This window comes from Ranitomeya imitator, chromosome 10, assembly GCF_032444005.1.
Source record: "Ranitomeya imitator isolate aRanImi1 chromosome 10, aRanImi1.pri, whole genome shotgun sequence".
Classification (NCBI taxonomy): Eukaryota; Metazoa; Chordata; class Amphibia; order Anura; family Dendrobatidae; genus Ranitomeya; species Ranitomeya imitator.
Window position 1 is genome coordinate 30,890,148 of NC_091291.1, and position 248,914 is coordinate 31,139,061.

At 42.8% G+C, this 248,914-nt stretch overlaps 1 protein-coding gene and 1 pseudogene across 11 annotated transcripts; both read right to left on the bottom strand.

The window, feature by feature from the left end:
• Positions 1 to 119,718: 119,718 nt before the first annotated feature.
• On the bottom strand, positions 119,719 to 243,015 carry LOC138651477 (voltage-gated potassium channel KCNC1-like). Of its 11 annotated transcripts, none has more exons than XR_011315499.1 (6): positions 242,341 to 243,015; positions 182,966 to 183,899; positions 142,931 to 143,125; positions 136,427 to 136,552; positions 128,020 to 128,065; positions 119,719 to 120,705 (listed from the first exon to the last, which is right to left on the bottom strand). XR_011315499.1 is itself a non-coding variant. In XM_069741719.1 (6 exons), the coding sequence occupies exons 1-4, from the start codon at positions 242,938 to 242,940 to the stop codon at positions 142,043 to 142,045; spliced, it is 1,767 nt and encodes a 588-aa protein (XP_069597820.1). In that variant the 5' UTR covers positions 242,941 to 243,015; the 3' UTR covers positions 119,719 to 120,705; positions 128,020 to 128,065; position 142,042. The 11 variants fall into 11 exon arrangements, 9 of the variants coding, with proteins under 9 accessions (XP_069597820.1, XP_069597823.1, XP_069597822.1 ...); XR_011315498.1 differs by having other exon boundaries at positions 119,719 to 122,101; XM_069741719.1 differs by lacking the exon at positions 136,427 to 136,552 and adding an exon at positions 142,042 to 142,080.
• LOC138651541 (uncharacterized) lies at positions 196,129 to 204,013 on the bottom strand (annotated as a pseudogene).
• Positions 243,016 to 248,914: the final 5,899 nt, after the last annotated feature.

Sequence of the window (248,914 nt, forward strand, 5' to 3'; positions counted from 1 at the left end):
ACAATTTGACATTGTCTGAGGAGAAGGCTCAACGTTTCGCTAATCGCAGGCGCTGTGTGGGTCCCCGACTTCGTGTTGGGGATTTGGTTTGGTTGTCATCTCGTTATATTCCTATGAAAGTTTCCTCTCCTAAGTTTAAGCCTCGTTTTATTGGTCCGTATAGGATTTCTGAGGTTCTTAATCCTGTGTCTTTTCGTTTGACCCTTCCAGCTTCTTTTTCCATCCATAACGTATTCCATGGGTCATTGTTGCGGAGATACGTGGCACCTGTGGTTCCATCCGTTGATCCTCCTGCCCTGGTTTTGGTTGAGGGGGAGTTGGAGTATATAGTGGAGAAGATTTTGGATTCTCGTATTTCGAGACGGAAACTCCAGTACCTGGTTAAGTGGAAGGGTTATGGTCAGGAAGATAATTCCTGGGTTTTTGCCTCTGATGTTCATGCTGCCGATCTGGTTCGTGCCTTTCATTTGGCTCATCCTGGTCGGCCTGGGGGCTCTGGTGAGGGTTCGGTGACCCCTCCTCAAGGATGGGGTACTGTTGTGAATTCTGTGGTCAAGCTCCCTCCTGTGGTCATGAGTGGTACTTCGGCTGGTTCTGTCTATGAGCTTCCTCTGGTGGATGTGAGTGGGGCTGCGGCTTCTGAGTTTCCTTCCTCAGGTGACGAGGTTAAGTCGTTAGGTGCTGCTCTATTTAACTCCACCTAGTTCTTTGTTCCTGGCCTCCAGTCAATGTTCCAGTATTGGTCTTGCTTTCTCCTGGATCGTTCTTGTGGCCTGTCTGCCCTGCATAAGCTAAGTTTTGCTTGTGTTACTTTTGTTTGCTATATTTTCTGTCCAGCTTGCTATATTGGTTTTTCTTGCTTGCTGGAAGCTCTGAGACGCAGAGGAAGCACCTCTGTACCGTTAGTCGGTGCGGAGGGTCTTTTTGCCCCCTCTGCGTGGTTGTTTGTAGGTTTTTGTGCTGACCGCAAAGCTATCTTTCTTATCCTCGGTCTATTCAGTAAGTCGGGCCTCGCTTTGCTAAAGTCTATTTCATCTCTGTGTTTGTATTTTCATCTTAACTCACAGTCATTATATGTGGGGGGCTGCCTTTTCCTTTGGGGAATTTCTCTGAGGCAAGGTAGGCTTATTTTTCTATCTTCAGGGCTAGCTAGTTTCTCAGGCTGTGCCGAGTTGCATAGGGAGCGTTAGGCGCAATCCATGGCTACCTCTAGTGTGGTATGATAGGATTAGGGATTGCGGTCAGCAGAGTTCCCACGTCTCAGAGCTCGTCCTATGTTAGTAACAATCAGGTCACTTTGTGTGCTCTTAACCACTAGGTCCATTGTGGTTCTTAATCACCTGTTCATAACAGAAGAGGCCGTCATCGCATGAAGATGAGAGGCGCCGTACCCGGACAGCGACGTACATTGAACTGGACCGCACCGGACCGCCCCCAGGTGAGTATAAAATAACTTGTTTTTCTTATCTTTCAGGTTAAATCAGGGGCTTATCTACAGCATTACAGAATGCAGTAGATAAGCCCCTGATGGCGGTGGCCGAAGCTTATATACGAAAAGTAGGTGACAGATTCCCTTTAAATAAAAGGTATGATTCTACCATGTCTCAATATTTCTAGAAGTGTTCAACTCTGCACTGTTCACACTGAACAGGCTGCAGCTCCTTCACACAGACTGCTCAGCTTTCCTAGCTTACCCATGCAGTCTTCATTGAGAGACAGAAACTCTGGCATGTATCTCTCTCAGCTACAGCCCACAGTTTGGTTGGTCACTCACCACCAGCACACTCGACTTTCCTCCATCCAGCACAGTGATACACATAGTGAACACAGGCCTTGGTTCTTAGTCAAGTCTGGTGCATCTAATCAAGACCTGCAGTGCTTGAATTTAACCCTGTGCTACATGTAGTAACACCTAATAATATCCCAAATAAATGGCCATGAAGGGTAATATATAGATACACCAAAAAGCTAACTTCACAAAAAGAGCCAAAAATAAAATATAACTTTTATTGATGGACAATAATGATAAAAAAAAGTCACATTGGTGAAAGAACAACTCAAACACAGAACAAAAAGGTGGGTAGTCCAGAGGGGCTCCAAGATGAGAGTCAATACAAAATGAATAGTATATGTCCAAACATGTGTCCATATGCAGTTAATCATGTACCTATTCATACAAACATACAAGCACTAGTGAGGAAAATAGACAATAAGTACAACAAGGTATAGTTATCAATTAGGAGCGCTCCTGGAGACCCACCACACCCGACGCGCGTTTCGCTAGAAATGCTTCGTCTAGCGAAACGCGCGTCGGGTGTGGTGGGTCTCCAGGAGCGCTCCTAATTGGTAACTATACCTTGTTGTACTTATTGTCTATTTTCCTCACTAGTGCTTGTATATTTGTATGAATATGTACATGATTAATTGCATATGGACACATGTTTGGACATATACTATTCATTTTGTATTGACTCTCATCTTGGAGCCCCTCTGGACTACCCACCTTTTTGTTCTGTGTTTGAGTTGTTCTTTCACCAATGTGACTTTTTTTATCATTATTGTCCATCAATAAAAGTTATATTTTATTTTTGGCTCTTTTTGTGAAGTTAGCTTTTTGGTGTACCTGTGCTACATGGCTGTGCTACAGCACCCATTCTTAAGTCTTCCACGGGACCTTTTCAAAAAGCTCTCAAGTATGATTATGGCAGTCGGTATTCTGTGAATGGCTGCTAATGCTTTAAATAAAACTTGTAAATGGAGCAATTCTATTAATAACATTGTGATAGGGAATTGCTCGGACTGCAATTCCTTCACATGTTTAATGCAGTTTCAAGCAAGAGCTTCACTTTAATTACCATGCACAGGACCGAGAAAGCTTAGCACCTTTAAACTCTTGCCAGCACTCCTATTATCCCCGGTGTTCTTTATTTACCACCATCCAGTCCTCATATTGGGGGATTTTGTTCATCTCACAGCTGGAATGTTTCCTGAAAGAGGATTTAGTATAATAAAGCTGAAAACTAGGTCAGATGTCTCTTTCCAGCAGCTGACTCCTCAAGATGTGTCCTATATATTAGCAAGGCTTCGGAAAGAAGAGATGGGCATTTATTGAAACGGCATGAAGGGGGGTTTCTATGTACGGAAGACCTATACCTGCTCGCATGATAATTACCGTCTTCATCCAAGAAAATAACACCAACAATTAAGTGATCACTGGGTGTCCTTGGAAGAAAAGGAAATTTCCTTGGAGCCATCTTGAGCCTTTTTTAGACGCTGTTATGTCACGCTGTGTACCGAAGTGTCCTCTGTTAAGGGCATGACTACATTAAAGCTCCGAAATCTGTCAATGCGTGGAGCACTAGCAAACGTAAAATATAATTTGTAGCAACGTGATGATGACCCATTGAAAATGATCTGATTTGATATTAAAGGGGTATCCCAGCTTCAATCATTTTCCTTGAGACAGATGATAAATGCTCGTTTGGTGTTGTGATGACCATTGGAAATTGCACGATCACTATGGGGTCCACCAAAAGTCTTGTCACAATACATGCTCATCAGGAGGGACTCGTGTCTCAGCAATCCAACTTCTACTGATACAACAGGAATAGCCCTATAAGCTTAAAGGGTTATTTCCAAATCTGGCACCCAAGGCCATGGAAATGGAGGGGTGGACACATGGGAGACTCCAACAGAAGTGAATGGAGAGAGCTGTGCACATACGCCCACCTCCGGAAGTAAAAAAGGTCAAGAGGAAGGTGTGACTTCCAAAGATGAAGCACATATTTATAGCATGTCCGGTGGATATGCCATAAATGTCTAAGATGGTAATAACCCTTTGAAGCAATAAGGACAAGTCGTTTTTGCTGATTTTTGGGGTTGCAACCACTTGGATTACCGCCATTCCTGAAAATGGAGCTCTTAAATGCCCTGTAAGTATGGAGCGGTGGCGATGGATGTGTGCTACTGCTCCAGCCTGAGACTATTGGAGATAGATCCATTGCTCGGTCATCTTCAGCGGTCCATATTCCAAACCCAATGATTTTCTCTAGATATGCTCACCGCTTACTACATTCTCACCGCATAAATGCTCAATTTTGTATGTATGTGGGTGAGTTGGGAGAGATAACTGTTAGCTATTGAAGGTCACCTGAAGATCTTAAACCAGTAATGATGACCTAAATAAATCAAAATTAAATGTCACACAGCAGACGAGGGTCGAACATACCATTGGTACAACCATGGTGCCCAAGAAGTAAGGGTCTACTACCTCTAAAGCAGGTGAAATTGTGCATCTTGATGATCTTTCTGACTGAAAAGGGCCTACATACTTTTCTTGCACAAGGGCCTTTTTCTGTCTGTGTCCGCAAGCGCAGCAGACTGTTATTGTCACGGATGTGTGAGAGGCTGCAGACCGTTGCACTGCATCTGTCTTCAGAAGGTCTCAGCAGTTTGCTTTGCAGACTTCCTCTGCCTGGTCCTTCTGACACTATAGGACCTAGTGGCCACCTTCCTCAGTGCTAATGGCCATAACTGGACCTGAGTGTTGATATGCTTCCTAATTTGCTGCTGGCAAGCGAGGGTGATATGTTCTATTTGCAGTTCCCTGTTGAAGCTTGGAGCTGTAGCTGTCGGCTATCGTCCTTTTGGAGTTTGGAGGATGTTGGTGTTTCTCTCTGCGTCTTCTCAAACTAAGTGTTCCCTTCTTTCGCTTGCCTATCCCAGTTGTAGTGAGGATTGACTAGCGCTCATCCTGTCCTCCCCGATGCAGGGCTTTTTGCCAGGGTCAAGCAGGGATCCTGCTCGGCGATAGGTGCAAAACCTATTTAGGGATGTTAGGACAGACAGGGTGACGTTAGATCTGTCTAAGGGTCTCCACTCTCCCCTTATCTAGTGTTTGGTTCCCTTTACACTCATCCCTTTGTGTTGCACTTAGTCTGTCCTACACTGTGCGTAACAGTTATCACCTTACAAACATTTCCCACTTTTATGCCAATACATCAGTATACAACAAATAAGAATGCCAGCACTGCGATAAGATCCAAAAGTGTCCATACGACTGTGTCCATCACATCAGAATTACACACAGGATTGAACTGGTGTCCACACAATGGTAGCTAAAAAATAAGTATTTAATGCAGTCATAGCGCTCTCTGTACTAAAGTGGAGCCCAGTTTTTAGTTTAAAAACATAATGGGTTTTCAGAAAATGGACAATTCCCTTTAAAATCCTTTATGAAAGTTGACCTCAATTTCCACCCTCCTAATCTGATTGACAGCCCCTCAGTGCCCCTCCTCCCTGCTGCTGCTAAGATCTCACACCGCTCAGTACAGGCTGCAGCTGTCAAACGGGCTGGGTGACTGGAGCCTAAATACACTTGGACTTGCATTCTTTAGCTTAACTCAAAAAATGCTCCCCTTTACATCAGAATCCTTTTTCATGACAGATCCTCTTTTAAATTTTAGATTCAGGAGTTCCCCCCAAAAAAAGTTCTCCAAGCAGTATGTGGTTTGTGAGACATACATTAATGATAAAAAAAATGAATAGTAGAAAAATCTGATAACTAGGTGGTAGGAAACGATTTTGTTTTCCTTTCAATGTGGACCATTTGGTCAGTCACCATGAAAATTTTGTAGATCTTCATGTATCTTCAGGGTGCCAGTAGTAAAATACGCATTGGTCCTTCAAACGCAAGGTTTTCCTGATGTTCCTTCAGAGAGAAAACGGAAAAGAAGCAATCCAGAGAAAAGGTAATTAGAAAACTAAGTGAACAAAAGAAAAGTGAAGAGAAACTGCTGAAGATGTTAGATGTTTCCAATTGTTCTGCAGTCAATGAATATTGAGCAGTTTGATGATTTGGAGCCAAAACCTTTGAGAAATAGCTAAGTATTCACTCTTATTTTTTTGTCCAAATCCCTCAATAATTAAGAGAAGGGTCAATGCTTCAGTAGAGAAATCTTCATATCTACACACACAGTTTTTTTTTTTGAGGTTTTAATTCAGTTGCCAAAAAGCAAGACCAGCAAAGTGTGTATTCTCAGCCAGAAAATGAATTTACTCAGCTCAGTCCTGACATCAGCGTTTTATCCTGATCTTAACATGGCGATTGCTTATCGTCAAAATTATCAGTCCAAAATGTCATGTGGTTTGCAGTGGCAAAATATGGCGTAGAGCGACAGTATCAATCCATGCATCATTGGCGGAGGCTGAGTCCGAATGGAGTGGTCAGACGGCAGCATAACTTTAATCTCCTGACCTGGACCATGAGGAAAAATCTTGTCAGGCCCTCTTTAAACATATAAAACTGGCGTTTTCTTAACGTGTCAAATGGGCTTTTGACCTCCCTGAGCCAAGGTACAACTGTTAACGCCACTGACCTAGACTGCTAATGGTCTTCCCCTCAGTGTCAAGATGTCCATATCTTGGCCAACATTCGATTCAAGTCTTACATTGGCTCTTTCTATTGGCAGGAACCACAGAAATTTGTGCCAGTGATATCAAATATGTTCCTTACAAGGAACGTGTCAAATGGGATTTTGGCCTCCCTGAGCCACGGTACAACTGCTACCGCCATTTACCTCCATTGCTACTGGTCTTCCCCTAAATGTCATGATGTCCATATCTTGGCCAACATTTCCTCCACATTTTAACTTGGCTCTTTCTATTGGCAGGAACCACAGATATTTGCACCATTGATATCAGGTGGGATCGGGGCACAATTATCCCTTCTGGTGTCCCTTTTGACAATAGCTCACAAACCTCCCTCCAACAGGAACTGTTGAGTACGCACAACACTACTCCCTAAGATTTACCTCGAAACCCAATGAACTGGATTTTCATATCTGCCCTAATATCAAAAATGTGGTCACCCTCCAGCCTCATATCGCAGCATCCACAGAGAAAATGCGCAAGAGCTAAAACAAACGGAAATATATAATGATATAATAGGAAAACAGATATCTCAAACCATACACTATGGAACCCAACAGACAGTGACCCTAAGGGTAACCAGAGGGTGGAAAGGAACTGAATCAATGCCAAACAGATTTACGGAGCATCTATATACATAATCATCCAAGGGGTACTTCCGTCTGTTTGTCTGTCTGCCTTTCTGTCTGTCTGTTTGTCTGTCTGTCACAGAAATCCCGCGTCGCTGATTGGTCATGGCCGGCAGGCCGCGACCAATCAGCGATGGCCACAGTCCGGCCGCGAATTCGCCCCTTCCTACTCTCTGTCAGTGCCCCCTCCAGTCAGCGCTCACACAGGGTTAATGGCTGCGTTACACTGTGTTATGCCGCGGTGTAACGCAGTCCGTTAACGCTGCTATTAACCCTGTGTGCTGTCTGTGCAGCATCAATAGTAAAAAGATCTAATGTTAAAAATAATAAACAAAATAGAAAATCAATATATTCTCACCTTCCGTCGCCTTTCCCGCTGCTCCTCGCGATGCTCTGATCCATGCATTGCGGTCTCGCGAGATGATGACTTAGCGGTCTCGCGAGACCACTACGTCATCATATGCGAGACCGCAATGCATTCTTGGGACCGGAGCGTCGTGAGGAGCATCGGTAAACACCTCGCCTGGATCCGGGGGCCAACGGAAGGTGAGTATATAACTATTTTTTATTTTAATTCTTTTTTTTTAACAGGGATATGGTGTTCACATTGCTATATACTACGTGGGCTGTGTTAGATACTGGATGGGCTGTGTTATATACTACGTCTCTGTGCTATATACTACGTGGCTGTGGTATATATTACATGGATGGGCAATATACTACATCGCTGTGCTCTATACTACGTGGGCTGTGTTATATACTGCATGGGCTGTGTTATATACTACATCTCTGTGCTATATACTACGTGGCTGTGCTATATACTATGGGGGCTGTGCAATATATTACGTGGCTGGGCAATATACTATGTGTCTGTGCCATATACTATGGGGGCTGTGCTATATACTACGTGGCTGGGCAATATACTACGTGACTGTGCTATATACTAGGCAGCTGTGCTATATACTACGTGGCCTGTGTTATATACTACGTGGGCTGTGTTATATGCTACTTGGCTGTGCTATATTTCTCTGCTGTATCTGTGCATCATGAATCATGGTATGTGTTAAAGAGGGGGGCCCACTGAGACTCTTTCGCCCGGGGCCCTCAAAAACCTGGAGCAGGCCCTGGCTTCATTGATTGTTCATGGCCGTGCGTGACCAATCAGTGACAGGCGCAGTCCGGCCGCGAATTGGCGCGGAATTTGAACGACGCTTCGCTAATTGGTCGCGCCCGGCCGGCCGAATCCGGTGTATAAATTGCATTATTCTGAAAACTTTATAAATAAACTACATACATATTGTAGAATACCCGATGCGTTAGAATCGGGCCACCATCTAGTCATTACTATATGGGGCTAAATATGGGGACATTATTACTATATGGGGGCCATATAAGGGGATATTATTGTTATATGGAGGGCAGATAGGGGGGAAATTGTTATAATATGGGAGTCACATGGGGATGTTGTTAATGTATGGGGCCACAAACAGGAATATCACTACCGTATCGGTGCTACAAAGAGGAACAGTACACTCATATGGGGGCATAATATGGTGGACAATGCTACTATATGAAGGCCGTGGTGGGTGACAATTCTACTGTACTTGGGCGCAAAGGAGACAAACTACTACTTTCCACTATAAATTCATTATATGGGGGGCAATATTAGTGTTGGAAGCCCCCAAAAAAAATCCAGGAAAAAGGAATCCTAAAAAAAAAATCACCTTTATTTAAAAAAAAAAAATATTAACATCTAGAAAAATCAATCCCGCATTATAAGAAAAAAATCAGATGCATTTTAGACACAGTCATTAGTCGTTGCCTTAATATTGGTGTAAATACAGCGATTTTTTGTTAATCAGGATGTGGAGGAATTTCACCCTTGTATGTGGTATTATAATATTGTTATCATTGTGGTTTGGTCCTGATGAAGAGGTTTGGAAACCTTAAAATGCCTTGACAAACCGCATTCATGCTTCACCTTCGTGTGTGATCGTATCTCTGAACTTTGGTAGAGCAGACTCTGAACCATCATATTCCTCTTTTATTGCTTCAAAATCCATAAGAACATGCGTGAAACATGAGCACTACCACCAAACTACATCCCTCAAACCATGGCAGCAGGCTCTTAGTTTCCTAATGGGCACTAATCCTTGGACACTTGTCTCAAAGCCAGTCGTCTCAGGCCTCTTGTCTATGCTTACTTTTGATTACCATGTATTGAGACATATTGATTTTCCTTTATCTTCTTCTTAGAGAGATTGTTTAAGTACAGTATGAGCCCAGGGGGCTAATTCCACCAAGGAAACCCTCTATCTGAAAACTGGCCGCAGTCACCATAGGACACTGCAGATCCTGCACCGGACAATCCTACAAGCACCCCATAGGCTTCAAGATCAAGGACTTTAAGCTTTGTACCCTTCTCCCACCGTTCCCATGTGCTGAAAATGTTACCCACTTCCATTGAATTTTCTTTGAAGGATCTGCTATTGATGATTTCATGGAAAGAACAGAATGATGATTTGGAAAGCACAATAGTCTAACTGACTGCTCGGGATGACCTTCTGGTCAAACGGCTAGGCTTCTGCATCTTGTTCTTTCTCTAAAGGTATCGTTACACTAAACGACTTAACAACGATCACGACCAGCGATACGACCTGGCCGTGATCGTTGGTAAGTCGTTGTGTGGTCGCTGGGGAGCTGTCACACAGACAGCTCTCTCCAGCGACCAACGATCAGGGGAAAGACTTCGACATCATTGAAACTGTCTTCAACGATGCCGAAGTCCCCGGGTAACCAGGGTAAATATCGGGTTACTAAGCGCAGGGCCACGCTTAGTAACCCGATATTTACCCTGGTTACCATTGTAAAAGTTTTAAAAAAAAACAGTACATATTCACATTTCGATGTCTGTCACATCCCCCGGCGTCAGCTTCCCGCACTGACTGTGTCAGCGCCGGCCGTAAAGCAGAGCACAGCGGTGACGTCACTGCTGTGCTCTGCTTTACGGCCGGCGCTCACAGTCAGTGCAGGGAAGCTGACGCCGGGCAACATGACAGACATCGGAATGTGAGTATGTACTGTTTTTTTTTTTTTACTTTTACAATGGTAACCAGGGTAAATATCGGGTTACTAAGCGCGGCCCTGTGCTTAGTAACCCAATATTTACCCTGGTTACCAGTGAACACATCGCTGGATCGGCATCACACACGCCGATCCAGCGATGACAGCGGGTGATCAGCGACCAAAAAAAGGTCCTGATCATTCCCAGCGACCAACGATCTCCCAGCAGGGGCCTGGTCGTTGGTCGCTGTCACGCATAACGATTTTGTTAACAATATCATTGCTATGTCATAAAAAGCAACGATATCGTTAACGAAATCGTTTTGTGTGAAGGTACCTTAACACACCCTGCCAGAGCGTGAAAAACTGCGAGAACAGACATTTGTCGGGAACGCCACTTGCAAGACCTGGATCGTTTTGATCATCTGTTTCTCATGGAATCCACTGATGGTGTTGGTAGAGGTGACGTTTATACCAAAGAGCTCTTTGACAACTATGACTGATAGAACTGTGGAGGAAGTCTTTGAGAACTGAAGTATCTACCACCTACACAGGACCTCAATTGCATAGCTAAGCTCAGGAAATGGGTTGCCACTCCCAAAAGAAGGCCTGGGGAGAAGAGCTAGAATCAAGAGCAACAAAGATGGGGAGAGATATGCTTCAGCCACCAGAACAGAGGACTTTATCTATCTCATTATTTGACTTGACTTGACTGCTGTGTGGGAGAGGTGTTAATGGGTCCTCAGCTGTGGAGGAGCCACTTGCCTGGTATCCTATTATTGGAGGAGCTGAAAAGTCTAGTGGCTACTAGGCGTTTGGAGAAATGGCAGAGGTCTGCTACATATCCTACCAAACAGTTGTGCAATGAACCATGAGGATGAAGTTGGATTAAAATTCGGCAGAGTCGATCCTCAGAGGCGGTGCTAAATTGCATGTTTTTTTTTTTAAATAGTATGACTCCTAGATGGAATATAGAAGTAGGGCAAACTGGGAAAAGGAAGAGCGCACAATAGGGTTTTAAATGTTAAAACAACACATAAAACAACATGGTGGTGTTGTAACAAAGCAACATGAAATAAATGCATATACCAGCTGCTGCAAGACACGAGTCCACAGGACTTAGAGAAAGAACACATCCGGGTGAAGTGTCCCTGGATGCGCTGCTGATCGTTGAATTAAATTAATATTATCCTTACAAACTTTATTTTAACAGGTTTATAAAGTCAACGCGATTATGGAGAGTTTCTTTAGGATGTAAAAAAAAAATTATGACTTGTCCGTTTCATAGAAGCACACCTTCTGTGACACACAAGCCTTGGTTTCAGGATTTTGATTTAGTATCAAAATTAGCACTGAGGGGCTTTATATTGACAATCCTTGTTTGCGGTGTCTGAAAAATAAAAAACATAATGCAGCTATTAAGGTGCTGTTCCTGCAGGACAGTGTATCACTGATCAATCAGTTCAGCCACACTGACTGATTATCCAGGTCCTGCACCTCCCTATATCACTTGAATCTTTGGATTAGTATTAACACTGAGAGTATCACTTCCATTTTCAATAAGCTTCAGCACTGAAGTGGTACACCATTTTCTATCTCTAGGTGGAATGAGAAGTATGCTCTGACCTCCTTTCATTACGCTGTAAAAGCATAAAATGGAGCAGCTTGGCTACCTCCATCTATATATATATAATTGCCTAAGGGGTACTTCCGTTTTTCTGTCGGCAACTTCCGTAATGGAAATCCCGCGTCGCTGATTGATCTCACCAGCTGCCTGTCATGGCTCCCGCGACCAATCAGCGACGGGCACAGTCTGATTAGTCCCTCCCTACTCCCCTGCAGTCAGTGCCCAGTGCCCGGCGCCCGCATACTCCCCTCCGGTCATACACACACACACCCTGCAGTGTGCGCTGGGCCTAGCACTGCATGCCCTGTGCACCACGGTCTCCCCCCGCAGACCCCGGCAGTGCCAGTCTCCTACCCCCACACAGCTCAGGTGGTGGGTTCCACACTCCCACCAGCCTGGCACACCACCCTCAGCCTCCCAGGCCCGTCCCCTGCTTACCATCACCCCGTACTTGAGAGCGATGCCCTGCAGGGTGACCCCGGGGCTGACCGGGTGCTCTATTTACCTCTCGGCCCAGGGCGCCATGACGCTGGCCGTGCTCCCGTACGAGCGTGTTTTGGTCTGGGCCAGGCTCAGAGACATCTCCGCTTCAGATTCCACTGCCAGCATCACCGGCAGCCATCGGCAGGGGACGCTCCTCTGATCCAGCACGGGGAAGCGTGGCCATGTTATCCCGAAACCCCCGATGTGGAGCACGTGTCCGGGAACGCTCTGCCCCTGGCGGCATCTCCAGCCTGCAAGGTGTGCACGGCAGCAGTAGGGGGTGCTCCTCTGATCCAGCACGGGGAAGCGCAGCCGTGTTATCCCGGGACCCCTGGTGTGGAGTACGTGTCTGGGAACGCTCCGCCCCTGGTGGCATCTCCAGGCTGCACGGTATGCACGGCGGACATGCTGCGACCTCAGGACACATTAGTACCATTCATCTTATTTCCTCTATCGGTGCTGCTAGTGTTACTCTTATGTTATTTTGTGTTATACTTACTGCAATTATTTATTGTACTGTTATTAGTATGCGTTAAACTGCGTGGGCTGTGTTATATGCTACATTGCCTGTGTTATATACTGCGTGGCTGTTATATACTGCGTGGACTGTGTTATATAGTACGTGGGCTGTGTTATATACTGCGTGGCCTGTATTAACGCATCGGGTATTCTAGAATATGTATGTACAGTGGGGCAAAAAAGTATTTAGTCAGTCAGCAATAGTGCAAGTTCCACCACTTAAAAAGATGAGAGGCGTCTGTAATTTACATCATAGGTGGACCTCAACTATGGGAGACAAACTGAGAAAAAAAAATCCAGAAAATCACATTGTCTGTTTTTTTAACATTTTTTTTGCATATTATGGTGGAAAATAAGTATTTGGTCAGAAACAAACAATCAAGATTTCTGGCTCTCACAGACCTGTAACTTCTTCTTTAAGAGTCTCCTCTTTCCTCCACTCATTACCTGTAGTAATGGCACCTGTTTAAACTTGTTATCAGTATAAAAAGACACCTGTGCACACCCTCAAACAGTCTGACTCCAAAGTCCACTATGGTGAAGACCAAAGAGCTGTCAAAGGACACCAGAAACAAAATTGTAGCCCTGCACCAGGCTGGGAAGACTGAATCTGCAATAGCCAACCAGCTTGGAGTGAAGAAATCTACAGTGGGAGCAATAATTAGAAAATGGAAGACATACTAGACCACTGATAATCTCCCTCGATCTGGGGCTCCACGCAAAATCTCACCCCGTGGGGTCAGAATGATCACAAGAACGGTGAGCAAAAATCCCAGAACCACGTGGGGGGACCTAGTGAATGAACTGCAGAGAGCTGGGACCAATGTAACAAGGCCTACCATAAGTAACACACTACGCCACCATGGACTCAGATCCTGCAGTGCCAGACGTGTCCCACTGCTTAAGCCAGTACATGTCCGGGCCCATCTGAAGTTTGCTAGAGAGCATTTGGATGATCCAGAGGAGTTTTGGGAGAATGTCCTATGGTCTGATGAAACCAAACTGGAACTGTTTGGTAGAAACACAACTTGTCGTGTTTGGAGGAAAAAGAATACTGAGTTGCATCCATCAAACACCATACCTACTGTAAAGCATGGTGGTGGAAACATCATGCTTTGGGGCTGTTTCTCTGCAAAGGGGCCAGGACGACTGATCCGGGTACATGAAAGAATGAATGGGGCCATGTATCCTGAGATTTTGAGTGCAAACCTCCTTCCATCAGCAAGGGCATTGAAGATGAAACGTGGCTGGGTCTTTCAACATGACAATGATCCAAAGCACACCGCCAGGGCAACGAAGGAGTGGCTTCGTAAGAAGCATTTCAAGGTCCTGGAGTGGCCTAGCCAGTCTCCAGATCTCAACCCTATAGAAAACCTTTGGAGGGAGTTGAAAGTCCGTGTTGCCAAGTGAAAAGCCAAAAACATCACTGCTCTAGAGGAGATCTGCATGGAGGAATGGGCCAACATACCAACAACAGTGTGTGGCAACCTTGTGAAGACTTACAGAAAACGTTTGACCTCTGTCATTGCCAACAAAGGATATATTACAAAGTATTGAGATGAAATTTTGTTTCTGACCAAATACTTATTTTCCACCATAATATGCAAATAAAATGTTAAAAAACCGGACAATGTGATTTTCTGGATTTTTTTTCTCAGTTTGTCTCCCATAGTTGAGGTCTACCTATGATGTAAATTACAGACGTCTCTCATCTTTTTAAGTGGTGGAACTTGCACTATTGCTGACTGACTAAATACTTTTTTGCCCCACTGTGTATAGCAGTCACATAGTATATATCACAGGCCACGTAGTATTTGTCTGCTATATACTACATGGCTCCTATATACTACATGGCCTGTGCTATATACTATGTGGCTGCTATATACATACATATTCTAGAATACCCGATGCGTTAGAATCGGGCCACCATCTAGTCTTTTATAATTGCTGCAATAGTCCACCCTGATTGGCTGGGTTAGACCATGTGATCTGATACATAATGGTATTATGGGGATTCCTGTGTGGCTACTCCTGGTGTCTTTAGCCACTCTCTGAGTCTTCAGCAGTGTGTCGAATTGTACAGTGACTGATAACACCTCTATATACAGTAGATAACACAGGATCCACCATTCACAATAGGTGATGTCACAGCTCACCTCCTCCTCCTGTACAATGACTGATAACACCTCTTTATACAGTAGATAACACTGGATCCACCATTCACAATAGATGATATCACAGCTCACCTCCTCCTCCTGTACAATGACTGATAACACCTCTATATATAGTAGATAACAAAGGATCCACCATTCACAATAGGTGATGTCACAGCTCACCTCCTCCTCGTGTAGAATGACTGATAACACCTCTATATACAGTAGATAACACAGGATCCATCATTCACAATAGGTGATGTCACAGCTCACCTCCTCCCCCTGTACAATGACTGATAACACCTCTATATACAGTAGATAACACAGGATCCATCATTCACAATAGGTGATGTCACAGCTCACCTCCTCCTGTAGAATGACTGATAACACCTCTATATACAGTAGATAACACAGTATCCACCATTCACAATAGATGATATCACAGCTCACCTCCTCCTCCTGTACAATGACTGATAACACCTCTATATATAGTAGATAACAAAGGATCCACCATTCACAATAGGTGATGTCACAGCTCACCTCCTCCTCGTGTAGAATGACTGATAACACCTCTATATACAGTAGATAACACAGGATCCATCATTCACAATAGGTGATGTCACAGCTCACCTCCTCCCCCTGTACAATGACTGATAACACCTCTATATACAGTAGATAACACAGGATCCATCATTCACAATAGGTGATGTCACAGCTCACCTCCTCCTGTACAATGACTGATAACACCTCTATATACAGTAGATAACACAGGATCCTCCATTCACAATAGGTGATGTCACATCTCACCTCCTCCTCCTGTACAATATGGAGCAGGCGTCGGGCAGGGGAGTAGGGGAGGGACTAATCGGACTGTGCCCGTCGCTGATTAGTCACGGCAGCTATGACAGGCAGCTGCCGAGACCAATCAGCGAATAAATAACCGTGTCCGAAGGACAGACAGACAGACGGAAGTGACCCTTAGACAATTATATAGTAGATATATATAAAAAAAACACTAATATATTAATATAATAATAAATAGTATATATATATATACTATCCATAAATATAAATATATATATATCTATATATATAATTGTCTAAGGGTTTTTCCGTCTGTCTGTCTGTCTGTCTGTCTGTCCTGGAAATCCCGGCTCTCTGATTGGTCGAGGCCGCCAGGCCTCGACCAATCAGAGACCGGCACAGCATCGACGTAGAAATCCCGCGTCTCTGATTGGTCGAGGCCGCCAGGCCTCGACCAATCAGCGACGGGCACAGCGATGATGATGTCATAAAGGACGTAGACATCCCGCGTCTCTGATTGGTCGAGGCCGCCAGGCCTCGACCAATCAGCAACGGGCACAGCGACGATGATGTCATAAAGGACGTAGACATCTCACGTTTCTGATTCAGCAACGGGCACAGTATCGACGTAGATGTCATAATGGTTGCCATGGCGACGATGATGTCATAAAGGTTGCCTCGACCAAGCAGCGACGGGCACAGTCTGCCGCGAATTCTGGAATCATCATTGTCCATATACTACGGGGACATGCATATTCTAGAATACCCGATGCGTTAGAATCGGGCCACAATCTAGTATATATATATATATATATATATATATATATATATATATATATATATATAATACATTTAACACAAAACCTTTAATTAAATAATAGGTAATTTTATAATGATGATCCTTTAAATATTTCTGTGCATGGAGCTCTGGATAAATAAAACGAATCTCTGCCATCAGTGATGGACTAAATGGGTTGGTTAGGACAAGACCTGTGGGACCAGGGCAGCATTGGAATGAGAGCATTAGAGTATTTTTTGTCCTGTGTACCACCCCTTTAAAAAAAATGGACATCTATAATTTCTTATCTGTAAAAAGAAGCACATTACATCTGACACGTGTCCCTAATAGCAAAAAGATCCCAAATTGGGGGAATACATTTGCTCGCCCTCTGCGTTTTGCGTTGCAGAGTATGATGAGTTAATAATTCCTGGCTTTGGTGATGCTGATTCCTCCAGCCATTTCTAGGCTGCTGTCTGCACGCTGCAGTGATTCAGGCCGGGGAGCCATGAGTACTGCAGATTTAATACTCTGCACCTTACTGTGCTGAGGCTGCACTTCCAATGTGCCAAGCAGGGAGCGATAGAGACTGGAATAGATTGAGACAGACACTGGGAAATATTATAGGCATGGAAGAATTGAATGTTTAGTGGGGGGGGAATGTAACGTGCTAAACCAGATGAGACAGAGGAACAGTGGAGAATGGGGAGCGCGACCGCACTGAAATATGACATGCAGACACAATGTCAATCATTTACGCTAGATTGAGTCTGAATAGGGTTCATTGTAGCATTAAAGGTGAAGAAAGCACGAATGCAGATAACAAGTGCATCGAGTTCCGCACGGCCAGTATGATAAAAAGCTGTAAGGGTCACGAAATATTCTTGAAATTGGTATATGTGTTTTTTTTTACTAACCTTCTACACATTTTTACAGCAGCAGTTACTGTTATATAGGTGCCGAATGCAGCCCCGGGTGTCAATGGAACCTGTGTCGTGATCATGGGTAACTCCTCCCTTGATCAGATCACCGGGATTCCCGTCGACACCATTAGGAACACAGAGACATGGCTGTATGCGCACCAAGTCCTCTGTTAGGGCACACTTGCCACAGATCATAATGGCATCTTATTATACAAGTGTGTGTGAATGAAGCCCCCCTTCTCAAATTATGTCAGAGCGCCACGGTCTGAACATATACAATGTTTGTTAAAACTATAACCCTATAAATTGTAAAATATGTTTCTTACTAATTAAAACTTCCCCAGTGGTGTAAATGAGGGAAGGGGCCAATATCACTGATTTGTACACTCTATGATAGAAAAGAAAGGTAATAATTGACAGTAAGTTCCGATTATGTACACAAACAAATCTGCCCTGTGTCAAGCACGTAGGAGGCGCACATGATTCATGAACCTACTGTGCTGTGGGCCAAGCTTGCTTAGGAGGGGCAAAGCTGAGGGTCTAATTGGTGTTCACTGGAGCTCCTGATGGTAAAGTCAGGTTGGAACTGCAGGTAGCCGCTAGGTACCATTCCTAGGCTGTCCCCTATACTGCAGCTGGTGACCCCAGATATCAGGTTGGCAGACACAAGTGGCTCCATTTAGACTACTCCAAGGGCAGGACGGATACTGAGGAGTCGCAAGCAGGGCTGGATTCGGAGAATGGTATAACAGTCCAGACAACATGGAGTACAGGGATAGGCACATGTTCAGATGCACAGATCTTGAGAACTGGTTCAAGTTCCGCAGGAGCAGCTTCAGAGTTCAGGGACCGCCAGAGCGGCTTCAGAGTTCAGGGACTGTCAGAGCCACTTTAGGGTCCATGGCCTGGCCGCCCAATGACCCGTGAACTCTTAAAATGACTACACAGGACCTAAAACGAGGGACCTGGCAACATACAGTAGCACACACTACAAAAACTACAAGAACTACAGTGATTGCTCAGGCACCTCCCTATTGAGGATGATGAGGAGGATGATATTGAGGAGCAGCGGCTGGAGCCGGCAGTTGTGACATCATACTCACCCTCCGTCGCTGCATCTCTGTCCCTGCATCTCCGTTGTCTGGCGCCGGCAGCTCTCCTCTGCTCAGCGGTCACGTGGTACCGCTCATTAAGGTAATGAATATGTAGGCGTCTCCACTCCCATAGGGGTGGAGCGCATATTCATTACCTCAATGAGCGGTACCACGTGACCGCTGAGCAGAGGAGAGGAGAGCTGCCGGCGCCAGACAACAATGCAGGGACTTGCAGGACCACGCTAGGAGGGTGAGTATGACAGGGGAGGACGCCCAGCCATGCATGCGACTAGGAGACCGGGGGAGCCACACATAGCAGGACAGGGATGAGGGGACAATGCATACCCGGCTTACACTCGAGTTAATAAGCTTATCCAGTTTTCCGTGGCAAAATTAGGCGCCTCGTCTTATACTCGGGTCGGCTTATACTCGAGTATATACGGTAAGGGAATTGAATTATTGTTGAATTTTAGGAAATTCAAACAATTGGTGACACTATTCATTTAAATCGCGTAAATAGCATTTTACATATTGCAGAAGATTGCGTCAGCCACAGAAGGCTCACATGACCTTGGGCAGGCTTCCCCATAAATCTGTGCAGCTACGACATCCCATAGAATTGCATAGGCAATCAGGAGGGACTATCATAGCCCATATAAAAGCCGAGGCAGGGAATGCAGCTGTCATTTTTAAGCCTCATACAGAGGTCCGTATCTCGGGAACGTGTTCTATCTGTGGATTTTTACAAATAGAACACGTACTCATTGTAACCTAAGGGGCTGTTTACTTGTACATTTTTTTTGCAAACCATTTGTCTGTGCAAAAATCAGAGACATGTCTGTTTTTTTACAGCATCACCAATGAAAAATACCAATTCAGGTTTATCATGGACAGCACATGGATGGCATCTGTGTACAGTTCATGAGCTGTCCGTGATTAACATTGCAAAGTATAGGAGAAGCTTTGTCATTTATTTATTTATCCATAAGAGAAAAGTCACCTCCAATGTGCTCCCAACCGTATAAATAAGCCACATTGGAGGTGACTTTATATTGAGGTCACTTTGATATTACTAGGGCTATGTTTGAGTTTGTGTTAAAAAGCTTGAAATTAGTTGGATACAGTCCTATGAGACCTCAGAGTGTTACACAGGTCTTCTCAGGGCAATTGAAGTACTTGAAATTAGCCGCAAATTGAATTCTTGGCAAAAATTTGTTGAATCTTTGAATTTCAAAAGATTCGCTCATTGCTACTAATTTGTAATGCGGGTTGAATAATATTCCTTTTATCTTTCACCTTCCCTGGACCTTCCTGGTCTTACTGCTGAGGCAGTACATAAATCAGAGCAATCAAACATTACAGAAAAAAACAGCCAGCTCCTTCATGCCTTGCTCAGTATTTATGAGGTTATCATCAAATAAAGGCTCTAAAATCCTAGTGATACATCAATGATATCATGCTGATACATCCCATTAATAAGGCACCCAGTTCTATACATCAGAGCAGTGCTGAGACAAGGTATTTTGGTGCCCTAGGTAGAAAAAGCCGATGGAGACCCCTGAGTAAAGGAATAGGTCAGAGACTCAGGTAACAAGTCCCCTCACTCCCCCCTCCTCCTGCTCTGACGACCACTTTTACTAGAATTACTACCTTTTCCATTCCAAAAATACCAGCAGAAGTGAAAAAAATGTAATGTACTTTAGGGGTGAGCCTCAAAAGGGAGTATTGTTTCAAAGTTAGGTATAGAATCATTCATTATTCACGGAAAAGTTACACAAAACGAGGGACAAATAGCGATATTCATCCCCTACATCCTTACATATTTTAAATGTCAGACACAAACACGGTTATGGAAACTAATATAGCTTAACTATAATTTCCTTTCAATTAAGGTGACCAGCATTTGTCAGATATCCTAATGGAACTAAATACACATCATTATAGATAAAGGAATACATATGATGGTTTTTATGTCAGTATTGCGACAAATACAAAGTGCAACAAAACTGATGGTGGTTCTGGTGCTGTATTCCTGTACTGATGGTGGTTCTGTTGACATATTCATGTATGATGGTGGTTATTTTAATGTATTCATGTATTGATGATTGTTCTGGTGACTTATTCATAATCAGAACAATCATCAATATGAAACCAAAATTATTATCAGTACATAAATAGAACACCAGAGACATCATCTATATATATAATTGTCTAAGGGTTTTTCCGTCTGTCTGTCTGTCTGTCTGTCTGTCCTGGAAATCCCGGCTCTCTGATTGGTCGAGGCCGCCAGGCCTCGACCAATCAGAGACCGGCACAGCATCGACGTAGAAATCCCGCGTCTCTGATTGGTCGAGGCCGCCAGGCCTCGACCAATCAGCAACGGGCACAGCGACGATGATGTCATAAAGGACGTAGACATCTCACGTTTCTGATTCAGCAACGGGCACAGTATCGACGTAGATGTCATAATGGTTGCCATGGCGACGATGATGTCATAAAGGTTGCCTCGACCAAGCAGCGACGGGCACAGTGTGCCGCGAATTCTGGAATCATCATTGTCCATATACTACGGGGACATGCATATTCTAGAATACCCGATGCGTTAGAATCGGGCCACAATCTAGTTAGTACATAAATACGGCACCAGCACCATCCTCAGTAAATAACTACATCACATGAACCACCATCAGTACATGAATACGGCACCTGAACCACCATCAGAAGATAATTACATAACCGGAACCGGCATCAGTGCATGAATACATTAGCAGAACCACTATTAGTACATAAATGCATCACCATAACCTCCGTACATGAATATAGCACGAGAACATAAATACATAAATACAACACCTGTACCATCATCAGTACATGTATACGTCAAAAGAACAGCATTAGTACATGAATATATCACCAAAACTACCATCAGTACAGAAATCATTTGTAATGTGAGGTTAGGCCCATATACATTTGTTTCTCATCAACCTACAACTTGAAGTATGTCTTAAACAATGGTAAGGAGATGCTAGGAGTTGTTGCTATCAGACATTATCAGACTTCTGAACCACAATACTGATGAAACGCAGGCAGTATCACACGCAGGGCCGTATTTGCCACTAGGCACTTGAGGGCATGTGCCTAGGGCGAGGACTGTGCGGGGGGGGCAGCACCTGAGCAAGGTTTGTTTTTTTGCTTTTTTTTAAGTTGTGGTCACCTCCCGACCGACCGCGACCCTACCCCGACCTGCCCCCCGCCCGACCGCCCCCCTCACCCGCCCGCCCCCCATCTGCCTGCCTGCTCGCCTGCTTCCCACCTACCCTCCTTGAAGACGATACTCGGCCTGCTCCAGCGATGCCTGGTCTCAGTGTCTGTAGCGCGTCCTGAGTGAGCGGTCACGTGGTACCGCTCATTAAGGTCGGGAGAGAGCCAGAGGGATGTCGGCGCGGCCACGCGGTGTGGGACAGGTGAGTATGAGGGACGGGAGGAAAGAAAGAGGACGGGGAGCCCAGAGCAGAGTCATGGGAGAAGGAGCGGGGGGGGGGGAGGGGCGGAGAGATGAGCCATGCATACGGGGGGATTATGGGCCATGCATACAAGCGGTGGGGGGGAATTATGAGCCATGCATACAGGAGGGGGGGATATGAGCCATGCATACAGGGGGGGAATTATGAGCCATGCATACAGGAGGGGGATGGTGGTGGAATGTGAGCCATGCATCTAGGAGAGGGACGGTGGTGGAATATGTGCCATGCATACAGGAGGTGGGGGGGGATTATGAGCCATGCATACAGGAGGGGGGATTATGAGCCATGCATACAGGAGGGTGGGGATTATGAGCCATACATACAGGGGGGATTATGAGCCATGCATACAGGAGGGGGGATATGAGCCATCATACAGGAGGGGGGGGGAATATGAGCCATGCATACAGGAGGGGGGATATGAGCCATCATACAGGAGGGGGGGGAATATGAGCCATGCATACAGGAGGGGGGATATGAGCCATCATACAGGAGGGGGGGGGGAATATGAGCCATGCATACAGGAGGGGGGGGATATGAGCCATGCATACAGGAGGAGGGGGGAATATGAGCCATGCATATGAGATGGGAGGGAGATGAGCCACGCATACAAGATGGGAGGGGGGCATTATACAGTATTGAGCATCATGTGGGGTCATTATACAGTATGGAGCATCATGTGGGGTCATTATACAGTATGGAGCATCATGTGGGGTCATTATACAGTATGGAGCATCATGTGGGCCATTATACAGTATTGAACATCATGTGTGGCCATTATACAGTATAGAGCATCATGTGTGGCCATTATACAGTATTGAGCATCATGTGGGGTCATTATACAGTATGGAGCATCATGTGTGGCCATTATGCAGTATAGAGCATCATGTGTGGCCATTATACAGTATGGAGCATCATGTGGGGCCATTATACAGTATGGAGCATCATCTGTGGCCATTATACAGTATAGAGCATTATGTGTGGCCATTATACAGTATGGAGCATCATGTGTGGCCATTATACAGTATGGAGCATCATGTGTGGCCATTATACAGTATGGAGCATCATGTGTGGCCATTATACAGTATGGAGCATTGTGTGGCCATATTTATTTTTGTTTATAATTATTGTATATGAAACAGTGTGATCAGCAGTGCTAAATGGGTGTGGTTGGGACGTGGATATGGGTGTGACTAGTTGTGAAATGGGTGTGGTCAGAGGCGCTACTACGTGCGCCGCAAACTTTATACCTCTTTCCCTTCTTCAAAAGTTGGGAGGTATGGTACCACATTTGTCAGATCACGGCAAGTGCCACAAATCCCATAGGGAATAAATGAGGCCAAACTCAGTGTTGCCGTATGTGATCCGTTACACGGCAGATGCAGAAAAACTGCTGAATCTGCTGCAAAAGGCGACTTTCACATCAGCGATTCTTGCCAAAGTCACTGCCGATAGTGTCATACTCACCAATGGGGGAGGCAGCACTAAAAGTGCCTAGGGCAGCAGAAACTCTACATACGGCCCTGATCACACGTAAACATTTACAAGTACATCCAGGTACCTTATAGCTGACATCTTCCCTGATTGAGTCATTTCTGTCTTTTCGTCTCCATCTTGACCAGTTGCCATGATAATTTTCATATCAACAGTTCTTCTCTGCTGATTTCGCTCTTCTCCGGTCTTCTGAAGCACATCCCCACATGGTGGCTTAAAAATAGAAGAGTTATTTTTTATGCAGAGAGCATTTTAATATCTGTCCATACTATCCCCTAACTAAGCCTCCAATGGTATATAGCATCCTCACTGTCTGCCCTACTGATCCATAACCACCGCATTGTCTGCCAGTGTCAGTTGTAACCACCACACCATCTGCCATAATGAACCATTGCCTATACCATGGCTGCCCCCTTTCCACTGTTTTCCCTTACATGCCCTATATCTCCACACTGTCCCCCACCATGCTAACCTCTTTCCATACTGTACCCTCTTTGCATGCTGCCCCTTTCTATGTCCATTCTAAGCTCCCTCGTCACACTATTCCCTCATACTGCTCACCATTTTCTCCTCTCCAAACTGTACACCATCCAACATGATGGTCACCAGAGTCACCCATATAGTCACAACAGTCTCCAAGTATACATATGATGTCCACCACAGCATCTTATGCAGTATGATGTCCACCACAGCCCCCATTATATAGTGTGGTAACCACCACAGCCCTCTATATGAAGTATAATGTCCCCCACAGTCTCCCATATAATATGATGTACTCTACAGACAATCTTGTAATGTCCCCAAAGTACAGCCCCTCGTAATCTTCGCACAGTCAGCCCTCTTGTAATGTCCCTAACCAGCCCATCATGATGTCACCACAGCCAGTTCCGCATAATGTTCCCACATCCACAGTATAATGCACCCCACAGTCCTACATATATTATAATGCACATCCCCACATAGTATACTGCACTCTCCATAGTCCTCCATATAGTATACTGCACATCCTATAGTCTTTCATATAGTATACTGCAGTCCCCATAGTCCTTCATATAGTGTAATGCACTCCCCATAGTTCTATATATAGTATAATGCACTCCCCATAGTCCACCATACAGTACAATGCACTCACCGTATTTCTCCATATAGAATAATGCACTCCCCATAGTCAAGAAAAAATAAAGAAAGTCAGCTCACCCGTCAATCGGTCCCAGTATCCAAGCACGGAAACTGCAGTGTAGCAGGAAAAAACTAAGTCATGAAGGTATAATCCAGCTTAGTCCTTGCAAGGACTAAGAACTGTTGTTCGAAACACGTCTGCCCACAATATATTCCCACATGGGGGTTGTGATTTGTTATATGTAACCATTTTTTATAAAAGACATTTTTCTAATAAAGAACAAAGTTTTTTAACCAACCTTCATGAGCTGGATTATACCTTCACGACTTACTCCCCATAGTCCTCCATATAGTATACTGTACTCCCCATAGTCCTCTATATAGTGTACTGCACTCCCCATAGTCCTCCATATAGAATACTGCACACCCCATAGTCCTCCATATAGTATACTGCACTCACCATAGTCCTCCATGCAGTATAAAGTACCCCCAATAGTCCTTCATGTAGTAAAATGTGCCTCATATTCCTCCATACAGTATAATGCACCCCCCATAGTCTTCCATACAGTATAATGTTCCCCCATAGTCCTACATACAGTATTCTGGCCACCACAAGGTTCTCACTGATTTAAAAAAAAGAAATTACAATACTCAGCTCTCCTCTTCATTCCCCCACTGTTCTGGTCTCTGCAACGAGCGTTCTGAAGCACCGCACATCTCAGCACAGTGGGCATCATGTAGTGATCTTGTGGTGCCCGCTGTGATGTGATGGCAGACGCCAAGGAAGAATGATGGGGAGCATCAGCTGATGTTACCTTCTTTCATCATTTCTTTCAACTGTATCTTCTTCCAGGATGCTGATACAGTTGAATTTGCGATGACGGGCAGGGGGGTCCGGTGCCAGAGCTGGCATTGGGCCCCCGGCTGATGGAGTCCCGTAGCAGCCTTGTGGCCTTTTGCCATTGGCAGTACACCACTGGTTGGTAGGGAGCAAAAGCTGGAGAGTTGGCAAAGGGGTGAGCGGTGTCAGTGACTGACACTGCTACCCTGTGTGCCTCCGTTGTCACTGGGCGAGTACAAACCTGGAGCCGAGTGAGCATAAACCTGAAGCCGGGCGAGCGTAAATCTGTAGCCGGGCAACTATAAACCTGGAGCCGACGGAGCATAAACCTGGAGCCAGGCGAGCATAAACCTGGAGCCGGGCCAACATAAACCTGGAGCCGGGCAAGTATAAACTTGGAGCAGAGCGAGCATAAACCTGGAGCTGGGCCAGAATTAACCTGGAGCCAGGTGAGCGTAAACCTGGAGCTGGGACAGCATAAACCTGTAACCATGTGAGCATAAACCTGTAGCCGGGCGAGAATAAACCTGGAGCCGGGTCAGCATAAACCTAGAGCCGGGCAAGCATAAACCTGGAGCTAGGCGAGCATAAACCTGGAGCCAGGCGAGCATATACCTGGAGCCGGGCCAGCATAAACCTGGAGCCAGGCGAGCATATACCTGGAGCCGGGCCAGCATAAACCTGGAGTGGGGTCAGCATAAACCTGGAGCTGGGCGAGCATAAACCTAGAGCCGAGCAAGCATAAACCTTGACCCGGGCCAGCATATACCTGGATCTGGGTGAGAATAAACCTGGAGCCGGGTCAGCATAAACCTAGAGCCGGGCAAGCATAAACCTGGAGCTAGGCGAGCATAAACCTGGAGCCAGGCGAGCATATACCTGGAGCCGGGCCAGCATAAACCTGGAGTGGGGTCAGCATAAACCTGGAGCTGGGCGAGCATAAACCTTGACCTGGGACAGCATATACCTGGATCCGGGTGAGAATAAACCTGGAGCTGGGTCAGCATAAACCTGTAGCCGGGCAAGCATAAACCTGGAGCTGAGCGAGCATAAACCTGGAGCCGGGCCAGAATTAACCTGGAGCCAGGTGAGCGTAAACCCGGAGCTGGGACAGCATAAACCAGTAGCCGTGTGAGCATAAACCTGTAGGCGGGCGAGTATAAACCTGGAGCCGGGTCAGCATAAACCTGGAGCCGAGCAAGCATAAACCTGGACCTGGGCCAGCATATACCTGGATCTGGGCGAGCATAAACCTGGAGCCGAGTCAGCATAAACCTGGAGCCGGGTCAGCATAAACCTGAAACCGGGCAAGCATAAACCTGGATCGGGTGAGCATAAAGCTGGAGCCGGGCCAGCATAAACCTGGAGCCGGGCCAACATAAACCTGGAGCCGGGCAAGTATAAACTTGGAGCAGAGCGAGCATAAACCTGGAGCTGGGCCAGAATTAACCTGGAGCCAGGTGAGCGTAAACCTGGAGCTGGGACAGCATAAACCTGTAGCCATGTGAGCATAAACCTGTAGCCGGGCGAGCATAAACCTGGAGCGGGGTCAGCATAAACCTGTAGCTGGGCGAGCATAAACCTAGAGCCGAGCAAGCATAAACCTTGACCCGGGCCAGCATATACCTGGATCTGGGTGAGAATAAACCTGGAGCCGGGTCAGCATAAACCTAGAGCCAGGCAAGCATAAACCTGGAGCTAGGCGAGCATAAACCTGGAGTGGGGTCAGCATAAACCTGGAGCCGGGCGAGCATAAACCTTGACCTGGGACAGCATATACCTGGATCCGGGTGAGAATAAACCTGGCGCTGGGTCAGCATAAACCTGTAGCCGGGCAAGCATAAACCTGGAGCTGAGCGACCATAAACCTGGAGCTGAGCGAGCATAAACCTGGAGCCGGGCCAGAATTAACCTGGAGCCAGGTGAGCGTAAACCCGGAGCTGGGACAGCATAAACCAGTAGCCGTGTGAGCATAAACCTGTAGGCGGGCGAGTATAAACCTGGAGCCGGGTCAGCATAAACCTGGAGCCGAGCAAGCATAAACCTGGACCTGGGCCAGCATATACCTGGATCTGGGCGAGCATAAACCTGGAGCCGAGTCAGCATAAACCTGGAGCCGGGTCAGCATAAACCTGAAACCGGGCAAGCATAAACCTGGATCGGGTGAGCATAAAGCTGGAGCCGGCCAGCATAAACCTGGAGCCGGGTCAGCATAAACCTGGAGCCGGGCCAGCATAAACCGGTAGCCAGGTGAGCATAAATCTGGAGCCGAGCAAGCATAAACCTGGAGCCGGGCCAGAATTAACCTGGAGCCAGGTGAGCGTAAACCCGGAGCTGGGACAGCATAAACCTTTAGCCGTGTGAGCATAAACCTGTAGCCGGGCAAGTATAAACCTGGAGCTGGGCGAGCATAAACCTGGAGCCGGGTCAGCATAAACCTGGAGCCGGGCCAGCATAAACCGGTAGCCGGGTGAGCATAAATCTGGAGCCGGGCGAGCATAAACCTGGAGCCGGGCCAGAATTAACCTGGAGCCAGGTGAGCGTAAACCCGGAGCTGGGACAGCATAAACCAGTAGCCGTGTGAGCATAAACCTGTAGGCGGGCGAGTATAAACCTGGAGCCGGGTCAGCATAAACCTTTAGCTGGGCGAGCTTAAACCTGGAGCGGAGGAAGCATAAACCTGGATCCGGGCCAGCATATACCTGGATCTGGGCGAGCATAAACCTGGAGCCGGGCGAGCTTAAACCTGGAGAGGAGGAAGCATAAACCTGGACCCGGGACAGCATATACCTGGATCTGGGCGAGCATAAACCGTTAGCTGGGCGAGCTTAAACCGGGAGCGGAGGAAGCATAAACCTGGACCCGGGCCAGCATATACCTGGATCTGGGCGAGCATAAACCTGGAGCCGGGCGAGCATAAACCTGGATCCGGGCGAGCATAAACCTGGAGCCGGGTCAGCATAAACCTGGATCTGGGCGAGCATAAACCTGGAGCCGGGTCAGCATAAACGTTGAGCTGGGCGAGCATAAACCTGGAGCCAGGCGAGCATAAACCTGGAGCTGGGTCAGCATAAACCTGGAGTCGGGTGAGCACAAACCTGGTGCCGGGCCAGCATAAACCTGGTGCCGGGCCAGCATAAACCTGGAGCCGGGCCAGCATAAACCTGGAGCCGGGTCAGTATAAACCTGGAGCCGGGTCAGCATAAACCTGGAGCCGGGCCAGCATAAACCTGGTGCCGGGCCAGCATAAACCTGGAGCCGGGTCAGTATAAACCTGGAGCCGGGGCAGCATAAACCTGGAGCCGGGTCAGTATTAACCTGGATCTGGGCGAGCATAAACCTGGAGCCGGGTCAGCATAAACGTGGAGCCGGGCGAGCATAAACCTGGAGCCGGGGCAGCATAAACCTGGAGCCGGGCCAGCATAAACCTGGAGCCGGGCGAGCATAAACCTGGAGCTGGGTCAGCATAAACCTGGAGCCGGGCCAGCATAAACCTGGAGCCAGGTCAGTATAAACCTGGAGCCGGGTCAGCATAAACCTGGAGCCGGGCCAGCATAAACCTGGAGCCGGGTCAGCATAAACGTGGAGCCGGGCGAGCATAAACCTGGAGCCGGGGCAGCATAAACCTGGAGCCGGGCCAGCATAAACCTGGAGCCGGGTCAGTATAAACCTGGAGCCGGGGCAGCAAAAACCTGGAGCCGGGCCAGCATAAACCTGGTGCCGGGCCAGCATAAACCTGGAGCCGGGTCAGCATAAACCTGGAGCCGGGTCAGCATAAACCTGGATCTGGGCGAGCATAAACCTGGAGCCGGGCGAGCATAAACCTGGAGCCAGGCGAGCATAAACCTGGAGCCGGGTCAGCATAAACCTGGAGTCGGGTGAGCATAAACCTGGTGCCGGGTCAGCATAAACCTGGAGCCGGGTCAGCATAAACCTGGAGCCGGGTCAGCATAAACCTGGTGCCGGGTCAGCATAAACCTGGTGCCGGGCCAGCATAAACCTGGAGCCGGGTCAGCATAAACCTGGAGCCGGGCCAGCATAAACCTGGTGCCGGGCCAGCATAAACCTGGAGCCGGGTCAGCATAAACCTGGATCTGGGCGAGCATAAACCTGGAGCCGGGTCAGCATAAACGTGGAGCCGGGCGAGCATAAACCTGGAGCCAGGCGAGCATAAACCTGGAGCCGGGTCAGCATAAACCTGGAGTCGGGTGAGCATAAACCTGGTGCCGGGTCAGCATAAACCTGGAGCCGGGTCAGCATAAACCTGCAGTCGGGTGAGCATAAACCTGGTGCCGGGTCAGCATAAACCTGGAGCCGGGTCAGCATAAACCTGCAGTCGGGTGAGCATAAACCTGGAGCCGGGTCAGCATAAATCTGGAGCTGAGCCAGCATAAATCTGCAGTCGGGTGAGTAAAAGCCTGGAGCCGGGTCAGCATAAACCTGGAGCCGGGTCAGCATAAACCTGCAGTCGGGTGAGCATAAACCTGGAGCCGGGTCAGCATAAATCTGGAGCTGAGCCAGCATAAACCTGCAGTCGGGTGAGTAAAAGCCTGGAGCCAGGCGAGCATAAACCTGGAGCCGGGCCAGCATAAACCTGGTGCCGGGGCAGCATAAACCTGGAGCCGGGTCAGCATAAATCTGGAGCTGAGCCAGCATAAACCTGCAGTCGGGTGAGTAAAAGCCTGGAGCCAGGCGAGCATAAACCTGGAGCCGGGCCAGCATAAACCTGGAGCCGGGCGAGCATAAACCTGGAGCCGGGTCAGCATAAACCTGGAGCCGGGCCAGCATAAACCTGGAGCCGGGTCAGTATAAACCTGGAGCCGGGGCAGCATAAACCTGGAGCCGGGCCAGCATAAACCTGGAGCCGGGTCAGCATAAACCTGGATCTGGGCGAGCATAAACCTGGAGCCGGGTCAGCATAAACCTGGAGCCGGGCCAGCATAAACCTGGAGCCGGGTCAGTATAAACCTGGAGCCGGGGCAGCATAAACCTGGAGCCGGGTCAGCATAAACCTGGAGCCGGGTCAGCATAAACCTGGATCTGGGCGAGCATAAACCTGGAGCCGGGTCAGCATAAACCTGGAGTCGGGTGAGCATAAACCTGGAGCCGGGTCAGCATAAACCTGGAGTCGGGTGAGCATAAACCTGGAGTCGGGTGAGCATAAATCTGGAGCCGGGTCAGCATAAACCTGGTGCCGGGCCAGCATAAATCTGGAGCTGGGCGAGCATAAACCTGGAGCCGGGCCAGCATAAACCTGGAGCTGGGCCAGCATAAACCTGGAGCTGGGCCAGCATAAACCTGGAGCCAGGCGAGCATAAACCTGGAGCTGGGCCAGCATAAACCTGGAGCCAGGCGAGCATAAACCTGGAGCCGGGCCAGCATAAACCTGGAGCCGGCCCTGCACCAATGTTATAAAATGTCTCCCACTGAGTTCATGTTTTTGATATAACACAAGGGCTGAGATGTGTGGATCACGCATGCAGCCATGTGAGCCGTGTATTCTTCCTCACATGTGATGGGCAGTAGATGCAATGCACAAATGGTGCCCTCAGAGATAGACGAGAATAGTGCTGCACCTGAAGGCATGAGATGAATATCAATGAACGGCACTGCAGCAAATGACGGCTGCACAGTTACATCAATGCTCCTTTTACTGCTGTGTATTCTTCATCAGTGCAGCACGGAGGGCGAAGCTCCACCTTACACGACGTTTTATTCAGTTTTTTCCATGTTCAAGCGGCGTAGAGAAGCCTTGGTAATGCTTGTGTACTGCGATCATCATTGTCTGCATTGCTTGTGCATCATGACAACCCTGCCAGGGAACATAATGCAGCAAGTTTACCTGCAGTCCTATGTAAAGGCAGAAAAATGAATCAAATAATAAACTCAACTCTACTGTACTACATCTATCAAGCTGATCTCTTACAAACCTGTCCATAAATGCATATAGTGCTCTATATTTATGTATGTCATTTATGTCATTATCTTTGCACAGCCTAGGAGGATGTTAGATCAATCACAAGAATAATAAGAGTAATTATATATATTATTACCGTATCTTCCAGCAGGTTTTTCTCTGCCAGGGCGTGCACCGTCCATGAGCCAAGGTCAAAAACTAAGCCTTTCGGGAAGAATTTTGGCAAATATACAGCATATGGTTATTTTAATCTCTAAGTAAAGCATAAGGCGTCAGCCCTAAACCTATCAATACGAAAAATTATACTGATACTAATGCAAAAAGGGAAGCTTCTCTCGTGGTGCAGTTGGCTGTATAGCGAGAATATGTAAGTTTCAGCATTATATAATATCTTTATTACCTTCTGCACTTATGTAGTACACTACAGTATATGCACAAATGTATTGTTACGCATCTAAGTCAGGTGTTTCATTTAGCCACATAGCCCCTGGTGCAAAGCATCCAGCCCCATTGCCTTCCAGTATATAACATCAGGCCCCTCACCCCAGGTGTACACCCCGTACATCACCAAGCACAATGCCGAGCATCGGATGGAGTAGTGCAAAGCCGACACCACAGGACTCTGGAGGGGACGTGTTTTGTGCAGTGACGGATCACACTTCTCCATCTGGTGTCTGATGGAGGAGTCTGGGTTTGGTGATGCTAGGAGAATGCTACCCTCTGCCTGCATTGTGCCCACTGTAGAGTTTGGTGGAAGAAGATAATACTATAGCCTTGTTATTCAAGGATCGGCAGAGGCTCCTTAGTTCCATTAAAAGGAAATCTTAATTCTTCATCATAGCAAGACATTTAGGACAATTATACCTTCCAAGTTCGAGGGAACAGTATGGGTAGGGCCCTTTTCTCTTTCTCAGTGCCTAATGCACTGTCCCTAACACTAGGGGTGCCCTAGCTCGCCTTGTTCCCCAGATTACATCTGATGGTGAAGATGCCTGGGCCACGTATCTTGCCTAAGCTTCTGAATCTACCTTCAGTCTGTACCCTTCCACCAACCAGGAAATAGGGGGATAGTAGTTTACCATAATACACCAACCAGACAAACAAGGTAATATAAACAGGGATAAAGGAAAATGCCAATCATGCAAATACACTCACACAGATAACAGAGGAATGCATCGGTGAGTAGAGGATTGGGTTAAACCAAAGTTGGAGAAGAAAGGGAATTATCACACACTCAAAACCTAGCAACAGTCACAGATAAATCCACCAAACGCCTTCTCCAATAGTAACCACCAACAACCTCCAGCCATGCAGCATAAGCTAGCTCTGACAATGAGTGCTAGCCAGGACCCAGATTACATAGGAGATGGGAGTGGCAACAGTGCACAGCAGAGAGCCTTAACACTCCAGGAACTCTCAATAGAGCAGATTAACCCCTGCACTGCCAAAAGAAATTTACCATTTAATATGAAGGTGAAGTGTTTCTAATAAGCACAGGATTAGGAGAACTCAGATGCTGCGGTCTTCTGACTCCTCTCTGTCACGCTAAACCATGGACAGATATGGTTGGGGGAGTTTGGTGGAAGAACATGACCGTCCGCACAGATCCTGGACCTTAACCCCATCCAACACCTTTGCAATCAACTAGAACGGACATTGTGAGCCCTGCCCTTTCTTCCAACATTAGTGTGTTAGAGTGGTTTACTGTACTATTTTGCTCCTACCCCTGAAGATACCAATGGCACTATGCTGTATATTATAATTTGAATAATGTCATGCGATTTTAGTTATATTTTACCATGTATAGTGTGGAACAGGTATAGGTTAAGATTTAGGACATAAGGTAGTGACCACAGGATAAGATAGACTCGTGTAAGTGAGTCACCCGCCAGGGCTGTGGGGTACTCGCTACTGGGTCCAGTCGCAATTAAAGGGGTGGTCACAGTGGCCGCGACCTGGTCCATGGCCCTGGGCACCCAAGTAAAAGGGGAAGGTCTTTAAAGGGAGTTGTAATAAAGTTTGTGTTCGTGACGCCACCTGTGGTTCTCAGTCAGAGGAGACTGACGCTGCTTAAAAGGGCTCCTCTGGGGTGATGTTACTGCAGCAAAAATGGTGACGCTTCCCACAGGTGAAGCAGGGTCCCCAGGGCTCCCGGTAGGCTGGGCAGGGATGATGTATGCCAGCAAATAAACGGAGGACACAGAGTTGTAACGTCTTTACCTGGTTTACTGATGGTAGCAGGCCACAATGTGAGCCTTTTTATGGGGTCTCTATCACGACCCGGGGCTCTTCGTGTACTGCTGCACCTTCAGGTGTGAGTGCGGGCAAATTACATAAAGTCCTATGCCCTCTGGTTCTGCCGTATGACCTGGAGTACAACACAGCCTTGGGCTCCCGGTGCCTGGTTCCTGTACTTTGGCTCAGAGGGTGCCCAGTTACAGTTCCCCTCTAAGCCCTTTTCTTCTCCTGTGCTTTGCTTCTCTGATGCTCTCTACATCCTAACCCTTCAGGTTATCTCCCTTTCCTGGAGCTGCAGCTCACAAGTGGCTGCACGGCCCCACTGTCTGCTCTCAGTCCTCTCTCTTCCACTGTCTCTCCAGACTGATCTCCTCACTCCAACTGACTAACTCCTCCTCCAGACCAGGATATATCTATCTGAGGAAAGCTCCCCTGAATCTGGATTCATCGCTCCCCCTTCTGGCCTGGATTCATAATGTGTTGTATGTAGGTGCTTACCTGAAAAAGGAAATACTCCTTGCCTACAAGCATGATATCACCCTCCCCGAAAGGAAGGCAACATCACTGTAACACCCGGTTACCTGGGGTGTTACCTAAGGATTATAGGTAGTTATGAGCACAAGTGCTCGTTACTCGAGTTTGCCTAGTGTGTTCAGATATGCACCGAGTATTGCGGGCACTCGAGGGACATGTTTGAGTTCCCGCTGCAGCATGTTTGACTGCTATTAGATAGCCACAAAATGTGCTGGGATTGGCTGACAAACAGGGGCAATCCCTGTATGTTTTGTGGCTGTCTAACAGCCGCAAAACATGTGGCCAAGGGGACTTGAGGATGCCACTTGAGCACCCGCGTACCTGAGCACCCTAGGCTAACTCGAGTAATGAGCACTTGCGCTCATCCCTAATTATAAGATGTTTAATTCATGTAAATGTAATGTATAATGTTTGTGAAGAAGGTCTGCCAAGCCACATGCTGTAGGAACAGTCATAGTTAAAGTTCAGGACTAGCCCATAGTGGGAGGGGAAAGCCCCAGAAAAATATACTATGTCCTGTTAGTTAATCAAATAGAGAATTACAGAAACCAAGGTCATGTTTAAGTTGCAGTGGGCCAGCATCTATCGTTCGGGGCAGAGGGAGGCCTTACTGGAATCTCTTGCGGACATTCCTGTAACATTCGGAGCTCAAGGCTCGATATATGTACTACGAAGAGTATCTATCTGATCCTCCGGTGTACAGGGGGCGATGAACATGGAACAGCTTGAAGGAAAGGTAATGGATGCACTGCAGAGCTGGATGGGGAATCCCTTGGGCTGAAAGGAACAGTAAATATAGGGATAGTCCAGGAGTTCCGGATCGTAATACTGAAGACGTACTGTATGGAGGAAATAAGAATTAAGAAGTGTTATGCTCAATATTGCGTGTTACAATCTAATGAACTTGATCTGTCCAGTAAATGTTTGCTCATTGAAACGAATTGCGTGTCCCCTAAGTTATATGAGGTGGCTCCTGAAGATGGAGGCCTAGAGAAAGTGGAGGCATGTGGCCTACAAGTGGTGGTGCATCCCAAACCTGGTAGCATATTGGGACTGGTACACAATTTCCTGTACAGTGTCAGTGCGTTATGGAGCTGCAGCTCATCCACGGTTACCACCCGCGGTCACTGTACAAGTGTTTGACCTCACAAATGTTCTTCTGAATTAAGGGGTAAAAATTACCTCCAAAGTCTTGGAAGAAAGCCTTCCAAAAAGATTGGAAATTGTTGTAACTGCGTAGGAACCAATATTAATGCCTATAGACTTAGGATGGGAAGTCATGACACAGTGGTGGTCCACATCACAGCTACGACCTGAACTGGGACACACGATACACAAACTTTCTACACATCTCATGCTTTTTACATTGTTTTTTTTTTATGGCAGCATCCCCTATAATCCTGTTATGTGATTATGTAGGGTGATGATGAGAGTCTGGTTACTGGGACCTCACATCCACGATGATGGTTCAGTAGTGGACATTTTTGCATATAAAAAGGAAGCGCATTAAGGGTGAAGACGAGCAATGACTGGACAGATGTCCCAAGTGATCAACTCTAGGGAGCACTGAGGTGTAGACAACAATTATAATCAAACTTCTCCTGTCTACCGAGAAAAGACAAAAAAAAATTATACTGTATTGACACTTTGCCAGGCGGCTTGTTATATAACTTGAGTACAATTTTTTAATATGGCTACCTACTTGTTTTCAAGTATCTCGGAAACTGGAAGCAATAGTTACTACACTGATTTCAACTCCTGGTGTCAATGTGAACATCGTTGGGCAAGTAAAGTTGGATGTAGGCTATTCCATAATTACACTATATCTGTAAGGTGGGTATTCTAATTTAGTAATGTCCCGGCCATATCCCCAATAAACATGACATCTGATAATCCCAAAACCTCAAAATATAGTCTTTAAATAAGTCTTAATGTTAGTCTCACCTGGATAGGTGGATCCTTGAAATCCTCCGGTCCAGATGAGCAATTGCTTTACAATTGGAACAATAATGACTATTGTGGTGGAACAACAATTGGATCTGATGAAGCGGAGTTAAGATTATGGCAACAGGTCTAGCAGAGTTGAAATACACAAGGAAGCACAAGAAACTCATAGTTGAATATTCGGTAAAGCAGAGTTAAGTTGCACAAGAGTTTCAATGGCAGAACTGGTCAGAAGACCATTTAAGAACCAAAAAAGCAGAGCTGAGTTGCACAACAATATAGCAGGGTTAGCCAGCATAGTATAAGAAATAGCAGAGCTGGGTTTGTCACGGAGTCCAATGCAGAATTACTCAATGATTTAATAGAGCTGGGTTTGTCACGGAGTCCATGTCAGAATTACTCAATGATTTAATAGAGCTGGATTTGTCACAGAGTCCAATGCAGAATTACTCAATGATTTAATAGAGCTGGGTTTGTCACAGAGTCCATGTCAGAATTACTCAATGATTTAATAGAGCTGGGTTTGTCACGGAGTCCATGTCAGAATTACTCAATGATTTAATAGAGCTGGCTTTGTCACAGAGTCCAATGCAGAATTACTCAATGATTTAATAGAGCTGGCTTTGTCACAGAGTCCAATGCAGAATTACTCAATGATTTAATAGAGCTGGGTTTGTCACAGAGTCCAATGCAGAATTACTCAATGATTTAATAGAGCTGGGTTTGTCACAGAGTCCATGTCAGAATTACTCAATGATTTAATAGAGCTGGGTTTGTCACAGAGTCCAATGCAGAATTACTCAGCGATTCAGCAGAGCTTGGTTGGCCACAGAGTCCTTGTCAGAATTACTCAGCGATATAGCACAGCTGGGTTTGCCACAGAGTCCATGTCAGAATTACTAAGTGATTTAGCAGAGCTGGGCTTGTCACAGAGTCCATGTCAGAAATACTAAGTGATTTAGCAGAGCTGGGTTTGCCACAGAGTCCAATGTAGAGCACTCTCAGCAGTTTGCCAGAAATACCCAGCTTTTGTTGGAGAGTTGGGATTGTCAAGAGGTTAAGATCAGAACCTATCCACTGTGCCAGGGTCATTGGTGCCATACGTGAGGGGAGATATGTGTCGCAAAGGTTGCTTTCCTTCGTGATGTGAAAGCCATAAGTGTTTTCTCCGGCATGATATGTGCTGAGAGCAATCCAGTTGCTATATGGGCCTGGCTTTCATGGTGAGTAGGTCAGAGAAGGTTGTGATGCCTACTGACCATATCTCCACCTCCAAGGTGTGGCTGGAGGGAGTTAAATGTCCAGCTAGTTTTTCTTTCTCTGTCTGTGTTGTAGGAAGGAAAGGAAGCCTCCATACTGAAGCTCCTGAGAGGGCTGCCATATGTGAAGTCCCACACAGAACTGTGTATGAGCTGTTTACTTTCTTTTGAGCCAAGAAGGCTGTTTTTCTGATACCAGTTTCGATGTTTGGTTTACGAAGTAATAAACCACCCAGAGACTTTAACAAAACGTGGCCCGTGTCTACCACGAGGAGAAGCTATGTGAGCCGACCTTCCACCCCACATTAAAAAATACCATACCTAGCGCATGCTGCAACAGTTTCCAAACTTCTTCCTATTCTGACCCCATGACCAAGAAGATGGAGATTTCTGATCCTTAACAGCATAGCCCCGAAAAAAAATGCTCGTTAAAATTATCAGAATTATACAGCCATTCTGGCATGGATTTAAAAACGAAGTACACCAGTCTCATCGGGTCAAAGAGATCTTTAGGACAGATCCACTTTCAAGAAATATGATATCGGGAGAGATTGTATCTAAAAAAGTATAGTCATCCTAAAGCTCCATCCTTTTGTTCTATTTATACAAATAAAATCTCTTTTATTCTTGCGACCAGATCGGAAAGCACGGAAACGAATGGTTCAGATTTTCAGATTTCAACCCTTTTATTTTTGCTTTTCCTTTTTTTTTTTTTTTTTTTTTTCTGCAGAAAGCGCTGGCAAAAGAATATATAATATTAAAAAAAAAAAAAAAAAAGCACTGGCTCAAGTAATTGCTTAAATTCCCATGCCTGCCTTAACTGCAGTCATGCAGCAAACGCGACCCCCTCCTCTTCTCTGCTTGCTGCCCTCCCCCTGCTTCTTCTGTAGTGCAGCATAAGTAATGTAATGTTCTGGATGGGGTCTCGTGGAGCTGCGTACACCTCCAGGGTGCTCATCTGTCAAGTCACGTCCCATCCTATAATAACGAGGCTTCCATTCTGGGCATGCGCGGTTCGCTTTTGCGCTAGCTGATTACACTGGAGTCTGTATACTCCGGCGGAGGAGAAGTGCTACGTGTCAACCGTTCTGGCATCAATCTGAGGTTTTCATGGATTGTTGTGAACACTGTGCCCTAAAAAAAAAAAAAAATAATGCATATCCATAATTAATTTCTAACACATGCAAAAGGAAAATCTTTGGAAAGATTTGCTTTTTGCAAGATAGCACCTACGTATGCAGATCTGTGCATAAATCAAATCAAGCGTACACAGACCTAAGTATGTTTTTGGGGTTTGGAAATAAGCCATGTAGAACTTGGTGTGGTAGGTTTGAACTAAATGCCCCAGCTATTGATTAGAACTCGCCGATATCAAAGTCTCTTTTTGATAGGGGTTGCCTAAAACATCAGAGGTCCAAGCCTCAAAGACTATCTTTCCATATACCCCCTACACTGCACCTAGTCACCTCCAGAAATGCTATTTACTTGCAGATCATCTGTAATTTGCAGGTAAAGAGCATATAAATGATGGCTGGCTGCTTTACTGGATCAACGGCTACAGGGAAAAAAATGAAGTTATATTCTCCCTGCAGCCGCTCACTTCCAGTCATCATGGTGGTTACAGTGACTGAACGGTAAGCACGGCTGTAATCAATCCCCGACACATTGATTGACAGTGGGCTTTACAGTTGTGTGCGAGCAGAGCAGGCTGTCAATCACAGTGTTGGTGACTAATTACAGCATACTCTCTGTTTATTGACTGCAACTGTTCTGATGACTGGAAGCGAGGGGTGCAGGGAGAATAAAACCTAATTTTCTCCCTGTAGCTGTTGCTATTTACCCACAGATTAGAGCTATATCTGCAAGTAAATAGCATTTCTGGAGGTTACAGGGTCCCTTTACATAATTTTACTTTATCAATTCACAATATTGCTGGTATAGTAGGGCTAGATAATACCTACATACTTTTCTGAACAAAACATACTATGTAAAGACCATTATTACCAATAATACCGCAATGCTAGTTGAAAAAAATTGCCAGCACACCAAGAACACTAATGATACCGTGACATAGTGAATACATAATATTTCTACGGAATTAAGCAGACTATACAAAGTCTATTGAAACCAATAATACCACAATGCTAGGCAAAAATAATGCCGCCACACCATGAACACTAATAATATCGCGACATAGTGAATATATAATACATCTACAGAATCAAACAGACTATACAAAGAGCATTCTTACGAATAATACCACAATGCTAGGCAAAAATAATGCCGCCACACCATGAACACTAATAATACCACAACATAGTGAATATATAATACGCCTACGGAATCAAACAGACTATACAACGACCATTCTTACTAATAATACAGCAATGACAGGCAAAAATAATGCCGCCACACCATGAACACTAATAATACCACAACATAGTGAATATATAATACGCCTACGGAATCAAACAGACTATACAACGACCATTCTTACTAATAATACCGCAATGACAGGCAAAAATAATGCCGCCACACCATGAACACTAATAATACTGTAACATAATGAATATATAATTCTTCTACGGAATCAAACAGACTATACAAAGACCATTCTTACCAATAGTACCACAATACTAGGCAAAAATAATGCTGCCACACCATTAGCCTTAATAATACCGCAATATAGTGAATACATAATACTTCTACGGAATCAAACAGACTATACAAAACTATTGTTACCAATAATGCCAGCATGTTAGGCAAAAATAATGCTGCCACACCATGATCACTAATAATACCTCAACAAAGTGAATACATAATACTTTTATGGAATAAAATACACTATGCAAAGTCAATTATTACCTTCAGTAACAATGCCCCCCCTACTGCAGAGTGTCCCCTTCAGTCATAACGACCCCAAGAGCGCCCCCTTTAGTGATAATTCCCCCAGAGTCAACCTTCAGTACTAATGCTGCTCCATAAGTCCCCCTTCACTTATAATCCCCCTGTGTGGTGCACCCCTGTGACCTCTGGGGGTTGCACTAGACAAAGCCTCATCTTCCATAGAAATTTTCTTTTGGTTCTGATTGGATTTTTGATCGATCATAAAATTTGTCTGTAGTCTTGGTTGTCAACCCCTCACCGTATAGGGCAATGCTTCTCAATTATTTTATTACTGGGGTCTCACCAACCTCAACATGATAATAACGCCTGGGTCTCACCAACAATAGTCAAAATTCAAGGCAAAATTTAAATATTTGCTACATTTAGCTTTATTTTGTCTTGTGACCTCACTACACCAATAAAAATAAGACGAAAAGATAATTTTTGATCACTTTGGTGAAAAAAGCTTCTCTATATGAGCCTGACCAAAATATAAGGGCCGTCTCAATAGCAAGATCCCCTCACAGTTTGGGTATAGGGTATATTTATGGTAGAAAGTATTGCAATGCTACGGTAGCACTGTACATAGTGAAGAGGCAGTGACCCACAAAGTTCAAACAGAAAAGTCTTTTTTAATGTGTTACTTCACACATAAAGGTGCATAGCATTTTATAGTACACGTCATCAAAGTTTAAATGACACAGTTGCATCTCAACTCAGTGCCTGTTTCATAGCACTACACCTCATATGGCTTTTAGATTGCAGTCCCTAAACACGCCGGACCTCTCCTTGTCCAGTATCCATGGGGCAACCACACGCCATATTACAGTCTCCAAACACAGTTCACATGTTGCAGACACTATACACGCCAGTCCTCCTCTGACTAGTTCCCGTGGGTGTCCTGTATCGCTGTATCACAGACTCTTTAGTCACACAGCTGTGCACAGCCCAGGATATCCTCCGGATAGCAGCCAGGCACCCTATCCACCTGCTTGCAATCGTTACACATGCCAGTCCTCTTTCGGGCACAGGACATCCACCTCCGGTACACCTCCTGGCACAGGACTGTCCACATCCGACTCTTTCGGGTACAGGACATCCACCTCCGACACCTCCGGGCACAGGACTGTCCACATCCAAGACCAGCTCCCATGGACGACTTGCATCGCTGTGTACGCTGCTGGTGCCAGGCTATTCAGCTGCTATAGCTGCTGGCTCCGCTGACCTGTGCTTCTTCACACACACAGCCAGTGCTCTGCAGGCCTCTGTTCTGCACAACAGCACGCACCAGACTGACACTGACGTTGCACCTGACACCAGACACACCCATACCCCTTACTGCAGGGTTTTTAACAAACAAACCTGTGGCTTTCAACCACATGGAAATCCCGGCCCGAAATCCGTGACTGCCATGCACACCTATGGACTTCATACATCTCCATGCACAACCTGGGGAGAACATACAGCGACCCGTACCTGTGGCACGAGTCACTGCCTCACAGTACATAGAGAACACCCTTGGTAGCAAAAGTCGTGTCTCTGTGCCCATTGCCCATTGATGTAAGGAGACCACTTGTTCAGCACTATCTTGAGTGGAGCTGAATCGGAGACTCCCAAAAGTGAAACCCTTGCCATCGGCTTGCCTTACATCTACCTGCATTATGAGACTGAGATTTCCAAATTGGAATCATCTGGAGTATAAATGGCTGAGATGAAGAGCTTCAATTTCAATCTACTTTTTGTATTAAAATAGATTAAAATATTAATAGCGCGAGGGAATATTCATAGCTTGGAAGCACAAGCTTCAGTCTTGGTTTAACGGAAGCAGCAGATTTACGTCCTTTACATAAAAAGAGTCACATAATAGTACAATAGTGGCACATAACACTCCGGTAGGTGCTACATACCGTAGTCATAATTTTTGCGTGATGGAGTTACAGGTTCTTACTTCACATCCAGTTGAGGTAATAACTGGATGTGAGGTTCTACTGTTGTGTCTAACTTGACCCCAATCATTACCGTGACCATTTCAACCCAGAGTAAACAAGATCATTTTTGTAAGGTGTAAAGCATGTATGGCAGATGCGTTGGTTATACTTAAAATGTGTTTAGTTCACAATCACAACAATCTTTACTCCTTCATATCCCATGGTGCCTTTGCGTAGGGGGCAAAGTTTAATCAGTTTACACTTGTCCTATTTTAAGTCTTACCTAAGAACAGCCAATGATAGATCAATGACACAGAGCTGATCTCCCCTGACTCAAACTGCAGTCTCGGACTATTCTATATTAAGCAACTTCAGCTTTTATTCCTGCCTCCTGCTTGTGATAAGATTCTTCCTATCAGCTCTTACAAGCAGGACGCAAGGAAGCAGTGTGAAGCTGTTTCTCATACAGATACAATGCAGGTTTTGTTTAGCACTATCTAAGACCTAGACATAGAATTTAACCCTTTCTACTTTTTAATCTACATCAAGAAATTCAACACCTTTTTTTTAATTGGACAAGTTTTAGTTCCCCAAGTCTCCTAGGGAATACAAACCAGGGAATAAAAGTCCTTCTCTCTGGACCCCTATATCCATCCAGTGTTGGACAGGGTTGGCAAAGACACCCTAGTAACATTGATTCTTGGGGCCCACTGTACAGCTACATGCAAACTTAACCTTAACCCAGTACATAAATTTACTTTTGCGTCTAGCTTATTTAATTGGATGGTCAGATGATACTTTTTTCTGCAAGTTCTGAATCAATAGCACTACTCATTAGCACTCCTTCACAGGGGCCTACCAGAGGATTCTCCTTTTCTCCGGTGGGCCAGTCCGATCCTGCCTATATCCTTCGTGCTCTCAGACTCATCTTTATAGGTGATGCCTGCTCTGATGGGAGTTGTTTAGGCGTCCCTTTATTTTGGGGGAGTAGATGAGTATGATGCGTAGAAATAAAAAAAATATAGTAATGTGGATTCTACTTTTTCATGTCTTTCTATATTGACATCACCAATTACTATTTTTTTTGTACTGTTTTCCTTACCTACTTTTGACCATAAAAATAGAAAATTCCAGGCTCAGCGCTTGTATATGCTCTTTTCCACTTTAATCTGTGGAGTGGATAAACTCGTGTGTTACAGTGTTTTACTGCATTAGTTTGCACCACATCTGCTGGGAAGCAATTCAATGTATCGATCACTGTTTCTGTAAAGTAAAGCTGTGGAGCAATTTGTGGTTTACCTGTCAATTTGCAATATCTGTAAGCATATATAATAGTGAAGACGGACACAATGCTGTTTGCTATGTGATAGCACTAAGGAAGGGATTTATCAGAGGTCTTTATGCCAGTTTTATGGTGGAAAAAAATGGAAAATGTTAGCGCTTGCCATTTTTTTGTGCAAAATTTTAAAATTTCCATCCCTTTTGAAAAATGGTGAGAAAAGTGAGGCTTCATTTAGAAGTCTATTTTTTTATTTACTTATTATAGTGTGATGCTAGTCACTATTAACAGACAAGCCGTGAGGCTGGGAAGTCAAGAGGTCCGAGGTTAAAAAGTCAGGATGGGACATCATAGACAGAGGGGTGAGACAAAGGCTTAGGAAGGCCACAGTCCGGGGTCAGAATTCCCAGAAAGTAGTGGATCATGACAAAAGGGCTAGGCAAATGGATGGTCAAGGCAAATCCAAGGATTAGCAGCAAAAATCAGAATACGCAACTAAGAGCACAGGGCAAACACACACCACTTGAGCAAAGCTAAAGCGGAGAGCTGGCTAAAAATCAGACAGAACACGGATGCCATCAATGTTTTTTTGCCGTTTAATGGGTAGGAGAAGCTTGGAATATTTGGTTACATATGAGAAAAATGGATGCCACACTGGTGGTAAAAATAGACACACGAACCAAAATATAGATGAAAATTGGATTCAGGACACTGACACTATTGAAAATCAGCCATTTTTTCTCTTTTTCTCATGTTTTTTAACGATCAGTTTTTTTTCAAATCTGCAGCATGTCAATTCTTCAGCTTTTTTTTTTTTTTTGCATTGTTTTGACTCATTCAAACAAATGCCTAAAAAAAGCATCAAAAGAACATAAAAATGATTTTTGTGCCCAAAAAATTTTTTTGCATGTGAACATATCCTTAGGGAGGAAATTACATTTTTATTGTAATTTTTATGTTCTAAAACAGTGGAAAATATTGCCATTCTATGCAAAATGTACAATTTTTATCGCTTTTGAAAAGAGACAAAAAAGTGGATGGGGACAACCAGCAGATTTACTATAATTTGTAGTTCCATTTTTGCATTACAATATATTGTGTTTTTTAGATAATGTCCTTCCCAGATTCTTCGTAGAATCTCATGAGCTGTAATGTGAAAAATACAACAGGAGACGCCACCAAAAAAAAAGGAATACCAATTAAGAGTTCATTCAGACTTTAGTTTTTTTTTGTGTACGACTGCTATCCGTGTTTTTCACCTACCTATGATAGTGAATGGGGCTGTTCATATGTCCGTGATTTTTCATCACGGAGACATGTCTGATATTGATCTGAATGTTGGATCAAAATCAATGCAATGCAAGACTATAGGTCCGTGAAACAGATGCCATCAAGGTGCTTATTCTCACTGATGTTAGGCTACTTTCACAGTGGCGTTTTTTTTAATACGTCGCAATGCGTCGTTTAGGGAAAAAAACGCATCCTGCAAAGTTGTTTGCAGGATGCGTTTTTGCCCCATAGAGTAACATTACCGACGCATTGCGACGTATTGACACACGTCGCAACCGTCGTGCGACGGTTGCGCCGTGTTGTGGCGGACCGCCGGGAGCAAAAAACGTAACGTTTTTTGCTGCCGACGGACCACTTTTTCTGACCGCGCATGCGCGGCCGGAACTCCACCCCCACCTCCCCGCACCTCACGATGGGGAAGCGGATGCGTCGGAGAAATGCATCCGCTGCACCCGTTGTGCAGCGCATCCAACGCTAGCGTCGGAATCTCGGCCCGACGCACTGCGACGGGCCGAATCCGACGCTAGTGTGAAAGTAGCCTTAGATAGGCGAAGGTAGAGACATTTTTTTTTCACATATGAAAAAAAAAACCTGAAGAAAATCGGACCAAATTCTGATGAAACAAGGATGACACGCTAATGAAAATCTAAGGAAAATGACTGATAAAACTCTGTCCGTTTTTCTTGTACGTGAATAAAAATGATGTCTGATTAAGTCCTAACGCATGATTTTTTTGGTGGAAAGAAACAATTGAAGTCTATGATAGAAAAATTCCTAATAAAAGCTATACTTAGAGCATACTGCTGTTTTGGAGAAGATCTACAATAACAAGAAAATGTACGGTAAGTCAAGTAAAAAAAATGCCAGTGACAAAAACTGGGAATTCCTTATATTTAATATTTTCCTATTGACTCTCAGCAAATATCGAGCGTTTTTTTTAGCTAAAAGAACAACGGAAAAACATTCACCTTTGCATGATGAGCATTGAATGATGAGCAGTGATCTATATGCTTTTATCTCGTTCTCATGGCTGTCTGGCAGTAAGCCACATCAAGCATCTGCCCTACCAGAAGTGAGTCATCTAGCCCTGATATGATATTTTTTGCTAAAGGAGGCGAGTGCATGCCGCCCCCAACGGCATGCCATTGTCGAAACAGTGATGGTAGACACGGCCTCAAACACAAGTGTGTCCCCCAAAGCTCCACCTAAACATAATAAAAATGCGAATTAAAGGACTGCTCAAGACTGAGTTTTATATTTTTACATTACCTAAATCCTAATGGTAAATCCTAATTGTCACTCAACTCTCCTGGATCCAATGTTGGGGGCTACGTCTTCCTCATTCCTCTGTTTCTCTCCGTCCCTCAGAGCTTTGAGATGTCATGGCACACCTTTGACATCACGCCCTGAGGCCTTGTAGGCCGGCTCAAGTGGCTGTTTACCACCTGAGTATTCATGTAGTTGGCATCGACACCACTACTGTGGACTGACTAATTGTTTCTGGATTCTTTGTTCTTGACAAACTCTGCTCGGATAAATCGTTGTGTATTCCGCTTTACCGCAGACTAAGGGCACAGTCAGACGGCTGTATAAATCGAACTGAGATTAGAACGCAGTGCGTGGACCGGCTTGTGGCTCTCCTGACCTGAGCATGATAACTTCGTATATTTCTATGCAGCTGTTACGCTCGGGTCGGGAGAGCCATCGGCCAGTCCGAGTATTGCAATCAGATCTTGGTCCAATTTCTACGGCCGCCTAACTGCATCCTAACTCAGCTACCCTGGACTCTGTGTCAAACCCAACTCTATTAAATTACTGATCAGTTCTGTTAAAATGGACTCTGTGACAAACGAAGCTCTGTGAGTCAACCCTGCCTTACGATTGTCAGCTCTTTTTTTTGACTCCATGACATACTTGGATGTGTTATATCCCTGCATCAACTCTACTATACAGCTGTCACTTCCTCATTGGACTACGTGACAAACTTAGCTCTTCTATATTAACTCTGATTAATTTCTGCTCCAGACATGCCATAGAACCACATATGTGACTGAGCTTGGCTGGAATTTTTCCTCATCAGTGAGTCTCCTCTACTTCTTTGTGGACTACCACTGTCATCCCTGTTGCAGATTTTTGCAACTCTGCTTCATCAGATGCTGTGGTTCCATCTTGGCCTTCCTGCTGCACCAACGTCATCTGTTCCTGCTGCATATCAACTGCTCATCCAGACAAAGTGTCATGTGACCAAGGAATGGTTCCTTCTGCTGATGCAAACAGCTTATTAAATATACATATTTCTTCTAGGGTGTCTTTCCAATAAACCTACAAACAGAATCATGGTGGTTAAATTATTTTCCTATGTTAAAATTCTTCAAGTTGGGTCCCAACACCTGGGTTTTCTAAACCTGCTTGGTAAATCTAAGGCCAGATGGCATCTCAAGCCTGGATGTTACAGCCATTCCAGCAACAACTGTCTCCCAGGGAGCTGTATTGCAAGGAAACCTGCTGTATTGTCATGTAGCCCATCAATTATTTACTCTGCCATCCTTTTGCAAGTGCATCAGATTTAAAGCATTTTTCACAAGTTTCTCTGACAAGGCTAATGATGTTTCATCGCTGTGTACGTGCTGCTCCGTAACTTTATGGTATAGCACTAACATTGTAGATCCATCTGTTAACCTGTTCATTCTCAGCCTCCGCATTGCAACAAGTAAGTAAAAATTAAGGTGACCGTGCATTGTTTTTGAAATCAGCAATAATGTATGGCAAGCATTTGGGGGCATTGATGGACACCCCTGCCATCTGTGCATTTATTTTCACTAACTGCAAGGAGTAGGTCAAAGGGCTATTCTCAGTCATTTATTGTGTGTCCCTAGGATGTGCCATAAATGTACAGTTAATGCAGAAACTACCGATGGGACTGGCATCTATGTCTGAGATCAGGGCCTTGCTGTCAATGTGAAGGTGGTGGGAACTCTCATTTCTATGGTATTCTGACCCTGATCTACCATGTGATACCTGAGACACCACCATTTTTTTAAATTAATATTTTGTTGCTGTGAACCATTGATGTTTTGAAGCCGTATACCAATGTTGTTATGAGGCTGTATACCACTGTTGCTAAGAATATGTCCCAATAACCCATCCGGGCTCATAATACCATCCCAATAACTCAATTGGGCTCATAATACCGTCTAAACCATTCAAACGGGCTAATAATGCTGTCCAATACTTTACTTGTGCTCATAATGCTATACCAACAACCCAGCCATGTTCATAATACCATTCCAGCAACTCACATAGGCTCATAAAGCTGTCCCAGCAACTAACCCAACCTCATAATTCCTTTCCCAACCACTCACCTGGGCTCATAATGTTGTCTCAACAACTATCCCGGGTTCATAATGTCGCCTCAACAACTCACCAGAGCTCAGCTCATAATTCCATCCCAACAACTCACCAGGGCTCATAATGTTGTCCTAACAACTCACTCAGCATCATAATACCATCCCAACAACTCACCCAAGCTCAGTTCATGATACCATCCCAACAACTCACCCGGGCTCATAATGCCATCCCGACAACTCACCCAGGCTCATAATGCCATACCAACAACTTACCAGGGCTCAGCTCATAATTCCATCCCAAGTCCAACAACTCACCCGGGCTCATAATACTGTCACAACAACTTACTTGGTCTCATAATACCATCCCCACCACTCAAACACGCTCATAATAATATCCAACCACTCTTTTGGGCTCATAATGCAATTCCAACAACTCACTCATGATCATAATACCATCCCAACAACTCACTTAGGCTCATAATGCTGTACCAACAACTCACCCAGGTTCAAAATTCTATCCCAACCACTATCCTGTGCTCATAATGCCGTCCCAACAACTCACCCAAGCTCAGCTCATAATTCAAATCCAACCAATCACTCGGGCTTCTAATATCATCCCAGCAACTCATCCGGGCTCATAATGCCATCCCATCAATTCTCCTGGGCTCAGCTCATAATTCTATCACAACAACTTACCCGGGTTCATAATAAGTCCAAACTACTTGCTTGAGCTCATAAAACTGTCCCAAATACTCAAACAAGGTCATAATGCTGTCCAACAACTCACTTGGGCTCATAATTTCATTCCAACCACTCAACCCGCTCAACATACCTTGCCGATAACTAACCCAAACTCATAATGCCGCATCAACAACTCACTCAGGATCAGCTCATAATTCCATTCCAACAACTCACTTGGGCTCATAATGTCGTCCCAACAGCTCACCCAGGCTCATAATGCTGTCCCATCAACTCACCCAAGCTCAGTTCATATTTCCATCCCAATCACTCACCCAGGCTCATAATACTGTCCCAACAACTGACCTGGATGCATAATGCCGTTCCAACAACTGACCCGGGCTCAGCTCATAATTCTATCCTAACAACTCACCCGGGCTCATAATAATACGTCCCAACAACTCACTTGAGCTCATAAAACTGTCCCAACCACTCAAACATGCTCATAATACCATCCCAACCATTCACTTAGACTCTATTGCCTTCCCAACAAGTCACTCAGGCTCATAATTCCATCCCAACCACTCTCCTGGGCTTATAATGCCATTACAACAATTCAACCAAGTTCAGCTCATAATTCCAACCCAACCACTCACCCGGGCTCATAATGCAGTCTTAACAACTCACCAGGGCTCAATTCATAATTCTATCCCTACAACTCACCCGGGCTCATAATGCCGTCTTAACAACTCACCAGGGCTTAATTCATAATTCCATTCTATCAACTCACCCGGGCTCATAATGCTGTCTCAACCACTCACCCGGGCTTATAATGCAGTCCCCCTAACTCACTCGAGCTCATAATGCAGTCCCAGAAACTAACCCAGGCTCATAATGCTGTACTAACAACTCATCTAGGCTCAGCTCACAATTCCATCCCAGCAACTTACCCAAACTCATAATTCCATACAAACCACTTACCCTGGCTCATAAGACCGTCCCAACAACTTTTCCAGGCTCATAATGCCATCCCAACAACTTACCCGGGCTCAGCTCATAATTCCATCACAAGTCACTCGTGGGCATAATACCGCCTCAACAACTCAACTCAAATAATTATGTGCAACAACACACTTGGGATTATAATATCATCCTAACAGCTCACCTGCATTCATAATAGCAGCCTGACAATACAGTTAGGCTCATATTACCTTCTCAACAACTCATCCAGGCTGATAATTCCATCCCAATCACTCTCCTGATCTAGTAATGCTGTCCCAACAGCTCACCCAAGTTCAATTCATAATTCCAACCCAATCACTTGCCTGGGCTCATAATGCTGTCCCAACAACTCACCAGGGCTCATAATGCTGTCCCAACAAATCACCCGGGCTCAGTTAATTATTCCATCCCAACAACTCATCCGGGCTCATAATACCATACCAACAACTCACCATAACTCAGCTCATAATTCCATCCCAACCACTCACCTGGGCTCATAATGATATCCCAACAACTCACACGGGGTCAACACAAAATTCCATCACAACAACTCACCCGGGCTCATAATGCTGTCCCAACCACTGACTCGGAATCATAATTATGTCTGAAAAACTCATCTGGGCTCATAATACCATCCGAGCAACTCTTTCTAGTTCATGTACTGTCACAACAACTCACTTGGGCTCATAATTCCATCCCAACAACTTACCCAAGCTCATAATGCTGTCAAACAACTCACTTGGTGCGAAGGATCGGGGACTTTATTGACAGCTTACAATCCTCCTAAAATAGGACGCCTGACACAGCATTGGCAGCCCAGCTTTTCGGATTCAAAGAAGGAATCACCCCCACCAGCTAGATCCTACAGAAAGACCCCCTGCTGGATTCAAATCATTCAGTCTAACTGCTTTGTTGAGTCAGCTATGATTTCATATGAAGAATATGAATTTACCGCATGTCCTAGCCACACACCGATTATATTTCTGAGATTCCCTGAACATGGCGAATGCCTGCCTGGTTCTTTACCCATTCTAGTACCCAGGGATATGGGTATACGAAGAACAGCCAGTAGAAACCAGATAGAAAAGTTGTGTTTGGTCTTAACATGTAGCAGCGGCCTGACTCGATCTAATGGCACCAAAACTGCCTCCCTAAGATCGTCCATTAAAGAGTTATGATTCATCTTAAGTTTTGGAGTTTTTAGCTGCCAAAGGCAATGGGAGGGGATTTACCCAAATTGACTCAAAGGGGATAAAGGCTAGTGTAAGACCATGTGGTCCCTCTCTCTGGTATGCTTGCTGGTCACTTTGAAAGTGGGGACTGCATCGAGTAACATGCTGAGAAGGGACTGAGGAGACAGCTGGCAGCCCATGCTCCTGCGGCCCAGCACACATACAGTCGAAAATCAACCCGGTAATTGACATGACCCATCTGCTTTTATCTTTTGTCCTACTACAATTGTGTTTGTCTATCTGACCATTGTATATGTGTAACCATCGTATAAATAGTGTATATTCTAGTGTGCCGTTAAGGCGAATAAATAAATAATTTAACCTTGGAAGGCTCTTTTATCTCGATCCATGAAATCCACACATTTCTCAGCTTAACTTTCTATGCTACCAGGGCTGATTTCTGGCCTGATATAATCCCGTTAACGTAGGGGGTTTACATCTAACGAGGAATTGGTGGCAGTCCTATCAGGCTGGCAGCACTCTATTTTCCTGGTGCTAGTGAAAGGGGCCTCTCAGCCTGTCAGGTTTGTGAGCGAGTGTGGTGCCACACTATTGATTGTGTGGGCCACATCCTGCCACTCCCCTTGCCTCTCTGAGCTCATATGCACAGGGGATGTCTGTGTAAAACTGTACCAAGCTGACCTTACATGTCCCCAGGGGGTGCAGAATGTCACGTTGGTGAAAGTGGGGACTGAGACAGCAAGGAGCAGGTGGCACAGCCTACCTTGGGACCAAGGACTGCTGTAATGGGTAACCATCCAGCAGGATTCACCCGAGGCGCGGCCTAGGGACCGGCAGTTGGTGGCACCATATCTGTTCAGTGCGGAGTTGTTGCGGATTGCACACAAGATTCTGATGGCTGGACACCTAGGGATCACTAAGACAAAGGCCAGACTAGCCCAGCATTTCTACTGGACAAGCATAGGGGCCGATGTGGCTGACTACTGCCTTTCGTGCGGTGGGAGCCCCAAAGTCCCACTGGTTACCCCTTATTGAAGAGCCTTTTGGGAGGGTGGCTGTGGATTTGGTTGGCCCGATGGCCACTGCCAGCTGTTCCGGGAAACGCTACTTACTGACGGTAGTAGACTATACCACAGGTACCTGGAAGTGGTAGCCTTGTCGTCCATTTGGGCCAACAAGGTGGCCACCACCTTACTAGAGATTTTCTCTCAAGTGGGTTTTCCTCAGGAAATGCTCACATACTGGTTCATGTCACAGCTGGTGGACTCCCTCTGTAAGTAGATACAGGTGCAACATCTGGTAACCAGCCCTTACCACATACAGACCAATAGCCTCTGCAAACAGTTCAATGGCACCCTGAAGCAGATGCTTAAGATGTTGGTCGACTCCCATGGGCATGACTGGAAGCGGTACCTATGACACCTGCTATTTGCCTACCAGGAGGGTCCACAGGCCCCAATGGAGTTCTCCCCCTTTGAGATCCTGTACTGGCGACGTTTGAAGTGGCCCATGGTTCTGGTGAAAGATGTCTGGGAAGGAGACTTAGCCTTCACTGGAGTGTTGGTCATTGAGTATGTCATGTGCTTCCTTGTCAAAATGTAGGCTAGTGCACGATAATATGACGCAAAGCTCATGCCAACCAGAAGTGATGGTACAACCAGAATGCTTGTGAGATGACCTACCAGTTGGGCCAAATGGTGTGGAACTGGTTCCCATGCCCCAGTGCCCCAGGACAAGCTTGAGGTGGCCTGGAAGGACCCGTATCTTGGACACCAGCAGTTCACCGCCGTAACATACCTGGTCAACCTGGACCACACCTGTAGAAGACAGAAGACCTACCATGTGAACATGATTAAGGCACATCGTGAGCGGGGAGCTTGCACCCTCCCTGTATGCAACCTGCCCAGAAGAGGGAGAGGCAGAGACCCTCCTGGATATGCTTGACCAGGCTAGGGCAAGTGGGGCCATCAAGGATGTGGAGGTTTGTCACCAGCTCTTGTCAGACCAACAGTCCCAGCTGTGGGCAACCCTACACCCATTCCGGGATTTATTCAGCAACAAGGACTGGAAAGACAGAGTCAGCTGTCCATCATGTGGACACAAGGTATCACCCCCCCAATCCGGCGTTCAGAGTATTTGGTCTAAATGGAGATGCAGCAGCACATGTGCCAGGAGATTGATGAGATGCTGAAACTGGGGTTCATCCAATGGTCCAGCAGCGCTTGGGCCTCGACTGCTGTCCTCATCCAAAAAAAGTATTGGATAACCTGGTTCTGCGTTGCCTACAGGGGGTTCAACGCTGTCACGGTCCATTTAGACCCTATACTCTGAAATCTGGATTGGGGGTGATCCCTTGTGTCCACATGATGGATAGCTGACTCTGTCCTTCCAGACCTTGTTGCTGAATAAATCCCAGAATGAGTGTAGGGCTGCCCACAGCTGGGACTGTTGGTTTTGTACCTGAGCCAGAAGCTACTGTCAAGGGAAGTGGCCTACTCCATGATGGAGAAGAAATGTCTGCCAACTTGTATGTACACCAATTCACTGTGGAAACAGACCATAACACCCTCATCTGGTTGCGCACCACATCCTGAACGAATATGAGGTTGCTACGCTGGAATCTTGCTCTCCAGCAGTACCATTTTGCCATTCTCCACGGCCGTGACCACGGTAACGCTAATGGGTTATCCCAATGAGGGGAGGCTGTGCATGCGGTGAAACTGAAAAGTGCAGCCCCCTAGCGCCCTCTAAAGTGGGGAGGTGTGAAGGATGGGTGGATTTATTCACAGCTTACAATCAACCTATAATAGGTTACAATCAACCTTGTAATAGGACACCTGGCTCAGCAGGGAGGTGCTGGTTCCAAACCATTTGTTGTAACTGTTTTTTTGAGTCAGCTATGATTTCATAAGGAGAATATAGACTTACCGTTTGTCCTGGCTGCACACCGGCTATATATCCGAGATCCCCAGAACATGGCGAATACCTGCCTGGGTCTCAAACACCCACTGGTATGGAAATGCATAGAACAGGCAATAGAAATCAGATAGCAAAGCTGTGTTTTGTCTTAATTCATTGCAGGGGCATGTCCAGATCTGATGGCTCCAAAACCGCCTCCCTAGGACCGTCTATTAAAGAGTTATGACTCATCTTAGGTTTTAGAGTTTTTAGCTGCCAGAAGCAAAATAAGGGGATTTAGGCTTAGCCCAGAGGGCAGGAGGGGAGTGACTCAAAGGGGATAAAGAAATAATAGAACAACATGGCACTCTATAAATTCCAATATTGGTAGGGTAGCCTGGATGCAGCAAGATGTCCTGTCCACGTAGGCGCACGTGTAATGCGTCCGGAGTCGCTGGGTAAATGGCGCCATTTAGTATTAGAGACAGGATTAACATTTCTCCCTGCACCAGATCTCTTATATTTGTTCCGATGAAGGTCCGCATGTGGACCGAAAAGGTTTGACCTGCCTTTATGGATGCACATCAATAAACCTTTTGCATATGATAATTATTCATCTAGAATAAATGCCAAATTTTTTCGGATTTCAAAGGGGGTAAAGGCTAGTGTGAGGCCATGTGGTCTCTCTCTCTGGTATGCTTGCTGGTCACTTTGACAGTGGGGGCCACATCAAGTAACATGCTGAGAAGGGACCAAGGAGACAGCTGGCACCCCATGCCATCTGTGGGGCAGCACACACACGTTTGAACATCAACCCGGTAATTGACATGATCCATCTGCTTTTATCTATTGTCCTACTACTATTGTATTTGCTTCTCTGACCATTGTATATGTGTAACCATTGTGTATATAGTGTATATTCTAGTCTGCCTTAAGGCAATTAAATATATAACTTAACTTTGGGCTTCTCTTTTATCGCGATCCACAAATCCACACGTGAATTTTTCTGTTTAAATTTCCATGCTACCGGGGCTGGTTTCTGGCCCGATATAATCCGGTTTATGGACCGGGCTTAAATCTAATGAGGAACTGGTGGGAGACCTACCAAGCTGGCAGCGCTCTGCTTTTCTGGTGCTAGTCAAAGATGCCTGTAAGATTTGTGAGCGAGTGTGGTGCCACGAGTGACTGCGTGGGCCACATCCTCTTATTTCCCTTGCTTCCCTAGGCAAGTATGGACAGGGAGTATCTGTGTAAAACTGTACCAAGCTGACTTTACGTGTCCCCGGCGGGTGCAGAATGTTATGTTGGTGAAAGTGGAGAGATTACATTACGTGATCCGTATGACGTAATAGTGACGTCAGGCGGAGTGGCGATGTGCGGGTTCATCATACCTTCCCAACCACTCACCCTGGCTCATAATACTGTTCAACAACTCACTTGAGCTCATAATGCTGTCCCTACAACTCACCCAAGTTCGGCTCATAATTCCATCCCAACTACTTACTCGGGTTCATAATGCCATACCAACAACTCACCTAGGCTCAGCTCATAATTTCATCCCAACTGCTCACCCGGGCTCATATTACTGTCCTATTACTCATTTGGGCTTATAATGCCGTCCCTACAACTCACCAAGCTCATTTGATCATTCCATCCCAGCCACTCTCCCGGGCTCATAATGCTGTCCCAAAAACTCAACTGGGCTCAACTTATAATTCCATCCCAACCACTCACTGGGGCTCATAACAACGTCCCAACAACTCATTCTCATTTATAATACTGTCACAATGACACATGCAGACTCATAATTCCGTCCGACTCACCCAGACTCTTAATGCCATTCTAACTCATCAATGATTCATAATGCCACCCTAGCTCACCTACACTAATAATGGTGTCCCAACTCCGCCAGACTCATAATGCCTTCCCAACTCACCCAGACTCCTAGTGCTGTCCCAACTTAGCCTGACTGACAATGCCATCCCAACTCAGCCAGGTTCATAATGCCACCCCATCAACTCACTTCTCTTTCTCCTGTCAGCAACACGGAGAATCTGAAGATCATTATGAATGCTCAAAATCAGAAGGCAGCCATTGAAATCAATATGAATGTAATGCTGCAGCTATTGGTTTTGGTTCTAAGAGTTCATATGTTATGGGGGATAAATATGTATCCCATACTTTCATGATGTCTTAGTTGGAGAACTCCACATATAATTATTTGAAGCCTTAAGTGTTTTTCAGCCCTGTCCTGCAAGTGAAACTGCATAGTTTAGAACAGGTTGATTAAAAATATATGTCTTAATAGCTAAACTTATTGGCGCTTATAGGAGTTTAATGCTCGAAGTAGGAGAAGCAAACTCATTTAACAAATGAGACTTCCTTGAGCGAGACTTGACCTGTCCCGACACTGTGCAGATATTAAATATTCATGATGTTAGTAATTTATACAGACCCTGTGTTACATCCTGGATATCACCAGTGTAATTGGACTTGTGCCATGCAGAGCACCAATATAAAATATACATGTCATCATTTTTCACTTCCAGTACTCTGATCTTATGTTTACACTATTCATTTTATTATTATTATTAATATTATTATTATTTTTTTTTGGGGGGGGAGGGGTTTAGTGGGTGGTCATATATTAAAAGTATATACCCAATATCCAAATTAGCAAAACAATAACTAGTGAAATTGATTGAAACTGATAGTTGCTTGAGCCTTCTGGCGTTGTTTAATCCATTAATTATGTGGCTAAGCCTTCTATTCTAAACTTTAGTTTCAAACTTTCAGGTCACGGTGGTGATTCTTACAATTTTGACACTTGATTTATTCTCTGGGGGTAATTGACATAATTTATAAATTGAATACGCACATTTTGCAATTACATAGCATTTACTTATGTGATACTTTGTGTGATAGTAGGGCACCAGCCCAAATTTTGGAAGAACCACCTGATGTACAGGACACAGGTAAAGCCAGGTAGAACAAACATTGATTGGCAGTGGGCATTGTCTCTCAGGAGTTGGGATAGTGAACAACCCCACCCAGGCTTCACAGCAGATAGAAACCCAAACTAATAGGATTAACTCCAAAACTTCTGGACTGGCCAGAGCCACAAGTCCCAGGAACACTATAGGATTGATGATGTCAAGAATCACGGCAACAAAGGTGCATTGCAATCTAGCGTTCAAAGCAAAAACCGGCACAGATGTTACAGTTAAGCAGACACAATAAAAAGATATGTAGACTGCTATCCTTCTTGTTGATTTTTGGACAGTGGTCCCATTAGAGCAGTGGCCTCCAACTGGTGTCGATACGAGAAGGACTTTCTGCCAAATTTTGAGGCACTTGACCACTGCTGATAGAAGTTTTTGTCTTCTTATGGTTCATGACCGTAGGATTATAGGATGGAGTTGATGGACCCAAGTCTTTCTTTTTAACTATGCATGTAATTTACAAAATCCAATTAAAAGAATTGTCATGTTAGTATATCTTCTCTACACATGCTGAGCATGGCCTTATTTTTGACTCGTCTTCCGCACCTTGTCATTGCCCTAGATTGGAAAGTTGGGTGACTCTGTGATTGCAGGATGCTCTTCAAGTAACCTTTTTATGTATGTCGATAGCATCTTCCCTGTTCTATAAACTTCATTATTGTATCCCAGGATTAGATGTTCTAAAATTTCCTAACGTGAAATAGGATTAAAGCATAATCTGTCTCGGTGGAATCTCTTGTTATCTCCGTTCTCCTTCCCTTATTCTAAAAACAGATAGGAATTCCCGGATCACCCTGTAATTGACATGCGTATCGAGTCGATATATTTTTTCCAGGCTGATGATAAGATGAAAGTGACGTAATCTACCTTGTAGAGAGTTTTAAGGGAAGTTGTAATTTAAAATGTAAATTCATAAAGAGTACGGCTTGTCAAGAGCATGTGAACAGCTCCGAAGGGGTGACCACCAGGAGACCCTTAGGTGGGACATTACGTTGAGATTTGACGGGTTCCCGAAGGTCCAGCAGAAGAAAACCTCATTTAGAAGTGAATTTAAAGAATTAGTCTACTTGATATGGGATGATTTACTAATAACCCTGTAGATCCAATATTGATGATGAAGCAATACAGCAACACAGACTACAATACAGCTAAAAGTAGATGTGAACATGTTCCTCTATACCTTAGTTAGAAGGTGGTCTTAGTGCCCTTATGTCTAAGTAGGCATATTTTGGGGAACCGTTATATAGGCAATTAACTTGGACCCAAACTGTATTTTGGCGGGATTTCTCTACATAACTGGAAGGAACTATTAACTGATAAAAGAGATTATAAGGTTTCAGAACAGGGTTTCCAAACTTTTTTGTCTTTGGGGAAACCATGGTGAAAAAAAAAATACTTATGTGCACTCCGTGCAAAAATTGTTTTTTCCAAGGCGCCCAATAGTTTATATTGTGCTCCGTCTTTATATATAAAAAAATGGTTTACTGTTCACCTTAATTAAAAAAAACTGCGCCCTGAAACTAAAGAAAGAACAACTGTTACGCTGAATAGAAAAAAATCACTGTACTTACAAATAATAAAAAATATATGCTGTGCCCCTGAATGTAAAATATTCTGTGCCCCTGAATATAAAAATATATCTTTCTTCCCTGATGGGAAAAAATATACCCTGTGCCCCTGAATAGAAAGCAAAAAAATGCACCACTGACCATGAATAAAAAACATGCACCTAAATTCAGAGATACTGTGCCCCCTATACTAATTAAAGAAAACCCCCTCACCTCGCATAGGATGCTCCCGCTCGGCCCGGTGTGCTGCCAGTTTTCATGCTCAATGACATCATTGCCTTGCCAGTATCATCTCCGAGAAGATGTGGGAGCACATTGCATGAAGCTGACCATGTCTTCCTGCAGGGTGGCTGATTTTTTTGGTTTTAATAATGCAGAGCCAATTGAATAAATTACCCCAATGTAGGAGGCCATGAGCGGCCTGAACTCCCACCGGCAATTTTAACCAGATTTTTGTGATAACCCTAGGTGGTTTCGATGACACCCGTTCTAGAGTGTCCCAAGACTGGAACCTGCAGTGATCAGATGTAACCTATGGAGGAACCCAGCAGCAAGGGGTCAACTCTTTTAGGCTGGGCTGCAAGCCAACTTTGGCCACCAAATATGTTCAAAGATCACACGGTGCCGATGCTACATCAGACCATAATGGATATGGTCGTGTTGTGACTAGCAATTTGCCACATCATGGATTTCTCAAATAGTTCCACAGATTTAGATTACCGCATTTTCCACTTGAGTCTCATGGCCACCTCTACTTGTAGGTAAACGCAACCACATTCACTTTCAACATGGCGCGATGTTAGGATTTTCGGTCGATATATGTCATGGCCAAAGTCCCTTGTAGCCTCAATTTACAATGTTGGAAAAAATGCCATTTGTTTAAAAAAAATTGTAAAAAAAATCTATAATTACATTTTATTTTGACTAGTGACAGCTCAGGTCCCAACTATCCTACACCATTGTTCTTTTTTTGGGCTAATAAATTTTTATATTTCTCTCAGAATCCTCCTCGGCCATTTTTTTTGCACGCAGCATTTCTTCCATTTCATGACGGGTATAAGAGCGATGGTGCGATTGTACATCTGGGATATGGCTATGGTTGTGTTTGAGTTCATGGTGGGTAGTAAGAGAGATAGTGCAATCGTACATCTGGAACATGGTTATGGTTGTGTTTGAGTTCATGGTGGGTAGTAAGAGCGATGGTGCGATTGTACATCTGGGATATGGCTATGGTTGTGTTTGAGTTCATGGTGGGTAGTAAGAGCGATGGTGCGATCGTACAGCTGGGACATAGTTATGGTCGTGTTTGAGTTCATGGTGGGTAGTAAGAGAGATAGTGCAATCGTACATCTGGAACATGGTTACAGTTGTGTTTGAGTTCATGGTGGGTAGTAAGAGCGACGGTGGGATCGTACATCTGGGACATGGTTATGGTCGTATTTGAGTTCATGGTGGGTAGTAAGATCCATGGTGGGATCGTACATCTGGGACATAGTTATGGTTGTGTTTGAGTTCATGGTGGGTAGTAAGATCCATGGTGGGATCGTACAGCTGGGACATGGTTATGGTTGTGTTTGAGTTCATGGTGGGTAGTAAGATCCATGGTGGGATCGTACATCTGGAACATAGTTATGGTCGTGTTTGAGTTCATGGTGGGTAGTAAGATCCATGGTGGGATCGTACATCTGGGACATAGTTATGGTCGTGTTTGAGTTAATGGTGGGTATTAACAGCGATGGTGCGATCGTACATCTGGGACATGGTTATGGTTGTGTTTGAGTTCATGGTGGGTAGTAAGAGCGATGGTGCGATCGTACAGCTGGGACATAGTTATGGTCGTGTTTGAGTTCATGGTGGGTAGTAAGAGAGATAATGCAATCGTACATCTGGAACATGGTTACAGTTGTGTTTGAGTTCATGGTGGGTAGTAAGAGCGACGGTGGGATCGTACATCTGGGACATGGTTATGGTTGTGTTTGAGTTCATGGTGGGTATTAAGAGCGATGGTGTGATCTAACATCTGGGACATAGTTATGGTCGTGTTTGAGTTCATGGTGGGTATTAAGAGCGATGGCGTGATCTAACATCGGGGACATAGTTATGGTCGTGTTTGAGTTCATGGTGGGTAGTAAGAGCGACGGTGGGATCGTACATCTGGGACATGGTTATGGTCGTATTTGAGTTCATGGTGAGTAGTAAGATCCATGGTGGGATCGTACATCTGGGACATAGTTATGGTCGTGTTTGAGTTCATGGTGGGTAGTATGAGCGATGGTCTATAAAGACACAGTGTAGATCTTGAATACAACTTAACAGAGTCTGTAGGTAACCTCAGAGGAGAATGTAATCAACGGAGCAGTCTGTGAAGCACAGTTACATTTGAGGATGCTTGAAAACAAGTAAGTCCTTGCCTAGTCCATACACGGATAAATATATGTAAGCCAGTTCATATAATATAGTAACCCATCCAGGGAGGCCTGGGTAGGAAGTCTTGGGTATTTGCAGAGCAGAGCAGCAACAGCTTACGAGCAATACGAGCAGCCAGAAGCAGGAGGAATACTGGAAACCTGTGTGTGCAGCAGAAACTCTGAGAGCAGAGAATCAGGATATCCACACAAGTTCACAAAAGCAGGTACAAAGCTAGGAATCCACCAGGGTCAGGAGCTGGACACAGGCAGAATACTCTAGCACAGACTAAAGGCTGGGGTGGAGTTATAAAGCAGGAAGACACGGGGCCCATGAGACAAAAGACGTCATCTTGAAAAAGGACAGGAATGCCCAAAAGCTAATCGAAAATGTTCAGAGTCCTGACAGGTTTGCTGTTTGGAAAGTGAAAAACCAATGCTTTTTTTTTTAACTGTCCAAAAATTATCCCTCTTTTTGAGCGATTTCAGGTTTTTTTTTAACATTAATCCTGTGCAGAATATTGCATTCATTAGATATTTAATTGCCTTACCAGAACAATCCACTTTCAGTGAGTATCAGCCTTCCCAATGAGTTGATCAATAGATATGCAAAAAAAATCAATGACTTCTAGGAAATCAAGTTTTTCCAAAGTCTAAATCTTTTTTTCTTTCCCTGTGAAGCCAAAAAGAAGACAATCAAAATAACTGTGATGTGCGACTTGTGAAACCACTACTCCCTGCCTGTATACTAGATTGTACTTTTCTACACATTGACAAGACACGATGAGAATAAAGGTTTTGTAAAAATAGAAAAGCGCCGGGTTATCGGCATTAACCATACGCCATCAGAAAATAATTCCGTTAATTCCGTACTTGTTTACTGATTCGAGGATCTGCCCAGTAGACTGAGGCTGAAATGAAAGCCTCTTACTATGCGTAGTTTCCTCTCCACCATTATGTGGAATTGCAATGTACTAATTATACCGTTAGCCTGTTATATACGGCATCCTTGTGAATAAGAAGGCTTCTAATGCTATCCAGCTTTGTTTGGCTCAGTTTGCTCCTCATTGTATCTCTGTCATCACTTAATGCTTGGCATCGTGTGCGTCATGCACTGGTTGGAGTGCGAAAGTCTCATTCGTAGGTTGATACCGGCCTTGTCTAGCTCTCTTACACTAATTGCTCATTCACTATTTGCTTTCTGAAGCAGAAAGCTAGAACATAAGTATGGGAAGAAAATGAGGGGTGGATATTTATTTATTTTGCTTTCTTATATAGCGCCATTAATTTCCACTGCAGACATCATCATCACTGTCCTCATTGGGGTTCAGTATGTCTTTGGAGTGAAGGGGAAACTGGAGAAACCGGAAGAAACCCATGGGAACATTGAGAGAACATACAAGCTCCTTGCAGATGTTGTTCTTGGTGGGATTTAAGCTCAGGTCCCCAGTGTGGCAAGTCTACAGTCTTAACCACTGAGCCACCATGCTGCCAGACAGTACTTAAAGAAGTGGACTGAGGTATTCATTCCCCTTTAGGGTTGTCCTATTGGACATATCCTCTGAATATGCCATAAATGTCCACTATATTGCAAACAAGCAGCTATCTCACGAATTGACCCATGTTGTGATTTGCAGTCAGGGGAGAGATGGCCTCTCATACGCATGTGCAAAGACCTCTTCATTCAGAGCAGACCACGACTGGGCCCCATTATCGAGATATGGGACCCACATGTCAATGATATATTCTGTGGATATGCTATAAAGATCAACCCCTTTGTTTCTCGAAGCATTGAAATCCCCCACAGTGCCTCCACAGGGGAAATTTAGAATCAATGGGCTACGTAGAAGCACCCAGTCCTCCAGATTATTGATGAAAGTCCACAATGATGGGCCCTCTGACTTTTATGTGTTTTTTTGGAAATTTGGGTGACGACTAAAGGTGGTCGGTCAGGTTCACCTAGACGGCTGAAGATATTTGCATTACTGTATGAGCAAATCGGGATTCTGGAAAGATGTGGGTGGACTGAAAAGTTTCCCGGAAGAGAGAATCTCTTTACATTCCATCTATTATTGTGTCGTTCCATTCTACGAAGGGATTATGTCTAATTTCACACCGTACAGGGGTGAATATAGAAATATTCTTCACCCCCCTGTAAAATCATATAGAATTAAACATTGCGCGACTGTTTTGATGATGAAAGAGAGAGATTGAGACATTTCCCTTGGCACTTGTATGTATCATGAAAAAATTTATGCCCCAAAGTAAGAGCAGGCTTTAAATTCCCTTTACATCTTGTTGATATTCCCTGGGCTATGTGAGAAGCACACAGCTACGGCTCCTGCACAGAAAGGAAACAGATGTGTTAATCATTTCGTAAATACACTTTTTGTAGCTTATTTTCCCCCATTTATTTTTTTCGCTTCGGTTGTAAATGTTTTAACATAGCTACAGAAGGAATATACAAATCTCGGTTATTAAAATCGGTATGATGGCCGACTCGCAGATTCTATGGGCTATGGAAAAATAAACCTGGGTAACAGTTTGTTAGCTTCAGTTAATTCCACACCATCCAACGCCCGGATCATATCATATCCATGCTACATGTGATGTCATTTTTTAGAGTTGAGCGAGTATGTTCGAAATCGGTCGCCGAATCTGAATTTGCCATTTGGTGCCCTATTCATGCCGAATTCATGTTTGACGATCGGTTCCTAACATATTCGGTCACTTCTACTCCCATTGTCTCCAATGACGTTCGGCAAATATTGCAAATACAATATTTGCCGCCGATGGTAATCGGAACCGAATCTTGCAAAAAATCGCTCAACTCTAGTCATCTTCTATTCTTATAGGATGTCATCTCCTGTTACCATATTACCATAGATCAAAGACTTCCATTGTTATGTTACCAGGGATGTCATTTCCCATGATAAACTTACCAATTATATCCCCTCCTCCCTTTATTTTACCACTTATGTCTTCTCTCATTACCATGTAACCAGTGATATCATCTCCCAGTATGTGATGTCATCTTCATATACTGTACATGACTAATTATTTCCTTTCGGTAATGTCATCACCAGTTACCATTTTACCAGTGATGTAAACTTATCTCCTAACACCAAGCCATGTCTTTGTGGGGTGGGTGACAATGCATTGATTCTGTGTATTCCCTAGCACTTGTAATGCCATCCAAGTAACTTGGAGGTCTTTGGTTTGTGTTGGCTCCTTGCTGTTTTGCCCTGAGAGGGTCTGCTACTATTTAAATTCCTTTATCCCTGTCCCACACTGCCAGTTATTATTAAGTATAGGTTAACCTGGTCTACATCCCTGCTCTTTGCTCATGTGATGCTCTTTTGAGTATCTCTTTTCAGACCTCAGCTTGTATTCTGACCACCCACCACTTTGTTTCCGACTCTGTCCCTGACTTTTTGGTAAAACTCCAAGTGACAACCCTTCTTGCCGCCAACTTGGTCCACTGGCCAACAGTCTACTCCATAGTCCCAATCCAGAGGCCCCTGTGTAAGTCCAGATTTACAAGAGGTAGAGGGTGAAGGCCAGGGCAATCTAGGTCCTATTATATGGACTGGTTAGTGCTAAGCCTGTCCGTAGAAGCCCTACCAAGAGTTCCCAGGCTACCTCGAACAGTCCTCTTGTGACAACATTTGCCCAGTGATGTCACCTTCCCTAATTACATGACATCATCTTCAATTGCCATATTGCCAGTGATGTCCATATTAATACCGATTTAAATCTTCCATTATCATGTTAAGAGTGAAGTCATCTTCAGTAGCCATATTACCGGGGATGTCATTCCCCATGATCTTTGTCATGTCATCTCTTATTATCATGTTACCAGTAATGCTATTTTCCTTTATCAACTTACAAGTGTTGTCATCTACATTTGACTTGTAACTAAAGATGTGGTCTTCTACTATTATGCGACAAAGTCTTCATTTTCCATGTTACCGTGGATGTAATTTACCATGATCAGCTTACCTGTGAAGTCATTGCCTAAATTATTTTTACTAGTGATGTCACATCTCCCATTGTGTGATTATTATGTTATAAGTGATGTCATCTCATTCACCATGCTACCAGTGATGTCATTTATCATTATCAACCTAACAGTGATGTCATCTACATTTCCCCCATAATTAGACATGTTTCTTTCAATTATGTTATATATATACTTATAAAACATTTCACAGGTGATAGTGTATACTGAAGCAAAGCTATGACCTCCAGATGACCACGGAGCAAGGAGACCCACCTGATGTAACCCAACTAGGCAGGGCCAACAGACGAATTTTGGGATATGAGAGATTTATAGCCGGTAGGTCGAGATAAGCGTCAGATTGAACAGAAAGGCAAGCAGATCACTTTGGGCTCCTTTGATTTATTTCAGTCATGAATATTGTTTTTTTTTATGAATAGCAAGGGTCATACAGTTATAAAACACATATTTTTGGAGACGAGATGATCTGGCGATTGTGAAGCATTGTGTTATGTCACTGCATGGTTGCTCAACTTCTACAAATTAATATCGGTCAGATGGATGGTGCTGTCCATGCCATGTCTTCTATCTGCAGAAAGGTCAAATCATGACAGCAAATATGACAGTAATATCTTCCGTCAAGGGTGAAGATATAGTGGAAGATGGTATCCCATAATTTTCTACGGACCAGCCACATCCCAAATTTTTCTAAAGGCCAGCCCTGTTGTAAGTCACCGGAGGGGAGGTATGTGGTTGTGACTTGTGTCAATATAATCAAATACTGAACTATGATCAGTGTCAGTCCTGGGAGATACAATGATTCTTTACCATTATCCCCCCAAAAAAGAGGCGCTCCCCTTCATAACAGACAGAGCCAACCTTTCGACATCAGGTTTAGTACATTCCCTCTGTTTATCCATTTTATTTTATGTAATTGTAAATACTGTATTGTTTTGTCCTTTTTGTAACATCTTTGCATAATTTTATAAACACTTACTACTTTTTGGATTAAATATATAAAAATGTAATATCTTTGTTCCTCTTGCTCTATAAACTGGCACTTGCGATATTCACCTGTTCCCGTTCCACCGCCGCGCGCTGCTGTGTCTTCCGGGTCACAGCCCACACAGTATATTGTACAGCCTGTGTAGTATATTGCACAGCCCGCGTAGTATATTGCACAGCCCACGTAGTATATAGCAATGTTGGCATCATATCCCTGTTAAAAAAAAAAGAATTAAAATAAAAAATAGTTATATACTCACCTTCCGTTGGCCCCCAGATCCAGGAAGCGTTTACCGACGCTCCTCGCGCGCTCCGGTCTCAAGAGTGCATTGCGGTCTCGCGAGATGATGACTCTGCGGTTTCACAAGACCGATACGTCATCACCTTGCGAGATCGCAATGCATGGAGCGGTCACCGGAGCGTCGCGAAGACCGGTAAAGGCCTGTTGTGGATCCGAGGGGCCGACGTACGGTGAGTATATAACGATTTTTTTTTTATTATTATTTTTAACATTAGATCTTTTTACTATTGATGCTGAAAAGGCCGCATCAATAGTAAAAAGTTGGTCACACAGGGTTAATAGCAGCATTAATGGAGTGCGTTACACCGCAGCATAACGCGGTCCGTTAGCGCTGCCATTAACCCTGTGTGAGCGTTGACTGGAGGGGAGTATGGAGCGGGCACTGACTGCGGGGAGGAAGGAGCGGCCATGTTGCCGCCGGACTGTGCCTGTCGCTGATTGGTCGTGACAATGGTCATGGGCGTTTTGCCACGACCAATCAGTGACTTGGATTTCCATGGCAGACAGAGGCCACGACCAATGAATATCTGTGACAGACAGACAGAAGGACAGACGGAAGTGACCCTTAGACAATTATATAGTAAATATATAAATATATATATATATTGTCCATTCTGCTATATGTCCCCTAGGCCTCATCCTGGTATATATCCCCCATCTTGTTATATGTTCCCCATTCTGTCTCTGCTTTTTAATGTACAGGTCCTTCTCAAAAAATTAGCATATAGTGTTAAATTTCATTATTTACCATAATGTAATGATTACAATTAAACTTTCATATATTCTAGATTCATTATCCACCAACTGAAATTTGTCAGGTCTTTTATTGTTTTAATACTGATGATTTTGGCATACAACTCCTGATAACCCAAAAAACCTGTCTCAATAAATTAGCATATTTCGCCCATCCAATCAAATAAAAGTGTTTTTTAATAACAAACAAAAAACCATCAAATAATAATGTTCAGTTATGCACTCAATACTTGGTCGGGAATCCTTTGGCAGAAATGACTGCTTCAATGCGGCGTGGCATGGAGGCAATCAGCCTGTGACACTGCTGAGATGTTATGGAGGCCCAGGATGCTTCAATAGCGGCCTTAAGCTCATCCAGAGTGTTGGGTCTTGCGTCTCTCAACTTTCTCTTCACAATATCCCACAGATTCTCTATGGGGTTCAGGTCAGGAGAGTTGGCAGGCCAATTGAGCACAGTAATACCATGGTCAGTAAACCATTTACCAGTGGTTTTGGCACTGTGAGCAGGTGCCAGGTCGTGCTGAAAAATGAAATCTTCATCTCCATAAAGCATTTCAGCCGATGGAAGCATGAAGTGCTCCAAAATCTCCTGATAGCTAGCTGCATTGACCCTGCCCTTGATGAAACACAGTGGACCAACACCAGCAGCTGACATGGCACCCCACACCATCACAGACTGTGGGTACTTGACACTGGACTTCAGGCATTTTGGCATTTCCTTCTCCCCAGTCTTCCTCCAGACTCTGGCACCTTGATTTCCGAATGACATGCAAAATTTGCTTTCATCAGAAAAAAGTACTTGGGACCACTTAGCAACAGTCCAGTGCTGCTTCTCTGTAGCCCATTTCGGCACCTGTAGCCCATTTCCTGCACACGCCTGTGCACGGTGGCTCTGGATGTTTCCACACCAGACTCAGTCCACTGCTTCCTCAGGTTCCCCAAGGTCTGGAATCGGTCCTTCTCCACAATCTTCCTCAGGGTCCGGTCTCCTCTTCTCGTTGTACAGCGTTTTCTGCCACATTGTTTCCTTCCAACAGACTTACCATTGAGGTGCCTTGATACAGCACTCTGGGAACAGCCTATTTGTTGAGAAATTTCTTTCTGGGTCTTACCCTCTTGCTTGAGGGTGTCAATGATGGCCTTCTTGACATCTGTCAGGTCGCTAGTCTTACCCATGATGGGGGTTTTGAGTAATGAACCAGGCAGGGAGTTTATAAAAGCCTCAGGTATCTTTTGCATGTGTTTAGAGTTAATTAGTTGATTCAGGAGATTAGGGTAATAGGTCGTTTAGAGAACCTTTTCTTGATATGCTAATTTATTGAGACAGGTTTTTTGGGTTATCAGGAGTTGTATGCCAAAATCATCAGTATTAAAACAATAAAAGACGTGACAAATTTCAGTTGGTGGATAATGAATCTATAATATATGAAAGTTTAATTGTAATCATTACATTATGGTAAATAATGAAATTTAACACTATATGCTAATTTTTTGAGAAGGACCTGTATTGAAGAAAATAAAAAATTATACTCACTAGGGGCATAGATAGAAGTCATGGGGTCCCATAGAAGAAGTATAATGCACCCCACATAGCCTTCCATATAGTATAATGCACCCCATAGTCATCCTATAAAGTATAATGCACCCCCATAGTTATCCATAAAGTATAATGTATCCCATAGTCATCCATATAGTATAATGCACCCCGTAGTCATCCATATAAAATAATGCACCCCATAGTCTTCCATGTAGTACTATGGCCACTGGTTTCTTTTAAATAAATAAATACTCATCATTCCTTTGCTTCCCTGCCTCGCGCATCTTCTTGTGAAGCCATCAGTTGACTTCGGCGTGCTGCAGGATCATGTGATGTCACTGCCATGTGCCTCGTCACATGCATGCCGATGTCAGTTTCTGGCCTTTGATTGGCCTGTATCGTGTATTGTGGCGCATGGACCCGATGCGTCTGTGCACCGCAATACACTTCAACTGGATGTACGTCCTAGCCTCAGCCAATTGAGTAATTGTCCTGACAATTGGAAGCGGCGGAGAGGTGTTCCCTGACATATTGTGGTTCTCCTTGAAAAATATGCAGTCAAGTCTGACTACCATCTTACCAGTAATATCACAGTCTGTTACCATACTACCAAGGATGCAAATCTTCCGCTATCATGCTATTAGTGATGTCATTGGCAGTTCCTATGTTACCGATGATGTCATAGTTTATTATCATCTGACCACGCTCCGCTTATATTGCTGTCATATCTCATCACATCACATCATCTTGGACAACCACATTATTAGTTACATCGTCTCGTCCAGTGGTGTTGGCCTCCATTTCCATAATATCCATGATATAATTTCTCATTATCAACTTTCCGTGTCTTATTATCACTCATTATTTTCGTTTTCTCAAAACTACAGCAATTTGCCTAGTAAGTGACACATTGGTGGAATAAAGGTCTTTGGCCCTACATCATGCCGCTCTCAGATGAGGTAGCAGAAAGTGTTCTTCACCAAAATATGTAAGTATGATTACTTACCACCTAGTCGGTTCTCACATCCGCTCTTCTCATGCTACCTGCTATTTTCCCGCATTTGAACCCCTGCTGACCTTTTGCACAACGATTAGTCTCTTTTAACTGTCTGTAGTCTATAAATCAGCAGACATTTGTTCTTCAATTCTCTTGCACATTGTGGAATCGCCATCTTCGCAATTGTATAATAAATTATTGTCGGTTAGTGTCACTTTGCTTTGCTCGCATATAGGGTGCATCCTATACTTTTATTACAGAATTAATGCCTGTAATGTTTGGGAAATAGAGACAAGTGTGATATTAGCTACATTTTGACATCCTCATCCAACTTCTCTTTGATGTGTTAATTTCCTCGTCACCAGCAAATCTGCACAGAAAGTGCAAGATGAAAGTGCATCTAAAATAAAATAGCAGATTAGTTTTACATAATTGTTACATGATCTCTCCCTGAGCGGTGACACGACGCGAGCGGACCGCATTTTAATGTATATTATATCAGAATTGATAAGAAAGGACTGGTATCGGTGTAGCATTTCAGGGAGGGTCAAAGGGGCAGTTGTCCGAGGGTCTCCATCATTTTGGCCCCTGTGGTAGATGGGCTCACTCGGGTGAAATGATCTTTTGGGCTGCACAAAAGATTGTCTTTCTCGGTATCTGTGTGCTGCCAAGAAAAGTGGTAGGGTAACCTATGTGCAAAAAAAGATCTTGTAACAACCCTGTTGGCATCACTGCATGGCCTCCCATCCCCCACCTGCATTACACTCAAACTCACTTCTCTGGGCCATCTTGTGACTTCTCTATGCTGCCAGCTCCATGCTGTGTGCCTCATGTCTGCTGCATGCTCTGTGCATGCTCTGTCTGTGTGCATAGAGGGGTGGCGTTGGCAACACCTGTGTCTTATTGAGACTGTGTGCACCTTGTTAAGGTGTCCCCGGCCAATTGCCATGAGGCTTCCTGTATTTAAGACTTCCCCACCCATTGGTGGGGGCCTGTGCAACTTACTGGGAATCAATATCACCATTACACACTGAACGGGAAACCACTGGGTAAATCTGACAGGGAGAAGGACTTGGGGATCCTAGTTAATGATAAACTTACCTGGAGCAGCCAGTGCCAGGCAGCAGCTGCCAAGGCAAACAGGATCATGGGGTGCATTAAAAGAGGTCTGGATACACATGATGAGAGCATTATACTGCCTCTGTACAAATCCCTAGTTAGACCGCACATGGAGTACTGTGTCCAGTTTTGGGCACCGGTGCTCAGGAAGGATATAATGGAACTAGAGAGAGTACAAAGGAGGGCAACAAAATTAATAAAGGGGATGGGAGAACTACAATACCCAGATAGATTAGCGAAATTAGGATTATTTAGTCTAGAAAAAAGACGACTGAGGGGCGATCTAATAACCATGTATAAGTATATAAGGGGACAATACAAATATCTCGCTGAGGATCTGTTTATACCAAGGAAGGTGACGGGCACAAGGGGGCATTCTTTGCGTCTGGAGGAGAGAAGGTTTTTCCACCAACATAGAAGAGGATTCTTTACTGTTAGGGCAGTGAGAATCTGGAATTGCTTGCCTGAGGAGGTGGTGATGGCGAACTCAGTCGAGGGGTTCAAGAGAGGCCTGGATGTCTTCCTGGAGCAGAACAATATTGTATCATACAATTATTAGGTTCTGTAGAAGGACGTAGATCTGGGTATTTATTATGATGGAATATAGGCTGAACTGGATGGACAAATGTCTTTTTTCGGCCTTACTAACTATGTTACTATGTTACTATGTTACTATGTTACTCCCTCAGTCAGTTCTTAGCTGCTGAGATGCCAGGCCCTGTCTCTGTTACTCTTTTGTCTGCCACCCAGGGGGGCGTTGTACCCTGGTCTGTGTCCTGTGTTTGCCACCCAGAAGGGCATCGTACCCTGGCTTGTGTCCATGTCTCTGTTCCTTGTTCTGTTCCTGACTTTGTCTTTTCCTAGTCCTGTTCCTGTGTCTGTTTATATCCCTGCTTTGGTTTCCTTTTCCTGCTCTGCATACTCTGTGTCTTGCTTTGCTCTACTTTCGACTCTGCTCTCTGCGACCTTGTTTTGCTCCTAGCTCTGCATTCTGTGCCTTGCTTTGCACTCTGTGTCTTGCTCTGCACTCAGTGTCTTGCTCTGCTCTCAGCTCTGCACTCTGACTTTGCTCTGCAGCTCCGCTCTTTGTAGTTCTACCTTGCTCCACTCCCTGCAGTTCTACCTGGCTCCGCTCCTTGCGGTTCTACGTCTCTTGCTCTTGGCTCCGCCTCCTGCGTTTCCGCACTTGGCTCCACCTCCTGCTCTTGGCTCCGCCTCCTGCGTTTCTGCACGTGGCTCTGCCTCCTGCTCTTGGCTCTGCCTCCTGCATTTCTGCACTCGGCTCCTCCTTTTGGCTCTGCCTCCTGCGTCTCAGTTCTTGGCTCTAGCTCCTTTGCATCCGCTCTTGCGGTCATTCTCTATCTATTCTTAAGTCCTCCTGTCTGAACAGGTTCTTACCTGTTTTACATATCAGCCTGCAGACCGGTCCCTACCGGTTCTTCCAGTGTACCAGCCTTGTCCTCCTTGTTATGATGCGGTGGTCTAGGAGCAACATGGAATGAGCTCTGAAGGAAGTGGTAACTGTACTGACCGCAGTCCCTAAGCTCAACACAACACTAGAAGTAGCCGTGGAATGCTCCTAACTCTCCCTAGGCATCTCGTCACAGCCTAAGAGCTAATTACCCCTAAAGACAGAAGCAGGAAAACTATCTTGCCTCAGAGAAAATCCCCAAAGGATAGATTAGCCCCCCACATATAATGACTGTGAGTGGAGAGGAAAAAGACATACACAGAATGAAACCAGGATGAGCACAGGAGGCCAGTCTAGCTTGATAGATAGGACAGGATGGAATACTGTGCGGTCAGTATAAAACACTACAAAAATCCACGCAGAGTTTACAAAAAATCTCCACACCTGACTAAAGGTGTGGAGGGTAAATCTGCTTCCCAGAGCTTCCAGCAAGACAGAAAAAATTCATACTGATAACGCTGGACAAACATAGAAAGCACTGAACAGATAAGTCCACAATCTGTGAACAGAAAAGCGCAAGCAAAAACTTAGCTTTGCTGAACTGGTCAGGATAACAGGGAAATCCAAAGAGATGTGAATCCAACCAGGAACCATTTACAAGTGGCACTGGCTGAAGGAACAGCCAGGCCTAAATAGCCGAGCAGAAGAGACGATAAGTGGAGGCAGCTGATGACAGCTAACTCCAAGGAGCAGCCATACCACTAGAAACCACAAGAGGGAGCCCAAGAGCAGAACTCACAAAAGTGCCACTTACAACCACCGGAGGGAGCCAAAGAGCGGAATTCACAACACCTCCTGTCCTGCCAGAGAGCCACCCGTACCTGCCTGCCAGAGAGCTAGCCGTGCCCGCCTGCCAGTGTCTCTGTTGTACCCGTCTGCCTGCCTGTGTCCCAGCCATGCCCGCCTATCTACCAGAGTGCCAGCCATGCCTTGCCTGTCTATGATCCGTTCCCCAGTGGGATCAGCAGCCACAGTCAGACTCCACCCTGGAGTGGTACCTGGTAGCTTCCTATTGCACAAGTCTGACCTCACCATCAGAGGCTCCAGCGAACACCTAGGAAGCTATTTAGTTACGCCCCTTCCAGGGAAGTTTAGTCTGTGGTCCAGTGGGGCCACACCCCCAAATGCCTGCGCCAACCAGTCTCGGCGTGAGCGTGACAGATCTATTACAGATCATTTAGTGTACATCCGAAACAGGATATTAAATGACCATCGACCTGCGAACATGTTATCGGATGGAGATTATTTAATGCTTCACATTGTAGAGAGTAAATGTATCCCTAGACTAGGTTCGCATTTATCCTGTTCTCTAAGTTGAGCTCTCTGTCTAAATTCCTCAGGAAAACAGGATTAATAACGGCAGCATTAACTATCATAGGGCAGAGTCACTTTTGGACTCCTTTTAATGCTTCACCAAAGAAAGTAACTTGGCAGAAAGTACAGAAAATGGACTGCAGAGGACTGGGGTAAAGTAATTTTCTCTGATGAAGCCCCCTTCAGACTGTAGTATCTGGTCGAATTATTGTGCCTAGAAGAAAACGTGAGTGGTTCCATGAGTCCTGTGTGTTATCCCAAGAGTAAAGCATCCTGAGACCAATCATGTGTGGGGGCTTTTCATTCATGGAGGGGGCTCACTCACAATTTTGAATAAAGAATGGAATCTAGAGGAACTTCTCCCAACGATCCAGGAGCAATGTGGTCACCCCCCTTTTGCCCCATTAAAAATAAAACAATTAAAAAAATACACATATTTGGTATAGCTGCATTCAGAAATGTCCGATCTATCAAAATATGAAATAAATTAGGCCGGGTTAACACTAGTTTTTGTGTACGCTGTATAGGGCTGAGGACTTCTTACCTTCAGATCCGCATACATCCGCATCCGTCCTGCGTACCTATCTTTAACATAGTGTACGCAGGGACATGCGTGGTCATGCGTTGTATGTTGCGTTCGGCGGGCACATCAAAATGCCGCAAGGGGACGTATCCGCATACAATTACTACCACGCATGTCCCTCCGTACACAATGTTAAAGATAGGTATGCAAGACGGATGCGGATCTGAAGGTAAGAAGTACGCAGCCCTATGCTGCGTACACAAATGCTAGTGTGAACCTAGCCTTAATCAGTTCGTAATGAGAAAAAAATCAAAACGCCAAAATTAAGGTGATCAAAACATTGTATCTACCCCAAAATGGTATCAATAAAAATGTCAGCTCAGGGCGCCAAAAATAAGATTTCATCAAGCCCCAGATCCCGAAAAATGGAAACACTATGGGTCCCCAATGGCGACAAAAGCAAAAACTTTTTTTCAAACAAATATTGGATTTATTTCACCACTTTAATAAAAATAAACTATACATATTTGGTCTCTGCTCACTTATACTAACCGGGGTGAATCATATTGCAAGATCAGTTTTACCATATAGTGAACATGGTAAACTTTAAAGGGGTTCTTCAATAGTGTAATATAATGTCTCCCATCACATAATTCAAACAGCAGCCCATTCTAGTTATGTATTAGGATGAGCTGCAGTCTGAAGAAGCACAGCTCCCGAGACCTCTGTCTCAACTGACAGAGTAACTGAATCGTAAGTCCACAAATCTCTATGAGTGGAGGAGAAGGTCTAGGACATCAGAAGAAATAAATCTTCTTGGTTGACTGAGGACCGAAACTGGAGAAAAAAAATTCCTTTTTGCTTTGTCAGTTTTGCCATTTAGTGAACATGGTAAATTAAAAAAAAACAATTATGGAATTGCGTATTTTTTTGGAATTTCACCGTACTTGGAAATTTTTTTCCTATGTTCCAGTACACTATATGGTAAAATCAATGGTGCTATTCAAAAGTACAACTTGTCCTGCAAAAAAAAAAGCACTTATATGGTTCTATTGATGAAAATCTAAAAAAGTTAAGGCTCTTGGAAGAAGGGGAGGAAATAACAAAAAATGTAAAATGGCTATAGCGTGAAGGGGTTGAAAACTTTTGAGATGTTTATATCTGCACTTCAGTAACCATTGGACATTGAGATCTGAAAACTCTGCGCAAACTTTGCGGAAAATTTGTGTCCGTCTCAAAACTGTGATTTCTCCAGTGAATATGGCAGACACAGGCCGGCGTGACGGGAGATAGGACACATAATTTCCACAGGGTTGAGGCATGCTGGATAAGATTTAGTGTATCTGTTGGAGTGAAATTGGTTAGTGGGAATCTTCAAAGTTTCCTTTGTCTTGAAAATTACAATTGCACTGTGTATTATGGAAATGAGTTCAGCAGTGATTCTGGGAATTATGAAAAAAATGCATATATGCATAGGATGATTTCAAGGATTAATATCAGCTCTTTACTCAATAAATTACTCTTCCTAAAATACAGTAGCTTAATGGGATCGGCAAGTTTGTGAGGATATTTTCCTTATTAAAAAAAAAAACATAAATCGGTGTAAAAAATAAGTTTCCTTTCATATAAAACAAAGCCTTATACAACCAAAGCAGTGAAAAAGATTAAAAAAAGTTGTGGCCACTGATTTACGCAAAGGCAAAAATTAAAAAAAATTGGAAGTCACCGTTGCTGACCGTTTTGAGGAAGTGACTTTTTTTCTGCACGTAAGACTTAAAGTTAAAGTTAACAGAAAACCAGCAATATACTACAAGATGTAAAATTCACTGACTGTATGGCCAATCGGAGTCATAGGTAGAGCTTCTCTTTAAAGTGGTTTTCAAAATTTGGGGATTTCTTTATTTTCTTAAGAGTGTAATAACATGGCCATCATCACATAATTCAAACAGCTGCCCATTCTAGTCATGTGTTAGGATGAGCTGCAGTCTAAAGAAGCACAGCTCCCGAGACCTGTGTCTCAATGACGTCTGAATTCAACATTTAAAAATGTAGTAAAATGGTCCCATAACATAATTCAAATGGCAGTCCACCTATTCACGCATCAGAACAGGCTACAGTCCGAAGGAGACCAGATCCTGGGACCTTTGTCTCAACTGACAGAGGAGCTGTATTGTAAGCACACATATCTCTGTGAGCCGAGGCTGGGGCATCAGAAGAAAAAATGTTCTTTTCAGTTGACTGATTGACTGGAGAAAAAAATCCTTTCAGTTGACAAGAGGATTTATGTCTTCTGATGTCATACTCCTTGGCTCACATAGATATGTTGGCTTAAAATGCAGCTCCTCTGTCAGTTGAGACAAAGGTCCCAGGATCTGGTCTCCTTCGGACTGTAGCCTGTTCTGATGCGTGAATAGGTGGACTGCCAATTGAATTATGTTATGGGACCATTTTATTACATTTTTAAATGTCGAATTCAGACGTCCGCCTATCATGGTTTGAATACGGACTGGATGCGTGCCTCCTAGACACATCATATATGCCTATGACACCATCAAGTTCACGTTAGGAGACTTGTGGCCGGTCAGTTCTTCGAGGTCCATACTCCACATTCTGCCTGATTCTTTCAGAACAATTTAAAGAGTATAAAAAAATAAAAAGAGAGAGTGGGAAATAATAAATAATTAGCAGTATGTTATGGGTGTATGGTTTATCTCCTGACTTTTGCTTTCCGTGTCTGGGATTATGGAAAGATTTGTGTAACAAATGCACAGGGAATAACCATTTGTTAAGTGGTGAGTCACTGTGGGATCATAACAGCGGAGAGGCTTGCTTGGCAGGACATTCATAATTCAGAGGGAAGACCTAGTGAACGCGAGGCAGCCATTACGACGTCACTGTGTGTTCAGGTGTCCTCGTGCTAAGAAAAGCCTTTCATGTTACTGAATCAGCAGGGCTGGCAGATGCTTCTCCAGCTCTCCGTGCCTGTCTATACAACTGCAGGGAAAAAGGAAAAACATTGATATGTACATTTTATGCGTCCACAGTTCTATCAAGTCCTTTTCCTTCTTTATTTTTAACTAAGTGGTGAAAAATTATTCCGAAGCTTGTGAAAAAAAAAATTGGTTTGAGTCACCTATTGGGTTTTTATTTTTGCGATGATGATGTTTTATTGGTACTATTTTGGGGAACATATTTTTATTTTTTATCCTTTATTGATTTTTATGGGGTAAAGTGCAGGGATTAAAAGGTGACAACTTTGGCGTTTAGATTTTTTTTTTGGCGCTATGGTGTTTACTATATAATTTAAACAATTTTATTTTTTGCTATATCTAAAAACAAGAAAAAGAAGCGCACATAGAGTAATACCTTCAGGTGTCGCAATCACGTGGACCCCCACAAAACAGACTCACCTGGTCTGGTTGTGACAGGTCACAACTCCCTTGGATCAGCACGTATGGTCGCAGCAAGCTCCCGGCAAGCAGAACAAATCCACATGGAGAGAAGTAGAACCGGAGAATAGAAGCCGCGCAGACCACAATAAAGGTATCAGAGTTACACACACACTCAGTTTATTAGCCTACGCGTTTCGTGGCCAACAGGCCACTTCATCAGGGCATCAAGATTCATCAGTAAAAACAGGTATATATACCTACAAATACAATAAAAAAAATGTATACAAACATGTATAAACCCCACCTTCTTACGACATCACTTCTGGTGAGAACGCCCACTTTAAATCAAAAATTTATAAATACACCCATAACATTAATTACAAAACATTAAAATACATAAAACAACATAATCAATCTTTAGAACTACAAATATTAATCAATAAATAATAAAAACAAATATATATAAACATTTCTGGTATCTAGATCAACCAGGATCAGAACTCACATATGAAGAAACCTAAAAACTATCCTCCAGAGAATAAACCTCCGTCTTATACCACTACACCACCTGGTGGTCTTAGGTGAGGGCAACTATTTATCCTGGATCCACCAGTTAAACCCATTCAAGACGCTATCATATGTTGACCCATAATAAAGGAAAAACAAACAAAGGGCTCATATAAGGTAACAACATCACATAATATGAAGTAAAAAAGTAAAAAAGTAAGGGAAAGAATGGGTTCCCATATGCTCAATTTCCACAACTCTTATCGGATATGAACCCATATGATCTAGAGGTCTACAAACGAATAAGCAGCACCTCAAACCAGTTAACCACCGGAGTTCATGAAAAATGGGGAGCACTGAGGTCCATAGTCTCTCCCCACGACGACACACGGAGGAACTCCTACAATCAAGAAAATCCATCACAGAAGAATCTCCGTGAAATGAAACTCATGATATTAATTACTTATAGGTACCTAGAAGAGGTCGCTAACCTCATTCAATCCACCAGGGCTTAAGGTGCCCAACTTAAATATCCAATATGTTTCTTTTTTACCCAGGACCTCCAATCTCCTAGGTGTATTAACAGGCACATGATCAATGGGAGTAACAGATAATTTAACATTCCCATGATGAATTATGGTACAATGTCGCGACAATCCATGTTCAGAAAAACCTCTAAGAATATTAAACCTATGGGAGTTCACACGTTTGTGAAGAGGTTGAGAAGTTCTTCCCACATACTGTTTACCACAGTTGCACTGAATCAAATAGATTACGTAATCTGTCTGACACGTCATTCTAAAATTGATATTAAAAGCCTTCCCTTTTTTTGCAAACGACGTGAAGCTGTCAACATTGTTACTAATAGATCTACAACATTTACACCTACGTCCATTACATCGGTAAGAACCGTAACAGCCAATCCATTCTTTACCTACTAAAGTGCATCCAGAGGAGGAAATCTTAACTACACTAGGTGCCAAAACATTTTTTATAGTAGGAGCCCTTTTAAATGTTACTGTTGGTTTCATGGGAACCACCTTATTAAGGACCGGATCGTTTAAGATCACACTCCAATGTTTTTCTAATATATTCCGTATTTGTACATTTTGTGACGAAAAAGTAGTAATAAAATTTGTTTCAAAAAGGTTTTCTCTAACACCCTTATTTTTGTCAAGATGTATAAGCTCATTTTGGGAACAACCCTTAACGGAATTGTAAGCCTTTTTAACAAGCTTCACCGGATATTCTTTTTCCTGAAATCTCTCCCTAAGAATTTTACTTTGTTCCCTAAATGCTGTATCAGAAGTACAATTTTTTCTAATCCTATAATACTGATTCCTTGGGATGTTCCTAAGCCATGGTCTATGATGGTTACTTTCATAGTGAACATACCCATTGGCATCCACTCTTTTAAAATGGTTTTTGGTCATGATCTCTCCGGCATCATCAATATAGATGTTCAAGTCTAAAAAGGTGACACTTTTACTATCCACACAGGGAGTGAGCTCCAAACCCCAATGATTATCCCTTATAGCATCAAGGAAATCAAAAGCCGTATTATCTACATTATTATAGATAATAAATATATCATCTATAAAACGTTTGTATAGAACCAGATTCTGTTTATGTTTACAATGGAGGACATACCAGGACTCAAAGGCAGCCATGAATAAGTTAGCATACGTAGGCGCTGCCTTCGACCCCATGGCAGTCCCCCGTATCTGGTGATAAATAGTCTCCCCGAATGTAAAAAAATTGTTCTCTAAAATAAAAGTCATGCTTTTCAACAGAAACTCTCTTTGGGCCATGGTCACATTCGATAATCTATCGATGTATAATTTAAAACATTGAAGGCCAATAGTGTGGTCAATATTAGAATATAAACCAGTCACGTCAATAGATATAAATAAAAAATCATCACCCCATATAAGTCCCTGCAATTCCTGTATAAGGTGGGTAGAATCCCTGAGATAAGAACCCAAATTTCTGACAGACTCATTCATAAAGGAGTCCACAAATGCTGCTAGATTTGATGTTAAAGAGTTAATCCCCGCTATGATCGGTCGTCCAGGTGGGTTAAACTCATCCTTATGAACCTTTGGGAGATGGTAATAAACTGCCATCTTTGGGTTTTTTACCCCAAGGAATTCTTTCTCGCTCTTATTCAGAATTCCCATTTCATCAGCTGTTTTAACTAACTCCTTATATTTTATTATCGCATTCTCATATTCAGCCCTATTGGAAATATTATAAGTCCCCTCATCTGACAAAATCCTATTAGCCTCTCGGACATAAGCATCCAAATCTTGTAGTACCACTCCTCCACCCTTATCAGCAGATTTTATTACCAAATTTACATCATTATTGAGAGTCTTAATGCCCTCAATTTCAATTGTTGTCAGATTGTTAATCGATCCTCGCTTAAAATTCAAGGACTCGAAGTCATTCAAAACCAAGTCTACGTAGGTTTTTAGATGGTGACCCTGGCTATGGAAGGGGTAAAACTTAGATTTATCCTTTAGTTGGCAATGTTTGATGTTATCACCAACCATCTAGGCGGCTTCTATTCTCCGGTTCTACTTCTCTCCATGTGGATTTTTTGCTATACATGACTTTTACCTTACTTTTCATACCAAATATGTTTCTCTTTTTTTCCCTTTTTATCATTTCTTTATTTTTAACTCCTTCACAATGCAGTTTCCATTTTTTTCATTTTTTTTCCTCTCCTTCTTCCGAGAGCCATAACTTTTTTATTTTTACGTCCCCATAGTCACATGACTGCTTGTTTTTTGCAAGACAAATTGTCCTTTTGAAGAACTCCACTCATTTTATAATGTGATGCACTAGAAAATTGGGACAAAATTCCAAGTGTGTTAAAGCTGAAAAAAATTGCAATTCCACTACAGTTTTTTGATTTTTTTTTAATTGCTTTGTTCACTGTACAGTAAAACTGGCCAGACAATGTGATTCTTCTGGTCAGTACGATTATACAGATACCAAACATGGGTCATTTTTTTTATTTCCGTGGTGAAACAAAATTTGAAATGTTTTTTTTTTCAAATTTTTTACTTGTGTCGCCATTTTCCAAGACTGTAACTTTTTCATTTTTCATGACATGGGGCTGGGTGAGGGCTTATTTTTTGTGCCCTGAGCTGAAGTTTTTATTGCTATCATTTTGGGTCAGATATGATGTTTTGATCGCCTCTTATCACCGTTTTGTATTTTTTCTCTTGTTACACTGTTTATGTGTTACAGAACCCCCAGCACCAAGAATATGTTATGCAGTATATATTATGTATAATAGGTTCCATGTGAAATGCATCAGTCCACAGGCTGCGCCCCTGGGCAGAGGGGACACGATATTCCCCTTTTGTCCTCCCCCACCTTTGTAATTCCCACAGTAAATATCAGCAGGCTCCGGCCCCTTGCGGCTATTGTAATGTATGTCTGGCCTGCTTTTTCTATTGGCCTGCCCTGTGTATCTGTGTTATATATTCTGTGCGCTGTAAATAAAGTGTGTTCTTTTAGACTGGAAATACGTGGAGTAGCAGTCAGCTTTTATATGCTCTCACGTAATCAAGGAATTCCAGCCAGCGTCCTTCATTCAGAATCCAGCAAAAGCAGAGTGGACCTCCTGAAACACGGGGGGTGCTGAAAGAGGTACTACAGCACAGTAGACCCCGTTACACTGGTGGCAGACAGCGGGATACCCCTTCTACAGGAGGAAAGGAATGAATGGAAGACAACTACCAGAAGTTAAAGAGGACTACATTAAAAGATCTGGTGGAAGCCCGAGGGTTAATCGCCAGCAACAAAACAAAGGTGGATTTGATAGCAGCCATCATGGAACACGACAGTGCAGTGCCCCTCAATGTGAACGTGGAGGAGACTGAATTCCAGAGGGAGGTAAAGAACAGACTGGCGTTCTATGGCCCAAACCCTGCAGTAGAGATCATACGAGAGGTGATGGCTGATGTGCGTACTGATCTGAAGGAAAAGATGGCCGAGCGGACCAGGATAGAGCTGGCCAAGATGGAGATGGCAGAGCGGACCAAAGTGGAGCTGGCCAAGATGGAGGTGGCAGAGCGGAGAGAGGAGAGTCAGCGAGCAGGGGGAGCTCTGGCCTCCGCCCAGGTACCTTCAACAGTAAGCCACAAAAAGATCCAGTATAATGCCTTCCGACAGTTGGGGGAGGCAGAGGAAGACATTGATGGCTTTCTGCAGGACTTTGAGCGGCAGTGTGCCCTTCATCAAGTGAAGCTGAAAGAACGGGTTCAGATTCTGGCCAGCAAGCTGACAGGCCGGGCAGCGGACGCTTATCGCACGGTACCTGATGAGGACTGTATGGACTATGAGCAGATCAAAGAAGTGATCTTGGCCCGGTATGCGCTGACACCAGAGGCATACCGCCAAAAGTTCAGCAGACTTATAAAACGAGTAACCGATACCCACGCTGAATGGGCCTGTAAATTATGGCGGTCACTGCTACAGTGGGTACAAGGGAGCCAAGAAACCACTAAGGAGGACGTCCTCCTGCTCTTCTTGTTAGAACGATTCTTTAATGGACTAAACCCCGAGACACAGGAATGGCTTCGGGACAGGCGCAAATGACTCTTGAGGAAGCCGCTCGTCTGGCCGATGAACATCATGATGCCAGGAGGCCTCAGTTGTCCGGATCAAAGGTGGTCACTAGGGGCCCGCCCATGGACCTGGAGGGCCCCAAACCACCGAAGATTGTAGGGGGACCAGCTAGAAACCCGGCCTACCACAGTTCCCCTTGGGCGTGATGCCACACCTGCCGTCAGCTGGGCCACCTGCAAAGACAATGTCCCAACCGGACTCAGCATACCCAGTGGCCAAAGGCGGGAACAGCTATCTTCTGCCGGGCCGCTGTACACTGCTACCAAGGCGAAGCTGACCCGGCATTGGGGGCTACAACTAACCAAGGGGTGGAAGACATGGAGGAAGTGCTGCATGAATTAGACCCCGTGCAGGCAGCCTGGGCAGATAATCGACAACAGCATCGACAGGTCGTGTGGGTTAATGGGAAACGCATGCAGGGACTAAGAGATTCCGGAGCAACTTTGACCATTGTGAAGCCTGATCTCGTCCGGGACCAAGAGAAGACAGACCGGACAGTGGCAGTCCGTGTAGCAGGGGGAGCCATACATCGACTGCCCACTGCCAGGATTCACCTGAACTGGGGAGTTGGGGATGGCCTTGTTGAGGTCGGCTTGATGGAGGTTTTGCCTGCAGACGTTTTGCTGGGAAATGACTCGGGGCCCATGTTGTCTGCCTTCTCGGATGCCCCTCTGGCTGAGACATATCCTGTGACCACCCGGAGACAAGCTCGAGCTGCGGAGGCGGAATCACACTCAGAAGAGGCCCAGGTAAGACATCCCAGCCATACACGTATTCCCATAGCCAGACACATTTCTTGGGCCACCCCAGATGAATTTAAGAGGGAGTTACTTGAGGATCCTTCATTGGAGGGATATCATGGGAAGGCACACAAGGGGAGAGGGGTACTGGAAGGGGAACAGTTTATATGGAAGCAGGGACTCCTCTACCGGATCACAGAGCAGCACCACACAGAGACGAGCCCCACTATCAAACGACAGCTGGTAGTTCCCAAGAAGTATAGGCTGGAGTTACTGCGAATCTCTCATGACATATCCTTGGCCGGGCACTTCAGCGTCAGTCGCACCAGGCATCGTCTGACACAAAACTTCTTTTGGCCGGGGGTAACCTATGATGTTCGTCAATACTGCCAGACCTGTGACAGTTGCCAGTGCATTGGCAAGAGGGAAGATCGATGCACCGCCAAATTACGCCCTCTCACCATTGTGGAGGAACCATTTAGCCGAGTAGCGGTCGATCTGATAGGGCCGTTAGCCAAACCCAGTCCGTCAGGGAAAAGGTATATATTGACAGTGGTAGATTATGCCACACGGTATCCAGAGGCGGTTGCGTTACCTAACATACTGGCAGAGACGGTGGCGGCTGCCCTGCTCCAGGTTTTCTCACGGGTTGGATTTCCCCGGGAGATTATCTCAGACCAGGGTACCCAGTTTACAGCAGAGGTGACCAACCAACTGTGGAAGCTGTGCGGCGTAAAGTCCATTAGAAGTGCCCCGTACCACCCGCAAACCAATGGGTTGTGTGAACGCTTTAACGGGACGTTAAAACAACTCATTGGGACTTTTACCAGGACCTACAGGGACTGGGAAAAATTCTTGCCTCACCTCCTGTTTGCCTATCGAGAGGTGCCCCAAGAATCCACGGGGTTCTCCCCATTTGAACTGGTATACGGGAGACGGGTAAGGGGACCCCTAGACTTAGTGCTAGAACACTGGGAAGGGGAGGGCATCATAGAAGGGGTACCTATTGTACCCTATGTGCTGGAATTCCGGGACTGCCTATAGGAGCTGACCCAGGCTGTATGTGGGAACATGCAGGTGGCCCAGCGGCGCCAGCGCGTATGGTACGATCGGAGGGCCAGAGAGCGCACCTTGGAAATAGGGCAGAAGGTCCTGGTGTTAGAGCCCGCTAGGCAGAACAAGTTCCAAGCTGCATGGCAGGGGCCCTACCAGGTGGTGGGGAAAATAGCCGACACCACCTATAATGTCGCCAATTGTGACGACCCCAGGGTTATCCGCATGTTGCACGTGAATATGCTGAAGCCCTATCGGGAGCGCCCTGAAGAGGTAGTGGCCATTTGTGCACCTGAAGCAGAGGATTTAGCCGGACTTCCCTTGCCTGATGTCTTAGGGGAGAGGACTCAGTCTAAAACATGGGACCAGGTACACTGGGGTGAAGACTTAGGTCCCCGGGAGAGACAGCAGGTGGAGGAGTTGTTGAGGCAGCGACAGAGGATGTTTTCGGGGAAACCCGGGTACACTCACCTGGCACAACACAAGGTTGAGACCCAGGATCAGACCCTCCTGCAACAACCCCCCTTCCGCATCCCTGAGTCTGTACGAGAAGGGATGCGACAAGAGATACAAGAGATGTTGCGTTTAGGGGTCATTGAAGAGTCAGATAGTCCCTGGGCATCCCCCGTAGTGTTAGTGCCCAAGAAGGATGGGACTACACGGTTTTGTGTAGACTATCGTAAGCTCAATGAGAAAACAGTGACGGATGTGTATCCCATGCCGCGTGTGGATGACTTGTTAGACTGGCTGGCAGGGGCAAAGTATTTGACCACCATCGATCTATGCAAGGCTACTGGCAGATTCCCCTTAGTCCTGATGCTATTCCCAAGTCGGCATTTGTCACCCCGTTTGGCTTATTCCAGTTTCGAATTATGCCATTCGGGATGAAGACTGCCCCGGCGACCTTCCAGAGGCTGGCTGACCGGCTTCTGGATAGTCTCTATGCGTGTGCCTACCTGGATGACATCGCCATCTACAGCACGACATGGGAAGAGCATCTAAATCACCTAGAGACAGTATTAGACAGGATCCACAAGGCCGGAATCACCCTGAACCCAAACAAGTGTCACGTGGGCAAAGCAGAGGTTCAGTATTTAGGGCATTGGGTGGGAAGTGGGAAACAGAGACAAGAACCAGCCAAGATTGAGGCCATAGCCAAATGGCCCACCCCACGCACTAAAACCCAGGTCATGGCGTTTCTAGGGACAGCGGGGTATTATAGGAAATTCGTTCCCAATTACAGCAGCGTGGCCAAGCCCCTCACTGATCTGACCCGTAAGAACCAACCCCGCCAGGTAACCTGGACCCCAGAGTGTGAGGAAGCCTTCCACCAGCTAAAGGACGCCCTCACCAATATCCTGTATTGGCCGCACCCGATCCAACTAAACATTTCCTTGTTCACCTATACACTTCTATGTTTGGATTGGGGGCAGCACTAAGCCAAGTCGGGCCAGACGGCCAAGAACACCCGGTAGCTTACCTGAGACGGAAACTACTGCCCCGTGAAGTGAGCTATGCAGCCATCGAGAAGGAGTGCCTGGCAATAGTATGGGCACTCAAAAAGTTACAACCATATTTGTATTGACGACAGTTTTCCCTCCTAACGGACCATAATCCCCTAGTCTGGCTTAATCGGGTCTCCGGAGACAACGCCAGATTACTGCGGTGGAGTTTAGCCCTACAACCTCTGGACTTCACCATCCACTACAGACCCGGCAAACAAAACAGTAACGCCGATGGACTAAGTCGACAAACGGAACTTGTACCAACCCCATAAACTTCGGTCATCCCCAAACCGATCTTTTAAGGATCAGACTGTGTATGCCGATCGCGTCGCTGAAAAGGGGAGCCGTGTTACAGAACCCCCAGCACCAAGAATATGTTATGCAGTATATATTATGTATAATAGGTTCCATGTGAAATGCATCAGTCCACAGGCTGCGCCCCTGGGCAGAGGGGACACGATATTCTCCTTTTGTCCTCCCCCACCTTTGTAATTCCCACAGTAAATATCAGCAGGCTCCGGCCCCCTGCGGCTATTGTAATGTATGTCTGGCCTGCTTTTTCTATTGGCCTGCCCTGTGTATCTGTGTTATATATTCTGTGTGCTGTAAATAAAGTGTGTTCTTTTAGACTGGAAATACGTGGAGTAGCAGTCAGCTTTTATATGCTCTCACGTAATCAAGGAATTCCAGTCAGCGTCAATACAGAATCCAGCAAAAGCAGAGTGGACCTCCTGAAACACGGGGGGTGCTGAAAGAGGTACTACAGCACAGTAGACCCCGTTACACCAATCGGATTAAATAATTTTATATTTTGATAAATCAGACTTTTATTAATTCAGCGATACCAAATACGTGTATTTTTTAATAGGACAAAAGAGGATTGATTTGAACTTTTTTTTTTCAACTTCAATATTTTTTTACTTTTATTGTACTTGTTAGTCCCCTTAGGAGCTTTGAAGCTGTGATCGCTTGATCACATGTGCTATAAACAACAGTACATTAGCGCTGCTATTAGTAGCGAAAATCATGATATCCTGTGAACGCTGGCTAAATGCCGGCTTTCACTTCACAGACTCCCGGCTGTCCTGGCAACCCATCGGCACCTTGTGATCACGTCACCAAGGCGCCAATGGGAGCGTGTGGAATGATGCGCCCCCTGACAGTTTCCCATTCCTCCTGCAGATGTTAGAGCCAGATGATGGCTTAGTAATTCAGAAAAGACGTGGGCTCGGCTTGTAAGCCCGCATCAAAGTCGGGGATCTGACAAATGATGTAACTGTACATCATGTACAAGGAGGATGGGAGGGGGCTCATATATATATATATATATATATATATATATATACACACTGCTCAAAAATAAAGGGAACACTCTTTAGTTGCAAATCTTTTTTCATTACATAGTGGAATGTGTTGAGAACAATAAAACATAAAAGTGATCAATGTAAATCAAAATGAATATCCCATGGAGGTCTGGATTTGGAATGATACTCACAATCAAAGTGGAAAATCAAATTACAGGCTGATCCAACTTCAGTGGAAATGCCTCAAGACAAGGAAATGATGCTCAGTATTGTTTGTGTCCTCCATGTGCCTGTATGACCTCCCTACAATGCCTGGGCATGCTCCTGATGAGGCAGCGAATGGTCTCCTGAGGGATCTCCTCCCAGACCTGGACTAAAGCATCCGCCAACTCCTGGACAGTCCGTGAGGCAATGTGATGTTGGTGGATGGTGCAAGACATGATGTCCCAAATGTGCTCAATCGGATTCAGGTCTGGGGAACGGGCGGGCCAGTCCATGGCTTCAATGCCTTCATCTTGCAGAAACTGCTGACACATTCCAGCCTCATGAGGTCTGGCATTGTCCTGCATTAGGAGGAACCCAGGACCAACTGCACCAGCATATGGTCTCTCAAGGGGTCTGAGGATCTCATCTCGCTACCTAATGGCAGTCAGGCTACCTCTAGCGAGCACATGGAGGGCTGCGCAGCCTTCCAAAGAAATGCCACCCCACACCATTATTGGCCCACTGCCAAACTGGTCATGCTGAAGGATGTTGCAGGCAGCAGATTGCTCTCCACGGTGCCTCCAGACTTTGTCACATCTGTCACATGTGATTAGTGTGAACCTGCTTTCATCTGTGAAGAGCACAGGGCGCCAGTGGAAAATTTGCCAATCCTGGTGTTTTGTGGCAAATGCCAATCATCCTGCACGGTGTTGGGCTGTGAGCACAACCCCCATCTGTGGACGTCGGGCACTCAGCCCATCCTCATGGAGTTATAACCTCTTGTGCATACAAATGCATATTTGCGGCCTGCTGGAGGTCATTTTGCAGGGCTCTGGCAGTGCTCCTCCCGTTCATCCTTGTCAAAGGCTGAGATACTGTAGCAGTCCTGCTGCTGGGTTGTTGCCCTCCTACGGCCCCCTCCATATCTCCTGGTGTGCTAGCCTGTCTCTTGGTAGCGCTTCCAGCCTCTGGACACTACACTGACAGACACAGCAAACCTTCTTGCCACAGCTCGCATTGATGTGCCATACTAGATGAGCTGCACTACCTGAGCCACTTGTGTGTGTTGTAGTGTCTGTTTCATGCTACCATGAGTGTGAAAGCATAACCAACATTCAAAAGTGCCAAAACATCAGCCAGAAAGCATTGGTAGTGAGATGTGGTCAGTGGTCCCCACCTATAAAACCACTCCTTTATTGAGTGTGTCTTGATAACTGCCAATAATTTCCATCTGTTGTCTATTCCATTTGCACAGCAGCATGTGAAATTGATTGTCAAACTGATGTTGCTTCCTAAGTGGACAGTTTGATTTCACAAAAGTTTGATTTACTTGGAGATATATTCTGTTGTTTAAGTGTTCCCTTTATTTTTTTGAGCAGTGTGTATATAAGTGTATGTGTAAGAATCCAGGATATCTATAAACAGAAAGATAGTGAGGAAAACTTAGCTAACATAAATTAATTCAAGTCTCCAGGTCCAGATGAATTACACCGCAGAATACTGAAGGAGATAGCAGAATACATTTTTTGAACCACTCTCCATAATCTTTGAAAATTCTTGGAGAATAGAAGTCCCAGAAGACCTCAGAAGAGGAAATGTTGTTCCTATCTTCAAAAATGGGAAGAAGGTGGACCCAGGGAACTATAAGCCGGTGAGTCTGACTTCTATACCAGGAAAGATCTTTGAACAAGTTATTAAACAACATGTATGTAATTACCTGGATATGAAGTGATTTACCAGAGTCAGCATGGGTTTGTAACTAATAAGTCATGTCAGACTAGCTTTATTTCCTTCTATGACAGAATCACTGACTGGGTGGATCAGGGAAATGCTGTAGATATAGTATATCTTGACTTCAGCAAAGCATTTGACAAAGTATCTCACACCATCCTTATTGAAAAAATGACTAAGTATGGAATGGACAAAGCAACTGTTAGGTGGATTCATAACTGGCTTAGTGATCGGACCCAAAGAGTGGTCGTGAATGGCTGCACATTCAGTTGGAAGAATGTCTCAAGTGGGGTACCACAGGGTTCTTTCCTGGGCCCTGTACTATTCAACATCTTTATCAATGATTTAGATTAAGGAATTGAGGGTACACCGATTAAATTTGTTCATGACACAAAGCTAGGAGGGATAGCTAATACGAGAGAAGAGAGAGAGAGCATTCAAAAAGATATAAATAAACTGGAGCAGTGGGTAGCAACTAACAATGGTTTTTAACAAAGAAAAATGCAAAGTACTATATCTGGGCAATAAAAATGAAAAAAGCATATACAGAATGGGAGGAATAGGGCAAAGCAACAGCACATGTGAAAAAGATTTGGGTATACTAATAGATCATAAACTGAACATGAGTCAACAATGTGATGCAGCAGCAAAAAAGGCAAATGCAATTCTGGGATGTATTAACAGAAGCATACAGTCTAGATCACGCAAAGTCATTATTGCCCTCTACTCCTCTTTGGTCAGACGTCATCTGGAATACTGTGTCCAGTTTTGGGCACCACATTTTAAAAAAGACATCAACAAACTGGAGCAAGTTCAGAGAAGAGTGACCAGAATGGTGACCGAATTCCAAACCATGTCCTATGAGGAATGGTTACAGGATTTGGGAATGTTTAGTTTACAAAAAAGAAGACTGAGAGGAGACTTAATAGCTGTCTACAAATATCTCAAGGGCTGTCACATTGTAGAAGATCATCTTTATTCTCATTTGCACAAGGAAAGACTACAAACAATGGGATGAAACTGAATGGGAGGAGACACAGATTAGATGTTAGAAAAAACTGTTTGACAGTTAGGGTGATTAATGAGTGGAAAAGGCGGACACGCGAGGTGGTGAGTTCTCCTTCCATGGAAGTCTTCTAAAGGCCCCGTCACACATAGCGACGCTGCAGCGATACCGACAATGATCCGGATTGCTGCAGCGTCGCTGTTTGGTCGCTGGAGAGCTGTCACACAGACAGCTCTCCAGCGACCAACGATCCCGAGGTCCCCGGTAACCAGGGTAAACATCGGGTAACTAAGCGCAGGGCCGCGCTTAGTAACCCGATGTTTACCCTGGTTACCATCGTTAAAGTAAAAAAAAAACAAACGCTACATACTTACCTATCGCTCTGTCCTCGGTGCTCTGCTTCTCTGGTCTGGCTGTGAGCGGCAGGCAGCCGGAAAGCAGAGAGGTGACGTCACCGCTCTGCTTTCCGGCTGACCGGCGCTCACAGCCAGACCAGAGAAGCAGAGCGCCGAGGACAGACAGCGATAGGTAAGTATGTAGCGTTTGTTTTTTTACTTTTAGGATGGTAACCAGGGTAAACATCGGGTTACTAAGCGCGGCCCTGCGCTTAGTTACCCGATGTTTACCCTGGTTACCAGCGAAGACATCGCTGAATCGGCGTCACACACGCCGATTCAGCGATGTCAGCGGGACCTCAACGATCAAAAAATGGCCCAGGCCATTCCGACACGACCAGCGATCTCACAGCAGGGGCCTGATCGCTGGTACGTGTCACACATAGCGAGATCGCTACTGAGATCGCTGTTGCGTCACAAAACTTGTGACTCAGCAGCGATCTCGCTAGCGATCTCGCTATGTGTGACGGGGCCTTAACAGAGGATGGACAGACATCTGTCTGGGATAATTTAGTGAATCCTGCTTTGAGCAGGGGGTTGGACCAGATGACCCTGGAGGTCTCTTCCAACTCTACCATTCTACGATTCTATAATATATATACATTTTTTATTTGTTTATTTTTTTCTTCTTGCTAATTTTTTTTTTATCATAGGGGACTTGACCCTATGATCACTTAAGCACTTATTCTATATAACTCAATGCCACAGTATTGCAATATTTTGAGAAAATGGGATGGATAGGTGGCAGCCGATCAATGGACACTGATTAGCTGCAGCAGTCCTGTGATATTCCTTGCCCGAAGAGGAATCAAGCAAACAATGGAGAACAGATAGAGTAACCTCATTCCCACCTTCTCGTGTACAATGGAGGCTGGGACTCTATCTCATGATGAAGAATGCTGAAATCATGCACAAGAGTCCTCCAAAAAGAGTTGATTTCTGACAGATTTTGAGGAACTTTTGCTCTAGAAAAGGTGAGATCTTCTGGCTTCCTAGAGGAGATGACTATGGATGAGTTGGCAATTATGGAAGAGCGACTCCTAAAGTCCACACTAATTTTTTTTCTAGAAGTACCATAGAAAGTAATAACGTACCCCTTTAGATGCTAAGAAAATGCCACCACGCGGTTGGTCCACAACAATTTTTTTTCTAGCAGTGCCATAGAAAGTAATAACATACCCCTTTAGATGCTACGAAAATGCCACTACGCAGTTGGCATCTCATTGCTGTTTTTTCTGTTTTTACTCATTTTAGTGGCTTCCAGTATTTATGCCTTTTTCTCTGTCAGTTTTTCTCCAATTTTTAAGTTGTCATTTTTATTTATTTTTTTTCTTTACAACTTTGCTTACCTAGATGTTTTTGACAGATCCATGAAATGTGACTTTTTCCAAATGCCGCATTTTTGTCGGGTCACATCTTATCCCAATCTATGCCTGGAGTAGCATAATTTTATTTTTATTTCAGTGCAGTTGAAGTCTTTGCATGCAATTTTTTATGTATCTTGTTTTTTTTTAAAAAAAATCCCAAAATGTTAAAAACGAAAAAAGAGCATTGTGTTATTTTACACTAAATTTTTTTAACTGCCCGAGTTGCTCCAATGAATTTTACCCCCAAAAAAGTTAGTGGATCCCACAAAGTGAGTGACTTAAAAAAAGTTGCAAAAGATAGAAGAGTTTTTTTAGCCATTTTTCCTTTTTTTGAATTACAATTAAGAAAGTTTTGATCTGTTGAAGTTTTTTTTTTCCTCGAAAGCTCTCATCCTGGTGATGCTCACTAGGTATATGGAAATCTTTTTGCTTGGTCGTGTCGTAGCTCAGGACCCGAGAAGTTTGAGCCTTTCACTCATTTTAAACCTGAAATTGTGTTATACGTTGAGGTTAGTGTAACTGCATGTTCAATTAAGTGGGACAAAATTCTGTATCACAGCAAATTACGGCACATACATCCTAAGTAATTATGGTCCCAGAGGGGCAAAAAATCCAATATTCTTAGTAAAAGGGTTGCATCAAAGTTCATTGGGTCTGACAGTAATAATAGCATGCGCTACAGCTGAGTCGAGCATAAAGCTGCTTCCGTAGTTTAAAGGTGTTTAAAAGGGGATCGATCTGCTGTGTCTGATAAAAAAGATGAGAGTTCTTAATCAGAGTCTCACGGCTCTAGTTAAATAATACTCTCCAATAATACTTTTTAAGTGTCCCTGATTTCCCAAGACAGATGCCATCTTTAGAAAATTGTCACTTAAGTTTTTCTTTATTTATTAGTAAGGGTAAGAGAGTTTCCATAATAAAAAAAAAGATAAGAAAACTTCTTTCTCATTTGCGTCATACATTACTTAAAGGGGTTGTCCATTCCTTCTCAATTACTAAACGCTGTGTTCCAAATTATTATGCAAATTGGATTTAAGTGTCATAAAGATTTAATTGTTTTGTTTTTCAAATGAACTCATGGATGGTATTGTGTCTCAGGGCTCAATGGATCACTGAAATCAATCTTAAACACATGTGATAATTAGTTTTCCAGGTGATTCTAATTAAAAGAAAACTACTTAAAAATGATGTTCCACATTATTAAGCAGACCACAGGTTTCAAGCAACATGGGAAAGAAAAAGGATCTCTCTGCTGCTGAAAGCCTCAAATAGTGCAATGCCTTGGTCAAGGGATGAAACCATTAGATATTTCCCGAAAACTTAAGCATGATTATCGTACTCTTAAGAGATTTGTGGCTGAATCTGAGCACAGACAGAGTTCATGCAGATAAAGGCATAATGAGGAAGGTTTCTGCCAGGCAAGTTCATCGGATTAAGAGAGTAGCTGCAAAAAAGCCATTACAAAGCAGCAAACAAATATTTGAAGCTGCTGGTGCCTCTGGAGTCCCTCGAACCTCAAGGAGTAGGATCCTTCAAAGGCTTGCTGTGGTGCATAAACCTACTATTCGGCCACCCTTAACCCTGCTGTTCTGTTCGGTCTGGGGAGACCTATTTTGAACTTTGGTATTTTTTGGGGTGTTCAAGATGCGGTTCTGAAACTTGTGGTTGATTGACTTAAATGAGGATGGGTCGGTCGGCCACGGGTTTCAGAGCCGCATCTTGAATATTTTAAAGAATATTGAAGTTCAAAGTCGGTCATTTTTGACCAACAGAACAGCAGGGTTAAACAGTGTTCACAAGCAGAAATGGTTGCAGTGGGCCCAGACATACTTGAAGACTCCAAACAGTCTTGTTTACTTGATGAGTGTCGAGCAACCCTGGATGTCCAGATGGATGGAGTAGCGGATGGTTGGTGGATGGCCACCATGTCCCAACAAGGCTGCGACGTCATCAAGGAGGTGGAGTCATGTTTTGGGCCGGAATCATGGGGAATCAGCTGGCAGGGCCCTTTAAGGTTCCTAAAGGTGTGAAAATGACCTCTGCAAAGTATATAGAGTTTCTGACTGACAACTTTCTTCCATGGTATTAAAAGCGGAAACATGCCTTCAGGAGCAAAATCATCTTCATGCTGACAATGCCCAATCTCATGCTGCAAAGAAACCTCTGAGTCATTGGCTGCTATGGGCCTAAAAGGAGATAAACTCATGGTGTGGCCACCATCTTCACCTGACCTCAACCCTATAGGGAACCTTTGGAGTATCATCAAGCAAAGATCTATGAGGGTAGGAGGCAGTTCACCTCAAAACAGCAGCTCTGGGAGGCGATTCTGACTTCATGCAAAGAAATACAAGCAGAAACTCTCCAAAAACCCACAAGTTCAATGGATGCAAGAATTGTGAAGGTGATATCACAGAAGGGGTCCTATGTTAACATGTAACTTGGCCTGTTAGGATGTTTTGGAGTTTTTGTTCAGTGAATGTGACCTCCTAATGCTGCAAATTCCACAAATGAGCATTTTTAGTTCTTTAAAACAGATCAAATGTTTAGAAATTCTACTGTGCCTAATAATTTGGAACAGCGCATTTTAAGTTTTTATTCATTTTGGAGATTATACTGTTATCACTGGGAGGTTTCTTCAATAAAATTCGATGTATACTCTAACGGGTGATGACTTTTATTAGACTGACTGTCATTTGCACCGACCATTTAGGAAGATCCGTGAAAAATGTCATTTGCATAATAATTTGGAACATGGTGTATTACCCCGTGTAAAATTTAAAAAAAAAAACAGCCTGTACTAACCTCCTGTTCCAATGAAGTCTCCAATACTGACATCTAAAATAAGTGGGAACTGCTCATCCTCTCCGAATTCTTCCAGCTGTCCAAAGGAAGTGAGAGTGATTAGCTGCAGGGCTCCCGTGACATAGCAATGTCATGAGAGCCCCGGGAGACCCGGCACTGACATCAATTGGATGACGCCGGCACAGGTAGGAGGTAAGTACAGGCTGTTATTATTTTACATGGGGAAATAAAGTAATTGAGAAGCGGTTGTCCAAGTAGTAGACAACCCCTTGGAGAAACTTTTAAAGAACTTCTAGAAGTTTCTTGAATTGCAACCATTTTTGTTGCCTACAGACATCTAAAATTCAAAAATATGTCAACTTTACGGAAAGGCTTGATTAAAAACAAGCCACCTTTTTGTGTTTACAGCTTCTATTCAGATCAATGTGTCTCTATAATTATAGGTCTCATATACCGTAAACTTAGAAATAGCCTAAGATTAGGTTTTTCAGCCGGATGCACTTAAATAAGTTAACAGTGACATAAAAAAGGGCATAAAGGTACAGTCTATTGCTGAATAATAAACAGACCTTTACCCATTCCTCCAGACTAGAAGGCAACAGCTAGGGTCAGAGATTGGTGGCCTCCCCTCGTCAAAGCTTAGGAAGAGCTGGTGGTGTTTACTGCATCCGCATGTTTCAGGGTTCTTTGCCCCTCATCAGTGCAAAGTGGGATAACTACTTGGCTGGGTGAGAGACCTTTGACAGGTGCTTTATGGGAAAAGTTCTTTCTTGTGTAGAGTGCCAAATTGGTATAGGAAATCTTGTAGACCGTGTAAAGCTCCCCTGGAAAGAGGAATATTTAAATTAGTGATAGGTTATTCGATAAGCCCATCATTAGTGCAGATATTGTCTTCACATGGAAAGAGAGCAGGGACTCAAGCATCAGCTGATGGAAGCAGAAATCCTACTTGAATGTTTTGAATAGGGAGAGTGGAGTAAACCGCTGCTAGACACCTTTGAAGGCGGCAGTAATCAAAGAATCAGGAGGTGAAATTTAACATATCCTATCCTTCTCTCACTGATACTATCTGTCGAAGAAGAGTTAGGAAGTTGGACGGCCAGCCGGAAAGTTTGGCCAAGAGTGATCTACTGTATATGGACTTTACTCCTGTTTTTTTATAACCTAAAACAGTAAAAGAGGGGGCGATAAATTAGAAAAATGCATGGCTGTAGGATCTGACTACGTAACACTTGATCGTAGTCTGGAACCTTCGAAGTATATGACGTCCGGTAACATAAGAAAGTTGACTTTATTTAAGTCAGTATAACATTTTTTCTTTATCTGGATGTTTGCAAATTAACTAGTCATTTTGTCAGGATAAACCAGTTATCTCGACAAAAACACGAGTCCGGTCCCGAAACGCGTTAATCTCCAAACAGCCTCGTAAACACAAAATTATATATTGACTCAATTCATGATATTACCCCTTTTTTCTGCCATGTTTTTATCCTCGATACGATGATTTGAACATTTTCCGCACATTTTTTTTTCTAAAGTGGGCCTCATAATGGATGTGTATTCTCACCCATGTAGAAATATTCTACATCACCGATGAAGTTGCCCTGTGGGGTTCTCCTACAGATAAGATTCCCGAGTAGGAGGTCTCTCTGTGACCTTAGACAACCTCTCCGAGTTTGGGATTTTGGAACTACTCAGAATCCCTGCTCTCATACACGAGTTCTGATAAATGCTGAAACTTCATAAGTTTCACAAAAAGTTAATAAAAACTAAAGTGACTGATACAATTGGAGAGCGACTGAGAAGATATTGTGAGGTGCTCTGTCAGACAACGACATGGCAGTTTTGCTTCTTTGAAGACTTCCAGACTCGTATAGGCTTTAACTCATTTAAAGATAGACCTTAATTAGAATCTACTTTGGAGTTTGTTAAAGATTGTGAGCCTTCGCGGGCAGGGTCCTCATTCCTCCTGTACCAGTTATGACTTGTATTGTTTAAGATTATTGTACTTGTTTTTATTATGTATACCCCTCCTCACATGTAAAGCTCCATGGAATAAATGGCGCTATAACAATAAATAATAATAATAATAAATAATAATAATAAAAGGCAAATTAATTGATGGATTTAGCCATTAGGAGGACGATGGAGAAATCTGAAGCATCAGATGAAACTGCGATAAAGAGCGTAAGTGTCACGCACAATGTAGGAAAGGCTAAGTGCAACATGAAGGGATAGGGGAAAGGGAACCCAACACTAGAGAAGGGGGGAGTGGAGACCCCTAGACAGATCTAACGTTACCTGTCTACCCTATCATCCCTATATACATTCCGCATCTATCGCTGATCAGGATACCTAATCCCTGCCTGACTGTTATGATCAGGTGACCTTGGAGCAGCATGAAAACTTTCACTGGAGTAGGTGGTAACTATACTGACCGCAAACCCTGATCTTATCACCGCAACTAGAAGTAGCCGTGGGGTGTGCCTAACAAAACCTAGACACCTCGACACAGCCGGAGGACTAAATACCCCTGAAGATGGAAATAGGAATACTATCTTGCCTCAGAGCAGACCCCCAAAGGATAGGCAGCCCCCCGCAAATAATGACTGTGAGTAGTAGAGGAAAAGACACACGCAGGCAGAGAACAGGATTTAGCAAAAGAGGCCACTTCTAGCTAAATAGAAAAGGATAGGACAGGATACTAAGCGGTCAGTATTAAAATCCTTCCAAAAATATCCACAGCAGAAAATACAAAAACTCCACCACCTAACTAAAGGTGTGGAGCGTATATCTGCAACTCCAGAGAATCCAACCAGACTGAGAAGACACTGACAAGCTGGACAATAGAAAACAAATGAATAGCACTGAATATAAGCACACAGCCTATGTGCCACAGAAAAAGAAACAGACACTTATCTTTGCTGAATTGGCAGCTAAGCAGGAGAGGCCAGGCAGAGATCCAACACTTCCCAAGAAACATTGACAACTGGCCAGGACTAATGAGTCCTGCAAACCTAAATACCCCAGTCAGAATTGCAATCAGCAGATACACCTGTCCAAGACTGCAGCCCAGGGGCAACTGCATTACCATCTACAACCACCGGAGGGAGCCCAAAAGCAGAATTCACAACACCTGACCCTTGCGATAAGCCCTGAACCGAGAAGAACAGGATGAGCACGAGTCAATCCCCACTACCTCTAAAGACAACTGGGATAGACAAATGGAGCAAGGGTACCTGTGAAACCTCTTCTTAGACTAAATTTCTCTCTCTCTGTGGAGGGGTAATGGACTTGCTGCAATTAAAACACCTGTGGCTAAGAGGCGGAGTGCTCGGTCAGAAGGCTAGTGAAGAGAGAAATTTTGTCTAAGAAGAGGTTTCACAGGTACCCATTCAGATGAAGACGTTTATTCTCAGTGGGGAAAGGAAAGTGTGGGACCTGGTATACGAGAGTTCCCCTGATGCGGCTGCCAGGTGCACATGAATTGGCCCGTTTGTGCGCTGGGCGCTCTCATTTTTTTGTATTTCTGGTGCAGTGGTGCAGTTCAGCTTTCGTGTTTCGTGTTTGCATGTTTTAGCGCTACAGTGTGCTGCCTTATTTATTTGACTGTGTACGAATTGGTGACTCTAGGTTCAGCACCTGTTCACACTTGATCTATGTTTGGATGTGACGGTAAGTTTTTAAAAAATTTGTTTATCTTGTGGAGACGCTCTGTCTCCACAAGATGAATAACCCAGTCTATGAATACAATGCGCTGATTCCGCCTGTGTTCAATGAACACGCGTCCAACAGGGGGCAGCGCTTTTGGCGGAGAGGGGTATTTGCTGCATCCAAAGCGCAGGGGAATGCTGAACGTGGAGACATAGCCTAACAGCTATAAATATAATAAGCCCCCTACCTCCACCCAGACAACTATTAGATAACTAGATGGTGGCCCGATTCTAACGCATCGGGTATTCTAGAATATGCATGTCCACGTAGTATATTGCCCAGCCACGTAGTATATTGCCCAGCCACGTAGTATATTGCCCAGCTACGTAGTATATTGCTCAGTGACATAGTATATTGCCCAGCCACATAGTATATTGCCCAGTCACGTAGTATATTGCCCAGTCACATAGTATATTGCCCAGTCACGTAGTATACAGCACAGCCCATGGAGTATATTGCCCAGTCACGTAGTATATTGCCCAGTCACGTAGTATATTGCCCTGCCACGTAGTATATTGCCCAGCCACGTAGTATATTGCCCAGCCACGTAGTATATTGCCCAGCCACGTAGTATATTGCCCAGCCACGTAGTATATTGCCCAGTCACGTAGTATATTGCCCAGTCACGTAGTATATTGCCCAGCCACGTAGTATATTGCCCAGCCACGTAGTATATTGCCCAGTCACGTAGTATATTGCCCAGTCACGTAGTATATTGCCCAGCCACGTAGTATATTGCCCAGCCACGTAGTATATTGCCCAGCCACGTAGTATATTGCCCAGCCACGTAGTATATTGCCCAGCCACGTAGTATATTGCCCAGTCACGTAGTATATTGCCCAGCCACGTAGTATATTGCCCAGCCACGTAGTATATTGCCCAGTCACGTAGTATATTGCCCAGTCACGTAGTATATTGCCCAGCCACGTAGTATATTGCCCAGCCACGTAGTATATTGCCCAGCCACGTAGTATATTGCCCAGCCACGTAGTATATTGCCCAGCCACGTAGCATACAGCACAGAGCCACGTAGTATTCAGCACAGAGTCATGTGGTATACAGCACAGAGCCACGTAGTATACAGCACAGACACGTAGTATATTGGCCAGTCACGTAGTATATTGCCCAGCTATGTAGTATATTGCCCAGCCATGTATGTAACAGGTTAAAAAATAAAAAATAAACATACTCACCTTCCGAGGGCCCCTTGTAGTCCTGTGGCCTGTGTGCGGTGCACGCGGAAGCTTCCGGTCCCAGGATTGGTATGAGTGCAGGACCTGTGATGACGTCGCTGTCACATGACTGTGACGTCATGGAAGGTCCTTCTCCCATACCATCCTTAGCACCGGAACCTGCCGCTTGCACTGCCGAGGACAGGACGCCACGTCGGAGGGTGAGAATAATGTTTTTTTTATTATTATTATTTGTAACATTAGATCATTTTACTATTGATGCTGCATACGCATCATCAATAGTAAAAAGTTGGTCACACAGGGTTAATAGCTGTGTAACCGGAGTGTGTTACACCGTGCTCCGGTAATGCTGGCATTAACCCTGTGTGAGCGCTGACTGGAGGGGAGTATGGAGCGGGCACTGACTGTGGGGAGGAAGGAGCGGCCATGTTGCCGCCGGACTGTGCCCGTCGCTGATTGGTCGTGGCAATGGTCGTGGGCGTTTTGCCATGACCAATCAGCGACTTGGATTCCATGACAGACAGAGGCCGCGACCAATGAATATCCGTGACAGGAAGACAGAAGGACAGAAAGACGGAAGTGACCCTTAGACAATTATATAGTAGATAATACTCCAAGAAAAGAAATACAGCAGGCAGGCCCCTACAGCGCCACCCACCCCCACTACCGTAACTCAACTCCCCCTCTCCCCCTAACATTCACCCCACTCCCACAGGAGCATTACTAACATCATGTGCAGCGTCATTTGTGCTTTAATTTATTTAAAAGAAGTTGAACTTTGCGCTAAGTTTCACAGTCAGCCGCCCTTACATTTATGAAAATGTCCGTCCTCCTGAGTCCTGTCTCTGTGTCCCGTCCGTCAGTTTGCCCAGGTGGCAGCCGGGCACTACCTTGGGCTCCTGGCACAATAACAGATGCTGCTGAGTGCTGACTAGGACTTGAGAACAGCGGACCAATAGGAGCAGCAGACCTGGGGTGGAGGCGGAGCTATCTGCAGCGCTGCCTGCCTGCCAAGATACTTTCAGGTTAGCAGCGGTCCAGCTCCTGCCCTCACCGTTCGCTCGCAGTGAGACTCTGCTATTGGCTGCTGTGCAGCGTGCGTGCTGCAGACTCTCCAGCTGAGCGGAGACCAGGCAGCAGTGCGTCGCCATGTCTGGACTGCAGAGAGCCGCGGCCGCTTATTGCTAATGACTAACGCGGCCGCGGCTCTGAGTGTGCCCCTCCATGTGACTGGGCCCGGGGCGATGGCCCCCGTTGCCCCCCCAGTAGCTACGCTACTGTTTGTATCCATAATTTATTCAAACTGTATTGGACGGTCATATTAAAAAGTTGTTGCTCACCCCTTATAGTTTCTACAAGGAGGTGCTTTTTTTTAAAGTGTAGGACAACTTTAAATCTCATGATGTCCATTAGTGAATATTTTTGCATATCTCATGTGACATTTACTTTGTTCTTGAGATTTTGGATATTATACAATAAATGCGTTGTATCTAGGATTTTGAATCTTCATTCAGACACCATAAAAGTTTCAGATTCCTCACCTGGATTTCAGAAGTGATCCCAACGTGGTGCTTCTTTTAGGTTTCTGGTACAGGTTGGAGAAGTTCTTGCAGCAGCTGAGAGGATCTAATGTTCATACATGAAGTAAGTGATCCACATGCGCACCCAAGTAAACTCTGCTTGATCTATTATCTATCTATATATTATCTATCTATATATTATCTATCTATCTATCTATCTATTATTTATCTATTATCTATCTATTATCTATCTATCTATCTATTATCTATCTATCATCTATTATCTATCTATTATCTATCTATCTATTATCTATCTATCTATCTATTATCTATCTATATATCTATCTATCTATTATCTATCTATTATCTATCTATTATCCATCTATCTATTATCCATCTATCTATTATCTATCTATCTATCATCTATCTATTATCTATCTATCTATTATCTATCTATTATCTATCTATCTATTATCTATTATCTATCTATCTATCTATCTATCTATCTATCTATCTATCTATCTATCTATCTATCTATTATCTATCTATCTATTATCTATCTATTATCTATCTATCTATTATCTATTATCTATTATCTATCTATCTATCTATCTATCTATCTATCTATCTATCTATTATCTATCTATCTATTATCTATCTATCTATCTATTATCTATCTATCTATTATCTATCTATCTCTTATCTATCTATCTATTATCTATCTATCATCATTTATCTATTATCTATCATCTATCTATTATCTATCTATTATCTATCAATCTATTATCTATCTACTATCATCTATCTATTATCTATCTATCTATTATCTATCTATTATCTATCATCTATCTATTTTCTATCTATCTCTATCTATCTATCTATCTATCTATCTATCTATTTTCTATCTCTATCTATCTATCTATCTATCTATCTATCTATCTATCTATCTATCTATCTATCTATCTATCTATTATCTATCATCTGTCTATTATCTATCTATCTATCTATTATCTATCTATCTATCTATCTATCTATCTATCTATCTATCTATCTATCTATTATCTATCTATTATCTATCATCTGTCTATTATCTATCTATCTATCTATCTATCTATCTATCTATCTATCTATCTATCTATCTATCTATTATCTATCTATCTATCTATCTATCTATCTATTTTCTATCTATCTATCTATTTATCTATCTATTATCTATCTATCAATCTATCTATCTATTATCTATCTCTATCTATCTATCTATCTATCTATCTATCTATCTATCTATCTATCTATCTATCTATCTATCTATCTATCATCTATCTCTGTCTATCTATCTAGACAGGAAAAAATGAAGGCAGCACTTCATATATTCAGGTAAAAATAAAGTGGTTTATTTCAAACCCACCTGCTGCGGCAACGTTTGAAGCCCCCTTAGATGTAATGTAAAGGCTGCAGCCGCTCAGTGGCTCTCTATCATCCCTCCGCTAGATGTTTACACCTGGGAACCAGTAGAGAGTTTGATAAAATCACTGTTTAATCAGCAGCAGATTAGCACTTGTGGATTACTAAACAGCAGCCAGGAAATACGACCACGCCGCCAAGCACTGATTGGTAGCTTTCCGCCTATGCACCGTGTACACAGAAAGCAGCCAATCAGTGGTGTGGGCGGGGTTATACAAAGCTCAGCATTCAGAGAACTGCTAGATCTGCAGCAGATAAATCAGTTATTTTATCAAAACTACAGCAAGCAGCCCAGTAATTTACACATCGCTGGAATCAGGGTCTCTGCGCCTGCAACATGCTGCTCTCAGATGGGGAAGCAAAAATCAGTATTGCTTTAAAAGTAACCATAGAGTAACTATGGTGTCTGCTGGTCTTTGCATAGTCAGTTTACAGAGGTGCAGGTAGCAGTTAATCAGACCCTTGAGAAACGAGAGAAAAGCAATGACCACACGGACACGTCAGGTAAAGGTTTCAATTAAAAAAAGAAAAAGTTTATTTCATGCTGTAACTCCCTGCATGTCAATTTCATGCACACGTTTCCTGCAATTCTAAACTTCAACATTTGTATTCAGATGACATACAAGTAACAGGAAGAACAAGCCTTGCAGAAATAAACATTGTATATCGGGACAAAAAGAAAAAAAAAATCAAACAAAATAAATAAAAGCATTAAAATTTCCAGGAGCAGTCCATCTCCCGGGCCCTCAAACCAAAGCAAAACATGGACATCATTGAGGAAATGCAGAAATCAACATTTTTTTTTTTTAAATTTATTAATTTTTTTTACATTGGGCAATTTACAGAATGATATCAAACTTGTTAAACCCCGTGAGGTATTAAATCTAACTTCTGTTGCCGACCTTCTGCAATGTGTAATCCAGAGAGGTAAGGATCGAAGTATCTGAGATGTCATTTAGCACCATCCGTATAAGGCTAAAAATAAGAAAAAAAAATCTTAAAAATGTGTGAAGGTATCTGAATAGGTGGCAATATTGGTCGCATTGTTTAAGAAATACATCAGCTTGGCTTCAGCAATAAATGGGGGAGGATTCTGGTTCCCGATTGAGTGGTCAACCCATTAGAAAGTCATGTTTGGAACAACCCCAAAACATCAGCAGCTTGTTCTTTTACTACCCCCACCCTCCCAGACAATATTGTATGGCTCTGATGTCACAAAAAAAAAAAACGTTAAGCTGCCGGTGCTACATAATTATAAGTAAACCCAACCCCGGTAGAAGTAGGCTTGCAAGAAATGGGCAAATACATTGGGCTGGATGCTTTCGTGTAGACCATGAAGCTTTTTTTCATGATTAGATTTAATATTTAATTTATTAGAGAGCCCTTCATACTATAATTTATGCCTGTTGGGTGCAAAGTTTCCAAGATCATACCTAATGATGATAAGTTTAGGTGGTAAAGCACAGAAGATTGTGCCATGCCATGCGTGTGTGGTTAGCAAAGACAATAAGACTCTCTTACTGAGTTACCAATGTTTTGGACCTACCATAATTCGCCCATCATATATACTACATCAGCTTCAAATATATCCGTTGGGTTTGCAAGTTTTGGAATCCTGTGATATAACGTTTTTTCTTACTCAGTACTTTTCTAAACTAAGAGTAAGCAGTCGGTACAGTTGTGAAGTTCTTCGACTGTCCATAAGTTGGGCGTTAGAGATAAGCCACCAGTTTTCCCTTTCGTGCCATTGAATGGAACCTACAAATACATTTAGATTTTGGATCCTAAGGTCTGCTTCACCAACTTTTTGTAATTTCTTACAGTTTAGAGAAGATCCGGGTTGCATTGAGGGGACTGATTACTAGAAGACGTAGGTATATCGTTGACACCTCCTTCCATTTATGGCCAGCATTTTGGAAAATCAGCTTGACATGGAGGGGAAACATTAATCATGGAAAATGTCTTAAAATATATGCTAACTGGTGTGTAAATAAAAGAAAACAAAACAAATACCACATTAACAATATGTTTTAGGACTGAGTTTCGTAAGGTTACCTCTCTCCGATCTCACATGTTTTGGTTAGTCAACAGAAGTTGGGTTTCTAAGAGTTTGCAAACGTTGAAACAAGGAGGGGACAAAAATTCTGCAGAAGAGAAAAGAAACATGCCCAGCTGGTCTCTTGTCCCCGACAAGAATAGAGCATTATCGTAGATACAGCATATACAAGAAACCCCATCCCCCCAAACCCACCCAAGCTTGGTTTAGCCCTTGCAGCTCCTGTACCAAAATTGTGGAACAGCCAAGAATCATAATCATATGACATTTGCAAGCGCATCTCCTGTCATTGTCGATAACTCAAATGAAACATGTAAAACACCTTGGGTATAAAATACAAGTATGATCGTCTTGATTTGTGTTGAAGTCTGCATTGTATGTACAAGACGCATCAGAAAAAACAGTCACTTAGATTCCTGTTAACCTCTTCTCCCTGCAGTTACCACGCCGCCATTGCATCAATCACATCAGTATTGAAATCACCTGCATCCCCATGAATAGGTTTTACTTAACAGATAAGGAACATTACAGGTTAAGGCTAAATAAGCATGACACTGCCTACTACATGAACTTAGCAAAAGTCTCGAATGGCAGGCAGTCAATAGCAAATGACAAAACGACAGTTCTAGTATAACTAACGGTTTTGAATGAGTACACCCATACATAGTACATCGTATAGAAAATAGTTTTCATTATTTGCACATAGACTTTGAAAATAGTTGTATTTTTTTTCTTTATAGTCACATTTTTTTTTAAGTTTTCGTAAAAAAAGCATCAATTCTGGTATTAATAGCAGTTTTATAACTGGTAGTGCACCAAGTCCCAAACCTCATCATACTCATCCAGGGTGGAGGGAGGGAGAAGAGTTGTATTCGTTGGCATGACAAGCTCAGAGCACATTTACAGTAGAATGACAAAAAACAGAAAAATGACGTAAAAAGTGAAGTTGACCTCTACAGCTCTTACTCAGTCAACCAGTTGGATGTCTTTCTGAATAGTCTCCGACCAAAGTTGCATAATGCTCATTCTCTCCAAAGCCCCATTGTGCAACATCGACCATTTTTGCCAAAAAAAATGTGTCTTCAGATAGAGCTGAAAATTTAAGATCTATGTCCGAAACGTTTTCAACACAACTTTGGTGGAAGGTTTAGCTAAACTTAGCTCTTGAGATATTGATCTGGAAATTTAAGGTCTACTTCCGAAACTTTGTCAACCCAACTTTTGGGGAAGTTTTAGCTAACCTTAGCTCTTGAGATATTGATCTGGAAGTTTAAGGTCTACTTCCGAAACTTTGCCAACCCAACTTTGGTGGAAGGTTTAGCTAACCTTAGCTCTTGAGATATTGATCTGGAAGTTTAAGGTCTACTTCCGAAACTTTGTCAACCTAACTTTGGTGGAAAGTTTGGCTAAAATTAGCTCTTGAGATATTGACTACACAATCACCCAATTGAATTGACATCCATCGAAACATATGAAATATCTGATAAATGTAACAGAAAAGGCGAAAAGAATCAAACTTCCAAACTGGTCATCATGTAAGAGGTAGCAGAAGAGCTATGAAATGATGGTACCTGGGAGATCCTAATGACATTAAAAGGCATCAGCTATGAGTTTTAGAGGCCTGTACATGCACATATTTGACATACCCCCTGTGCTTGGCCCTTACCCACAATTTTCTACGAAAAGGAAGGAATATTTAGTCATGTGATGTCAGCAAACACATTGTATTGCATATCAATAACCTATTGCTACTGTATCAGTCAACTTTTTTTGTTTTTTTTTTATGAATTTTTTCCATAGTCAGTGCATCCCATAAAAAGTAGTTGAAGGATCAAATAGAAAGGAATAAGCTTGCAAAATGCATAGGAGAAGACATGCAGCATGAGCAGGGTGAATTTTACAGAATCGTCCCTATGGAGGTCAAATTAATAAAAAAAATGGGAGTCACATATACAAAATTGAGGCGCTGACCAATCAGTTTCCGTTAGTTTGCAAGAAGTTGAAAAATAGAGGAAAGCCTTTAATTGAATGCATCACCGCTTTTTTGTATTATTTATTTGTATTTTATTATTTTTTTAATTATTTTTGCAAAATTTTTTTTTGTTATACACGACCCCCATAGTTTCATACGTTATGTGTAAAATATACAAATGTCTGAACAAGTCCTCCATGGAGGATGACCTGAGAGGTTTAAAAAAAATATGACTATTATATAAATTTACCATCACCCCCGCCCACCTCAATTTTATATTTTAGTGAATAATACATTTATCTTCCCATATAGTGTTTCATTAAGCTTGAAGATTTCAAGTTTCACATAACTAATTTTTTTATCATAGAAATTCATAGAAATGGAAATTTATAAAAGAAAAAAAGAATGGATAATTTTGAAATTACATTTTAAATTTACATTTTTAATTATATATCTTTTTTGTTTTCAATAACGTTAGCTGTATAATAGTCTCTAACGATTTCATAAATGTTTAATTTTTTTGTCCAGTTTATGAATATTAAAATAAATTCTGCACAGAAGTGTACCTGCCACACTGGCTATATATATATATATATTTTTTAACATTTTTAATTATTTTTTTTACACGCCTATATTTTTGGTTCACGTTACATCTATATATTTCTTTCCAAAAATTTATAATGCATCTCATCAAAGAATACTAATTTTTCTTTCACGTGCAAATGCCCATTAAGTCCTTGGCTACACAGGTCACTTTGCTTACATGTGGCTTTTTGATAAATCACAAGGATCGAAATGCCGGTATAATACAATTAACCAGGGGGGAATGGAGGTCTTCTTCTACGACAATGGCCTCCAACCTCAGGCTCTCTAGCTGTTGAGAATCTAGAACTCCTGGCATATTGATAGTTGTAGTTTCGCAACCAGTGGAGAGAGACAAGTTGGAGGCTATCAGTCTATCGACTATGCATGCTGCAGATACCCAGTGACACAAGATAGAAATGCTCACGACAAGCGATTCTCAGACTCAATCACACATGATAAATCTCACTCATGGCTCAATGTCATCGGTGAAGATGTTCACTATTTGCCTGTGATATGTCTACTAGAGCTTGGATTAGTGAAATGAATAAATGTTATACCTCGAACCTTACCAAATTTCCATTATTAACTTTTTTTTACCAACTTGGGCATTTTTACGCAATGGAGCCTTCGTTTTATGGGCTAGGATCGTTGACTACAATACATACATTTCTTAAATTGGCATGCTCGGACATTCGAAGGCAACCGGTTGCCCAATTTAAATTTTCGGTTTACTATGGTCAATGAGTCCATGTTTTTTTTTAACTTTTAATCTCAGGCAAAGGCCCATTGCCCAGAACATTGCTGGCTTGGTCAAATGTTATATTGCTAATGATATAGTTGCTACATAGTTTTTATTTGAGGCTTCATATTGCTGTCTCTGAAACTTACCACCATTGGTGCTACGTGAGAACAATCTGATTTCCTTGTAATGATTAGGAGAAGAATTAACTAGATATTGAAAATGAAAGGTAGCCATACACGTTCAACAAGTGTTTGGCCTCCTGACCCCGCTATACAGATTCACGCTCAGCTCTTGAGAACTGACGAAGCCACTGCCAGACACCTCTGGTGGCAGCTTGTCTTCCCCGTGATATGGATTTGGCGTGTCGAAATCTAATGTGCCTTATCTTTCCTTTCCTACTGAAAGTTGTCCTGTCCTTCTCATGTTGATCAAATGTGTTTTGATCCCGAAAGAAAGCTATAAAAATAAAGAAACATAGGCATGCATGGCTTATGGCCTATTGTGCCATTTTTGACTCCCTAACCCCATGAAAAACAAGAGTACCAGCCACTGGAGGACACAGAAAGAAGGACCCTTTGCAAGGAAAGTATAAGGGTCCAATAGTTCATCATAATGCACAATTCCACCTGTTTTGGAGGTGGCAGTACCCCCTTACTCTTGGTCCCCTGTGTGGCTACAATGATATGTCCACCCCTGGTCCTCTGCCAAGCTAAAATAGGTCAGTAATAGATTACTTCCACCCGATGGACTGATCTCTGGCAGGAAGAGATGGCTGATGATTGGCCAAGTTCACTTCCTGTTAGCGGAGTAGACAGTAGAACCGTAAGGGCACTGAACTTACTCCATTTAATTCAGGTAAATATTGCTGTACCGTTTTATAATTTGGAACAACAACTACCTAATTATTTGATGTCATCATCATTTTATTTGACTGGCAAGTTAACAGTTTAGATGTAATTAGCGGTGGTGGGCACAATGGAGTTAGCAATTCAATGCAGATCATTAGTGTGCTGATACTGTACTATTATTTGGCCTTCGCTTCTGTTTGGGCACCACTGTGCAGAATATCTGCAAGGTGGCACTACTGTGTAATTTAGTATGTGGTGCTTCTGTACAGAAGCTTTTCTGTGAGTTAGTACTACTCTTTAGGGCAACTTTTCTTAGCAGGAGAGCCAAAATTCAGATCAGAGAAATGGTCGCCATCCGCATTCCTTTCAAAAAAATCATAGTTGCCCCCTGTGTGCCCATTTGAAGGTTATAATTCCTCTTCTAAAGTAATATTGGCCCTGCTGACCCCTTAGAAAGTAATAATGCCTTTAGTGCCCCCTTATAAAGTAATAATGATCTGAGCATCACTTATAAAGTAATAATGTCACATCAAATAGTAATAAACTAAAAGTAATAATATAAGTAATGTTGCCCTGAGTGCCCCTCATAAAACAATACTCCTCCTTGAATGCCCCCTCATAGGTAATAATGCCCCGTGTGGACACTGATACAATTGAGAGTACTACAGCATAAATTCACACTTCAAGGGTTTGTAAGCTATAGGTGGCTCACCAGTTTCGGATCCCATGTTTTAGAGCAATTGTCACAACTACAGGTACTGAAAATTTTTTTTGTAAAAATGATGTGACGTGCTTTTATGCTCCTTTGAGTCTTGTAAGCAGGTACGTAGCCATTGCTTTGTATTTTAAAAGAAAGCCAAGCCTGTCTATAAAATCCTACTCAACTGTGTCGTAAATGTTCACACAAGCAGTTTTCAATTTTGCCAACCCAAGCTGGACCCTACTTTTTATGAGACCAATCGAATTGCATCTCCAGTTCGTATGCTCACGTATATAGTTATTGTGTCAAAAGACTCAACGTGAATTATTATTTTAATAGTACACCTGCCTTCCCTAAATAATAATGGCTGCATATATGGATATTGGTAAAATATGCAAAATGGGTAAGATAACTATACGGGTGGGGTGAGTTTGAGACATTCTGCCACTTTTTCTTGCCTGCATCAATTTTTAGAGAACATCTGAAGGTACTCATAGGTTCGTTGACATGTTTAACGTACTTCTTAGATTTTACTTGTTCATTGAGGAAACCTTCAAATAGTTTTAACTCATAGAGTTTTGGAAGACCTGTTCCTAAAGGACATCAGTGGGGTTTGCATATCCTGAAGCCCTTGAAATATTTAACAAGTCTGTTTGACCTTTGACAGAATTCCAAGTACATGGTAGACTGAGGACTAAACAAAAGCGGAAAAAATCTTAATAAAAAAGTAAAATAGTGAATCCAGTAATCAATGCACCAATGCTCTGATCTATTGATAATTGTGGATCTATTGATAATTGTGGATCTCAGAACACAAGCCATATTCATGAGAAAGCAGAACCTAAATACTTATCTTCAAGTTCCTTGCGTGGCTCTTTTAAGACAAAATTAACCAGAGAAAATAATTTTGTAAGTGTTTTAGCAGTCAGAATAAAATACCAACATCTTAGCAACCTTTTTCTTACGACAGTAGAACTCAAAGAAGCAAAAGATAAAAACACAGAGAGCAAAGAAACCTTCTCCCAAAATGTCACTATTAGACCAACTTCTAGATCTGATCATCCATTCAACAACTTCTCAGAAAAGGAATATAGGGATGAGGGCAACTTAAGAGAACAGTTATCGTAGCAATATATAGCCAGAAGTCCCTCTTTGGTAGACATTTTTGTATTTTTGCTACTAAAAATAAAATAAAATATGGCATAATTTTATCTTCTGACTGGTCAAGAATGTCCAGGTAGAGTATGGCCTCATTGTCTTCTACAAGTACCTTTATGGCTCTTTTGGACTATAAAGAGCTGAGATATGGCTACGTGACTTGAGGGTGGACATACCGGTCATTTTTAGATTTTAAATGTTGGAAATGTTTATGTTTATACTTTGGATTGGATCCATCTTCCATAACCACCATTTTAAAGGTCGTCACGACTCACATTTGGAAACTCAGCCATTACATTCTATATTTTAGCGCTTCTCCTCAATAAAAAGCCATACAAAGGGATATGAATAGATGACCGATCACAGTGAGACTAACTTCATACAATACTGAAGTATGTTCTCTAGGTTCTCACGTGACTAAAGAGCTCCTACCAGTGATCTCCAACATGATGCCTAACTTCAACTCTCAGAGAGTTGGACGCCACAACATGTTGGAGACCACAGATCTTGATTTTCATTTGAGTTACAAACTTCAAATCTTCCTTATTTAACACAGCAAAAGAGTTTTATGGCAAAGCTTGAACATTAGCATACATTTGCAGCGCTACCTATAACATTTTAGCAGTTTGACCAAGTTTGTGCATATGCTTGTACCTGTTCCATGACTTCCAGGTCACATTACAAGGCTCACTTACCAAATGCTTCTTAATATCATTGGACTTCAGAATACTAAGGGTTTTTTTAGGTTTTAAAGCATAGTACAGTATATTAAATCCTTATGAGTATTATCCAAACCATTGATGAATAGCATAATGGTTGTTTGCATGAGCAGTACCAATGTTATCATCGCTGGTGTAAAAAGTAGGTCAAATCGAGGAGTTGGCCATTGCAATTTTTCAGATTTTTCTCCCTAATTTTCCAACCTGAGAATATGAGAGCCTCATTCTGATTAATTATGTATTATATGTTTTCAAAATAAATCTCCCTCATTGGGTTTCAGAGTTCACTTGTAGGATAAAATATAGCATTGTTGCTATATTCAATCTAAATTGGTCAAGAATAACGTCCTGATCAATTTGTCCTAATCAATCAATGTTAAATCTAAATGTGAAGATTCCCTCTGAAGGGGTTAGTCCACCAATAAATACCAAGTTACCACCTAGTCATAGGATTGATGACATGAAAATTATTACTAGTACTTCCACCCACCACAAAAATGGGGCTATGGAGTCCCTTGTTTCAATAGAGCAATAGTCACACACATGCACCACCCAACTATATATTATCTATTGTACTGACTGAGATAGCCAAGTACAGCATTTTGCTATCTCCATCAGTCTCATAGATAATAGATAAAGTGATGGTGTGCATGCGTATCACTGCTTCTTTGAATCCCAGTAATCAGACATTTGGATACATAGGTGATAAATTGTTATGGACGCTATATTTTTTTTTTAAAAAACAAGAATTTTTAGGAATATTATAGATGATATAGAGAAGGTTTTTTATTCTATAGTTGATGTCAATCATATTTTAATTGCACAAAATTTAGATCCACCAGAACAGACCGATAGTACCTAACTAGTGACCTCAGCACCACAAATGAAAATGAGACTGTAGGTCTTGCTGCAGAGTAAATTTATTTTCATGAGTCAAAGAGTAGAAAAACAAATGTGGCCCAATGTTTCGACCGGGGACGGTCTTTGTCAAGGACATCTGTTGCAGGTGCAGGCACGCAAAATCTAGTACAGCAATAACGTAAGTCGTAAGATCCTTTTCATGTCAAGGAGAACCTGGGTAGAGCACGGTGTAAGCTGTAGGCTTGCTGCATTCCCTGATTTCTGTCTCCTGCTCCACACGGGTTCTCCTTGACATGAAAAAGATCTTACGATTTACGTTATTGCTATACTAGATTTTACCTACCTGCACCCACAACAGATGTCATTGACAAAGACCGTCCCCGGTCGAAACGTTCGGCCACATTTGTTTTTTTACTCTTTGACTCATGAAAATAAATTTACTCTGCAGCAAGATCTTGACAAAGACAGTTCCTGGTCGAAACGTTGGACCATATTTGTTTTTTGACTCCCTGCCGGATCAAAATAAATTTCCACTGCAAGACCCACAGTCTCGTTTTGTTTTGTGGTGCTGGAGTTTCTACCTCTATTAGTCTGGACCACCAGTTCTTTCCTTGAACAGACAATTCTTTTAAAAGGACAGTGTGCCGGCCTTTCTCCTTCCAATTAACTAGTGACCTCAATGCCCTAAATTAACAGGGCACCTGACTGGGGACAATTATAGACATATCGGATATATAAGAGGAGTTACAAAGAATCTACTTGGGTTCTACAACTTTAAATACTGCTGAAATGAATGTTGTGTTCCTTTGTTAAAATACTTTGTGTTAATAGTTTGTTTAGATGCAAAGCCCTTGAGTACAGCGGCTAAGTGAAGGTCGAGGTTTGTTGTTATACATGTGAGCATAAAATGAAATGTATAGATGTATGGAAGTCAACAATATCTTCCAGTAACTCTCCAAGGTCTGTACTATGAGACCGAGTTTGTACAATAGGTTATTATGGGTCCTTTCCCGATTTGGTGTTGAGAATTAAGTTATTCCCTCCCAGATTCGCAGACAAGGTGTCCAGACAAGTAGAAGGTGCCCTATTACAATATTTGCTATGAGTCTCTGTCTCCTTCACGTCTCTAGATATAGAACTATATTTTGTTATTTTATAAGCCCTTTTTATGTCTGGCTCCATGCACCAATTGGGTCCTGTCATTTATTTCTACGCCTTAGCCAGACACAATTGATGGAAAGTTGTGCACTTCTCCGGCGTCGATAGCTGGATCAGAAAGTGCCCCATGTAGCATTTTATGTTCCAGTACTAAAATCTGGCACAACAGCTGATGCACTGGAGCAATGGACTTCTTGCATCACTTTCCCTATGGAGTTTCTGTACCACACCGGATGGAAAAAAAGCCAGTGGGCCAGATAACCTCCTATATAAAATTTTTCAAACCCCACTGTAAGGATTCTCAAAGACAACATATCTGAAGTCCTTTCTGCTTAGAGCTAATGTACCCTTTGGCGTTATGATGCGGACATTTTAATGTGAAAGCAAAATTATAGGAACAATGATGCTTATTTGTAGACACTAGGTCACAAGAAAATGTCATACCTGGTCATCTCCTGCCTATGATAAATGGGCCTCCAGTCACTGTATGTAACTCTTGTTATTAGTTATAATTAGTTTATTAGTTTATACTTTTTTCAGGGGGTTGTCCACTATTGGACAACTGCATCTTAAATGCTAAAATGCCGAGTAATAAAAAATTTAAAAAACACTCACCTTCTGGACCAGCGCCATTCCAGCAACATTGGCGCTTTTTCTCCCAGCGGTCAAGTGAAATCTGTAGTCTATCGATGGCCGCTGAAGAGCTGCAGCCTTTACAGTTCCGTGAGATGGAAGTGTGTTGACTGCAGCGGATAAGCTGTCACTTATTGGTCACAGCTGTCATATGACTCAAGAGATACAGCTTCTGCTTTGTGGAAACCCTCTCGTATAGTATATAAATATATGTTTTTTTTTTACATTTTACGTGGGTAACTTTAGCATTTAAGAAGGGGTTATCCAGTACTTTACATCCCCTTTAAACCTTGATGTGCTACACCAAAAATTTAGGCTTCAAAGCAAAAGTTCTATGCAAATAAAACTTTACATAGTTTACTTGTAGGGTTTAGAATACATTTGGCATACATGCAGAGCAGAGGTATCCAGCTTCAGTTCAAAAGCAATCCCAACAGGGTAATTATTCACTTTCTTTCTATTCAAGAAGTCTATGCAACATTTTCAAATATTACCTTTTGGGAGAACTTGAGAGTTGGAGTTGGGTCACCACAAAAATAGCTTCTGCTATGGCATGCATTTCGATAAAAGGATTAATCATTGTGAACTGCTCAGCAATGACCACCAGTGATCACCATGAGAAAATTGGAGTCTTTTAGCAAAGCCTCAATTTTACTGCTGCCGTTAATTATTAGGCTAGGGCTACTCCATCGACTTAACTTCAGCTTAGCCCACCAAGAGAGCCAAAAGAAAACCTTGACAGACCACACAACCAAGATCAGTGAAACCTCCTTGAGATCACCAAACGAAAAGTAATCTCCTAGGAGGTTGGTCTTCTCAAAGCAAGTAGTTGGTATGCTTAATATGTGGTGAGACTGAAAATCTATCAGAGGATATCTAGTTTGGTCTTGTCAAAGATGTGGTCTTTTGGAGGAGGTTTCACTGTGCTTAGAGGTAGATGCCACTTTTGTCACGTTAACCCAACAGTTGGATCCTGGACGGCTCAAATCAATGGAGAGTGGTTCTTGCTAAACAACCACTGAAATCTGTCGATGGTGCGGGAGTTTTCCCTGTAGCTCCAGTCTTACAATAAACACATAGAATAATCAAATATTGAGTATCTTTCTTTACTTACTCAGGGAAGAAAGAAACCAAGAAAAATAAAATTACTCTTTAATATAATTTATCCTTTTTTTTCCCACCATCTCGCAATGATCAATCGAGAACAGACAGTAAAAAAAATGTGCAGAAACAGCCAGGATTATGTTTGTAAGCATGAACTCAATCTGGCCAGGAAGTCATATGGTACATGCACATACAACACAAGATGCTCATTTATTGAAAGGGAGTTTGGTTCAATACTGAGGGTCTCATTTTATGCCAGAAGCAGAAGAGATGACTACCAGAATTTGCATAGAAGAAGTTGCATACAGGAGAACCCATTACCTTTCACCCTCAAAATATTTGTTTTCGTAGAATATATTATATTTTATTCCTTATATGATGTCATATAGCTTCTGGCCATTATAGACATTGGGTACCAAGTATCATTACCTGTTAATTCATTGTGTCAATTATGCCACTTCTGTTCTTATAAATAGCTTTTTTTGTGAAATTTAGTGAATTGTCCGTGGCAATCACTGAGATCATGGTTTTCATATTCTAACCACCACTGGAGAAAAAAAAAACAGAAACCCGACTGGCTGCTATGGGCTTCTAATTTACGTTAGATCCACTCCTTTTTGGTTTTTATCCATGTGACAAGTGAGTCTTGTTCTCCTTAGGCTTAGATAGCATGATTGGCACAAGAAGCCCTCACCTAAGGCGGCCAAATTGGAGCATAACTCACAATTATCTTAATAATTCATAAAGATAACATGCAGGGATTATATCATATGGCGGTAAATACAAATACTATGTGTAAGTACAAAATACAGAAAATAAAAAAAATTAGATAAATAAAAAACATTTAAGAAAATGAAAAAAAATTATGGCATAATTAAAATGAAAACACACAATGAAGGAAATTTAAAAAAATAATTTTATAAATTTAAAAAAAAAATGAAAAACTAAAAGAAATTACAAAAAGTTTAAAAAAAAATCCAGGAAAATAGAGAAAAGAATTATATGAATTAAAAAAAAACACAAAAATAAAGAAAATGAAAAAAGTTATGTAAATTATAAAGAGAATTGCCTTATCACGGCTGCTGGGCACACATGAATTGGCCAATTTATACGCTAAGTATTCTCAATTGTTCCTGTTTTCTAGAGCAGTAATGCAATTCAAAGTTCATAAACTGTATTTCCTGATTTCATGCTACAGCGTTACAGAGTGCTACTTTATTTGTTGGTTGCATAAATTAAAAAAGCGCAAAAATAAAGCAAATGAAATATAATTACATGAATTTAAAAAAACACAGAAATAAAGAAAATAAAAAAGTAATTACATAAAAAAGACAAACATATACAACTTAAGACCAATTTAAAAAAAATAAAAAATATTTTTACAAATATTCAAATGTATTAAACATTATGACTGATACCATAATTGATCTGAACATATGTTGATAGCAGTGCCCATTTCTTGCACTTTCTCCCACAGAAAGGAAATAATTGGAAAATTTAAAATTTACCATATTTTTTGGACAGTAAGATGCACCGGAAAAAAACAAATTTTCAGAGGGAAAAAAAAGTAATGCGTCAAATGGGGGTCTGTCTTACATTCCGAACTAAGTTTACTGGCAGAGGGGTGAGGTGGCGGTGGTAACAGGAAGTGTTAAGAGGTGCAATGCTACATGGTGGTGCTGCTAGTTACATCCCGGGCTGGCAGAAGGGGCGTTCGGCGGTGCTCAGCGGCACTCGGCAGTGTGGGAGCTTTGCCGAAATTTTGTGAAAGCCCGCAGCTCCCACACTTCCATGGTTTCAATGAGGTGGACTCGGAAAACGGCATGAACAGATCTCGTGAAACGAAATCTCAGTGCCAAGATCTGTGCATGCGCCACCTCAAGCGGACATTTTCTTGGAGCCCACCGCATTGAAACCATAGAAGTGCGGGAGCTCCGGGCTTTCACAAAATGTCGGCAGAGCCCCCACACTGCCGAGCATCACTGAACACACCCTACTAGCCTGGGACTCGCAACATTGCCCCACAGCATCACACCTCCAAACCCCCTCCTCCAAGCCCAGGAACCAAAGAATCGCCCCCAGTACCACCAGACTCCTGCCCTCTTGATAAGCTACAGTCAGACTATAAGACTCACCTCCATTTCCCCAAAAAAATTCTAGGAAAAAAGTGAATTTCGTAGTCTGTAAAATACTGTATTTTCCTCCAAAACGAAAGAGTCAGGAGCTTTGATATATATATATATGTATATATATATATATATATATACATATATATATATTTATATTTATTTTATTTTTTTTTAAGTCTAAGGTGCAAAAAAGTATTGCTGTTACAAAGGTAGTTTTATGATGTTAGAAAGAACAGATTGAAGATATTTTATAATTTCATGTATGAATATAAAAAGAGAACGTCAAAACTTAAAAAACTAAGAATTAAAAAGAAAAAAAAAGGAAAAAAATATAAAAATATAAAAGCTTTATTTTGATTTAAGTGATCAGTCAATGTAAATATTAGCAATAATGTCTCAAGAGTGCAGAGAACAGCTAAGCAATTTAATTTATAGCAGCTATATAATCACTGGCTTATACTGTATGATTGATGAGTGTTTTCTTTATCTAACACCCACGTGCTACAATTTTCTAACTCTATGAATGAATTTACATTTTAATTTCCGAAGGTTTATAACAGGGCTAGTAGCAACAAACGTAGAGTTTTTTACTGAAAATCTGAGATAGAATCATAATATTAATCATAATATTAATCATAATATTTTTTTTTCTTATTTTTCTTGCGGGTTGTAAATGTGTTTTAGAAAATATCTAAATTTAGAAGGGAAGCATGGTAACGAGACTAAGTGTTGCTTGCAGGCATCACGTGAAGAGTACGGTTCACCTAATTAGTTTATATTTTTAGCCAATGCCAGAAAGTTTATCTAGAGCAAAAGAATGTCCTTTAACTGTGCGTCTTCATGCGGATCACCAGAATTGTCGGCCTTTCGAATTGCTTCTATAAAATTGTAGGTTTGTGAAAAAAAAAAGAAATTGGAGGGGGCAAACAAAAAAATGCTTATCAGATTTTAAAAAATTTGCCATTAAAAAATTGAATGATTCCAAGAAAAAAAATGTTTTTTTTAACCCTTTTAATTTATGATCTAATATTGGTACCTTTTCTAATTTTTAAAGTTGAAAGATAATCAAATTGAAATTGCAGTTCTAGAAATCATACATATTTTTTTTAAATTTACTATCAAATTTTTTCTAACTCTTTTAATTTATGGATCAATATTTGTACATTATTTTATTTTTAGGTTTGAAAGAAAATCAAATTGTAAAAGCGATTCTAAAAATTATTTAGATTTTTTTTTTTAAAGTTTCTATTATAAGAAAAAATGTTTTATTTTAAAACCCTTTTAATTTATGGGTTACTGTTGGTACATTTTCTTCCTTTTAAGTTTGAAAGAAAATCTAATTAATAATTCTGGAAATCATAAAGTTTTTTTATTTTGCTAGTATAAAATCATCTGACTGATTATGATAAAAAATATTTTTTTAACCCTTTTATGGTATACTAGTTGAACATCTTCTCATTTTTAGGTCTGAAAGAAAATCAAATAAATGGGGCAGCTCCCGAAATTATAAAAATTCATAAAATTTGAATAGTATCAATGTTTTTTAAACCTTTTACTTTATGAGTTACTCTTTGTACATTTTTAATTTTTAGGTTTGAAAGAAAATCAAATTGTAGAAGCAATTCTAGAAGTCATATAGATTTTAATTTGCTACTATAAAATCTGAATAATTAAAAGAATGTTTTTAACTCTTCAATTCATGGGCTACTATTTGTACATTTTTTGGGGTTTGAAAGAAAATGAAATTGAAGGGGCAATTCTAGAAATCATATAGATTTAGATTTGCATGTTTAATTTGCTATTATAAAATCTGAATGATAAAATGAAAAAAAAAAAGTATTTTATTTTAAAACCCTTTTAACTTCTGGGTTAGAATTTGTAATTTTGTTTTAATGTTTTTGGTTTGAAAGGAAATCAAATTGAAGGAGAAATTCTAGAAATCATATCAATAAAAATTAGTATATGTGCAATAATATTAAACAATTCTTTAAAAAATTCACAATTTTTTAAAGCAAAAAATTCCCATGAGCCACTAGTGTATTTATAGATGATGAGTGTCTCCTTACAAACAGGTTAGAAACCCCATAGGACTCTTGGTCCACCTTCAAATGGATCCCAATTTTTTGGAACCTGTAGATACTAGTGACACCAGGGATATTCTAACATTACTTGAACTTGGTAACAGGGTGAAAACATAATCACTGGTCATGTCTATAGTAGGTTTTCCCCTTTGTAATACTCATTGTGGCTCAACACCATCTTTAAAAAAAATGTTTACGACTAGAGATAACGTGTTGGCCTCATTCTTGGCAACTCACGCATAAATCGGAGATGTTGTCCATACCAATCATCAGATTTGACCTCATATTTTTCCAGTGCAAATGAGAAAATAAGACCAGTGATTTGATCACTCGCTACCGGCAACTTCTCTGATTTTTGACTACGCTAGTTCTCATGATCGATGAGACCCAACAGAATTACAAAAATGATCAGAAATCCTTCCTTTGTACTGCTATTTTCAATCATGGATTGGTCATCGTAGTTCTTTTCTCTCCTTCTTCTGTCAACCAAAATTCTAAAAGTTAAACCAACAGTGAACCAACCCCCTTTCACAGCCTTCCTTTGTGGAACAAGAAACAAAGGGCGAGAGTTAAAATTGGAACCAGTAAATCGTTGTCTTCATCATCTCAACAAACATACATTAAGCACCAGGTTCTCTGGCACTCTCAGATAGAAATGCATCTTAGAAGTATTACTTTGATTCAAAGAGCAGAGTATTCACACAGAAAAGCACCTTCGGAATACTCCTCTGGTGGAAAAGAGCCCCTTACGTAGACTCTTCCAATTTATGTAGTGTCTTTAAGGTACTCATCATTGTCATCGTCATCGAATGGCTGGCTAAAATTGTACATTTTCAGATTTTTTGAAGTCTGGAAGGAAAATATACCTTTTTTTTTCTTTTTTTTTTGCATATAACATTAAATATCATTGTTACAGTATAACATGCAAAACACATGCTGGCTAGGAAAATGCAACCTTTAAATAGTATTTTTTGAACTTTTTTTTTTTTTGTTTTGTCATATCTTTCCAGTTCCTTTTTTTCCTTGTATTGTTAAATTTCTTGTCGATGCTTTATCGCACCCGTAGCAAATAGTCAAAAGTGATCAACACATTCTTCTCATCGTTCCAGTGCAATCCACTTGTTATAGAACCTCAATTTAAAAAATAGAAGTATCCAGTTTATTTATTTATTTTTTATTATTATACAGTTCTTTCTCGCGCGTCTTCTTCTTCTTCTTCTCCTTCTTTGCAGCTGATATGATTCTGTAACCATTTTCCCATGAACGTTGGGAACGACCATTGATTTCCATTGTTTGAATTGATTTTTTTTTTTTGCCATACTTTCCATTTTATTTTCACATTTTTTTTTTCATTACCTTGTATTTTCTTTAGTTCCTGTTTTGTGTCATTATTTCAACATTTTTATTATTTTTTTTTTTTTATTTCCAATAATTATTATTATTCGGAAATCATGGTGTCGGAAGGAGATTGTGTGCATGGGAGGAAATCAATTAATTCACAGTGACAGCTTCCGCCTGCATATATCGAACAAGGACAGGACTCTCCTTATAATTTTCTGCGTGAGGACGAGAGAAGAAACACAAAAAAAAAAAGGAGAAGGAGGAAGGAGACAGGAGGGATTGTGACACAGGTAAAGATAGTGTAAGGGGAAAGGGGGAAGAAAAGAGAGAAAGAAAGGAGAAGTGGACTCAGCTTTCTGACAAAAAACTAAAACACCGGTCAACAGAGCCATGCACCAAAAAAGATTAGATAGCTATGGGAATGCCACCATGTTAAGCTACATTATACACATATTTTAATTAATTAGTTTTTTTTTAAATTTAGGAACATGCAGTCAGGCAGACTCGTTATTGCTTGCAACAGTAGATCATGCACAGAAAGTAGTAAGGAGGTGTGAAGGTAGCAAAACACACACATACACACACAAATATATATATATATACACATATGCATATGTTTATATATATATGATATATGGCTCATCAAATCCTGAGTATGGTGGTGAGGAGTGATCAGGAAGCACAAAGCAGCTCCATAGGAATAAGATCAAGGTTTAATAAAAAAAAAAAAGAAAGAAAGGGAAATAAATAAGAATGACGATCCCCTCTCCCACCAAAAAACAAAAAAACAAAAAAAACACAAGTTAATGTATTGGAGAATCATAAATATAAGTATATATATATATATATATCTATATATTTAAACAAGGTTTCTGTAGAATCATTAACAAATCTCTTCTGTATATATATATATATATATATAGTATTTATAATTTTTAAACTTTGTTTTTCATAGTTTCGACCTTCATATTTCAAGAAGGAAAATACTTAAGAACAATAAATAATCACGTCGTTAAAAAAAAATCATACCCTTGTATCCCTTCTCCGCCCTAAACAAAAAAAAGCTCCTTTGGCTTGTGTCTCCTTAGCGGAAGAGCATTTCTTACTCCACAACGGCATCTTCCCGGAGCACAGCTACGCGATTCAGTAGGGGGAGTCACGAAAGTCTCTTTTTTTTTTTTTACATATTCCTCAGCAAAGTGCAAAATGTTTTTGTTCTGTTTTTTTTTTTCTTTTTTGTCTTTCTTTTTTTTTTTCTTATATTAAAATCCAAACTTGATATTTTTTTTCCTTAAATATATCTGCATATAATCTATAATTTATCATCCTGTTAAAAAATAACAAAAAAATTGTTAAAGTCTCTGTCTTATTTTTGTTCTTTTTTTTTTTTTTTGCCATTGTTGATGTTTATTTATTTTTTTTTTTGCAGTTATTACTAGTTAAAGGTTCCCCTTATGAGTTGATTGAGTCCATGCTATAAGATGGAGGGAATGGGAGACCGCGGACGTCTCACTGCCGATGGTGACCCAAATGGGGTAGAGATAGGAGACAGTCTGAGCGTATTTCCACTCATGCCAGCTATGCTGTTTAGACTCCGGGATTTTTCATAACCTTGATATCCATGAGATAAATAAAAAAAAAGGAAAAAAAAAAAAAAGATTATGAAGCGCAACTGATTTTTTCCCAGAAATATGGACAGGGAAACGTCATACAGTGAAAAGCTAAAACTGTGGCTACTCAGAAATAAAACAAGCCTTATATATGCCCATTTTCATTCTCACACATTTTTTTAAAATTAGTTTTGAATTTTTTTATATCATTTCTGCTTTCAATTTTGTATGTAAATTTGGAATTTGTTGAAAATTTACACGAAAAGATAGCATACGGTGTATTCTCCATTAATTTGTATCAAATGTTTGAACATTTCAAGTAGCTTCAGACAATTTTCATACCCGCTTGCCATGTATTTTTAATAATTCTTGGTTATTCTGGACTCCGAATCAACATCTTAGGTAGACTATGGAACCACAAGGTCCCGAGTCATTCAACTTATCTCTAGATCTTTGTTTTTTAGTTGACATTTGTTATTATATGCATACATTTTTCGATAATTCTAAATATATTTTAACGACTTTTTGTGAGAGTGAACTATAAATTCTACTCACTGTCTATTATTGGCATTCGGTCCAATTAGAATATTAATTGTATATTGTTTCCTTCGAGAAAGCACAAGAAGCCATTTTATGCCTTGGTCATCCAATTTGGTGATCAAGACAAGAATTATAAATTACTATTCTTGAAAAATGAGACTTTCTAACACATGTTAACTCTCCTTGCAATAACTCTGAGTTCCGTCATGTAGGATATGGAAGATGCATTTAACACTAGAGATGTGTCCACTCTTACCTATCCGTGAATTTTGTTAAAGGGAATCTGTCAGAAGGATTTCACACCCCAAATTATTGATGTTTGCACATAGCTTTTTCAAAGACAAGTCCAGCAATAGCTTTACATGGCCAGACAGTTCCTCTGTCACTGAGAAATCAATGTTTAATTGATATGCAAATGATGCTGGAAAGCTATGGTAGATCTGAAGCCTCTGTCACTCCAGCTCTATTCCCTGCCCAGTTCTGCCTCCTCCTACTTGACTGCAGTCTCCTTTGCCTCAAGACAGCATAGCATCTTGTCAATCAAGCAGGAGGAGGAGGCGCTAGGCCGGGAATAGTGCTTGAGTGACAGAGGCTTCAAATCTACCATAGCTTTTCAGCCTCATTTGTGTATCAATTTAAATGCTGATTTCTCGATAACCAACCATGTAAAAGCATTGCTGGACTTGCCTTTGAAATTGCTATACATGTATATAAATATCTTGCATTTAAGTATTTTAATTTCTCCAATAAGGTACATCACAAGCACAAGAGGTGGGGGCACATATTTACACATATAATATGACCCATTCCCGATAAGGTATCGGGAAATCATGTAGTTTTTTTTCCAAAGTTGACAATCTTCTGCCTTTCATCCAGAGATATGCTGAGCCAAAAGTAAAAGTAATGAAGGACACATCTCTAATTGTCCCTTCAGTCAACAAGGGACAAGTGGGAGGCACGTGATCCACCAATATTTATTTGGTCCGACTCCTAAGGGCTTGCACAGACCAGGAGAAATGATATGTATCCAGAAGATAGTTTCTGATGGGGTAGAACAAACCTAGAACCTTTCACCAAGCCTAGAATTACACTTCTCTCATATTTGGATGGATCTAGCAACTAGAATAGGGAGCAAACAAGAGACAACACCACATCTTGTAGGTCTACATGATTTATTGTAGGTCTACAGGACTTGCTGTAATTCTACATAACTTATTGTAGGTCTACATGACTTATCGTAGGTCCAGATAACTTATTGTAGGTCTACAGGACTTGCTGTAGGTCTACATGACTTATTGTAGGTCTACATGACTTGCTGTAGGTCCACATGACTTATTGTAGGTCTACATGACTTGCTGTAGGTCCACATGATTTATTGTAGGTCTACAGGACTTGCTGTAGGCCTACATAATTTATTGTAGGTCTACATGACTTATCGTAGGTCCACATAACTTATTGTAGGTCTACAGGACTTGCTGTAGGTCTACATGACTTATTGTAGGTCTACATGACTTGCTGTAGGTCCACATGATTTATTGTAGGTCTACAGGACTTGCTGTAGGCCTACATAACTTATTGTAGGTCTACATGACTTATCGTAGGTCCACATAACTTATTGTAGGTCTACAGGACTTGCTGTAGGTCTACATGACTTATTGTAGGTCTACATGACTTGCTGTAGGTCTACATGACTTATTGTAGGTTTACATGACTTGCTGTAGGTCCACATGACTTATTGTAGGTCTACATGACTTGCTGTAGCTCCACATGACTTATGGTGGGTCTACAGGACTTGCTGTAGGTCCACATGTCTTATTGTAGGTCTACATGACTTCAGTTGTCAACTTGTGGGGTAAATCCGACAAAATCAATTTTTTTTGTGACAGTATTCGATAATATTTGAGGCAAAGGGTCTTCATTTTGGCATAATTAGAGAATATTATGGTCTTAGTTTTCACATGACAGGACATATATTTGGCAGTGATGCTTCTGAGCAGACACCGTACTTTCAAATTACAAACACAGCTCCAAGCACAAACATTTAAGGTAGCGACACAAGCAAGTTACAATGTGACCATTTCCAATAAATAAAAACATCCGGGTGACATCTTGAAAGCTGCTGCAGAGCAGTATGGAGCACTTTTAGGTCTGATCAGTTGGTGTAGGCAACGACAAATATTTCCCTCGCATAAGCTTTCGGAAATGCACCACAGAAAAAAATAATTCATATAATTAAATCATAAAAACTCAAATTTTTCTTTCTGACCTTTAGTTGTGTTGTATTATTTTTTTAGGGTAGGGGTTGTATTTTGATTAAATTCAGGTCTTTAGGTTAGTCTTTTACGTTGCTCTACTGATATGATCTCTAAATTGTGGTTCTTCAGCTGCTGGAGACTACTACTTTGAGATACTTGTGCGTTTTTTTCTGAACACTACTGTCCTATCACGGTGATTTCAGTGAGGTTGTTTTGCTAAGTTAGTTGTATTTATCTAAATTACAAAAATAGGGCTTTTTATATATAGTGACACACTCTTCCTGCTGCAAAGCCATGTCGTAAATTCTCCTCTGCGAAGCATTACAGGGCATCCGTTGAAATGAGTAGACATTTATTGAGTCAAGTGACCTCCCATCATTTAGCTACATTTTAGCTGTTATGAGAATCAACACCTTCCCCTTTTGAACTATATACCTATACTTTGAGTATGTTTACACTTGTACTAACTTGCAGAAATAAAACCCTCTGGAAATGAACAGTTTGTATGTGAGAGTCTGGCACCTTGAGGTTTATTTTGCAGGACAACAGTGTCCTTACTACATAACTATCACCTGACGTCCCACAATCTCCACTGACCCCAAAATATTCTTAAAACTCTCTGGTTACTCCTACATCCTGTTTTTTAATTCTTGATATATGTCCGTTTTGGGACATATGAATCAATATAGACCCTTAACTTGGAGTTCAATAGCTAGAAGAACAAGAACAGCAATGCTAGGGCCACTACCCACAACCACCTATCTACCACTGTAAGGTCAGAATAGTTCTTGGGGATTTTTAAGTGTTGTCTTCTGTCAACCGGTCACAGAAGCTGCATATAAGAATATCCAAACACTTACTGTCAGTGATTTTACACCGCCCTGTGCCTTGAATTAATGCACAACTGGAAGAAACACCACATTGAGGGTTGAGGACTAATTTTCAATGAGAGCCTGGGTGTTTCCCCATTCAAAACTTCTTTAAAGGGAACCGGTCAGGTGATTCATGCTTCTCAAATTCCCAGTCATGCAGCCAGGTATATTATTCTATGTAACACTCAGGTGTTTCAGAGATAGTATAGTTTGACAAACTGGCTGGGAACCATAGCTGGAGACCATACTAATCTGGAACTGCTCCTGGCCGGCTATTCCCAGTACCGCATTAATATAAACATGCAAGATAGAGACCTGTTAATAACTTGGTTGTAATGCTGGGAGAAGTCGGCCGGGACTGAGCTGGACTAGTCCCCTTGCTGAATCTCTGGCAACAATCATGGATTGGGCAGGACAAATAGCCTTACAGGTTCCATTTAATAAGCTAAAAACAAGACCATTTCTCTCTCTGGTTTCAATCAACGTTTTGCAATTAAACTGTTTTATAGATAATATACTTTAAAGAACAAGGTGGGAACCATAGCTGAAGGCCAGCCTAGTCTGGCAATGATCTTGGCCTGCTCTTCCCAGCGCCTCATTCCTGTATACACGCAAGGGAGAGAACTGTTAATAAATAGCTGTAGGACTAGGAGAAGCAAAATGGGGAGGGCCCATCTACTCCGGTCTCTGACTATGGACCTCTGCTGGATTTTCAAAGTACAGTACTTCTGAAATGCCGCTGCGTTTCAGAGAATAGTATTCCTGGCTGCAATCATGGTTTAGGACCACGAATCGCTTGACAGGTTCCTTAAAAACAAGGCCATTCCTCACTCTGATTTCAACCAATGCTTTGTAATGCTTTATATCTCCTGTGGTGGCGCTGCAGGTAGATTGAACAGATTGGGAATAAAGTTCATAACTGTCTTAACAAACCAGTCCCACTGAATATGGCCAACGTCTTTGCCAAGAATAACTCATCTAAGGACATTCAAATGTCATATGAGCTTCTAGATGGTGGTCTCACTGGGTTTTCTTAAAGGAACACCATACCTAGAAATTAATGTCTAAAATAAACAAAAAATATAGTTTTCCTCACTGTTACTTAGGCTGCAGCATTTTCTGCGTGATCTTGAAACAGTCAGTCTTGTCGAAATTCTTTAGAGAGCACAGTGGTTAATCTTACTGATCAGCTCCATCTTTGACTGTTAGCGGGCTAAGGCCCTGCCCCCTTTTGATAAGAGGGTGTGGCATATATATCTCTTGTCCTGTAATACACAAGGCAGAGGGGCTGCAGCCATTTGGCTAATTGAAGCCAGAAACACAACATTGAAGAGGAGAAGGGACATAGCTCTGCTCCCGAGACACAAAGAGAAGTTTTCTTTATTTATTTCCTCATTATAACTGTAATTTGGGGCAAAATAAGATCAAAGAAAAAGAGGAGATTGAGGACGGAATATCTTTGATTTTTTTTTTCTATTTTTGTGTGCAGTTTATCTTTTTACAGTTCCTTTAAAGGGGTTGAATGTGATTAAAACAGCACCTTGTTTGTTTTTTCTTTCCCCAGAAACAGAACCTCAAGTAAGTCTGACTTTCAACACCAAGAGCAGCCAGTGTTTAAGAGTAGCACTGTTTTAGGGAGAAAAAAAATCAAACAAAATATGCACAAAAAATTACTACCTTCATGCTAGAGTGGAGGATAGCCGGACTTTCAATCTTGGAGTCGGTGATACATTTGCTTAGCGCTACCTCAATAGCCATTGTAAAGCATGGAATATAAGCAGGCATGCAGCAAAATAGCTGAGACGGAAAGTCATACACACAATCAAACAAGACATGGACCAGCAGCGGGAAAATAGTCGAGGTTGATGGATCTTGATCATTTTACTGTGGACACATGCAACTTTCTCCTGCTAAGAGTTCCAGTGCTTTTTTTGCTTCTGTTAAATCTCAAGTGATCCAATATGATCTTTTTTTTTACAATCCTATGTACTGTCTTTTGCATTGTGTGTGTCCATACAGAGCAGACAGCTAAACAGTGCTCACACGTGGGTAGTATCAGATTCCACTTATTTGGTCCCCGGGCCCATGATAAGTATTTGGTTCAGCATAGAAAGAAAGCACAATTCTCACAGTAATGACATCTCCGCCAACCTTACCCACTACACTTATACACTATTCACAGTGGGCACCACACTGCTAGAAGCATGAATTAGTTACAACACTTGGACTGTAAGTTATTGGACCTGACTTGCCTCAAAAGTCGGCACTGAATAAATCAGCTTCAAGGTTTTACTAGAGCTAAGAGGGAACAAGATAAAACACACACACACACATACACAAAATAAAAAAGAAAAGAAAAAATAAAAGGAGCTCAATATCAGAAAAAAAATGGGTCAGAAAACAAAATATTTTACGGTTTTCTTCAAGCTTTGTAACTTTGTAAGGTTGATGTTACTTTTTTTATTTTAGTGAGATGTCTTGTTGGATAGGTGATGACTTACTGATCGGTAGGGATCTGACCACTGGAACCCGCACTGTTCAAGGAGTTTTTATTCTCCGACAGGGACCTAGAATTTCAAAATGGTGTGATGGATCAGACGCCTTACCAATGTTCTACTCCCTATAGGCATGCCGGAAAAAGCTGAAGAGAGAATCAATGGAGAGGCGGTTGAGCATTGTGAATTGCCGCTTCATTATAGTGCGGGATCAGTGCAGATCCCAGTAGTTGGACCCCGACCAATCAAGTTATCACCTATTCTGTGGGTAAGTGATATCTTGTTTTCTCTGGACAACCCTTTTAAATGTGGGTCATATAAGATTAGAAAATCTTCTACTTTCTTCCAAAAACATTGCCCCTTCATCCCCCGATGTGGGTTATTTCTTGCATTGTTGCTCATCTCTATTGAAAGGAATGAGTTGCAGTACCACACACAAAGAGTGGACAGGAGTGGCAATATTCCATGGTGAATGTCATGTTTTTCTAATCTGGCATAAACCATTTCGAGAAGAAGCCATTTCACTGGCCTTAGCCATATTCAACGGAATGCAACCATCGAATTTACAAATTATAATATCACTGTCCCGCTGGTTCACAAAGAACTGCTCGTCCTTAGGGAAGAGTCAGACGGTCGTATAACTCATATGGGAATTGCAAAGCAATGCTTAGAGTGGCTGGAGGCTCTCCCAACCCGAGTGTCACCGCGTAGTTCTATGGAGGTGTCAAGCTTGGGTCGGGTGAGCCATCGGCCAGTCCCGAGCTTTGCGTTGAAATCCACAACCGAGTTATACGGCCATCTGACCCTTCCCTTACTACAAGTAATTTCGGAGATCTTGTAGGTTTTCCCTTAAAGAGGTTGTGCAGGATATATGGCTTTGCTTAAATACAAATAGAGCCACAATGCTTAGAGTGGCTGGAGGCTCTCCAGACCCGAGTGTCACTGCGTAGTTCTATGGAGGTGTCAAGCTTGGGTTGGGTGAGCCATCGGCCAGTCCCGAGCATTGCGTTGAAATCCACAACCGAGTTATACGGCCATCTGACCCTTACCTTACTACAAGTAATTTTGGAGATCTTGTAGGTTTTCCCTTAAAGAGGTTGTGCAGGATATATGGCTTTGCTTAAATACAAATAGAGCCACAATGCTTAGAGTGGCTGGAGGTTCTCCAGACCCGAGTGTCACCGCGTAGTTCTATTGAGGTGTCAAGCTTGGGTTAGGTGAACCATCGGCCAGTCCCGAGCATTGTGTTGAAATCCACAACCGAGTTATGCGACCATCTGACCCTTCCCTTACTACAAGTAATTTTGGAGATCTTGTAGGTTTTCCCTTAAAGAGGTTGTGCAGGATATTAATCAATGGAGTGGATATTAATTACAAATAGTGCCACACCTGTCCACAGGTTGCGTGTGGTATTCACGTCGATACAGCAAAGGTGCCACTCCATGAATAGGTGTGGCAGGAAACAGCCATGTGTTCCTTATCCTTGACTACTCCTAACACCCGTTGGTTCTGAATGGGTGTATGCTTAGATCTCAGTATTAATGGTGAATTTGGTTCTGGGCATGATACTGAATCTAAGTGTGATACCATATGGAAGGTAACCACACACCAATCAAACTGGGCTTATCCATGAGCATATCCATCTTACAGGAGTTTCTAGTAGTATTCTTAAATGCTAAAGGGACCTCAATAAAAAAAACACATATTCACCTTTTGGACTGGTACTGTTCCCGCGATGTCGGCACTGTGTCTCCTGGTGGTCACGAGACATTGTTATGCCACGTGAGCACTGCAGCCTTTCAGCAGCTGTTGATGGGCTACAGCCTTCACAATTCTCTTTGACAGAAGTGTGAAGGCTGCAGCCAATCGGCAGCAGCGGTCACGTGACATTGTTTTGTTGAGAGACACAGCACACACATTGCTGGAGCAGCACCGGTCTGGGTGGTGAGTATATCTGCTTTATTTTTATTGGGGCAACTTTAGCATTAACGAAGGGGTTGTCTACTAATTAAAGAATGTAGTGTCTACATGGTATGGGGCGTTGGATCTCTTATCTCACATTTCAAGTCATAGTCAACAATCAGGAACATAGTTTTCTTGTAATATTTTCACCAAGATGGTCTCATTTAACTTAATTTGATTTTTGAAATGGAAGTACAATTTGATATCTGTATCTGAAGTTGGATAAATTGAGGCATCATTGAGATGATCTGGGGCGCTAAAGGACAGAGGCAAACACTTCTAGACTTCAGGTGGCCAATAAGGCTGTGTGCACTCAAAGATTTCGAAGAGTTTTTGGAGCATAAACTGTGCGGAAACTCTCCAAATCAGCCACAAAAATTCAAAACTCCTCAAAAGCGTTGAGTTTCCACTCAGTTTCTACTCCAAAAACTCAATAAAACACTGGATTGAAGATGCACATTTTAAGAGAATATACGGGGTCCAAATAGATAATTCTTCCAAAAACTACAGTTTACGTTGTCACAGGAGAGACATGGAAGGTGGACATCAGTCAATGTTGGCCAACTCTGTGGACAAATTAATCTTTTGAAGCCCATTGGAATAAAACCTTGGTGGTCATGAGTAGGGGACATTTAAGGAGTCCAACATTTTGAATGGTCTACATATATTTTACGTTTTCTGATTGTGGCACTTATATGAGCGTAAAACTGTTAGCTTAATTAACAGACTGTAATATAAACCTTGGTTTGTGTATCATTCTAAATTACTGGTTGGCAGTCAACTTATGAGAAGTCAACAAGATCATCTCCTAAAAGTCCGATCTTGGGAAGATCCCAATGATTTTTCAGTGGAGTGGTGACTACGTTTCCATTCATTGAAATGGATGAGTGTTACAGAAATGGATGAGTGAATGACCTCCATATCTTCCATTGATTTCGCTGAGTGGCTACCTGTCTTCTCATGTACTTACTTTTGGGCTTAAAGAGAATTTTTCACATTTTTTGGGGGAGGGTGGGATGGGGGTCACCTCCTTAAATTGGCATTCCAGCTATCTATCAATCATCTATCTATCTATCTATCTATCTATCTATCTATCTATCTATTATCTATCTATCTATCTATCTATCATTTATCTATTATCTATCCATCTATCTATTATCTATCTATCTATCTATTATCCATCTATCTATCTATCTATCTATCTATCTATCTATCTATCTATCTATCTATCTATCTATCTATCTATCTATCACTTATCTATTATCTATCTATCTATCTATCTATCTATCTATCTACCACTTATCTATTATCTATCTAGCAATCTATCTATTATCTATCTATCTATCTATCTATCTATCTATCTATCTATCTATCTATCACTTATCTATTATCTATCTAGCAATCTATCTATTATCTATCTATCTATCTATCTATCTATCACTTATCTATTATCTATCTAGCAATCTATCTATTATCTATCTATCTATCTATCTATCACTTATCTATTATCTATCTAGCAATCTATCTATCATCTATCTATTATCTATCTATTATCTATCTATTATCTATCTATCTATCTATCTATTTGTGTCTATTTAACTATCTGAAATAGATCTATAAATTAATTTTTTTTTTTAGAAAATATTATGATTCAGTTTAATATATAAATCAGATTTCCCTGTTGATGGAAATCTAAAACCTGCCTTTAGAATTTTTATCAGGCAGCCACAGGCATCCTATTTTCTGTGATTTAATACCAGCAGCTGGCCGATTGTACTTTTATAGCTTGGTATGAAGTGCCGCTGTGTAAGAGACTCTAAATCTAATTTTTTATACATATTAGTCCATATAAACGTTATTAGAACACATTCGAAGAAATCCGATATCACCAAAAAACCCCCCAAGAATGTTGTTCAGGGCTCAGAATGTTTAGTTCAAACATGCAAATTTTATTGATCCATAAGAAAAAACTTTATAAAAAATACATAAAATACAACTGCACATACTCGGTTAGAATGTTACGCGCCCCCGGATGAAGATAATATCGAAACGCGCGTAGGGGTTTACCTGAGTGTGCTTCAGCAGGTGAATATGCTTTCATTTTTATACTTACCATCGTAACATTCTAACCGAGTATGTGCAGGACTAGGAAGGGACCTTCCAGCGAGATTGAGCCAAAGAAGTAGTGTTGTACTTATCACACCTATATATTTATATTAGGATTATCTCATTGGGTTTTGGCCGGCAAATGCCAGCACATAAATAAGCACCTAGGCACATCGGCACTTTAGTGATTCAGTGATTTTAAAGCAGTCACCTGCTGCAATAATAATCTAGAGCCTGCATAGCATTGTTATATAACAAATTGGATTTACAACAGATTATTATTTTTTCAAAGGCATATGCATGTCAGGTACCATTATTAAGCACATGTCAGTTGTTGTTCTATTTGGATTGGAGGTACATGTACAATTGTTGTATTTTATGTATTTTTTATAAAGTTTTTTCTTATGGATTAATAAAATTTGCATGTTTGAACTAAACATTCTGAGCCCTGAACAACATTCTTGGGGTTTTTTTTTGTGATATCTAAATCTAATTTATATTTTTTGTTCCTTTGGTTATATTTGATAATGGGAAAATTAGTAAAAAAAACTCTAATCATTTGTTTTTTTTTTCTTACTGGGATTTTCAGAGCTGAAGCTTTCCATGAAATGCGGATGAAGTTAAGCAAATGGAAAAAGTATCAAGGTATTTCTTGATTTTGGCATTATAGAACATATTAGTCAAGTGTAATATATATCTATCTATCTCCATTCCAGAAAAATATATATAAATCTGGTTTGAAGGGATTGAAATCCAATGACGTTGATCAAATATTGTCCTCAGCAATGATTTTCCTGCATAGACATAGAGTTAAAAGATACAATTTTGGCTACCAGAAGACACAACGAGAGGGGGTTTAGGAGTTGGGTCCATACTGGTTTATACAGTGCAATAAGAAAAACTGGGCACTCACCACTTCTCGTTAAATAGCACTTCATTGTGGTTCCATAAAAGAGAATGTGGATAGAAAAATTGACAGCCGTTTCGCCTGTGAATCATGCTCCCTCTGAGCCTCAAAAGGCGAAACGGCTGTCAGACAATTTTTCTCTCCAAATTCTCTTTTAGGAAACCTCAATAATGCCCAATTTTTGTTCTTGCACTGTATTCACAATTGGACTGTTTCATGGCAAGCACCATCAGATTTTTTGCTGCAAGTCATCTGTTGCCAGTGAATACTGCAAAGTGTAAATGGGAGCAGTGCCAGAGCCCTACATTTTCCATACTATTGGGAATATTGGTTTATTATAATTAGTGTATATATCTGACCCTACAATCTAACTAGGGATATCAGCCAACCATAAACCAGCCAACCTCCTGAAAAAGCCCCTTGTGTGGCGAAACATGCATCAAGGTGCTTTCCCTCCTCCGAGCATCAATATTTCACAAGGTATTGAAGGCTCCATTGGGGACCTTTTTTATTTATCTATATCACTGACGTTTTTACTATTACTGTTATATTTATACATTTTGGTCTCCTGTTTGTGAGCTTTCTACATGATTCTTTTCAGTTTGGTACACTGTGCACTTTATTTGTCTGGCCATATAATATACGTTGTGCCTCTATAGTGTTCTTCAGCAATCTATGACATTATTTCTTTAGATTTAGTTGGAGGCCACTATAGACTGTTTTGATGAGTGAGTGTCCTGTCGATTTATAGTGGATGCAATATTTGACGTATCTATTTTTGATGACCGACTGGCTTTGGGAGCTTTGTATTAGAGGATCGTTTCGATGAGGACCACTATATCTTGATCCTTTCCCCTATGAATGTAATTTGGGCTGATCTATGATCTATAGTATTAAACCATTTGGTTATTGGTAGTGATAAGCGAACGTGTCCGGATAAGGTGTTATCTGAGCATGCTCAGGCGCTAACTGAGTTCTCGAATAATATGGTCCAGTTCCCGCGGCTTGATGTCTCGCGGCTGTTTGACAGCAGGGATTGCCTGTTTGTTAGTCAGCTCCATTTTTAGCTGGTTATGCTCCCTCAATCATAGGGGTGTGGCTTAGCAATCTTTCGTTCTACGACAGTCAGGGAGGAGGAGTTAAGCTTCTGCTGTAGGCGGTTGTCTTAGAGCCACACACAAAACAGGGAGGAGAAGGAAGGAGGAAAACATGACTGAGCTCCTGAGACACACTCAGGTTTCATTATATACTTCTCAGTTTAAACTGTGATATGAAAAAAACTGGATAAAAAACTGCGGAGATTAATGGAGGAATGACAGGAAAATGATTATAATGTTTGTCCATTTTTTTGTGTTTAGTGCTACCATACTGAGAAGCATTGTCCTCCAGAGCTACTACAAAGGCATAATATAATAATAATAATAATAATAAATGGCGCTATAATAAATAATAATAATAATAATAATAATATAGAGCCAACTAGTAACTTGCTCAGTATTGACAATGGGCAAATACCCCAATATTGCTGTCTATAAATATGGATGAGGTTGGCTAATATCCTTAGTCATGGTAAAACATTCATTAAAGGGTCAGACATTGACATACAGGGGAAATACCTAAAATGGGCACTACTGTATTGACTTGACTGGGTACCTATAGGTGGCACTAGTAATATATTGTCTTTCTTGTAGAGGAAAGATAATTTGTCTACTTTTTCCCCTGCAACATTGTTTGTGAGACTGCCTACTTCAAATGGATCTCTTTAATGAGAAGCCGAACTTCCTACGGTCGAATCCTCACTGTATTCTGGCCATTGACTTAAATGTGAAGGATTGCTCAAAAAACTGAGTTAGCTTCCTTGTAAAAATCCCTGCGCTCCCCTAACTTTGCCTCTTTTTTCCTTTTTGCGCTGCGTCGCTCCATTACAGAGATATTCACATTTGTTGCTTTTGGAACACCATATGTGAAATCTCTGCTTGGAGAGCGACTGGGTGTTTCTTCAGAGTCTCTTCTGGGGGCGTGTGCTTTCACTCCCAGATGTTGCCAATCACAGCATGCTTTTCCTCCTCTCCCGTCCAGATGCTGCCAACCACAGATGTGAGGGCGAAGTGAAAATGTACGCCGCCAGAGAGAACTCTGTAGACACGCCCAGTTAGATTACAAGCAGAGATTTCACTTATTGCTCTCCAAAAGCAAAAAATGGGAATATCTCTGCAACGGAGCGATGCAGAGCAAAATGGAAAAAATCGGCATAATCAGGGGAACACATGGAATTTTGCAAGGTATATAATTCAATTGGTTCAGCAAGTGACGGGTCTTTTTTAATTAATGTAGAAAATCCAGGTATCTTGATTATAATCTATCTGATTGCCAAGATTAGATAGTTAAGGGAGTTGAAATAAACCCTATACACCTAAAACGCCTCCGTCTACAAGATATTATTGTGCATGGGAAGTTGTAAGGAAGTGGATTCTCCAGATTTGACCAAACGTGACCAAATCTGACCAACACCATTCATTCTGCTTTCAAAGAGAATGGATCAAGCCCTATATTCTTTCTGACATCATTTGGCTTAAGACGCATCTCTTCTTACCTTGACGGCAACATGGCTGTCTATAAGGTTCACATATTAAACATATATATTGCGTTTATTGTAATCATCTGAGATTTAAGTGCTGATCTCCAGCAGATGCCAGGTACAGCTTGTCGATGATATCAAATGAGCTTTGTTTAGATATTATCGAATGGTGACTTGGCCATTGTGTGATGGTAACTCGAATCAAGAAGACAGATGGTGCATCTGCTTCCTTCTACCACTTGCCAACAGTGAGGGTTATTGAGGAATGATCTGAACAAGTCAGATTGCATCCAAAGGCTTGGTTGACACTTTGCTTCCAAGGCAGCTCGACATGCAATTTGATACATAGCCTTTGGGTATCAGATCATTTGATAACCTGAATTTAGTCAATGAAATGTGAGTAAAATGAGTAGGATCCATACTTGGCAGGTGGCACATTCTACATATGGTAACTTAGGAAGCTTAGGCTTTTCTAGCCAAGGCAAAAATCACCATAAATATGGATCTGGAGCTTATGAGTAGGATTACTTGGTGCATCGCAGAAACAAAAATGAGCAAGGTTTGTAAGTTAATGAGGGTGAGAAAAGGGACTCCCCTTTCATGCTACTCACCCCTAAGGCATCATGCATCCTACTGCTTGATCCATGTGGCTGCATTGGCATTGAGGTCATGCAGGAGATCAACGTCTTGTTTGTACCAGTCGTCGTGCTGAGGTGATGGAGTGCAGGCGTTGACAGCTGAAGAGCGAAGGGCGCAGGCAATGACAATGAAACATGGATGGCAATGAAAATAAACAAACAAAAAAAAAAAAGATATGTTTAAATGTAGATGGTTTTATAGAGATGCACTGCCCCCATACTCCCAGCAGGTGTGTCAGACCTTACATTCTGTAGGATACAGGACATCACACCTTTTTTTACAAAAAAAAACATTACATAACAACATATAGAAGGACTAGAGGGACCTGCTAATATCTCCCTCCAAAACATGATGGTATATCGATGGCAGAAGGCCCTATAGCTTAACCTCAGTCTTAATTTTTGGTCGCAGCAGAAGACCACTTCAAGCCAACGTTCTTAAGTCGAAACCTCTAGTCGAGGAAAGTTTTAAGCCAACGTTCTTAGCATTCTTAAATTATTTCAACTTAGAACTTGAAGGACCTTGCAAAGGTGCTGTCCCCATAGCACATTGACTTGATATTTATCTCTTCCAACTCATCATGCACATGGCTGAGAAGAATGTGTTGTTCATAAGGAATAATCGGCACCAGAGAACTCTGACAATGGCTTATTTCCTGATGGAAACTTGGGAAATCCCCCACATCCATTAGATAATCAACTTGTCTCACTGAAATCATCCGGTAGGACATCGCCTATCTAAATGATATTGGAGACTTAAAGGATTTATCTAGGACTTTTTTTTACTATGGCTATAAAATTACTAGGTAGTTGCTACCTACCTGTCTGTTTTGCCCGCTGACAAATTCTGCCAACAAAGAGTGACCACAGACCACTCTTGACTGATTCAGCTGCTTCCACTAAAGAGTAGCACCTTCTCTTCTGTTCTGTTGAAGGGGCACGACTGCCGATGTTGTGCACTATGACAACCAGCTCCCCGCTGCATAACTGCGGGGAGCTGGTTGTCAGTCAGCATGATGCCGGCAGTCAGGCCCAGTCCACAGAGCAGCTTGGAAGAGGAAGAGATGTTTGGTTGATGTTGAGCAGTTGAGTTGTCGGCAGGAACGGTCAATGACCTCTCTGTGCTCAGCTGACGCCAGGTAGTTAGCAACTACCTGCCTGCTAGATTTATGGCCATAGTAAAAAAAAAAAAAATAGACCTAAATAAACCCTTTAAGACTTTAACGTTCCTCTGGCCACATGCTTCTTCTTGCATTCAAGAGGCTTTTAGGGATATTACATTGATGGTCTATCCTTAGGCACTATCAAGCTCTGGTTGTCACATTGTCTTTCTTATCTTTTATGATCATACAGTATAGCATAGTGGAAGTATTAAGCCCTTAACTTAAAGTGAACCTATCGTTTATAAGAAAAACATAAAATGTGACAGCAAATTGAATAAGATTTTTATCAGATGTATGTTATTAGCATATTAGATGATCTCCCACAGAATTACAGGGAAGGTAGTTTTACTTTCACGAGTAACATTCTCTTCTCTGGGAGGTACCAACTGTAGGGGAGGGAGAGTTGATTTTATACGGCATCCAAAAGGCAAAGTTGAGTCTAGTGACCAGATTTAGCAGGATTTGGCCATCATCACTCTTTTATCTCTAGTTCATGGAATACAATGGAAATATTGATTTGCCTTTTTCTGTCTGAAATTCACCAGAAGAGGATTACAAACATGGCAAAGAAATTCACCAATTCCTCCCAATGGGTAGTGAATCAGCAAAACGCAACTCAGATGGAAATGTACCTCTCCCCTTACCAGAAAACTGAGCTCTACAACATACAGAATATTTGTATTTATCAGCCATGGGATAAGATATTACACTGAGCTATGTAGCTCAGATAAAGGGTGAGGATATAGCTGCTTCTAAAGTGTTAATCTGAAAGAGGAGGACATAGCTGCTGGTAAAAGGTCAATCTGAAAAAGAAGGAATCAGCTGGCAGCAAAAGGTGATCGTAGTCTCTCACTATATACTGTACACAGACAGGCAGCCACAACACTCTAAGCAGAAGGCTGTCACAGACTTTGCTATTTCTTGCCTCCCCTGCTGCATTATAATATACAGGAATCCATCCTACTTAGCTTTTACATCCAGCATAAAAATAGGCAGCAGCACAGATCTCAACAGTGTTTGCATGCTGCACACTTCCAGTTTCCCCTCCACACAGTGGTATCTCACAGCTCAGAAGACGGAAGTCTCACCTAGTTGTCAAAATAGTGAGACAACAGAGAGACTTCAGCTAAGTTCTGTCTTCTTTTCTTCAAGAGCCAGAGCAATTATCCCTAAATTAGACTAAATTTTCATAATTATTTACCTTATTCGAGAAAGGTTTTATAATTTGGTCTCCTTTTACTTTTTTGAAAATTTCCAGGAGATTACAGGTTTTCTTTAAATTCAAGACACCCTATCTTAAAGATAGATTAAAGCTGTCCATTCACATTAGAGTTATGTCAACCGAAACCACCAATATCGATGGGTTCGACAGACAGTCTAATGTGTATGGGGGTGCCGGCCAAACAATGGTCGGGAGTGATATCGATCAGGTGTGCCCGATTTCGTGTGGCCAACATGTCAATATGTGACTTTCTCATAGAGAACACAGGAACGCTCGGATGAGACTCAGCTGAGATGGTTGTCAGCCGAACGATATTTCGGCTGACAACCATCTACTGTCTATGGCCGTCCTTACATACATCGAGGCAGCCTATTAGGACTTGGTTGGCCTCATCTGTTATTGACCTCTGTACTTATCTCATGTTAGCAAATGAGGGTGTGGGTACTCAACCCAACGACCATGGAAGGGTGTCAAGGACAAACAAGCCTCAATATCTACATGGTCTGGTGGATTGAATATGCACTGGAAGAGGGCTTCATTTCAATTTTTGCTATGAGGTCCCCATTTTCATTTTACATGTATATAGAAAATTGATGGACACCCTCGGATTTGCACATAGTGTAACTATATGGAAAAGCACTTTTAGCAGTCAATTTATAGAATGAAGGCTACTATAAACAGCAACTTCATTTTGCAATTAGTGTGTATTGGAAGGTGAAGGACATTGAATTTCAATAAAAACCCTGCAAGCTTATTATTATCTAACTCCTCATGGAAGCAATTCAAGGAATTCCTTAACGAAAAAAAGTGGCTTTTAACTTGAATCTCCCTTTAATTCCACCTTTGCTCCTCATCCACTATTTTAGTCTTCATGGAGGACACATTTATCTGCCTGAAAAGACTCTGAGTAAATTATTGTGAAAAATGCTTGACACAGAGATGTTGGACACGTGCAGTGTGCCATTATATGCCAATGCCTATTGGGTGTTACTGTGAGAAGTCATTTAATCATTCTTGTGGTTTAGACCTGTTGAATGACATTAGCCTACGCTGTTGGGCCCAGACTCACTACCCTTCTCAAACTTTCCATTCTGCCATAGCACCCAAGCCTCGGTTTTTCCGTTTGCCAACTGAACCATTTGTTCTCCAGCCCTCACTCTAAGAATTCGAGCACTCCTTTTCTATTTCCTTTATGGATTACACTACTTCCCAAACCTTTCCTTAGTTTTCCTGTTTACCAAGACACTCCTTTCCCAGTTTTCCTTTGCGTCAGGCCAAAAATTGCCCAATTTTCTTACATGCCCGGCCAAAGCTTCCTCAGATTTCCTTCATGCCATGCCACACCTACCTCAGATTCCCTACATGCAGACCGCTACTTTCCTAGTTTTCTTGTAAGCATGCCACTACTTTCAGTTTTTCCATTTACCAGACCAAATTTTTCCCAGTTTTCTGGCTTGCCAGATTACCCCTTCACTAGTTTTCTTGCTGTGTCAGGCCTCTCCCTTTTCCAGCTTCTCTGTGAGTCAGGTTACTCCTCTCCTAGTTTTCTCATGTGCCAGACCATACTTTTATTACTTCTGCAAACACTTTACATTCTGTACACACAACTTTTCTTTTGTTAGCATTATCTTTAGGTCCTGCCATACCACTCCTGCTAGGCCTCTCCCTTTTCCAGCCCTTCTGTGCGTCAGGCTACTCCTCTCCTAGTTTTCTTGTTTTGCCAGGCCATACTTTTGTTAGTTCTGCTAATACTTCCCTTACTGTACACAAAACTTTACTTTTGCTATCACTGTCTTAAGGTCCTGCTATATCAATCCTACCCTAGTTTTTCTTCTGTACCAGGCCTCTCCCTTTTCCAGCCCTTCTATGTGTCAGGCTACTCCTCTCCTAGTTTTCTTGTTTTGCCAGGCCATACTTTTGTTAGTTCTACTAATACTTCCTTTACTGTACACAAAACTTTACCTCTGTTATCACTGTTCTGCGGTCATGCCATACGAATTCTATCCTAGTTTTCCTTCTGTGCCAGGCCTCTCCCTTTTCCAGCTCTTCTATGCATCAGGCTGCTCCTCTCCTAGTTTTTTTGTTTTGCCAGGCCATACTTTCGTTAGTTCTGCTAATAGTTACCTTACTGTACATAAAACTTTACTTCTGTTATCACTGTCCTGAGGCCCTGCCATACCAATCCTACCCTAGTTTTCCGTCTGTACCAGACCATTCCCGTTTCCAGCCCTTCAATGTGTCAGGCTGCTCCTCTCCTAGTTTTCTTGTTTTGCCATTTCGTTGGCCCTTGCTGTACACAAAACTTTACTTCTGTTATCACTGTCCTGAGGTCCTGCCATACCAATCCTACCCTAGTTTTCCGTCTGTACCAGACATTTCCCGTTTCCAGCCCTTCAATGTGTCAGACTGCTCCTCTCCTAGTTTTCTTGTTTTGCCATTTCGTTGGCCCTTGCTGCACACGAAACTTTACTTTTGCTATCACTGTCCTGAGTTTGACTTTAGGAACCGGAATTAATTTCTAAGACAAGAAATAATGTTGACGGCATGGAATTTCTCATTAATGTGAATGAAATATATATATTTTTTAACTCGTGAGCTTGTGAAAATGAAAAAGACAGTACAGTTTGGCCCACGTGACTCACCTAGATATTTTCTTGATTAGCACTATAGTAACTTTATGATGGCCATGAAAAAATAAAATGAGTAAAATGAACCAGTCACTGCCCGGTCAACCAATGAAATGTGGAAAGTGGTTAATGGAACCATGAAAATAACTATCAGCGTAATATTCCATGTGATAAGATATAAATATATCACAGCCCCATTGTTCAATCGGCATTGATCTGGAGTGAAAATGTTTTTTTGCCAATTAACATCTACTGTGGTAGGCCGCCAACATACTGGACTCTCAGCCATACAAACATACAGTAATATGGACACATACTCACTCCATAAGTTACAATTCACCCTTGACACTCGGTGTCTCAATTGCATACAATAGTTTCTGGTCGAGTATGCACTGGTCTCTTGCATGACAGCTTGACCCAACATGCCGGTAACAGCATGACAAGGATATGGGTATGCTGACTAATGTAGCTGCAGTAGTGCTTTTATCAGATTTTGGTACAAGTAGCAAAATCTATTGGAGAGAGGGGGGGGGATATGTAGGTAATGACAGTAATAAACTTGTATAGCAATAAAACCTCAGTCAGATATCGGGCCATTATGATCTGTCACATGAGCTGAAAAACAAAAGAGCAACAAAACATACAAAAAGTCGAAGGACATAACATATAACATGAAAACATGGTTGCAAACTAGCCTGGCATTTCTAGACTTTCCGACACATAGACATTGAAACAACATCACATATGAGCATGCTGAAATAACATTGGGGTGTCCCATGATGCCTACATCCTTCCATGCTTACTCATCGGGCTTTGATTCCACCTCAACCTTCACCCATCACCTCAGGTTCCTAATTCTGGAAAGTTCAGAGGTACATAGGGTGTATGACCCCCCAAAAAAGGAGATATGATCATTTTTTTGGGGACTGTTGGAGGAGAGCAACCCTTGACACGGATGTTTTTGTTTCAATCGTACATGGAGTGCACCCATGTTTTCAATTTTCTAATATCTTCTTACGTTACCCAAAAAAAAAGGTGGTATTGCATTTTGGCATTGGTAGCTGAGCTGCTTCTTGTTTTCTCAGACTCCTCAATATTTTTTTTTTCTGACCACCATGGCACATACACAAGTTCAATTAAATTAGAACCTAAAATGTACTATTCCTACTCAAGCAGCCTACAAGAAGCAAGATTGCAAAGGAAGACGTGGCTATTTTCTTTTTTTTTTTTTTTAACTACGTGTAGCTCACATCTACACATCCCACTTAAAGCAAACTGAGAGTGATCAGAACCACCAAGATCTAAGCTGAAAGCAGATCAGAGACATCGGTCTTTTGCATGGTGGGTTTTTTTTTCTCAGGAGGGGAAATATCAATTTCAAGCTTTTGCATTGCTTGCTGCAGTTAGCTGCATAAATGGAAGTGAGCGATGAAGGTGGGGGGAAGTATGCATCAGAGGTGAATACCTTTGCGGATGTTGCCGTCTGGAGAATGGGCAAAATCCCCCGTTGACAATAGGAAACAAGCTCGGTCACGATTGTATCTCTCTCTTGCACCTGGAGTGACTGGAGACTTTTCTTCTGGTGAAAGAGCCTGGTCTATTGTTGGGCAATCCTCGTTGGCTAGTGCAGCGTTGGCAGCATCCCCGTTCTGCTTGGAGTCTTTAGGAACAAAGTAAAAGAAAAAGATTCATAACCGGTGTTAGACCATTGCTATATCTAATGGTTTCGGGAAATGTATGTCCCCAGTCACCTACAAACCATAGGAGCTTTCGTACAAAATTCTACACAAGGCGGCAAATCCAAAAACATCACGTGCAAATAATCTGAAAAATACAAGGTGAATATAAACCAAAAATTCAACTATTTTTGTGAAAGCCATCACAACATCAATGGAGGTTGTCACTCAGCCTTCTCTCGAGCTATCAAGTTCTCTCTAACCTTTCTGCTCCCGTAATGTTACATAAGAATTAATGGACACGGAGAAAACTTAGTGATAATCTGGAAGAGTTGGCCCGCCATTAAAATTGATAAGTTATCTGTAGTTGGTGCAAATAGATGTGGAGGACCTGGTCCATTGGCCACATTAGTAATCTGTCGGTGCTGGTCAAAAGCCAAGAGAAGCTGATCGGGTCCGCGACTCTACTTTGGATTAGCCGGCTTGGCACAAAGTCATCATTGCGGCGTGACACACATGTTATGTTGCGCCAGGCATAGATCATCAAAAGAAGAGCAGTAGATGACTTATTCCTTCCAAAGACCTTCCAAAGGACCAAGGGACATTCATTACGGATGAAGGAAAGGTGGTTCCATTGGTTCTTGACCAACAGCAAGAGGAAGTAATCAAAGACTCTACACAAGCATCTAAAAAAGGGCTGGATGCTTTTCTCATGACAAATGGTGTGCGTTACAAGTAATTTAGTGATGGTGGGTTTATTACTGGTGGAGAAAGGTTGAACTTGATGGACCTGCGACTCTTTTCAACCTGCGTAACTGTCAGGTAAGAGGCGATATTCACTTCTCGTATCCAGAGGACCCAGGTTACTGACATGGCCGATGCACTGCAAGGAAATCGATTTGCACCATCCCTAGTGATAATGTACAATAAGAGGAGATCCGATCTCAGAGACCCCTACTGATCATGAGAATAGGGGTCAATGAGTCTCCTGTGTGAAAGAAGAAATAGTGCACATGGGTGACCACCACTTTATTCACTGCCGGAGAAAACCGAGTACAGATCTGTAGATTTGGAGTGGTGGTCATACAAGTGCATGCAAAATACCTCTACACTTACACAGATTAATCGGGATTAAAGCTTGCATGATTGGTGGGAATCCTAATGTCTGAGATGGTGAGACGAAACAAGAGGGGCGATAAGACAAAAAAAATGTCCCAAAGAGGAACTTGCTGAATTTGATAAAAAGGAAACTGTTGGGAATTATTATCTGGGGTCCAGAGAGATCGGCAGCCAAAAGAGTTCCGGAACTCACAAAGATTTTTTCCATTTCTTTTATTTGTCAAATCTGGACGCGTTTCAGGCCATCCCGAGCTTCCACTGCTGTGGAATGCTTCGCACGGGCTGAAACATAGAAAAGCTAAAAAAAACCTAAGGGAGTGCCAGGCCTGTTTTAATTCCTTATTGTCTAAAGTCCAGACCTTTATACCTATACATAGAATACACATGGAATGCTGGGAGATTTCAACTCAAAAGCTTGCAGAATTATGAATGCAGCTCTGGTCTGTAACACAGGTTGAGATTTAAGATAATGGAACGTATTTATAAAAACTGATTACAATATATTAATCTATGTAGTGAACTGTTGTGAATTCTGTGGCTGAATTCACTCCTGTGGTCACAAGTGGTACTGCAGCCTCTGGGCTTCCTCCCTCAGGTGTTCTGGTGAGCTCGTTGGCTGCCTTGTTATTTAACTCCACCTGATTCTGTCTTCCTTGCTCCTTGTCAATGTTCCAGTGTTGGATCTGAGCTCCTGGATCTTTCCTGTGGCCTGCTGCTCTGCTTACATAAATGCTTCTTTGCTTTTGTTGCTGTTTTTTCTGTCCAGCTTGTCTATTCGTTTTTGCTGGAAGCTCTGGGACGCAAAGGGTGTACCGCCGTGCCGTTAGTTCGGCACGGTGGGTCTTTTTGCCCCCTTTGCGTGGTTTTTGCTTTAGGGTTTTTTGTAGACTGCATAGTTCTCTTTGCTATCCTCGCTCTGTCTAGAATATCGGGCCTCACTTTGCTGAATCTATTTCATCCCTATGTTTTGTCTTTTCATCTTGCTAACAGTCATTATATGTGGGGGGCTGCCATTTCCTTTGGGGTATTTCTCTGAGGCAAGTCAGGCTTGTATTTCTATCTTCAGGCTAGTCAGCTCCTCAGGCTGTGCCGAGTTGCATAGGTAGTGACAGGCGCAATCCACAGCCGCCTTTAGTTGTGTTAGGATAGGTTCAGGTATTGCGGTCTACAGAGATTCCACGTCTCAGAGCTCGTTCTATTGTTTTTGGGTTATTGTCAGATCACTGTATGTGCCCTGATTACTGCACACTGTGTTACTGGATTGCCTACACAACAGTACAAGGAGCCAAACCAATGATTCTCAATAAAGGGAAAAAAGAAGTTCTGACATCATTTTTTTTTTCTCAGCTCTGTGTTCAGTCTTTTTTTTCCCCTAGACATTAGGGTGCTTCAGGACACAGCTGTGGACATGGATATTCAGGCTCTGTGCTCTTCAATGGATAATCTCGTTATAAATGTACAAAAGATTCAAGATACAATTGATCAGAAATCTATGCTAGAACCAAGAATTCCTATTCCTGATTTGTTTTTTGGTGATAGAACTAAGTTTCTGAGCTTCAAAAATAATTGTAAGCTATTTCTGGCCTTGAAACCTCATTCTTCTGGTAATTCAGTTCAACAGGTTTTGATTATTATTTCTTTTTTGCGCGGCAACCCTCAGGACTGGGCATTTTCTCTTGCGCCAGGAGACCCTGCATTGAGTGGTGTCGATGCGTTTTTCCTGGCGCTCGGATTGCTGTACGATGAGCCTAATTCAGTGGATCAGGCTGAGAAAAATTTGCTGGCTTTGTGCCAGGGTCAGGATGATATAGAAGTATATTGTCAGAAATTTAGGAAGTGGTCAGTACTCACTCTGTGGAATGAATCTGCGCTGGCAGCTTTGTTCAGAAAGGGTCTCTCTGAGGCTCTTAAGGATGTCATGGTGGGTTTTCCTATGACTGCTGGTTTGAATGAGTCTATGTCTTTGGCCATTCAGATCGGTCGTCGCTTGCGCAAGCGTAAATCTGTGCACCATCTGGCGGTATTGTCTGAGATTAAACCTGAGCCTATGCAGTGCGATAGGACTATGACCAGAGTTGAACGGCAAGAACACAGACGTCTGAATGGGCTGTGTTTCTACTGTGGTGATTCCACTCATGCTATTTCTGATTGTCCTAAGCGCACTAAGCGGTTCGATAGGTCTGCCGTCATTGGTACTGTACAGTCCAAATTCCTTCTGTCCATTACCTTGATCTGCTCTTTGTCATCGTATTCTGTCATGGCGTTTGTGGATTCAGGCGCTGCCCTGAATCTGATGGATTTGGATTATGCTAAGCGTTGTGGCTTTTTCTTGGAGCCTTTGCGGTGTCCTATTCCGTTGAGAGGAATTGATGCTACGCCTTTGGCCAAGAATAAACCTCAGTACTGGGCCCAGCTGACCATGTGCATGGCTCCTGCACATCAGGAAGTTATTCGCTTTCTGGTGCTGCATAATCTGCATGATGTGGTCGTGTTGGGGTTGCCATGGCTACAAACCCATAATCCAGTATTGGATTGGAACTCTATGTCGGTATCCAGCTGGGGTTGTCAGGGGGTACATGGTGATGTTCCATTTTTGTCTATTTCGTCATCCACTCCTTCTGAGGTCCCAGAGTTCTTGTCTGATTATCAGGATGTATTTGAAGAGCCCAAGTCCGATGCCCTACCTCCGCATAGGGATTGTGATTGTGCTATCAATTTGATTCCTGGTAGTAAATTCCCTAAAGGTCGTTTATTTAATTTATCCGTGCCTGAACACACCGCTATGCGCAGTTATGTGAAAGAATCCCTGGAGAAGGGACATATTCGCCCATCGTCATCACCACTGGGAGCAGGGTTCTTTTTTGTAGCCAAGAAGGATGGTTCGCTGAGACCGTGTATTGATTACCGCCTTCTTAATAAGATCACTGTTAAGTTTCAGTATCCCTTGCCATTGTTATCTGACTTGTTTGCTCGGATTAAGGGGGCTAGTTGGTTCACTTATATAGATCTTCGTGGTGCATATAATCTGGTGAGAATCAGGCAAGGAGATGAATGGAAAACGGCATTTAATACGCCCGAGGGTCATTTTGAGTATCTAGTGATGCCGTTCGGACTTGCCAATGCTCCATCTGTTTTTCAGTCTTTTATGCATGACATCTTCCGTGAGTATCTGGATAAATTCCTGATTGTTTACTTGGATGACATTTTGATCTTCTCAGATGATTGGGAGTCTCATGTGAAGCAGGTCAGAATGGTTTTCCAGGTACTGCGTGCTAATTCTTTGTTCGTGAAGGGATCAAAGTGTCTCTTCGGTGTGCAGAAAGTTTCATTTTTGGGGTTCATCTTTTCCCCTTCTACTATCGAGATGGATCCGGTTAAGGTCCAAGCCATCCAGGATTGGACTCAGCCTACATCTCTGAAAAGTCTGCAAAAGTTCCTGGGCTTTGCTAATTTTTATCGTCGCTTCATCTGTAATTTTTCTAGCATTGCCAGACCATTGACCGATTTGACCAAGAAGGGTGCTGATTTGGTTAATTGGTCTTCTGCTGCCGTGGAAGCTTTTCAGGAGTTGAAGCGTCGTTTTTGTTCTGCCCCTGTGTTGTGTCAACCAGATGTTTCTCTTCCGTTCCAGGTCGAGGTTGATGCTTCTGAGATTGGAGCAGGGGCGGCTTTGTCACAGAGAGGTTCTGGTTGCTCAGTGTTGAAACCATGTGCTTTCTTTTCCAGGAAGTTTTCTGCTGCTGAGCGTAATTATGATGTGGGCAACCGAGAGTTGCTGGCCATGCAGTGGGCATTCGAGGAGTGGCGTCATTGGCTTGAAGGAGCTAAGCATCGCGTGGTGGTATTGACTGATCATAAGAACCTTACTTATCTCGAGTCTGCCAAGCGCTTGAATCCTAGACAGGCCCGTTGGTCGTTATTTTTTGCTCGCTTCGATTTTGTGATTTCGTACCTTCCGGGCTCTAAAAATGTGAAGGCGGATGCTCTGTCTAGGAGTTTTGTGCCCGACTCTCCGGGTTTATCTGAGCCGGCGAGTATCCTCAAGGAAGCAGTCATTGTGTCTGCCATCTCTCCTGATTTGCGGCGAGTGTTGCAAAAATTTCAGGCTAATAAACCTGATCGTTGTCCGGCCGAGAAACTGTTCGTCCCTGATAGGTGGACTTGTAAAGTTATCTCTGAACTTCATTGTTCGGTGTTGGCTGGTCATCCAGGAATCTTTGGTACTAGAGAGTTAGTGGCTAGATCCTTCTGGTGGGCATCTCTGTCACGGGATGTACGTGCTTTTGTGCAGTCCTGTGGGATTTGTGCTAGGGCTAAGCCCTGCAGTTCACGTGCCAGTGGGTTGCTTTTGCCCTTGCCGGTCCCGAAGAGGCCTTGGACACATATTTTGATGGATTTCATTTCTGACCTTCCCGTTTCTCAAAAGATGTCAGTCATTTGGGTGGTCTGTGATCGCTTTTCTAAAATGGTCCATCTGGTGCCCTTGGTTAAATTGCCTTCCTCCTCTGATTTGGTGCCTTTGTTCTTCCAGCATGTGGTTCGTTTGCATGGCATTCCTGAGAATATTGTTTCTGACAGAGGTTCCCAGTTTGTTTCAAGGTTCTGGCGAGCCTTTTGTGGTAGGATTGGCATTGACCTATCTTTTTCCTCGGCTTTCCATCCTCAGACTAATGGCCAGACCGAACGAACCAATCAGACCTTGGAAACATATCTGAGATGTTTTGTTTCTGCAGACCAGGATGATTGGGTGTCCTTTTTGCCGTTGGCTGAGTTCGCCCTTAATAATCGGGCCAGCTCGGCTACCTTGGTCTCTCCATTTTTCTGCAATTCTGGGTTCCATCCTCGTTTCTCTTCAGGACAGGTTGAGTCTTCGGACTGTCCTGGTGTGGATTCTGTGGTGGACAGGTTGCAGCAGATCTGGACTCAGGTAGTGGACAATTTGACCTTGTCCCAGGAGAAGGCTCAACTTTTCGCTAATCGCAGACGCCGTGTGGGTCCCCGACTTCGTGTTGGGGATCTGGTTTGGTTATCTTCTCGTCATATTCCTATGAAGGTTTCCTCTCCTAAATTTAAACCTCGTTTTATTGGTCCGTATAGGATTTCTGAGATTCTCAATCCTGTGTCCTTTCGTCTGACCCTCCCGGACTCCTTTTCCATACATAATGTATTCCATAGGTCGTTGTTGCGGAGATACGTGGCACCTATGGTTCCATCTGTTGAGCCTCCTGCCCCTGTTTTGGTGGAGGGGGAATTGGAGTATATTGTGGAGAAAATTTTGGATTCTCGTGTCTCTAGACGGAAACTCCAGTATCTGGTTAAATGGAAGGGTTATGCTCAGGAGGATAATTCCTGGGTTTTTGCCTCTGATGTCCATGCTCCAGATCTTGTTCGTGCCTTTCATGTGGCTCATCCTGGTCGGCCTGGGGGCTCTGGTGAGGGTTCGGTGACCCCTCCTCAAGGGGGGGGTACTGTTGTGAATTCTGTGGCTGAATTCACTCCTGTGGTCACAAGTGGTACTGCAGCCTCTGGGCTTCCTCCCTCAGGTGTTCTGGTGAGCTCGTTGGCTGCCTTGTTATTTAACTCCACCTGATTCTGTCTTCCTTGCTCCTTGTCTATGTTCCAGTGTTGGATCTGAGCTCCTGGATCTTTCCTGTGGCCTGCTGCTCTGCTTAGATAAGTGCTTCTTTGCTTTTGTTGCTGTTTTTTCTGTCCAGCTTGTCTATTCGTTTTTGCTGGAAGCTCTGGGACGCAAAGGGTGTACCGCCGTGCCGTTAGTTCGGCACGGTGGGTCTTTTTGCCCCCTTTGCGTGGTTTTTGCTTTAGGGTTTTTTGTAGACTGCATAGTTCTCTTTGCTATCCTCGCTCTGTCTAGAATATCGGGCCTCACTTTTCTGAATCTATTTCATCCCTATGTTTTGTCTTTTCATCTTGCTAACAGTCATTATATGTGGGGGGCTGCCTTTTCCTTTGGGGTATTTCTCTGAGGCAAGTCAGGCTTGTATTTCTATCTTCAGGCTAGTCAGCTCCTCAGGCTGTGCCGAGTTGCATAGGTAGTGACAGGCGCAATCCACAGCCGCCTTTAGTTGTGTTAGGATAGGTTCAGGTATTGCGGTCTACAGAGATTCCACGTCTCAGAGCTCGTTCTATTGTTTTTGGGTTATTGTCAGATCACTGTATACTGCACACTGTGTTACTGGATTGCCTACACAACAGTGAACATATGCTTTAACCCTCTATTGACAGGAGGCTGCGACTCACTTTGCTCTTTTTGGCTTTTCTGAATGTAAAATTGCACATAAAACGTTAATTTTATTCTAACCTTGAATGACATATTACTTTGATAAAAAGAATGCAGTTATAAACTACCGAGAGGATAATTGAATTGAGTTTCAGCCATAAAGCCTATAATTTATTCTACAGACTACGGAACACAACAACGTAATCATTGTAGAATGGGATCGGCTCTAGGGATCTTGGACTGTAAAATGCATCATCATTTCCCCCATTAGTCAATTCACAATGCAGTCCTGCTATAGGAACTGAGTGTTAGTACCAATGAAGAGTGCATGGAGAGTGATAGTACCAATGAAGAGTGCATGGAGAGTGATAGTACCAATGAAGAGTGCATGGAGAGTGATAGCACCAATGAAGAGTGCATGGAGAGTGATAGTACCAATGAAGAGTGCATGGAGAGTGATAGTACCAATGAAGAGTGCATGGAGAGTGATAGCACCAATGAAGAGTGCATGGAGAGTGACAGCACCAATGAAGAGTGTATGGAGAGTGATAGTACCAATGAAGAGTGCATGGAGAGTGATAGCACCAATGAAGAGTGCATGGAGAGTGATAGCACCAATGAAGAGTGCATGGAGAATGGACTACTACCCCTTGGATTTACCAATTATTCTATATTTTTTAGCGAGCATTTCTAAAGCGAATAGGAATTTTAGTGGTGCAATAATAAGGGATATAAAAGTTTTTGGCATAAATATATATTTATTTACCTGGTGTAAATGCCACCGTTCTTCTGAATCCGGGGCTGTTTTTCTTTTGTTCCTACGCCTCTCCATTCCTGAGATATGGGTCCTTATTCTCCACATATCAATCTAGTCTTGTTAGCCAAGTGAGCGTGGTTATCAATTCGTGAGGATCACGCCCAGTTGGCCAACACTAACAGATTTATATACTGAGAAGAAGGGGCCATAACTCAGGAATGGAGAGGAGCAGGAACAAAAGAAAATCAACTCCAGAATCAGGAGAACAGCGGCAGGGAAGAGGGTTCCATATCTCAGGAATGGAGAGGTGCAGGAACAAAGGAAAAACAACTGCAGGTTCCTGAGAACAGCGACATTTATACAAAATAAAAAAAATATATTTTTTTATGGCAAGTAACCTTTAAAGGGGTTGGACAACCCCTTTTCATACCGCAGTCTTGGCCCTGATAAAATAAAAAAGCCTATACTCACCTCCTGTGCTGATACTGTTCCCGCGGTGTCATCACTCGCTCTTCCCTGGGCTCTTGTGACACGTGATGCCCGGCGCCCAATCAGCGCTGGCGTCACTGTCTCCACCTTTGGACAAATTGAACAGGAAGAGGAAGTCAGAGATCAGAAATCAGACCGGACTTCCTTTGTTCAATTTGTCCAAAGGCGGAGCCAGTGACAACAACGCTGATTGGGCGCCAGGGTCATGTGCCACAACAACCGCATTGGGAGCCGCGGGGAGAACGAGTGCCGACACCGTGGGAACAACACCGGCACCGTGGGAACAACATCGGCACGGGAGGTGAGTATAGGAATTGTCCTTAACTGTAATTCAGTCCATATGCAAGGGTGGCCATTCTTATAAGAAGTAAAAAATACAGATATTGATTTTTCACCAATGACTGCTCATTTTGGAGATGTTTTAAATGCCTGATTGCTAGATAGTACAAGTTATGCAAAATATATAAATTTAAGTGAATTTATCCCTGGGAAAATACAGGCAAATTTAAGTCATAAAGCAATGTCACTTGCGCAACGTGTGGCCGGGAGTGATGAAACGCAGGGAAAATACATTGATAATAATGCATGTATTGTATACAGTCCAAGAAAAAATGTTTGTTCCTTTAGGAAGCCTTTATGAGTCATTAGTGTAGTATCAGGCGACAGTGCTGTAAATACCCTACTATATTACTATATCAAGGGACACCCGGCACACACCTATATAATCAGAAAATGTGATCTTAAAGGGAATCTATCACCAGGTAAGAAGTACAAAATAATAAGGTCATTGTATATAGGATGTTGAACTGGTGGTCCTACCTCTGAATGGGAAAGGTGGTCTGTACAGTTCTGGGGGGCTACAGCGGGCAGCTGCTCTCTGAGCCCTGTGTGCTTTGTTTACACACTTAGTTATTTAATAAGGTGCACTACTTGTTGAAATTAAGTTCTGGGGTGGAAAACCCCTTTAATGGCCAGTCGGCCAATGTAAATGCACCTTAAAGGGAACCTGTCACCCCGTTTTTTGAGATTGAGCTATAAATACTGTTAAATAGGGCCTGCGCTGTGTGTTCCTATAGTGTATGTAGTGTACCCCAATTCCCCATGTATGCTGAGAAATAACTTACCAAAGTCGCCGTTTTCGCCTTTCAATCAGGCTGGTCAGGTCGGGAGGGCGTGGTGACATCGCTGGTTCTTCCTCAGCTTTACGTTGGTGGCGTAGTGGCGTAGTGGTGAAGACACAGCGCGCGATCTGCGCTGTCATCCCTTTCGTCGGTGGGGACGGCCATCTTCCTGGGGCCGCGCGTGCGCAGATCGAGTGCTCTGCTGCACGGGGCTTCAGGAAAATGGCCGCGGGATGCCGCGCGTGCGCATTAGAGATCGCGGCGGCCATTTTCCCAAAGCCGAGATGCAAACTCGGCTTTGGGAAAATGGCCGCCGCGATCTCTAATGCGCACGCGCGGCATCCCGCGGCCATTTTCCTGAAGCCCCGTGCAGCAGAGCACTCGATCTGCGCACGCGCGGCCCCAGGAAGATGGCCGCCCCCACCGATGCAAGGGATTACAGCGCAGATCGCGCGCTGCTTGTTCACCACTACGCCACTACGCCACCAACGTAAAGCTGAGGAAGAACCAGCGATGTCACCACGCCCTCCCGACCTGACCAGCCTGATTGACAGGCGAAAACGGCGACTTTGGTAAGTTATTTCTCAGCATACATAGGGAATCGGGGTACACTACATACACTATAGGAACACACAGCGCAGGCCCTATTTAACAGTATTTATAGCTCAATCTCAAAAAACGGGGTGACAGGTTCCCTTTAAATTGGTTGCCCAAGCTTATCACGAACATCTGCAGTCACAGAGCGTAGCGCTCTCTGTGAGGATCCTTTGGTGCCGGCTGCATGTGATCTTAAGTATGCGATATGGCCACATTCCGACTAGACGGACGAAAACAAATGAATTAATTGTCTAGTCTGAATGTGGCCGGGAGAATGCAAATCACATATTTGTGTTCACATAACTGCTTGGTCTTGCAGCCGGATCCTCACAGTGAGCGCTGCTTGGGGAGAGTGGAACAAGCTGCTGATAGTCACTTTCACATTTCATGGAGAACAAACGTTGTGAGCGTTGAGCGTTTGATGATTTCAAATTGCCTCACTCTTAGGGTGCGTCATGGACTGCTCCTGATGGTGATTTTGCTGCTTCATGTCATGCTGATTGATAGTCGGCTGTCAATCAGCATGATGTCAGCAGTCACGCAGAGCAGAAGAGGATGAGCTGCTTAGCTGATGTGAAGTAGCAGAATCCCTCAATGTCTGTCCACTATTTCATCCTTCTTCTCCGCTAGATTTCTCAAGCTTAACATGGACAAAAATTCATCATCTTTCCCCATCTCACGCGACCCCCCCAACGAACCTATCCATTACAGTAAATGGCTGCACACTCTCCCCAGTCCCACAAGCTCGCTGTCTTGGGGTAATCCTTGACGCTGATCTCTACTTCAAACCACATATCCAAGCCCTTTCCACTTCCTGCCGACTTCAACTCAAAAATATTTCATGAATCCGTTCATTCCTCAACCAAGAATCTGCAAAGACCCTAGTCCATGCCCTCATCATCTCCTGCCTTGACTATTGCAACCTCCTGCTCTGTGGCCTCCCTCTAACACTCTCGCACCCCTCCAATCTATTCTAAACTCAGCTGCCCGACTAATCCACCTGTCCCCCCGCTATTCCCCAGCTTCTCCCCTCTGTCAATCCCTTCACTGGCTCCCCATTACCCAGAGACTCCAGTACAAAACCCTAACCATGACGTACAAAGCCATCCACAACCTGTCTCCTCCATACATCTGTGACCTCGTCTCCCGGTACTTACCTACACGCAACCTCCGATCCTCACAAGATCTCCTTCTCTACTCCCCTCTTATCTCCTCTTCCCACAATCGTATACAAGATTTCTCTCGCGTATCACCCCTACTCTGGAACTCTCTACCACAACACATCAGACTCTCGCCTACCATCGAAACCTTCAAAAAGAACCTGAAGACCCACCTCTTCCAACAAGCCTTTAACCTGCAGTAACCACCGATCGACCAAACCGCTGCATGACCAGCTGTACCCTCACCTACTGTATTCTCACCCATCCCTTGTAGATTGTGAGCCTTCGCGGGCCGGGTCCTCTCTCCTCCTGTACCTGTTGTGACTTGTATTGTTCAAGATTATTGTACTTGTTTTTATTATGTATACCCCTCCTCACATGTAAAGCGCCATGGAATAAATGGCGCTATAACAATAAATAATAATAATAATCACCATCAGGAGCAGTCCATGACCACTCTGAGCCGGTGTTGGGTAGAAGAGGCAGGTAGTTAGCAATTACCTACCTCATAGGACTTAGGCCCAAAGTAAAAACATAAAATAGCCTCGGACAACAGGCTGCCACTAGTGATGGTGAGTTCTCCTTCAATGGAAATCTTCAAACAAAAACCGGACAGACATCTGCTGAGATGGTTTAGTGAATTCGGCATTGAGCAGGGGGTTGGACACAATGACCCTGGAGGTCCCTTCCAACTCTAACATTCTAGGATTCTATGAACCCTTTTAAAAATAATTTCACCTGATGAACAAGCATTTTGAAAACAGGTTGCTGATCATCCGACGAATGAGCAAAACGCTTGTTCATCAAGTGAATTGATTTTTAAGGTTGCTTAAAAGTCATCGTCCTCAGCAGCTCATCGTCTTGTGTAAACAGGACTCGAGTTTCCAAAAACAATGGCAGCTTATGTATGCTGAACAATCTATTGATCGTTCTGTGCGCATCCTGTGTTAGCCGGCTATTAAGCAACAGACAACTGGTGAATATTTATCAATTGGTGTGGTCCTGGTAAGGGTATGCATTTCTGCACCGGGAGCTACTGAAGGAAAAAAAAAAGTGTTTCACAAGTTTCCCCTCACCGAAAAAAGCCTTACTACTTACCTGCCGTAATAAAGGAAGAGGCTGTAGTACAGGCAGCAAACATGCTGCTATTCAGCCTGTCGACACTGTCTGCCTCAGCCTTCTGTTGCTGGGCAGCCGAGTGCAGCTGAGATTGATGCTGACTGGCTGTGTCAACGTCGCTACTTCTTTCCCCTGTTATCGTGGGGGATGAAGTGCTGCTGACAACTATTATTGTCAGAGAGCATAGCATAAAATTTATTTATTTGTATTTATTTATTTTGCATTGCTTATGCAGCGCCACCATATTCCACAGCACTTTAGAGACAAAAAGATAAAAGATGCGATCGCCAGCTGATCGCAGCATGTTTCTACTGGCCAATGAATGGGAACAATTATGAACCCATTTACATGGGGATTAAGAATACAAAAACTTTTGGTGATTTTATTATGTTTTTTATTTTTTTATTAAAATTTATGAATTCACTTTTTCAATTAGATTTTTTTTTAAATTAAAAAATGGGTTTTATTAGCGTCTAACATCCTCTATGTATCACAGCACATAGCTGGCTGCAGAGGAAGTAAGCTGTGGATTCTTCAGTGAGCTTGTCTGATGGCAGAAGACGTAACACTTATCTCTCTTCTCGTCAACATTCATCTAGGTTGCTCAATGACCAGATACAGGTTGAACTTTGATGTGGTCATAAATCAGCTAAGAATATGGTTCAGGAGAAGAGAGAGCAGTGTAACAGACCCTCGGCCGAACAGACAAGACTGTATTCGATGCAATATTGCAGGTGATATGGTTCCCAACAGAAATTGCAACAGGGTTGACCTCAGAATTATGACTTCTAGTGGCTCTGAGATCCTACAAGTGACCACTTCCTGAGAAGTTGAAGTTACAGTGGGTATAAAAAGGCTTCACACCCCTGTTAAAATGCCAAGTTTTTCTTATGCAAAAAAAACATACAAAGAATTATTTCAGATCTTTTCCCACCTTAAGCTTTCTAGCGACAATTCCAAAAGGTATGTTTAGCACAAACTTTAACACTACACATCACCAAAAGAACACCATACCCACAGTAACATAGTAACATAGTTAGTAAGGCCGAAAAAAGACATTTGTCCATCCAGTTCAGCCTATATTCCATCATAATAAATCCCCAGATCTACGTCCTTCTACAGAACCTAATAATTGTATGATACAATATTGTTCTGCTCCAGGAAGACATCCAGGCCTCTCTTGAACCCCTCGACTGAGTTCGCCATCACCACCTCCTCAGGCAAGCAATTCCAGATTCTCACTGCCCTAACAGTAAAGAATCCTCTTCTATGTTGGTGGAAAAACCTTCTCTCCTCCAGACGCAAAGAATGCCCCCTTGTGCCCGTCACCTTCCTTGGTATAAACAGATCCTCAGCGAGATATTTGTATTGTCCCCTTATATACTTATACATGGTTATTAGATCGCCCCTCAGTCGTCTTTTTTCTAGACTAAATAATCCTAATTTCGCTAATCTATCTGGATATTGTAGTTCTCCCATCCCCTTTATTAATTTTGTTGCCCTCCTTTGTACTCTCTCTAGTTCCATTATATCCTTCATGAGCACCGGTGCCCAAAACTGGACACAGTACTCCATGTGCGGTCTAACTAGGGATTTGTACAGAGGCAGTATAATGCTCTCATCATGTGTATCCAGACCTCTTTTAATGCACCCCATGATCCTGTTTGCCTTGGCAGCTGCTGCCTGGCACTGGCTGCTCCAGGTAAGTTTATCATTAACTAGGATCCCCAAGTCCTTCTCCCTGTCAGATTTACCCAGTGGTTTCCCATTCAGTGTGTAATGGTGATATTGATTCCTTCTTCCCATGTGTATAACCTTACATTTATCATTGTTAAACCTCATCTGCCACCTTTCAGCCCAAGTTTCCAACTTATCCAGATCCATCTGTAGCAGAATACTGTCTTCTCTTGTATTAACTGCTTTACATACTTTTGTATCATCTGCAAATATCGATATTTTACTGTGTAAACCTTCTACCAGATCATTAATGAATATGTTGAAGAGAACAGGTCCCAATACTGACCCCTGCGGTACCCCACTGGTCACAGCGACCCAGTTAGAGACTATACCATTTATAACCACCCTCTGCTTTCTATCACTAAGCCAGTTACTAACCCATTTACACACATTTTCCCCCAGACCAAGCATTCTCATTTTGTGTACCAACCTCTTGTGCGGCACGGTATCAAACGCTTTGGAAAAATCGAGATATACCACGTCCAATGACTCACCGTGGTCCAGCCTATAGCTTACCTCTTCATAAAAACTGATTAGATTGGTTTGACAGGAGCGATTTCTCATAAACCCATGCTGATATGGAGTTAAACAGTTATTCTCATTGAGATAATCCAGAATAACATCCCTCAGAAACCCTTCAAATATTTTACCAACAATAGAGGTTAGACTTACTGGCCTATAATTTCCAGGTTCACTTTTAGAGCCCTTTTTGAATATTGGCACCACATTTGCTATGCGCCAATCCTGCGGAACAGACCCTGTCGCTATAGAGTCCCTAAAAATAAGAAATAATGGTTTATCTATTACATTACTTAGTTCCCTTAGTACTCGTGGGTGTATGCCATCCGGACCCGGAGATTTATCTATTTTAATCTTATTTAGCCGGTTTCGCACCTCTTCTTGGGTTAGATTGGTGACCCTTAATATAGGGTTTTCATTGTTTCTTGGGATTTCACCTAGCATTTCATTTTCCACCGTGAATACCGTGGAGAAGAAGGTGTTTAATATGTTAGATTTTTCCTCGTCATCTACAACCATTCTTTCCTCACTATTTTTTAAGGGGCCTACATTTTCAGTTTTTATTCTTTTACTATTGATATAGTTGAAGAACAGTTTGGGATTAGTTTTACTCTCCTTAGCAATGTGCTTCTCTGTTTCCTTTTTGGCAGCTTTAATTAGTTTTTTAGATAAAGTATTTTTCTCCCTATAGTTTTTTAGAGCTTCAATGGTGCCATCCTGCTTTAGTAGTGCAAATGCTTTCTTTTTACTGTTAATTGCCTGTCTTACTTCTTTGTTTAGCCACATTGGGTTTTTCCTATTTCTAGTCCTTTTATTCCCACAAGGTATAAACCGCTTACACTGCCTATTTAGGATGTTCTTAAACATTTCCCATTTATTATCTGTATTCTTATTTCTGAGGATATTGTCCCAGTCTACCAGATTAAGGGCATCTCTAAGCTGGTCAAACTTTGCCTTCCTAAAGTTCAGTGTTTTTGTGACTCCCTGACAAGTCCCCCTAGTGAAAGACAGGTGAAACTGCACAATATTGTGGTCGCTATTTCCTAGATGCCCGACCACCTGCAGATTTGTTATTCTGTCAGGTCTATTAGATAGTATTAGGTCTAAAAGTGCTGCTCCTCTGGTTGGATTCTGCACCAATTGTGAAAGATAATTTTTCTTGGTTATTAGCAGAAACCTGTTGCCTTTATGGGTTTCACAGGTTTCACTTTCCCAGTTAATATCCGGGTAGTTAAAGTCCCCCATAACCAGGACCTCATTATGGGTTGCAGTGAATCATGGTGGAGGCAGGATTATGTTTTGGGGCTGTTTTTTTGGCAACTGGAACTGGGGCTTTAGTCGAGGTAAAGAGAATTACAAACAGTTCCAAATACCAGTCAATTTTACTACAAAATTTTCAGGCCTTTGGCAAAAAGCTAACAATGAAGAAGAATTTCACCTTTCAGCGCAACAACGACCAGAGGCATACCTCCAAATCAACAGAAGAATGGCTCCATCGCAAGAAGATGAACGTTTTGGAATGGTTCAGCAAAGAGCCTATACCTACAGTAAATCCAATTGAAAATCTGGGGGTGACGAAGCAACTTAAACAAACTATTTGATTAAGATGTGAGATTTATGCAACCACATTATTATATTTCTTTATTATTTTGTATACCCAAAAGAATTGAATTGTACAGCTTATAGGCGACAATCAAGGTGGAACATGTTCTGAAATAATTCTTGGTGTGAATATTTATTCATGGCATTTTAACAGGGGTGTGGAGACTTTTCATATCTACTGTATGTCCAGATGACACAAAAAAGCTACTTAGTCCAAATAATAAATGAATACAAATACAAAATATAGTAAAGACAATTTAGAAATGTATGCAACGTGTTAAAAAATGTTGAGGGATTGTCCACAATTTGGGCAACTGCTTCCTAAATGCTATAGTGCGCCATTTAAAATAAAGAAAACAAATATATACCCCTGGATTGGCGCCATTTCAATGATGAGTCTGCCGGTGCTTTCATGACATTGTTATGTCACATGAACAATACAGAATATTACAGGCTGCTGATGGGTTGTAGCCTTCAAATTTTCTTCCGGTAAAACATTTCTTTTTCCGGGAAGTTTGGAAGCTGCTGCCGATCAGCGCCCTTGATAGTCTGCAGCGCTCATGCGTCATAACAACATCACGCAAACAACAGCCGACGCATCGATGACACTGCTGGAATGGCAGTAGACCAGGAGGTAAGAACATTTAAGAAGGGATTGTCCAAGTAGTGGATAATTCCTTTAATAATCAAGGATGTGGGAAACCAACCAGTGCTTTTACGGTAATTTATGACCCTTGATGAGGTTACCCCACAGACAATATTTATTAGCTATAGGAAGTGTGACAAATGAATGATTGCTGCCGGCGTCCTGACTGATCACGAGAACGGAGGTTACGCAGCCTGTGTGAATGGAGTGGTAGTGTCCATGATTGACAGCTGCTCCATTTATGGCTTTGGACCAATGGAAGCAAAGGAGAACATGCTTGACAACTTCTCCATTCCCAACTATTATTGGGCCCATGGCCTCATAGACAAGACACTGACCCCCATTCTCTTGATCTATAGCAGTTCCCAGCAGTCAGATGACATCAATCCTACATGTATCACCCATCCTATGGGTAGATGATACCAATCCTACATTTATCACCCATCCTATGGGTAGATGATACCAATCCTACATTTATCACCCATCCTATGGGTAGATGATACCAATCCTACATGTATCACCCATCCTATGGGTAGACGATACCAATCCTACATGTATCACCCATCCTATGGGTAGATGATACCAATCCTACATTTATCACCCATCCTATGGGTAGATGATACCAATCCTACATTTATCACCCATACTATGGGTAGATGATACCAATCCTACATTTATCACCCATCCTATGGGTTGATGATACCAATCCTACATTTATCACCCATCCTATGGATAGATGATACCAATCCTACATTTATCACCCATCCTATGGGTAGATGATACCAATCCTACATTTATCACCCATCCTATGGGTAGTTGATACCAATCCAACATGTATCACCGATCCTATGGGTAGACTATACCAATCCAACATGTATCACCGATCCTATGGATAGATGATGCCAATCCTACATTTATCACCCATCCTATGGGTAGATGATACCAATCCAACATGTATCACCGATCCTATGGATAGATGATACCAATCCTACATGTATCACCCATCCTATGGGTAGTTGATACCAATCCAACATGTATCACTGATCCTATGGGTAGACGATACCAATCCAACATGTATCACCGATCCTATGGATAGATGATACCAATCCTACATTTATCACTCATCCTATGGGTAGATGATACCAATCCTACATTTATCACCCATCCTATAGGTAGACGATAGCAATCCTACATTTATCACCCATCCTATGGGTAGATGATACCAATCCTACATGTATCACCCATCCTATGGGTAGATGATACCAATCCTACATTTATCACCCATCCTATAGGTAGACGATAGCAATCCTACATTTATCACCCATCCTATGGGTAGATGATACCAATCCTACATGTATCACCCATCCTATGGGTAGATGATACCAATTCTACATGTATCACCCATCCTATGGGTAGACGATACCAATCCTACATGTATCACCCATCCTATGGGTAGATGATACCAATCCTACATTTATCACCCATCCTATGGGTAGAGGATACCAATCCTACCTTTATCACCCATCCTATGGGTAGAGGATACCAATCCTACATTTATCACCCATCCTATGGGTAGTTGATACCAATCCAACATGTATCACCGATCCTATGGGTAGACGATACCAATCCAACATGTATCACCGATCCTATGGATAGATGATACCAATCCTACATGTATCACCCATCCTATGGGTAGTTGATACCAATCCAACATGTATCACTGATCCTATGGATAGATGATGCCAATCCTACATTTATCACTCATCCTATGGGCAGATGATACCAATCCTACATTTATCACCCATCCTATAGGTAGACGATAGCAATCCTACATTTATCACCCATCCTATGGGTAGATGATACCAATCCTACATGTATCACCCATCCTATGGGTAGACGATACCAATCCTACATGTATCACCCATCCTATGGGTTGATGATACCAATCCTACATTTATCACCCATCCTATGGATAGACGATACCAATCCTACATGTATCACCCATCCTGTGGCTAGATGATGGTGGTATGATCTTTGATATTAGTGAGACAGGACATAGCTCAGAATATATCCCAACATATGAGAGTAATCTAGGTGAGTTACATGATGAGACTATTCCATTACCACTCAAGTATATTGATCATTTCCTTGAGTTGCATTACGACCAAAGTCAACTCAAATCCAGGGCCGCCGGTGTGCAGCTGTCTCCATCCAGCATTGTGCAACCTATTGTAAGCCTACAAGGTATAAGAACCTCCACTTCCAAGTAGCCAAAGTACGATATCATATATATCTAATTGATGTTACATTTAAGGAACTACAAAGAAGACAGAAAACCCCAATGCAAAAATCAAACTAGGCCAGCATTTTGGTGTTTGGCAAACAGGTCGGACGGGTGGGTATGTTTGCTTATCCCTTTTCTACCTTTTTAGTAGTTAATTCCTCAGGCTCCTATTTCCTACCAATGTAGTCCCATTGGAGAGGTTACTTCTGAAAAATTACTCACTACAACATAGAAAAAGGACCAGCTATTGCTGGGCACCAACATTCCAGGTGCCCCATGGCAGACACATTAGTTAGTTTGCCTCTATGAAAAGATTGGCAACTTTACAGACCAAGATTTCTCCAACAATATCTGTTATTGAACTATGATGCATACACCAATCTGTCGAAATTTTAAAACCATGGGCACGTGAAGTGAATAGCAATGATTATCTTGATTATCACAACCAGAGACAAAGCAGAGTCTATATATTGACTGCAGGTCACATAGACGATACCACTATAAATAATATATCTAACAAAGCATAAGTGGAAAAAATAAAACGTAACTTTTATTATGACTAAAGTCACACACAAAAAAACTTAAACCAAACACCCAAGTGAATAAAAATACTGGGGCAAAGTCTCAGGCAATTGGTATGGTGACCACAGAGACTGATTATCCCCAGAAAGGACAGAATGATATCCTCCACAGCATATTGGAGATATCATAAGAACTAGAAATTGACATATGGAGCTGGAGTAAAATAACGTCAAACAGCACACAACGTCAGGCATTGTTTTCACGTTCAACCGCAGGATCTACCACCAGCTGAGGGGGACGGCAATGGGGAGCCCCTGTGCCCCTACCTACGCCAATCTCTTCCTCGGCTGGTGGGAGGAGACTGTGGTTTGGAGTGAGGAGCCTGGGAGTCCTTTCTCTATGTATCGTGTCCCTGAAATTTGGACACGATACATAGATGATGTTTTTTTGATTTGGACTGGTTCCACTAATGATTTTGAGGCTTTTGTAAACAGACTCAATCATAATGATGTTGGATTGTTCTTCACGTCGGTGATTGAGCCCTCTTCTCTACCATTTTTGGACATCCTGATCACTAAGGGGGCCAATGGCAATTTGGAGACGTCCAATTACAAGAAACCTACGGCCACAAATGCGCTCCTCCATTGGAACAGTCATCATCCAGTCCATCTCAAAAGAAGGATCCCTAAGGCTCGGATGACACAAATTTTGAGACCCATGCAAGGGAATTGAGGAACAACTTTCTAGACAGAGGGTATCCACCCACTATCTTGAAAAAGGCTTACCATGAAGCGAGGAGTAGAGACAGAACGACACTTTTGAATCCCACAAATAAGACGCAGGACAATGATGCAGTACGTTTTATCACTACTTGTGATAACGGGGCTATACAGGTAAGGGAGATTATCAAAAAACATTGGTCCATTTTACAAATGGACTCTGATATCTCCAATTATCTTAGTGATACACCCGCTATCACCTACAGAAAGGCCCGCTCGCTCAACGACAGACTGGTTCACAGCCATTTTGTTAGCCCTAGCAATGAGAGTTGGCTAAAAAGCAGTGTAACGGGCTGTTATAAATGTGGTCATTGTGTAGCCTGCCAGTATATCGGCACAGGTACCCACTTTGTGAGTAATGTCACAGGTAAAAGCTATAAAATACACCAGTTCATGAACTGTAGCACTAAGGGGGTAGTCTATAAGATTTCTTGTTCCTGTGGTATCGAATACGTGGGAAAGACCATTAGGGAGTTCAAAAGAAGAGTTCTGGAACACATTGGTGATGTGGAACATGGGAGAGACACCTCTGTCTCTAGGCATGTGAATGCCGCTCATAATGGCCAGACCAGTCATTTGAAATTTACAGCAATTGAAAAAGTTTTGAAACCGGTACGGGGAGGTAACTGGGACCAACTGTTGTTGCAACGTGAGGCCAAATGGATCTTTTATCTGAACACAGTGAGTCCACAAGGCCTGAACGATCAAATCAATTATAGCTGCTTTATCTGATTTTTCCCTTTATGCCTTTGATTTTATGTCCTTTCTCAGGTGTTACACAGTCAGTGTTATCTTAGTATGCCTAAGTCCTATTTATTTCCACCCAATTTTGTTATGGGATTTTCATGATCAACAATTGTTTCACTCATTTATAACATACCGTAATTCGTTCTCGGTATGGGTTTTCATATGGCATTTTTCATTCATTTTTTTGTAGCTATTTGGTTAAACATACAAATTATATCCAGGACTGTAGTATACCATACCCACTCCTGTTCACGAGGCGCCCCTTTCTCTGGATGTTCATTCCATTGCTTTTGGCGCTTTAGGTTGATTGTGAGTTATTTATACAGCCTGGTGGCCGCTTTTTCTGTGGCTACAGGTGCCTTGGTATGTGTGTCTGGCTTGCGTTATACATGATGCTTCCGTTGTCTTGGGGTTTTTTTTTGCCCGGGCACGCGGTGTATATTTTCAGTTTTTTGTTACCTACTCACGCTTGGGCACACAGTACGTAGTGTTGCATTCCCGGGCATGTGGTCTTATGTGGGTGCTGCCCATCGCGCTTATATAGGGGTATATCCCCATTATCTGTGGTGTATTTTCAGCACCGCGATATATTCTTGCGAAGGCTTTAGGGTCCCTTTATTACCACCTCTGCCGAAACTACACCTATTGCTGTCAGCCCCTTATACTGGGTTACTGCCACTTGGTGCTTTACTGTATTGTTGCGCTTAGCGTCCATCTGTTGCCTAGCAGTTTTATCTACAGGCACTATTGTGCGCCCTTTTTGCTGCTTAGTAACCCTTCCTTCCGGTGCGCGCGCACGTCGGTTATATGAGTTATTGTTTGCCCTTTCCGGTGCGCGTGTACTCGGGAAGTTGGGCTGTCAGTGCAGCGCCTGTTTTTCTATGTGCCGCCCAGTCATGCCGCTGCATTCCGGCTGATAGGGGCTGCGGCTGGCGTCTTCGTTGCCCGGCAACGCCTACTTCCGGCGCTTGAACACGCAAGGAAGAATGGCCTTAGTCAGAGGCTAATTCCTGCGCTTAGCGTCTTGTGGGTTGCCCGGTAGCCTTAACATCCGGGGCGCCCGCTGCATTCCGGCTGATAGGGGCTGCGGCTGGCGTCTCCGTTGCCCGGCAACGCCTACTTCCGGCGCTCGGATACGCTAGGTAGAATGGCCTGAGTCATTCCTGCGCTTAGCGTCCTGTGGGTTGCCCGGTAACCATAACATCCGGGGCGTTCCTTGTCACAGGATGTACTGGCGGTGCCACATTGTGTATGATGGCGTCTTACTTTTGAATTTACAGCGCGGTATCAGGCTTGCAGTATAGCAGGGGCCTTCATGTATACAATCCAAGGGTGCACTGTTAGGTACTCTTGCCGCATTTTAATCACACTACGGTGGTTTGCAATGTACGCTTTTGGCACAATATATGACAACATATAGTGGGTTCTCCCATTCGGTTTACCCAGTCGTCATGGTTACCTTTAGCTGCCATATGACTCCCTATGGGAAGTGGTCATATTAACACATGGTATCCGCCTCCCCTTTTTGCTATATAAGCACTAGCCCATTGCCGTGTTCACTCTCTGCAAGACAGCATTGAGGGTGGCAGGACTTAGTGTCCCTCCTTTTTAGCACTCTATCTCCATGCACAAGAAAGTCCCCTGAAGATTCTGCTTGGATGAAACGCGTCGGGACGGACTATACAGGGAGAGTGCAGGGCATGTTTGGACAGGGGTAGCTGTGGACTGCCCTTGTAAGGGCAGGAGCTTTGGGGATAGTCTATCGATAGCCCCATAGGGACTGACATAGGGACTGTCGTCTCCATTACTTTTCCAGACTTTCTTCTGACCAGAAAATTATCCGGTGCTCCTGGGCCCTCATCTTGGAACTGGTGAGTTTGTTCCTTTTTATATTATTTATAGCCATCAGTGGCACTGTCTATATGCGACTATTGATGGTTTTTATTGGTTGTTCATGTAACTAGCCTGACGTTGTGTGCTGTTTGACGTTATTTTACTCCAGCTCCATATGTCAATTTCTAGTTCTTATGATATCTCCAATATGCTGTGGAGGATATCATTCTGTCCTTTCTGGGGATAATCAGTCTCTGTGGTCACCATACCAATTGCCTGAGACTTTGCCCCAGTATTTTTATTCACTTGGGTGTTTGGTTTAAGTTTTTTGTGTGTGATTATCACAACCCACAGCTACAGACTGTCCAAATTAATCACTGTTTCCCATCAGAAAACATTAGGCATGTGAGTATCAAAACTAGGCCGGGGAGCAATGGAAGAGGGTGGCCCGGTCTACTGAACCACACGTAACACCATGTATGGAGCTGGAGGTATGGGCAGGATGGCACTAGGATGCACTATGAGAAGACAATACGCTGGCAGGGCAGAGGCAGTATACTGGACAATGTTCTGCAGGCAAAACTTAGATCATGACATTCATGTACAGTGTAGGAAATAAGTATTTGATCCCTTGCTGATTTTGTAAGTTTGCCCACTGACAAAGACATGAACAGTCTATAATGTTAAGGGTAGATTAATTTTAACACTGAGTGATAGAATATCAAAAATAAAATCCAGAATATCACATTGTATAAATTATATAAATGTATTTGCATTTTGCAGTGAGAAATAAGTATTTGATCCCTCTGGCAAATGAGACTTAATACTTGGTGGCGAAACCCTTGTTGGCAAGCACAGCAGTCAGACGTTTTATGTAGCTGATGATGAGGTTTGCACACATGTCAGGAGGAATTTTGGTCCACTCCTCTTTGCAGACCATCTTTAAATCATTGAGATTTTGAGGCTGTCGCTTGGCAACTCGGAGCTTCAACTCCCTCCTAACTAGACCACTCCATGACCTTAATATGTTTCTTTTTGAGCCACTCCTTTGTTGCCTTGGCTGTATGTTTTAGGTCATTGTTGTGCTGGAAGACCCAGCCACGACAAATTTTTAATGTCCTGGCGGAGAGAAGTAGGTTGTCACTCAAGATTTTATGGTACATGGCTCCATACATTCTCCCATTGATGCAGTGAAGTAGTCCTGTGCCCTTAGCAGAGAAACACCCTCAAAACATAATGTTTCCACCTCCATGCTTGACAGTGGGGATGGTGTTCTTTGAATCATAAGAATCATGTATCTTCCTCCAAACACGGCGATTTGAGATAATGCCAAAGACCTCAATTTTTGTTTCATCTGACCACAGCACCTTCTCCCAATCACTCACAGAATCATCCAGGTGTTCATTAGCAAACCTCAGACGGGCTGCACATGTGCCTTCTTGAGCAGGGGGACCTTGCGGGCACTGCAGGATTTTAAACCTTTACAGCTTAATGTGTTACCAATGGTTTTCTTAGTGACTTTGGTCCCACCTGCCTTGAGATCATTAACAAGTTCCCCTCATGTAGTTTTAGGCTGATCTCTCACCTTCCTCATGATCATGGATACCCCACGAGGTGAGATTGGTGCCCCAGATTGATATCGGTTGATGGTCATTTTGCATTTCTTCCATTTTCGTACAATTGCACCAACAGTTGTCTTCCTCTCACCCAGCGTCTTACTTATGGTTTTGCAGCTTTGTGCAGGTCTATGATCTTGTCCCTGACATCCTTATAAAGCTCTTTGGTCTTGCCCATGTTGTAGCGGTTAGAGTCTGACTGATTAATTGAGTTTGTGGACAGGAGCATTTTATAAAGGTGACTATGTAAGACAACTGTCTTTAATGCAGGTAACGAGTTGATTAGGAGCGTCTAACTGGTCTGTAGGAGCCAGAAATCTTAATGGTCGGTAGGGGATCAAATACTTATTTCTCACTGCAAAATCCAAAGAAATTTATATAATTTATACAATGTGATTTTCTGGATTTTATTTTTGATATTCTATTTCTCAATGTTAAAATTAAGCTACGCTTACAACTATAGACTGTTCATGTCTTTGACAGTGGGCAAACTTGCAAAATCAGCGAGGGATCAAAAACTTATTTCCCCCACTGTAAATCTGACAGGTACCACTTACCCAAATGTTGTACAGACCAAGAACCCTCCCTTTGTGGCAGTGATGTTACCTAATGGCAGTGCCCTATTTTACCAGGATAATTCACTTGCCATACTGTAAAAACTCGTTCGGAAATGGTTTGGGGATCATGACAAAGTGTTTAAGTTAATTTCTTGGTCTATAAACTCTCAAGATGTCACTGATCGATCATCTGTGGCAAGTGCTTTAAAAACCAGTCTGATCTATGAAGGTCGCGTAACGTCTTGGTGCCAGATGCCGGAGGACACCTTCAGCAGTAGGTGAAATGTTATGCACTATAAAGTGTATCACTAAGTGAATCCTTTTTTGCTTATTTTGCATAGTAGATGTTTTAATGGGACAAATCAGAGATAAAGCAATGATTAGGGTTTTTTGGGTTTTATTTTTTTTATTTTGGCCGGAACAATAACCACTGAGAAGGTCCAGGCATCTTAACTTTCTGGCTGGTGAGGCCCCAGATGAAAATTGTTGAGAAGCCATGATCTATATGGTACCAAAGTAGAATGTATACATTCATATAAAGAACCCAGACCTCAAAGCAATGTGAAGTGCTGAATTATTGGCCGAAAGAGGATTCTGGCAACCTTCTGACCTTGTAATGATGCCCACAACATCTGACCAGTTTTCCATTGAAGCGCATTTAAATAATATATGCTGCAACATCAGCAACTTATTGTTGCACTCAAACTTGTCTATGCACTTAGATGTAGCTAGCTAGCTTAGATATGAGCTCAGACACTTATTTTTTAATTTCTTGTTAGAGATGGATTACAAACCAACTTGGGTTATGGGCTACACATGACCAATAGGCTGATTGTCTAATGGGACATTGCAGTGTGGGGAGAGGCCGGTCGGTGGGCCATAGCCAGCCACAAGACTAACTTTTCTTGCTATGGGAGAGACCTGTCAATCAGCTGAAGTGGTGAGGGGAGAGGCCAACTGAGCACCATAGCAAAAGACAATACCGGCTTCTCTCGTTATGGGAGAGCCCTGTCAATCACTTGAAGCTATGCAGGGATAGCTCAGCTGGGGACCACAATCATAGGCTATACTAGCACCTTGCTCTGTGGGAGAGACCTGTCAATCACCTGAAGTGGGGTGGGGAGAGAACTGCTGGGACCATAGACAGAGACAACACTAGCTCCTCTCTCTATGGGAGAGACCTTTCAATCACCTGAAGCAGTGCGGGGAGAGGGTGGTTAGGGACTATAGCCAGAGAAGAGATTAACTCCTCTCTCTATGGGAGAGACCTGTCAATCACCTGAAGTGGGGCGGGGAGAGGGTGGCTGGGAACCATAGCCAGAGACAAGACTAGTTCTTCTCTCTATGGGAGAGACCTGTCAATCACCTGAAGCAGTGAAGGGAGAGGGTGGCTGGGAACCATAGCCAGAGAAGATATTAACTCCTCTCACTATGGGAGAGACTTGATAATCACTTGAAGTGGTGCGGGGAGTGGTTGGCCAGAGACTATAGCCAGAGATGAGACTATCCACTTTTGCTATGAGATTGTCCTGTCAATCACCTAGAGTAGTGTGGATAAAAGCTGGTTGGGGACCATAGCCACAGACAAGACTAGCTCCTCTCATTAATGCAGAGACCTGTCAATCACCTGAAGCTTTGCTGGGACAGGTCAGCCGGGGACCACAGTCATATACGAGACTAGCTCCTCTCTCTATGGGAAAGACCTGTCGATCACCTGAAGCAGTGCGGCTAGAGGCCAGCTGAAGACTATAGCGAGAAACAAGACTAACTCCTTTTGTTATCACCTGAAGCGGTGCGGGGAGAGGTTGGCTGGGGACCATAGCCAAAGATAAGACTAACTCCTTTCACTTGGGAGAGACCTGTCAATCATCTGAAGCAGTGAGGGGAAAGGCTGGCCAGGACCATAGACAGAGACAAGACTAGCTTCTCTCGCTATGGGAGAGACCTGTCTATCACCTGAAGTGGTGTGCAATGTGGGGATAGGCTAGCCATGGACCATAGCCAGAGAAAGACTAGCTCCTCTCGCAGTGGGAGAAACCTGTCAATCACCTGAAACGGTGTGGGGAGAGGTTGGCCAGGGATCATAGCCAGAGATGCGACTATCTCCTTTCTCTATGGGAGAGATGCGACTATCTCCTTTCTCTATGGGAGAGGCCAGTCGATCACCTGAATCGGTATGGGAAGGATGCCGGCTGGGGACCATAGCTAGAGATGAGACTAACGCCTCTCACTATGGGAGAGACCCGTCAATCACCTGGATCAGTCAATCACTATCATTGCCCCTGGCTGGCTTCTCCCTGGATCAGTCCAGATGACTGACAGATCTCTCCCATTGTGAGAGGCACTAGTCTTGTCTACGGCTATATTCCTCTACCGATCTTCTAACTATATTTTGTCTGAAACGTCGAGGTTCTGATTCATGCTACCCACGGTTTGGACAGCATGAATTAAGTGACAAGTTCCCTTTAAGGTTTTTCTTTCTTCTTCAAAGTATAAAGTTTATATAAATGAAGCACTAACTAGATTTGCGGCTATGCATATTATCATATCTGTTTTTTTTTCATATTGGCTCAAGTCCATGTGTTAAGAATATCCTGGATATTATTTGCATGCCATGTAGCCACTGAGTTGTTCCTTTGTCTGAAGATTAAACAATATATAAAATGTCACTGAGTAATGAACACAAGAATTGCAGACCATGTCTGGGCATGATTGAATTTGTAGTTTTGCAACAGATGGAAAGCCACAGGTTCAAAAATACAGGTATAGTCCATGGGAAGATGAGACATGAAGAGTTGTTCCTCTTAATTTCCACATAATGCATTAATGGAGATAATAAGTTGGGGTCATCCCCCTAAGAAGCCTACAATCTAACTGTAAGGCCCCATAAATATGATGATATTATACCATGTGTTTGAGATATAACCAACCAAGGGTCTGGCAAATATGTGGGCTTCAGAATTTCTTGAGAACCAGTAGGTTATCCAGATAATCAAACAAAGGACTGATATTGAGCATGAAGAAATTAAGACTGTCCAAACAGTTTGATGATTACTTCATTGTATTCTCAGAAGGAACCTACCCATTACTAGTAGTAGAAACATACAAGATTCCTGGTAGTAGGAAACTTGTATGTTTGTAGCTTTTCATAGAAGCTCACCTTCCATGGTTTTAACTGGTCTATAATAATTTGGTTGATGTTTTAGGATCTTGAGATCATTGAGAATAGAACTGATGCAAATTTATTTGACCATCCCATTTAATCGGCAATGACAGTGGTCTGTAGTCTGCGGCTGGTACATGGGAAAAGGAGAAGAGCCTCTTACCTGATGGCATCCATGGCTCTTTATATGGTTAGCTGGCTTGACGCAACATCATTGCTGCAGCATGACTTTGCCTGCTAATCAAAAGAAAAGCTGTGAACACCACCAGGTAAGAGGAGGTTCTTGCTCTCTTTCCAGCAGCCACTGCCTACTATTGTGGCCAATGGAATGGGACTCGCGAACCGATTCACACCAACTATAAGACAACTACCTAAAATTCTATTGGAAAAGTATACATAACATATGGTGGAAGTGAAAGATCTGCTGCAGATGTCCTTCTCAAAGAGATGTTCTTCTGGAAAGTATTACTATACATCTAAAGGGATCTACAGTCTTCATTGTGTGTAACTCCTAGGGTTGGCACAAACTATTTTCTTCTACTGTCCTGTAGATGGGCCATTGATTTGGGTAATATCACTGGTCATGTACCAAGGCTTGAAGGGTCAAACACTGACCTACATAGATCTTTCTCAAGTTGTGACACTTGCGAGATAGTTTCTTTTCTTTGGAGGACTATTGTATTCTTTTTTTTCCTTGGAACCCTATATTATCTCTTCACCAGTGTCCACCAAGAGCTACGTTAAGGACATACCAGTAACCCAGTCAATCCTGGCCCTACAACGATGAGAAGCAAATACTGTACCCTGAAACAGTTGTTTGAAGATGTGTCTCTAGCCTGGATAATATCCCTAAGTCGTATTGAAAGGCTCCTTGTATCTTTGACATTATCTTGCAGTAGAGATGAGCAAAAAGATTCGCACTACCCTGGCCCATCGTCCACATCAGTGCTCTGTGTCCAGTTGCCATGTACCGAAGAGGATGCTTGAACAAGGACGTTTCAAATCTTTTTTTCCTCATCTAGATGTTATAGGGAGCTGCTTTCTATAGGAGACACGTACCAGACAGCTTGTTACCTCTGGAGAGATATACTTTGCCTTCTATTTTTCGTAGAGCAATAAGGGTGCTTTCACATTGCGTCTAGGTTCACGCTAACTGGTCTCTTCGGGGCATATGTCCGAACCTAAAGTAAAATGGCATCTAGGTGTATGTGGTGACAGGACCAGCGAACAGGACCAGTAAACGTGTCCCTAAAGGTAATGTGAAAGCACCCTAACACTTAATACCTAGTTGGCCTCCTGAAGGAGAGCAAGTACCTGCTCCAAACTTCCCCTTGACCCAAATAAATCATCATAGACAAGAAACCAGGGAGCTCCTAGTCTCTTTTTGGACTGAGCACCCCCCAAAAAATGGTTCCATTCATGGACCATTAGCAAGTCCTGAGACCTACCCCCTAGTTGCCTGCATTGGCAGCTCCACCTCTGATTAGCCGGCCTGATGAATGTCACACAATGTCGTAATCAAAAGAGGAGCTGCTGATGCCGTCAGGTAGGAGGCGGTTTGTAGGGCTAACGACCTGGTATCATGAGGCGGTGTGTAGGGCTAACGACCTGGTATCTGGTTGCGGTTTTGGAAGAGTCGCTCATTAGCCTTGTAAGAAGACCTGAGAAATGTTTGCTGCCTTTAATTTTATATGAGGTCTTCAGGACCCCCTAGAGTCAGCGTGTCTCGCGTGCTACAAGATCCCTTTGCTCTGGAACGTTTTGTTGACTCCTTGATATTCACAGCCAGTACACGGATGATTTATCGTCGTCTTCTAACATTGTTTTTGGGAACATTCTCATCAGGCATCGCGCCTCTCTCGGCTCCGGCTTCTCGCATGATCTGTGGGTTTTCACTGTCACTCACAGTTAAAGCCCCAGGTCGAGTCCTCCATAGATACTGTTGCTATGTCGGACAGGTCCGTTCACAGCAGCAGTTATGTAGTACGGCATAAGATCTTCCCTGCAGGTTATTACTGCGGCATTTTCACACTCCTGTCTAATTAACTCCCTGGTTCCTTTGAAAGCCACACAGCAGGGCCGGAGATACTCCGGCTGAAGATATTACGTGGCTGCTAAGCTGTTTCATAAGAAAAAAATAATCTTCGGGGGGGAAAAAAATTGATGCAGCGTAGAAAACAATGTCCTGTCCGTCCTATGATAGATCCGCGGTGGAGAGCCGGTCAGCTGCCTTGTCAAACTGAGCAAATGTTTCCAGTCATAGACATTCATTTTTCTCCCGGAGATGCAATGTCTTGGTTCAGATGTAATGGCGTCCAACCCATACAATATTGATTGTGTAGCGTTATTGGGTGCAGGGTTGGTGTAGCTGGGAAGACACTGAGATGGTGCACGGAATACTACCGCGGCGAGGGGGATGGGATCTTATTCTCCGGTGGAATTCTGTGTGCGTTCAGCCTTAGCCTGGCGCTCACGGATCCTACAGCTAAGTCTGAAGGACGCATGCATATCCCAGTGGATGTCAGATATGTGCAGTCTATTATTTATCACACGGTATGGAATCCGTGCTACAAAAATGAAGGGACTCGGCTTCTACTGAAATCCGTCTTTCTTAAAGTGTATCCGTTGCATTCATTTTTATTTCATAAATCAATAACACATGTGAAAACAAGCTACTTTTGTAGCATACAGTTATGTCCGAAAGTGTTGGCACCCTTCGAATTGCTCTTTTAAAATTATTGCAATTACATATCTTTTGTTATACACAGGTTTATTTCCTTTGGGTGTATTGGAACAACACAAAAACCCACAGAGAACAACAGAGAAAAAGGCAAATTGGACATAATTTCACACAAAACTCCAAAATGGGCCAGACAAAATTGTTGGCGCCCTCAACTTAATATTTGGTTGCACACCCTTTGGAACAAATAACTGCAGTCAATCGCTTCCTATACCCATCTGCAAACTTCAGAATTTTTGACTATTCTTATTTTCCAAACTGCTCCAGATGTCTCATATGTGAAGTCGCCTTCTTCCAACAGAAATTTTAAGATCTCGCTGTTGATTTGAATTTAGATCCGGACTCATTGTTGCCACTTCAGAACTCTCCAGCACTTTGTTTCCATCCATTTCTAGGTGCTTCTTCACATATGTTTGGAGTCATTGTCATAGATCTATAACCTAGGACACAAATGCAGCTTTCTGGGCACTACATTGTGACCCAAAATCCTTTTTGTAATCTTCAGATTTCAGGATGCCTTGCACACAGTCAAGCCACCTAGTGCCAGAGGCAGCAAAACAATCCCAAAACATCTTTGAACCTCCACCATATTTCACTGTAGGTACTGTGTTCTTTTCTTCATATACCTCATTCTGTTTTTGGTAAACAGAAGAATGATGTGCTCTATTTTGGTCTCATCTGTCCACAAGAAGGATTTTGGCTTACTTAAGTACATTTTGGCAGTTTATCTTTTTTATGTCTCTGTGTCAGCAGTTGGGTCCTCCTGGGTCTCCTGCCACAGAGTTTCATTTCATTCAAATGTCGACGGATAGTTCGCACTGACACTGATGGACCCTGAGCTTGCAGGACAGATTGAATTTCATTAGAACTAGATTGGGGCTGCTTATCCACCATCTGGACTATTGGGCATTACAGCCTTTCATCATTTTTTCTCTGCCGTCCACATCCAGAGAGATTAGCTACAGTGCCATGGGTTGTAAACTTTTTGATTATGTTGCACACCGTGGACAAAGGAACATCAAGATCTCTGGAGATGGATTTGTACCTTTGCGATTGATGATATTTTTCAACAATTTTGGTTCTCAAGTCCTCAGACAATCAGTTATCTTCTCCTCTTTCTGTTCTTCATGCTTAGTGTGGAACATGGAGACACACAATGCAAAGACTGAGTCAATTTCTCACCTTTTTATCTGGTTTCATGTGTGATTTTCATATTGCCCACACCTGTTACTTGCCACAGGTGAGCTTGATCGAGCATCACATGCTTGAAGCAAAGTTGTTTAATCACAAGTTTGTAAAGCTGCCAACAATTTTGTCCTACCCATTTTTGGGGTTTTGTATGAAATATACAATTGTTTATGCGACAGCTTTCTCTCCCCAGTATCTGGAAGCCAAAACCAGGAGTGGAACCATCAGAGGAAAAGTTTAATAGAAATATGTGCATCACGTCTGCATTTTTGCCCTGGAAAACTTTGCAGCTCCACCAGAGTCTTAAAGATGCTGTGTGTGCAAATAGCCTTGGGGAAGATTTTGGAAGAGTTTTCTGTTTCCTGAAGTTTTTGAAATGCTTTGGAAGAGATTTTTCCTGAAACATTTTTGCAGCCTTGTGATTGGATAGTGCGCTGTTTGGAGTCATTTAAAAAAAAAAATGACATGCACCTTATTTTTTCCCATCAGGTGTTTTCCAAAACCTGAAGTGGAAAAAAACGCTCAAAAGTCTTAAAAAAACCTCATGGCTGAGCAGATGCATGTAGCCTTACATCACCAAGCACAATGCCGGGCGTCGGATGTAGTGGTGTAAAGCCGCCACCACTGGACTCTGGAGGAAACGTGTTCTGGCAGTGACGGATCACACTTCTCCATCCGGTGTCTGATGGAGGAGACTGGGTTTGGTGAATATCAGGAGAACGTTACCCCCTGACTTCATTGTGCCCCCTGTACAGTTTGGTGGAGGAGGATAATGCTATGGGCTGTTATCAGGGGTCGGCCTCAGCCTGTTAGTTTCAGGGACAATGCTGTGGACAATTGTAGTTTCCAGCCTTATGGGACTTTTGGGGAAGGCCCTTTTCTGTTCCCCATGACTGTGCCCAGTGCACAAGGCCTAGACAGACAAGGTTGGAGGAGTTTGGTGGAAGAACATGACCGGCCTCACAGATCCTGGACATCAACCCCATCCAACACCTTTGTGATGAACTAGAATGGAGACTGTGAGCCCGGTCTCTCCCCAACATCATGGTCTGACCTCAGAAATGTTCTTCTGGATGAAGAGGCAAAAATTCCCATAGACCCCTCAAAAATCTTGTAGAACTCCATCCCAGACCAGCGTGAGCTGTTATATCTGCAGAGGGACTGACTCAATATTGATACCTATAAATTTAGAATGGAGGGTCATAGAAGCTCCTGCAGATGATAGTGCGGAGGGGTCTCGATACTTTTGTCCATATAGTGTAGCTCATTGGCTTTGTCTCTGGCCTTGGTACATAAGTGAGGCTTGGAAGCAAAGAGGTGCTTTTACAAAACTGCAGGAACTAAGTAGGCGATTCATTCCTTGCTTTGAATTTTACCCATGACTACACAAAACAAAGAGTCTATATCCAGGGGCAGGTGGAAAATGAGCACTTAAGAAGGAAAGAAACACCAACCATTAAAGCACTTGTTTTAAATTCTGAAGTGTGAGTCCCTGATTCTTACATGCGGAGGTAGGAAATAGTTACTTCTCTCTGAATGAATTAGGTTTGATGTCTCAGTTTCACCTTACTGGAAGCTGCACTCAGACGTTCGTGGCTTGTGAGATACCGCTCCATGTGCACAGATGGCCGTGCTCCACGCTCACTCCAACATGGAGGAAACGGAACGTCTGCTGCGGCTTATATCTCCCCGCTGTGCTGCTGATTCATTGGATTTCAGGTCAACCTACACTGATACAGTGGAAAATTGCATATATAGTGTGACAAAGTCACTGGCGAAGTGCTGGAGGGGAGATACGTTTCACTGAGGCTGTTAGCTTCAGTGATTTGAAACCCAGAAGTTTGCTCCGGCACAGTATGTGTTGAGAGGGGCTAATCTGTCATTTTAAGGGCAGACAACCATAGAGTGGGTGGGAGGATGTCCACCTTATCTCCACCCAAGGGTGTGGTCTAGGGTTTAAATAGTCGTCCTTCCGGGGCAATGGGTGTTCAGTGTGTCTGGAGAGGCTAACTCCAGAGAGGTGTGTTGTGCTATTCCTGAGCGGGTGGATCCAGGCTACTACAAGGACTGTGCTTTGTGTTACTGCTTTGTTTTGTTTGTTTTCCTGTTTTTGCCATGGTATATGCCACATGTATAATAATCCAGTGAAGAGACATTATTCCTGTTTTTACCTACGTGTGCAGCTGAAGCCCGGGCACCCCACCCAACTCCTGCAACTGCGGAGGGTCCCAGTGCATGGATATTCACCAAAACCCAACTAAATGAGTATATTAGGGCATTTCATTTTACGCAATGTCTGCTTTTGCTCACATTCTTTCCAATATTTTCCCGAGCTTATTGAATTTCTGCTTTAATATGAGCGCTGGTGAATTTATGTGAAACATGGTCCCTTTGATAACTGATCCAGTCTCACCCTGAACTCTGAATCATAGTGTATTTATATGACTATGATGACTCTGATTTATATGCCCTTTTCCATTGTGGAGAAGCTGCAATGCAGAGATATCCTTTACAAACACCAATAAACCACGTATAAGTCTTGGTTTGTAGGGTCAGTAGGGTTAGGTGACTATGGTGGACCCACAATGTCAAGTGAGATGTCCTACGTTGTTAGTAATGTTGCATGTGGTAACAACTTAGTACATAACATTCCGTGCCACCCAAAAATCAGATTGGGATGAAGATTTCTACATTATCATTTTAGAACCGTTAGGTGACAAGCCGAGATAATAGTGCATGCGAATGGAGAGTGCATGATCCTTAATTGTGGCCAATATCCTGCCCAAATTTCCTTTACTATATGATGACATATTCAGGGTAGATGGAGAATGGTTTGGTCCAAAAAGAGCCCGGTGATAGCTAAGGAAAGTCGTGTAGTAATACTGATAAGATTGCACCACCATGCTGTCAGGAGGTGGCAACAAAGAACTTGTAAACGGAAGTGGTTCTGCACTAGTCCAAGGGAGTGGGCACAAGCCACGTAGGGGTCTAGACTTTAGTGCTGAGGACCTGTGCAATAAATAGTCCAAGATCTGTTCACCAGTGGCGGTGAGCTTAACCTTTGCAGAGAGACAACGAAGACTGAAGGCCGTGATTGTGGGGGCAGTGAGCAGAAGACTTGGAAGTTTTGCCCGTGGTGTTTGTGGTGCTGAGAAGGCATACACTGAAGAGGAAAACAGTACGATGAGGCAGTCTATCTGACGGCGGGGGGTTGGCAAGAAATGTTCTGTGTAGGCTAAATGTTCTGGTTCTGTGTAGATTAAATATTCTGGTTCTGTCAGGCTAAATGTTCTGGTTCTGTGTAGGCTAAATATTCTGGTTCTGTTAGGCTAAATGTTCTGGTTCTGTGTAGACTAAATATTCTGGTTCTGCTAGGCTAAATGTTCTGGTTCTGTGTAGGCTAAATGTTCAGGTTCTGTGTAGACTCAATGTTCCGATTCTGTTAGGCTAATTGTTCTGGTTCTATGTAGGCTATATGTTCTGGTTCTGTGTAGGCTAAATGTTTTGGTTCTGTTAGGCTAAGTGTTCTAGTTCTGTGTAGGCTAAATGTTCTGGTTCACTATAAGCTAAATGTTCTGGTTCTCTATAGGCTAAATGTTCTGGTTCACTATTGGCTAAATGTTCTGGTTCTATGTAGGCTAAATATTCAGGTTCTGTGTAGGCTAAATATTAACCGGCAGCCTTCTCTGATGTCTTTCTTATTCGCGGAAATGCTCATTTGTCCAAGCGATCCTGTGTTTTATATGAAAGAACCACTGTTAAACATGTTTGACTGTGGCTTATACGTCAGAAAGGGCAAATTGATCAGCAGTCCGAAATCGGACATGCCCGATTCTTAACTCCCCCAACAATAAAATGTCTTGTGCTCCAACACACATTAGACTGTTGGCCGGACCGGTCGTTATCAGTGGGTTCAGCCAATATTAGTCTAATGTGTATTGGGAGCTTAAAAGTATCCTTAGTTTAACTATGGAGTATCTGCTGGAGAATAGTCCACCAAATACTTGGACGAATTTTGGGTTTTCAGTACTTGTCTCCAAACCAGGGAAGGTTGGCGTTAGGTCATATTGAAGCTGAGGAATATTCCAGTCCTTGTGGGCCAAAAGATAGGTTGCGTGGCCTCGTCGTACAGTCCTGATCTATACTGGACAGGGTATGGTAAACGGTGGTGCTAGCATAATGAAAATCAAAGGCAAAAAGGCGGCCATACTGTTTGTGTATGTGAAGTGTGGCCAACAATGTGATGTAGTGAGATTGCCTACTAGGCTGACTCTTGGACAGAATGCGTAAGAGGACAGGGACTGTGAGACAGAGGGAAATCGCCAGATACGCCGCGGAGGTTGAGATATTGGAGTGAGACTGTGTGCTGGTGCGAGAGGTGAAAGTAAAAAGTACACTGCGCCTAGAAAAAGGACATTTTATCTATGTTCAGTACTTTATTGGTCTGCAATTGCATTCTTTTCAAAGGGGAACCACTGGAGAATAATATATTATGCATGGATCTAACTACAGTTATGCCAGCCGTAGCAATTTCTGAGGAACCAAGGACCCAAGGCCCAGACTCGTCATAAACTTGTTCCTTTCTTCCGTCCAGCTCAGTTATGTGTGTTCTTCATTGTCGAAATTCAGATCCATCCTTTGGTTGTGTTCCAGTACAAGTTGTTATGGTTCCATTACTTTATTACCGGTCAGGTTACTATTAAGGGTGATCCTTCACGACAGTGGCAAGGGGCCACATGAATTCTAGCCATGCCTATGTGATGTTGGATAATCGGACTCCTTAAGAAAATAATGGATCTTGGCATGTCCTAAACAACCTGAGCCACAATTTTTTTTCCAAATTCTGGCACCACCATGACACCTCAAAGGAGAACTATAGAGTCCCAGTCCAACGCTAAACACCCCATACGCATTTGACTATCGTTGGCTGAATCCACAGATATCAATGGATTCGTCCAACAGCCTAATGTGTGGAGTCCCCCAAAAGATGATTGTCAGGGGGTAGTTGAGAATCCGGCAGGTCTCATTTTTGATTGATCGTCGATTTTTCTCCCTGAGATAAACCACCACCACCACCACCACCACCAGAGATGTCTCCCTTGTAGAGAACACAGGAGCTCTCGGCAGAGAATATGGAAGAGTCGGGCAAGATAGCCGCTGGCAGCTATCATCGGCTAAGGGGTATGGGGGCTTAACAACTCCTGAAATAAAGGACACACATTATTTCCGTTTACTTTTACTGGAATGCAACTCGAGAAGACCCTCTTGGTAAAATCTGATCAACATTTGATATCTGTGCAACCATTGCATCAAGTCTCAACATTGTCCCCTTTATTACCAGATTGAGATGTATGAAGAAGTTGAAGGATGTCTCGGACAGCAGGACAGCGGGGGTCACCATTACAAGCACCAGGGTTCATGTCAGGTCTTATGTATAAATGTCTCTTCTATTTAATCGTGGATTTGGCAGATGAACGGGGTAACGACAGATTTTTCCACAAGGAGGAGGATGATTGAACATGGAGAGGGAGGAAAATAGAACACGCTCTACTTTCCTGGGCTGTCCCTGTTCTGTCATCTGCTGAAGCGGTCGTCTTCATGGGGAGATCAATTAACTGAAGGAGATGAGGATTTAAAGGGTTTATTCAGGGCTTTTTATTTATTTAAATCAGCCAATGTTATGATTTTTCATAATAGGCATCCTTATTCATATCCTCAAGGATTCATCGTACTCACGGCTCATGAGTCACCTCTTGTGGGAACGTGCACAATCATGTGCCGTTCATCATGCTTGTGATATTCCTCATACTGAGCCTATGTGTGATGTCTAGGTCACATACGTGGGGACACTGAATCGCTTTCTCATAGTGCATGCTCACTGTTTACACCACCGCGTATGCTTTTCAGGCGGCTTATGCAAGTGACATCAATCAGTACGACACATATATTGGGTAAGGCCTGTGCAAGGAAAAATGATGTGCTGCATGTACGGTCTTTGAGCAGGAGCATTGGCGAAAGTGGAAAATAAGTCCTAGGCAATGACTTGTAAAAAGTGTCCCGTTTTTGCTCTGATTTTATTCCCGCTGCTCCCCTGAGTATGCCGGTTTTTGTTATTTTAAAATCCGCCATACGGTTGCAGAAATACGGGCCTTTTTATTTAGAGCTTCCCGTTAAGAGTTTTTACCAAGGAGGCGTGGCTCACAGAATAATTATGCAAAGACACGCCCCAGAGGATCCTGTGAGCATGAAATACAAAGACCCATATCTTTGGAACCGTATAACGGATTTTAACAAAATAAAAAGCAGAATATCCGGGGGAGCAGCAGGAATAAAATAGGTACAAATACCGGACGCTTAGATTTAGTGACAGGTCCTCTTTAAAGGTCACCTTAAAGGTTAAGATAAGACGAAAGGTACCTTTAAAACTAGATGCCGCTAGGTTCACACTTGCATCAGAGCTTCTCAGTCATTTTCAATTGAAGAAAAAGTACATTATCTGATCTATCTTTCTAACAGAAAGTAAACAGACCCTAGGTCCGTCTGGCACTGTTTCTGTCTCTCACGGAATGAATCTGTTTTCTTCATGAGTTCTATTTTTCTGTTTCTAGAGGGTGGGCCATGTATATGGATACACCTAAATAAAATGGAAATGGTTGGTGACATCAACTTCCTGTTTGTGGCACATTAGTATATGGGAGGGGGGAAAACTTTTCAAGATGGGTGGTGACCATGGCGGCCATTTTGAAGTCGGCCATTTTGGACGCAACTTTATAAATGGCCCACCCAGGTCTATCCATATAAATGGCCCACCCTGGAACAGAAAACAGAACTCTAATCACTACTGTGAACCTATCCTTAAAATAATAATACAGGGTGTATATCCTGCCCTACGCATTACGATGACTGCAATTTACTGGTTTTGGCGATTCCTTCAAAACTCAGCATGATGTAGGTTTTTCACTTTTTTGAGGGGGGGGGGGGGGGTGTTCATTCCTAGATTCCTCTGTTGAAAAAAAAGCTTAAAAAAAAAGATCCATGTCAAGAGATTGTGACCCCAAAAAATGATAACATGTAAAAAAAAATGCAGAAAATTCATAGTATATTCTAATGTAGCAGAAACAAAATAGTACATTTCAAACATGGTGTGAACATTGCCTTCTGTTTATTTTTCATTTCTACCCCGCTTTTTATCGTTGCGACATTTTTCCTTATTGATCCTTTATCCCATTACTAACTCCATACATTATAAAAGGAATTCAATATCATTCATTCATTGACGCGTTCCTCTTACCTGCTCTGTTGATCTCTATGATTTCCTCCTGAGCTAAGGGGCAGGCGTCTCCTGTCGCACTTCTATGAGGAGACTGCATGTCTGGTTTGCAGTAATTAGGTGATCCAGGTTGCGGAGCCCGCGGAATATGTTTGTTCTTTTTCTTTGGTAGCTTCTGCTTAGCCATTGCTAGGGAGTAGTACATTCCAAAATTGTTGACAATGACAGGGACCGGCATAGCGATTGTTAGCACACCTGCCAACGCACAAAGGGCACCCACCAACATACCCGACCAAGTCACTGGGTACATGTCACCGTACCCCAAAGTTGTCATTGTGACCACAGCCCACCAAAACCCTATGGGGATATTTTTGAAGTTGGTGTGTGCAGCGCCAGTAATGTCACCAGGCTCGGCCCCGATCCTTTCCGCGTAGTATATCATGGTGGCAAAGATTAAAACCCCAAGTGCCAAAAATATGATAAGAAGGAGAAACTCGTTTGTGCTGGCTCGCAGAGTGTGGCCGAGGACTCTGAGACCAACGAAATGTCGGGTGAGCTTAAAGATTCTCAGGATCCTAACAAATCGGACAACGCGAAGGAAACCTAGGACATCCTTGGCTGCTTTGGAAGACAGGCCACTCAAGCCAACCTCCAGGTAGAAAGGTAAAATGGCCACAAAGTCAATAATGTTTAAGCTGCTCTTAATGAATTCCATTTTATCAGGGCAGAACAAAACACGCATGAAAAACTCAAAGGTGAACCATATCACGCACATGCCTTCTACATAAGTGAGGAAAGGTTCAGTCTCCACTTCTAATATAATCTCCGTCTTGGTGATGTTGTTTTGTGTGGTGGTCTCAGTCTTGTTGATGATCTCATTGAATGCCTCGTGGGTCTCAAGGCAAAACGTTGTGATGGAGATGAGAATGAAGAACAGGGAAGCAAAGGCGATATACTGCCAAACAAACAAGAGAATACAGTTATACAAAAGACATAGACACAAGACATAAGATAGAACACAACTACATAATATGGAACAAGTTAACCACAGCTATGGACGGATCCTTTATGTAAAACATCCTGGTATATGAATCACTTAAAGTGTTTTTTTTTCTCATTTTCATAAAAAGATATTATCAGATAGGGCTCGTCAAAAGAAGCACTTATGCAATTTACTGCATGTTAAAATTTCCATCCATTCTCGAGATACTGACACTTTTCTTTCATTGTACAGCTCGTTCCCTAGGAGACCGACCGCCGCTCCTGTCTTAAGAAGTAGTTAATATCTCAAGAACGGCTCAAAATTTTAACAGGCGGTAAATTGCAAAATCGCTTGTCTGGACAAGCACTATCCGACCGTACCTGTTTGTAAAAAGGATGGGATTAACCCTTTAAGGGTAATGATAACTCTTTCATTGGCTGGTCAAAGGCTCTAGTCAGTCGCCAAGGTGATGCGGCATTGACATATTCAGGAATATGATCCAATGTCATAGAGTTAGGATTTCCGTTAGGTTAGGAGCTTTTTTTTTCCCTTTATATATCAATTTGTAAACACAGTAGGCTTGAGGCATCACTATTTTAGACTGGCACGAAACCTCGTTAATGACATTAATGGTCCTTGATGATCACAGCTAATTCCTAAGGGTATGTTCACATAGTGGAATTTTACTGTGTTTGAAAAAGGAATCTGAAGTTGGCTAACCCATCGGATCTCTTTTATGGATTCGCAGTCCACAAACGGACAATGGTTTGTGAGTGGATTTTAGCCTGGAATACTCACAGTTAAAATTCCTCTGTGTGAACATAACCTAAACGTTTCCTCTGTGGTTGTGTGATAAAGGATATGGACACAGTCAGAAACTATTTTTATTTACTTAAACGCATACAGTTTGGGTTGAAAATAATTTTTGCCTATTTCGTTTCATTATGACTTTTGAGTTAACTGCAAAACCTTCAGTGAGCTCGTTCTGAAGGGGAGTTTGCAACTCATTTATCTGTCTTTCCCCGACGCCCTACAAAGTTGGAAAATCATCTGAGAAGTCCGAAAAAAAAAGGCAGATGGGTCTCTATCGGGACGAGCTCACTGATGGATTCTCAGCCAGAAATGTACGTGAAGAAAAACGCTGCTACATTTTTAATAAAATTCAATAACAAAAATTCTTTTTTTAGCTGAAAATACATTACTTTAAATAAAAAAAAAAAAAGTGCCCCAAAGATGTCCATATCCTGCATAGAGGTTTTCCAACCCCAGTGAATAACGCCCGAAATGTTTAAAGGGTCGAGAGTGTAATAAATTAACCGTTGATAGACCACACTGGAAGCGCAGGGCCTGCACAGAATGTGAATGGTTAAACCTTAACTTGACACTAATTGCATTGGAATGTCAAGGTAAAGTTTGCTACATCTGTAATTCCTCATAGAAGACTTTTTTTTTGTTGTCATTCTAACGAATCCTCTATGAGCTAAAGCGGCTGAATTCCGTTTATCCCTGATACATTGTAGCAAGTGATCGACGCTGGGTAAATATTTACGTTACTGATCGTTAAGGATGGAGTAAAGAGGAAACAAAACGGATCAATTACTGAGTGGCAGATGTGAAGACGAATGCTACCATTCATTGACAGCAAGCACAGATGTTGCAAATGGTGCAGAGTCGTGATGCAAAGTTGCGGAATCGTGATACAAAAGTTGCAGAATAGTGATACAAAGTTGCGGAATCGTGATACAAAGTTGCGGAAACGTGATACAAAGTTGCGGAATCGTGATACAAAGTTGCGGAATCGTGATACAAGTTTGCAGAGTCGTGATGCAAAGTTGCGGAATCGTGATGCAAAGTTGCGGAATCGTGATACAAAAGTTGCAGAATAGTGATACAAAGTTGCGGAATCGTCATACAAAGTTTGCAGAGTCGTGATGCAAAGTTGCGGAATCATGATACAAAGTTGCGGAATCGTGATACAAAGTTGCGGAATCGTGATGCAAAGTTGCAGAATCGTGATACAAAGTTGCGGAATCGTGATGCAAAGTTGCAGAATCGTGATACAAAGTTGCGGAATCGTGATACAAAGTTGCGGAATCGTGATGCAAAGTTGCAGAATCGTGATACAAAGTTGCGGAATCGTGATGCAAAGTTGCAGAATCGTGATACAAGTTTGCAGAGTCGTGATGCAAAGTTGCGGAATCGTGATACAAAGTTGCAGAATCGTGATACAAAGTTGCAGAATCGTGATACAAGTTTGCAGAGTCGTGATGCAAAGTTGCGGAATCGTGATACAAAGTTGCAGAATCGTGATACAAAGTTGCAGAATCGTGATGCAAAGTTGCGGAATCGTGATACAAAGTTGCAGAATCGTGATACAAAGTTGCAGAATCGTGATACAAGTTTGCAGAGTCGTGATGCAAAGTTGCGGAATCGTGATACAAAGTTGCAGAATCGTGATACAAAGTTGCGGAATCGTGATGCAAAGTTCCGGAATCGTGATACAAAGTTGCAGAATCGTGATACAAGTTTGCAGAGTCGTGATGCAAAGTTGCGGAATCGTGATACAAAGTTGCAGAATCGTGATACAAAGTTGCAGAATCGTGATACAAGTTTGCAGAGTCGTGATGCAAAGTTGCGGAATCGTGATACAAAGTTGCAGAATCGTGATACAAGTTTGCAGAGTCGTGATGCAAAGTTGCGGAATCGTGATACAAAGTTGCAGAATCGTGATACAAAGTTGCGGAATCGTGATGCAAAGTTGCGAAATCGTGATACAAAGTTGCGGAACCTTTCGTTCAGGGAGAATCAATAGTATCAACTTTATTAGGAATGATACATCACAGGTCTAACTCCGCACGAGTTAGAAAAATTCTCATTGAAAAATTCAGCCGTAAAATACTACTTGAGCCGCGCACACCCAGATTTGCCGCCGCACGTGAATACATTTTCGGTGAATGTAATGAGTGCAGGCGCTCGCACCCTGACAAAACAGTCAAAACACTGATAAATAAAGAGGTTCTCGCCGCTGATTATAGGCCTTGTACATTGGGTAATTTTTCCTTTTCCGACTCCATGAATAAAGTATGTAATCTGCGCTGTCTCATTATACCTGGTTTCATTAAGGTAAGGAATGATGAACCTATCCAAAACGTGGATGCTTTTTGGCCTCTATTAAATATTGCTTTCCTCTTTTATCCGCACCCTATAAAGACCCCAATTATATGGAAATCAGGGATGTAGCTATAGTGAGCGCATTGTGTTGCCATCCTCCTCTGAACCGTGCGGCCCGTCTGACTCTTTCCTAAACCAACACATCGCCCAGTACGTTCCCTATGAAATAACTATGCTGCAACATCTTTTTAAAGCTCTGCATTGTGCTGTTCGTCTATTGTTCCTCCTGGAAAAATATAGATTCATTAAAGGGATTGTTCCATACATAACAATTGATAACCTAGGATATCTCTAATCTAAAAATTCTGTCAGTCCGTGGAAACCGGACTGCACTCAGATGTCATCCGAGTGCAGCCCGATGGTTTCTACGCACTCATTACCTTGCATGGCTGAGTGCGATCCAAATATCGGACATGCTGGGATTTCGGATTTCCGAATTGGGTCCAAGTGCGATCAGATGTTTGGTAGGATCGCCCTCGGGCTGATAATAACACGATGCTCTGCACCTGCCCTACGGATCACACATTAATCTATTATTACATGTTGTTTAAGGGACAACCCCTTTAAGTATAAATAGCATACCATCACATTTCCACAGGGATAAAAGCTCCCCGTCTTCGATAAAAATTCTGGTGTGACTCCTCCCGATTGGTATGTAAGTCAGTAACTTATTTAAATGATATAACCCCTTTAATGTCCTTTTCTAGACATAAATCCTATTTAGTGACTTCCGCAGCTTGAAAGAAATGAAAACTCAGACTTCCTGCAGGTGGGGTCAACCCAAAAGTCCTACATGCCAAATCAGAGTAGCCTGTTCCCTTAAATTGGTGCCTTGTTAATGCATGGGAGGGACCTAAAGGAGGTCTGCTAAGCGGGGGAGTGGCTATAAGGAGCCTCGCCACCCACTATCCATAAGCCGCACAATATTTATGACACAGAGGGCTGGACAAGATGAAATATCATCATAGATACTAATTGTATAATAGGGGCGGTGCCTGTTGTGCATTTTACAGGGTTTTCCCATATAGGACAATTGTGGCATAACCACAGGATAGACTATTCGTTTCTTATAGATATTGGACCCGCTTCATGGCCATCCATGTACAGCTTTCTCCCTTCCCTTTTATGGGGGTTCTGAAACTTGGAATTGTCGTAAATGTTCAAGATGGGAAGGTTTATTATTATATATTTTTATTATGGATTTGCGTTAACAGTACATTTTTTTGGTGTCTAAAATAATCTCTCGTTTTTGATATTTTCGCATCCTAGTTATTCACTTGTTTTTTTTGTATTCAACGAGAAGGGAATCTGCAATCCTAATAGTCAAAGGCTTTGCCGTTCATTTACTTGGCCGTTAATATGAACGTCTGGATGGGATTGTTTTCAATTAGTTAACGCTGCTGCTTAAAGGAAAGCACAAGAGGCTTTTTTGGGCTTTCCCAAGAGGCTCGTCTTGTATTCTGCCAGAAAAAAAAAAAAAAAGGGTAAGAATCAAAACAGATCAATGCCAACCAATGTCTTGGGTCTTTACGAAAACCCAAATGTAAAGATCAAGTTCTCACATTATATACTGCACTGATTGGCTGCACAAATCTCTGCATTTCTGGGAGCGCCCGACTCTTATAAATCTACTTGTGCTTCTCTTCAGTAGTCCCATATGGAACTAAATATTGTCTGAAATTAGTGCAAAACGAATATTTGGAAAGTTACAAGGAGAAGACAATTACACAGAAAAAAAAATTCTAAATTACCAGCTACAATTTTGCAAATCAAAATAAATATTTTCGTGTTTTTTTAGATTTTTTTTTTTCAATTTATGGTTTATTGAAGACAATAGTCCGCTACTTCAATTCCATATTTTGAACATCACTGGACAATTGAATGTTGTATTCTGCCCCCTAACAACTTTTCAATGAGGGACATAAGACCCCAGACATAAGTTCCTCTTATATAGAAGCCTAATGTTCTTTTCCACAATGTTGAAGTCAGTCTTAACAGAGTCAACTGTTTGGCTACAATTTGGATTGCACTTTGTTGCTCAAAATATTAAGATTTGTCTCTCTACAGGAAGGGAGGGCAGGTATTTTTCTCTCTATGGGAAGTAGGGGTGGGTCTTTGTCCCTTTACAGGAAATGGGGGTGGGTCCTTGTCTTTTTACAGGAAGTGGGTTTTTTTCTTTGTCTCTTTACAGGAAAATGGGGGCAGGTCTTTGTCTCTCTACAGGAAGTGCGGGCAGGTCTTTGTCTATCTACAGGAAGTGGGATGGGTCTTTAGCTCTCTACAGGAAGTGTGGCAGGTCTTTGTCTATCTACACGAAGTGGGATGGGTCTTTAGCTCTCTACAGGAAGTAGTGGTAGGTTTTTGTCTATCTACAGGAAGTGGGATGGGTCTTTGTGTCTCTACAGGAAGTGCGGGCAGGTCTTTGTCTATCTACAGGAAGTGGGATGGGTCTTTAGCTCTCTACAGGAAGTGTGGCAGGTCTTTGTCTATCTACACGAAGTGGGATGGGTCTTTAGCTCTCTACAGGAAGTAGTGGTAGGTTTTTGTCTATCTACAGGAAGTGGGATGGGTCTTTATCTCTCTACAGGAAGTGCGGGCAAGTCTTTGTCTATCTACAGGAAGTGGGATGGGTCTTTATCTCTCTACAGGAAGTGCAGGCAAGTCTTTGTCTATCTACAGGAAGTGGGATGGGTCTTTGTCTCTCTACAGGAAGTGCGGGCAGGTCTTTGTCTATCTACAGGAAGTGGGATGGGTCTTTAGCTCTCTACAGGAAGTATGGCAGGTCTTTGTCTATCTACACGAAGTGGGATGGGTCTTTATCTCTCTACAGGAAGTAGTGGTAGGTTTTTGTCTATCTACAGGAAGTGGGATGGGTCTTTATCTCTCTACAGGAAGTGCGGGCAAGTCTTTGTCTATCTACAGGAAGTGGGATGGGTCTTTATCTCTCTACAGGAAGTGCAGGCAAGTCTTTGTCTATCTTCAGGAAGTGGGATGGGTCTTTGTCTCTCTACAGGAAGTGCGGGCAGGTCTTTGTCTATCTACAGGAAGTGGGATGGGTCTTTATCTCTCTACAGGAAGTGTGGGCAAGTCTTTGTCTATCTACAGGAAGTGGGATGGGTCTTTATCTCTCTACAGGAAGTGCGGGCAAGTCTTTGTCTATCTACAGGAAGTGGGATGGGTCTTTATCTCTCTACAGGAAGTGCGGGCAGGTCTTTGTCTATCTACAGGAAGTGGGATGGGTCTTTATCTCTCTACAGGAAGTGCGGGCAAGTCTTTGTCTATCTACAGGAAGTGGGATGGGTCTTTATCTCTCTACAGGAAGTGTGGGCAAGTTTTTTTCTATCTACAGGAAGTGGGATGGGTCTTTATCTCTCTACAGGAAGTGCGGGCAAGTCTTTGTCTATCTACATGAAGTGGGATGGGTCTTAGTCTCTCTACAGGAAGTGCTGGCAGGTCTTTGTCTATCTACAGGAAGTGGGATGGGTCTTTATCTCTCTACAGGAAGTAGTGGTAGGTTTTTGTCTATCTACAGGAAGTGGGATGGGTCTTTATCTCTCTACAGGAAGTGCGGGCAGGTCTTTGTCTATCTACAGGAAGTGGGATGGGTCTTTATCTCTCTACAGGAAGTGCGGGCAAGTCTTTGTCTATCCAAAGGAAGTGGGATGGGTCTTTATCTCTCTACAGGAAGTGTGGGCAAGTTTTTTTCTATCTACAGGAAGTGGGATGGGTCTTTATCTCTCTACAGGAAGTGCGGGCAAGTCTTTGTCTATCTACATGAAGTGGGATGGGTCTTAGTCTCTCTACAGGAAGTGCTGGCAGGTCTTTGTCTATCTACAGGAAGTGGGATGGGTCTTTATCTCTCTACAGGAAGTAGTGGTAGGTTTTTGTCTATCTACAGGAAGTGGGATGGGTCTTTATCTCTCTACAGGAAGTAGTGGTAGGTTTTTGTCTCTCAATGGGAAATGGTGATGAGTATCTATATCTCTACAGAAAGTGGGGCTCTTTTTTTCTGTCTAAAATTAAATGAGTGTGGGTCTTTGTCAGTCTACAGGAAGTGAGAGTGGGTCTTTCATTTTTCTGCAGGATGTGAGGGTGAGTCTTTGTCTCTCTAAAGGAAGTAGTGGTTGGTCTTTGTCTTTACAGAAAGTGGGGATGGGTCTTTATTTTTCTACCAGAAGTGGCGGTGGGTCTTTGTCTCTCTACAGGAAGTGGGGTGGGTCTTTGGTTCTCTACAGGAAGTGGAGGGGGGTCTTTGTCTCTACAGTAAGTGGGTGTGGATCTTTTGGTATCTACACGAGGTGAGGTGGGTTTTGTTTTTTTACAAGAAATGGGGTGGGTTTTTGGTTCTCTACAGGAAGTGGAGGTGGGTCTTTGTCTCATTACAGTAAGTGGGGTGGGTCTTTGGTTCTCTACAGGAAGTGGGAGAAATCTGGGGTTTTCTACAGGAAGTGGGAGTTGGTCTTCTACAGGAAGTGAAGATGGGTCTTTGTCTCTGTACAGTAAGTGAGGGTGGGTCTATGGGTCTCTACAGGAAGTGGGGGTGGATTCGGGGTTTTTTACAGGAAGGCTGGGCCTTTGGTTCTCTACAGGAAAGTGGGGGTAAGTTTTTGTCTCTCTAAATGAAATTGGGGCAGGTCTTTGTCTCTGTTCAGAAAGTGGGGAAGGGTCTTTGTCTTTCTACAGAAAATGGAAGTGGGTATTTTTCTCTAAAGGGAGTGGGGGTTGGGTCTTTGTCTCTCTACAGGAAGTTGGGGGTCTTGTATCGCTTAAGGAAGTGGCAGTTGCTCTTTGCCTCTCTACAGAAAGTGGGTGTGGGTTTTTGTTTCCCTACAGGAAGTGGACGTGGGTACTTGTTTTGTTACAGTAAGTGCGGGTGAGTCTTTGGGTCTCTACAAAGAGTGGGGTGGGTTTTGATTTTTTTACAGGAAGTGGGGGTGGGTCTTTGGTTCTCTACAGGAAAGTGGGGGTAGGTCTTTGATTCTCTAAAGGAAGTTGGGACAGGTCTTTGTCTCTCTTCAGGAAGCGGGGATGGGTCTTTATCTCTCTACAGGAAGTTGTGGGCTTTGTATCTCTACAGGTAGTGGAGGGGGATCTTTGACTTAAGTGGAAGTGGGTCTTTGTCTTTCTACTCCTGCTCTCCTGTCTGTCAAAATGAATACAGCAAAACAGAGAGGTTGGCTTTTAGTTCAGGGCAGGCGAGCCAATGGACAATGGCACGACTAATGTGTTATGGGAAGTAAAGGAAAGGATGCTACGAGTCATATAGTGCTGGCAGAAAGCTAATGAAGAGGGACCACTGAAAAGTTACAGAGCATGAGAATCAGGACAGTTCTTGGACATATTTCTTGGACATATTTCTTGGACATATTAGACAGGTATGTGCCCCAAAATCAGTTTTAGCTTGTTGTAAAAGATGAAGGCAGCAAGACTAGGGTTTTACTAATCCACTATGTTGTCTGTCAATGAAATGTATTCCCTCACAAGCATGTACATTTTTATTACATAACTAATGTGAGGAATTGTTATAAAGAGGAGATACTGAGAAGATGTACCCCAAAATGGACATCATATAACAGCACAAATGTATGCGGAAGCCAGTTTATTACTCTGCCCTGTATTTCTGATGTCAGCAGATTTGACTGTAGAGACGCAGTGTGGTACATTTTGGCACCCAAGCATCCATCAATTTATGCCAAGTGGCATTTCTGCTCGAATAAGCGCTTTCTGCAGCTTCATATAATTATTCCATGATCTTATATAACATAACATAAAAGTTATGATGCCTGCACCTCAGTGAAAGTGACAAAGATAATAGATAACAGATAATCAGGACCCATAATCTAGACATTATATTAATATACTCTATGCTGTGAACCAGGGCCGGGATGAAGGGGCAGGCCAGGGAGGCACCCGCCTAAGGTGCTACCTCCTGCCTCCCTGGAGGGGTGCACTTTGGGGAGTCATGTGACTGCAGACTTGCAAATCCTTATGGCATGCACTGCGCACACTGTCAGGATTCTTAGGTGTAGACGTTCATGTTACAACAAATATGTGATTTGCATACTTCACATTCAGACTAGACGTGACCGACCTTACTCAATTCTCTTGTATTATAAGAGGCCGCGCACGTCTAGTTGGCACGTGACAGCATGTGTTCATACTGCGTAGTTGCAGTAATGCGTCTGCCCGCTCCCGGCATTGGAAAATCCTGACAGTATGCACTGTGCGTGCTATAAAGATTCTCAAGTCTGCAGTCAGATAGAGTGACTGCAGACCTGTACCCCAAACCTGGAAAAGATTGCCTTGTGCAGGCGTGTACTACGGAGGGCATAGAATGAACTTCAATCCAATATTGCGGCCGGCATGCAGCCAGCGGGTAAGGAAAGGGTGAATCAAACACCCGAAAACTCCGCCCATATGACCGAAAACCGGTTCCGCCAAATTCAGGTGACAGGTTCCCTTTAAGGAGAACGTTCATACTTCGATTGGGATCATTTACCAAAACTGTGTAAAAACGAATCAGTCCTTATTGTCCATAGCAACCAATCAACAAGCAGCTTTCATATTTCAAACTGCTGTGGAGAAATGAAAGCTGTACTATGATTGGTTGCTATGGGCAACCAGGACACATTGTCTTGTAAGGCAGTTTGTGGCCTTCATATGATGCTTCCCTGTATAAAATTGGTGGTCTATAGAGGTGAAGTCTGACCCTATAACCACCTTTCTGCCCTTAACTCCTCCTGTCAAAAAACATACAGCTATGAAAAAGGAAAAAAAATACTATGGCTCCCGGAAGGCGACGATGAACCAAAATCAATAAGTCAATAAGGCCAAATTAGGCCCCATCATGAGCCCGTAACCCCTTTAAGGTAGGGCCTAGTTTGGCCCTATTGACCTACCATCTTTTTTCATTATATACAGTGGGGCAAAAAAGTATTTAGTCAGTCAGCAATAGTGCAAGTTCCACCACTTAAAAAGATGAAAGGCGTCTGTAATTTACATCATAGGTAGTCCTCAACTATGGGAGACAAACTGAGAAAAAAAAATCCAGAAAATCACATTGTCTGTTTTTTTATCATTTTTTTTGCATTTTATGGTGGAAAATAAGTATTTGGTCAGAAACAAACAATCAAGATTTCTGGCTCTCACAGACCTGTAACTTCTTCTTTAAGAGTCTCCTCTTTCCTCCACTCATTACCTGTAGTAATGGCACCTGTTTAAACTTGTTATCAGTATAAAAAGACACCTGTGCACACCCTCAAACAGTCTGACTCCAAACTCCACTATGGTGAAGACCAAAGAGCTGTCAAAGGACACCAGAAACAAAATTGTAGCCCTGCACCAGGCTGGGAAGACTGAATCTGCAATAGCCAACCAGCTTGGAGTGAAGAAATCAACAGTGGGAGCAATAATTAGAAAATGGAAGACATACAAGACCACTGATAATCTCCCTCGATCTGGGGCTCCACGCAAAATCCCACCCCGTGGGGTCAGAATGATCACAAGAACGGTGAGCAAAAATCCCAGAACCACGCGGGGGGACCTAGTGAATGAACTGCAGAGAGCTGGGACCAATGTAACAAGGCCTACCATAAGTAACACACTACGCCACCATGGACTCAGATCCTGCAGTGCCAGACGTGTCCCACTGCTTAAGCCAGTACATGTCCGGGCCCGTCTGAAGTTTGCTAGAGAGCATTTGGATGATCCAGAGGAGTTTTGGGAGAATGTCCTATGGTCTGATGAAACCAAACTGGAACTGTTTGGTAGAAACACAACTTGTCGTGTTTGGAGGAAAAAGAATACTGAGTTGCATCCATCAAACACTATGCCTACTATAAAGCATGGTGGTGGAAACATCATGGTTTGGGGCTGTTTCTCTGCAAAGGGGCCAGGACGACTGATCCGGGTACATGAAAGAATGAATAGGGCCATGTATCGTGAGATTTTGAGTGCAAACCTCCTTCCATCAGCAAGGGCATTGAAGATGAAACGTGGCTGGGTCTTTCAACATGACAATGATCCAAAGCACACCGCCAGGGCAACGAAGGAGTGGCTTTGTAAGAAGCATTTCAAGGTCCTGGAGTGGCCTAGCCAGTCTCCAGATCTCAACCCTATAGAAAACCTTTGGAGGGAGTTGAAAGTCCGTGTTGCCAAGCGAAAAGCCAAAAACATCACTGCTCTAGAGGAGATCTGCATGGAGGAATGGGCCAACATACCAACAACAGTGTGTGGCAACCTTGTGAAGACTTACAGAAAATGTTTGACCTCTGTCATTGCCAACAAAGGATATATTACAAAGTATTGAGATGAAATTTTGTTTCTGACCAAATACTTATTTTCCACCATAATATGCAAATAAAATGTTAAAAATACAGACAATGTGATTTTCTGGATTTTTTTTTTCTCAGTTTGTCTCCCATAGTTGAGGTCTACCTATGATGTAAATTACAGACGCCTCTCATCTTTTTAAGTGGTGGAACTTGCACTATTGCTGACTGACTAAATACTTTTTTGCCCCACTGTATATGCACATATATACAGAAACTCTCTCTCTCGCTCTCGCTCTCTCTCTCTCTCTCTATATATATATACTGTATAAATATATACAGTACAGACCAAAAGTTTGGACACACCTTCTCATTTAAAGATTTTTCTGTATTTTCATGACTATGAAAATTGTACATTCACACTGGAGGCATCAACACTATGAATTAACACATGTGGAATTATATACTTAACAGAAAAAGTGTGAAAAAACTGAAATTATGTCTTATATTCTAGGTTCTTCAAAGTAGCCACCTTTTGCTTTGATGACTGCTTTGCACAGTCTTGGCATTCTCTTGATGAACTTCAAGAGGTAGTCACCGGGAATGGTCTTCAAACAATCTTGAAGGAGTTCCCAGAGATGCTTAGCACTTGTTGGCCCTTTTGCCGTCACTCTGCGGTCCAGCTCACCCCAAACCATCTCGATTGGGCTCAGGTCTGGTGACTGTGGAGGCCAGGTCATCTGGTGTAGCCCCCCATCACTCTCCTTCTTGGTCAAATAGCCCTTACACCGCCTGGAGGTGTGTTTGGGGTCATTGTCCTGTTGAAAAATAAATGATGGTCCAACTAAACGCAAACCGGATGGAATAGCATGCCGCTGCAAGATGCTGGGGTAGCCATGCTGGTTCAGTCTGCCTTTAATTTTGAATAAATCCCCAACAGTATCACCAGTAAAGCCCCCCCACACCATCACACCTCCTCCTCCATGCTTCACGGTGGGAACCAGGCATGTAGAGTCCATCCGTTCACCTTTTCTGCGTCGCACAAAGACACGGTGGTTGGAACCAAAGATCTCAAATTTGGACTCATCAGACCAAAGCACAGATTTCCACTGGTCTAATGTCCATTCCTTGTGTTCTTTAGCCCAAACAAGTCTCTTCTGCTTGTTGCCTGTCCTTAGCAGTGGTTTCCTAGCAGCTATTTTACCATGAAGGCCTGCTGCACAAAGTCTCCTCTTAACAGTTGTTGTAGAGATGTGTCTGCTGCTAGAACTCTGTGTGGCATTGACCTGGTCTCTAATCTGAGCTGCTGTTAACCTGCGATTTCTGAGGCTGGTGACTCGGATAAACTAATCCTCAGAAGCAGAGGTGACCCTTGGTCTTCCTTTCCTGGGGCGGTCCTCATGTGAGCCAGTTTCTTTGTAGCGCTTAATGGTTTTTGCCACTGCACTTGGACACTTTCCAAGTTTTCCCAATTTTTCAGACTGACTGACCTTCATTTCTTAAAGTAATGATGGCCACTGGTTTTTCTTTACTTAGCTGCCTTTTGTTGCCATAATAAAAATTCTAACAGTCTATTCAGTAGGACTATCAGCTGTGTATCCACCAGACTTCTGCACGACACAACCCCATTTATAAGGCAAGAAATCCCACTTATTAAACCTGACAGGGCACACCTGTGAAGTGAAAACCATTCCCGGTGACTACCTCTAGAAGCTCATCAAGAGAATGCCAAGAGTGTGCAAAGCAGTCATCAAAGCAAAAGGTGGCTACTTTGAAGATCCTAGAATATAAGACATAATTTCAGTCGTTTCACACTTTTTTGTTAAGTATATAATTCCACATGTGTTAATTCATAGTTTTGATGCCTTTAGTGTGAATGTACAATTTTCATAGTCATGAAAAAAAAAAATCTTTAAATGAGGTGTGTCCAAACTTTTGGCCTGTACTATATATATATATATATATATATATATATGTATATATATATATATATATACATATATATATATATATATATATATATATATACATTTTTTCTATTTGTCAGTGGCACCATTTTGGGGTACATATAACTCTTTAGGGAGCGAAATACAAAAATAAAAAATGAACAGCAATTCTGCTTTTGCTTTTTGACGTTCTAAATTGGATTTTTTTTCACGTGCTGCACAAATAAAGAGTCACTTTTATTCCAAGGGTCAGCCCGATTATAACAACACCAAATTTATGTAAATATATCAGCAACTAGGCATTACCGTTATCCTTGTCAAAGGGGTGTGTCCTGCACAATCTGACACCGCAAGTATTGATTGGACAATGTCAGTGCAGACGCCCATTTGTCAATTTATTCTTACAGTTGTAGGAGGAACAACAGAGGAACGGCACAATGCAGAATTGTAAGGAAAACAGATCTTTAACTTTTCTATCGTGGGGGACATCATTCATTTTCTAATAGAGACATGACAGGAGAACTGACAGATAGAATATGGATTTCTTGGTCCCACCAGAGGAAATGTTGGTGTTATTGCTGCGCACACAAGACAGATCACCACTAATAAGATCATCATCTCCATAAGAAATAGACACTTTTGGCAAGTGATTGTCTCTAGAGTCATTCCTAAATGGGGCGGTGTAATGTAATGGAGCACTATCGCCCAATATTGTGTGACAATCTCAGAAATCGAAGATCTTCTAGCACGCTGGTGGGTCAGTCTGACTGTGATCTGAGGGGTCAATTTCTCTAAGACGGCTGTTTTTTTTGGTCCCAGTTGCGATCTGACAAAACATCGGCTAGCACCTGGACCAATGTTAGTCTATGAGGCTACGCACAAGTCCGAAAATGGGATCACATGCAAGTGAAAGAGTCTGTGGAAAAAAAATCAGATTGCACTCAGATGGCATCTGAGTGCAGTCCGATTTTCACGGACTGACACAATGGAGAAGATGGAGAATTTTTTTTTTTCCATCTTCTCCTCAGTCGAGAAAATTGGATCACACTCAGTGTGATTATCATAATCAACTAATGGCTAATTCTGGAGTCAGAACATTTGAACTTTGGAATTATTCAGGTCATCGATTTGCAACATAAAATGTAAATATCTTGCTTTTGTATGTCTGGCGATGCTAAAAATGTTGCAGCCTCGGTCAAGGTCAGGAGACGATGGCTTTGTGTCCATACAACGGGCACAGCGGAGCTGCGAAAGTCAACATTTTACATAGGACTGCTGGCAAATCTACTGCAGTCCATTTCCAATTTAGAGCCCTGTTTGTCAGTCGTAGCAAACGTTTTCAGGATTACGCAGTGTTTTTTTTATAAGATTTCTGGAAAAACGTTAATTAATTTTTCAGATTTCCCTGTTTTTTTTTTTTCCCAGTCTTTTTCCATATTAGCTGAATGTTGCGCAGGTCTACAGCAGAAAGTGACGTCAGCTTTTTTTTTTTTAGCCCAGCATGCCCTTATAGCAACTGAGCCACTGCTGTGCAGTATGCTGCACCAAATATTTCTCCGATTGCACTACAAGTTTAAGCATGCCCGCTGAATAAGTTGTAGGTCTCCCCAATAATTTAGGGGCTATTATTTCCCATGGAGCTACAGGTTGCAAAAAAAAAAAAAAAAAAGAAAATGAAAGCCCTCATAGCTGTCATAGCCTATGCTGGATGGTATAAATCAGATCCAATTTCTCTATTCTATGGCTTAGGTTTTCCATAGTAATGACTCATATATTACCCCCAAAATACTTGTGCAACGTTAAAGGCAATGATCTGTGTGATGATGCACTGCAGTATATGCATTGCAGGTAATATTTCTCAGACTGCAGTAAGAACCAGGATGGATAAAAAAAAAAAAAAGCTCCTAAATGGAGATGAGACCGGGATGAAATGCGGCAGTTTGCATAGTAATGGCCAATAGTTGTGATGAAGCCTCTAATCAGCGTAGTCCTAAATCCATTAAAACGCAGCATTAACCGTATCTTCGCTCCTCGTGCGCACATTTCCCATCTTATATTCCTGCAGCAGAAGGAAGGGGAAGATTAGCTCGGTGGCATTAGCTGCAATAACAGCAAAAACTGATTTGATGCCCAGTGGGAAGCCAATGTTAGTTGTGCATTAAATATTACAGAATAAATTGTAAGCTCCTTGGGGAGAGACTTTGTTCTCTTAAAGGGGCAGCGGCACTTAGTTCCAGAACAAGGGGACAAAAACATAGTCAAGTCTAGGTAGCAATCTGACTTATGCCTGAAGCCTGGCATCAGAGTTGGTTACATTTAGGTTTCTTGCACGCTTACTATTTGAGGCTTTATCATACCCATTTTAGACCTATAGAAAAAAAAAGCCACACCTAGAGCGTGCTGTGTTTGAAAAAGAAAGCCACACCTGGAGCGTGCTGCGTTTGAATAAAAAGCCTCATCTAGCGTATGCTGCGCTTGAAAAAAAAAGCCACACCTAGAGCGTGCTGCGTATGAAAAAAAGGCCACACCTAGAGCGTGCTGCGTTTGAAAAAAAGCCACACCTAGAGCGTGCTGCGTATGAAAAAAAAGCCACACCTAGAGCGTTCTGCGTTTGAAAAAAAGCCACACCTAGAGCGTGCTGCGTTTGAAAAAAAGCCACACCTAGAGGGTGCTGCGTTTGAAAAAAAGCCACACCTAGAGCGTGCTGCGTATGAAAAAAAGCCACACCTAGAGGGTGCTGCGTTTGAAAAAAAAACACACCTAGAGCGTGCTGCGTTTGAGAAAAAGCCACACCTAGAGCGTGCTGCGTTTGAGAAAAAGCCACACCTAGAGCGTGCTGCGTATAAAAAAAAGCCACACCTAGAGCGTGCTGCGTATAAAAAAAAAGCCACACCTAGAGGGTGCTGCGTTTGAAAAAAAAGCCACACCTAGAGGGTGCTGCGTTTGAAAAAAAAGCCATACCTAGAGCGTGCTGCGTATAAAAAAAAGCCACACCTAGTGCGTGCTGCGTTTGAAAAAAAACCACAGTTAGAGCGTGCTGCATTTGAAAAAAAAGCCACACCTAGAGCGTGCTGCATTTAAAAAAAAAGCCACACCTAGAGCTTTCATTCGTTTGAAATAAAAGGAACACCTAGAGCAGTGTTCCCCAACTCCAGTCCTCCAGAGCCATCATGCTTTCAGGATTTCCTTAGTATTTCACAGGTGATGGAACTCCTGCCTGTGCAGGTGATGCAATTATCACCTGGGCAATGCTAAGGAAATCTTGAAAACATGACCTGTTGGTGGCTCTTGAGGTTGGGGAACACTGACGTAGAGCGTTCTGCGTTTGAAAAAAAAGCCACACCTAGAGCATGCTGCGTTTGAAAAAAAAGCCACACCTAGTGCGCACTGTTTGAAAAAATAGCCATACCTAGAACGTGCTGCGTTTGAAAAAAAGACTGCCAAAAATGCAAAATAAAATGAAGTTCTTGGTTTGGTATCAATTAGAAATAAGCAAATCAATTGTAAGGACCTTGGTCCAGTGGTCACGTCATAGTCAGTGGCCGCCAGATGGGATCACCTCCTACCTGCCGGCATGCTTGGCGTTTTTTTTAATTAGTAAAGGAAGGGGGCTAGCGATGCCGGCAGACTGGGGGTGGTTCGCAAGGCTCTCGGACTACCGACGTCCTACAAATTAATTTGGACTACTGACGACCTGCAAATTAATTTGCCCATCTCTAGTAATGACACACAACCAATATCTAACTGCAGCGAAAAATAAGCCACAATAGAAGCATTAAATATGTGCAAAACAATTGCAACGTGAATTTGCACTAAAAAGTATTTATGCAAATAAAGCTATGAAAATGAAAAGCCTTACAATTTTATAATATACTTTATCAATCTCACATCAATCTCTTTTCACCTTGAGCTTTTTTACAGATGGTGTTATGTTTGCATGAAGAATTTGTTCAAATTTCATTGAATCCATTCTTCCCTCTACCTGTGAAATGTTCCACATGCCACTAGCTGCAATATAACCTCAAAGCATAACTGTTACACCCCCATACTTAATGGTTCACGAGATGTTCTTCTCCTGAAATTGGGTGCCCTTTATCTCCACACATATACCTCTGATCATTGTAGCTAAAGAGTTCTATTTTAACCTCATCGGTCCGCAGGACTTGTTTCTAAAATGCATCAGACTTATTTAGAAGTTCGTCTGCATTTTTCTGACGCTGAATTTTATGATGAGGATGCAGGAGAGGGTTTCTTCTAATGACTCTTCCATGAAGGCCATATTTGTGCAGGTGTCTCTGAACAGTAGAACAATGTACCACAACTCCAGAGTCTGCAAAATCTTTCTGAAGTTCTTTTGCAGTCAAGCGGGGGTTCTGATTTGTCTCTCTAGCAATCCTACAAGCAGCTCTTATTGGTATTTGGCTTGGTCTTCCAGACCTTATCTTGAGCTCCACTGTTCCTGTTATTTTGCATTTCTTATTTACATTTCGACCTGAGCAAAGGGCAACTTGAAAACACTTTGCTATCTTCTTAGAGTCTTCTGCTTTGTAGGCCGCCCCAAGTTTCATTCTCAGAGTGCTAGGCAACTGCTTAACCCATGGCTACTGTTTCAGGTTAGAGAAGGCTGGGTTTTTATAAAGTTGGGAAATTTGCATCACCTGGCCTTTTCTAACGATGATAGTGAGTAAGCTATAACTATAACTGGCTAATTAAGGTCTGAAACCTTGGTCAAAGTTATCTGAGCACACAAATCTCCAAGGGTGCGTAAATTTTCGCCTTGTCCCTTTTTACTTTTTGTAATTTTTAAAATGAAAAAAAAAACAACTACTTTTTTTTCCAAAAATACAAATGAAATGCGTCATCTTTAACTTTAGACCTTTTAGAGATCATTTCATCTTCAACTTGCTTAACTGTTGACAATAACAGTAATTTTGACTAGGGGTGCCAAAACTTTTACATGCCACTGTAGATTGATAGATAGATGAAATTCCAAAAATGTGAATGGAAACCACAAGGTCTGGACTATTGGACTACAGCATACAATACCAGTCAAAAGTTAGGACACATTTGTACATGCAATTATTGGAATGTGCACATTGTAGATTCAGACTAAAGGTAGCAAAACCACGAAGGAGCTAATATGGAAACAATAAGTAAAGGGACACATGTGAATCAATCTGGAATATGTGTTAACCCTTATATTCCTTGCTCTGATGACAGCTTTACACCCCACTGGCTTTTCTCCAGCTGCTTCACCAGGTCATCAAACAGTCTTAAAGAATTTCCCAGAAGTGCTGAGCATTTGTTGGCTGCTTTATCTTCATTCTTTGTTCAACGCATCCCAAACTATCTAAATTGGGTTGACGTCAGGTGATCGTGGAGGCCATGTCATCTGACACAGCCTCCATCCCTCTCCTTGGTCACGTAGCCCTTACTTAGCCTGGATGTCTGTTTTTGATCATTGTTCTGCTGCAACACAAATAATGGTCCCACTAGGTGCGAACCCAATGTGATAGCTTGTCACTGCTGTGGTAGCTATGCTGAGAAAGTATGCGCAGAATGTGGAATAAATCACCAACAGTGTCACCAGTAAAGCACCCGCACACCATCACACCCCCATCCATACTTCATAGTGGGCACCACTCATGTAGAAACCATCTGCTCACCTTTTCTGCATCTCACAAAGTCATGACAGGTTGTGCGAAAAATATCAAATTTGACTCATCAGACTTCAGTACAGATTTCCAATAATCAAATGTCCTGTCCCTGAGTTACTTGGCCAGGGTAGGTTTATTCGTGTTTGTGGTCCTGAGTAGTGGCTTTTTTGCAGCAATACGACCTTATAGGCTACTGCTCGCAATCTCCTCCAGACAGATGTTGTTTAGATGTGTCTTGATGTCTGTGCATCATTTAAATTGGCTGTTACCTGAGGTGCTGTCAATTTGTGTTTTCTGAGGATGGTAACTCTGATGAACTTATCCTCTGCAGCAAAGATAGATTTTGGTCTTTCTTTCATGGGGTTTTCCTTATGAGAGCTTTTCATTATAATGATTCTTTGTTTTCAAGTTTGCACTTGAAGATAATTTCAAGGTTTTAGCAATGTTCTTGAATGACTGACCTTCATGTCTTAAAAGCAATGGAGGACTGTAATTTATTTTTACTTATTTGAATGGCACTTAATATAATCAAGCTTAGAACAATTGTTGAATAAGCTCAGAACTGTATGGAACGGTTTTCCAACCCTACCTATGCAAAACGGACCTGATGATTGCAAACATTTTATGAAGGACTGTGATTCAACAAAAGAACTCTTGATGAAGCATACCTGTTCTCTGGAAACCATGAGAGTTGATAACCTGATGAAGCTGCTGAGAAAAACCAAGAAGGTGTAAAGCTGTCATCAGAGTAAAAGGGAGGTACTTTGAAGAATCAAAGGTTTAAAGGGGTATTCTCAAGTTCGAAAAGTAACACCCTTTTCATGAGATATGGAATAACTTCCTGATCACTGGGGGTCCAACCACTGGAATCCCCATTGATCCCAAGATAAAGGGCTCAGAAGAGCCCTCTGTGAATGGAGCCATGGTCAATCATTCATACTGCTGCTCCATTCATTATTGATAGGTCTGTCGGAAATAGGCGAATGCCGTGCTTGGATGGTCTTCGGCAATCCCAAAAGAATGAATGGAGCGGCAGTGTGCATGATCGACATCCACTAAATTCACTTGGGGCTTTTCAGAGTCCCGGTTCTCAGGATCGGTCGGGGTTCCAGTGGTCGGACCCCCAGTGAACGGGAAGTTATCCCATATCTAATTAACTTTCAAACTTTACTTTTTTTATATTCTGGTGTTTAACACATATTCTAGTTTGTTTCACATGTGTTTCTTTACTCTTTGTGTTTCTTTGTGGTGTTGCTTCCATTAGTCTGAATCTAAAATATGCACATTCCAGTAAGAACATGGAAAACGATTACAAGAACAAGTATGTCCAAACGTTTGACTGGTACTGCATATAAAATTTAAAAAAAGGCAGAATTCCCATTCTGTAATTTTTATTGTAGGTACACTTCAAATGTGAGACGGAATCTAAAAATAAAAAACCAGAAAATCACATTGTATGATTTTTCCATAATTAAGTTGCAGTTTATTGCATGAAATAAGAATTTGATCACCTACCAACTGGAAGATTTCTGGCTCTCACAGGCCTATTAGTTTTTCTGTAAGAAGCCTCCTACTCTGCACTAATTACTTGTATTAATTGCTCCTTTTTGAACTTGTTACCTGTATAAAAGACACCTGTCCACACAATCAATCACACGTCAACCTCTCCACCATCGTCAAGACCAAAGAGTTGTCTAAGAACACCAGGGACAAACTTCTAGAGCTGCACAAGGCTGGGATGGTCTACAGGATAATAGGCAAGCAGCTTGGTGAGAAGGCAAGAAGTGTTGGTGCAATTATTAGAAAATGGAAGAAACACAAGATGTCTGTCAAGCTTCCTTGGTCTGGAGCGCCATGCCTCGCCTTGTGGGGTAAAGATGATTCTGAGAAAGGTCAGGAATTAGTCCAGAACTACATGGGAGGACCTGGTCAATGACCTGAAGAGAGCTGGGACCGCAGTCTCAAACATCACCATTAGTAACATATTACGCCGTCATGGATTAAAATCCTGCAGGTCATACAAGGTCCCACTGCTCACACCAGCACATGCCCAGGCCTGTTTGAAGTTCACCAATGACCATCTAGATGATCCAGTGAAGCCATGGGAGAAGGTCATGTGGTCAGGTGAAACCAAAATAGAACATTTTGGTATCAACTCCGTTCACCGTGTTTGGAGAAAGGAGGATGAAGCATGGTGGGGGAAACATCATACTTTGGGGGTGCTTTTCTGCAAATAGGTCAGGACGACTGCACCGTATTGAAGGGAGGATGGTTGGGGTTATGCATCACGAGATTTTGGCCAACAATTTCCTTCTTCAGTAAGAGCATTGAAGATGTGTAGTAGCTGCGTCTTCCAGCATGACAAGGACCCAAAACATACAGCCAGGGCAACTAAGAGTAGCTTCGTAAGAAGCTTCTCAAGGTCCTGGAGTGGCCTAGCCAGTCTACAAACTACAGCCCCGAAACCTGAAAGATCTGGAGAAGATCTGTATGGAGGACGGGGGCCAAAATCCCTGCTGCAGTGTGTGCAAACCTGGTCAAGAACTACAGGAAACGTCTGACCTCTGTAATTGCAAACAAAGGTTTCCGGACCAAATATTAACTTCTATTTTTCTGTTGTATGAAATACTTATTTTATGCAATAAATGCAAATTAATTATGTAAAAAATCATATAATATGATTTTTTAGATTTTTTTTAAAGATTATGTCACAGGTAAAGTGTAACCTACAATACAAAATAATAGACCTCTCCATTCTTTGTAGGTGGTAAAACTTGCAAAATCAGCAGTGTATCAAATACTTATTTTCCCAGTGTAGGTGGATAGCTAGATAATAGAGATAGATAGATAATAGATAGATAGATAGATAGATAGATAGATAGATAGATAGATAGATAGATAGATAGATAATAAATAGATAATAGATAGATAGATAATAGATAGATAATAGATAGATAGATAGATAGATAGATAGATAATAGACAATAGACAGATAATAGATAGATAGATAGATAGATAGATAGATAGATAGATAGATAGATAATAAATAGATAATAGATAGATAGATAGATAGATAGATAGATAGATAGATAGATAGATAATAGATAGATAGATAGATAGATAGATAGATAGATAGATAGATAGATAGATAATAAATAGATAATAGATAATAGATAGATAGATAGATAATAAATAGATAATAGATAGATAGATAGATAATAAATAGATAATAGATAATAGATAGATAGATAGATAGATAATAGATAGATAATAGATAGATAGATAGATAATAAATAGATAATAGATAATAGATAGATAGATAGATAGATAGATAGATAGATAATAAATAGATAATAGATAGATAGATAGATAGATAGATAGATAGATAGATAGATAGATAGATAGATATTCTCTATAGAAGCGATTGTAATTGACCTTGGCAGGTGAATGTTGCATTGTATTTCTGTCTTGTACAAACATCCCCTTGTAAACTTCCTTGTGAGAGAATATTATGTAATCTTTTTTTTTAATGCAAATCTACCAAGTGTAACACATGTCAGCTGTAAAAATAATCCTCTTTCAGTAATGGAGTGTAAAGTGTGATATTTGTACACCAGAATAAGTTTTTTTCTTAATGTCATTAGAACATAAAGTATACAGAGGCTTTATGTGAAGAATTTTGTACTAAATGCAATGTTGTTTTTTTATGAAAAATATAATAAAGTTCCAGCCTCTGATGACAAAAAATTAGGCAGCCACTCACATTTATCTGGGAGATGCCTAACAGCCTTGCCCAGAGGACTTATTTTTTTAGGGAAGCAAAACAACATCTTTTTGTCCGTGATGGACAGATAGATAGATAATAGATAGATTAGATAGAAAAATAGAGATAGACATGGATGAATGGATGGATGTATGGATGAATGGATAGATGGATAGATTTTGGGCAGAGGGGAGGGTATGTAAGGTGGCTGCCAGACATATGTATCATCAAGGTTGGTAGCTTTGGTCATGTAAGACTGGGAAAGCAGACTCCAGCACGTATTGTGCTGAGGGAGTTAATAGGGCATATTAGGGCCATGTTTACAAGCAGTAAAAGAGATGGGTGGTACTGGCTGCCCACATGTCCTCACCCCGGGTGTATGGTAAATAAAATGGAGAGCAGTTATCTCATTGGGTGTCTGTGTCTGAAGGTGTGTAGATCTCTAGTTTGTTGGTCTTTGCTAATGACCCAAGAACTGGACACTAATCCAAGCGGAGGAACCCGAAATATTGCATAGACTATTTACTTTGTGTATTCACTTTGTAGCCGAAAAGGATGTCTTTTGTTTGGTTTCCTGAGCAGTTTATGCAGTCTTAATAAACCAGCCTGGACATTTTACTGGAACCGCTACCGCAATCGAGTGAGTAGAAATCCTGCAATTGGTACTAGAAGCAAGGGCACCAATCCAGAGGGGAAGTGTGACTGCTGCAGAGATACCGCATGGCCTGGGTAAAAGCGACTGCAGGAGCAAAAGCCGACAACATGGAGAAGTTGATAAAACAACTGGTGCAGGCTAATCTCCAGCAACAGCAGCAGATGCAGCAGCACAGGTAGCAGATGGAATATTGCATCGAGTTGTGGGCACCACATTTTAGAAAAGACAGAAAAACTGAAACAAGTTCAGAAAAGAACTACCAGGATGTTGAGTAGATTGCAAAGCATGTCCTACGAGGAAAGGTTAGAGGATCTGGGAATGTTTAGCTTAAAAATAAAAAAAGATGGCTAGGAGGAGACTTTATAGCGGTCTACAAATATCTGAAGGGCTTTTCACAGTGTAGAGAGATCATCCTTATTCTCACTTGCACATAGAAACATGAGAAGCAATGGAATGATTATGAAACTGAAAGGGAGAAGATACAGATTAGATAATACAAAAAAGTTTTTGACAATGAGAATGATCAATGAGTGGAACAGGCGGCCACGAGAGGTGGTGAGGTCTTCTTCCATGGAAGTCTTCAAACCGAGGCTGGACAGACGTGTTTGAGATGGTTTAGTGACTCCTTCATTGAGCAGGGGGTTGGACATAATGACCTTGGAGGTCCCTTCCAACTCTAACATTCTATGATTCTATTAACTCCTAGCCGAGGCTAACCGTGGCAGCACAACCGCTCCACCCCTAAGTCAAAGTGATGACTTGCACGTAAGTAAGATGGTAAGAAGAGCATTGCAAAAGATTACCCCAGGTGATGACGTTGAGGCATTCCTGACAGTTTTCGAAGAAGGTGGCGGAATGGGAGAAATTGCCTCCGGAGCAGTGAACGGAGGTTTTGGCGCCATATCTAATAGGGGAACAGCAGAAGGCCTATTATAACCTGGCCTTGCAGAACACAAAAGAGAATGCCAAGTTGAAGACTGAGATCTTAGTGTATTTAGAAGTGACTCTGACTGTCAGAGCGCAATGGGTGAACCACTGGGCCTTTTCCAGTGGCAAACCTACCGGGTCCCAAAGGTTCAACCTCCTACACCTTGCCAAAAGTGACAACAAAAAAACTAGGCAACATATTAGCAGGGAATTTAAAGCACTAAATAGCGCTGAAAAAGCCCAAGGCCAAAAAGGCAAACTAACTCCATATAAATCATTAGGAAAAAGGAGTATAAACGGAGCAAAAGAATAGTGCAAGAGATAATTTATTAAGCATATAGTGCATAAATATATACAAACAGTACAAACAGGATGGTTAAAAATAGAGTGAGTCTCCACCAGTAAACACACTGCCAAAAATCACTATCCCACATAAAAAGTAGTAATAGGGAAGCAGCCTAATGTAAACACCAAGTTACCGCTGTGGGTAACTAGTATACCCCCCACAGTGTAAAATACCCGTAACCAGGCGGCGCTTACCAAGAAAATATGCAGAGGCAGTGTGTACCGGGCAGGATTCAGTCCGGGAAATCCCCAAAAGTGGTTGCAACCTGAATCTTCCTCCCCAGCATAGATGATGGAAAGAGTCATCATGGACAGGTTCATGCACTATTTTCCGAGGCCATCACAATCCTGGGTTGCCAAGGGAGATCCCCGGAATGCCGATGACCTGGTGGGCCTGGTGGAAAGGTACCAGGCAGTTGTGAGTTCCTTGTGGAAGCAAGGGATCTTAGCATCTCCATATTGGGGTTCCCAAAGGGAGTCTGACACCCAAATGAGGGGAACTAGAGCCACATCTGGCGGGTGTCCAAGAGCCCAGGAGGCATCTGAGTTGCTGCCAAAGGCCTAATCCAATAGTGTGATTTGTTGGAAGTGTCATACCTCGGGTCACAAACTGCCTGTTGCCCCATGATCACTGAGCCAGTGGACTGTAGCATAGGTCAGCACTGCTCATATTTTGCATACTCTGCCTGCAGTGCTGTCCTTCAACTAGGCGAGGGGTCAAGGGCATGTCCCGTATCAGTGAACGGAGTGCAAATGACTAGCCTGTCTGACTCGGGTAGTTTGGTAACCTTAGTAGGGTCACAATTCCTAATCGTCTGATTCCTAGGAAAAAGTAGGGCGTTTACTGTATCCATGGGGACAATAAAGACTACCCTGTGGCCCGAGGGGTCATAGACAAAATCTGTGACACTGAGTTACATGAGGTTAGCGAAGTCAAGGACCTATTACACCCTGTTAAAATAAGGCGGAACTTTGCATTGTTTTGAGACTTGTGTGGGAAAGGGAAGATGCTGTTTTGCCTGGATGACAACCACGTCACTCCTAAAGAGTTGTTGCAGGCCACAGCTGCCGGGTTTGTCTTTTGGGTGCTTGTTGGCGATGAGGATGAGGCAGCATCCCCGGAGGCCAACATCCCTGAGCTGGAGGTGTCCAGGGGGAGCTTTTTTTAACAGTACAACTCAGGCACTTAACTCTAAAACGGTGTTTGATAATGTGACTGTACTTACTGGTGTTGCTCAAGAGCCAGGGGCTGACACCCGATATCCATATTGTGCTGTAAATGGAGAGTTGCTATATCAGGTCACCAAGCAGAGAAGGAAGGTAATCGAGCAGTTACTGGTGCCAGGGCCATACAGACGCAGGGTGTTAGACAAGGCCCATACTCATGTGTTAGGTGGTCATCTGGGGTAAAACCCAGGCATAAATCCTCCAGAGGTTCTACTGGCCTGGTAATCACTGAAAAATCTTGAACTATTGTAGATACTGCCCCACCTGCCAGCTGACCTCCCTGATGGTTCACTTCCGTAGCCCCTCAGTGCCGTTGTCCATCATTAAGATTCCATTTGATCACATAGCCATGGATCTAGTGAGACTCTTGGTCAAGTTTGCCAGAGGACATCAGTATATCTTGGTGATCCTGGACTATGCTACACGTAATCCAGAGCCGTACCACTCAGAAACTCCTCCGCCAAGTGTACAGCTTCTGAGTTGGTCCACATCTTTTCAAGAATGGGGATGCCTACGCAGATCCTAACAGACCAAGGGACTCCATTCATTTCAAAGGTGATGATATAGTTGTGCAAAACTCTGCTAATTACAAAAATTGGGACTTCAGTCTACCATCCACAGACGGACAGTTTGGTGGAAAGGTTTAATAAAACCTTGAAGGCCATGCTAAAGAATGTCGTAGAGAAGAATGGATGAGATTGGGACTGTCTACTACCGTACCTTATAATTCTCCATCAGAGAAGTCCCACAGGCCTCTACTGGTTTCTTCCCTTTTGAACTGTTATATGGCTGACACCTCCTGGACTCCTGGATGTAGCGAAGGAGATCTGGAAGGTGGAGTCTACCCTCTACAGGAGTGTAATCGAACATGGCCCTGATGCAAGAGAGAATTGTGGAGGGGATGGCCATTGTGAAAGGACATCTCCTAAGTCCCATAGTCTTGGTGCCAAAACCAGAAGCAAAATGACTGTTTTGCAATGACTATAGGAAGCTGAATGAGGTCTCTAAGTTTGATACCAACGCCACCGGTTGATGAACTGATTGAAAGTCTTGGTCTGGCCAGATACATTACCACACTTGACCTCAAGAAAGTGTATTGGCAAAATTCCATATCCTAAGATATCAAGGAGAAGATGGCCTCCTCAACTTCAGATGGTTGTTTTCAGTCCACAAGGATGCTATTTGAGTTGAAAGGAGCTCCGGCCACCTTCCAGAGAGCCATGGACCAGATCCTAAGTCTTCACAAGAAGTACGCAGTGACCTACCTGGATGACATTGTGATCTTCAGCCAGGATTAGGGAAGCCATCTGATCTAAATCGAGGCAATACCTGATGCTCTATGGAAGGCGGGGTTTTCCACAAACCCAAAGAAACGTACCATGGGTATTGAGGAAGCAAACTACTTGAGCTATGTCGTAAGCAGGGATGAAATAAAACCCCAAATAAGTAAAGTTGATGTGATCCAGAGTTGGCCTCAACCTCTCTCAAAGAGAAGCAGGTCAGGCTGCTCCTGGGCATCATGGGCTACTACCGCTGGTTCATCTCTAACTTTGCCATGATAGCTGCCCCTTTATGGGCCTCCTTAAAGGAACAAAATGGACTATGGCTAAGTTGTCTCCAGTAGCTGAGACAGCCTTTCAGGTACTGAAGCTAGCCCTGTGTAAACAGCCAGTGTTGGTGGCATCGGATTTCTGTAACGAGTTTGTTGTCTAGACAGATGTGTCAAATGTCAGGCAGGGCGCTGTCTAATCACAAGAGGAGAACGAGAAAAAGCACCCCATAATGTATCTAAGTCGGAAGCTGTGACCCTGTGAGAAAAATTATTCCATAGCAGAGAAGGAATGTTTGGCCTTCAAGTGGACGTTGGACACTCTAAGGTAATACCTCTTAGGTAGGAAGTTCAAGCTAGTGTCAGACCATGCCACGCTGAGGTGGAAAAATGAGAAGGGGAACAATGCCCAAGTGACTAGGTGGTTCCTAGCACTTCAGAATTTTAGCTTCCATGTAGAGCATAGGCCCGGGAAACTGAATGGCACTGCTGACACACTGTTGAGGGTCCACTGTTTGATTATGGAAGGTGCAAAGCCCCCCCGCCCCCCGACTTTGGGCAGAGAGGGGGATATGTAAGATGGCTGCCAGACAGGTTATTAAAAGGACAAATGTATCATTGATGTTTGTAGCTTCGGTCATGTAAAACCGGGAAAGCAGGCTCCAGCATGTATAGTGCTGAGAGAGTTAATAAGGCATATCAGGGCCGTGTTTACAAGCAGTCAAGGAGATGGGTGGTACTGACTGCTCACATATTCCCACTCCGGGGGCATGGTATGGCAAATAAAATGGAGAACAGTTGTCTCATTGTCTGTGACTGGAGGTGTGTAGATCTGCAGCATGTTGGTCTTTGCTAAGCAACCAAAAACTGGACGCTAATCCAAGTGGGGAACCCAAAATACTGTATGAAGTATTTACTTTGTGTTTTCACTTTGTGCCAAAAAAGGTTGTCTTTTAATTGGCTTCCTAAGCACTTTATGGAGCCTTAATAAACCAGCCTGGACATTTTACTGAAAACCCTTCCTGTGGCCACCTCAAATGTAACTGAGTGAGTAGAAACCCTACAACTGGTGCTGGAAGCAAGGACTAATCCCGAGGGGCAGTGTGACTACCGCAGAGATAGCGCATGTCCTGGGTAAAAGCGACTGCAGGAGTGAAAGCTCACAACATGAAGGAGTTTATAAAGCAACTAGTGCAGGCTAATCTACAGCAACAACAGCTACGGTAGCAGCAGCAGTGCCGGTTTATGGAGTCTTAATAAACCAGCCTGGACATTTAACTGAAACCACTTCCCGTGCCTACCTCAAACACAACCAAATGATTAGAAAACCTATGATAGATAGATAGATAGATAGATAGATAGATAGATAGATAGATAGATAGATAGATAGATAGATAGATAGATAGATTTTACAAATACTAATCATGCATACCATATACTATATTCATAAACTGCTAACCTATAATTTTACAAGTACAATAATTAAATTAACAGTATTCAATGAGGCACACCTTTACCTTCACTCCTTCTGAAATATATCAATGTAATATTTTATACAAGCTGTCAAGAGGTGCAGGTTCTGCCTGTACATAATCCAATATCTACTGTATCTATCTATTATCTATCTATCTATCTATCTATCTATCTATCTATCTATCTTTTATCTATCTATCTATCTATTATCTATCTATCTATCATCTATCTATTATCTATCTATCTATATCTATCTATTATCTATCTATCTATCTATCTATCTATCTATCTATCTATCTATCTATCATCTATCTATTATCTATCTATCATCTATCTATCTATCTATCTATCTATCTATCTATCTATCTATCTATCTATCTATCATCTATCTATTATCTATGTATCTATTATCTTTCTATTATCTATCTATCTATATATTATCTATCTATCATCTATCTATTATCTATCTATCTATCTATCATCTATCTATTATCTATCTATTATCTATCTATCTATCATCTATCTATCTATCATCTATCTATTATCTATCTATTATCTATCTATTATCTATCTATCTATCTATCTATCATCTATCTATTATCTATCTATCATCTATCTATCTATCTATCATCTATCTATTATCTATCTATCTATCTATCTATCTATCTATCTATCTATCACCTATCTATTATCTATCTATCTATCATCTATCTATTATCTATCTATTATCTATCTATTATCTATCTATCTATCTATCTATCATCTATCTATTATCTATCTATCATCTATCTATCTATCTATCTATCTATCTATCATCTATCTATTATCTATCTATCTATCTATCTATCATCTATCTATTATCTATCTATCTATCTATCTATCTATCTATCATCTATCTATTATCTATCTATTATCTATCTATCTATCTATCATCTATCTATTATTTATCTATCTATCTATCTATCTATCATCTATCTATTATCTATCTATCTATTATCTATCTATCTATTATCTATCTATTATCTATCTATCTATTATCTATCTATCTATCTATCTATCTATCTATTATCTATCTATCTATCTATCTATCTATCTATCTATCTATCTATCTATCTATCTATCATCTATCTATATGAAGGGCTCTGACTACATCCTGAGAATTTCTGTTCGGTTCGGAGATACAATCATTCCCATGATGACATAACATACCTCTAGGCTGCTGCTAAAAATAAAAGCAGAGACAAAAAGGGAATCTTTAATTAGGGCGAATAGGAGGCTTTAATTTTTATGAGTTACGGAAATCTGTACACACTAAAGTCATTATATTTTCAGGTAATAGTTTGATCATATTAGCTTGCAAAATAGGAAATATATATATATTTTTGTAATTAAAAATCATTAAAACCTGATTAATGAAGACTACAGAAGCTTGCCTTCCATCCTGCATCAGTATGCAGGCAAGTTTTACTTAAGGCCAAATTGTGTCCTGATTCATAATTAATGCTTTACATCCACAGTCACCCATCTTTCTGATAACAGTCTGAAGCTAAGTTTTGGCAAATTAAATCCCAAGCACAAATGAGAATAAAAAAAAGATGGAAAATGATAAAGTAATTAACAGAAAGATAGATACTGATGGGATCCCATATCTGCTGCAATCATATATGTAAATTCATATGATACACGTACTGGAAAAACCTGATGTAACTCCGGTTTATATTATTGGATAAACCACACTGCTATGGAAAACTTCTAGAGAGCTATCTATAGTGACATAATGACCTCAGCATCCAATAACTGTAGATTGCAGGAACGTCATGGATAGATAGATAATAGATAGATAAATAATAAGATAGATAGATAGACAATAAGATAGATAGATAGATAATAGATAGATAATAGATAGATAGATAGATAGATAGATAGATAGATAGATAATAGATAATAGATAGATAATAGATAGATAGATAATAGATAGATAATAGATAATAGATAGATAATAGATAGATAGATAATAGATAGATAGATCGATAGATAGATAGATAACAGATATGTAATAGATGATAGATAAATAGATAATAGATAGATAAATAATAAGATAGATGGATAGATAGATAGATAATAGATAGATAAATAGATAATAGATAGATAAATAATAAGATAGATAATAGATAGATAGATAATAGATAGATAGATAGATAATAGATAGATAAATAATAAGATAGATGGATAGATAGATAGATAGATAATAGATAGATAATAGATAGATAGATAGCTAGATAGATAGATAGAAAATAAATAAACAGATAGATAATAGATAGATAATAGATAGATAGATAGATCGATAGATAGATAGATAACAGATAGGTAATAGATGATAGATAAATAGATAATAGATAAATAATAAGATAGATGGATAGATAGATAGATAATAGATAGATGATAGATAGATAATAGATAGATAGATAGATAGATAATAGATAGATATAGATAGATAGATAATAGAGAGATGATAGATGGATAGATAGATAGATAATAGATAGATAATAGATAGATAGATAGCTAGATAGATAGATAGAAAATAAATAAACAGATAGATAATAGATAGATAATAGATAGATAGATAGATCGATAGATAGATAGATAACAGATAGGTAATAGATGATAGATAAATAGATAATAGATAAATAATAAGATAGATGGATAGATAGATAGATAATAGATAGATAATAGATAGATAATAGATAGATAGATAGCTAGATAGATAGATAGATATAGATAGATAGATAATAGAGAGATGATAGATAGATAGATAGATAGATAGATAGATAGATAGATAGATAGATAGATAGATTGATTGATTGTAGGCTGCAGGAAAGTCATGTGACCTCAGCATCCAGTAATTGAGGTTGTGGGAAGGTCATGTGACCTCAACATCCAAATACTGGAGGCTGCAGGAATGTGATATGACCTCCGCATCCAATAATTAGGCTGCATGAAAGTCATGTGATTTCAGCATCCAATGAGTGTAAGCTACGGCCATTGTATGGTGGTAATGTCATGTGACCTCAGTATCCTATCCTGCAGGGGCAATATGTCAGCCTGGCATCTATTGCCTGTGGGCTGCAGGAAAGGCATCTTACCTTAATGCTCCACCCTGGGACTGAAAAGTGAATATACATTTCTCTTATACAGAGACTCTACTTGGTGTCCTCCATCGGCCTCCTCGGCTCTGATCATCGTTCCTTTTCTCCTTCTTCGGCAGTGACATGGGGAGAGCAATGGAAAGTCTAACCCACTGCGACCTGCCTTTCCTATTCCACAGGAAGGACAGGGAGACGAAGGAGGCAAACGTAGGGCAGCAAGTCGGAATTCTCACTCCCAGGGTGGACCGGCGGCTTTAACACCTAATGGCTTTAATATACGAAATATGGAAAGATGTTACAATGCTGTATAATGCAGCACACTACTCTGGTATAGCAAGGAACACGATTGGCGGGAATGAACGTTCCTAGGAATGCTCGTTTCTTGATCATCTTTCTGTCTGAACAGTTTGCCGATCACTCGTTCATTGGGTGAAGAGATCTTTTGGATTGCACGGGAGATCGTCGTTCTCGGCAGCACGTTATCCTGTGTAAACAGGACTTGTGCTGCCGAGAACAATGGCACTGAATGATCTATTACAGTGGGATCAGGCTCTCTAAACAGGCTATTACTACAGGCAAGGAAATGACCGCCGGCCGGCAAACATGTCGATCAGTCTTTGACCATGCAGTACATCACACATTTCGCACAAAAATGGCGGGAGATCCACCCGTAAGAGGGAAGAACGGATCTGCCTTTCTAAGTAACGTCAATTTCATAGTTCTAGAACTGATGTGGAAAAACGAAGTCGCTGTCTATTCCGAGCCTAGAGTCCATTGCACGGGTGTTGTGAATTCTGCTCCTGGGCTCCCTCCGGTGGTTGTAAGTGGCACTTTTGTGAGTTCTGCTCTTGGTCTCCCTCTTGTGGTTTCAAGTGGTATGGCTGCTCCTTGGAGTTAGCTGTATTCAGCTGCTTCCACTTATCGTCTCCTATCTCGCCTATTTAAGCCTGGATGTTCCTTCAGCCAGTGCCACTTGTAAATGGTTCCTGGTTGGATTCACATCTCTTTGGAGTTCCCTGTTTTCCTGACCAGTTCAGCTAAGCTAAGTTTTTGCTTACTTTTTCTGTCCATAGTTTGTGGACTTATCCATTCTGTGCTTTCTTTGTTTGTCCAGCATTATCAGTTTGAAGTATTTTCTGTCTTGCTGGAAGCTCTGGGAAGCAGAGTGACCCTCCACACCTTTAGTCAGGTGTGGAGATTTTTTGTTTACTCTGCGTGGATTTTTGTAGTGTTTTATACTGACCGCACAGTATTCCATCCTGTCCTATCTATCAAGCTAGACTGGCCTCCTGTGCTCATCCTGGTTTCATTCTGTGTATGTCTTTTTCTTCTCCACTCACAGTAATTATTTGTGGGGGGCTAATCTATCCTTTGGGGATTTTCTCTGAGGTAAGATAGTTTTCCTGCTACTGTCTTCAGGGGTAGTTAGCTCTTAGGCTGTGACGAGATGCCTAGTGTTGTGAATTCTGTGGCAGAGCTCCCTCCTGTGGTCACAAGTGGTACTTCGGCTGATTCTCTCTGTAAGCTTCCGTTGGTGGAGGGAAGTGGTACTGCGGCTTCTGAGTTTCCTCCCTCAGGTGATGTGGTGAGGTCGTTAGGTGCTGCTCTACTTAACTCCACCTAGTGCTTTGATCCTGGCTTCCTGTCAATGTTCCAGTATTGGACTTGTTTTCCTCCTGGATCGTTCCTGTGGCCTGCTGCTCTGCATAGCTAAGTTTTTCTTTGCTATTTTGTTTGCTTTTCTTCTGTCCAGCTTATCTATTTGTTTGCTGGAAGCTCTGGGACGCAGAGGGTGTACCTCCGTGCCGTTAGTTCGGTACGGAGGGTCTTTTTGCCCCCTTTGCGTGGTTTTTAGGGTTTTGTGTTGACCGCAAAGTTACCTTTCCTATCCTCGCTCTGTTCAGAAAGTCGGGCCTCACTTTGCTAAATCTATTTCATCTCTACGTTTGTCTTTTCATCTTACTCACAGTCATTATATGTGGGGGGCTGCCTTTTCCTTTGGGGTATTTCTCTGAGGCAAGGTAGGCTTATTTTCTTCTGCAGGCTAGCTAGTTTCTCAGGCTGTGCCGAGTTGAATAGGTAGCGTTAGGTGCAATCCACGGCTGCCTCTAGTGTTGTTGGATAGGATTAGGGATTGCGGTCAACAGAGTTCCCACGTCTCAGAGCTCGTTCTATGTTTTTGGATTATTGTCAGCTCACTGTATGTGCTCTGACCTCTATGTTCACTGTGGTACTGAATTGCCTAATCCCAACAGTACAGGAAGCCAAAGTACTAATGATTCTCAATAGAGGGAAAAAAGAATTTCTGAGACCATTTTTTTTTCTCTGCACTGTGTTTTGCCTTTTTTTTCCCCTAGACATTTGGGTGGTTCAGGACACAGGTGTAGCAATGGACATTAGAAGTCTGTCTTCATGTGTGGATCAGCTCTCGGCAAGAGTACAAAAGATTCAAGACACTATTGATCAGAAATCTATGTTAGAACCAAGAATTCCTATTCCTGATATGTTTTTTGGTGATAGAACTAAGTTTCTGAGTTTCAAAAATAATTGTAAATTATTTCTGGCCTTGAAACCTCGCTCCTCTGGTGACCCAGTTCAACAGGTTTTGATCATTATTTCTTTTTTGCGTGGCGACCCTCAGGACTGGGCATTTTCTCTTGCGCCAGGAGATCCTGCATTAAGTAATATCGATGCGTTTTTCCTGGCGCTCGGATTGCTGTACGATGAGCCTAATTCTGTGGATCAGGCAGAAAAAAATTTGCTGGCTCTTTGTCAGGGTCAGGATGAGATAGAGTTATATTGTCAGAAATTTAGAAAGTGGTCCGTGCTCACTCAATGGAATGAATCTGCGCTGGCAGCTATTTTCAGAAAAGGTCTCTCTGAAGCCCTTAAGGATGTCATGGTGGGATTTCCTATGCCTGCTGGTCTGAATGAGTCTATGTCTTTGGCCATTCAGATTGGTCGACGCTTGCGTGAGCGTAAATCTGTGCACCATTTGGCGGTATTACCTGAGCTTAAACCTGAGCCTATGCAGTGCGATAGGACTTTGACCAGAGTTGAACGGCAAGAACACAGACGTCTGAATGGGCTGTGTTTCTACTGTGGTGATTCCACTCATGCTATCTCTGATTGTCCTAAGCGCACTAAGCGGTTCGCTAGGTTTGCCACCATTGGTACAGTACAGTCAAAATTTCTTCTGTCCGTTACCTTGATCTGCTCTTTGTCATCGTATTCTGTCATGGCATTTGTGGATTCAGGCGGTGCCCTGAATTTGATGGACTTGGAGTATGCTAAGCATTGTGGGTTTTTCTTGGAGCCCTTGCAGTGTCCTATTCCATTGAGAGGAATTGATGCTACGCCTTTGGCCAAGAATAAGCCTCAGTACTGGACCCAGCTGACCATGTGCATGGCTCCTGCACATCAGGAAGTTATTCGCTTTCTGATGCTGCATAATCTGCATGATGTGGTCGTGTTGGGGTTGCCATGGCTACAAGTCCATAATCCAGTATTAGATTGGAAATCCATGTCGGTGTCCAGCTGGGGTTGTCAGGGGGTACATGGTGATGTTCCATTTCTGTCAATTTCGTCATCCACCCCTTCTGAGGTTCCAGAGTTCTTGTCTGATTACCGGGATGTATTTGATGAGCCCAAGTCTGATGCCCTACCTCCGCATAGGGATTGTGATTGTGCTATCAATTTGATTCCTGGTAGTAAGTTCCCAAAAGGCCGATTGTTTAATTTATCTGTGCCTGAGCACGCCGCTATGCGCAGTTATGTGAAGGAGTCCCTGGAGAAGGGGCATATTCGCCCGTCATCGTCGCCATTAGGAGCAGGGTTCTTTTTTGTAGCCAAGAAGGATGGTTCGCTGAGACCTTGTATAGATTACCGCCTTCTAAATAAGATCACGGTTAAATTTCAGTACCCCTTGCCGTTGTTATCTGATTTGTTTGCTCGGATTAAGGGGGCTAGTTGGTTCACCAAGATAGATCTTCGTGGTGCGTATAATCTTGTGCGAATTAAGCGAGGCGATGAATGGAAAACTGCATTTAATACGCCCGAGGGTCATTTTGAGTATCTAGTAATGCCATTCGGACTTGCCAATGCTCCATCAGTGTTTCAGTCCTTTATGCATGACATCTTCCGAGAGTACCTGGATAAATTCCTGATTGTGTACTTGGATGACATTTTGATCTTCTCGGATGATTGGGAGTCTCATGTGAAGCAGGTCAGAACGGTTTTTCAGGTCCTGCGTGCTAATTCTTTGTTTGTGAAGGGATCAAAGTGTCTCTTTGGTGTTCAGAAGATTTCATTTTTGGGGTTCATCTTTTCCCCTTCTACTATCGAGATGGATCCTGTTAAGGTCCAAGCCATCCATGATTGGACTCAGCCGACATCTCTGAAAAGTCTGCAAAAGTTCCTGGGCTTTGCTAATTTTTATCGTCGCTTCATCTGCAATTTTTCTAGTATTGCTAAACCATTGACCGATTTGACCAAGAAGGGTGCTGATGTGGTCAATTGGTCTTCTGCTGCTGTGGAAGCTTTTCAAGAGTTGAAGCGTCGTTTTTCTTCTGCCCCTGTGTTGTGTCAACCAGATGTTTCGCTCCCGTTCCAGGTCGAGGTTGATGCTTCTGAGATTGGAGCAGGGGCTGTTTTGTCGCAGAGAAGTTCTGATTGCTCGGTGATGAAACCATGCGCCTTCTTTTCCAGGAAGTTTTCGCCTGCTGAGCGAAATTATGATGTGGGCAACCGAGAGTTGCTGGCCATGAAGTGGGCATTCGAGGAGTGGCGTCATTGGCTTGAAGGAGCTAAGCATCGCGTGGTGGTCTTGACTGATCATAAGAACTTGACTTATCTCGAGTCCGCCAAGCGGTTGAATCCTAGACAAGCTCGTTGGTCGTTGTTTTTTGCCCGTTTTGACTTTGTGATTTCATACCTTCCGGGCTCTAAAAATGTGAAGGCGGATGCTCTTTCTAGGAGTTTTGTGCCCGACTCTTTGGGTGTATCTGAGCCGGCGGGTATCCTCAAAGAGGGAGTAATTGTGTCTGCCATCTCCCCTGATTTGCGGCGAGTGCTGCAAAAATTTCAGGCTAATAAACCTGATCGTTGTCCAGCGGAGAAACTGTTTGTCCCTGATAGGTGGACGAATAAAGTTAAATCTGAGGTTCATTGTTCGGTCTTGGCTGGTCATCCTGGAATCTTTGGTACCAGAGAGTTAGTGGCTAGATCCTTTTGGTGGCCATCTCTGTCGCGGGATGTGCGTACTTTTGTGCAGTCCTGTGGGATTTGTGCTCGGGCTAAGCCCTGCTGTTCTCGTGCCAGTGGGTTGCTTTTGCCCTTGCCAGTCCCGAAGAGGCCTTGGACACATATCTCTATGGATTTTATTTCAGATCTTCCCGTTTCTCAAAAGATGTCAGTCATTTGGGTGGTCTGTGATCGCTTTTCTAAGATGGTCCATTTGGTACCCTTGTCTAAATTGCCTTCCTCCTCTGATTTGGTGCCATTGTTCTTCCAGCATGTGGTTCGTTTACATGGCATTCCAGAGAATATCGTTTCTGACAGAGGTTCCCAGTTTGTTTCGAGGTTTTGGCGAGCTTTTTGTGGTAGGATGGGCATTGACTTGTCTTTTTCCTCGGCTTTCCATCCTCAGACTAATGGCCAGACCGAACGAACCAATCAGACCTTGGAAACATATCTGAGATGTTTTGTTTCTGCTGATCAGGATGACTGGGTGTCCTTTTTGCCTTTGGCTGAGTTCGCCCTTAATAATCGGGCTAGCTCGGCTACCTTGGTTTCGCCATTTTTCTGCAACTCTGGGTTCCATCCTCGTTTCTCGTCAGGACAGGTTGAGTCTTCGGACTGTCCTGGTGTGGATACTGTGGTGGACAGGTTGCAGCAGATTTGGACTCAGGTAGTGGACAATTTGACCTTGTCCCAGGAGAAGGCTCAACGTTTTGCTAATCGCAGACGCTGTGTGGGTCCCCAACTTCGTGTTGGGGATCTGGTTTGGTTATCTTCTCGTCATATTCCTATGAAGGTTTCCTCTCCTAAGTTTAAACCTCGTTTCATTGGTCCGTATAGGATTTCTGAGGTTCTTAATCCTGTGTCATTTCGTCTGACCCTTCCAGATTCTTTTTCCATACATAACGTATTCCATAGGTCATTGTTGCGGAGATACGTGGCACCTATGGTTCCTTCTGTTGACCCTCCTGCCCCGGTTTTGGTGGAGGGGGAGTTGGAGTATATTGTGGAGAAGATTTTGGATTCTCGTGTTTCAAGACGGAAACTCCATTATCTGGTTAAGTGGAAGGGTTATGCTCAGGAAGATAATTCCTGGGTCTTTGCCTCTGATGTCCATGCTCCCGATCTTGTTCGTGCCTTTCATGTGGCTCATCCTGGTCGGCCTGGGGGCTCTGGTGAGGGTTCGGTGACCCCTCCTCAAGGGGGGGTACTGTTGTGAATTCTGTGGCAGAGCTCCCTCCTGTGGTCACAAGTGGTACTTCGGCTGATTCTCTCTGTAAGCTTCCGTTGGTGGAGGGAAGTGGTACTGCGGCTTCTGAGTTTCCTCCCTCAGGTGATGTGGTGAGGTCGTTAGGTGCTGCTCTACTTAACTCCACCTAGTGCTTTGATCCTGGCTTCCTGTCAATGTTCCAGTATTGGACTTGTTTTCCTCCTGGATCGTTCCTGTGGCCTGCTGCTCTGCATAGCTAAGTTTTTCTTTGCTATTTTGTTTGCTTTTCTTCTGTCCAGCTTATCTATTTGTTTGCTGGGAGCTCTGGGACGCAGAGGGTGTACCTCCGTGCCGTTAGTTCGGTACGGAGGGTCTTTTTGCCCCCTTTGCGTGGTTTTTAGGGTTTTGTGTTGACCGCAAAGTTACCTTTCCTATCCTCGCTCTGTTCAGAAAGTCGGGCCTCACTTTGCTAAATCTATTTCATCTCTACGTTTGTCTTTTCATCTTACTCACAGTCATTATATGTGGGGGGCTGCCTTTTCCTTTGGGGTATTTCTCTGAGGCAAGGTAGGCTTATTTTCTTCTTCAGGCTAGCTAGTTTCTCAGGCTGTGCCGAGTTGCATAGGTAGCGTTAGGCGCAATCCACGGCTGCCTCTAGTGTTGTTGGATAGGATTAGGGATTGCGGTCAACAGAGTTCCCACGTCTCAGAGCTCGTTCTATGTTTTTGGATTATTGTCAGATCACTGTATGTGCTCTGACCTCTATGTTCACTGTGGTACTGAATTGCCTAATCACAACAGCCTAGGGAGAGTTAGGAGCATTCCACGGCTGCTTCTAGTGTTGTGTTGAGCTTAGGGTCTGCGGTCAGTACAGTTACCACTTCCCTCAGAGCTCGTTCCATGTTGCTCCTAGACCACCGCATCATAACACACAGGGTCCTGCTTTATAGACCCACAATATGTTGCCTATAGACTGCGATGAAGTCATAGTGTACCTTTGATTTTATACAGAGGGTCCTAAAATCATAGTATGAGGTCTTATGGGGGCACTCTCCTCTACCAGCAATAGAGAATACAGGTGCATTTTGCACAGAGACCCCATGTGCCTCAATATATGATCTGGGCATGGGATTTTTGATTTGGGAATGGACCCAAAAGTCAACATGACGATGAATGTAGGAAATTCTATTTCTGAAGATAAAGCTGATCACAATGCTGGGCCATTGTAATTTGCAGGGAATTGTTCCATTACCTTGCAGCGCCCCCACAGGACACATGAAGCATTACACAGTGCTCATTGAAATTAATGGGGCAGTTTATGTCCTCCAGAACCACGCTCTTAAATGGAGGACGTCTGCCCCTCATATTAATTGGCTTTTACTACCTTTCTTAAAGAGTTTCTTCCAAACAAGATTCTATAATGACGATGGGATGGGACTCAAGACTGAAACCCCTTATGACCACTAAAACTTTCTACAGAGGAATTTACGGGAATTCGTTTTACACTCTACTATATAATAGTCTAAGGGTCACTTCAGTCTTTCTGTCTGTCTGTCCTTTTGTCTGTCACGGATATTCATTGGTCGCGGCCACTGTCTGTCATGGAATCCAAGTCACTGATTGGTCTCGCCAGCTGCCTGTCATGGCTGCAGCAACCAATCACCAACGGCCACAGTCCGATTAGTCCCTCCCTACTCCCCTGCAGTCAGAGCCCGGCGCCCGCTCCGTACTCCCCGCAGTCACCGCTCACACAGGGTTAATGCCAGCGGTAACGGACCGCGTTATGCCGCGGGTAACTCACTCCGTTACCGCCGCTATTAACCCTGTGTGACCAAGTTTTTACTATTGATGCTGCCTATGCAGCATCAATAGTAAAAACATCTAATGTTAAAAATAATAATAATAAAAAAAAAAATCATTATATACTCACCTTTCGCGACGCTCCGGTGACCGTTCCATGCAAGCGGCAGGTTCCGGTGGCAAGGATGGTATGCGAGAAGGACCTGCCATGACGTCACGGTCATGTGATCGAACTACAAGGGACCCTCGGAAGGTGAGTATATGTTTATTTTTTAACCTGTGACATACGTGGCTGGGCAATATACTACGTAGCTGGGCAATATACTACATGACTGGCCAATATACTACGTGGCTGGGCAATATACTACGTGGCTCTGTGCTGTATACTATGTCGCTGTGCAATATACTACGTAACTGGGCAATATACTACGTGGCTCTGTGCTGTATACTACATCACTGGGCAATATACTACGTGGCTGGGCAATATACTACGTCACCGGGCAATATACTACTTAACTGGGCAATATACTACGTAACTGGGCAATATACTATGTGGCTGGGCAATATACTACGTGGCTGGGCAATATGCTACGTGGCTGGGCAATATACTACGTAGCTGGGCAATATACTATGTCACTGGGCAATATACTATGTGGCTGGGCAATATACTACGCCACTGGGCAATATACTACGTGGCTGGGCAATATACTACGTGGCTGGTAAATATACTACGTGGCTGGGCAATATACTACGTGACTGGGCAATATACTATGTCACCGGGCAATATACTACTTAACTGGGCAATATACTATGTAACTGGGCAATATACTATGTGGCTGGGAAATATACTACGTGGCTGTGCAATATACTACGTGACTGGGCAATATACTATGTAACTGGGCAATATACTATGTAACTGGGCAATATACTATGTGGCTGGGCAATATACTACGTGGCTGGGAAATATACTACGTGGCTGGGCAATATACTACGTGGCTGGGCAATATACTACGTGGCTGGGCAATATAACATAGTAACATAGTAACATAGTTAGTAAGGCCGAAAAAAGACATTTGTCCATCCAGTTCAGCCTATATTCCATCATAATAAATCCCCAGATCTACGTCCTTCTACAGAACCTAATAATTGTATGATACAATATTGTTCTGCTCCAGGAAGACATCCAGGCCTCTCTTGAACCCCTCGACTGAGTTCGCCATCACCACCTCCTCAGGCAAGCAATTCCAGATTCTCACTGCCCTAACAGTAAAGAATCCTCTTCTATGTTGGTGGAAAAACCTTTTCTCCTCCAGACGCAAAGAATGCCCCCTTGTGCCCGTCACCTTCCTTGGTATAAACAGATCTTCAGCGAGATATTTGTATTGTCCCCTTATATACTTATACATGGTTATTAGATCGCCCCTCAGTCGTCTTTTTTCTAGACTAAATAATCCTAATTTCGCTAATCTATCTGGGTATATATACTATATATAATATACTACGTGGCTGGGCAATATACTACGTGACTGGGCAATATACTACGTCACTGGGCAATATACTACGTGGCTGGGCAATATACTACGTGGCTGGGAAATATACTACGTGGCTGGGCAATATACTACGTGGCTGGGCAATATACTATGTCAATGGGCAATATACTACATGACTGGGAAATATACTACGTGGCTGGGCAATATACTATGTCAATGGGCAATATGCTACGTCACTGGGCAATATACTACGTGGCTGGGCAATATATTACGTGGCTGGGCAATATACTACGTCGCTGGGCAATATATTACGTGGCTGAGCAATATACTACGTGGCTGGGCAATATACTACATGACTGGGCAATATACTACGTGGCAGGGCAATATACTACGTGGCTGGGCAATATACTACGTGACTGGGCAATATACTACGTCACTGGGCAATATACTACGTGGCTGGGCAATATACTACGTGGCTGGGAAATATACTACGTGGCTGGGCAATATACTACGTGGCTGGGCAATATACTATGTCAATGGGCAATATACTACATGACTGGGAAATATACTACGTGGCTGGGCAATATACTATGTCAATGGGCAATATGCTACGTCACTGGGCAATATACTACGTGGCTGGGCAATATACTATGTGGCTGGGCAATATACTACGTCGCTGGGCAATATATTACGTGGCTGAGCAATATACTACGTGGCTGGGCAATATACTACATGACTGGGCAATATACTACGTGGCAGGGCAATATACTATGTGGGCTGTTCAATATACTACGTGGACATACATATTCTAGAATACCCGATGCATTAGAATCGGGCCACCATCTAGTATATTATATTGTGTAACTGAGTTGGACTAGCTGTATATCTTACCGAGTTGTCTTTTTTGGGGAAAATCCCTTTAAAATATTGGGGTAGATTGGTGAGCTATTGGAGATCGAAAAGAATGGGTCTGATATCTGCGGACCGGTAAGAGCTGTAGTATTAGAGATCGAAGGCTTCATACAGAACGGGTCTGATATCTGCGGACCAGTAAGAACTGTAGTATTAGAGATCGGAGGCTTCATACAGAACGGGTCTGATATCTACGGACCAGTAAGAACTGTAGTACTAGAGATAGAAGGCTTCATACAGAACGGGTCTGATATCTATGGACCAGTAAGAACTGTAGTACTAGAGATAGAAGCCTTCATACAGAACGGGTCTGATATCTATGGACCAGTAAGAACTGTAGTATTAGAGATAGAAGGCTTCATACAGAACGGGTCTGATATCTACGGACCAGTAAGAACTGTAATATTAGAGATAGAAGGCTTCATACAGAACGGGTCTGATATCTATGGACCAGTAAGAACTGTAGTATTAGAGATAGAAGGCTTCATACAGAACGGGTCTGATATCTGCGTACCAGTAAGAACTGTAGTATTAGAGATCGGAGGCTTCATACAGAACGGGTCTGATATCTACGGACCAGTAAGAACTGTAGTACTAGAGATAGAAGGCTTCATACAGAACGGGTCTGATATCTATGGACCAGTAAGAACTGTAATATTAGAGATTGAAGGCTTCATACAGAACGGGTCTGATATCTATGGACCAGTAAGAACTGTAGTATTAGAGACAGAAGGCTTTATACAGAACAGGTCTGATATCTACGGACCAGTAAGAACTGTAGTATTAGAGATCGAAGGCTTCATACAGAACGGGTCTGATAGCTATGGACCAGTAAGAACTGTAATATTAGAGATAGAAGGCTTCATACAGGTCGGGTCTGATATCTACGGACCAGTAAGAACTGTAATATTAGAGATTGAAGGCTTCATACAGAACGGGTCTGATATCTAAGGACCAGTAAGAACTGTAGTATTAGAGATAGAAGGCTTCATACAGAACGGGTCTGATATCTAAGGACCAGTAAGAACTGTAGTATTAGAGATTGAAGGCTTCATACAGAACGGGTCTGATATCTATGGACCAGTAAGAACTGTAGTATTAGAGATCAAAGGCTTCATACAGCCACCCACAAAGATGGTCACACACTGGACCTCATCTTCACCCGCCTCTGCTCCCTATCTAACCTCTCGAACTCACCTCTTCCTCTTTCCGACCACAACCTACTCACATTCTCTTCCCTCTCCACTCCTTGTCTACAACCCCCACCCCACAATCTCTCACACCCTCGCAGAAATCTTAAACACCTTGATCTTCACTCACTCTCAGAATCCCTCCTCCCTCTCGCAGACATAAGCTCCCTACACAATGCGGATGCCGCTGCCGCTCTATATAACACCACAATAGCTGCAGCTTTGGAATCTCTTGCCCCTCTCACACATACCAAAGCTCGCAAAATTAACAGACAGCCCTGGCACACCAGCCTGACCAAAGAACTCAGGCGAGCTTTCAGGACTGCAGAGCGGAGATGGAAAAGATCCCTCTCCAACGAGCACTTCATCGCATTCAAACAGTCCCTCAATACTTTCAAAACCACACTCGCCACAGCAAAACAAACCTACTTCTCATCTCTCATATCCTCCCTGTCTCACAACCCCAAACAGTTATTCAACACCTTCAATTCTCTCCTCCGTCCCCCAGCACCTCCTCCCTCCCCACTCATCTCAGCTGAAGACTTTGCCTCATTTTTCAAGCAGAAGATTGATAACATCAGAGACAGTTTTAGTAAGACATTCAGCGTCTCCCACTCACACACCACCTCCTCACCTCGACCCCTGTCTGTCGGAGTCCCTCAAGGTTCAGTTCTAGGACCCCTGCTCTTCTCCATTTACACCTTTGGCCTGGGACAGCTCATAGAATCTCACGGCTTTCAGTATCACCTCTATGCTGATGACACACAGATCTACATCTCTGGACCAAATATCACCTCCCTACTAACCAGAATCCCTCAATGTCTGTCCACTATTTCATCCTTCTTCTCCACTAGATTTCTAAAACTTAACATGGACAAAACAGAATTCATCATCTTTCCCCCATCTCACACGACCACCCCAACGAACCTATCCATTACAGTAAATGGCTGCCCACTCTCCCCAGTCCCACAAGCTCGCTGCCTCGGGGTAATCCTTGACACTGATCTCTCCTTCAAACCACATATCCAAACCCTTTCTACTTCCTGCCGCCTCCAACTCAAAAATATTTCACGGATCCGTACATTCCTAAACCAAGAATCTGCAAAAACCCTAGTCCATGCCCTCATCATCTCCCGCCTCGACTACTGTAACCTCCTGCTCTGTGGCCTCCCCTCTAACACTCTTGCACCCCTCCAATCTATTCTAAACTCTGCTGCCAGACTAATCCACCTGTCCCCCCGCTATTCCCCGGCCTCTCCCCTCTGTCAATCCCTGCACTGGCTCCCCATTGCCCAGAGACTCCAGTACAAAACCCTAACCATGACGTACAAAGCCATCCACAACCTGTCTCCTCCATACATCTGTGACCTCGTCTCCCGGTACTTACCTACCCGCAACCTCCGATCCTCACAAGATCTCCTTCTCTACTCTCCTCTTATCTCCTCTTCCCACAATCACATACAAGCTTTCTCTCGCGTATCATCCCTACTCTGGAACCCTCTACCACAACATATCAGACTCTCGCCTACGATCGAAACCTTCAAAAAGAACCTGAAGACCCACCTCTTCCGACAAGCATACAACCTGCAGTAACCACCGATCGACCAAACCGCTGCATGACCAGCTCTATCCTCACCTACTGTATCCTCACCCATCCCTTGTAGATTGTGAGCCTTCGCGGGCAGGGTCCTCTCTCCTCCTGTACCAGTTATGACTTGTATTGTTCAAGATTATTGTACTTGTTTTATTATGTATACCCCTCCTCACATGTAAAGCGCCATGGAATAAATGGCGCTATAATAATAAATAATAATAATATGTATGGACCAGTAAGAACTGTAGTATTAGAGATCGAAGGCTTCATATAGAACGGGTCTGATATCTACGGACCAGTAAGAACTGTAATATTAGAGATCGAAGGCTTCATACAGAACGGGTCTGATATCTATAGACCAGTGAGAACTGTAATATTAGAGATCGAAGGCTTCATACAGAACGGGTCTGATATCTACGGACCAGTAAGAACTGTAATATTAGAGATCGAAGGCTTCATACAAAACGGGTCTGATATCTACGGACCAGTAAGAACTGTAGTATTAGAGATAGAAGGCTTCATACAGAACGGGTCTAATATCTATGGACCAGTAAGAACTGTAATATTAGAGATCGAAAGCTTCATACAGAACGGGTCTGATATCTATGGACCAGTAAGAACTGTAGTATTAGAGATCGGAGGCTTCATACAAAACGGGTCTCATATCTACGGACCAGTAAGAACTGTAATATTAGAGATAGAAGGCTTCATACAGAACGGGTCTGATATCTATGGACCAGTAAGAACTGTAGTATTAGAGATAGAAGGCTTCATACAGAACGGGTCTGATATCTATGGACCAGTAAGAACTGTAATATTAGAGATTGAAGGCTTCATACAGAACGGGTCTGATATCTACGGACCAGTAAGTACTGTAATATTAGAGATAGAAGGCTTCATACAGAACGGGTCTGATATCTATGGACCAGTAAGAACTGTAGTATTAGAGATGGAAGGCTTCATACAGAACGGTCTGATATCTACGGACCAGTAAGAACTGTAATATTAGAGATCGAAGGCTTCATACAGAACGGGTCTGATATCTACGGACCAGTAAGAACTGTAGTATTAGAGATCGAAGGCTTCATACAGAACGGGTCTGATATCTACGGACCAGTAAGAACTGTAGTATTAGAGATAGAAGGCTTCATACAGAACGGGTCTGATATCTATGGACCAGTAAGAACTGTAGTATTAGAGATGGAAGGCTTCATACAGAACGGATCTGATATCTACGGACCAGTAAGAACTGTAGTATTAGAGATCGAAGGCTTCATACAGAACGGATCTGATATCTACGGACCAGTAAGAACTGTAGTATTAGAGATCGAAGGCTTCATACAGAACGGGTCTGATATCTACGGACCAGTAAGAACTGTAATATTAGAGATAGAAGGCTTCATACAGAACGGGTCTGATATCTATGGATCAGTAAGAACTGTAATATTAGAGATCGAAGGCTTCATACAGAACGGGTCTGATATCTATGGACCAGTAAGAACTGTAATATTAGAGATCGAAGGCTTCATACAGAACGGGTCTGATATCTACGGACCAGTAAGAACTGTAATATTAGAGATCGAAGGCTTCATACAGAACGGGTCTGATATCTACGGACCAGTAAGAACTGTAATATTAGAGATCGAAGGCTTCATACAGAACGGGTCTGATATCTAAGGACCAGTAAGAACTGTAGTATTAGAGATCGAAGGCTTCATACAGAACGGGTCTGATATCTACAGACCAGTAAGAACTGTAGTATTAGAGATCGAAGGCTTCATACAGAACGGGTCTGATATCTATGGACCAGTAAGAACTGTAATATTAGAGATAGAAGGCTTCATACAGAACGGGTCTGATATCTATGGACCAGTAAGAACTGTAGTATTAGAGATAGAAGGCTTCATACAGAACGGGTCTGATATCTATGGACCAGTAAGAACTGTAATATTAGAGATAGAAGGCTTCATACAGAACTGGTCTGATATCTATGGACCAGTAAGAACTGTAGTATTAGAGATGGAAGGCTTCATACAGAACGGGTCTGATATCTACGGACCAGTAAGAACTGTAGTATTAGAGATCGGAGGCTTCATACAGAACGGGTCTGATATCTACAGACCAGTAAGAACTGTAGTATTAGAGATAGAAGGCTTCATACAGAACGGGTCTGATATCTACGGACCAGTAAGAACTGTAGTATTAGAGATCGAAGGCTTCATACAGAACCGGTCTGATATCTACGGACCAGTAAGAACTGTAGTATTAGAGATGGAAGGCTTCATACAGAACGGGTCTGATATCTACGGACCAGTAAGAACTGTAGTATTAGAGATCGAAGGCTTCATACAGAACGGGTCTGATATCTACAGACCAGTAAGAACTGTAATATTAGAGATGGAAGGCTTCATACAGAACGGGTCTGATATCTACGGACCAGTAAGAACTGTAGTATTAGAGATCGAAGGCTTCATACAGAACGGGTCTGATATCTACAGACCAGTAAGAACTGTAATATTAGAGATCGAAGGCTTCATACAGAACGGGTCTGATATCTACGGACCAGTAAGAACTGTAGTATTAGAGATCGAAGGCTTCATACAGAACGGGTCTGATATCTACAGACCAGTAAGAACTGTAATATTAGAGATCGAAGGCTTCATACAGAACGGGTCTGATATCTACAGACCAGTAAGAACTGTAATATTAGAGATCGAAGGCTTCATACAGAACGGGTCTGATATCTACGGACCAGTAAGAACTGTAATATTAGAGACAGAAGGCTTCATACAGAACGGGTCTGATATCTATGGACCAGTAAGAACTGTAGTATTAGAGATTGAAGGCTTCATACAGAACGGGTCTGATATCTACGGACCAGTAAGAACTGTAGTATTAGAGATAGAAGGCTTCATACAGAACTGGTCTGATATCTACGGACCAGTAAGAACTGTAGTATTAGAGATCGAAGGCTTCATACAGAACGGATCTGATATCTACGGACCAGTAAGAACTGTAGTATTAGAGATCGAAGGCTTCATACAGAACGGATCTGATATCTACGGACCAGTAAGAACTGTAGTATTAGAGATCGAAGGCTTCATACAGAACTGGTCTGATATCTATGGACCAGTAAGAACTGTAGTATTAGAGATCGAAGGCTTCATACAGAACGGATCTGATATCTACGGACCAGTAAGAACTGTAGTATTAGAGATCGAAGGCTTCATACAGAACGGATCTGATATCTACGGACCAGTAAGAACTGTAGTATTAGAGATAGAAAGCTTCATACAGAACTGGTCTGATATCTACGGACCAGTAAGAACTGTAGTATTAGAGATAGAAGGCTTCATACAGAACGGTTCTGATATCTACGGACCAGTAAGAACTGTAGTATTAGAGATCGAAGGCTTCATACAGAACCGGTCTGATATCTACGGACCAGTAAGAACTGTAATATTAGAGATAGAAGGCTTCATACAGAACAGATCTGATATCTATGGACCAGTAAGAACTGTAATATTAGAGATGGAAGGCTTCATACAGAACCGGTCTGATATCTACGGACCAGTAAGAACTGTAGTATTAGAGATAGAAGGCTTCATACAGAACGGTTCTGATATCTATGGACCAGTAAGAACTGTAGTATTAGAGATAGAAGGCTTCATACAGAACGGGTCTGATATCTACGGACCAGTAAGAACTGTAGTATTAGAGATAGAAGGCTTCATACAGAACCGGTCTGATATCTACGGACCAGTAGGAACTGTAGTATTAGAGATAGAAGGCTTCATACAGAACCGGTCTGATATCTACGGACCAGTAGGAACTGTAGTATTAGAGATAGAAGGCTTCATACAGAACTGATCTGATATCTATGGACCAGTAAGAACTGTATTATGGGAGACGTTCTGTATCAATTGATATCTGTATTACGTATTAATCGTTTTATTGGTAAAAAAAAGAGAAACTTTTTTGAACTAATCCCTTAAAAATAGCCTTAGTCTTCACAAACGAGGGATATCTATAATATAACGCTGGGAGCGTCACTCTGTCCGAAGCCTTTATAGACTGCGCAAGCGCAAGCGCCGGCGCGGTCTGGCCCCCACTGAGTGACGCTCCCAGGAGATCGCGGTATGCGTAAACACTGAACGCACACCGCGATCTCCACCGGAGAGTCAGGGACCGCCAGGAGGGTGAGTATATTCACCTGTCCTCCGTTCCACCGCTGCGCGCCGCCATCTTCCCGGTCCTCGGCCTGTGACCTTCAGTTCAGAGGGCGCGATGACGCGCTTAATGCGCACCGGCGCCGCCCTCTGACTGAACAGTCACAGCCAGAGGAGCTGGAAGATGGCGGCGCGCAGCTGTGGAACGGGACAAACAGGTGAGTATAGCAAGTGCTGGGGAACCTGAGCTAGCGGTGATACCGGCACCTGACCCCCACAGCGCGCCGGTGTCCCCGCCTGCTCAGGCCCCCCAGCACTCGGCGCCCAGCGACAATAGGTGAGTATGGTATTTTTTTTTATATATGGCAGCAGCATATGGGGCATACACTATGGAGCATCTTATGGGGGGCATCAACCATAATGGAGCAGCTCATGGGGCATATGGATGGGAGAAGCAAATTAAAGAATGGTGGCGCAGGATAGGAGCAGCACATGGCAGAACGGGGGCGCAGGATGGGAGCAGCACATGACAGAATAGGGCAGCACATGACAGAACGGGGGTGCGGGATGGGAGCAGCACATGACAGAACAGGGGCACAGGATGGGAGCAGCACATGACAGGATGGGGGCGCAGGATGGGAGCAGCAAATGACAGAATGGAGGCGCAGGATGGGTGCAGAACATGTCAGAATGGAGGCGCAGGATGGGTGCAGCACATGTCAGAATGGGGGCGCAGGATGGGAGCAGCACATGTCACAATGGGGGCGCAGGATGGGAGCAGCACATGACACAATGGGGCCGCAGGATGGGTGCAACACATGACAGAATGGGGGCGCAAGATGGGTGCAACACATGGCAGGATGGGGGCGCAGGATGGGTGCAACACATGACAGGATGGGGACGCAGGATGGAGCAGCACATGTCAGAATGGGGGTGCAGGATGGGTGCAGCACATGACAGGATGGGGGCGCAGGATGGAGCAGCTCATGACAGGATGGGGACGCAGGATGGAGCAGCACATGACAAAATGGGGGTACAGGATTGGAGCAGCACATGTCAGAATGGGGGTGCAGGATGGGTGCAGCACATGACAGGATGGGGACGCAGGATGGGAGCAGCACATGACAGAATGGAGGCGCAGGATGGAGCAGCACATGACAGAATGGGGGTGCAGGATGGAGCAGCACATGACAGAATGGGGGTGCAGGATGGGTGCAGCACATGACAGGATGGGGACGCAGGATGGGAGCAGCACATGACAGAATGGAGGCGCAGGATGGAGCAGCACATGACAGAATGGGGGTGCAGGATGGGTGCAGCACATGACAGGATGGGGACGCAGGATGGGAGCAGCACATGACAGAATGGAGGCGCAGGATGGAGCAGCACATGACGGAATGGGGGCGCAGGATGGCAGCAGCACATGACAGGATGGGGGAGCAGGATGGGTGCAGCACATGACAGGATGGGGACGCAGGATGGGTGCAGCACATGACAGGATGGGGGCGCAGGATGGAGCAGCACATGACAGGATGGGGACGCAGGATGGAGCAGCTCATGACAGGATGGGGACGCAGGATGGAGCAGCTCATGACAGGATGGGGGCGCAGGATGGAGCAGCACATGACAGGATGGGGACGCAGGATGGAGCAGCTCATGACAGGATGGGACGCAGGATGGAGCAGCACATGACAGGATGGGGACGCAGGATGGAGCAGCACATGTCAGAAAGGGGGTGCAGGATTGGAGCAGCACATGTCAGAATGGGGGTGCAGGATGGGTGCAGCACATGACAGGATGGGGACGCAGGATGGAGCAGCACATGACAGGATGGAGACCATATACCAATATAAATGCTCGCCACCCGGGCGTAGAACGGGTTCAATAGCTAGTTTAGTTTATATTAGGGGTTGGTCTAGTGGCAAATTTTCACTAAAATTCTGATAACTCTGGATTATCGTTAACGTAGCGCCATAGTAATCTGGGGGCAATATAACAGTAGGAAACGCTAAACCTTTACCAGAAGGGATAGTGAACAACACAGAAAAGAGCGGGGTAATTATTTAGATTATTCGCTCCTTGTATTTCAGTAAATCCCGGCTACATAGATCTTCAGATTAATGTTTTTTTTTCTTTTGCTTAATCCAGATTACCGACATCCGGATGTGTTTACTGTTTATCTGTCCATGTGTCACACAAAGTAACAGAAATGGCAGAATTACTGTATTATACAGAGAATGTTACTGTATATTGTTTCAATACCTGACATATGTAGCGGGAATGAGTTTGTGGCAGCGGTTTATCCTATTACTTTATTATCTGGGGATTTCGCTCATTATTCCTGTCTGCATTTATTAAAGTTTCTGCACCTGTTTTGTTCCAAAATTCCGGTGCAAAGTTTTTCAACTTTTATAATAATAATATTATTGCCAAGAAGCATACTATATCCGACACTGAACAGTTTATTGTTTTGATTTTTGGGGGTTTTTTTTCAGCTCAAAAAATACATTCACCAAATTTTTGCCAAAGTTAACTTAAAGGTGATGTTTGAAGTGAAGTTTAAGAATTGCTGTAAGTGAGAAAGAATCTTTTGCAAAGTGTAATTTGAATTTGCGTCATCTACTCTACTGGACCTAGTTTACACTATGACTACGTGCTTTAAACAGCGCAAATTTTCCTTATGGATATTTTCCGGGGGCAGAAAAATCACTTTTCTACCGTTATGGGTGAGATTTTAAGAACAAAAATAACAAAAAACGTAAACGGAGAGAAGCTGCGGAATTGGAATCCGTCAGCATGACAATTTTATGCTGCAGATTTTACTGCACTTTTTTTTTTTTTGCCGCGGAAATTTCCCAGTACTAACGTATGTTCCCTTTTTAACGTAGGTTCTGGTATTTGTGACCGCTGCATTATCCCGACAGAAAACTTATTGGGATTATTTCACAGGTGGGTATGTCGCAGGGCAGCAGAAGTCAGGGCGTTAGTATGAAAGGAGGTTTACATAGGACTGCAGGTAAACCTACTGGGTGAACTCGGCATACAAAAGAGGCAGTTCAGTGAGGAGTCCATGGCTGGTATATGACACACCATGTGATCTATGTCCGTGAATACAGTAATAAGGACCCCTGCGGCTCACATCACAGACGCTTTACCGTGCATCCTGAGATAACAATGTCGAGCGCTCGCTGTGACTTGTGGGAACGCGATGTGTACAATAGCACCCATGTATAATTTATTACAGCGGTGCAGGCGAATAAAATATATTCAGGGCCGCATAAAAATCCATCTCTATCCGCAATCAATACCGGCGCTGCCTTAGAGACGTTCCCAGAGGCTGCGCCACTTCCTACAGGCGATTTTCTCCCACAGGTTCCTAACAAATGAACCCTGGACAAGATAACGCCTTTTATTTAGGGATACTGCAAATGGAAAACACCATTGTTTCTAGGGAACGGAACCTTGACACAGCCCTGGTCATACTTTATAAAGTGATGTACAGCCTTGCACCGAGTCCTCAGGATACACCGGGTAATTACAATCTGCCGCATGTGCCTGCAATATGCTGTAGTAATGCAAATGGCAGAGTGATGACCCCCAAACTGCAAGATTACCAGTCCGGAGAGACTGGCGCCCCCTCTCCTTCTCGTTGTCTATTGATTCCTGACATTTTCCATCTAGAATAAGTAGGATCTGTTTCATTTTGCCCAGATGTAGCAGAGCTGAATGTGTTCTCTAACTCTGGGAAACTGGATTGGGGTGTACTGCTAAGGTAATAGTTCTGTGAAAATGACAGGGAGGGTCAATGGGTAGATAGATAGATAGATAGATAGATAGATAGATAGATAGATAGATAGATAGATAGATAGATAGATAGATAGATAGATAGATAGATCGATAGATAATAGATAGATAGATAGATAGATAGATAGATAGATAGATAGATAGATAGATAGATAGATAGATAGATAATGGATAGATACATATATGATAGATAGATAGATAGATAGATAGATAGATAGATAGATAGATAGATAGATAGGTAGATATTAGATAGATAGATAGATAGATAGATAGATAGATAATAGATAGATGATAGATAGATAGATAGATAGATAGATAGATAGATAGATAGATAGATAGATAGATAGATAGATGATAGATAGATAATAGATAGATAGATAGATAGATAGATAGATAGATGATAGATAGATAATAGATAGATGATAGATAGATAGATAATAGATAGATAATAGATAGATAGATAGATAGATAGATAGATAGATAGATAATGGATAGATACATATATGATAGATAGATAGATAGATAGATAGATAGATAGATAGATAGATAGATAGACAGATATTAGATAGATAGATAGATAGATATTAGATAGATAGATAGATAGATAGATAGATAGATAATAGATAGATAGACAGATAGATAGATAGATAGATAATAGATAGATAGATAGATAGATAGATAGATAGATAGATAGATAGATAATAGATAGATAGATAGATAGAAATAGATGACATAATAGATATATATTAGATAGATAATAAATAGATAAATAATAGATAGATAATGGATAGATACATAGATTATAGATAGATAGATAGATAGATAGATAGATAGATAGATAATCTGCAGTGTGCAGTGAGGATGTGCAGTGTGCAGTGAGAATGTGCAGTGTGCAGTGAGGATGTGCAGTGTGTAGTGAGGATGTGCAGTGTGCAGTGAGGATGTGCAGTGTGCAGTGAGGATGTGCAGTGTGCAGTGAGGATGTGCAGTGTGCAGTGAGGATGTACAGTGTGTAGTGAGGATGTGCAGTGAGGATGTGCAGTGTGCAGTGAGGATGTGCAGTGTGCAGTGAGGATGTGCAGTGTGTAGTGAGGATGTGCAGTGTGCAGTGAGGATGTGCCGTGTGCAGTGAGGATGTGCAGTGTGCAGTGAGGATGTGCAGTGTGCAGTGAGGATGTACAGTGTGCAGTGAGGATGTACAGTGTGTAGTGAGGATGTACAGTGTGCAGTGAGGATGTGCAGTGAGGATGTAGTGAGGATGTACAGTGTGTAGTGAGGATGTGCAGTGTGCAGTGAGGATGTGCAGTGAGGATGTGCAGTGTGCAGTGAGGATGTACAGTGTGCAGTGAGGATGTACAGTGTGTAGTGAGGATGTACAGTGTGCAGTGAGGATGTACAGTGTGTAGTGAGGATGTGCAGTGTGCAGTGAGGATGTGCCATGTGCAGTGAGAATGTGCAGTGTGCAGTGAGGATGTGCAGTGTGGATGTACAGTGTGCAGTGAGGATGTGCAGTGAGGATGTGCAGTGTACAGTGAGGATGTACAGTGTGTAGTGAGGATATACAGTGTGTAGTGAGGATGTACAGTGTGTAGTGAGGATGTGCAGTGTGTAGTGAGGGTGTGCAGTGAGGATGTGCAGTATGCAGTGAGGATGTACAGTGTGTAGTGAGGATGTGCAGTGTGCAGTGAGAATGTGCAGTGTGCAGTGAGGATGTGCAGTGTGGATGTACAGTGTGCAGTGAGGATGTGCAGTGAGGATGTGCAGTGTACAGTGAGGATGTACAGTGTGTAGTGAGGATATACAGTGTGTAGTGAGGATGTACAGTGTGTAGTGAGGATGTGCAGTGTGTAGTGAGGGTGTGCAGTGAGGATGTGCAGTATGCAGTGAGGATGTACAGTGTGTAGTGAGGATGTGCAGTGTGCAGTGAGGATGTACAGTGTGCAGTGAGGATGTACAGTGTGTAGTGAGGATGCACAGTGTGCAGTGAGGATGTACAGTGTGTAGTGAGGATGTACAGTGTGTAGTGAGGATGCACAGTGTGTAGTGAGGATGCACAGTGTGCAGTGAGGATGTACAGTGTGTAGTGAGGATGCACAGTGTGCAGTGAGGATGTACAGTGTGCAGTGAGGATGTACAGTGTGCAGTGAGGATGTACAGTGTGTAGTGAGGATGCACAGTGTGCAGTGAGGATGTACAGTGTGTAGTGAGGATGTACAGTGTGTAGTGAGGATGTGCAGTGTGCAGTGAGGATGTACAGTGTGTAGTGAGGATGTGCAGTGTGCAGTGAGGATTTGCAGTGTGCAGTGAGGATGTGCAGTGTGCAGTGAGGATGTGCAGTGTGCAGTGAGGATGTGCAGTGTGCAGTGAGGATGTGCAGTGTGTAGTGAGGATGTGCAGTGTGTAGTGAGGATGTACAGTGTGTAGTGAGGATGTGCAGTGTGCAGTGAGGATGTGCAGTGCGCAGTGAGGATGTACAGTGTGTAGTGAGGATGTACAGTGTGTAGTGAGGATGTGCAGTGTGCAGTGAGTATGTGCAGTGTGTAGTGAGGATGTGCAGTGTGCAGTGAGGATGTGCAGTGTGCAGTGAGGATGTACAGTGTGTATTGAGGATGTACAGTGTGTAGTGAGGATGTACAGTATGTAGTGAGCATGCGGAGTGTGCAGTGAGGATGTGCAGTGAGGATTTGCGGTGTGCAGTGAGGATGTGCAGTGTGCAGTGAGGATGTGCAGTGTGCAGTGAGGATGTGCAGTGTGCAGTGAGGATGTGCAGTGTGTAGTGAGGATGTGCAGTGTGCAGTGAGGATGTGCAGTATGTAGTGAGGATGTGCAGTGTGCAGTGAGGATGTGCAGTGTACAGTGAGGATGTGCAGTGTGCAGTGAGGATGTGCAGTGTGCAGTGAGGATGTGCAGTGTGCAGTGAGGATGTGCGGGTTCTTGGGCTACAGAACAGCCTGTATTTCTGTGTTGCGGAGCCTGTGAGTTGTAGCACTGCAGTTATCCCCGGCTCCGCGGACCACTCACAGACGCATTGCTGAACAGCTCCCAAGCTGGGAGATAACCACTAACATCCCATTAAGATCAGGCCTTAAAGGAGCACTGCACTATTTAACGGGCCTTTTTTTCTTTCTTTTTTTGACGGTTACAGAGATCTGACCAATTATCATTCTAAATTGAACAAAGTAAATTTTGGCCAATTGCTCTGATTTGAAAACTGTCTCAAAAACCAATCTGACGCCGTGCGGGAGAAATCGTCTCGCAGTCGCAACGAGTTTAGCGCGCAATACGCATCTGACCGGTATCGGACACAGACAACTTAATTAAAGGGAATAGAAAGGTTTAATTTGGGACGATCAGAGAGCAGTACAGCCAATCTTGGTCTCTTCTTTCCCTTTCTTGGCTGATAACAGGGAGCAATGGACTACATCCATAGAGATTAGATTTTCAGGTTTAATGGGATTTCACTCATTAAGATGAGTCCTGTACATATACACTGTGTGCTGTTTGGGACACATTATCCATACGCCACCAAAGCAAGTAAAAAATTAAAAATCCTGATTTTAATACTGCTAAATGCCTTACATGCTGATTTCCAGAGGCATAAATGCATATATGTGTCCATCACCTGGAATAGCTAGCCAGGGGCTTCTGTGCATTGATTAAACACTGACATATCCTACTAAAGCCCAGTTCTATTATACTTTTTTTTTTGTTCTTAAATTTTGATTTAATCTTACGCCCTTAAATGTGTTTTTAATTCTTCTGCCGGATGATTATTTATGCCTAGTGCTATGGACTTTAATCATTTCACGGTTTACAGTACAAGACAATAGATAATTAATCTGAAGAGAAAGCTGTAGGAGGGGGCTGGGCTGGGGGGGAATCTGCAGAGTTAGCTGAAATTCTTGCTGCAGTTTCTCACTTCTTTGAAAGAAGCGCGCACCCTAGTGTCGAAAGCCAGGAACAGCATGCCTCCTCTCCATTTTCTACCATGGCGTTTGCTTCCAGTATGATGGCATTTGTAAATGGACTAAGTAGATGCACAACTGACCTTTTATATCTTTCCTGCAGGCAAATGTGATTTGCAGAATATTATTATCATCGCAAATCGTTCCCATATTGCAGAGGAGTATGCCCATTATAAATTGCTCAGTGAGTGGGTGAGAATAGGTCAGTAAGAAAGATACATTGTAATATAGTCTCTTAATCTTGATCACATTATTATTATTTTTTTGTGTGTGTGTCTAGCTCTGCTCCAAGAGGACACAAATCGAATTATCTCAGAAAATATAGTCATTGTCCAGTTGTGCACTCAACAAAAGCTGAAATTAATAGAGACAAGATTAGATAATCCAGCTGCTTTTTCTTTTTTCTTTGGATTTTTATATACAGGCTAAAATCCAAATGCAGATTCAGTGAGCTGTAGATTTCATTGCATGTAATCTCCACTGCAGTGCAGGTCCCCATCATGCCCTCCCCCAGTTCCCTAGTAGTAGTACCCACACTCTACTTTGCAACTATATATCTCCTATGATGCATGCATGCACTGGTTAAATATTGCTAATCAGGCATATCGGTGCACTTATTGCACTGATTGTGCATTAAAAGCTGCAGGAGTTAATAGCAATGTATAATAACATTAATTAGGAAACTTTGATATTCTGTAGGTTACAATTGGACAGCGACCTCTGCTGCGCACAGGCGGAAGTGCAGCTTCTTTAGCGGATAGAACGTTGTGTATCTTTAGAACGTTGCGGTTTAGAATTAACGGTCAACAAAAGATTCAGTGTTTAGAATTCGAACTGACAATATTTGTAAATAACGGCCGCGTAACTGTAAACAATGGGATCAGTACGTAACAAAGGAGTGGGGATACATTACCCTGGCAGCTTTGGAAGAGTAAGGGTCCTCAAAAAGAGCCCAAACTTTTGGCTGGCACTTTTTCCACCAGCTCAGTTTTCTCCCATCTTCCTGTAGGCAGAGTCTTTTCAGATCCCCATCTTCCTCCTCCTCTGTGGGTTCAGGGGTCTCAAAGCTATCCAGAGCCTCCTCGGCATCTCTGTGCTGCCTGTAGTTCATCCAGCAGCAAGCCTCCACATCTGTCTCGTCGATCCCCCAAAAAGCCAGTTCTTCCTCGTAAAGGGGTCCGCAGACATCCGCAGGGCAATGGAGCTTGCCAGTCCTATAGTAGTTCAAGACATAGGCGAAGACTGAAGGATGCCTGTCGAAGAAGAACTCGTCAGTCTTGGGGTCATAGTCAAAGTTGCTGAAGGCATCAGGCTCTGTGAGCCAGGAAAGTCGGGTTCCCGGCAAGGTTTTGAGGGTACTCCTGTAGGTCTCATGCCTGATGCCACCAACATTAATGACAATCTTGTCGCTGTCCTCGTTTTTGCCCATATCTCCTTTCAAACATGACTTGGAAGGAGGCTTGTTACCAGACTTGCGCCCGCGGAAGGAGGAAACACAAACTGAGCTGATCATAAGTGCCTTGGATGCTTTTTTTTTTTTTTTTCCTGGAGAAATCCGCAAGTAGAGATCAGGTTTCACCAGGACATCGAATCGTGTGGCTTCAATGTAGAAACGTCATCACCCTCAGCTTCAGCATCCACACAATCCTCCTCACTCACTCTCTGCACCCCCCTCCCCAAAAAGGAGAGACTTAGTCCTGAAAGCTGCAAGAAGGGTCCAGCTATAGTCAGTTCTTCCTATAGACCTCTCTATAGAAAAATAGATGTATCTCTAGATAGCTCCTAGGAGTCCAACTGCTAGCATTGAGCTTGGAAGACTAAGGAAGGACATTGGATGAATACTTTATCCACAGATGGATTTGCTTCTGCTGGAAATCTGTAACAGGAAACAGACAGGTTTATTTTTACTACTATTCTTTTTCATCATCATCATCATCATCATCATCATCATCATCATCATCATCATCATCATCATTTATAATCCAGGTTGATGACTGCACCTCTACACCTGCTCCTCATTGCACACACCATTCACAACATGGGCTACACTTTTATAGTTTCTATGTTTATGCTGTTTTCTTTTTTTTCATGTACTGTATTTGGCCATCAAAGTCTGGTGCATGATCAATAATCCTATTAATACTACTTTCAAGTGTCATGAGTATTGAGAGTTAAATATATCTACAGTATTCATTTAGCAAATTTCACTGATGCATTCAATATGGGATAATAGTAATTTCATATCATCTGTGCCTTCTCCATCTATGGCATATAGTATGAGTGATGTGTTGATGGTTATATGTAATTACTGGTGAAATTGGACACAATTAGGAGCCTAGCTTTCTGTATAGGTCTGTTAATTGTGTAGATTTTACTACTGACGCTGCATATGCTCCACTGCAATGTTAGGAGTCTCTGATGGGGGCTGTTTTGGTGCTGTGCAGTCATGTAGCAAAAGGCTGAGTGGGCTGTTTTCTTGCATGATCGATATGCTGAGCAGTGATAAGGTAAGTGATCTTGTGGCTCCGCACTATGATGGCATGGTCTCCAACACAAGCTCCTGTATAGCATGTGCTGCTGTATTGTGGCTGCTCCTGTGGTTGTGTCTTTTCTGCTGATGCAAGGGAAATTTATCATAGTGTATGCTTGTTCGAGTCCTGCAGCTAACTGCCTGTGTGGTGTAGGCTGTACTGTATGTAGGTAAGTAGGCAATGTACTGTATATAGGCACTGTACTGTGCTGTATGTAGGTAAGTAGGCAATGTACTGTATATAAGCACTGTACTGTGCTGTATGAAACTAAGTAGGCACTGTACTGTGCTGTATGTAGGTAAGTAGGCACTGTACTGTGCTGTATGTAGGTAAGTAGGCACTGTACTCTATGTAAGTAGGCACTGTACTGTACTGTATGTAAGTAGGCACTGTACTGTATGTAAGTAGGCACTGTACTGTACTGTATGTAAGTAGGCACTGTACTGTATATAGGTACTGTACTGTATGTAGGTACTGTATGTAAGTAAGTAGGCACTGTACTGTATAAAGGCACTGTACTATACTGTACTGTATGTAGGTATTCTATTGTGCAAACATAGTGTCTTCATTCAGACAATACAAGGCGCACTATTTTTTTTCTATACTTTTCTATCTCCCATAGTTACTGCTCTATCTGTCTGTCTGTCTATCTATTATCTATCTATCTATTATCTATCTATCTATCTATTATCTATATATCTATCCATCTATTATCTATCTATTATCTATATATTATATATCTATCTATTATCTATCTATTATATATCTATCTAGTTGTCATTCCTCTATATTACATTTAACACATTTTCTTATCTATCTATTATCTATCTATTTATCTATCTATCTATCTATTATGTATCTATCTATCTATCTATCTATCTATCTATCTATCTATCTATCTATCTATCTATCTATCTATCTATCTATCGTACAGAGACTATACAGCCAAGGACTGTCTATATAATGTGTATATAATCGTGAAAGAGCAGTAGATAAATGACAAAATTTGTAGTCTTGTATAGCTATGCAGTCTTTTATCTGTATATAGATACTGTATATCTTTGGAAACATAGATAGATAATAGATAGATAATAGATTGATAATAGATAGATAAATAGATAGATAATAGATAGATAATAGGTAGATAGATAATAGATAGATGATAGATAATAGATAGATGATAGATAATAGATAGATAGATAGATAATAGATAGATAATAGATAGATAGATAATAGATAGATAGATAATAGATAGATAGATAATAGATAGATAGATAGATAGATAGATAATAGATAGATAGATAATAGATAGATAGATAATAGATAGATAATAGATAGATAGATAATAGATAGATAGATAGATAATAGATAGATATATAGATTATAGATAGATAATAGATAGATAGATAGATAATAGATAGATAGATGATAGATAGATAGATGATAGATGGATGGATAGATAGATAGATGGATGGATGGATGATGGATGGATGATTGGATCAGCATGCCTCACACACACACTCAGTGCTTCGCACTCTCCATCCTTTCTCTCTCCATCATCTCCTCTGTACTGTTATTCTGATTAGCTTGGTGCTTCTGCAGCATCAGGACCTGAAGGGGAGCTGTAGGTGACAGAGGAGATGTCCCCGCTCCTGTCCTTGCTCAGACTTTCCCATCTCTGCAGAATCTTCCCCTCTAATGGCCCTATTATCCCCGCACACACATGTAATCCGCCTGCGGTGATCCCCGGTGATCCGGCCGCCCGCTGTCAGTAGCTCTCCCCGGCACCGGGATCTCGCTCTCAGCAGCCCTCATCCCCTCCACAAGGCTGGCTTCTGTAGGAGCATGGGGGATGGGCTGATGGCGTCTCGGGAGCCATCCTGCACTCTGCAGGCGCTGCGGGAAGGAGAAATGGCGATTGTTGTGAGGGAGGATGGTGGTTGTAGTGGACGCAGAGCAGTCACTGACTGTGCCTGGTGAGGGGGCACACTGCTGCATGATCAGATATGGGGGCAGCAGAGCGGTACATCCTCCCCAGTGCCCACCATCCTCCCCAGTGCCCACCATCCTCCCTAGTGCCCACCATCCTCTCCAGTGCCCACCATCCTCTCCAGTGCCCACCACCAGCCTCTCCAGTGCCCACCAGCCTCTCCAGTGCCCACCATTCTCTCCAGTGCCCACCAGCCTCTCCAGTGCCCACCAGCCTCTCCAGTGCCCACCATTCTCTCCAGTGCCCACCATCCTCTCCAGTGCCCACCAGCCTCTCCAGTGCCCACCATTCTCTCCAGTGCCCACCATCCTCTCCAGTGCCCACCAGCCTCTCCAGTGCCCACCATTCTCTCCAGTGCCCACCATCCTCTCCAGTGCCCCTCATCCTCTCCAGTGCCCACCAGCCTCTCCAGTGCCCCCCATCCTCTCCAGTACCCCCCATCCTCTCCAGTGCCCACCATGCTCTCCAGTGCCCACCATCCTCTCCAGTGCCCACCATCCTCCCTAGTGCCCACCATCCTCTCCAGTGCCCACCATCCTCTCCAGTGCCCACCAGCCTCTCCAGTGCCCACCATTCTCTCCAGTGCCCCCCATCCTCTCCAGTGCCCCCCATCCTCTCCAGTGCCCACCAGCCTCTCCAGTGCCCCCCATCCTCTCCAGTGCCCCCCATCCTCTCCAGTGCCCACCATCCTCTCCAGTGCCCACCATCCTCTCCAGTGCCCACCATTCTCTCCAGTGCCCCCCATCCTCTCCAGTGCCCCCCATCCTCTCCAGTGCCCACCAGCCTCTCCAGTGCCCCCCATCCTCTCCAGTACCCCCCATCCTCTCCAGTGCCCACCATCCTCTCCAGTGCCCACCATCCTCTCCAGTGCCCATCGTCCTCTCCAGTGCCCCCCATCCTCTCCAGTGCCCACCGTCCTCTCCAGTGCCCCCCATCCTCTCCAGTGCCCACCATCCTCTCCAGTGCCCACCGTCCTCTCCAGTGCCCACCGTCCTCTACAGTGCCCCCCATCCTCCATATGTGTGTGCAGCCCTGGGGTCTAAATAAGACGGATCACAATGGAACAAGAAGCCCAGAGGGGGCGAGAGCAAATATCGATCAGTCATTAGTCTTCAGTCTAGAATGCTGCACACTGCAATATCTACTGTATCTGCCTGTGAATCAATCTATCTATGCAAATCTCCAACTTATACCGTCATAGCTCTCTGTGTATCTACCTGCCCCAATATTTATCCATTTTGCATACACACAAACATGCCATACAATTATATACAACTTGTATTATTTTTTAGCTATGCATCTATCTATCTATTATCTATCTATCTATCTATCTATTATCTATCTATTATCTATCTCTCTATTATCTATCTATTTATCTATTATCTATCCTTCCTTGCATTTATCTATCTATCTATTATCTATCTATCTATTATCTATCTATCTATCTATCCTATCTATCTATTATCTATCTATCTATTATCTATCTATCTATCTATTATCTATCTATCTCTCTATTATCTATCTATTATCTATCTATCTATCTATCTATCTATCATCTATCTATCTATCTATCTATTATCTATCTATCATCTATCTATCTATCTATCTATCTATCTATCTCTGTATTATCTATTATCTATCTCTCTATTATCTATCTATCTATCTATCTATCTATCTATCTATCTATCTATCTATCTATCTATCTATCTATCTATCTATCTATCTATCTCTGTATTATCTATTATCTATCTCTCTATTATCTATCTATATATCTATTATCTATCTATCATCTATCTATCTTTCTATCTATCTATCTATCTATCTATCTATCTATCTATCTATCTATCTCTCTATTATCTATCTATTATCTATCTATCTATAATCTATCTATCATGTATCCATCCACATGAGTTACACGGTCACTAGGTTATCCATATGCTCGCTGCCTGTACGGTATTATTTTCCTACTCTGCGGTAGTATTATACGACACCCCCAGCTCATTCCGGCAAATCACCAATGGCCTTTTTGATTACATGAAGAATATAATTGGCTACCAAACAATAAGGTGCAATGGTGTCTGCATCTTCCCCTCCTGCCCATTGAGCATCCCAGCACATAATCTCCCTGTCGTGCGCACAGCCGCCTCCATAGTGTCAGAAGACTGCATTGCTTATAGTATATCCGCTACCATTGGCATCCTTATCCCCCCTCCCACATCAGCCGCCGTGCCTGCCACCTGCATCGCCTGCCCCATAGCCCATCATGCTATTTGCAGCTTCCTCCCCTCCCCCCCAGAACTATATAATGATTAGGATTATAGGCATGCAAAACTTTGCGCAAGTTAAAGACATGTGAATAATGAACCGTCTGCTTCTCTATAGGCCTGCGGAAAGTCACCCCGCCATCTCCTGTTCTGCTCCAGTGTCTCCTACCATGCTGCAAACTGGCGTCCTGCAAGGGCAATGGGTCATATTGCATTCGCCAGATCGTGAGCGGTCAACAATAGGTTAATAGCGAGTGTCATCCCCCCCCATCCTTCTGGTGCTGCATTGACCAAATAGTGAAAAGGATAGAATGTCCTCCAGCCTGCAAGGATGGCTATTATCACGGCACTGTATGGCAGCAGCAGGTGCACAAGCAACTCCATCAAGTCAATAGATAATGTCATACGGTCAATGGTTTCAAGAAATAAATGGCTGCTTCATTCTGTCTATGCGGATGGCATATTTGCCCCAGACATCCTCATCTCCATGGTTTACTGCACCATTCCCCCCCCTATACCACCCCCTTAAGGTAGCCGACATGCAGTACTTACTGGTAAATGGGCACTTATGCCTTCAAACAGGTCCTTGGCTTAAGTAGCCCCCTTTCCCAAAAAAAAAACCCAAGACATTCTTCCATGCATCCTGTAAAGATAGATTCGTATTCCCTTTTTTTTTTTTTCAGGATTAAATCCCCCCCTCCC

Bases quoted from the DNA above. Each gene is read 5' to 3' on its own strand.
- LOC138651477 (XM_069741715.1), bottom strand. From the start codon at position 242,940: ATGATCAGCTCAGTTTGTGTTTCCTCCTTCCGCGGGCGCAAGTCTGGT. The intron at 143,126-182,965 runs GTAAGAGGAACG...TTGTTCCTAAAG, and splicing joins CATAGAGATCAACAGAGCAG to ACTCCAAGCAGAACGGGGAT. The intron at 122,102-142,930 runs GTATTCACCTCT...ATGGATATCAAG, and splicing joins AGACGGCAACATCCGCAAAG to GTTATGAAAAATCCCGGAGT.